Raw genomic sequence first — 288358 nt, forward strand, 5'->3', positions numbered from 1 at the left:
TTTGTAAAACAATCAAGTTTTGAAATATTAGTGATAATAAAACACATCCACTTTGTAATGGGTAATATTAACAAGTGGTGTGGCCTTCCGAAAGTTCTTTAATATGTTCTTGCGTATTTCCTGTTCAGCTAAAAATAATCTAAAATTAATCGACAGCCGTTGTATAGCGCACATATGTAATTAGTTTTAAATTCCCATTTGTAAGGTATTACTAGAGTTACGGTATTTAACAGAGCTTTCAACCTAATTAACCCCAGTTGTCACGCCTTTTCACGTAATTCTAACGGTAGCAATTAGCCACAAACTTCGATGACTTCACACGGTTTCGTAATTTCAAAGTCCATTCAGGTGTAGACAGTTGTGGAAGAATATCTTAAGCAGCGTAATAAAAAGTAATCCAAAAATGACTAGCAGTTCGATTGTTGGCAAGAAAAAGCTTTACAAAAACAATAAATGCAAAGGGATTCTACAAATCATTGCCGATTACGTAACACAATTTTTAGGCCAAACAACACTGCAAGGACTCATTTATGTTGGCAATTCGCAGCTGCGCATCTGGGAAAGGTAAAAAAAAATGTGTTTGTATCACAAAATCTTCTAAGAAATGCCAACAACCAAAAATAGGGCTTACTTTCTCATCTGGTTTGTGACTGTTATAACTGTGGCCATAAGCTTTGCGAGGAACGTGTACACGCGTTGGGAAACTACACCGATTATTATAGGTTTGGAGGCGCATACTACTCAAATACGCACCACCCCTTTTCCAGCGATCACTATCTGTAACATGAACCAAGCGCTGCGCAGCCAAACTGAAAACTTTTCGCGGTAATTGCCATTAAATATTATAATGTTCAACGCAGAAACAGTCTCTCTCTTTCTCTATAGTCATTCGTTGGGCTACGCGATGACTCAAAAGATATGCTTTCAAGACGTGGATTATAGTCAGTTCGATGACTTAAAACCCGCCTCAAAGGACGACACGTTTACGAATTTTATCTGGCGCGTGGTGAAAACAAAGACAACTTGTATTGAATTGTAGTATTAGTGGTTCTTTCTCTCCGCAGAATGGGCAAACGTGTGACAAAATGATTGTCTATTGCCGCTTTGGCAACAAGGAGGACCGCTGTACTGATTTCTACCGAGAGGTACTTATGGATGAAGGAATTTGCTGTGCCTTCAATATCTTACATCCATCCTATTTATACAAGGGAAAGTGGGTTATGCCCTACTTAGTGGTACCAAAAGCTCTAAATTCATTAAAAGTATTTGTTTATTCTTCAGATATATATTTGTGCGTGATTTTACTTCTTCTATTGGCACCATACCTGTAGACTGGAATTTGGAGACTGGTTATGCTGATAAGCTGCCGCTTTACTATTATCCTCGTACGGCCGTCGGTAATGAATATTTAATCTCCGAATGATGCAAACTTAGAGAAAATGCGAAATAATAACATGTTCTTATTTCAGGCGCAGGTGTTACGTTGGGGTTTACTTTCGTACTCAATGCTAACCTTAGCGAATATCTTTGCTCGTCAACGTTTAGTACCGGGTTGAAGGTAAGTTTACTACATAGTTACAAATGTGTATAAGTATCAGTTTTAGGTCAAAATGCCTTAGAACATTTGACAGTCCCCTATTACGTATCCCTATTCTTAGTAATATGATCGTAAATTCAACATTTATAATATCTATGAATCCCATATTGGGGGATAAGTTGTTTCCTTTTCAGCCGTTCGTCAATTTAAAATCCCCATACTAGAAATTAACTGATGTCGAACGTATTTCCCATATTTAGACGTAGAATCTCAATTCAATTTAAGTTCTTACTCCAAGAGAGCTGAAATTTTCACTCCTTATGTTCATGTAATCTTATTTCGCTTTTATTTTAAACTCTCTTATTGCCTTCGAAGTTCAGATCGTAATATGTGTGACATAATGGTAATCGTATCTGATTCGCCATTTCTCTGCTTTCTTTTGTTGAGCTCTGCTCTCGTTTCAAACAACAAAACATTAGTTAATTTCGATAAATATAGAAGAGTATTTGTATAACTCAGTCAGTATAGTTGATCTATGACAATTGAATCTTTAGAAGGGCGAATTGCAAACATCTACAGATTCGTTTTTAGTTCAATATAAAACTATGCGAGCAAAATTACGCTCTCCAAATGTGGCTTAACTTGGACGTCGCCTGATTTTTTCATCTAGAGACAATCATTGAGGTTATTTTACAGTATTTATAGATCATATATTATAAAGTTTTCATTACTCTAAACACCAGGTGATCACTCACAATCCAATCGACACACCGCACGTTAAAGAGACCGGGTTATCCGTCCAACCAGGTTATCAACATCGCTTTCGATTGAATATCGACAGTTCAAAAGCGCTGCCTTCGACACGTAGTATAACGCCAAAACGTCGCCAATGTCTCTTCAATAACGAACTGGCATTGTTATATTTCCGTTACTACACACGACGCAATTGCGAAATGGAATGTGATTCCAAATATTATCTACGTCGCTGTCAGTGCATTCCATATCACATGCCACTCATCTACCCGAACGCCAGTGTCTGCAATGTGAAAGATTTTAATTGTGAAGCCAAAGCCGAGGCGGAGGTCAACGATGAGCAACATGTGGCTTGTAAGCGTGAGTGCTTACCGGGTTGTTTCAATTTGGAATACTTTCCTACTGTCTACCGGACACCGCTGGCGAACACGTCGTTTGTTTTTAGAGATGAGTTCTTTAGAAATTTCACAAAGCAAGAAATACATGAAAACTTCGTTTTGGTGCAAATTTACTTCGCCGATGATTTGTTTAGATCCAAAGTTAGATCACCGTATACCAGCTTTACGGATTACCTCTGTAAGTTGCTCGAAATTAATGTTAAATAATTGGGAATTCACTTCTTTGTTCACTAATTAGCACAAACTGGTGGCATTATGAGTTTGATGATTGGTTTCGGGGTTATATCAGTACCTGAGTTCTTCTACTTCTTCTTTATTCGTCCAATTTTCGATTTGATATTGAGGCGACTCCCATGTGTTGTGCGTCGAGTGACTGCAAGGAGATTTCTAAAAGGTGCAAATGGAAAAGGACGTCTTTTGGGTAATAAGGTATGAACATATAAAATGTGGATCTCTATTATACGTGTGTACCCATAAAGGGATTTTTATTATCTGCAGCATCCATTTTTTGCGAGAAAACCATTAGCCACATGTCGTCGGCCATTGAAGCCTTTTAACGGTTATAACAGCCAAATATTATACAATGGCTTAATGAAAAAGATGTCAGTAAGAAATGATCAAATTTTAAATATCGTTATGGAGAAGGAAGGTTTGTTTCCTTACACAGAATGAACCGTTGATCCTCCTGCGAAGCCTCTTTTTAACATATTCTGCACTGGTTTCAAAACAACGCATACCGTATCAACGAGAATACCGAGCAAAAGCTTTGATTTCAGAATATAAACGCCTTAAACACCATATCGAGAGTTAACAGGAATATCTACAAATCAAGATGATTTTACTTATTACTTGAAATGAAAATAAATGTGAAATATGATATAATTTCTGTCAAATGTTTTGAATTTGAAAAGTTTTCAAGTTGTCAAGTTTATATAGCTTGAACAGTGTACTATAGATTCAACACAAAGTTTGTAACACCCATAAGAAAACACCCTATAATGTAGATATGTAAATAAAAGATCAGCTTGGCTATCTAAGTTCATTTAGTCCCTCATTTTGGAGATATTGACCTGAATTTTTGCTCAAGTCTTTTTCTTCCCAAAAAGTTGCCCATTTGTCGGAACTGTTCATATAGGACCTTTATATGTAGCATATACATACATACATATATGTCATATAAACTAAAGTTCTTAAACTGAAATTTTTTTTAATTGTGAGCTTAACCTTTTTTCTAAATCTTAGTTAGTTGTAAGGCATGTTTCCACATGTCACAGGTTAATCCGCAGACAAATATAAATATCGTCGATTCGGAATAAATGTCACATGTTTTTGTATGTCGCATTATTAACTATTTGAAGCTTTTGCTTCCGACATATTTCGGGAACATTTAATGTACGGGCATATCGCGTTTAAATTATCGAAATTTAGCGATACACTAAAAATCGATCTGTACCACGCTTACGCCCTGTCTGCGTATACAGACTTACCGTGCGTTTCTGTACTGTGATACAGTCTCAAGTCTCTAAATTTGAGATTTTAAGTTGAGACAAATTTTGAGACTTGAGACGATTTTGCTATTCTGTAAGTTACAGTTACAAAATCTATTACATTTCATTATTCCGAGATGTTTTTACACTTGAATGAAAATAAATATGTCGATAACAAATATTAAATTTTCTATAACATAGCCAAGAAACATAATTATCAATTAAAATAAAAATATATGTTGACTTTGTTTCATAATATTTACGAAATTTATGTAAAATTGATTTATTTTTAACATTTTCGTATTTGAGTTGCTTACAAAATACAGAAAAACGACCATCGATTAATATCGATGATGATCTTTATTCAGTATATTCAAAATGGCAGAAAAGAGTTCTTTTTAGTGTTGTGACCTGTTAACGATCAGGTCTCAAATCGGAGGCAATATTTTGAGACTAACGTTAGAGACTGTTTAGTGAATAGTAACTAGTCACAAATTGAGACTTTACCTCAAAATGTCTCAAATAGAGACTAGAGTCAAAAACACGCTGTTACTTAACTTTTCGCTATTATTACTAATTTTATTTGGAGAATTTTTGGCCCAGAGTGTTTTCTACTTTCGCTCCCAACATTTACTTTTTCTGGCAACACCATATTTTTCATTTATCAAGGTTTCAAACCTGCAAAGCTTTTGTCTTGTTGAAAGCTCTCGCATCATGCCCATTATAATATAACACTATGGCAACCCAGCTACGTTCGAACAGCGACAAAACTTGTTGTATTCATTTAAAGTCCATTAAAAAGTTCATTTGTTTTCAGTTCACTAACAACTTTCGAGTGAGACGGTTGGTCAGTTTTGTCGGTAAGGCATTTGGTTATACGTCAATTGATGTTTGAAAGAAATAATAATTTTCGCCGCTTTGTTGTTTAATTGAAAGTAATTCTTGTGGGTAGTAATATTTACTATATCTACCGGTTTTAAGCCACTCAACCTCAAGTAAAAATATAATTTCTATGTGTGCGTGTGATTGTGTATGAGCTGCAGACGAACCAGCATAAAAGGAAACGTAGATCGCTCTTAATGTGCAACAACAACAGAATAACAAAGAAGTAAAGAAAAGTGTGGAAAAGATAAAATATCGCGATTGTTCTTTGACTACAAGTCGTATACATACATATGTACATACATACACATAGTCGTGTATTATAAGATAATAATAATTCTGTGCATAAAACGCTTTAAGTGAAGCTCAGTGCGTGCGTGTTTCTATTGTTAATACAGCTGGTATTATTTGTATTTCCATCTAAAAGCTAAACGAAGTTTATTCACACTACTGTGCCTATACACACACCTCATAAGTTATTCGAATACTCAACCACTGCAATCCAAGCAAACGAGCAAACTTTCTACATACATATATACATTTGCGGGACTTTCACTGCAACTGAAATTTTTTACTGCTAATTGGAAATGTAAGTTTTTCACTCGCAGCCGCTTCGAAAATATTTATGGCTCTTACCATAAATACCGCCACTCGTTTACTGCATCAAGGTCACTTGCAAACTCACAATTCATCGGGAGTGTGTGAATTGCTCCATCTGCAAAGCGGCGCACAGTTTGAAGGCCATTGTGCGTGATCGTGTGAAAATTATTTGAATGTTTCGAAACTTCATACATACATACATACATATGAATGTATACATATGTATGTTTGCACAAGTGTATACATAAATATAGAGATTTATATACTCCGCTATAGTACATATTTGCTTCGCTAACGGGGCATCTCGACAGGATAAAATCTATGTCTTGCGAACTGTATTGCCGTGCCTATTGCCTGTGGAGACTCCACATTGCTTATATCTTACAATATATCGCAAACTAATTCGTATGCCATATATCGTAAGCTATAAGCTGTCACTTCAGCAGTTTGACAGCGCAGTTTTCATTTCTATGAAAATTTCGAAGAGGCAACATATCCCATTTGCACATATGCCGACGGCATTTTCATTTCGGTAATATGAAAATTAGAAGAGCGAGTATTAAGACGGTTGTGTTATATTATAGAAATACAGTACATTTTCAGAATAACATTTTTTCAAAAAATTAATATTTAGTTTAATATTGTTAATTCACAGAAAAATTATGCAAATTGGGTTGGGAGTACGCGAAATTTTAAATATAATAAACTTATACTAGCGAAAATCAAAATATCATTGCTCATTTTAAATTTATTGTTTTAATTGGTATATAAAGTGTATGCCACAATTATGACATAGTAGTCCAAAAATATGAATTCTTATTTTTCCCAGAAATATACATTTGTAAAAAAAAAGGATCTTTATCCTTTGTTATTATTTCATTTTTCCCAGAAATACATTTGTAAACAAAAGGATCTTTATCCTTTTTTTTTATTTTCCACATAAAAGATTTAAACAGTTCAAGGGCTCAAAACATGGGCTACATCAGCTACCTACCCAAATGCTACCTTCGCAAATGATAAAATAAATTTTTCAAGAGCTCAAAGCATGCGCTACATCAGCTCGAACCTACCTACCCTACGCCTTTGCGCAAATGATTATCTTATGATAACAAATGCCCACATACAGATTTGGCAATGGCAATAGCAATAGATTTGACAGTTCGCAAGACATAGATTTTATCCTGTCGAGATGCCCCGTAATACGTAAGGCGGTCTAAACTGCAATATATCAGATATTCGTACAAACACAAATCCATGTTAGAGTACCCTCTTGATAGGTGCGTATGCACATTTTCACTATAACGAGATCAGTTTACATTTCGATATTTGATCAGTTGTGTTTTAGCTTTATTCATCTCCTCTTTTTTTTACCCATTGACAACTCCCTTTAGATAGTATATTCGTGTTTTCTCTCATCACATGACTCTCTGTCTGAATTCATTGCCTTTTTATTTGCCCACCTCTATTTTATATCAATTTTTATTGCATATGCTACTTATTCATATTTGTACATATGTACATACATACATTCATACATAATGCGTTCGTTTATATGTCTGAGCCACTCTTAGAGAGAGAGAGAGAGAGAGAGAATACCATGGAGTAGTATAGAAAGAACCTTAGATTCCAATATCAGCTTTTTATAGAAAACAATTTTAATGACTTTAGAGAACTTGATATTTAAAACTTAATCAATAATTAAATTTAGACAAATTAATAATTTTCTGAATACCAATCTGCATATCACACAAGGTTCCACATTGAAGAATCTGATAATAAACTAATATGCATGTGCTTTCAAAATGATTGGTTAGGCCGTCGTAAACCACCAGTCTTTTATGTTATGTAGCCGGTTAAAGAACTTACAATAAATATAACGTGAGTTTTGCTATAGTCCAAGTGGCAACCACGCCTTTTTTGTGAATATAGTTTTCTTAATGATTTAGCTAGCTTTGGGCACACTGGTTTGAACTTTCCTCCTAAAAAAATTTGGGTTAAGGATACGAAGCCCTTCAGTCCAAAAACTAATACTTTTATCCCAAAATAAAAATCTTGAAAATAAAACGTATATAGTAAAGCCCAAAAGAATAGAGCTGTGGACACTCATTTCAAGTTGAGGTCCTAAATCAAGTTGACTGCATTGGCTAGGTGTTGAAATACTGGAACGGCTAAATTGAAATCTTGCCAAACGGAGAAAATTATATGAAATTACATATTACAATTATATATATTTAATAAGATTATACAATTCATACATTATCTCAAATATACTAAAATGGGTAGACTGCACTTAATAACTTTAGCCCGAAGCTTATAAGACTACGTCACCAAATTTTCGTTTTCATAGATTGGTACAATTTCATTCATTTTTGAACAACTACAACCAAATGTCAATGAGCACGGCGACTCAATGTCGCTTCACCACACCTTCTTGTTTAACGGGCTTAATTTCTATTTGTCGAGATGGTGACGACCGCCAAAAAAGAAACAAAAAGAAAGTGGCTGTTGTCTGCACGTGTGAACAGTTGAATAAATATTTTGCGAGCTATGACGACATTAACAGTAATGAGAACAAGTAAGGAAGCGCTAAGTTCGGGTGCCGAACATTTTATATTCTTGCAACTTGCAGCCAGGGAAATACCTTAAGCTGTAAAACGTCAACCAACGGTTAAGTTTTGTCAGAAATACGAAAATCATTGTACATATGTAGTATATAGTAGTTGGGGGGTGTCGACCCGATTTTATCTATTAACTATTACCATGCCACCTACTAAAAAATGCTCCCTGTGTTTCATTAAGGTACCTCACGAACAATCACCAATCATATGGAGCAAAGTCAGCAGGATGTTCGAAAATCCTGATATTAGTTAGATGGGGACTAGGTTAAGCTTCGCCCAATTGTATATATGTATTTTAGGCACACTTTTCATTGAGATAACTCAAATATTGGCCGATATATGTACATATGCAGAATAAAGTCACCTGGAAGTTGGAAAATCTGTATAAATATTAGGTGTATGGGGGCTCAGGGAAGTGTTGAACCGATTCAACCAATTTTTGATACACAGAATTACTATCGTCAGGAAAAGATTCTGTCTAAATTTCAATTGTACATCTCACACATTGATTGATATTTTCGATCAAAAGTCCACTATAGATACAGGGGTCCACATTTTCGGTACCTAGGAGCAGTTCCAACAGTTTTTGTTGGAATTGGATAATTTTTTGTCATGAGGTGGAATACTTGCAAGGAATTATTAGTGCAAAATTATATCGCTTTATATTAATTAATTCTTAATTTGTGTATTGGAAAGTGAACGAATCAAGTGCAATTTAAAATTGTGTTGTATGGGAAGTAGACTTGGTTATAGTTCCGATTTCGCCCATTTTCCTACCGTAAAATAAGAATGTTCGAGGAATACTACGTACCGAATTTGGTTGAATTTGGTCGATGGGGTCCCGAGATATGTGTTTTCACAAAAATATGGGCGGTGCCACGCCTTCCATAAAGCCCTCTCATACCATCTCGGAGGTAAAATTCAATATCTCTGGCGTAATTAGTTATTGATTTATTGCGCTTTTAGTAGTTTTGAAAAGTACCGCTATATGGAGAGTGAGTGGAGTTATCTTCCGGCTTTATCCATTTTTACATTGTCGGTAGGAGTTTTTATAGTATTTGCGTACAGCACATTTGGTTATTGTAGCTTTATATGTTTGTTTTGGTTAATGACGATTTGTGGGCGTGGCAGTGGCCCGATTACGCCCATCTACGAACTCGTAATTTTTTTTCTACTAGGGAACCCGCATACCAAGTTTCATAAAGATATCTCAATGTTTACTCAAGACGGAGGGACGGACAGACAGACAGTCAACAGGTTTTCAACATTTCTCGTCATTCTGATCATTTATATATGTATATATATGTATATAACCCTACATATATCTATCTCGCTTAGTTTTATGTACGTACAACCGTTAGGTGAACAACGTATAAAAAACGAGTTTAATGTTTGGTTCGCTCTTCCAAGCACTCTAAAACGCCATTTCAAACTTCCGGAACGACATGAAATTTTTTGTGTGTATTCTTATGTATGTATGTATATGGAAAAATAAAATAAAAAAATCGATTTTTTAAAATTCTGACTGTATAGAACCCCTTAAGTTCGGTTTAGGTTATAAGATAATGAAAGGCTCAAATAAAACCGCTCAGGAAAGCTTAAAAAATATAAAAACATTTTACAGAAGGCCAACACTGACCATATTTCATTTTCCATATTTCTCAAAAAATACCAATTAACATTTGCTTTCATGTATAAAAAATTAAAAAATTCAACGAAACAAAAATAAACAATAATTTGCATATAAATAATTTGTTAAGAAATTTTTTCTTACAATATATCGTCACCTGAAATGCAAAATAACGTATCATCAAAAAATTCGAAATTGAGTGTCTTATTGATTATGATTCACTACTTCAAATTACATACATACATATGTCCAACATTTTCAGGTTCTGCGATCAGATATAAACCAATTTTAACCAATATTAAATTTTTTTCACTCAGGTTTAATTTTATTTCGTGTTTCATTTATGCCACTGTAAATTTACGAAATTGTTGTTACGTTATTTTGCATTTCAGGCGACGATATGTACATTTTAAAAAAGATTTTTAATATTGAAAAATGAACCGTAATTTCCCGTAGAAGTTTCTTTTAGTAAACTCTGCAAACAATCCCCAATCATGCTTTCTGTATAATGGCCTTGGTACCGTCTTTCGAATTTCATTAACTTTTTGAAATTGTCACAAGTCATAATTTTTTAATTTGAGAGCTTGAAAGGAGTCCAACTTTTATTTTGGCCTCTGAAAGCTTTGGAAAAAATTGGTTCAAATATTTGAAAGAAGTGGGAAATAAATTCAGCATCCAGAATACATACTTATATCTTCAAGAGTTACATAACGCATGTGGATGATAAAATATTGCTAGAACGCCTTACGAATTTACTTTGGCAGATTTTTGAAAAAAAAAAAAAATCAATAATTAATGTTTCTCTCTACTGGCTTTCTATAGTTTCACCAGATATATCATTATAATTATATTTATGTGATATCATTTCATTTAGCAGAGGATGGGCACATGCTTATTCATAGGTACATCTAGTTACAAAACTTCTATTTTCACGAAATATTGCGTGCCAAATTATTATCATTCTGATTGAAATTGTTTAGGTTTATATGTACATATGTATGTGTAAATATAAGCATATCTAAAAGCTAGAAATATATATGTATACTTATATGCCTGGTGACATCTCGCAACAGCACTAGGTTTGTGATAGGTAGCTAATAGTTTTGTCTTTTTGAAAATAAAAAACCCGATAAAGCTAGTTATTTCTGAATTCCAGCATATATTTTTGCCGTTGAACACTATTCTCGATTTTCCAAAGTTTGCAGTATCTCCGCATCAGAACTCGTATTGTAATTTTTTCTTTATTACTTGTTTTTAATTCTCTTGAGTAAATGTTTGAAAACTACTTACCAAAATGACCATACTATGGCTAATATCTAAACGGTAGTTTTTTATCCATCTACTTGCTATGTATTACCAATAGAAATTATTGAAAAAGCGATAGAATAAAACAGTTTTCAAAAAATTTAATTACTATTATCACTATTACTATTAGGAGCGGAAGGAGCAGATTGGAATTGATATGAATGATAAACAAAGATTACTGAACTCAATCTTCTTCCCTAATCTCTTCAAATAAAATCTAATCTCTTAACTATTAATCTTGACTTGTGAATAAAATATTGAATGCAAGTTTTACCAGATTATTTCTGGAAAATATGAATAAGGTTGTGTAGTAATATCTTTTTGCAAACCATGATCGCCCAAGAAGACATCTGTTCCGGCAAGCTTTTACTAAACCCAAATTGATTGAACGGTTCAGAAATTGAAAACTGTGTTATTCTCAAATATATCAATGGACAAAATAGGCAGAAGACTTAATGATCAGTTTTATATCAGTTGCGATATACGCTTGTACAATAATAGCGGTGTGGAATTTTTTTCTCTGAAAAGGAGATCAGTTCAATTCTCAGACTATTAGGAGTAATAGGCCGTTAGTGCTCACTAATACATCTTCGACCTGCTTCCTAGTGACTTGATCCGGCTTACTCTTCTGCTCTCAAACAACATTTTTTAAGATTCTCAGAACTTGTTAGATATAGAATAAAGATAGAAACTAGGCGTATTCGATATCGCAGTTCTTCAAAGTCAACAATTTCTAACCGCGGAAACGTAATGTTGACACCAATATACCTGTAGTTGGGTGATTAAGTTAGAATATTGAATTGTTGACTACTATGAAACACTTTCGACGAAGCATTACAAATTCAGAAGAAATTAATAGCAATTATTTGGCTTTATTGTAAGTGATTATAAAACCTTATTAATATACGGATCAAGTTTTTATTACACCCTGAACAGGGTATATTAAGTTTGTAACACCCAGCAGGAATCGTCGGAGACCCTATAAAGTATATACATATATAAATGATCAGTATATCAAGCTGGGTCGATTTAGCCATGTCCGTCTGCCCGTCTGTCTGTCTGTATATATGTATACGAACTAGTCCCTCAGTTTTTAAGATATCGTTTTGAAATTTTGCAAACGTCATTTTCTCTTCAAGAAGCTGCTCATTTGTCGGAACTGGCAATATCGGACCACTATAACATATAGCTCCCATACAAACTGAACGATCGGAATCAAATGCTTGTATGGAAAACTTTCAAAAAATTATTCAGATCAGTTAACTATAGCATATAGCTTCCATACAAACTGAACACATAGTTACTAACAGAAATGCACCTGTGAAGGGTATTTAGCTTCGGTGCAACCGAAGTTAAAGTTTTTTCTTGTTAATTATTTTCTTTTAGGAAAAAACATCAGCTTTAAAAGACGTCTTATATTATGGTTTAGATTTATCCAATATTGTATAACTGAGTAAGCCTGTTAATAGTGCTCATCATTTGTATATTCATGGCATGCGTTTGAGTGTAGCAAATGCAGTCTCAAAAGTTTTCAATACGTACATATGTATCAAAATTGAGTTTGAAAAATACTATCAACGCCCTTAGTAATGCACTATTTTAGAGGAAGTGAAAATTGCTCAGAGGTGTTGCAGTCAATTACACCTACAACGCAGATACAGATCGCGAATTTCACAAGTTCTCAATTCATTGTGTGCTCTACTGAATCACCGAACCGCTTTGGGAATTACTCAGACGGGCGCCTACAACAGACGTTGTTCGCGTGATAAATATATTAAAAATACATACATACATACATGTGTATTTACTTGCACATATGTATGTAGGAATTTCCAATTGAAGCTGTTATCGCTAGAAAAGACAGTGACATCACGCAGGTTTAAACAAATATGAATGTATGTACTTATGTATCATATATAAAAATTATGAAATGAGTGTACCATATACTGTATGTACATACGTATACGTACATAGCTAAAGAATAAAAAAAAACTACAGCCTCTCTGACAATATTGCCGGCGTGTCATGATTTGGCCTATGTGCTCTTTCCAAATGTTAACTTTTGCTTTTAATTTTCATACTATACATACATACATATGTATATAATTCGTTTTTTTTGCTCCGGTGGACACGTCATCATTAGACGCCTCTCTGGCTAATATGATTATAAGCATTGTTGTGTGTTCTTATGTACATATTAATTTGTCTTTTAAGTGTGCGGACCACGTCATTTCGCTGACCGAAAACGCGTCCGCCACAAGAAATAAATGTCTGTCATACAGTTTGCGATTTCTTTGCTGACGCGTTTGCTTGTAAAGATCTATACATACAAAATCTATAATATATTATTTTTACAAACTAATTTTCTAGTAGCGTAATCTTTTCAAAAATTGAGTTAATAATTATTCACAATCATATTCGAGCGGGCACGTATTTACTTATTTTCGCAGAAGCTCCATAAGTAAACTAGGAATGTACATGTGGAAACGTAGACACAATGAAAATGTTATTTTATTCTCCATGCACATGCATACACACTTATGTACATATGTATGTGTTCTTTGTATATGGAAAACTGTTTTGCGTGCATCAAACACTTTACAGTGGTCAAAACTCAGCTTAGCCACACATGAATTGTGGTCTTCATGAAAACTACCATTTATTAAATGAAATATTGCCGTATGGAGCACATCGATTAATTTGTGTAGTGTGCCTTCATCCAGCTCTAAAAACTTATGCAAAATTAATATTTTTAGGCTCTGTGAAGATAAGTATTGGTTCCAACTTGATACGTAGTCATGATGCCCCAAAAATCTTCAATGGCAAGGCATAAGGTTTTACAGTTAGCAAGGTAATATAAGGTTTTACAGTTAGAATTTTCAAAAAATCGATCCCTTATATTTTATTTTCTTAATGTGCATATATTTAAAAAATTACAGAGAATTTCATAACTTTGCGGTGAATATTTTCGAAGTTACACTCAAATTTGAAAAAGCGTTTCAGAGTGCTTGGAAGTGCGATCCAAACTTTAAACGTGTTTTTTTCAAAGTCGGTGACCAACATTACTTGAAAAGGGCTATACCGATTAGTCTTACATTTTAACACGAGCTTCTTAAATATTTTCATACCCTGAACAAGGTATGTTAAGTTTGTCACGAAGTTTGTAACACCCAGAAGGAAGCGTCGGAGACCCTATAAAGTATATGTATATATAATTGATCAGTATGTCGAGCTGAGTCGATATAGCCATGTCCGTCTGTCTGTCCGTCTGTTCGTCTGTCTGTCTGTATATATACGAACTAGTCCCTCAGTTTTTAATATATCCTTTTGAAATTTTTCAAACGCCATTTTCTCTTCAAGAAGCTGCTCATTTGTCGGAACGGCCGATATCGGATCACTATAACATATAGCTGCCATACAAACTGAATGATCGGATTCAAGTTTTTGTATGGAAAACTTTTACATTTGACAAGATATATTCACGTATAAATTATTTTCTAAAGAAACAATGTAATCTCCGAAGAAATTGTTTCTATTTTTTCCCAGTCTTCAAATACAGCCAACTTATTTTTCTAAGTTTTAGTTTATGAAAACTCATTTTATATCATTACAGATTCGTCAACTAAATTACTCCTTAAATCCTGGTAGACTATTTTCGCCAATGTTATGTTATTAATATGGCTATTCATAATCCGGCCATCTAAAATTTTGTTTCGCCCAGCTCAAGAGCTACTTTAAGTCTGTGACTGTTATGAGAATGCTTGAGTTGTGTTTATGAGAGTCTTATTCTAGTCGGAAGATTGAACTTTGCACCTACACCACATGCGACGTCGCTTGCTCAGGAAATTTCTTCTAACTTTAAGACTGGCTACACAAAAGTCGCACACTGTACGAATGTACAGTTTGTTCACACTACTATATGTTTGAAGATGAATTTTCGGGTTATTCGAAAAAACGACAAGCAGTTAAGTTTATGGTGAAAGTGTGTTCCATTTGTAAAAAATGTTTGAGAAGTAAGTCGTAATTTCATTTAAGCAAGCACTACAGTGGTATCAAAATATTTTGTCATTAACTAGACCAACTTAGATGAGTCATTGAAAATGTATGGCCATCTCTACAGACAAAACAGATGTACTATATACTACATACATATACATACTATACATATGTAAATGTAATACACATTTACGCGAACAATTAATCATTTTTAATGCTGTTTACTTTCATGGTTATAATTTCAACATTTTCAACATATTCACGAGTACTCACGAAATATACTTCTGATAGGAGTGATTAAAATATAATTATTCGGTTTTTATGTTGAAGTTTTTTATCTGAAATTTTATAGAGAACATTGACAAACACCACTGATATTACAGAAGCATTGCTGGTTCGAATTTCCAGGGTAGAAAAAACGAAATACATACATACATAATATTTCAAATGAAAGTAAAGTTGAGTGGAGCTTTGATAAAGAGAGCCACTGACGAATCGAGAGTTATAGTGAAAATATGTTTACATATATTTGTGAGACCTTTTTATACCCTGAACAGGGTATATTAAGTTTGTCACGAAGTTTGTAACACCCAGAAGGAATCGTCGGAGACCCTATAAAGTATATGTATATATAATTGAACAGTATGCCGAGCTGAGTCGATTTAGCCATGTCCGTCTGTCTGTCTGTATATATACGAACTAGTCCCTCACTTTTTAAGATATCGTTTTGAAATTTTGCAAACGTCATTTTCTCTTCAAGAAGCTGCTCATTTGTCGGAACGGCCGATATCGGACCACTATAACATATAGCTGCCATATAAACTGAACGATCGGAATCAAATGCTTGTATGGAAAACTTTCACATTTGACAAGATATATTAACGAAATTTGGTATATATTATTTTCTAAGGCGACAATGTAATCCTCGAAGAAATTGATCTGATCGGTTAACTATAGCATATAGCTTCCATACAAACTGAACACATAGTTACTAACAGAAATGCACCTGTGAAGGGTATTTAGCTTCGGTGCAACCGAAGTTAACGTTTTTTCTTGTTTTGGTATCCAACTGGTCGTGGTTGAGTTACCTAAAAATAAAAGAAATTTCCAACGTAATATTTAGTTCAATGAACTGGCACTTTCACGCACTCTCTATCTTGTTGCCTATTCTGATGGAATCAATTATCATTCAGATGATTGATATCGAAGGTACATTGACTCTAACTCTTTTTTAAAAGGTATGGATTGCTTAATGACTTCGACATGAACACCATCTACATAAAAGGTGATTTAAGCCTGTAAGTTTACGCAATAAAACTGGACTTTCAGAAATCAATTTTCTCGATATTCAAACAATGTTATGATTGTAGGCTCGGGATGGTATAATATGTCAAAAAAGTCTTGCGGTATTTTCGCTAGTTGGCGCTGAAAGCGCGTAGTTCTAGTTTTATTCGTCGCATCGGGTCATGCTATACCTTTTTGGAAAGCTCATTTCACGCGCTGACATTATTATGTCAGATGTTTACTTTGACAGCTAGTTCCACAGTTATTTCTCTAGCAAAGTCAATAATTCCAATTTATGTCTCATATAATGAAAGTAATTGGTGAATAACCCCCACTAGGCAAGTAAAGTAAACTAACAAATTACCAAAAAAACAATGACCGAAAGCAAGCAAGCAAGTGCAAGCTGGCGAGACGCCAATAGCTTCACTTTCTTGCTTCCCTCACCGATAGTGGGCCATGTGGCCGATTCCTCGCAAAAATTTCGACGAAAACAATTCGCATATACCGAAAATAACAGATAATACACATGTACTTATGTACATATGTGTGTGTTTTTTTCAGAATACAGAAAATTGAGTTCTCGTGCAGGTATATTTAACGCTTGCGTGTCAAATTCGATACTGCATACGGAAATTTTCTAATTATTCATTTAGAAAGCTATCAGCAGTGCCATCATTGCCGCCTATCACAACCTGTTGCTTGCCGCCACTGCGCTGTGGGGTGTGCATACACCGCCAATAAATGGGCAATTATTTTGACATACCTAATAAAGTGAGCACCCCGCAGAAAGTATGCGAAATGAATTTTGCATTTTTGCATTAACATTGACCTAATCGACAAAATGGATCTAGCTCCTGCCGATTTTTAACGTTTACAACAAATGTGCTAATTCATTAAAATGCATTGTCTGTTAGTGCATACATATGTATGCTCACTAAGAGGAAGGTTTTGGACTTTGAGATTTGCGAGAGTTTTTTGATGCAAGCTTTATAGATAAGTGGGCCGAAGTCTGGAAATTTAAAGTGGTTGGTTTCTAAATAAAGCATAAACTCTTTTTTATTAAAAGATCGTAAAATACATTTAGTGATTTATTTAACAATCGAGCGATTGTACCCAGAGGTTTTGACAAATCTTCTGATTGTTTTATAAAATCGTCATATTATAGCTAAAGTGAAGCATGTGCCAAAAATAATAGTGTTTTCCTTCCTCGATGAAAATGTTGTCCCAATATATGACAATTTTGTACAAATATTTCGTTTCATCATGCCAAAATGTTCCATTTTTTTTTAAGAACTCGTAAATTTTCTATGCTCGTAATTTTTCTATGCTAAGTAATGCGCATACCAATGACTTCACGTTACCAAGGATTAGAAGTAGAGTTTTTTGGTATAATTCGTATCCGTTTGAAATTGCTGATGTACTGTTTTAATACTTTTTATATTTGCCTGAGATTTCCGATTTGATATTCAGCATGACAATGATAATATGATCGGAAGGACTTGATTGTATTGATAAGGTAGGTTAGGTAATCAGACTGACAGTCATGAATAACCCAACTGGGATCGCTAGAAGACCGTCGCATATTAAAAAAGCGCCTTGAGGCTGCTAAAAATTTGTTGAGCTGCTAATGTCAATTTCAGCCGCTATGCCAGGTTCGAAGATGGTGTGACTAATGAGGTACTTCAGCCATAATCTTACAAAAATTGGATAATTCAAGATGTAGCTGGTGAGACACAGTAAGACAGTGTCCAATTAGTCGATACCTATTTTTGTGTGGATAGTAAGACCTCTTACGTTCCAATTTGATCACATTTTATCACTCTTCAACAGTTGTTTTTTGTTAACCAATGCTAACTAAGCTCACACAATGTTCACAGGGCACGTGCTAAAAAGCAACAGACCAGCTGAGCCCTTTGTTGCGCGCTCATCACTTTTCAGCGATTCCGCTATATCGGATTTAATGCACACCTCTCTAAATAAAGCTGCACTTCGAAGCAGTACTTCTTTTGTGATCTTAACTGCTGCCACAGTAGTCGGGGAAATACTACATGTTTCTGCTAATAGAACCAGATGAACAGATCGTTACATTTTTTTCTGATAAAACGCTGTTTACTCAATGTACATATATTTAACTATCGGTAGTTTTTAAGCATATCACAAGACGCCGTATATTGCACACTCATTATGGATGGTGGCACATCCTTAGCTTAATTTAAAGTCGTTGCTTCTGCGATAGCTCCAGCTGTTAATGATGTACCATTTACTTGGCAACTCCTTAAAAATTTTACAAACAAAATTTAAAAAAATTATTCCATTACACAGTACAACAGCTAATCTGGGGGGTGAGAAATTCCAAGTCAGGGTGATGGTACTAGGTCTGTATAGTAAAACCCTCAAAGGGTTTGGCGTTCGTATGTGTCAGTTTTTTTATGATCTTTTAATTTTTTTCCTTATCTTCATGTTTGTTACAACTAACATACAAAAACGCAAAAACGTAGTTTAACATAACTCGCGAACCACTTGTCCGATTTTGATGAATCAAATTTAGAAAAATTAAGAATTACAATTTCTATTTGTTTTTATTTGTTTTTATTTTACATAAATTTTCCCCAATAACTCCAGACTTCTGGCCATAAACTACTAAAAAAATAAAGTAAACATTTTATTTATTTTAAGAAATATTGCCTAGACTTTTTTTTTTTTTACTAAGCGAAAAAACATCAAGATAAGGAAAAAAATATCTTGAATATTGTCCTAAATTTTGATCCGAGTAATAGGTACTGATATACAGCCTTGAGAACTTGTGCGCTCGAGGCTGGCTAAGCTAAGTTCGCCGTCTTTGAACGCGTTTTTCTCGTAACTGTGTTTTTGAAGTCGGTTGTCAAGATTTCTCGAGAACTTCTCAACCGATCTTCATTAAATTTTACATAGGTCTTTGAGATAAAATTCTTCAAGACTTTGACGAAAGATCTTTTTTCGATTACAAATTTTCACTGAAATTAAATTATTTTTTTAAATGTCTCCAAAAATCCAATTTTCAGCTTTTTACCTTCGTCCACGTTTTAAGTTAAGTTTTTAACTTAAGCACGCATTTTTCACTTTAGATGTTCCTGTAAGGAGTTATCCGGCCAACGCAGGCGCATGTTTTTCCGAAGGGTCACCGGAAAACGCGGCGCAATGGCCGAGTCTAAATTTTTTTCCAAAAATTTCAGAATTTCTTCGCTAATAATGTATGTTTGTAACAATAAAAAACTCTAATAAATATTTAATTTTTTATAGCAGAAAAAAAATGTTGAAAAAAGCTAGTTTTTTACCCGAGGAAACCCATGTAACGTCTTAATAAGAATTACATATGAATTTTACATTGATTATAATATTATATAAAAATACCAAAAAAATACATATACATATGTATGTATGTGTGTATATATGTAGATATATACCCCTCCAAAAAATAATGCTTTTCAAGAGTTTTTCTTGGCGACGTACATATGTATTGACTCGTCAATACAGTAGAGGCCCGCTAATCCGGATCAATTAAAACCGGCCCCTATCCGGAATATAAGGAAATCCGGATTACCAAAGACATATCAGCACTATGTATTATGAAAAAATATTTATAAATTTCTGTTTGTTTGTTATAACAAATAATACACATGTTCCAAAAAAACAAAAAAAAACTTAAACCAATAAAGCATAAAAGCGAATGTAGTGAATAATAAACACGTGATCCGGATTAGAGAATACGGATAGAGAATGTCGGTCCGGATTACAAGGGACATAATAGAAATTTTGAGTTTTTTAACCCTGTCCGGATTACAGTGGAATCCGGATTAGGCCATGTCCGGATTAGCGGGCCTCTACTGTAATGTGCATAACGTCATAGTAACTGCAGAAATATGGTTTGAGAGAGGCGAAGGTGAATGACAAAGGCAAGACAGATTAAAACCGGCTGCTAGCCCAGCGGAAGTGTCCAACAACAAAGAATGCGTGACTGCAAGAGCATTGACTCGCACAAAAATCGAACACAAACACGTGACTCATACATGCGCTTGTACATATGTACACACACATACATAAAGCTAACTTCAAATAAAATGTATTGCAGCCATGCACCACGTTGGCAACGCGGCCAGCGGCGGCAAACGGTGCAATGAATATTTTCACAAAACTCTTTCAAACACACCTTAAAGCTTTATAACGCTCATATAGCCGCACATACATATGTACATACATACATATGTATATACACGCGTATGTGTGAGTGTTTGCAAATGCATAGTGTGCCTGCATTGACAATAAACTTAAGTGAACTTGGCGATAAGTAATTAACTACCGAGCTATTGACAGCGCTCGTGTAATTAGTGCGATAGTTCGGCTAGCAGATATAATCACAAACAATAAATATTTGTTTACACCGCATTTATGTAAATATGAAATGTTCTTGTTTCTCATTGCTTTACAGCTAAATTCCCAGTGACTAGAGCTTTGAAGCATTTTTGGCAAAAAGGAGGAAACGCAATATTTTAAAATGTATCCATTCGTAAGTAATACAACTTTTTCTAATTTTTCAAATTTTTTTAGCGATTACATGCTCTGAATTTGCATCGTGCTTACTAACTTAAACTTTAAGTTCTGTTTATCTACATATACATACGTATACGTATAACGTATGTATATGTATATATGTACATATGTACCATATATGCATATCATAAGTCATATATGCACAAAAGTACTTACTAACTGCAAAAGTATTTTGTTATAAGAAAATAGTAATCATTTCCAGAACTGCATTGAAATACAATTGTATATATGTATGTATGTATGTACATATGAATATATTATATATAATTCTGCATAATTCTGCGGTATTGCAGACGTAATTATACATACACGCACATCCTCACTTTGGCGCAAACAAAATTCCTGGAATTATTTAAATTAAAACCACATCCAGCATATTTCGAAAATAATGTTGTTGTAATCTATATACTCAAGTTTATGTACATAAATCCGTGCATGGATTTTATTATCGTTGAATTGGTGTGGATTGGTAAGTGGCATTTGGTTCCGCCTTCACTTTAATCGTCTGATAATTCTAATTCAGAAATTCGAAAAAAAAACATCGACATTTTTTGGCTATATTTCGATAATTGAAAATATTTCGCCCAAAAAACGTTTCAAAATTCAAATTATTTTCAAAGTTATGGTTAAAGTAATTGAGATTCCGGCATTATTTTCATTGTCATATGACGTTTGACGTTTAAAAAGGTACTGTTAATAATATGTTTAGGAATTATATAACTAAAACTTTTAATCTTTGTCTCTTTGTGGTATCAGGAAAACTTAACACTAAAAAGTTCGTATTGTTTCTATAAAAGGTTGACACTAAATCTAATCCATATGTTTTATGATTTAACGAAACGGTCAAAATGTAAATAAGGAAGTAACGGGTTTTTCAATAAGAGCGCTACAAATTCCTGTGAAAGTTGTACATCCGATGCCATTTATGTATGGAACTAAATTTTTTTTTGCATAAGATGCTGCACCCAATTTTCGTCTGTTTTCAAGCATAAACCGGCCGATACTGCTGCAATTTCACGTTCGATATTCGTACGAAGTTCATCAATCACCGCTGGATTTTTGGGATAAACCTTAGACTTGACGTAGCCACACACGAAATAGTCTAACGGCCAAACTTGATTTTCAATAAATCAATTGTGAAATTAGCTGTGTGGCTTGTGGCGCCGTCCTGTTGGAACCACATATTGTCCAAGTCCATCCAATTCGGGCAAAAAATATTCGGTTAACATTAAGCGGTAGCGATCCCCATTCACAGTAACGTGCCGGTCTTGATCATCATGGAAGAAGTACGGCTCAATGACGTCGCCGGCCTATAAACCGCACCAAACCGTAATTTTTCCGGGATGTCATGGTGACTCATCGAGTATGTACCGAATAAAGAATTTCATTGATATCCCAAACCGTTTTACAGGGTCCGGCACTAGAAGTGTAACCAATTAAAAAGCCAAAAATTCGGTTTGGAAAATTATTCTTATTTATTTTAAAGTACAAAATGTGTGAAAATAATCATAAATACAGGACCAATTCACTTTTGCTCGATATGACCACCTTTTGCCTTAACTATGGCCTTGAGACGGTCAAAAAACGAATCGCAAGCTGCCCGAATGTGACTTGCCGGTATTTTGGCCCACTCACGGACAATGGCTTTCTTCAACATCTTGAGACTGGTGTATTTTTTTCTTCGAACCTTGCTCTCCAAAATGGCTTAGAGAGAATAATCCATTGAATTCGCATCTGGTGAATTCGAGAGCCATTGTGTGGTCGTAATGAAGTTCTGAACGTTGTTTTTCAGCCATTCTTGGTTCACTCGCGCTTTGTGAGACGGTGCTGAGTCTTGTTGAAACGTCCATGGTTTGCGACCGAAATGTTTGTTTGCCCACGGCTTCACAGCAGCATCCAGAACACTTTCCCGATAATATGTCGCATTTACTTTGACACTAGGCTCGATGAAAACAATTGGAGAGCGCCCATCTGCGGTGACAGCGGCCCGAACCATTATTTGTGGCGGGTGCTGCCTCTTGGTGGCCAACCGATGACTTAGATTCTCGTATGAACGGTCGGTCAAGTAAACCATATCGTTTTGAGAGTTTACGAATTGCTCAATTGGAAAAATTTTTTCGTCAGAAAATACAATGTTCGGAATTTGACCGCTTTCGGCCAAGCGAAGCAACTGCTTCGCTCTCTCAAGTCTTACTTGTTGCTGCTTCGGTGTGAGATCATGGGCTTTTTGAAACTTGTAAAGCTTGACCGTGAGCTCATTTTTCAATATGCGTCGGATGTTGCGGTCGGATATTTTCAGTTCTTTAGCCATTGGATTGGCACTTCGTCGCTCAAGTCGCTTCTTCACTTTCCGAAACATTTCACGTGACGTTGCAGTCTTTTGATGACCACCTCCATGGCGTTTTGCGAGGCTACCAGTATCATTGTAACGAGTCATGGTACGATAAACAAAAACTTTATTCACATTAAGGTGTTTGAGCTCACGAGCAATTGCTGGCTGTGGTTTTCCAGCTAAATATAAGGCAATCACACTATTACATTTGAATTCCATCGCTAATAACTTTTTTCTGCGTTCACTTTTGGCAAAACGCTTTGGTACACTTGTGAACAATACTCCGAATTGTCATTTAGCAAATGATTTAGAAAATGATTCCAGTGCGACAGTTGTTCGAACGATCTGAAGTTGGTTTCACTTCGAGTGCCGGACCCTGTATTTAAAAAACTTTTGTAGCGCTCTTATTGAAAAACCTGTTCTTAAAGTTGCGGCCACTGACACCGAATTTCGGTATTAAATTTTAATAATTTCAACTCGTTGTGGGATAGTATATCTTTCCATGATGAAATGCCAAACCTTACTAAAGAGAAATTTCAAAAGAGCGGTGAGCGATGCGAACTCACAATTGATACAAATCAATGAAATAATGCTTTGAAAAGTTTCCGCAATCATTGCTTTCAGCGGATCTAGCAACAAGCGATTTTTTTCTGTTCGCAGACGTAAACATTCAGTTGAAAAACAATTTTCGCTTCAATGAAAAGGCTATCGACGTGAATAAAGCCAAATTATTTCCTAGCAAAATACCAAAGGAATTCATTGTAATCCGTGTGTCGCGCTTAATAGCGCTCTTTAACGATTTAAAAGATCAAATTTTATAGGAAGAAACATTTTTTCTTCAAACTATTACGAATTTTCTAACCCACCTATTAGATATATACACATACATACATCACATCCTTTGCCACTTCCCGCTACACTTGTTTAAAACGGTTCTAATTTAATGTACATAGCTGTGTGTATAAGAATATATTGACAAAATAGAACTAAACTTAACTACAGAAACCGCTTAATGTAGAATGAGTATTAAAGCACCATCAAATTCAGTAAAACATCGCCGCTTACTAGCGCAGCGGTCCAACTGTTTCTCATAGAATAATTCATACATCTTTTGTAGGGTTCCGGCATGCCACAACCCAAATCCAATACACCATATAACAATAGTTACAACCATCCCAATCCTGGTGCGCCTGTTGGCGTGCCATTCGGCGCTGGTTGGATAGCGCCCCCACAACACCCCACACAACACTCTTCGCCACAACATGTGCCGCAGCAAAATAGCTTACACTATCAGCCACTGTCTCCACATCATCAAACTCCTTACCCACCCGCCAACAATATTCCGCATACTCCTCAGCATCATGCGCCCTATCCACCAATTAATACGCCATCTAATGCACCCTATCCGGGTTCATCATACCCACATAATCCCCAACATGCACAAGCGCCTTATCCGTTCTCTACGGGATCACCAACATACGGCACTATGGGCGGCAACGCACACTCTCCACACTACACACATCCGCCGACGCATCCATCTTATGCGCCAACACATGGATATACACCGGTGCCGACGTCGGTCGGTTATGAATCTCCAGCTGGCAATATCGCCCATTGCTTCCAAGAATTGGCCCACCTGAAAGGCCACATGCTGCACCAACATCAGCCGTTTGCCCGAAGAGAGGTTTGTGTTCGTAGTGCTACATCGTTATATGTATAAAGTAAAAAAAAAAACGATTGCTTTTGAGGCTTTTAAGCAATAATAATAAAACCTTCTTTGCTTGTCTCATATTGGAAATAAGTAACTTGAATGTGACGAATCGTACAACCAACTGGTATAAATCAAATGAACTGGCAGCATCATGTAGAGGTAGAATTGGCGGTTATACCACTTCACTGACTTATCCGGGAATATATTTACTTCTATATGTGCGCTTTTCGAAGGAAAGAAATACTACTTCAGTATTTACCTATACCCATAAAAGGGTATATTAAGTTTTCCTTCCCTATAAAGCATGGTGAGCTGAGTCGATTTAGCCATTTCCGTCGGTCCGCCTGTGTTCATGCGAACTAGTCTTTTCGACTTCGTGTTATCGATATGTAAGTTTGCACATGTCATTTTATCCCCAAAAAGCTGCTCGGTTATCGAAAAAATCCATATCGGACAGATAGAGCATATACTTAGCTGCCATACAAACTGACCAATCAAACTCAAATCCTTGTTTTGAAAACTTTTGTATTTGACAAGGTATCTTTACGAAATTTGGCATGGATTTTTATCCAAAACATTACTATAATCTCCGAACAAATTGTTTAGATCGGATCACTATATCTTATAGTTGCCATACAAACTGACCAACTAAAATCGAAATAAAGTAGTTTTTTATTCTTTTATACTATAAGAAATGCAGCTGTGAAGGGTATTATAGCTTCGCCTTCAATTCTTGTTTTAATAGCACCAATATCTTATATATTTTTTGAGCCTTGGAAATCTCTAACGTTTCTTCGCTTGCTTTTTGATTATGCCAGTCTGTTATATTTATGCCAATAGTGTGTTCGATTCGTCGCATTCTGCATTTTCAAAATCGTACAGTAACAGATTTGCTATATACAAAAATACGCATGCACAAACATATTTTAGCATCTAATTATACTTCATGGAGCACGAGCGTTGGCGCGTCAAATTCTTGCTATGAGACATATTTCGAAAAGTTATTAGAATGAAAAAAATTGCATTTTGATAGCTCAAGTAGCGGTTATATTTTATTATTTATTTTTAAGCTAAAATTATATGATTGCCATATATACTAAGTGAAATAGGTATCGCATCGGATATAGTACAATGTATTATCTATTTCAGGGCACACCAACTGTACTCCCTGCACAGGGATTCGATCCGGTCAAGGATGCCCATGATTTGCGCAAAGCCATGAAAGGTTTTGGAACCGATGAAGATGCTTTAATTAACATCATTTGCCGCCGTTCCAACGAGCAGAGACAGGTAAGCTCTAAAATATAGTCTTGAAATTAATCTTCTTAAGGTCCATGATAGTGAAATCATTGAACAGTAAGAAAGTTGTATTGGAATTCCGTTTTTAGGACCATTTCTGGCATGCCGCTTCTGTCTCGTGTAAATATAGTATTGTAGAATGTGCACAAGTTGTTTGTTTTTGCATTTTTTAGTTAAACAAAATATTATTAAAAGAGTAATGGACTAAACATCAGACACCAAATTGTGGCATTCACTCATTTGAGAGTTTGTAGAGTGTAGTGTATTCTATTAGATATTCCATTATCTATAATAGAAATATTTATTTCTTCAGTGGTCTAAAAGTGTGGGTGTGTTTTTGAAGCTTTCATTAAAATATATACATACATAGGTTATTGAAAAGTTTTGTCTTTGCTAGGCCAACAAAGTGGTTTTGAACTTTACTAAGTTAAAGCGGAAAGCTTTTAACAAAACGAGGAACTTATTTAAGCTTAAAAGTTATTATATTTCAAAAGTTGTGCATCGAAGAAACTTAGTAATAGCCCGTTTATTAATTTATGCTGATGAATTATATTCAAAGTCCGACCTTTCTCGTTTACACGAGATAGGTATACTTTAAATCAACAACAAATTTAAACCTTTTCAACATGCTAGACAGGCTTAACACGTTAACATTAACCGCTTTCTCTCTGGTTCTTACAGGAGATCCAACGCCAATATAAAACTCATTTTGGCAAAGACCTAATCGAAGATGTTAAATCCGAGACTAGCGGTAATTTTGAAAAGTTGCTTGTTGGTCTCTTGCGTCCAATTGTTGACTTTTACTGTGCGGAGTTAAATGACGCCATGGCGGGGATCGGCACCGACGAGGAGGTGCTCATCGAAATATTATGCACTTTATCGAATGTGGAAATTCACACCATCAAAAACCAGTACTTGCGCCGTAAGTAAAAAGCCGAACTGCGAATCGGCAAAGGTCAATAGAGAATAATAATTTTGTGATTTTTAGTGTACGGCGCCCATTTGGAATCAGAATTGAAGTCGGAGACGTCTGGCAACTTTAAGCGTCTCTTAGTGTCGCTGTGCACAGCAGCACGTGATGAGAGCGGTCAAATTGACCCGGTCGCAGCGCAGTCGGATGCACGTGAGCTGCTCAAGGCAGGCGAACTGCGTGTCGGCACTGATGAGAGCATGTTCAACATGATTTTGTGTCAACGTAACTACCAACAGTTACGTTTGGTGAGTGCTTTAGCTAATCTTTACTCGTTCTTTCTATTTATATACACTTTTATGTATTTTATCTCTGCAGATATTCCAAGAATATGAAAAAATGACTGGCCACACATTGGAGAAGGCAGTACGTAAAGAATTCTCGGGTGATATAATGGAGGGATTGATAGCCATATACAAGTGTGTCACCAACAAAACGGAATACTTCGCCTCGCGCTTGCACAAGAGCATGGCTGGCATTGGTACAAATGATAAGCAGCTGATACGCGTCGTGATCACGCGCTCCGAAGTGAGTTAATACATTTAAAAGTGTTCTTTCGAAAATTCATTAATGATATGGTTCAATTTTATTTTCAGATCGACTTGGCTGATATTAAGGCTCAATTCGAGCGTATATATGGCAAGAGCTTAAAGAGTTGGATAAAGGTAGCATCCTACTTGTTTCGAAATAATTATTTTTTTACTAATACAACTGACTTATTTTTTCTCCTCACACAGGGTGACACATCTGGTCACTATAAGCACGCATTATACGCTCTCGTCGGTGAACAACGCTCCTCCTAAGTACCAAAATCAGCGCTTATAACACAAATACACATATACATATATAAATAGCACTTACAAAACGCCTTAGAAATCTACAACAGTATTTGTTGGTTAATTTTTGCTTCTTTCGATGTGAATTTGCTAATTGCGTGTTATTCATCTGATATTGAAAAATTCCTGTGCTGGAATGTATGATTACTTTTCGAATATATGCAATTCAAATGCCTTAAAATATATAAACTTTACACTATTTTTATATGTCAAATATTACAGTCAATATTCGGAGTTGCTTCATGTAATGGAAGCACCCAATATTGTAAACTGCATAAGTGAAGTGAATCTAACTTAGTGTAGTACATAATGAAATATGTTTCAAAGATCTTTTTTTTTTTGAAAACATTAAAAAAACGGAAAAATCTCAATCAAAAATCTCGCAAATTTAATTTCCAATTTTATGTTTTGTGTCGTACAACAACTATTGACAATATCAATGTGCATTTATATGCTTAAATTTTCCTAATGCTATGTCTTTGCGATCTTTATATCTTTTAAAACAAAAACAAATTTATTACATTTACACTTATATATGTATGTATGAATGTACATCAACTTTGAAAAAATAATTTTAAATAAACAAATAAATGTACAAAAAATCGATGACAAATTATTTAACACGTTAGTTTGTGCACAATATGATTATTTAAGATGGTGCAGCAGTTCTGTACTCGTTTGTATTACTTACTACCTACTAACTAAGCAGTTCCAGATGTCTGCTCAATATATGAAATTCGACGAATTTGTATACATATGTATTATATAATAGCTAGCATTTGATTGTTTTTGTTTTTTTTTTTGGTTCAGATAAATTGTCATCAAGGTCCTCCAACGGTTTCTACGGGGTCGCATAAGGAGAGGGCTGTAGGGTAAGCTGAGCATGCAAATAGGTGAATCAAGCGGGGACACATGCTGGAGAGATGCGGGCATCACCGTGTAGATGTTCGATAGGAGACATCCCGTTATAGTCCGGTGTGCAGTGTTCTGGGCTGGCAGTGTAAACTGCCGGCTAAAATAGCTCGCGCAGTTCTTCGTGTCCAAAGAAGCATGGATATTTAATTGAATTTCAACTATAATACGTAATCATGGTCTTCAAAGCCTTAACAGTAGTCCAAGGTTTACTCACGCCGGTGGAGAAGTTGCAAAGCTTCAGGTGCTTATGTTGATTTACCATTTTACGAATATCCAGATTTAAATCCCTTATTCGGGAATCACATGATCGGCTTGGCGTAAGTTGGCGCGCTCATTAGCCAAAAAAGTTGCTTCGGCTCGGGAATTGGAACGGAGTTCCGCGATTCTTCTAACCAGGATGAAGCGAGCGGTAGCAGCTCCGATCACTTTGCAGAATTCAAGTTCACCAACGATAACGTCCATAGGAATGGATAGTGCGGTGAAGATGCTCTCGGTCTGTGAAGCCAACCCAGTCAGCTTTGTTAAAGTTAACGAAGGTACGGTTGTCCGAAGAAATAAAGTCGGGAGGTCTCTCGATCGAGATAATTATGAGCAGATGGTCTGATGCGAGAGTTAAACCAAGTCGCCAGATTATACATATTATCAGAGCACTACTAGCAATCCTAATGTCGGGCGAGCTATTATAGGTGCCCATAATTCTGGTGGGGGCTTCATCATTCATTGTGCAGAATGTCGAAACGTCTATCTGTTCCGCCAGCTCCATCCCACTACGACCATTTAAAGTTGCCTAGTATGTTCGGGTAATATCCTGTAGGGGAGCTAACTGGGGAGCTCGACATCACCTGACCAAATAGCTATACCCAGTATTACACGTAATCGTGGTGGAGTTTGGATGGAGCCTTTTGGCGCAGACGGAGCAGAAATATTCCACCGGTCTCGGGTTAGACTTAATGCCAGCAAGAGTATGTATACCATATCAAAATATTTGGTATTCCAGTGAAGGCGTAGTGCATCGATCGGAACAAATGGTAGTCAGAAGCGGCAGAGTCTGGGCTATAGGGTGGGTGAGCCAAAACTTCCCACTTGTCACTGGCAATGAAAAATGGATTTATTTTAAGAATCCTAAGCAGTGAAAATCATGGGCCAATCGACGACATCCATTCGGTAAGAAGACAATGCTCTGTGTTTGGTGGGATTAGAAGAGCGTGGTATACCATGAGCTTCTAAAACCTTGTTAAACTGTAGATACTAATCGCTACAGACAAGAAATGATCAATTTGGACATTGCATTCATCGAAAAACGCGCAGAATGGGCCAGAAGACACCGCAAAAAAAATTTGTTACACGACAATGCATTTGGACACAAAGCAAAACGGTTCAGGATACAATCAAAGTATTTGGCTGGAAGCTGCTACCCCATCCGCAGAATTGACCAGACTTGGCCTGGAGTCGAGAGTCGAAATAAAACCTTGCACAAATAGTGCATTTATGGGTACTCCATCTCACGTTTAACAAATTTCCAAATTGGGCCATAACTTTTCAAGTCTCCATATACAGAATATGTGGACACCACTGCCTACGTCTGACTTATTACCAAAATATCGGTCAATAAGTAAGATTTATTGTTGAAATTCGGAGAGAATATTTTCATGACATCAGTATGTCCTCCTGTCAAAAATGGGTTAAATCGGATTAATACTACCCCTAGGCTCCATATACCTAATGTAAAGATTTTCGAGCTTCCGGTTGTCTTTTTCGTGCATTTATCGGTTAATATGTGAGTTGTCTTAAAATTCAATTGACTGAATAAGTCTGTCAGTGTGTTGTTACTATCATAAAATCACGTGAAAACATATTATTCAGTATACTTGAACAATGCCAAAAGCTAATGTAAACAGTCCAGACCTTCCTCTAGATCCAAATACGCTATAAAGCGGTTTTCGTGGAGAGTCGGACGAATTTTGTGATATTTTAATGAAAACAGGTTTTCATAAAAATCATCTGGCTTAACGCTGAATATGATTAAAATTGGTTCAAGTCTCATTGAAACTTCATACGCCTAAATGATGACTTCCAATACTCTGGTTGACTTTTACTTCGAGATAAGAGAGCACAGACGTTTCACTTTTGTAGCGCAAATGGTTTCTTCTACTATCATAAGTGCTCGTAACTTTGCTGACGTTTACTAGAGTCCAATTGGGTAGACCAATAGTCATTTGAAGCAGACGAAATTGATACCAAACTATCGATAATAAACATCAAATATATTAGTACAAATTTTTACGTTTATTAATTTAAACGGAATCTGGTATACGTATGTACATATATACAAAATTATGAAGCTCTCTTACTTTAAATTGAAATAAGTAAAAGTTCTAAGCTTACAAACTGGTTTACCTAGCTACTTCTATATAGAAATCATACGTATATGTATATCTTATAGTAAAAGTAGAATTACGTCTTCCCCTGGAAGGTATTTGTGTCACTTTAAAACCCGCACCTCCACATATAAAGAATCATTACGCAAGAAATTCGCATTCGTTATAATTTTATGTGGTATATGAAAGTACTGATTGTTCTGTATGAACTCATCGTTCTTCTTGCGCACCAGAATCGTCTTGACATAATCCTGCGATTCCTCGGCATTGTTGAATTGCGCGCGTATGATTATGTCGGCTTGCAGGCGACACGGCCAGGACAGCAGCGCATCGTACTCGCCGGCGATTACATTGAGGCAGGCGATCAAGTTGCGGCCCTTCCACGTACCTTTACCGTTCGGGTGTATGTCGAGCTGCAAGTGAGGTCATAACGAAATCGTTAGATAAGTGCATTGCCAACACAGTCATGTGACACATATTTTTGTGATCAATAGAGGGCGTCAACTTACGCGCAGCGCATAACCATATGGCTTATTGGAGAACATGGCGCTATGCAGTATCGTTTCATATTGTTTCGCCTCCTCCAGTTTCTTCGAGAAGTCTTTGATGCGCCAAATCAAGTGACCTGCGCACGAGTGCAAATATTACTTTGACTTTGATACAATATTTAGGAAGCGCTGATTAGTGGAACTTACCTCTTGTGTTTTGTATGCTGGTGAGCCGTTGTTGAGTGGCCAAATGGTTCTCCAAATCCGCCAGCGTTTGCATGGTCTGATGCAGTTTAGTGTCGATTTGATTCACTATACCCTCCAACTTCTCACAGCGTTCTTCCGTCTCGCAAACTATATTTTTCATGCTCTTCACTTCCAGATCCATATTCGCCTGTTTCGCATTCAAATCGCTATTGGCTACAAACTTAGTTTTCAAATCTCCATCCAGTACATTTAGGAACTCTTCGATCTCGATGAATTTGTCACTGCAAGGTAAGATAAAAGTCTGAGTAAAATTTTCATTGATGTCAGCACATACTAACAGATTCTTCTTCTCATTTTCCAAGATCATCTCCTCCAGTTTCATGGTGTTATCGTTTAAATGGTTCACATGTTCTGCCACTTCCAGCGACAATTGTTGTATATTCTTTTGCAACACATCCATTTCCCCCTGTATGTCGGCTTTGACTTTCTACAATAATTTTATTTCATAAAATTTTTCAAATAGTATTTCGTTTGTTCAATTCAACCTTTATCATTTCGAAATTGGCCACATTGTCCTTGTAGGCCTCGCCCACCTCGAACTGTCGTTGCACAATCTCCTCGTTGAGTAAAGCTTTCACGCCTCTGACACTTTCATCGGCTTCGTGTTTCCAATCCTCCAAGACCTGATTGTATTTACGCAAATTCCCAACATCTGTGATCAGATGCAATCGTTGGCCGATCTCCTCATTGAGTACCGAACGCAGCGCGCTCAAATCTTTTTCCAGCTGATTTATTCGATTGTCCATGAATTGATCGAGACGTTCGAGGCTATTCGATTGTTGTGGCTGTGCTTTGGCTCGGGGGCACTCTTTTAGGTGTGTGCGCATGCGAATTCGTGGCACAAAGGCGTTGCAGCTATTTGGACACTGCTCTAGTACTTGGCCGCAATGTATGAGGTGTTCCTGTCAAAATTAGAAACATATAGATAAAATATGCCTGAGTACACAATACAATTGAGCACTGACTCATTTATTTTTTTCTATGTTTGGTTTGGAAGGAAGATTTGTAGGTAAATATTATATAAATGAGTTAGATAAAGCCTCTGATATTCGCTCTCACTACGGAAATGGTAAAAAATAGATAATAGATATATGTAGTTAACTATAAAACCTTTGGCATAACAATTTGACCTGACTCCGATCTCCAATCGACCCAATAAGGCACAGTAGCGTCGAAAATAAATTCATATGGATGCCAAAAAATACTGGCTAAAACCATACCGGCCGATTGTAGCGCATTAAAACGCTTTGGACGACTTTCCCAGAGCAAAACACATTCAGCGGATACAGATTTCATCCTGTTCTTGTTGCGTGTCACATATATTTCGAGTGGCTGTTCCATCGCTAGTAAGAATATCTCGAAAAATATTTGTTAAAAATATTGAAAAAGGGTCATCGCACTTCCTACATAGCATTTTACTCTACGCATATTCGTAAAATGATCAGTTGTGGAACTTTGGAATATCATAAATCAGGCAGCGGTTACGCTGGCTAGGTCATGTCGTCCGAATGAATGAAAACACTCCAGCTCTGAGAGTATTCGACGCAGTACTCGCCGAGGGAGACAGAGGAAGAGGAAGACCTCCTCTCCGTTGGAAAAATCAGGTGGTGATGGACCTCTGGTCCATCTTGATATCTCTTATTGGCGACAAACAGCGAAAGAGAAAAACGACGGAACCATACCTCGAACTGTTATGACACCGTATCAACCCGACTTTGAGAATTAATATGTTCCTTAATTTTTTACGATTTATTCGCCGAAAGTTTCGGAAATCAATAACAGGATATTAAGAGACGGCGATACACAGAACTACCCCATGAATTTTATAAACAAGTAACAGTGTTAATGGAATGAATGTCAATACTCCAAAGCATATACCTTTCGAAATAGGCACGTATAATTATAACCTAAGAGCAGTCGGTAAATCTGTGGGTTTGTCAGGTGTATTATCATAGCTTTTAATGTTGAAGAATAATGTTTTAATCGACATCCACGAAAACCATGTCAAAGTAAAAAATCTTCGAAGGAAAAGCCATTGGATAATGTCATTGAAGACAGAGGAATGAAAATTGGTTACCAAATCATACTATTTTCTCTCTCAAGAGGACAACATCATATATTTGTGAGCTAAAGTGTGAGAAACCATGTTTATCGCCTGAACAACTGTATTTGGTTATCTTTGAGCTTCCATCTAAGCATAATAATTAAGAAACTGAAAATGTTTTCCTTAAATCATTCTGATATTATAGCAAAGTATAACACTTCTGTTAGTGTATTGCAGTTTTATATACAAACACTGCACATAACAATGTTCCACTGTTATCCAGCAAACATAGATAGTGCTAAACATATTATCTACCCTTCTTATCTAATTATTGTATTTCAAAACAATTTATGTACTCATGAGTATGCGGCAGATATGCTCAATGCCAAATCTCTTACACACAAAAGTGTGTTTGCTGAACTTGAACAACTATGGATCACTTTGAGTCTTTTGGTAGGTCCAACTAAAACTCGTTGCCCAAAAAATGCAAATATTTGGAAAGAGCGATAAGAGTTTGGCGACAAATTCCATGCTTATCACAATTTTGACTGCTATCAAGTTGCTTATCGGGGAAGGTCACTAATACTTAACATAAAGATATACCCGAATTCCATTGAATAATTTAACAAGCACATTATTCAAAAACTTTCATTTTCACTAAACACGAATACAAGATTTGCACCATTTTCGAACGATATTCTTACTTAAAATTTCCGATTTGCCGATCGATTTCTTAATTTTGAGCGCACTAACTTGCTGCCAAGTAACCGTTTGACTGCGCGTTGTTGACTAAATAAATGTAGGGTCAGTTTGTTGTCGTTACGATAAATACCGTAATTGACTAATGGCACTAGGTGACGTGATGGTCTATTGATAACCAGAAAATATCTATAGAATGCCCTTATCTGAAAACTCTGCCGTACACGTACATGTGTGTGTAAATATGTATGTATATATGATTGGGTAGAAATTATTATTAGTAATTTGTGTTATTTCGCATTTTACCATATTAGCTTGGGTTGCGCTTGATTTTAGTTTTACTCGGTCCACAGGTGTGATAAATTAATTTAAAAAAATACAAAGAAAAACAAAACAAGCAAGGAAGTGCCAAGTTCAGGTGAAACACTAAGGGTGGGTCTAACAGAGGATCGGAGTTTAAGCAATTTTAGGGATACATACATATACTGTATATAACTCATACACTGACCGACATATTGGGCATACGATTTGTTAGAAAAAATGAAAATCACTATACAAGGTGCGTTCCAAAGTAAACAGGACTTAAAAAAAACAGAACAAATGGTGTTTTCGGCAAAATCAATTTATTTTATTCAAAATAGTATCCTGCTGCTTCAATACAGCTTTTTGCACGGTCCAAAAGCATGTCGAACGAGTGTTTTAGCTCGTTGACCGGTATGGCCGCCAGTATGCCGGCGCAAGCCTTTTGAATGGCCTCTACGTCTGCATAACGCTTTTCTTTCATGGGCAAATACATTTTTCCGAAAAGGAAGAAGTCGCACGGTGCCACATAAGGTGAATACGGGGATTAATGATTAAAATGTGATTTTTGGTGAAATAATCGTCCTTCGAATGTTGGATTCTGAGCAATTTTTGGTCGTCAGTGAATTTGTGCGGAACAAACCGTGCACACACCTTTCGTAAGCCCAAATGTTCAGTCAAAATGAGATAAATCGATGATTTGGAGATGTTCAATTCCATTTCCATGAATTTCAATGATGATTGCGGCTGATTTTTGATGAATTCACGCACAGTTTCGATGGAATTTCCGGTGATCACGGATTTTGATTGGCACACATGTTGATCGGCATTTATGTCCTCAAGATCACTTCGACCACTTTGAAAACGTTGAAACTACAAGTGCACTCTGCTCTGGGATAGGCAATCATCGCCATAAACTTGTTTCATCAATTGAAACGTTTCTTTAGAAGTTTTATCAATTTTAAAACAAAAAAATTTTAAAACAGAAAATTTTAAATTAAAAAAGTCCATTTTCGCACCGATAACACAACCGTACTGACACTTAAAACGCAATAACTTCACTTCCAATCAATGAAATGTCATGAAATGTCACTGGACAATCGATAAAGGGGGCGCTAGATTCAGAAAGATTCCTAAATTCCTGTTTACTTTGGAACAGACCTTGTATGTAGTATAAGAAAGATGGTAAGTTGAAATTAACCCGGTTTTATCTATTTTTCCCAATACCACATACTAAACCACCAATCATATAGATCAAAGTCAGCCGGATGTTCGAAAATTTTGATATTAGTTATATGGGGGCTAGGTTAAGTATCCGCTCAAATTTATCTATATCAGACACAATGATACACTATTATGAGTAAAACACGCTCTCTCGTTGTTATTGAAGTATAGCCCGATTCAACCCATTTTTGAAATACAGAAGATAGAGAATGATTATTCCTGAATATCAATGGTCAACTATATGTATTGGGGTTCAAACATTCGGGACCTAGGAGTTTGAAGAGTTATGATTGGATTTAAACAATTTTTGTTTATAAGGTGACATATACTAAAGGCATTATTCGTGTAAAGTTTTATCCCGTTATACTCGTATTAAACGCTTCTTGCTTTGTGTTCTGGAAAGTTAAAGATCAAATGGAATTTAAAATTGTGGTATATGGGAAGTAAGCGTTTTCGGCCACGATTGTGGCTTTACTTGGTTTACTGTGAACTGTTAAACTGAATAGAAGTATACTAGATCATATGAAACGAGACCAAATGTAGTCTTAAAATAACGTTTGACAAACAACTAGTTCAAATTAAATTTAAAAAAAATAATTAAACTATTACTAATGTTTTGTTTGGCGTTTTGATCCACAAGATATTAAGTAAGTGGCAACCGTGCTTGTAACATATCAAAGCGCTCATTTGGTCATACTACCATTAAAAGTACGAAAAGTCAACGAAAGCAAGTAAAGTAAGGAAGCATTGGGCCTGGACCTTTACTCGCAGAAGATTGTAGCCAGACACAAGAAGAGCTCGCAGGCTTTGGGAGCCACTTAAGCAGCCATTTCAAGACGTTTAAAAGCAGCCGGATATATTCAAAAGCAAGGATATTGGCTGAAATAAGAGGTAAAGCAAAGCGATGTTGAATTATGATTTTGCAAGTCAGAAATACTGCTTGAACACTATAAAAAGAAATCCTTTTCATCATTTTGCAACTGATCTATGTTTAGTGAGGTCAGAAGGGCGTGCTATTTTACCTATGAGCTTCTAAAAGTAGGCGCAAAAGTTAATGGGGAACGTTACGTACAACAACTCATCAAACAAAAAAACACCCGGAATTTGCGACCAGATTTGAGGCAATAATTTTCCATTATGACAACGCTCGGTCTCATGTTTCATGTCAGTTTAAAAACTTTTTGGAAAACAGAGGCTGGGAAGTTTTGACCCACACACCTTGGTGTTCAAGAAAAGCGGCCTCATCGCTTAGAGATTTTTTGTTGGCAGCCGCAGCTGTCGGTCTGGCCATAGACTTTTCAGTATTTTCTTCTTCTTTACTGGCGTAGACACCCCTTACGCGATTATAGCCGAGTTAACAACAGCGCGTCCGTCGTTTCTTCTTTTAGCAAGGTGGCGCCTATTGGAGATTCCAACCGAAGCCAGGTTTTTCTCCACCTGGTCTTTTCAACGGGGTGGAGGTCTTCCTCTGCTTCCCCCGACGGGTACTGCGTCGAATACTTTCGGAGCTGGAGTGTTTTCATTCATTCTGGCGACATAACCAGCGTAACAGCTGTTTTTTAATTCGCTGAACTATGCCCATATCGTCGTATATCTCACACAGCTCATCCTTCCAACGACTCAGATCAGATATTGTCATCGTCCATGCCTATGCACCATATAGCAATGAGTGACTTATAGAGTTTTGTTTTTGTTCGTCGATAGAGGACTTTACTTCTCAGTACGAAGTAGCGCCTGTTGGCAAGAGTTGTTCTGCGTTGAATTTCGAGGCTGGCATTGTTGTTGCTGTAATACTGCTTCCAAATTAGACGAAATTAGTTACGACGTCGAAGTTATGACTGTCAACAGTGAGGTGGGAGTCTAGTCGCCAGTGCGACGACTATTTGTTTGATGACAGCAGATATTTCGTCCTGCCCTCGTTCACTACCAGACCCAATTGCTTCGCTTTCTTATCCAGTCTGAAAAAAGGAGAACTAACGGCGCGGTGGTTGAGGCCAATGATATGAATATCATCGGCGTAAGCCAGCAGCTCTACACTCTTATAGAAGATGGCACCTTCTCTATTTAGTTCTGCAGATGGAATTATTTTTTCCAGCAGTAGACTGCAGAAGTTGCACGATTAGGAGTCGCCTTGTCCGAAACCTCGTTTGGTATCGAACGGCTCGGGAGAAGTCCTGCCCGATTCTAACGGAGCTTTTGGTTTTGCTCAACGTCAGTTTACACAGCCGTATTAGTTTTGCGGGCATACCAAATTCAGACATCGCGGCATAAAGGCAGCTCCTTTTCGTGCTGTCAAAAGCAGCTATGAAATCAACGAAGAGATGGTGACTGTCGACTCTCTTTTCGTGGGTCTTTTCCAAAATTGATCGCATGTTGAATATCTGGTCAGTTGTTGATTTGCCAGGTCTAAAGCCACACTGATAAGGTCCAATCAGTTTGTCGACAGTGGGCTTTAATCCGTTGTATATTAATTTCATGTTTTTGAAAAGCTACCGCCCACCCATTGTTTTCAACAATAAAATTATCATAAACAGTCAATGTAATAAAAACAAAAAATACTTATTAACAAGCAATAAAAATAGAAAAAAGTGATTAGCCATAAAGTTGTTTGTTCAAGTGATTATCAGTTCTGATGATGTTTACCGTAATAATTGTCGGTGGCAAAAGCTTACCGTAAAAGTTTGTGAGTCGAACCATTCGTTGCAGAAGAGGCATGACGATTTCTCGTACTTAAGAACGGTCGTTGTGCCGTTTGACGGCAAAGCGCCATTCGAATTGCGCAAATAACCATTGCCGTTCGTGGCCATAATCAATATAGGTACTATAAGTATGTATGTATGTTCGTAGTAGAAGTAGTTAAGTGATGAAGAAATTACTTCTAATTCTTATGCGAGTGTGTTTAAATTAAAGCAATTCCTACGCAGCTTCACTCAATTTCACTTGTCTTTCACATTGCCATTAACAAAGGCAAAAGGCTAGCACTTCACATCGATTCACCGCTCTTAATTATGACAACTAATTAACACTTCCAACTGGTTTGTAGCAATTAACTCAATTGCTCTGCTCGAAGACAGCTACACACACGTTCACACAAACGACCACTCAGGTACATGTATGTATGTATATACATATATATATGTTATAAGAGCCCAAAGTAATATAGAATTACTGTCGCAATAATTGGCTTGTAAGTATGTCCATAACTTCTTATATTTCTATATATGCACAATATACGAGTAAATCCGCCGTCCACTTCTGACACATTCTACCTACGCGCGTCCCACAAGCACCGTCGCGGCTGTGCGGAAGCTGAACCAATTCACAAAACGTAATGCCAACGAATCGCTAAGCGATACAACTCTTTGACGACTAAATTTCTCAATTGAATGTAGGCAACCGCAGGCGAATGGGTGGATGAAAAAAGGCCAATAAAAAGAACAACACATGAAAAATGAAAACAAACAAGAACTCAATGAGAGTTTTATCAAAAATTTCATAAACAGTAAAGGAAAAGATAATAATAGCGCAACTACAGGGAAATTAATTGCTATAAAATCCAACAACAACAATAACATGTGTGAGAGCACTTCGTATGTCATAATATCTGTTAAATATTTACCCACACACATGCATACAAATAAGCGTATCTATATTTGCTTGTGCCTTTGTTATCAGCACAACAACAATAACAACATTAATAATACATAGCCACTAAATTGCGATAACAGTAAATGCAAAGAAATGATAATGAAAGTGTGACTCTGTCTGCGTTTTGCAGAAATATTCGCGTCTACATTTGTGCGTGTGATCGCTCATATTTCTACATACATACATACATATGTATGTATATGTGAATCTACGTAGTTGTCGCGAATGTGTTTATAATTCACCTGTAGACTTGGTTTTAGCTCCACGCGGTGCAGAGACTTCGTCGTTATCAGAATTAAGCGAAAAGAGGTGAATAATTTTCAAGCAGCTCGTAAGCCTTTTCAATTATTAGACGAGCTTATTATATACAAATGTGTGTGTGCACTGTGATAAGCTGCCATAAATATCCAATAATTCTGCGGTGACAAAAACTATTAGAATGGACACCCTTAATTGTTGGTTAAATTGCGATGTTATGAGTCAGAAACACATAATTTGTATACCCTTAGTATTTTAAGTTTACCATAAAGTTTGAAACTCCTGGAAGGAAACATCGAAGACTCTATAAAATTCATATATGTATATACTACTGTGATCAAATTGAAAGGTGATTTTTTAATTTATACTTCGGGTGTTTTTCGAATCGGTAAATTTTTTTTCTGTAAGTTGGTAGTACTGTTAGTGACATTTATGGGGGAATTCTGGTCTAGAAATTTAAAAAAATCTATTTTTTTTTATATTTTCAAAGTTTAACTATTCAAGAATGTGTGTAGAAGAGGATTTTTCAAAGTTCAAATTATTTTCGGAGGTATAGGCATTTTTTTGAACCGGCATCCAAACTTGTTCGGCCGGAACTAATCGAACAAAAGACTTTACGCGAAACTTTAAACGCGTTTTTCTCAAAACTGGCTTTTTCGGAACGATACCCACGATTTCTCAGGTCTACTGGACCGATTTACTTGAAATTTTTACAGAGTCTTCTTTATAGGCTTGTCTATGGTTGGAACTAGCCCCATCCTCAAGTTTATATTTTTATTATTTTTAAAAAATTCGAAATAGTCACAAAAAGTGATCCAAAAAAACTTTTTTTTTCAGGCAGTCGCCATTTTGTGAAAAAAAAATTTTCCCACTTTTCCGTAGTTCCGGCCATTGCGACATTATTCTAGATTAATAATCTTTTTTTTTGGTTTCAGATAACTAGGAGGGTTGAAATCATGGGTATGGTCACGTGGAAATTTTTAGAGACCCCCCACTTCGTCAGCTCATAGTTTTTGAAATTTTTTACTTTTTTTAATTTTTAATTTTTTTTGTTTATCTTCTAAAATTAACAAATAACTAATAAAAAAAATGGATATTAAAAATATTAATTGCCTTTTTTTTACAGCACTTTAAAAATTACCTGAAATTCATGCTTCTGGACCAGAAGGGGGTATATGCTAAATTTCACGTCAAAATATTTATTAGTATTTGAGATACGCGTCATTTTGTGAGGCTCTAAAAGCGAATTCTTCGATTTTTACTATGTCTGAATTTATTGAACAAAGAAGTGCGATAATGCTCCATCTCCTACTGCATTGGTTATTCGTGATCATTTTGCCACATTTTCAACTAACATCGTGCCGAACCACCGCATTCGTCTGATTTACCTTCGTATAACTTCTGGCTATTCAGCAAATTCACATGACCACATCGAGGGCACCGTTTTGACTCAAATGAGGATATAAAAGCTGAATCGAAGCAGGCTCTGATGGTCATCACGACGGACGATTTTTCCAAGTGCTATGATGACTGGAAAATTCGTTGACATAAATGTATTGGGATTACTTTGAAGGAGATGAAATGGACAAAATTCACCTTTCAATTTCATCAGAGTAGTAAATAATCAGATTTTGAGAAAGCGATTTGAACTTTTGATCACATCATTTTCCCCCCAAGAAGCAGCCCATTTGTCGGAACCGGCGTTACCGGAGCACTATAGCATATAGACGATCGGAATAAAGTGCTGGTAAAGATTTTGTTATTTTACAAGATATAGCATTAGTTGCCATTCAAACTGAGTGATAAAAATCATATTCATGTTAGGAATATTTTATATTTGTAAAGGGTATACTAGCTTCGGTTCTAGCGAAGATTGCGTTTTTTCTTGTCTTTTATATTGTAATTTCACATATAATATAGAGAACGGTCTCCTCAATTAAAAAAAAAATATGAAATTTCAAATAAGATAAAAAAAAATATTTTGTAATACTACTGGCCGCCGGTAAAGTTTTCAATCACAGCGCATGAATGATAAGGTAGTGTCGTTAGAACGACTATAACTGTTGAGTCATCTTACGTTGTAACCACAGTGAGCCCTAACAAGCCAGTTGTGTCCTTACCCATTTCCAATCTGCTAGTACCTTGCAGTGTCCTACAATTCCGATGTGACCAGGTATCGAAACCAGGCTAATCTTAAAGTAATTCGTTGCCAGCTAGTCCTCTCCTCCCGTGCCTTCCTCGAATGCGTGTATGCAGAAAAAAGACTGCCAGGGCTAGGCTCGGTGACCTGGTAATCGAACCATTTTGTAGTAAAATCAAACTGTTCGAGGACTTCAGAGTCCACGGGTCCACGGGTGCTACAAGTCGTTGAGCGTCATATTTGATGTGGCTCGCAGAGCACCGTTCTTGCTAACGCAAGCCACTCGTTGAACACCCACTACCACTTACCCCTTTAATAATTATGGAAAGTAACGGTTCCATCACTTTGGATCCTATACTCCCATCTTTCCTCCACACTTCTCCTACTTTGGTTTCCTTTTAGAATTCATGCCAAACGTGTCTAGATGCCAACTCTCCCCGTCTCTCACTAGGCCAAAACAAGAATTGACGTACGGCCTTACGACGTTATTCGTCCACATCCTAACAGCATATAGAAAAACTCTTCAACACCGACTTAATGAAGACGGGGTGAACATACTCTAAGGCCTGCCAGGCTTTAACGGGATTAGGGGTGTTTTTTTGCGTGGCGGGTCCCAAACCCAGCGCACAACCCTATGTAGGAGATGTTTCGATTTCTCACTTTAACTCGCCTTCAAACGAATGTTCTTAGGCTACCCAGAGAATACTTGGTCAAAGACCAGAAGTCGTGAGCTGATTGAGCCATATGTAAAAGAATCGTTTCTGGCCACTGCCAAGTGAATCGCGATCAGAGAACTTTCTTCACTGACGTGAGCTTCTACAAATGACAGTCATGGGTCTGGTGATGAACGAGGGCAAGACGAAATATCTCCAGTAATCAAACAAACAGTCGTCGCACTCGCGCCTAGGCACCCACATCACTGTTGGCAGTCATAACTTCGAAGTTGTAGATAATTTCGTCTATTTGCTTGTAGGAACCAGCATCAACACCAACAACAACGTCAGCCTCGAAATCCAACGCAGGATATCTCTTGCCAACAGGTGCTACTTCGGACTGAGTAGGCAACTGAGAAGTAAAGTCCTCTCTCGACGAACAAAAACGAAACTCTATATGTCAGTCATTATTCCCGTCCTGCCATATGGTGCAGAGGTATGGACGATGACATCTGATTAGTCGATTTCTGAAAATGCATATTCATCTTGTCTACATTTAAAAGTATAACTGCAAATATAGCATTCCAACCTGGATTAGGTTTAGAATACTAAGTTGTATGAAATTGTTCAAGTCTGTGGACTTTTCACATACTTAATGTATACCCTTTAAATATTCATGTATCTCCCAACACCTTGACTCTGATAATTGTCGCTTTCAGTGAATTACGTGAACAGACATTGAGGATAAGCTTCTTTCTCGTGAAATCAAGCATTTGAAGTGTTTGCTTTTTCACGTGTCTGAAACACCTTCACGAGCACGAGCTCAGAGTGATACATATATATGTATGTATGTATGTACTTATACGCACTTATATGACTGGATATGTGATAAACGAAGAATAAGCACACATACATACATACACACGTGAAAAAGTGTAGGGGTAAAAGTTTGCGAACAAGTGTAAAGCACTCTCAAGTCAACAAACAAACTCACAAAAACAACGACAATAATGGCAGAAGCGTCGTGTAAAGAAACGTCACATTGAAAGCAACATTCACGCGAGCAATCAACGTATCTACATACATACATACATATATCCTCACATTACATACCAAAGTCGCGCGTGTGTTGATAATGAGTATGTGTTATACATGTACATAAGCGTGATTGTGTTATGTGAAGCTTTTACGAGTTTATCCTGCTGCATACCGGTCACGGCACGGCACACGGATTCCCGCCAAAAATCGTTCTATCCACTAAACGTGTGTGAGTGAGCGAGAATCGTTAAGCGCTATGCTCTCGGGAATGCTTCCCTTTCTGCTATAGTACATAACATGATTTTCGCGTACAACATTCCGTGGTGTGCGTTATACTAAAAAGCTCAAAGCTCTCGATTTGTAGTTGGACTGATTCAAATATGTCTGTTTTAAGCAACGTTTAATTTTTGTGAAAAGAAAACTACACTTTCACTTATATACATCAAAATAGAAAACTTTGACAGTGTCTTCTAATCGCTTATTATATTCTTCAAACCTCGAACTCTTATTCATCAAATGGCATATTCCCTTAAAAACTATAAAATAATGCAACAATTAAGGTAATATTAATTACGGTAAGAAGAAACAAAAAAGACAGAGACCGAAATGCGTGTGTACGAAAGGCTTGACAAGCAGAACTAACAGAAAGTTCGAAGACCGAAGCACACTTTCGTAGAACCGCCAGAGATGATCCAATGACTGATGCCTAGAGCATTTTAGAGGGTACACTTCTCCAGCCTACTGAATGACAGTAAAAGCATAAGACCAGGAGATGGTGATGGTGGTGGCTACCCCAATCGATGACGATGGAGCAGACGTTCCATTATCCGACCCTGACGAAGTATGAATAACTATTACCCGTCTGAAGAACAACAAAGCGGCGGAGATCGATGAATTGGCGCCGAACTTTTCAAATACGTAGGGCGAAGAACTGATAAGAAGCATTTATCAGCTTCTTTGTAGAATATGGTCGGACAGAAGCATGCCTTACGATTGGAATGTAAGTGTGCTCAGCCCAATCCACAAAAAGGGAAACCCCACAATCTGCGCCAACTATCGTGAGATAAACTTCCTCAATATCGCATATAACGCAAACTGATTGGACCTTATCAGTGTGGCCTTAGCCCTGGAAAATCAAAAACTGACCAAATATTCACCATGCGGCAAATCTTGGAAAATACCCGTGAAAAGAAAATCGACACACACCATCTGTTCTTTGGAGCTGCCTTTATACCACTATGTCTGAATTTGGTATCCCTGCAAAACTAATACGGTTGAGTAAACTGATCAAAAGCTCTGTCAGGATCTTGGAACCAGTAAGTATTAACACCAAAAACAATGTCAGCCTCGAAATCCAAAGCAGAATAATTCGGGCCAACAGATGCTACTTCGTACTGAGTAGGCAACTGAGAAGTAAAGTCCTCTCTCGATAAGTCAATAATTATTCGCGTCCTTCTAAATGGAGAGTCATTAACCCTGACCACATCTGATGAGTTGATGTTACGAGTTTTTGAGAGAAAATTTCTGCATAAGATTTATGGTCCTTTGCGCATTGCTAACGGCGAATATCGCATTAGATGGATTGATAAACTGTACGAATTAAACATTGTCATATTTCAGCGAATTAAAAGATGGGTGTCCGTATGGGTGAAAACACTCCAGCTCTGAAAGGGTTCGTACCCGTACACGGGAAAACAGAGTAAGATGAAGACGTCCACTCCGTTGGATAGATCAGCTGGAGAAGAATCTGGCTGCACTTGGTATCTAGATTTGGCGCCACCTTGCGAAAAGAAGAAACGACTGGCGCGCTGTTGTTAACTCGGTTATAACCGCGTAAGCGATGTCTAAGCCATTAGAGAGAAGAAGAAATTGTTGGAAATGCTAATTCGACTTCTTTTTGGATTAATCAACAATTCTTCAGGTTTCCTTGGTTTATTTTGTTTGTTGATTGGGCCTAGAAATGTGTTGAAATGCAATAATTATTTTCAATTTAATCATTAATTAAAGGAACATTTTTATTCTTGGGGAAAATTATTTATTAACAGCAACATACATATATCAAATTACTCACTTTCATTGTTTTGAAACATTTCAATTGTTCTCTGGTCTAATTGCGATTCTATGCCGCGTTGGCAACTCTCAAAAAGCTTCGGCAAGCTCACTATCGTCGTTGCTGTTGCATATAACATGAGTTGAAAACAAAGATTTGTTGTAGAAAGCTCTATCAGGCGCATGGCTTGGCGAAACAACAAATAAAAATAAAATCCGAAACTAAATAAACATTGTACTTACGCAAGGAAGCAACAACGTGCATGCGGCAGCAACAACAAACGCCAATATCCGCAGCAGCAGCGGCAACATTACAACGGCATCAATGGCGGCGCGTGAAAACTAACAACATACTCGTATAAAACGCAGGGATCGCAATGCACTCGACTCAGTTTGGAGTTGGCCAGAAATCAAGTCGGTACTCCGGTGGCCAGCAAAATCGTCAGTGATAGTGACAAAGCCAAAGCATTCAGCTTAATTAAATACTAAGCGCGCTTATTAAAATACAACAAAGTGTTTACATATACACATAAGTATATATGAGTATATATGTACATATATGAAATAAATAAGTGTATCCCTTAAATAAGTATATGTATACATGTGCATACAATTATAACAGTAAATATGCTTGTGCCATTGTTTACCAAAGGTGTATGCAAAAATAATGTTTTGCTTTGAAATGTGTTCAACGTGCAAAAATTTTAGAAAAATTCCGAAGATATATTGTTTATGATAATGTGGTCGAGCAAATAATAGAATAACACCACCAATGTAATGACTACATGTGGCGGGCTGAGGTCAGTGTCAGTGCTGAAGCATCAACGCAACGAGCGCAGGGTCAGAGGCTGCGCGTATTTTTGCGGTTGTGCGCTTTGTTTTCTTAACTGTGCTTTAGCGCCTATGCTTATGCTAAGGCAGCTTGTTTATTACCGTCAGTGTGTTGGTGCGCGTGACGTGTTGCCGTTATGCATAATTTATATTCATTCACATGTAACAATGTAAGCGTTGGATGTTTACAGCCTTGCCTCGTGAATTTCGTGCTGCTCACGCCCGCATCTAGCATGCCATTGAATTTTTATGTGAACCTGGAAAATTTGAAATGTGAATTTTATGCTCTCCAGCGGGAACCGTTAAATGATGAGAGTTGTGTGCACTCATGAGTAAATATAAATTTTTTGCAGTAAAACTTACCAATATAAATTTAGTCCGTCTAGTGTAGCCTAGCAGAGGATTTATTGAGTTAATGGCGCAGGATACTATGCGTTAAATATTTATTAATGTTATTAAAACGGTAAAATACAATATAAATAATAATATAAAAATTGCTTTCAGTAGTTTTAGTAAAAGTTTGTGTGGCTTACTAGTAACATAAATTACCGTTTGCAATCACTTAATTCCTGAATCAAATAGTACCGTACGTATAATCACATAGTATTAGTGGTAAATTTAAAGCAACCAATCAAAAGCGCGCACAATATATTTATCGATTAACAAATTGTAGTACTTTAATGCATTGCTGAAGTATGCTTATGCGGGCGGCTGAAGGTGAGTAAAAAATGGTTTCACTAATTCCTATAATCGTGGATTATGGTAGCTTAATGCTGCTGTGTGGCCATTGTTATTTTAAGCCGTTGCAAGTTGAGTGATATTATTGTACGCACGTGATTTGTTTATTTCTAGGTACAAAATAAATTAAAAATTTCAAAGCATAATCTAACTCTCTGATATGATTTTTACGTCAGTTATACAAGATTTGTCCCAAAAACCTAACATTATATTTCAATTATTAATTTGTATCGAACTTGAAAAAAAAAAAATCCTAAGACATATTAAGGGGGTATACTGGTTTAGAAGCCCGAATTTTAGGTATTTTTTTTGGCGCGAAAAAAAAATCAAAAATTATTTTGACTATCCGTTTTTTAATTGATTTTGAACGTTTTTGAAAAAAAAATTTTTTTACAAAACGGTGGTGGTTTGAAAAAAAGTTTCGTATTTTTCCTGTTTTTTTGTGCTTCGGGATTTTTTTAAAATAAAAATAAAAAATTCTTTCGTAAGCTCTTCGTAGTGCGATACTGTAATGTATAAGAAAGCTATGTGTAAAATTTCATGTGAATCGTGTGAGTAGAACTTGAGATATCATGCACACCGTTTCTAGAAAAGTAGTTATGAGAAAAGCGAGTTTAAAGTTTGAGAACTAGTTGCGCGCAGTCGGAGTCGGAGTTACAAAATGAGCTGTAACTCAGAAAATAATTTGAATTTCGAAAAATCCTCTTCGGAACATTTTCTTGAAGGGTTATACTACAAAAATAAGCAAACAAAAAATCGATTCTTTCGAATTTCTAAACCAGAATACCCCCTTAAGTGATAAAAAGGGTTTATGTTGTTCATTGTAAGTACTACGAATCATACTCAAGTTTATACGTGATTTATACCGTATTAAAATGTTCTTGCGGATTCAAATGAGGACAAAAAGCCAAGTCATCCAGAAGCTAGTAATTCTGCTGAATTTGTGGAAAAAGTCCTAATTTTACTAAAAGAATGTTGGCTTCGAGATTAGATATGAATAAAAACACTAAATACCAAAAAAGTGAAGCAGGTTTTGATGAAAAACGGACTTCCCTCATCAACCATCCTTTGTATTCGCCTAATCTAACATCATGTAACTATCTACTACTTACAAAACTCAAAACCAACAAGGAAGGCATATTTTATGATGATTAAGCAGAGCATTCTTATAAAAGACGTAAAAAAATCATTCAAGACATTATATATTTGTATGGCGACATTTTCGTCCCAAGGGCTAAATGGCTTATTCATAATTTTTCTGCTCTGAAAAAATATAAAGTAACAGAAACATAATTTAGAATTTTGCCATTTTATTTCAGAAATAAAATTAAAGACTGACTAAGATACCATTAAAGTTACAAATTATAGCAACGCATGCGTACTAAATTGTTAATAAATCCAATCAGATCCGTAGCTGAAAGTGATAAATTGTAATTAGCTCTAAAAAAATAACTCTTCTCGAGCCAATACCCGGGGTGGCTGAAGCACTTTCGCGAAGTGCTCCTTTCTGCGTTGGCGCCCTTCCGCCTGAACATTTTCAATCCCTTTATGCAAACAGAAAAAAATGGCGAAAGGACTGAAAGTTGACGAAGCAAAACCAAGAATCTGCGGCCGACAAACAAATCGCGAAAATTTCTGAGTGAGAACTTGTGAAGAATACTACAAGGTCTAAGTGTACATTCCTCTGTTGGAGACAGCAGATTTGAAAACGCGCTTTTCTAGAGAAGTATTTAATGGATTTCAACTTTGCTGCTTCCAGAAAAAGTATATGCTTTACAAAACAAAATAAATGGAAACTCCTATTGAATGCTGAATAGATAGATTCAAAGACCTTTTGAATAATGATAACGTCATACGACGCTTGAAGCTCAAAGTTGAATTTCATCACTGGCAGTGACATTGGGGGCAAAGGCAAAAGTCAAAAAACAACAAGTTACCGACTATTGCAATGGAAACGTTGAAGAACTGCGTTGTTCTGCACACTTCCTGTGACGAATGCGAGCGCTGAAGGCTTATTTTCAGCACTTCGGCGCATGAAAACGTGGCTGAAGACGAACATGCTTCAAGATAGATTTATCGGCCTGGCGTTGCTGCACACACTTCATGAAATTGAAGACAATGCAGTAGAAGTTCTTGAAAGATTCTCAAAACTTGGCCCACATCGCCCACATATTTTGTGAATTTTTTCTATTCAATCCACGCACTGACTACAGTATTATATCTACATTGCACGTCTACAATTTTTAACATAATAATCTTCTAGTTTTAAGTAAATGTTTATTACAAACCCAAATTTAGCGAAAACTTGACCCAACCACGCATAACTAATATCAGGATTTTCTAACATCCGATTGACTGCATATAATATATATGTGGTAAGTTAATGAAACCCAGAAACATTTTATTAGTATGTTATATGTGTAGCATTAGGGTGTTTTTTTTAACTATTAATTTTTTTCAGTCCCGTCACGAAATTTCTTGGAAATACACTAAAAAAAATTCCCCGAAAATTTTAGCATTTAACATTAAGAACTGGACCAAGGCCTGTAAAAATTTTCCATAGAAAATACACTACAATCGTGGGTTTTTATCTTTAAATTCCTACAGATCAGAGGTATTTTATGGCATTTGACTTTGACTTTAGGCGCATATTTCTCAGAATTGTTCTCTCTACAAAAGTGCCCAGTGCAACAAAGTCTTACCTATGGTTGGAACTCACACCGGCGAGGAAGTACAGGGCTCTAAACCCGATTTTTCCAAGAATTTCGCATTTTTTTGTATATATCTTGTAAATGACAGGAGCTATAGATAAAATGTACATGACTAATTTGTAGGAAATTTTATTTGCTATGAAAAAAGTTCGAAGTGAAAATCGCTGTCATTAATACTTCTTGAGATATTCGGCTTTTTAATTAAGGCTTTATAGAATTTTTATAGATGGTATGTATTAAAAAATCTATGAAAATTGCAGACAGCCTTACTTAAAAAGCTGAATATCTCGGGAAGTATTAATGATAGCGATTTTGACCTCGAACCTAGAAAAAGTCTTAAAACTTTCAACAAAATTAACTCAACGTATAATAATTCCCATTTAGTACTACATATACTCGTAGTATAATGATTTTCGTTTTTCTAACAAACCTTATGCCGGATATGACGCTGTGTATGATTAGAGTTATGCTTGGATTCCGACCTATGGCATTTACCTCGTTTTGATTCTTGCAATTTGAAAGAGTATAAAATTTTTGTTTGCACCGGAGCTTAGCCATTTCTTACTTGATCATATTGCAAATCTTTGAGTTATTTATAATATTTTAATTTAAAATACAGTTGAAAAGGTAAAAGCTATGCGATTATTCCTATGGCAACGCCACACAAAATACAGTAAAAGTTTTCAAAATAACACTGCAATACTAAAGGCTTACACTTATATAATAATACAGAGTATAATTCTCTTCGAGTCAGCAACAAATAACCATTAAATATATTAGGCTATGAAACCGTATGCGTGCAGCAGTTAGAAATTTATAAAAAACGTTGTCGAAGCAACAATTTTGAAGCTTAGAATGTGTATAGGCCTAAAATATCAACAAAAGTGACCTTTACGCTATTCATACTTGTACTTGAGTCAAACAGTAACACGCCCAAAATGCAGATGGAATACTAGTACACAACTCATAAAAGTTCAATCGGATACAAAACACGCCTACCTTCAACTCACAACATTCCAAAGTTTTATATTTATTTATTAGTTACACTATATCGGGCAACATTTTACGGAATAAGCCAATATTTTATATCGATTATTTTAAATAATCTCATAATTATCAGCTCTGTCTCAAAAATTTCTCATACAAAATATTACAATTTTGACACCGGGTCAGGTTATGCTAACGAAAAATTTTATTAAAAGGTGGTTTGGCACCATACTTCATAAATGCTAAGCACAACATTCACGTTTAATTGTGTTAAGGAGGTATTCTGGTCTAGAAATTAAAAAAAATCGATTTTTTTTTTATTTTCAAAGTTTAACTATTCAAGAATATGTGTAGAGAGGATTTTTCAAAATTCAAATTATTTTCGGAGATATAGGCATTTTTCTGAACCGGCATCCAAACTGGTTCGGCCGGAACTAATCGAACGAAAGGACTTTACGCGAAACTTTAAACGCGTTTTTCTCAAAACTGACTTTTTCGGAACGATACCCACGATTTCTCAGGTTCTACTTGACCGATTTACTTGAATTTTTTATAGAGTCTTCTTTATAGGCTTGCCTATGGTTGGAACTAGCCCCATCCCCAAATTTTATTTTTATTATTTTTGAAAAATTCGAAGTAGTCAGAAAAAGTGATACAAAAAGACTTCTTTTTCAGGCTGTCGCCATTTTGTGGAAAAAATCTTTTCCCACTTTTCCGTTGTTCCGGCCATTGCGACATTATTCTAGATTAATAACCTTTTTTTATTGGTTTCATATAACTAGGAGGGTTGAAATCATGGGTATGGTGACGTGGAAATTTTTAGAGACCCCCCCCTCGTCAGCTCATAATTTTTTAAATTTTTTATTTTTTTTAGTTTCTAATTTTTTTCTGCACTCTTCTAAAATTAACAAATAACTAATAAAAAAATGTATAGTAAAAATATTAATTGCCTTTTTTTACGACACTTTAAAAATTACCTGAAATTCATGTTTCTAGACCAGAATACCCCCTTTAGGGCATATCCCTCACTAACCGATATGTACGGTACAAAGTCAATGGGAAGAAAATAAATCTTAATATTAGACACATAGCGACAAGGAAAGTTCTGAACCAGTTGCACAAATTTTTGACACCAAGTCACAAAAATATGTGTCCACCACCATATATGGCATAAGATTAACCTGAAGCGCTGATATTCTTGCAAACGGTATGTAGTATATTTTTGAATCACAGTTTCGAAGTATGAAAGGTACAATTTTTACCAATTTTGGTTGACTTATTGTGAAGTAAAATACAGCTTGGTTTCAAAATGACATCGTATGTGTATATAAGTGGTTATGATTGTGTGTACACTAGCTCTTAACCTAATAATAAGGCAAAATCGGAGGCTTAAACTCAGTTTTGAGATTTAGGGTCGGAAATATTATGCCAATGTAAAGTGTAGCGATTTTGGTAATTTCAAAAAATACTAAGTGCGGAGTGTGGGTATAAACTGTATCCAATTTTCAATTTGGTGATGTCCATGTTAATCTTCCAGAAATAATAAATAGCTACAAATACTTACAGAGATGTACATTCCAGATTAATTATCAAGCTATCTCAGGCGAGTCACACACTGGAAAGCAAATCGTGACATTATCATGAACATTTTGATATATATAAGCCTACAGCTGACTGTAGAAATCCCACATGACAACACATATTGCAAAAATCGCCATTATTTAGACAGATAATATTTAAGTAACCCTTTTTCATTATATTCTTCTTTATATTGTATGAGTGCAAGCATTAGCGAACGGCTCAGAATATTCTGCCATACAATACAATTATCTTTCCTAAGCCAGCAAGATAATCAGATTATCCTTAAGATCCCTTTGTGCCGCATGTGCTTCTGCTTTTAAATTTGATAACAATCAAATATTGTCGACAAAACATTAACAAACAGCCATTAATATTTATACGTAAAATGTACACAAATCAAATGCACGATTCAATGGTTTTCAATCAGCCGCTTTTACACCTGCTGCGCTATCAGCAGCTATCGGCTGTTCAATGAGCGTGAGATTGTATCCCAATAAAATATCCAATAAAGCCAGTTTGTCAGAAAAATAAATGTTCATTTTGTATGTATGTATGTACGAATTTTCAGGGAAAACCTTAATGTGAAAATAAAAGTGCCTTTTTCATCTCTTCAATGCTCTGTAAACAAAATAAAATTGAAAATGCTTTAAGATTTATTCAAAGATTAACTTCCTCAATTTTGAAATAAATAATGTTGGTGGTGGAGAAAATATGTCCTCTTACTTTGAAGTATAGCACATAAAATATTTATTTACATAAGCTGAACACGAAAAGTCGAAGACTTAGTTCAGGCTTTAGAACAGTTCAAGCACATACAAATTTCAACGTGTTTCTTTTGAGACTGAATTTTTCATGTAACTGCTTCAAATTATAACTACAGCTTCAGTTCTTATTTTTAATTATTATTACAACAATTCCTTAATTGACAAATTACTTCTCATTCCATTTAATCTTCTTCGCAAGTTCGTTGTTTTATTAAAAATTAACTAAATTTAAAACATGCGTTATCTGCTATCGAGGCGCATCTGGTTTAAATTTCCATTTCTTATTTTGTACAATTTTTTTTATCGACAGTAGAGACCTTCATGAAAATTGTGATTACAAAGAACTCAATATTTCTATTTTGAATCAAGATGTCAAGTACTTTTTGTATACCATCAGTAATATGTTTGATAAAGTCCCACAAAGAGAAATAGTATTCCTTTAGACTACATCCTCCCAAGATTAAATTTCAAAGGTACTTCCTGGTGAGTATACCCTCCGACACAAATGAAGAATATATAGCGAAAGAAGATACTATCTCAATCTATAATGACGGGTTCAAAAGGGCCGCGGAGTAGGGGTGGGAATATACTCCCAGGATCTTGATATCTCTCTCTTTCTCTATCCGCTTACCAAACTCAGCTAGCATTTACCAAGCGGAAGTACTAGACATAGAGCAGATCTGTGAAGCTCTATTGAATAACTATGGATAATACAGAAATCATTCATGTGTACAGATAGCCAGTCGTTAGCCTTGTCGTCGACAAAGATTAATACCAAAGTAGTCAACAATGCAGGAAGGAAGAAATGGAAATTTAAGCTCACTAGAAGGTCAATTGCAATTGTTCATAATCTGAACTGGCTAAATCCGGAGTCTCTCTGAACGAATCCGAGGCAGAGCTAATACATAGCATGTCGCTAGGAGCTTTATACCGATTTCAAGCAACTAACTCAGAACTGATGGAAAACTCTAACTAGGAGCAAGATAACGAAGTCGATATAGAGTAAGTTTTACAAGACAAAAACTAAGTACGTATTACAAAAAACCAAGAAAAGTATAAACTGACAGATACTATACGGGAATTAGCCATTTGGAGAACAAGCACCAAGTTTAGCGCTGCCTTATAAAATTTTTTCCGCACCCGCAAACTAGAAAGGAATAAACAAAAAGTTTCTTATTTCTCTGGGAATTCCCAGCTCTCTATTAATAGACTTGACATAGAATGCTTGGAATCCAGTCCAAACTTTAATGTATACTACTAAAAGCATAATGTACTTCTACTTACCACACATGGCACATAGATAGGGGCATATGGAGATTTAGTTGGTCACTCGAGGGCTAGCAAATTACTGTTCCACGCGACTTTTTTGACATTTTAGACATATAATTGGGTATTTTGTTTTGCCCAAAAGTTACTTCCATAATCGAATTGACGATGTCAAAGCAGCGATATGTCCTTAATCGGTTTTGACAACTGTGGCTTTCTATTTATTATTTTATTAGCTCTTGTTTCCTCGGATTATAATATCTTCTTCAAATAATTGCCAGTGAAACTCTTGAACTTTTTAAATAACTTGAAACATTTGGCGATTCATTAGCTTCTTCATTTTGGGTCATGCATGTAAGGAACTTTTACGCAAAAGCTTTCGAATGTCTTCAAGAGTTACATGTAAATCTAGACGTTTCGTAAGACTCGATTGAATGTCTTCCTTATTTGTTGCCTCTCTTATTTGATAATTATGGTTTGAGTTATATAATAATGCCAAACCAGTATACAAGCCTAAAGATTCAAGCCTAGATATTTCAAAAATTTACTAAAATCTAACAAGTGAATATTATGTCAAGTATTGTACTGTAATTAATTCAGGAATCTCGAAAACCAGAGACTGAACTATATCTTAGGGAGGGATCTGTTTTATGTTCTTTCACATTATAGCAAAATTTCATTCAACAACATTAAAAATTTGCTCTTAAATTTGAATATTAATTCTATTCTAGAAATTTAATGACACTAAGTAGTGGTAAACATCGCAAAAAATAAATTCTTTATAACAAGTACTCCGACTTTTTTGAGCCATTTTATTCTTACAACTTTGTTGATTGGCACGTTATAAAAACCTTTTGTTCTAAAACATCCGAGTATTACACCAAACAATCGATAAGAATATTCATATCTGTTCAACATTAACTTTGTTTGTTGAGATCGTGACGCCACTTACTTGCGTAACATAAGTTCTCTATAGCAGATCAACTTCTGAACGGTGCTTATAAAATATTTTTTTCATCTTTTCTTACAAACGTGTTTGTTTATACCATTATTTTAGCTTAAGTTTCTTAAAGCCGTAATCGATAAAAACCGAACTGTTGCACACAAAAGCCATTTGAACGCATAAACCAATAATCACAATGTCATAAATTAAGAAATAGCATTCATTATTTTCCGAAGAACTCATCAACACTTTCGTTTCCAATATCCATTCCGTTCAGCAAATGCGCTGCGACGGATGGCAACGTGCCCTGAATGCCTTCAATGAAAACAATTTCGCAAACAATTAATTAAAAAGCAATACAACGAGCACCAGCAGCAATAAAAACAAAGCTACATTCCGAAAGTGACAAAGCAAAGCTTATGCCAAATAGTTAGCCGCAAGCCGTCCGCTGTCTAACTCTTGTTTCGCTAAATTAATGACTTATACGAGTACACAAAAGTCAGACGGCTGCACAAATTCCCACCGCCGCCCTCAGCCACACGTACGCCAGCTTCTCCGTGATGATCCAAGTACTCTGCGCCCGCATATTTTGCATTTTGTTATTCCATTTAGCTGAACTGAATGGGTCAGCACCAATTGCTGTGCCACCAGCAGCAGTCACCAGCCGACGGCAGCACGAAACTCAACTCGAATATGCTGCCTTTTCACTTGTTGCCACTGCCGTCGCTGCTCCTTCAGCACGCAACGCTTACACATTGCAACATGAATTGTCTATTAACCCGCTCGTCGACTGGATGGAGGAGCGGGCAGGAGACCAAACGAAAAGGCACAATTCGAGAATGCATAATGAAGAACGCAAAATGAGCACGATCCGGCGAGTGAAAGCAATAAGCAAAGCGATTTTAGGCAACTCGGCATGACACTCACATAAATGGGCAGATAGGCACGGGTGCCACGGGGCGTATGAGTGTGCACTTGAATTGAATTGAGTGTCATTAAAGTTTAATGCAGCGTGAAAGCGGCTAGGTAGCTGCAAGAGTTTTAGGCGCACGCTTTGTGTCGGAAGCGCAATGCAAATTTCATGCAATATCAGAGCACTTTATTGCCCATGAATTATGCACCCAAGGCTCGGGCGTTAATTGAGTTTTAATAGCGAGTCGAAAAATATATAAAATGATGCTGAAAACTTTGTGCTTGCCGGCATGCTTAAAAGTGTAAATTAAACTAATTAAGCTGAAGGATAATATTACTACTCATTGCCATATTGAAAATAAATAACATAATTGAATAGTTTAAAGAAGCGCTGCTGTGCTGTGCAAACACCCTCGGCACGCAACAACAAAAGCAGTGCCGCACAAACAAAACACAGGCGAAGTGCTTTCTCTGCTGGCAGCTCTTCAATAATTGTGCATGCTCATATCTCCACATACCGACACACATACGAATGCATAAGCATCTATAAATATAACATGTGTGTATGTATGTATGTATAGAAGTGTATGTACGCAGCTTCCGCGACAGCTTGCTCGCATCGAAGTGTAGCCACTCAGGCGCATTGAGTGGCAGGTGAACAGGCGTATTTCCTACATTTTCATTAAATGGTATCCGCAATACTGTTGTAAGGGTCCATTTGTGTTGAGTATGTGTGATTAAGTGAATTTGACGAAGGTACGCAGTTTATCTCCCAAAAGAAGGCGAAAAACAAAATGTGGCAATGACGAAGTAATAAATGGAAGGATAACAAGAAATTATTTTTTATTATCTGCGAGAGTGAGAGACAAGCGCTCATACGAAGCGGAAGCTATTTATGACCTTGATAAATGTAGAAACAATCTATAAGTAAAATTAATGAAAAAGTTAGTTTGACAATAATGAAGGAAACTTAATTTTGAATGACAGTAAAACGATGCTGAACGATAGCTGGCCTAAGATATGAAAGGAAAGAGTTAGAGTCAAATTCAAATTTATTTCATTTCTTCTTATAATATATGTATTTACAGTGACTAATGTATATAAGTTAAGAGTACAGGCGATTTTGCCACGAAAATTTGAGTTTCCGAAGGCTCAATGTAAGAGCCTAGACTGATCACCATGACACAAATCACACGAAGGCGCAAATGAAAACAAGGGCAAAATTACATAAAAGAGAATTAATTACTTTTTCCTGTCAACCAACCTCGAAAGAATGCTCATGGAAAAAATAAATAAAGAATATTATGAGGTAAACCACTCAGCGTACCACAAATATGTTATCGAAAAGTTGGAAGGCCGTTATAATATAATAATTATTTGCGGCGACAATTTAGAACGTGACTAGGCTGAGCGTCAAAATCTAATTGTGAGGAATACATAATTTTCTTTAAAAAATTACTAACCTCATATGATATTGACATGTTTCCCCTCGAGTCCAAAAGATTTGTGGGTTAAGTACAGAGATGACAAGTCTGAGGATGTTTTGCATCTGGTGCGCCACCAAACTTTAAATCCTACTACGAGCGACTGCAGAAATTTACAATGAAACATTGATCATGATAGTGGATATATGTTTATTGATGGCAAATAAGGTATTGTCGTGTTTAGAAATGCCGGCACCCAATCCTCATATGCAACATGCATTAAACCCCAAGGACCGCCGAAACAGTTCGTACAAATGTTCCAAAATTAAATCAACAACAAAGAATAGCGTACGACACTTTGATAGAAGCTGTGAACAAAGATCTGGTGCAATTTATTTTCTTGCTGCTCCCGTAGGAACTGGAAAAACGTTCATAATTTCACTGCTTTGGCGAGGATCAGCTCGTGAAATGATGTAGCTCTAGCGTTGGCTTAATCTGGAATAGCCGCGACTCTGCTGGAAGAACCAAAACTAATTGGATCGGATTATTGTCAGCTGCAAGATTTTTATTTATGTACCTGGCATTTCCCTGGTTTTGATCCTGGCAAGTTGCAGAGTATGAAATGTTCGATTACACCCGAACATAGCCCTTCCCCATTTATTTATAGATCATTTTATTATATTTATGATAAACTTACCATTTTGCATCGAGTCTCTTTGTGATAAGACTGGTAAGGCCGCCAGGCCACAGCGGAGTCGCAGGAAATTGTAAAACCGATGAGCTAGCAAGGAAAGGCACCCTAGAAAAGCTTTCAGTTGAATGGGAGCGGGTCGGTGCACCCGAATCCTTTTGTCTTCTAATAATAGATAGCTGGGCGTCGCGGGAGCTCGGCCAAGGCTCGGCCACCTAGTTGTGGAGATTTGGCGATCAAGCTGTAAGACTGGGAATCTAACCAGACGCCATCTGCAGAAGCTGTATAAAAGAAGATGAGGTGGAAACAACTCAACATTTCTTTCTTGACTCTCCAGCGTTTGGATGAAGGCTTAACTCTGGATCAGCCATCTTACCCACTGTTTCGCTCCAAATAGTGAAAGCCACACTTTTTTTACCTTTGACCTCGTGTTAGTTTTAAGAATTTGATATACCGAAAACAATGAGGTCGTTTAGTATTTAAATTTTCATAAACATCTTTTGAACATATACACTCACATTTAGCTTGTTGAATATTTATGTTTCTTTGAAAGACCAGATTGACGGACTACAGTTTCATATTCCCTACATTTACATAAGAATTTAAATTTCAATGTTTTTGATACGAATCCTTTTTGTATCCTATTGTATGTATGTGTATAAATATTGATGGTTAAGGTTATGACACTGTCGGAGTTTGAGACTTTCGTTACATTTGCTAGAAATAAATATTTACATACATACACGTTTTTTTATGACTTCATAAGATATGTGATGACTAAAAAGTATGTAAAAGACGCTTACGGCCTTTCTGAAAAGTGGCATATTCATGCTTTGGAAATATCGTTATTATTTTTTGCGCAACAAAATCATGAGTTATTGTGCTCCATATGTACGTATGTGCGTTATGCTCCACATATGGTAGACACTAATATACATATGTATGTGAATATTTCATATAAAGCCATTGGCAGAAAGAAAAGACATTTAGCTTTTGTGGAAATGATGAAGAAGTAAAAATGTCCAAATCATCTGAATAAAGAATGAAGCCATTTCTTGGTCTTCATTAGACTGGCCTCGTGGTGTTCACATCGTTTGTAGTCGTATTGATTCAGCAAATGCTTTTAAGCCGCAAATAATTCTGTCATGACTGTCAATTCGGCACACAGCACTCGTCAAGTGAAGTATGGTGTCAAAGTGTCGGTCGAGGAGACCCTTTATCGAGCTTAAAAATTAATATTTTGGTCAGGTACTTTTATCTTCAACACGTTTACAAAATATAAGCTTAGAGTTTTGCAACAAAAAAATTAAATTTTCTTTGAGATTAATAATTTGGAATTCAAAATTCTTAAATTATTTCACTTTGAAATGATTACATCTGATTACACATTATCACACCTTGTCGTTTTGTGTTGTTGCCGCACAATGTAATTAATTGTGGCTGCCAACTCGTATCCACCTCTTATGCGGCATCCGTTGTGCTTTCAGCAATACCGCGTACAACCGAAAATACGCTTTCCATTATTTCCTTTAAAACATCTGTGTAAATACAGGTGAATACTTTTGACTGTATACACCTACTCTTGTTTAGTTTATATATGAACATTTATCCATAAATATATCTTAGTGAAATATATATGTATATTTGCAAATATTGAACGTTTCTCTAATCAGTTCTTATGTGCTTATATATTGCCCCAGTGGCCCAATGGATAAGGCACCGGCCTCCTAAGCCGGGGATTGTGGGTTCGAGTCCCATCTGGGGTACATAACTGTAAAGTTCGATTTTTTTGAATAAATTACTTGACTATTGTTAAGGTCATTGACATGGTATAAAGCAAATAAGTAAAGATTCAGATGATTTTTGATGCTCTTAATGGATTAAGCTAATCCCTGCAGGAGACCCCCTATAAACATATGTATGTACACTAGAGTGATTCAAAAAAAAATTTTTTTTTTCTTTTCGTACTTGGAAAAATAGGTTCTTAGACACCTCTAAGAAAGCCTCTCCAAACATGAGTTTTTAATTGTAACGGGAAGGTCCTCCTACATACAGTTTTCTATTTTTTCTTATTATCAGATTGAAAAATTTATATCTCGCTTCCAACTACTTGAAAAAATATCTTGTTCCTTGGATTTTGTAGGAAATTGAATGCTCTACAAAAAAGGTCTATGATGATTTTTTCGTAAACCCAACCGTTTAAAAGATATTAACGGTTGAAGTTTGATTATTTTTGGGAAAATTTTTTATTTCTTATGAATTTTATAACTCAATGAAAAAAATCATTATGAAAAAGGTTTTTGGAGAGGCTTTCTTAGAGGTGTCTAGGAACCTATTTTTCAGAGTACGAAACGAAAAAAAAAAATTTTTTTTTTTGAATCACTCTAATGTACATATAGTATAACAACATGAAAAAAATGTAATATGTTTGTAAACTTGAGTTGTGAGCTGATTTAGCATAAATCATAAATATCTGAGAAATTTTAATAATGTATGTAGACATTTTCACAAAGGTGTTTTTATATTCTTCCATTAGCGCTAACGATGTTAGGACTTTGTGGCTGATAGTAAAAACAAATGGCACTCGCTTACACATCTACATGGTCTACATATATACATAGTATGTACAGATTTTGTGAAATTATTTATTTTTAGGTAAATGTAAATTCCTGCACTCAAATTGAGCGATGGAACATTAGAATGGTCCTTAAATACAGGAATATGTACATATTATCAAATCACTAAATGTCAGCATATACTATATTTATCAAACTCTGTGGCAATAACACTTAAGTCAAAAGTATAATTGATAGTTCCTGTTGTGTATGCTACCAAAAAATTTAAATTTTTTCCTCGCCATACCAGAATAGTTATTAACATTGTCAAAGATATCACAAAAACTCTTGAAAGCATTGCAGTCGCTAAATTTTATAGAACCTGACAGAATCTCCTTTATCTACATATGTATATCTCAAATACAAAATTTATATATCAAATCATACACAGACTTACTTAGCCTTAGAGAATTGAAAAGTGAGTCCCAAAAAAAATAATATTTATGGTTCGCCCTAATGCCCAAGCATAAATAAGCTGCCTTCTAATACTCGCCAAAACACATGCGCCAATTTAATAAACGTGTATGCGTTCGGCCTTGTTTACTTTTACATATGTAAATATGTATCATACATATGGTGGGTATATTGATGCCTCTGGCAATATGTATACCATCAAAGTACTTTCAAAGGAATGCAAGCGAAATGTATGCTTTGTTGCAAACTGAATTGTAAGTTGGGCATTCAACGTTATGAAATCCCTAAACCATGCCAATAGTACGCAATGCCAAATAGGACGTATACATGTAGTATATGTTTTTATTATATACCATATACCAAATTTGTATGCAGTGACGGCAAAGTTCTGGAATAAAGCTGAATAATTATACACCAAAATTTGTTACAATGGTAGGCAAATCAGCCTTCGCTTCTGCGTAGTGGTTGCTGAATCCAGAAGAATCGTGGTAAATATCAGTAAAACATTCGAATTTGTGAGCTATATACAAGGTCTGTCGCAAAAGAAACAGAACTTTTTAAATATAATTGTTTCTGGTGGCGCCACCTTTTGGTGGGTATATGAAATAAAAAGGTTGATCTCTTGTTGACATTTCGGAAAAATGTTAAGACAATTGGATAACTACAATTGATGTTATCGATCAAAAAGTGACAGCAGCTTTTGGTCATCGGTCGTAAAATGCAAAGAGCAAATATTAAATTTTGTTTTAAACTTTGGAAAACGTTTACTGAAACATTTCAAATGATGAAAAAAGTTTATGGTGATCAGTGCCTATCCCGTAGTAATGTGCATGATTGGTTTAAGCGATTCCAAGAAGGTCGTGAGGACCTCTGTGACGATCAGAAGTCGGTCGTCTTCAGAAGTCAAAAATAAAGACAATGCTGATTTGTTTTCACGATTCCGAGGGTATTGTACACCGAGAGTTCGTCCCACCTGGCCAAACGATTAATGCTGTGTTTTACATGGTGTTATGAAGCGTCTTTTGTCACGCATTCGTCGTGCTCGACCACAATACCGTGAGGCAGGGTCCTGGCGCCTGTTGCACGATAATGCGCCGTGTCATCGGTCGACGCTTGTCACTAATTTTTTGACAGAAAACTCCATATTAACCATTAATCACTCACCCTACTCACCTGATCTGGCACCCTGTGATTTTTACCTATTTGGAAAACTTCATTTGCCCATGAAAGGACACTGGTTTCAGGACATTTCAGCTATCCAAAAGGCGACGACCGATATTCTCAAGGGCATTCCGAAAAATGACCTTAAACACTCATTTGAAATGCTAATTGACCGGGCTAAACGCTGTATTGAAGCACAAGGAAACTACTTTGAATAAAAAATATAACTTTTGAAAAATATTAATTTTTTGTTGTTTTTTTAACAGTCCTGTTTCTTTTGCGACAGACCTTGTATAATGCAATGTACAATTTCCTGCTACGATCCTATTACTAACTAAAACAGTTTAACGAAGCCTCACGATGCTTAACCTTCTTAGGCTGAAACTATAGTTTCTGTACACATGATTAAGGGATTATATACAGTTAGAATTTTCGAAAAATCGATGTTTTTTATTTTGTATTCTTAATGTTACAAATATACATATACTTAAAAATACACACAGAAAATTTTATATCGTACCGGTGAATATTTTCAAAGTTACATGCAAAATTGAAAAGGCGTTTCAGAGTGCTTCGGACTACAAAGGCAAACTTTTTTTCTCAAAATGGTGTTTTCAAAGGCGGTGACCAACATTACTTGAAAACGGCTAAGCCGATTAGTCTCAAATTTTAACACGCGCTTCTTCAATATATATTTTTTGTAATTAATCGAATTTTATCACCGATAAATATTGTTTTTTATAAACAATTTAATGTCGAAATTTTGATAAAAAATCGATTTATTTTTTTTTTGAGAAAACGTCAAGAAGTCTTATTTTGCTTATTCCTTCGATTAATTACTTAAAAATATATTTAAGAAAGTATTAAATATGAGCAGTTCACATGCATGTAAGGATCAATGATAGTTCTTGCTATCTATAGAAACCTTGTATAAAATATATATGACAATACCTAAAGATCATGTGTTAGCTACTAGATAAAACTATCAGAGTTTTTGGCAAAAGTTTCCATGAGTTTCTTAAGGTCGAATTGACAAAACTAACTGAAACTTTTATGGCCGTGACATCGTCTTTCCTTACACCTATGTCTTAGTTGCTCTTCTCTCTTTGGTACAACGCTTGGAAATGCTTCACGCTTTCGAAAAAAATCATCGTCTCAGAGAACGCCCATGTCTGGCGTAATGGTTTTACGAATAAACAAAATTGTCACTATTGGGCTGAATCAAATCTTGCCATGATTCAGAAAACACAGCTTCATTCCCAAAAATTAACCGTTTGGTTCGGATTGTAGTATGACGGCATCATCGTGCTTTATTCTTTTCCAAATGAAACAAGAAATGTCGTTGCCGTTAACAGCGCAGGTTATACACGGTGTTTACACATTTTTCTCCCGAATTTGGCGAAATCTACGAGGACGATCTCTATTACCAACAAAACGGTGTGTCGCCTCATTTTTCACGTCTAAACATGGATACGTTACGTGCAAAGTTTGGCGACCCGTTAATTTCGAGAAATGGTCCATTCAAATGGCCGCAGAGATTATGGGATTTAACGCCTCTAGATTATTTTCTCCATCAAAGGTTTACCGCAATCTACTAGTAACTTTCGAGGAGCTCGAAGACAAAATTCAGCGTACTATAGCCGAAGTGCCGCAACAGGTCATCGAAAATTGTCGTAAACGGATGGAGGTATGCAAAGCCGTGGTTGAACGGCATTTTGTTCAAATCATAAATGGCATAAAATTAGCTGTATAACCAAAAAAGGAACCTATTTTCACCAAATTTAAGTGTTTTATTTCGTTTTAAAATCTCGTCTTTTTTTTTTTCTAGGATGTATGGCATCACAAGAGATGTGATTTATTAAACATTCTATTAGAGACAAGTACGTCTTACTGATTTTATTATGAATCATCTCCTTGTGTATGATCTTTGAATCTTGATTTGTCGGTAAAATCGGTAACGACCCGAAACACAATAGAACGTTAGCCAGGGTATCGTTTCGGTTCATACTTCTATATTTACTATAGGTGCGTGGCGTTAAGATGATAGAGAATCTGTGTGAGAAATTCTTAGATAAAACCCAGCAAAAATCCAGAATTTTGTTCAACGACAATGTAGTCTTTGGAAAAATACCTTTGACTATTGGTTTTTAGACTTCACAATTTAAAGTATGTAAAATGACTTTGAATGACTTATGCTTTCTAAAAGCTAGATTTTATTAAAAACATAAAAGTATTTAAAGTCAACTCTTTGAGTTATTATTTCGAACACAGCTGAGTGCAGTGACCCTCACTCTCTTTCTAAGTTTACCAAGACGAATTGCTTCAATACATAAAGTTATTCGTGTATTTCTTTAATTTTTCTACAAGAGCAATATTTTCTATGTGCAATATATACTTTCTTACAGATGTAAACTAATTAGAGTCAGAAGCAAACAGGCTTCATAGGCTCATACATACACATTAAAAGTGGAAGTGTCGTTTACAGTTAGTTTCCTCATGGATATATTTGCGAGGGCGATCCGATTAATACTTAAATTACAAAATAGCAAGAAAATATTATATGTTAACTGCGTTTGTACCGAATTTTAATAACCTTCGCAAGTAAAAAAGCTTTTAAGCAAGTACCTGATTTTGCTCGGGCAGTTTCTATGGCATCTGTATGACCTGATATCGGCGGTACCGACAAATAAGCAGCTTATTGAGGAAAAAACGTGTAAAAGTTACATATCGATATCTCAGAAAGAAAGAATTTTTAAGTATAGTCTAATTTTAGCTCCATACACAACTTTTATTTCGTATGAAAAAACGTTTTCTGGAGGTCTATAAAGTACTAGTCGGCATTGAATTGGTTAAATAATTTAGCAGAATAAAGCCCTGTGACTCCTTCGTCCTTCTGCTAGTAGTCAAAGTTTGTAAATTCAGAAGATGGTAGGTAATACCTTTCCGACCGGTATGATATACTTTTAGTAAAGCCCACTATTTCGACTGTTCCTTGGTCTTTGATATTTTAGTGGGTCTATGGTTCGGCTGAAAATTCGACAGCAGCCATCTACGAGAACGTATGTACTTACTTCACGATATTACTGCAATAGCACAATTGGTATATGAATCTAAGTACTTATCGTGCCGGACTCGTACATAATAAAAGTGTGGCGAAAAGTACTTCTGTCTAATTGAAACTGTTTAATGACTCATATAAAAAGTTAAGCATTTTTTTGCTAACAAACAAATGAGCACATATTTATTAGACAATTTAAAATCGAACTGCTGTGAGAACTTAATACTGTTATAAAAATTATTACCCGCTTCAGTGAGGTTAAATTTTTTTCATTGATGTAGCATATTAAAAACAGCTAATGATTGCCTATAAAATAGTCGTTAATCATTCAGATAAAAATACCCAGCACAGAAATTGTACGTGTACCAAATGTGAGTAGACTTCCGCTTTAATACAGGGTGGTACGATTGCTGTTTTTATACGCTTGCAACATTTCGTACAGAACATAACGGTTTGTTTACCTAAAGGCCATCTGTGAGACCTAGAAATAAACAAGTTATATATTTTATATATCAAAGTGATTAGGATTATAAAGATGTCTACACATACTAAGCCATAAATATATATAAAACTATACTTAATCTTAACTATAAACCACAGTCATTTCAAGGTCGTCCGTTTGCTCTATTTGGTTTTCATCGTTCCTGGTCGTTATTACATAACTTGCAACAACGAGCAAGTTCTTGCCAAGACGGAAACTTTAATTAATTTTTTTAATTACTGCTTAGGAAACCATGCGAAGCATACTTCTGTGTATCCACAGTCTTCGGAAATGCAGTCTGCGCGTATATGTTGTGAACTTTCATACAGTTATTATGATGAGAAAGCAGACTTTGACAACATTTGACGCGTGACAGCTTCAATTGACTGCGTTGACGAACTCTACGCTTTGAAATCGCCAGCAATGTTTACTCAAATATATGCATCAATACCCAATGTGCTTGTGTCAACACACATATTCTGTCATGTATAGGGTGTTTTGGAGTGTAGACATTCCTTTCATAATAAATGAAATGCGGAAAAATTAATGAAATTGCTAAAATTTAATATTTCATTTATGAAAGCCATTCCGTTAGTCAAATATTTCTGCAAATTCTTTAACATAATCTGTCTAAACTCGACCAAACTTTTGTATTCAATTTTAAAAGAATGGTCGAAAGCTTACGCCAAGTATCCAACAATGACTTTTCTTATCGCTGAAGCTAACTTGACAGTCCAGTACTATAAATTCTCGATTTTTGGACGTTTTTTCAATGAAGATCTTTTCTTAGTAATCCGTCAAAGTATATTGAACGTAAATGTTTATTTTGACAACTTGTCAGCTATCCTCTAATCTTTAAAAATACCAATTTACACAAGCAACGGCAGACGGCTAAGTATTATTTCGCCAAAGTTTTAAGAAAACTTTTCTTGCTTGTGATATAATTTGATCTGTTATATATATACCTCAGAAACGTACACATACAAACATTGTAGCAGCTGTATAACATTTAAGCCAATTTCACAGCCGGTTAGACACTTTTGACGCTGTCGCGAGATGCCTAAAAAAATTATGAATAAGAATTGAGTTTGAATTTCTTTGACAAACTTGCTATAACGATATAACGGGTGATCCATTTCGAGGTGCCCTACTCTTTCAAATAAAAAATGCAGAAACTCAAAATTTAAAGAGGAATGTTTATTCTTATACGAAAGCACATTTTTTGGCATTTATTTTTAAAAGATTATCTCTTACAAATGTTGACCGCGTCTAAGTCTCTTATGGCCCAATTTTGAATGACTCGTTCAAGCATTTCGATTGGTAACTGACGAATGAGACTCGAACGCTCCAATGCCTGAACCGAAGCGAGATAAACTAACGATTTTAAATAGTCCCACATGAAAAAGTCTAACGGTGTAATATCACACGATTTTGGTGGCCAATTCATCGGCTCAAAACGTGAAATTATCCGTTCAACGAAGTTTTATCTCAATAAATTCATTGACTGATGCGATGTGTGGGAAGTGTCCCCGTCTTATTTAAACCAAATGTCGCCGAGATCAGGAGATTCAATTTTAGGCATCATATGATTGCTTATGATTGCGCGATGACGGTTATCATTGCCGGTTCTGTTCTCATCGATATCATTTGTGAAGAAATATGGACCGATTATTCCACCGGCCCACAAACCAAATCAAATCGTGGCGTTGCTCTTCGCCCAAAATGCGGCAATTTTGCTTGTTTACATACCCATTGAGCCAAAAATGGCCCTCATCGCTGAACAAAATTTGAATCGAAAACGTCGGATCTTCTCGGAACTTTACAAGAGACCATCAAGCGAAGCGATGTCGCTGGGGAAGGTCAATTCTTGCTTAAGCTATATTTTGTAAACTTTCAATTTAAGGGGGTATTCTGGTCTAAAAATTTAAAAATATCGAACTTTTTTTTATATACTCAAGAATATGTGTACAAGAGGATTTTTCAAAATTCAAATTATTTTCGGAGATATAGGCATTTTTCTGATCCGGCATCCAAAATGGTTCGGCCGGAACTAATCGAACAAAAGACATTACGCGAAACTTTAAACGCGTTTTTCTCAAAACTGATATTTTCGGAACGATACCCACGATTTCTCAGGGCTTGTCTATGGTTGGAACTAGCCCCATCCCCAATTTTTTATTTTTATTATTTTTAAAAAATTCGAAATAGTCAGAAATAGTGATCCAAAAAACTTTTTTTTCAGGCGTAGCCATTTTGTGGAAACAATTTTTTCCCACTTTTCCGTAGTTAGGGCCATTGCGACATTATTCTAGATTAACAATCTTTTTTTTTTTGGTTTCAGATAACTAGGAGGATTGAAATCATGGGTATGGTCACGTGGACATTTTTAGAGACCCTCCACTTCGTCAGCTCATAATTTTTGAAATTTTTTACTTTTTTTAGTTTTTAACATTTTTCTGTACTCTTCTAAAATTAACAAATAACTAATAAAAAAATGGATAGTAAAAATATTAATTGCCTTTTCTTACGACACTTTAAAAATTACCAGAAATTCATGCTTCTAGACCAGAATAATTAAGATCTTGATGTAAAATGCGCAAAGTTGCTGCGAACGGCGCCGTATCGAATCTCCAAGATATTCGGGTACACTCTCAGCTACGACTATTATATTTTTTCACTGTGTGCGGGACGTTATGTATTCAGTCGGATATTATCCAATATTGCGAATACTGGATATAAATAATATGATAGCTTGACACGACTCACGTGAGATCTGTCAAAAAAGGCTGTTGAAAAAAGTACCTCTACTTGGATCAAATTTTAAAAGAGTGAAAAGAGTATAACAGTTTTGTTTGTCTTAAGTACAAAATCGGTGCCGCATTACGTCCTGACTCCAATATAAGGAAACTATGTTTATCCTTCGATGACACATAGGCTAAAAGCTCCGATCGATTCTATGAAGGAAGCCCTAAAAATAGAATACGTATGTTTCGTTATTAGAACTGAACTTCAAAATAACGTGTCAAAGTTAGAAGGTTGGCGGGAAATTATTTCAGCAAGCTTAGTTTATATACATTCAGTGGTTTATGGGATACGTAAACTAGAGGCGGAGCCCCGCACACTTTAGTAATCATTCACACTACAGCTTCTCTTCTCAAAGGCGAACCTCAGTACCAAATTTGGGTTTCTATATTATTTTTTTTCTAGTTCTTTCATATATTTTCGATTAATAGCATTTTATAATCATGCTGCTAGTAGTCTAAAACATATATCTTGAATATCAGAAAGACCTGTGTAGCAAGAGTTTAATAAAGTTGAATGGAGAAACAGACATACAGAAACCAATTCGACTTTTTACTCCGATCAGTTTATATATAGAACTCTATATCTGTCTCGATTAGTTTTAAATGTTACAGGCAACCGACAAAACACAAATGTAACTACAAGAATGGTATCGAAAATGGAATATCGCGAGTAAGAATAATGCTTCTCTTTAATATCTCTCAAATTAGGAAAATTAGAGCTGCCCTGTTTCACTATGTTGTGTTTGAAGCATTAACTCAATTATAATTTAAACATTTTATTTCGAAAAATATGTTACTTACGTCATTCCTGCTCTTGGGACTCTTTATATACAAATTTATGCAAGCACTTTCCTACTTCTTTTTCCCAAGGTTCGGCGAAAGCTTTTGCGTTTTAGTTGACCATTGAGTGTTTGCTGTAGTTGTAGTTGAATAAAACGGTGTCTACAGCCAAAGCTAGTAAAACACTTTTATTCCTTGTCCGCCTCTTTAGTACAGGTAGTAGGATATGCATAGAGAGACTTCTAACACATATACAGGTATGAATAGGTAGGAATATATGTATTATAATTGGCATACCTTCAATGCAAATTCAACGCAATTCATCTTCGTGGCTTGTGAATGTGATGCAGCTGGGACGCTACAATGAAATATAGTATATGTACTTACATTTATGTTTAGTTATACTATATCCCCAGTATATAATACATATACAAACATACATGTTCTTTGCATATACGCCAACTTGTATTTACTTTGTTTCAAATAATGGAAATGAAAATCATGAATCGCAGCTGCCACTTGAGCGCATAAGTATCTATTCAGCTTGGAAACTTGAATACGCTGGAATAAATTGCGAGATGATGCAAAACTAATTTCAAACTCTCATAACAGGAAATGTAAAAAAATGTATTCAAGCATCTTTCATTTCTTACCTGAAACAAGTATGAATTTACATTTCACAAGATAATAAATGTAGGCAAAGCCTATCTAACTGTTGTTTTTAGTTAGTAAAATATTCAGAATGAAAAGAAGAAATGTTTTGAGTATGAGCGTGCTTAGCACCTATTGAATTGAGTATAGTTATTTCGGACCATACTAATACAAACCAAGCTCTTATTCTCAAAAAAGCTTTAAATGAAATAATTATCATCAACAAGTAAGGAAGTGTTACGACACCGTTATAAAAAAAACTCACACCCTCAATTTTATTGTGATAACTTACATAATTGAAGTTGGAAAATCTTTATGTACATATATTAGGTATATCCGGGCTAAGAGAAGTATTGACCCGACTCAACCTATTTGTAGCATACAGATATACAACTATCAGGAAAAGATTATCTCTAAAATTGTAAATAAAACGCAAGACATTTAATTATTCATCAAAATTTATTTTGTCGCCTTCAAGGTAATCCCCACCAGATGTAGTTAATACACTTACGCCAACGATTTTTCCAGTTCTCAAGACACATTCCATTAATACTTTTTGGAATGGCCTTCAACTCCTTCAACGAATTTCGTTTTATCTCTTCGATCGACTGAAAACGGGTTCCACGGAGCGGCAATTTCAGTTTGGGGAACAAAGGAAATTCACACGGAGCCAAATGTGATGAGTACGGTTGTTAATCGATGGTATTCATTGCGTCTTTGACTTTCAATTCGGTCACAATCGTGGCTCGATTTGATGTTGCATTATCATCGCGTAAAGTCCATGAATTGTTCTTCCGCATTCGACAAATTTTCTCACGCAAACGTCTCGATACGGCCAAATAGTACTCCTTATTGACTGTCTGTCCCTCCGAAACAAATTCATGATACACCAAACCACGAATATCGAAAAAGCACAATGAGCATCATTTTGATTTTTAGCGGCTCTGGTGTGGTTTTTTTTGGTTTCGGCTCCTTTTTTTCCTCCATTCCAATGATGTTTGACTTGTTTGCATGTCAAGCTCATAAACCCATGCCTCGTCGGCATTAAAAAAGCTCTCCATGAATGTGGCATCGGAATTCGCACCATGAAGCATCTCCACAGAGACCTGATTACGGTACTCAATTTGGTTAGAAATAAAAATTTGAGATAAATTCTTTGTTTAATATTTTTATCCGTTGTCAAAGTCGTAACGCACTAGTGAGGTGTACCTACTTAAGCAGCCGCTGTAGGCAAACTAGTGGACAGATCGCGCTCAAATTTGGCATAGTAATTAAGGACAGTCATACCAACTTAGTAAAATATATTTTCTTGAAGCATCATTTAATCCCAAAAAAATTTCCTTTAAATATTAATTAAACTAAATTTATTACAATTCTAATTATCTGTCGACTGCATTATAAATTGAACGAAATGGAGTCGAGTGTTATATAGGCTCTGAACGGCTGATGGATGTTATTCATAGAATCATATTTCATAATGAAAATATAGCCAGAGATTTCCTATTTTCTGCCGTGGATCAACTGCTATTAAATAATATTTAGTCTTTATGTTGCCCGGAAGTTTTGATTGCACGAAGATCTTGGGAAATTATCTCAATCACCTATCAGAATAGTTCAAGCTTTACCTTACTTTTTGATAAAATTTCACTATTTCTCAGTAAACCCTAAAAATAGATGTGAGATTATTGCATGCCAACTGCTTTGCCTTAAATTTTGTAAAACTATGCGTCGGAAATCCCATCAACTAATCTCTTCTAATCCTTCTTTGCTATTTCAGCTGTTGACGTAAGCGAAATCCTGCACGCAAATCCGTTTCGATTGCCTTCAATTTCACTTCCTCTAGCAATTTTGATGTATAGAAATGTTATAGATGCGCCACTATGAAAGCTAAACTTTATTGCATAACACACTACATATTTTCAACGCCATTATAGCGAAGCATTGTAGCTTGTATTATTTATGGTATGGATTATAGATGTATGTTACGTATGCTGTACATATATACAAATAAACACAAATAAATATATATGCATACATATGTCTGTAAAAATAAGTAGACATTTCCTGCGTCGAAAGTTTCACCGGATTATTTGACCACGTTTGAGTCATCACTTTGCTGAAATTGGTGGTATTTATCTAACTGTTAACTCTCTCATATGTATGTATTCCCACTTTCTAGACAACATAGCAGTATATGTATATTTATATACATATGTATGTCGATAAGCTTAAGTCCCGCCTCTGCCGACTTACATAGATATTATTTAATATTTGTATAATGCCTTTCCGGGAAATGCCAAAAGTTGTGGATTTGTTTTTGGGAGTAACTGCCATTCGCTTCTTTCTAATTTTTGTATGTACATGTAAAGGTGAAAGGTTATACTTTTTGGTGTCAATAAGTAGGTGCACATGTTTCGAATTAGCAGAAGTTGCTAGTTATTATGCATTAAAAGATATTACGACAACGATTTCCACTGATTGCCTCATAATTTCCTCAAGGGTGCAGTAAAACTTTATTTATTCGTATTCCGTTGAAGTTGCCGCAATAAATAGTTTGCAAGGATTAAAAAAGTGCAAGGACATTATGAAAGTTAGTACATACGCGGTTATAGCCGAGTTAACAACTGCGCGCCAGTCGTTTCTTATTTTCGCTACGTGGCGCGAATTGGATATTCCAAACGTAGCCAGGTCCTTCTCCACCTGGTCCTTCCAACGAAGTGGAGGTCTTCCTCTTCCTCTGCTTACCCCGGCGGGTACTGCGTTGAATACCTTCAGAGCTGGAGTGTTTTCGTCCATTTGTACTACGTGACCTAAATAGCGTAGCCGCTGTCTCTTAACTCGCTGAACTACATATGTCAATTTCGTCGTCGTACAGCTCATCGTTCCCTAGATTGCGGTATTCGCGGTTGCGAATGCACAAAGAACCATAAATCCTCTGCAGAACTTTCGCTCGAAAACTCGTAACACCGACTCTTTGGATGTTGTCATCGTCTATGCCTCTGCACCATAAAGCAGGACCGGTATAATGAGTAACTTATAGAGTTTGGTCTTTGTTTGTCGAGAGAGGACTATATTTTTTAATTGCCTACTCAGTCTGAAGTAAGACTGTTGGCAAGATTTATTATGCGTTATATTTCGGGGATGGCATTGTTGTTGGTGTTAATGCTGGTTCCAAGATAGACAATATTATGTACGACTTCGAAGTTTCGACTGTCAACAGCGAAGTGGGCATCAAGTCGCGAGTACGACGACTGTTTTTTTTATGACAGAAGATATTTCGTCTTGTCCTCTTGTCTCGGAGTAGTCTTTCACGATCATGACGGAGCTTTTAGTATTACTCAACGTTAGTTTACACAGCCGTATTATTACATAGTTTGCGAGGATACCTAGTTTAGACACAGCGGCATAGAGGCAGTTAATTTTCGTGCTGTCGAAGGCGGCTTTAAAATCGACGAAGAGGTGGTGTGTGTCTCGTCTTAGTCCTTGTCCCGTCCATCGCACCATCATCCTTTACCCTTACGGGGACATCAACCAGCTGAACAGCGGCACCTTCTCAATTAAGGTGCATGTCCTTAAATCATAATCTTTAACACGTTTGTAGGGGTAGTCATCAAATAGGAGTCTTTCATGCGAGCCTGTTTTGAACATTTCATTGGCGGTGTTTTTTACGTGGCGGGTCCGAAACCCAGCACACATTTTAGTTGGCCTTCCAACAGAGTTTTTTGGCCATTTATTGGATACTTGGTCTGAGACCGGAAGTCGTAAGATGCTTGAGCCATATGTAAAAAAAGAAATTCCGGGCATTCCCAAGTGTATGGCGTTCAGAGAACTTTCCTCACTTTTAAGAATAATATATAAATGACTCACTACTTCATTTTTGCTACTTCAGCGTTAGACTAGAAAAACAAATTCTGTGAATTTTATAAAACTAACTCACTTATTGACCAATATGTATGTATAAGAGATGACTTTGGGAAATATTGATCTGATTTGGTCTATAATTATCTATTTATTTGTGTAGCCTCTTCTTCGGATAAGTTCATTGCCTTTTTTTTTTTTGGTTTTTTTTTGTAAATTTACCTGTCGAAAGGCAAAAGTTTGATTGTAAACAAATCAAAAAAATCATTTTTAGAAACAATTCGAATTTTTTACCGAAACTCGCCCTCGAGATTGACTTACCCCTTTACTCTTAATTCCATAACGCATTTGAAGAACTTCGCGCTCATAACAGCTTTATGCTCCTGCAACAGCTGATGCTTTAGATCGACTTTAGCGGTTATGCCTCTTAGGGGGTGCAAATTTTCGCAGAGAATTCGAGAGACAAATGACAACTCGATTTCGATAAAAAGTAGACACGAAAGGAAAAAACAAATAAAATGAAAAGCTTAAAAGCGTGAAGTGCATCTTCTTAGCTGCTTTGTTTGGAGAAATAGATAACTGGCGCCAAACGACTTATAACGACAAAAGTAACGGTTAAGATAAGTGAGAATTAATAAAAAATTACCGGCTTATCTGTATTCTACACACTATAAATTTACACATTTTTATTCAGAAAATAGTATAGTTCCACATTAACAATTTATTGGACAGACATTAAATAACTTCACTTATAGATTTTAACACCGCCTCTTCTTTCGGAACGAGCGGCAAATGGCGCTCCTCTTCTTGCGCTTGCTCTTCGACATTTTACAAGCCTGTTGAAATGAGAAATATTTTGTATGAAATATTTGGTATTGATTTGCAACTATTAGCATTTTAAGTACCTGTCGCATGTAACGCCGTTTACATTCCGGCGACAATGAGCACCATCTACGTGCGCCCTTTTGCACCGTCTCCTGAGGGCTGAGTCCACAATGTTTACGTCTGTAGGCGCGTAAGAAATTCAAATAAGCATTCGCTGTCACTGGACCTGGTTTCATGCAACGTTTGCGTCTTCTACCACCACATCTACGTCTGCGTGGTCGCGATCGACGGCGACAACTACGACGACGCTTTGGTCGTCGCTTTCTGCGGCAGCCAGAACGTTTACGTCTCTTTGGCCGACAACTACGGCGCTTTCGTCGTTTGGGCCGACATGAGCGGCGTCTGCGCTTAGGACGACAGCTGCGACGCTTCTTGCGCCGAGGTCTTCTGCAAGCCTGTACACAAAGATTTTGTTTAATTTGAATCGTAGTTAGTTGAATGGTTAGTTCATTTGTTTACATACCATTGCCCGATATTTGGCTTTCTGTGAGCAGGAGAGTCGATTCCAAGCCTTCGCCCCTTGTCGCACTGTCTCCACTGCCGACATACCACAGCATTTCTTTCTGAATTCGCGCAGAAAATTTAAGTAACCATTGCTAGTGATAGGGCCCGGTCGCATACAGCGACTCATGATTTGAGTACAATTTTCAAATATATTTTAACGAACCAAACCACGAAAAAATTACTAAAAAATTTTGTATCGTCTTATTAAATTCTTTTTACAAAAAATGTAATTCCATTGACTGTAATTTTTCAAATGTCGAGTATTTCAAAGCTTGCGAAGATTTTTTTGAACTTTAAGTGAGCGTTGTAAGTGAAAGCAAGGTCTATTTGGCCCTTCTTCGTTTATCCGGTTGAGGATTTCTAAACCATGTGCCATCGAACGATAAATATAATAGCCGGACGGTGCTAGGGAATCTGGCGGGTAAGGTAAAACTTCCAATTTAAGCATTTCCAGGTAGGTTTTAACGGGTTTGACAACGTGAGGCCGAGCGTTGTCATACAGCAGCATCACTGTTCATGCCTCTCCTTATATTGAGTTCAAGAGGAAGCCAAGTTCCTTGTTTCTCAAGCATTCCCAGCACATGTAGTCGTGTTGAAATGGTTTGACGGGTGACCCACATCGACACACATGACGATATAACGCGGAACCTCATTGAGCAAAGCCTCTAATTTACCAACGAAATCTGCCGTGATTGGTGATACAAAAGTATACAGATACAAGTAGAGTTCTTAAAATCAGCTCAAACGTGTCGACAAAGCGACTTGAGGCAAATATAAATCTGTTTAAGCGTTTTATTGATCTCCAGCTCAATGAAATGTCTAAAACAGTGAGCTCCTAGATGTTTATGCCTCAGTAGACCTCTTGTGATTCATTTGGGGCCAAAAATATCTTGCAAAAAAAATTGGTAACCCAGCGCTGGTAAACACCCTTCCAACCCGCTAACCAGTAGATGAACGCACGAAGGCAGCTGAGGGCGATGTGGTTGAAAGCCTAGTTGGGCATTCCTTAGTTAGCCTTGAATGCATTGTTTCTGAACAATACAATTTTATATTAATTCATTTCCGTCCATTACAAGTATATATTATATTAAAGTTTTAGTGGCTACTAACAACTACATATGTATTTACTTATATGTATGTACATATATGCAAAAATATTGACATTCCAGTAAGTCAACGTGTGCTGGTCATCATAGCTCATACATGCATACATATGTATGTATCATTTAGAATCACTTGTTGGTTTATGTTTTATTTGCATTTAATGCCGTTATTTGAGTTGCAATAAATTGCCATGTTAACTATCTCTTATTTAATCTGCAGTTTACACTCAATTAGCATTCAATCAGTTGCTTCGTTTACTGCCATTTTATTGTTGACATTATGTACTCGTATAACTGTTGGCTTATCTTTGTTGTCTTTCCAATTACACATATGCCGCAATAAACCAGATTTGCTTACAAGATTAAATTGAATTTATTTGAATAATGTCATAACGGCAAGTAAAACCCAGCGACTGCACGCACCGCAATATTTTTATCGAGTGGATTAAGCTCATAATGCTTGTTGATTCCATTTTTTGTTTCTGTTAAAAAGTGATTTTCCACAAAGCTGTTAAAAGATAATATTTTAAACTGCTCCCAATAGAGAAGCGATAATTGCTGTATAAATCAAAGGAATTCAAAAGTGTCCTTGTCCAATCTCCTAAAATTTTTAAAAAGTTAGATTTTGTGGTCTTATATACATATAAAAGGAGTGTTCCAAAGTAAAACAGGACTTAAAACAAAAACAGAATAAATGGTTGTTTTCCGGCAAAATCAATTTATTTTTTTTCAAAATAGTCTACTTCTGCTTCAATACAGCTTTTTGCACGGTCCAAAAGCATGTCGAACGAGTGTTTTAGCTCGTTGACCGGTATGGCCGCCAGTATGCTGGTGCAAGCCTTTTGAATGGCCTCTACATCTGCATAACGCTTTCTTTTCATGGGCAAATGCATTTTTCCGAAAAAAAAGAAGTCACACCGTGCCATATCAGGTGATCACGGGGAGTGATTTATGGTTAAAATGTGATTTTTGGTCAAATAATCGTCCTTCGTATGTGGGATTCTGAGAAATTTTTGGTCATCAGTCAATTTGTGCGAAACAAACCGTGCACACACCTTTCGTAAGCCCAAATGCTCGGTCAAAATGCGATAAATCGATGTTTTGGAGATGTTCAATTCCATTTCCATGAATTTCAATGATGATTACGGTTGATTTTTGATGAATTCACGCACAGTTTCGATGGAATTTCCTTGATTTACATTCAGTTTGGTTTGTCAATTCTTAATGAACGCACTTACTCTGGAACAACGTTGGCAACTCGTGGAAATGTATTACCAAACTAATGTTTCGATTCGCGCGAACCGAACAGTCCAATATTCGGTGAACACAATAGCCCTGACAAGTTAGTAATTCGAACAAACATGTATCCGTTTCTCACCACGTTTACTTTAGTGGATAATGCGCATTCTCAGAGACACAGTACAGTGCTCACAGAAGACGTTATTGCCGCTGTGGTGGAGAGTATCGATGAAGACACCAATGAGTTCATCTGCCATCGTCCGCAATTAATAGAGCTGTTTCCATACACTTTATGGGAGATTTTGCAGAAGGATCTTAGCTTGCGGGCTTAAAAAATCCAACTCGTGTAACAATTAATGTCGAACGACCATTAAGCTTTTCGGTTTCTCGGTGAATGGGTTCCAAATGAGATAGCCACTGATTTCGATTTTCACAAGACAGTTTTGTTCAGCGATGAAGCTAAATTTTAGTAGGTTAATAAACAAATTTGTCGCTTTTGGAGTCACGATAATCCACTTTCCGTTGAGACGCCGTTACATCCTGAAAGAGACTGTTTTTTTGCTCTGTATAGCCACATATGCAAAGGAAATCATTTGTCCATATTTCTTCAAACGAGACCGGTCATTATGATTAATGACTTTTTCGTGCCTAAAATGGAGGAAAGGAAAGGAAAGTTGATGTGGACGACTTTTGATTAAAACCGGACCCTATAAGCGTGTATCTCTTCTTGGAATGCACATGTTAAAAAAGAACTTCCTTTTCTATAATAAATATATAAAATCGTTGTACATATTTAGAAACTCCATTTTCAATATTTTTTCCCTCTAAGTTAGATTTTTAAATTATTTCTAAGATACTAATGGCTATTTGATTACAACAGTTTTGGATTCGTCACTTCTCTCCTCGATAATTTTACACGAAGTTCTCATGTTAAAAAATTTGCATGTAAATTCATACAATTAAATCGATAAACATTATCTTCAATGTTGCAGCTTTGGCGAATCGAAGACAGTTCATATAATACTTAGGGCTGTTTTCGCAATGTCTGGTTAGCAGCCAACTGTCAGTTAAGTTCTGGTTAACGCAGACTCCTTCTTTCGGTAAAAGCCCTTAAAATCAATAAGATTTATGTTGATCAGTATAAAGTTAAGCGATTAGAACAGTGCTCTCCATTTCCCTATGATAAAAAACATTTTCCCTATATTCATGTGCACATATTGACAAATCTGCCGAACCAACGTATTCACTCTTAAGCGAAGTTATTCCAGTACTCCCTACTTCGTTTATTGTTTAAGTATTTATGTAAACAATACGATACAATGCATCTAAAGTTTTTTGATGAATGGCGATTTAATATTTATATATTCACACTGCCATTCTGCTCTGTTTTCACGCTTTGTCTATGTTTTGCTGAGCATATTCAGGATCACACAGGTCCACTCTCAAGTTTTTAGATGATAGTATATAGTTACATGCATACATATATGTATACATAAGTACGAGGTATGTTCAAAAAATAAGGTGAATTTTCAAATTTCGTGGGCTACGTACTTTTGACTATCGAGTCTTTTTATTTTGTAAAGTTGATTTGTTAGCTTCAGCTATATAGCATATTTATTTTGTTTGTGAGAGGCATAAAAGTTAGACGCGTTTTGCGTATTCGGTGCTTTCCTGCTGTCGAAAATAATCGATAAAATAATTTGCATTAAATTTTGTGTGAAAAATGGAATTAGAGTGCGCAAAAATACTTGAAATGTTGACAGTGGAATACGGTGATTGTAATCTATGTCAAAGAAATGTTCACAACTGTTATAATATATTCAAAGAAGGTCGGAAAAATGAGAGTGACGACGCTCGCCCTAGACGCCCCAGCACATTAACAACCGATAAAAATGTTGAGAAAGTGAAGAAAATCGTGGGCAATCGTCGAAGCACTATTAAAGAAGCTGCTGCGAAGATGTCTTATATCGGTTAGCTCATGGCATCCAATCTTTTAGGAAATTTTAGGCATGAAGCGTGTGGCAGCGGGTTTATTCCAAAATTGATGAATTTTGACCAAAGAAACTGGCGCATGAGCATGCAACCAGATTTGCTTAAAAAGCTTATAACTGCTGACGAATCCTGGGTATATGGTTATGACATCGAAACCAAAGTCCATTCGTCCCATTGGAAGAGCACCAGAGAGCGATGGCCAAAAACAAATCGCTAAGAGAACTCAAGACCATATCCGCACTGCTTCGAAGATTGGAAAAAACGCTGGCACAAGTGTCTTACGTAGGTTGCTATATATATTTCTGGCCTAATAATGTAAATAGGCATATTTATCAACGAAAATGTTTTTTTTTTTTGTCGATTGCTGTTTTGTTTGGGGCTCATACGCATAGATCCATGATTCGTCACCTGTGACGATCTTATAAACGATTTTGAAGCACCGCGATCGTATTTTTTCAGCATTTCTTTACACCAATCCACACGAGCCTTTTTTTGAGCGCTTTTCAAATTGTGCGGGATCCAACGAGAACAAACCTTTTTTACGGCCAGGTGTTCATGCAATATCGAATGTATGCTGGTGGGAGAAATGCATAGGCATGCCTCTATCTGAAGGTATGTTACATGACGGTCTTGCATTATCAGATCACGTACGGCATCGATGTTTTCTGGCACAACGGCTGTTTTTGGACGACCTTCACGGAATTCGTCTTTGAGCGAGCGTCGGCCACGGTTGAACTCGTTGTACCAGTTTTTCACAGTGCTATAGGATGGTGCTTCATAGCCATACAAATATTTTAGTTCATCGATGCACTCTAATCGTGATAATCCACGTCGAAAGTTGTGAAAAATGATCGCACTAAAATGTTCACGAGTTAATTCCATTTTTTGGCCGAGATGAATTTTTTAATTCCCTATAAATAAAACAATTCACGATTAAATGACAAAAAGTTCTGAGTGATGTTATGCTAAAAAATTTCAAACTTTCCAATGGAAATGTCAGATTACAGCTGGCAACACTTAGTGTTGCCCTAGGCCAGAATATATGTATATAGCAGCCCTCGTATATGTGAGGGCGACAACTTTAAAGCCAACAAAATATAAATTGATGAATGAATAAATACTTTTTGAGAAAAATTAAAATTTACCATATTTTTTGAACAGCCCTCGTATGTGTTTGTGCTATATGATGATGTTTAAAATCGATATAATATTTTTATACTCGGATAAATTTAGCTTTTCAATTTTTTTTTATGCACTGTTTAACAAATGTTTTAGCTTATTCATCTATTTAATGCGAAGACTACAGCATAAAATTGTTGATTTCATGAACTTACTTATTCGTATGAAGAAATACTCGTGCATATAATCCGACTTTTTTAAGTAATCACAAATATGGCCATGGTTCTAGCTAAAACTAAAAAGTTTTAATAATACACAAGTGAAAGCGCCAGTTATAATAATTCTACGTATGTCGAAAGCCCCCTCCGATCAGATTTTCATTTAGCTGAGCGACGCACATAGATTTGGTCTCAAAAACCGGACAAAATTATTTAAACTGATTTTATGAATAAAAATGAATAAAAATGCATGATTGAAGATAATAATGTTATATATTAAAATAAAACGAGTAAGGAAGGGCTAATTTCGGGTGCATTTTTATTTGAATATTTTTGTATTGAATAAATTTTAGTGGGGTAGTATCGACCAGATTTTATCTATTTTTGCTCATCCCACATACTACTAATGTGCCACATACTCAAAAAATGTTCCCTGGGTTTCACTAAGGTACTTTATGTACAATCACAAATCATATGGAGCAAGGTCAAGTGGATGTTCGAAAATCTTGGTAATATTTGTAGGGGGGAAGGGTCAAGTTTTGTCCAATTGTATCTTTTTTGTGCGCAAAAATACACTGTTATGAAGAAAACATGTTCCGCAATTTTCATTGAGTTGGCCCAAATATTGGCGGATATATCCAGCATAAAGTCACCTATAAGTTCGAAAATCTTTACATTATGTGCATGTGGGCTTAGGGAAATATTGGCCCGATTCAACCCATTTTCGATATGCAGAAATACCATTGTCAGGAAAGTATTCTGTCTGAATTTCTATTGCATATCTCACATAATGACTGACATTTTTGATGAAAAGTCAATTATAGGTCCAGGGGTCCACATATTCGGTACCTATGGGCTTGAACATTTTGGGTTGGATTTGGACAATATTTGGTCAAAAGGTGGCATACATTAAGGGAATTATTACCGCAAAGTTTTATTCCGTTTTATCAATTACTTCTTAATTTGTGTACTGACAAGTGAAAGAATCAAAAGGAATTTTAAATGAATTTTCATGGTGTAAACTATATTTCAAATAACGCCACAACAATAAATTAGGGGATTAAAACTTTGAGATTTGGGTGAACAATTATGTATTTAGAATTTTTCGTTTTTGCTGCAGAAATTGAATACTTTGATCCCTTAAGACCCTCTGCATGCGTTTTCGGCCAGTCGAATGACCCAATCATTATAATTTCCTTCAAATATTGTATTTCAAGTACTGGCGTAGGAAGCGCTTACGTGGTTATAGCTGAGTTAAGAACCGGGCGCCAGTCGTGTTTTCTTTTGGCGCCAATTCTAAATACCCTGTGCAGCCAAGTCCTTCTGCAGCTGATCTCTCCAACAGAGTCTTCCTCTTACTCTGCTTCCCCCAGGCGGGTACTTCGACGAATACTTTCGGAGCTGTAGTGTTTTCATTCATTCGAACGACATGCAATAGCCAGCGTAGCCGCGGGCTCTTAATTCTCTGAACTATTTCAATGTCGTCGTATAGCTCGTACAGCTCATAGTTCCATCGAATGCGATATTCGCCGTTGCCAATGCGCAAAAGATCATAAATTTCTCGAAAACTCCTAACGTCAACTCATCGTCCATGCCTCTATACAAATAGCAGGACGGGAATAATAAGTTTGGTCATTGTTCGTCGCGAGAGGACTTTACTTCTCAATTCCTTACACAGTCCGAAGTAGTACCTATTAGCAAGAGTTATTCTGTGTTGGATTTCGAGGCTGACATGTTGTTAGTGTTAATACTGGTTACAGGATAGACGAAATTATCTACGACTTTGAGGTTATGAGTATCAACAGTGACGTGGGAACCAAGTCGCGAATGCGACGACTGTTTGTTTGATGGCAGTAGATATTTCGCCTTGCCCTCGTTCACCACGAGACCCATTTGCTTTGCTTACTTATACAGTCTGGAGAAAGAAGAACTAACGGCGCGGGTGTTGAGGCCAATCATATCTATATCATCAACCTACGCCAGCAGCTATACACTCTTATAGAAGATTATACCTTCTCGATTGAGCTCTGCAGTTCGAATTATTTTTTCCAGAAACAGTTTGAAAAAGTCGCACGATAGGGAGTTGCCTTGTCTGAAACCTCGAACCTTATATACGATGTTGAGGAGGTTTATCCCACGCACAAGATTACAAAATACAGAGGGTATCGTTTAGAAATACGACTCGAAAGTAGTTTCAAAAATAGTCTGCTGTAAACAGTCAGTGACTATTTCGATGTTACCTAAATCTCAGAATGTATGGAACAGCCTTAAGGCACTGTAATTTTTTTTTGGAATTAAAATTTCTTTGCTTTCTAGTATTCTTCCGCAGTATCCGTCATTTTTACAGAATATAAAAGATACGCCTATCTTCGGTAAGTTAAATAATTAATACAAACATAACTTACAATTCGTTAAAAACTACTTTTAAAAGAAATAAAAACATTTGCAACAGAAAATCAAAAAGCCATACAAATTAAAGTACTATATATGCGTAAAAGTTTGCCTCTCTAAGCAACTCTCCATAATCCCTGATTGGTTGGCGACTGAGTCTGCACAAATGGACTACAATATTGACTAACCTTGTCCTCGTAATGTTGGCGTCATCTTCATCGTCCTTGTGGACATGTGGAAGTTTTTTTTTATCGAACTTCGGGTTGCTTACACGGAATCGTTCATGCACTCACCTGCCTGCATCTGTAGCTGGCTTTGGTCTCAATGCCATATGTTTGCACATATATTTCAAAGTAAATGTATTACTGCCAATTTGCTCTACATATCTACATACATGTGGAGAAATACGGTTCGTTACTCAAAAACTTAAACACGTCTACAGTGCAGTGTAGTGTCAGTAATTGAGTCAGCTGCCGGTGTGTCAAAATGTAAAAACGAAAAGTGAGTTATCAACTCCTCACATCGATGTATGTCTAACAGTGCGCTTTCTTTGTGCGACTCTTATCCACTTTCCCTTTGCTACTTAGGGAATGTTGCAAAAGCACAGCAAGAGTGTGTTAACAACTTAAAGTAAATATCAAAGTTTTTCTGTCCAACATTAACGTGACAAATGTAGTACCACCCTTGAAGAATAATAGCACGTTATAATAGAAGACGCATTCCTACTGTGCTGACAAAGCCATTAACAGTAAATTTTATTAACCATAGATGTTGTTGTTGTTGTTGTTCCAGCGCATACATAGTCCTCTTTAGCATTGTAAGGATTAGCCAAGTTGTCGTCGACGTCATCTAACGGAAGGCCCAGGAACCGTGCTGTTTCGACGGGAGAGGAGTGTTAGATGAGTGGGATTGGTGGGGCATGCAAAGAGGTGGCCAGTGTCATGCGGAGTCTATTCTGGATAAGTAGGAATTTAACCTGCTAGAGTATCCAGAACGAAGCTGCGCAAGGATCACTCTCGTTTCACGCGGTAACTCGAGCTCTACGTCTGTGATTGATGGTGGTTTGACTCCGAGTACGCCATTCACTGGAAGGGAGTCGGTAAAGATGTTAATGGCTGTACTGTGAATGGCGGTAAGTGCATAACTGAAGTTTGTTGCGTCCGAAGTCTGGTCGGCGTACTGTCTAATGTCGTCGACATAATTGATGAATAACCTTTTGCTGTTCCTAGGGTGGGGTTCCGCTCCAAGCAGGTGAGTGCAGAGGTGATTTCTGCGAAAGCATCCCGCAGGAACTGTCTGGAAAGGAGTTTATTTTGCTCCTTAACAGGGAGCATACGGGCCTCTCTTTGTAGGTGTTCAATAGGAGACATCAAGAGGCATCCTGTCGCAGTCCGGAGTGCAGTATTCTAACAAGTCTGAAGCTTTCTCGTCTGCGTTCCACTGCATCCAGGCGACAATATTTATGCGGTGTAGTTTAGGACCGGCCGGCCGGATTTTGTTGCCGCTCTGTACTTTGACGATTATCACAGTCGTTTGAGAAGTGAAGAGGCATAGACTATCAAAAGTTACAACTACAATCTTAAGATTATTGACAGTCGGAATCTTGACGCCGTCGACTGTATTATTAAGGTAAAGTTTGCACTCTTCCTCCAGTTTGTAAATATGATCGCAGGGGTTTTGTTGGAGAGGGTGTTAAGTTTCGTGCCCAACGTCAATATGGTGCAATCATCAGCGTACATGGTTATGGAAACTCCCTCTAGTGGTTGTGGGAGTTTCGAGATATAGAAATTAAACAATAGCGGGGAGAGGACACCAACCTGCGGGGCCCATTGTTAAATTCTTTTCAGTTTTGATTTTTTCCCTCGAAACAGTATCATTATCTCGGTGTTTAGTTTGGTTTCTTAGATAACATTATCTCGCTGTTTAGTTTGGTTTCTTGGACCGCAGCTCGATACGCGTTCCCGGTTCATGAGTGCAACTATCTCCTCGATCTTGCTCTGGAGTCCGTTGCAGTTAAAGTGTAAAATGCGCGTTTGTCGCTGGTGTCCGTGAGTGATCATGGGAGTGAGGGAGTGACGTGTAGGTGGTATTTGTTGCAGCTGTAGAACCCGCAGGGGTAGTGGTTGCACTGTGGTGTTGGTTGGCGACGCCACTGTTGAGTGTTGCGGGGGCAGACTCCTGCAGCACGTGGCAACATACGACACACTCCACTCACATGTGGTGCTTAAGCCGCAACACGTCGTGAAGTGACACTAGCCAGTACAAGAATTGCACTTGACTGTTTCAACCTCTCGACGAGAAAGTTGTTAATTGCCAAATTGCAAATCTAAGTTCGCCAAACATTGAAATAAAAAGGGCAACCTACGTACATATGTATATCATCACTACGAAAGTCTAAATACATTTTTTTAATAAATATATTTTATACAAATAAATATTTTAAAGCTAATAGTTTTTGGTCATTCCTAACTAACCTGCTCCTTAATTTATATTTACAGTACTACCGCGGGAATTATATCAAAAAAAATGTGGATCGTGACACTAATTACGGAACTCGCAATATCTAAATATATATTATAGATAAAACATAACGGCAAACATTACGAAAAGCAATAAACTACAAGGGATAATTTAATGCATGGAAAACTTGTGTGATGAATTGACAAACAAAAACACCAAAACAACAAAAATATGGAATACAAAATATTTTAGATATTTACCTGCGACACATATTTGCTAAGTTCAAATGTATAAATAACTAGACTATAAACTCTAAGGTATAAAGAAACTATATTTCACCGAAGCAAATAACTTAAGGCAAGCCAAAATGTCACTAACGGTAAAAATTGTGCAATTTCAATTGCCAAAGACCAAATCAAATTTAATCGCACGCGTCGAATTTCGAGGTAAGTCCAAGACCTGTTAGATCATATTTCTAGTACGACATCTATCTAAATTGCTTTTAATATGGAAATAAATTCAAATCATCCTTTAGAATTCCACACAAAAAACAGCTATAATTTTCAAACTGAGAATAAAATAGTCCGAAAAATACATTTATGATCGGGTTATAGAATTATATAAATTGAAAAACAATCTAAACTGATTAACATACCAGCGATGACTTTCATCCACAAATGAATTCTGTTTTCGAGTTTTAGCTGGTCTGGAAGTGGTATATTTCTGACTGAAACCATTGAAATCTTACGCAAAGACAGACAGCGAAGCACGGAGGAGAGAGTGGGGAGAGAACGGCACTGGTAGCAGGCAACAGAAATGCGCCACGCCAAGTAATTGTTGGGAGGTTACAACCTAGAAAAGTTTAAAGATATGATCAACACTTGTGCAACATGGGCATAGTCTCTTGTACAAACTAACGGTTTTACGACATGGAACCGGAAACTCCAAAATACCTGATTCTAAATTGCGCAGTAATTTGTTAAAACAGAATCAAGGCCCTTGGATTCATCTATGTTGACAGGGATCACGTCACGCAAGCTCCTGTAATTGTTCAGAGTGCTGGACGTTTGTGACCATATGTGATATAGGAGCAGTCATAATAGACCATTGGTCGCATTGCAAAACCTCAATTATTTTCTATCTATCTATCTAAAGTCACGCATTAATCATGAAAAATGGCTGATTTCATGGACTTATGCATTTAAAACGCTGAAATCTGACAGCAACGAACTCAAACAAACTTGCATCCTCTCAGGCTTACTCGCAAAGTATAAACACTTGGCGTTCTAGCACTAATATATGATGGAAGCAAAAATATTAATGTATTTCGAACTGACTTAAAACTTAATTTCCATTTGCCCAGGATAACATAACTTCCTGGTTTCATTAAGCAATCGTATCAACCTTCCCATAACCACCAACTTTCCCATAACCACCAACCTTCCCATAACCATAAACCTGTCTAAATCTGATATTTCTAATTGTGGATTCCGAACGACGGTGTCATCCTGTCGCGTAGTCATAACTGAATTTATGTGATAGCTTTTGCACGCGTATTCGAATATTATGTTTCATGGTGACTTCGTCACGAGCCCGCAATTCCATTCAACAAATATTTACATAAGTGAGGCGCACCGGCAATATCGCTTTAAATAATATTAATACACCTTTGGTAAACATTGCAAATATGTGTGCATAACCACACGTTGACTTCGCCACATAGCTGCAAAGCCACCACATTCTCATATAATTTGTTATTACTTAAAATATGCAACATTTTTTCACATGCTTGAACGTGCGTCATTCCACGTAGGTGAGAGCTCTGCTGACTAGACTGGGCGAACAAAAATACCACGAATACTTGAAATGAAAGCCGTGTAAAAGGACGTGCGATATCCAAAATGCTTTCAGCATAATTTTGCCATACTCCATGCTTCATAAATGTGAGAATGCATTTATTTGTATATATATATATATGTATGTGACAAGAATTCCTTCACTACTTACACACATACATAAGTGGAAAAATATTAGGTAAACATTAATTAAACCGAATAAAGGTGTGAATTTTACTAAAAACAAATAAGTGTAAGCGAATCAGAAAAGTTAGATAGGCTTCAGCATTGTGGCAAATTATAAAATATTTTAATGGTTTAACGGTAATAAAATTCTGACGAATACCTTATCTATAAGTAATCCAATTGAAACGTTTCTTGCCTTTTTCATCCTACCCGAAAAGTCCTCCTTCCGACCGTTGAGAAATGAATACAGTAAAACATATTAAAACATTTAAAGTTGCTGAAATCGGGAGCAGCTTGACATTAGACATTCCCGTAATTTGTTATCTAAAATCATTTCGGATTTCCTTATGACTAATGTTGACTTAATTATGGAACTGCTCATTTAGTTTCACTAACCTATCTGCATTTGTAATTATTAAGACAACCATGAGTTGTAAAATTGTTATGCTGGAAATACGAGATCCAAGAGATGAAGTTAACCGAATTGATTCATTCCCAGAACCAATAATAGTATATCGAAGAAAATCTTTTTCTTCTTATAGCCGAGTTTACAACATCGCGCCAGCCGTTCTTCCTTTACAGTTTTTGAAGCCAGGTCCTTCTCCACCTGGTCTTTCCAACGGAACGGAGGTCTTCTTCTTCCTCTGTTAAATCCGGTGGGTACTGGGCTGGACGACATGACCTAGCCAGCGGAGCCGCTGGTCTTTGTTCGTCGAGAGGGGAATTACTTGCATTTTTAGTACCAAATCGCGTTATCTTAATCTAACATTTTCATTAAATTTTAGTGAGATTTAACGTTATCTAACGAATACAAGGTTTGTCCGGAAAGTAATAAGACTAATTTTCTTCTGGTGCAACTTTACTTCGGAGCGTGCGCGCACCGACTGTATTCGGTAGAGGGCGTTTTAGCTAACGAACGACCGGCTGGTCAGTTGTCTCCGCGCTCCTGAAGAGCATGACAAACATTTTCACGCGATGTGTTTGTGTGAGTGGTGCAAGCCAAAGCAGAGGTACGCAAATAAATTCTGTGTGAAACTCGGTAAATCTGACATTTGATATGGGTTTACCAAGATGTTGCTTTAGAAAGAAGTGTTGTGTTTCGGTGGCACCAGGCCGTTTTGGAGGGCCCGGATGAGGTCGCTGATGGATTAGCAAATCCACAGAGAAAACGATGCTCTTTGTATTTTTTGACAATAAAGGCTTCGTTCACCTGGACAAACTGTCAAGGCCAAGTTTTACGTTGAAGTCCTCAAAAGACTCAAACGAAGGGTTAATCGAGTCCGACAAGAGCAGCTACCTAACCAAGGCAGGCATCCAGCCCAGATGTGATTGAAAAGAATGACAAAAGGGGATCCAAGCAGCATGCACCTCGGCTCTCAAGGCTATTCCAGAGAATGCCTTCCGTGACGCCTTCAATGCAATGGCTTTTTTATACACTGAACAGGGTATATTAAGTTTGTCACGAAGTTTGTAACATCCAGAAGGAAGCGTCGGACACCCTATAAAGTATATATATAAATGATCAGTATGTCGAGCTGAGTCGATTTAGCCTTATTCGTCTGTCTGTCTGTCCGTCCATCCGTCTGTCCGTCCGTCTGTCTGTATATATACGAATTAGTCCCTCAGTTTTTAAGATATCCTTTTGAAATTTTGCAAACGTCATTTTCTCTTCAAGAAGCTGCTCATTTGTCGGAACGGCCGATATCGGACCACTATAACATATAGCTGCCATATAAACTGAACGATCGGAATCAAATGCTTGTATGGAAAACTTTCACATTTGACAATGTATCTTCACCAAATTTGGTATAGATTATTCTCTCAGGCAACAATGTAATCTCCGAAGAAATTGTTCAGATCGGTTAACTATAGCATATAGCTACCATACAAACTGAACGATCGGAATCAAATGCTGGTATGGAAAAAACAAGATATATTTACGAAATTTGGTATAAATTATTTTCTAAGGCACCAATGTAATCTGTGAAGGGTATATAAGCTTCGGTGCAGCCGAAGCTAACGTTTTTTCTTGTTTTTTTTTTTTTTGCCAAAATGTTACAACTAAGCGAAAAAACATCAAGATAAGGAAAAAATTTAAAAGGTCATAAAAAAAAACTGACACATACGAACGCCAAACCCTTTGAGGGTTTTACTATACTGACCTAGTACCATCACCCTGACTTGGAATTTCTCACCACCCAGATTAGCTGTTGTACTGTGTTATAAGAGAATAGAGCCAAGTCCTCTTAAATTAGTTTAAGCTGCAGTTCTGCTATGTAATAATATTTAATTCCATAAATCTATTTTGTGTTCAGTGATCTTATTTCAGATATTTGTGCACCAATTTTCAACAAACTCCTTTCTGGAATCTGTTATCGTAAGGTAAATTCTCCCGGGGAAATTTTTCAGACATTGTTTTATTACACTGTCGAACCTGCACCTTCTCGTATGTTATTTAGTATATCTCTGTCACTAGTATATAACTGTTTACAGGTCGGGGGGAACTCTCAATAGAATCTCTGCTATAGAATGAGTACGTTTCTCTTTACTACATATGCACAAAATAATAATCGAGGTTAAGACGAGTTTGATAACTTCACTTTTTGGGTTTCAGTTTACTTAGCCTGATATCTACATACATATATCACTGGTATGTTACTGTAATATACAACTTCACAAGGGTTTCAACCACTTGCACTCGATCTCTCAAAAATTTCTTCTCTACTAAACTTCAAGCATTTACAAGTAATACTACTTGAATTAGTGTCGAAAAAACCTCCACCACAGCGGACACATCTGAATGCAAATAAATGGCAATATATTGGAAAGCCTCCATCAAATGATGTCCAATACTGTATTTTGTACTTCACTTACATCGAATCCTTGTAATACCCTATCCAAATAATTAATATAATGCACACAGAGAGCTCCACCAATTTATGAAGACTTTAATTGAGTTGTCAAATTTAAGCCAGTGCTTTACTTGACATACAACGGGCTTTGAAATTGTTAAATGACATTCAAACTGCAGTCAACCCCCTTCGCACATAGACGCGCATGTTGAGTTGAAATTTGCGAGATTTACGCCCACTCCCAACTAACTAGTCTCGTTTACCCACCAGCACGCCCCACACAAAAGTTAAAAGCGCGCCATTTTCTATGCTGCCTTTGGCAACTCACTGCAGCTCTTCATGCATTTGGCATTGCGAATGAGGGGAACTGCAGCTGTCGTTTGCTGCACTAGAGAATCACTGGCGCCCGTCGGCTCCAACACACACACACACAAAATATATCAACTCTACCGAAGGAGTATACGTAGCAGGACTATATGCATATGACAACCTAAATGTGGACGAATACATAGGGACATATAGCAAATATATTTACATCAAGCCTCAAATAAAGAAAACAAGAACTGAAATTTTTCTGCGCTTCTGTGGAGAGAATTTTAAATATGCTTTGGCATACCATGAACATTTCGTATGAGGGTGTGTCGTTTTCACAATCTAATATTCTATGCTTTTGCTCAATCGTTATTCACTTCTTTCAACAGTTTATTGAAATAGGATGGACATAAAAGGAAATGACAATCTGGTACCAATTTGTACTCCTCTCTAATCATCTAAAAAAACGGAGCGAACGAAATTATGGAGGTAAGTTAGAATCTGAAATTTTCTGAAAAAATGATTGTAAAATATAAAATAATTCGTATTTGGACAAATCCTCTTGAGGACAAACTCTTGTCGTTTTACCTTTTCACTGTTTAGCGCAAATTGGAGACTCCAAGTTTTTCCAACGGAGTTGAGGTCTTCCTCTTCATCTACTTCCCCCGACAGGTACTGCGTTGAACTCTCTGGAAAGTTTTCATCCATACGGACGACATGACCTAGCTGAACTATCACAATGTCGTCGTATAACTTATACAGCTCATCATTCCATCAGATGCGATATTCGCCGTTGCCAATGCTCAAAGGACCATAAATCTTCTCTCGACAACTCGTAAAGTCGACTCATCATATGTTGTCATCGTCTGCACCATACATATATCAGAACGGCAATAATAAGTGACTTATATCGTTTGATCTTTGTTCGTGGAGAGAGGACTTTACTTCTCAATTGTCTACTCAGTCCGAAGTAGCACCTGTTAACAAGAGTCATTCTGCGTGGATTTCGAGGTTGACATAGTTGTCGATGTTAATACTGATTTCAAGATAGACGAAATTATCTACAACTACATAGTTATGTCTGTCAAAAATGACGTGGCAGCTTAGTCGCGAGTGAGACGACTATTTGTTGTACCTCGAAATATTTTCTCCAGGAGTAAATTGAAGAAGACGCACGATAGGTAGTCGCCTTGTCTGAAACTTCGTTTAGTATCGAACGGCTCGGAGAGGTCCTTCCCGATTCTGACTGAGCTTTTGGTGTTGCTCAACGTCAGCTTACACAGCCGTATTAGTTTTGCGGGGATACCAAATTCAGACATCGCGGCATAAAGGCAGCTCCTTTTCGTGCTGTCGAAAGCAGCTTTGAAACAGACGAAGAGGTGGTGTGTGTCGATTTTCTTTCTTTTCACGCGTCTTTTCCAAGATTTGGCGCATGGTGAATATCTGATCAGTTGTTGATTCTCCAGGCCTAAAGCCCACTGAAAAGATCCAATCAGTTTGTTGACGGTGGGCTTTAATCTTTCACGCAATACGCTCTATACAACCGTATATGCGTTGATGAGGAGGCTTATCCCACGCGCAGATTGTGGGGTCTTCCTTTTAGTGGATTGGGCAGAACACACTTAAACTCCAATCGTCGGGCATGTTTTCGTCCAACCATATTCGGGGCGAAAATCAACGATTTACTTTGATGCGGATTGTGGCTTGGCGTTCATCCACCGGGGTACTCGGCAACGGAGTCTCTCTCCCTCCACGAATCTCACACCGAATTAGCGTTCCTTTATATGGCCACTGTAGTAAATGCCACGAGGACCTACTCATCACAGTCCACGTTCCGTTCAACGCATTTCTTGGATGGCGGTGATATCGACCTTTACTTTTCCTTAATACGTTTACAGTAGTCGTCATCTAAGAGGGGACTCTCATCCGAGGCTGTTTTCTTCTATCCAATCCCGGCGCACAACCCGGAGGAGAGTAAATAGCAATGGTTTGGATCCATTATGACCATTTCTTAGCTGTACTGAAAAGTTCGCATGGCCATAAATTTTGTTGTATACCTTTAAGAAATTTCATATTTCACCTAGGAATGGTGCTAAGCCAATACTTCAAAATTCAAACTTAGCTCTTTGGTCAAATGCTGCCCTAATGTACAAACTATGTCCTATGTAAACAGCGCCGTTGGCTTTTTCTGGTTGTATGTATTTCAGTTGCGGACATTTTTCCGTTTTTTATATTTACAACTTTTCTGTTCGTTTTCGATGCTGGCGCTGCGCTGTGGGAAGTTTAAGATACATACGTATGTACGTGAATTACGTAAAATTGAATGTAAACAAGTGTGGTGCGGCTACTGTTTGTATAATGAAACTCTTAACTTGTATGCAGCGCAACGTCAATGGAGATAGTTTTAATAAAATTTCGCAATCTGTTGAAGATTCTAAATGGTGAGAGGGTGAAAATTGGCTCAATTTACCACACATAATAAACTGTTTGGTGAAGATAAACGTAATGGATATGATGAGCGATTTAACGATTTGTTTTGCCGGCGCGTTGAAGATACGATGTTGGCTGATGGAATAATAGAAAGAATGGTCGAAGGAACTTCGCAAAAGACAAATTAAAAGAAAGTTTCTATATTATAAACAACTAGGAGAACTTTTTAAAACTGTGGTGAATCTTTATGAAGATCGATTTCATCCATTGTTGGTACTTAGACACTTAATTTCAGTTAGTTATTTTGCACCTGTTACTGAAATCAAATAATTTTAAAGTGATATCGAAGTGAAATGCCTTACACTGAAGACTGAATTCACATATTTAAATGTATTTTGAAAACGAACAACGTTTAACGTGTGGTTTTCTCTCCACCTACAAACCCACAAGGCAGTTTTCCTTTCAAAGAGTCTGCTTTAACTTTTGCTACAGACCACCAAACCACTGTAGTATTTTTCAAGCATAAATGATTGCAGTGTCTTACTAGTAAATGCACGGCTTTGAAGTACTCATTCATTGATTTGAGTGTTCATTCATTCCGAAAGCAGAGGGGCTATGCTGCCCTTGAGCTCGCTGGCAGTGCACTCAAGGGCTATATGATTTCACTACAACAGCGTCAAGTTTCTTCGTAATAATCATTTCAGTGTCTGGTCATAGCGGAGTCTCTGGAAACTGCAAAGCTGATAAGCTGAGAAAGGCCACCCTTACCTCAATGTCTTCCGGCGGGGACGGTGCTACGCTCGGCTCTTGAATTTCCATTAAAGCTGTGGACGGTGAGGTCAGTAAGCGTTGTTTAGCAGCCAGCACCTAAACAGCAGCGAGATCTTTCCAGTTCACAGAGGAATCTAAAAGGAACTTTGAATTTCTTACGTTTTCACAATGACAGGTGTACTAATAGGACTTAGATGGTGAAGCTAAGGATTTTGAAGGTTGCAAATTATGAAAACTATATAGGAAGGTGAGGTGCATACATCGAGATACTTTTGTCCAAATTTTACTAAAAAAGCCACTACGAACCAGGCAATTTGGCTAGATTGTTGATATTGCCGCTTCAACAAATTTGTGACAATCCCAAGCCACTGTGTCTATATGCGACGGTCTGTTGATCACAACAAGCTGGTATTTCTAGCTGCCCAAGTGGGCTTATTAATGGCCTTAAAAATGTATGATATGTTAAATTTACGAAAAATATGACTTAAAGCATCCCACGTTTATCACACAGTAATACAAATTTTTCTCTTTCAATATTACTGTCTTTTATATAAAGATCCATCTTTAACTGTTTAACTTGAACTGCTTAACAAACGTGTTTTTTAAGTTTTCAAATCATTTAACTCCACGTGGATGTCTGTAAAGTTTTTGAATAAATTTATTTTTCGAATGAATACAAATAATAATAAATAAATTGCTAGTTTATGCTTTTGGCTACACTTAGCATAGTTCTAGGGATATTTTTTTGTAGTGCTTCTCAAACTGTTGGCTGTTTTGTCACAGTACCTCTCAAGTATATGTATTTGCATTTCAGTGCAAGGTAAAAATATAAATATACAGGTGAAGCTAATAAAGCGTTATAAAAAATTAACTTGGAGACACCCTGGTGTTCCATCAGTAATTATTAATAATTAAAGTTAAATACTGAATGAAAATATTTTAACACCATTTTAGCTATTTTTAAGGTAAAGTATGGCAGGCATTTCAATGAAAACATCGGATAACATACATATATCCATATTTGTACTGCTCAAAGCCAGAAATATACAAAGGAACTCTAGAAACAATATTTTGACTTACAGACAAAAATACATATTTACATCTCATAAATTCTTCTAACACCAAAATACTTTTATTTTTATTGCAGGTGTTGCTCATATTACATCGGAGCTGAGTGCAGACTCGAACATTATAGATGTCAATCAGGTGAGTAAACATTTTTTTTTATAATTCGTGCAGAAACTTACAGTTTTTTAAACACAGTTTTCGGTTTCATAACGTACACATTCCAACAAATAATACAATTTAATGCTCATTCTCTCTAATTTTTTTTCTAAGTGCAGGCACGTTTCATGTGTCAAGCAATCAGTTTTACGGTATATCAGCGAAATAAACACTTACATGAAAATTCAACAGCTTAACTTTCCTAAATAAAAAACTTAATCTTGTTATGTAACAATATTTGTATTACTGTAAATCAATCTTATGTGCGTTTCAGCAGCAAGCGATATATTCTTATATAACCTTCTGCCAATATTTATGATTTATGTCCTTTTGGCCTGCACATAACCACAAACCACAAGCTGAAATTTCTAGTTTCTTCTGCAACAACCAGATGCCTCTCCAGTTGAGTAGCTGAAAAACCGCATTGAAGGCCGAAAAAATTGCACGAAGCCGGAAAAAATAAACAACATTATGACGAATTTGGCACGTCAGCTTTATTTCTTTTGCTGTGGTATCTTTCCTCTTCCTTTGGAAATGGAGAGTGCGGAAATAGCGAGAATTCTTTGATAATGGATATCTGGCATATTGAAATACATACATTACTTGCGAAGGACATTGAAGGTAATGAACCGAATTACCAGCAGCGTAAAAAATGCATGTGTTTTCTATGAGGGACGTCATTAGAATTGTATCCATATGTTTTGTGGTTAGACCTAAGCTTCAAAACACTTATGCATAAATGGGTTTTTTTTGGAAACAAATTTCGTGGGTTAATTTAGTGTTCATAAAGTCAAAATGCAGCTGGCATTAAAAAAAAATATATTGTTGTCTGAGCTCTGTTTGATCTCGAGTTGTCTGAGCTCAGTTTGTTTCTCGGAGTAATCCCTTCCATCTGTATAACATGACCTAGCCAACGCAGGCACTATCTTTTGATTTACTGAACTATTATCGCCTTATATCTCGCAAAGAGCCATTAATCTTCCGCAAAACCTTTCTATTGAACACTCTTAAGACCGACTAATTAGATAATGAGGGACTTACAGAGTTTGGTCTTTGTCGAAAGAGGACTTTACTTTTCAATTGTCTACTCGGTCCGAAGTAGTACCAACAGGTACAGACAAGAGTTATTCTGCATTGGATTTTAAGGCTGATATTGTTGTGATTGTTGAGGTCAATGATATCAATATCATCGACGTACGCCAGACGTAGCAGTTGTACACTCTTATAGAAGATCATACCTCCTCTAATTAGCTCTACAGCTCGAATAATCTAGAAGTAAATTGAAGAAAACACACCATAGAGAGTCTTCTTTTCAGAAAACTCGTTTGGTTTTGAACGGCTCGGAGAGGTCCTTCCAGTGATTAGGTCCAATTATGTAGTGGACTTTAGTCTTTCACACACTACACCCGATAAGACCTTATATGCGATATAAAGGAGGCTTAGCCCACGGTAATAGCACATTTATGTATGTTCCAATCGTCGGGCATGCTTTTATCCAACCATATCTTGCAAAGAAGCTGATAGCTCGGCCGGTAGTCCATTGGCCCCAGTAGCTTTGGTGTTCTTCCGCCGGATAATTGCTATTCGAACCTCATAATAGTTGAGAAATGGAATATATATTCCATCGTGATCAACGCAACAGTGCAGGGAAGGCTGTCCGCATCTTTGGTCATATCGTCCATCTCTTCCGTCGGAGAGGGGGCGCAAATCAGTGTTATGTTGAAAAATTTTGCTCTGATGCGGATTGTGTCGTTGATGTCATCCTTTACTTTTATGAATATCGGACATGTGTATATCCTTAAATCAGAGTCCTTATTACGTCAAAATTAAAAATGGGGTATTTCCTACTAGACTGTTTTGATCTTTTCATTGGAGGTGGTTACTACATGGCGATTCCAAACCCAGCGCAAAGGCTCGCCAAGCGAGTACAGGGTCCGGCACTCAAAGTGCTCAACTTCAGACTGTTCGCGCAGCTGTCACACTGGTATCAGGTGTTTATAAATTTGCTGAATGACAGTTCGGAGTATTGTTCACAAGTGTACCAAAGCGTTTTGCCAAAAGTGAACGCAAAAAAAGTGATCAGCGATGGAATTCAAACGTAATAGTGTGATTGCTTTATATTTACCTGGAAAATCACAGCCAGCAATTGTTCGTGAGCTCAAACACCTTAATGTGAATAAAGTTTTTGTTTATCGCACCATCACTCGTTACAATGATACTGGTAGCCTCGCAAAACGCCATGGAGGTGGTCATCAAAAGACTGCAACGGCACGTGAAATGTTTCGGAAAGTGAAGAAGCGACTTGAGCGAAATCCCCGACGAAGTGCCAATCAAATGGCTAAAGAACTGAAAATATCCGACCGCAGCATCCGACGCATATTGAAAAATAAGCTTAAGGTCAAGCCTTACAAGTTCCAAAAGGCCCATGATCTCACACCGAAGCAGCAACAAGTAAGACTTGAGAGAGCGAAGCAGTTGCTTCGCTTGGCCGAAAGCGGTCAAATTCCGAACATTGTGTTTTCTGACGAAAAAATTGTTCCAATTGAGCAATTCGTAAACTCTCAAAACAATAGGATTTACTTGACCGACCGTTCATACGAGAATCTAAGTCATCGGTTGGCCACCAAGAGGCAGCACCCGCCACAAATAATGGTTCGGGCCGCTGTCACCGCAGATGGGCGCTCTCCAATTGTTTTCATCGAGCCTAATGTCAAAGTAAATGCGACATATTATCGGGAAAGTGTTCTGAATGCTGCTGTGAAGCCGTGGGCAAACAAACATTTCGGTCGCAAACTATGGACGTTTCAAAAAGACTCAGCACCGTCTCACAAAGCGCGAGTGAACCAAGAATGGCTAAAAACAACGTTCCGAACTTCATTACGACCACACAATGGCTTTCGAATTCACAAGATGCGAATCCAATGGATTATTCTCTGTGGTCCATTTTGGAGAGCAAGATCCGAAGTAAAAAATACACCAGTCTCGAGATGCTGAAGAAAGCCATTGTCCGTGAGTGGGCCAAAATACCGGCAAGTCATATTCGGGCAGCTTGCGACTCGTTTTTTGGCCGTCTCAAGGCCATAGTTAAGGCAAAAGGTGGTCATATCGAGCAAAAGTGAATTGGTCCTGTATTAATGATTATTTTCACACATTTTGTACTTTAAAATAAATAAAAATAATTTTCCAAATCGAAGTTATGGGTTTTTTAATTGGTTACTTCGAGTGCCGGACCCTGTAATCTCCCAATCAACGTACTCATAGTTCAATTTGAGCTTTTTCCACGAAGCTCAGTTTCGGCACAATTACCAGCTTCTCGAAGAGTATTACTTTATTTATTTTTTAATGCCGCAAATAGATAATAATTCCATAGATAATGTAAAAATAGATAAATGTAAATATCGATTACTTTTAAATTCTGTACATATTATCGTTAAAATCATGAAATAAATAAAAAGCTAATTCTCAGTTGTTCACTGTAAGCTAGATTTGCAAAGTTCGAAATTGGATTATCTGCTAACGGTTATGAACAATTGCCTGCAGTTAATATTCATAAAACGTTTTCTAGTGTTTTGCGAATATACCTAATTTTCCCTAAAATACACATTTTTTTGAATTCAGCAAATAAGTGTAAGCCCCGATTAAATCGACTTAAATAAACATTGTTTTGGTATTAAATTGTAGGCGCTGCACTATTTTGAGACTATACTTGTATAAACATATTATGCCGAACACTAATTTCCCATTGAACATTACAACAAAAATTAATCATTTCCAATTCCTTGTAAAATTTAAACTCAAAATTTCAAACGAAAATGTTTAAAAGTAATTAATTTACACCGCAACATATCTTTAAAATCCAACATGAAAAGAAATCATAAGCTTTCCAGCACGCTTCAACCTGCGCACACCTGTCCTCCTCTTGATTTTCATAATAACCTTGAAAACACGTAAAATATGAGAGCTTGCCATTGAATCTCTTGTATGAATATGTAGTGAATGAAGGCCGAATTTCATTTCCGGTTTTCATCAATGCTCCACTCCATGTTAAGGCTGTAAGATGTGTGGGAAAGGTACAAAAATAGCTCGCACACATGCCTGCAGACATCTTCATTCACATTACTTGAAATCAAAGCAAATAAAGGTAATTTAATAAAGCTTCAATAGCTACTACTGAATTGTTGTTTGTGACAGAAATTGTGCATTTCATTGGAAAGAAAATCAAATTGACTCCATTCAGCACACATACGTTACAAATGTGGGTATATGTACATATGTATATGTATGTTATGTGGCAGAACAGTGTACATTGTGTACACTACATTGAAAAAAAAAAAATTGGCTTGGTTTTCATATTAAAAGCCAACTCACTCTTTGTCAAGCATAGGTATAGTATGACGGAAACTAAAAAATGTGTATCTTAAAAAAATCCCAACAAGATTTGGGGACCTTCGAATTGTCGTTGAGAACGATATACCGATGAGAGTGATATTCCCACTTTTCGACGTCATTTTAGCCGTACATATAGTACATATGTTTGACGCTAAAATGAGCCTCAGTATCGGGGTTTGCTTTCCAGTGAATGAGTTCTCAGGACAGGAAGGCACATCTCTAGGAAACGGTAGGTGCCTACGTAATTCTTAGAAAACTTCATGCGATTCTGCTATCGCTTTTATTTATTTGTGACAAAAGGAATCGGTTGATTGTGAACTCTCTCTTTCAATGGAACTTTCTTATACCCACATATTCTTGAAGAATATCGCCCACATATTTCTTTACTTTTAAGGTGTCAGCAATTTCAATCAACCTCATTTTATGGTCATCGTAAAGTATTTTGTAGAGGTTTTTTATGTTTACATCCGTAATAGCCAAGTCTAAGTCGTCGCTGTCTACTCAGGCTGGGATCTTTTGGTGTCGGCATTAAAAAATAGTTTATACTTACAAATCGGCATGTAAAACGCAAAACAACATACATATTTGTAACTATTTTATAACCAAAACTCAAATTTCGTTTCAATTATCTCGATTTTCCTTCATCTATAAACTTATGAAAAGTGATGTTACGTTATTATGCATTTTAGGGGACGATATATGTATATATCTTTTCGTGACATATTTTTTTCATTAAGAAAACTAATCTTAAACTTCATGTGCTGTCAAAAAGTAGAAATTGCTATGAAACCAATTATCAGCAAAGTCGATTTTTGCTTTTCAGCAAAAACAAACTCAATACCCAAAATTACCAACAAGTGCCTTTTGTATACCAATGATGTGGCTTTTGAACTAAGGAAGTCTTTATTATCAGATTTTACGAAAATAAATTGCAAGTCATAGTATTATACATATGCATTTTATTTTTTATTCGAATAATATACACAATTCTACAAAAGACTTGTTCAGGCTTGAATGCCGAATTTATTGCGATTCTCTACGGTATTTATTTTCACAATTCTTTTTCTTTGGTATTTCACCTCTACCTTTTGTCTCTTCCTTTTTAGTCGTTTATTTGGCCGCTGGCTCGACCGGCCACAGATGAAGAGCCACTCATCGTCGAGTTGCGCACACAGACCACTAAGACATTGCTACGCACCGGGCTCAGTCATGCCTCTGGCGGCTTGATGGGTGGCGGTGGGAATAGTAGCAGCGGCGGCAGCATGAGTGGCATCATCAGCAGTAGCAGCAAATGTGTTGGCCAATACATTGTGTTGATGCAAGGTAAGAGTGAACGAAACATTTTGTTTTGTTTATTTATTAAAAACGAATTAAATTAAATGCATTAATATAATTGCATGCGCACACGGGTATTGATCGAATTCACTATTATAAGTAATTAAATTGCTGTTATTACATAATCATTAATTTTGGAAAAAAGCAATAATTCTGGTGAACAAATGGTGTTGATAGTAGTTCTAGCGGCTTTGTAATATACATAGATATATGCAGAATTTGGGTGGTCATGCGAGCCATAAATATGATTTTCGGTGATAAATGGACTTAAGGGCCACTGTAGAGGGCATACAAATAAGTACAGATTCATGAATTTTTTTCGTGACATAATCATTTATTCAAAGAACTAATGAAACACTTATCAAGTTTGAAGTTTTGAAAAATTATTTTTTTATACTCTTGCAACATCTTGCTACAGAGTATAATAGTTTTGTTCACCAAACGGTTGCCTGTATCTCCTAAAACTAAACAAGATAGAATTAGGACTGTATTTAAATTAATGATCTTCTTCTTCTTTATTGGTGTAGACACCGCTTCCGTGGCTATAGCCGAGGCAGTAGCCTTGTCTGAAACCTCGCTTGGTATCGAACGGCTCGGGGAAGTTCTTCCCGATTCTGACGGAACTTTTGGTGTAACTTAAACAGCCGTTTTAGCTTTGCGGAAATACCAAGATCAGAATAGCGGCATGGAGGCAGTCGAAGGCCGTTTTAAAATCGGCGAAGAGGTGGCGAAGAGTTGGCGTGAGTGGATCTTCCTTTTACGGCTGTTTTTCGAGATTTGGCGCATGCTGAAAATCTGGTCGATTATAGATTTTCTAACGCTACGCTGATAAGGTCCAATCAGCTTGTTGACGGTGGGCTTAAATCTTTCACACAGTACGCTTGATAGAGCCTAATATGCGATGCTTAAGAGACTTATCCCACGGTAGTTGGCGCAGATTGTGGGTCTACCTGTTTGTGGATTGGGCAGAGCACACTTAAATTCCACTTTCATTCGAACATATCTTACAAAGAAGCTGTTGCATGCTCCTTATCAGTTCTTCGCCGCCGTGTGTGAATAGCTCGGCCGGCAATCCATCGGCCCCCGCTGCTTTGTTGTTCTTCAGAGGGGTACTTGCTATTCGAATTTCTTCATGGTCGGGCAATTAAAAGTCTGCTCCAAAGTCAACGAATGTGGAAACGGGTTCACCCTCTCCTTGTGTTAAACTAGGCAGAAAATCGTTGGGCTGTCTGTCGTGACTGTAGCTTCTCGACGTCGAACCTTCCTTGTGTTTGTTGACGGGCGAACTTTGCTACGCAGAGGCAAGCACGTATCTTGGCTGCTACAAGTTAGTGTTTCTAGTCAAATTTAGGGCTTCACAGCGTACGCAGGTATAAAACACTGGAGTCGTGTCTTCCGTATGCCACAACATGATCCAACTGGTTAGTGGCTTCTCGATCCGGAAAGAGTCAGGTAGCTTGATGAATTTTCCAATGCTGGAATCTAGTAATACAGATAACCATATATCGAGCCCCGGTGAAATCGATCAGCCTCAACCTATTTGGGAATGTTTCATCATGGATGTTGAATTTACCGCTACGTTGCTCCAAAAATACCATCTTTGCCCGCCCTGGCGTTAAAGTCACCAAACACGATTTTGGCATCAAGGCGACGGCAGCTCTCATAGAAGACGTCTTTGGTCCCATCGTCCTTCTCTTTCATCGGGGGGTGAGCGCAAATCAGCGATATGTTGAAGGACTTCGCTTTGATGCGGATTGTGGCTAGAAGTTCATCCACCTGGCTGAAGGCCAGGGTTCGGCGAAGGATTATCTCTCCCACAAGGACTTACATCTCTCCCTATATACTCCAAGTATGTTTTTCGGAATCTGATAACCTATGGGCAAAATTTTTTAGTCAATGTGTGAGATATTGTATCTAAATGAAGTCAGCTTGATTTTTTTCTTAAAAAATAGTAGATTCCTGGTTACCCAAGTTGCCAACATGTCCGAGTGGAGACGGCTGAGTTCTTAGTTTAAAAAAGGTTTTTTTCTTCATGGCTTCTAATAACCGTCATTCCATAAATTGGCATAGTTAGACCATTGCGGGTTCAGGGTAAACTTTGATACAACTTAAGAATTTCTCTTGAAACCTGGTTTTTTTCAAAAAAGCCTTACTATCAATATCCACAAAAACAAAAAAACCAAATAAGAAATATTTCTACTTTTTTACAATTCGATGCATTCTGAGTAGTAGAAAGGGGGAGCTTTATGCTCAAATATAACTTTGCCCAGGAGAAATAATTTTTTGGCGTACAAATTTCGTTTCAAGTAATTATATATTTATATGCTTGATGCAAAGGTGCAATTTTGATATTTTCAAAGGGGTGTAAAGCTGTAAAATAACACCTTCTAATTAGGCTACGCAAATTAAGCTACACTTGTAAACATATTTACATAACAGACGAATATATAGCACCTGCATGCACGCACACAAACGCAAGCAGCGCCACTCGGGGCCTTGATGCGGGCCATGCACTGGATTTAAGGCTACCAGCAGTTAGTGACAAGGTCAATGAAAATGCAACAGCAACAGCAAAGGCAACACCAACAGCCACAGCGAGATATGCAACAACAACTGCGGGTTTTGTTGTTGGTTATTTCTGCAAATGACTTGTTGTTCTTGTTTTGATGTTTAAAAATACCTTTGCTCTGCGTTTGAGCGCATTTATTTGCCATTGCGGCAACAAATTTGAGTACGTCCTTGTCACGCACACTTACACAATATAAGCATATATGTACGTCGTCGTACTTACTGCAACAACGTACACAGTATGTAGGTCAAGAACAAAGTGCTAGGCGAAGCAACCGGCTCCGAGTGGGCGAGCAGGTCGGGCCTGCAAGTGATTAATACATAATGATTAATGACGAGGATGATGATTATGATTGTAATGGCACTGATAATCATGAAACTTCATTGCAAATGCAGCGGGGAGCGTTTATTCGGTCAAAGAGTATGTTGAATAATTTAAAACGAAAGGCACGCGAAGTAAACATATTTATTATGGTCATATTTCGATTTTGCACCGCAAGGGTTTGCGACCTTCAATAAATTGGCTTGGGGGTACACGCACAGAATAATTAATTATAAAAGCAAATATTGCCATTTTGCAATTCTCTTTAGCTCCACATTCTCGCAGTTAGTTTTAGGCAAAGTGAGTTGATGAAAATTGTAAGAGTATCCTTGTAAAACAAACTTTTATTTGTGTAAAATTAGCAATCTTCGATTCGCTATTTCTCTGCTCGCCACCTTTTGCCCGCTTGTCAAAGACTGTAATAACAAAATAGCGATACAAGGGAGTATGCGGATAGACCATTAAAGTAGTATAATTGCATATTTTATGCTACCAAGTTTTGGTTCACAGATTTAAAAGAGTTTTACTATTATGAATGGCTGAAATGGCAAATTACTGTCAAAAACTTAAAATCAAACATTCGCTTTTTTTGATTTGAAACGCGTAGGACATGAAAAATTAAATTTTGTATACAAAATACAAGGCTGAGGCGCTGAGGGCAACTGAAGAAGAAAAGTATTTCCTCCCCAAAGAAAGAAACGCAACAAAATTTCATATATGTATGTACGTCAGAGAATATTAACGCCGCATCTCCGCAGGCAATTACCATTGCAAACGATCTGTCAAATATACTACTGTGATCAAATTGAAAGGTGATTTTTTTTTTATTTTTAAAATTTTTATTTATTCTTGCAAATCCATTTCATTTCCTTCAAAGTAATCCCTTCCCGCTGCAATACACTTATGCCAACGAATTTTCCAGTCATCTTTGACAAATCCTTCGTCGCGATGGCCATCAGAGCCTTCTTCTAATATATTCGAAATTGTGTCAAAACGGTGTCCTCGGAGTGGTCTTTTGAGTTTGCTGAATAGCCAGAAGTTGCACGAAGGTAAATCAGGCGAATACGCTGGTTTCGTTTTCTTTATAATTTTCCAGTTGACAATTTGTTTTTAAGGACCAGCAGTAGTCTGTTATCATGTGATGAAAGCATAAAAGAGTTATCTTTAATTGCTTTTAGATTCAGGTGGATTTACTCTCATTTTTTTCATTACAAATTCGTAAATTAGCGGAAAATGTATTCAAATGGTTGCGGATGGAGTCTAGCTTGATACCCATTTTTTCTCTTAGCGTCTGAAAATTTGTTAGCATTTTTTGCACATTTCCTACATAATTTGGTACTTTATAGCTATCTATTAAATATTCGAACATTCACAACTTGGATAAAATATGTATCTTTCATTAATTGCTTATTAGCTATTCCATGTTTCAACTTTTCTATGGCAAACTCCAGAAATTTTCAACAAATGTAATTAAAATAAGTAAGAAAGTGCTAAGTTCGGGTGCAACCGAACATTTTATACTCTTTCAACTTGCTAGAATCAAAGCCAGGGAAATACTTAAAAGTGTAAAACCGAAAATATAGAGGAAAGTCAGCCGGATGTTCGAAAGCCCTGATATTACTCGTATATGGGCTATGCCAAGTTTCCGCTGAAATTCATCTATTTTAGGCACACAGATGCTCTGTTATGAGTAAAACACAGCTCCCTCATTTTCATTGAGATAACTTACATATTGGCCGATATATGGGGTATAAAGTCACCCGAAGTTCGAAAATTTTTATATTAGGTATACATGTATTGGGGCTAAGGGAAGTATTGTTTCGATTCAACCCATTTTTTATATACCATTCAAAGAGAACGATTATTCCTTAATTTCAGTTAAACGTTTCAATTGATGGAACAAGTTTATGGCGATGATTGCCTATCCCGTAGCAGAGTGCACGAGTGGTTTCAACGTTTTCAAAGTGGTCGTGAAGACACAAATGACGATCTCATGTGGGCCAATCAAAATCAGTGATCACCGGAAATTCCATCGAAACTGTGCGTGATTTCATTAAAAATTAGCCAAAAACATCTCCAAAACATCCATTTATCGCATTTTGACCGAACTTTTGGGCTTACGAAAGGCGTGTGCACGGTTTGTTCCGCACAAATTGACTGATGACCAAAAATTGCTCAGAATCCAACATTCGAAGGACCAAATTATTACTTATTTATTTTTTGACCAAAAATCACATTTTAACCATTAACCACTCCCCGTATTCACCTGATATTGCACCATGCGACTTCTTTCTTTTCGGAAAAATGCATTTGCATGAAAGGAAAGCGTTATGCAGACGTAGAGGCCATTCAAAAGGCTTGCACCAGCATAGTGGTGGCCATACCTGCCAACGAGCTAAAACGGCCGTCCGACATGCTTTTGGACCGTGCATAAACTGTATGGATGCAGAAGGAGACTATTTTGAATAAAGTAAATTGATTTTGCCGAAAACCCATTTTTTTTAATTTGTTTTTTTTTTGTCATTTGTTTTTTTAAGGCCTTTTTACTTTGGAACGCACCTTGTATATCACACATTAACCGACATTTTCGATTAAATGTCAACTATAGGTACAGGGGTTAAATATTCGGTTCGAACTGATTTTATTGAATTTGAACAATTTTTGATCATAATGTGGCACACTCTAAAGACATTATTCGTGCAAAGTTTTATCCCGTTATATTAATTAATATAATTGCTTTTTGATTTGTGAACTGTAAACTTAACGAATCAAGTAGAATTGAAAATTGTTGTTGTCCGATTTCGTCCATTTTCACAATGTAATATAAGAATGTAGGAAGAATTTCACGTAATGAATTTTGTCGAAATCGGTTGGTCGGGTTCTGAGATATGCGATTTCACCAAAAAGTAGGTGGTGCCACGCCCATCGTCTAATTTTCACCACAGTTATATGAGAAGTGAGCGGGGTTATCCTCCGATTTCATCCATTTTCACACTGTTGGTAAAAGTTCTTATAAGATTTGTTTTCGTGGTTAGAGGATGGAGCCACGCCCTCTTTTACAGAATTTTTGCCAAAAAGTGTCCCTTGCTACTTATGTCTTAACTTAGTGCCTAGTTATGGCACTTTATATCGTTTCGGTTAATGGCGATTTGTGGGCGTGGCAGTAGTCAGATTACACGCATCTACTAACTCGTAATTACTTTTGTACTAAGGAACACACATACCAAGTAACATCGAGATATCTCATTTTTTCCTCAAGTTACAGCTTGCACGGTCGGACGGACAGTCAAAAGGATTTCAACTTTTCTCGTCATCCTGATCATTTATATATATTATATGTATACGAGTATAACCCTATATCTATCTCGCTTAGTTTTAGGTGATACGTACAACCGTTAGGTGAATAAAACTAAGCACTAGTTGCAAGAGTATAACAAATATCCTCCTAAGCTCAATAAAATTTCTTTAAAAAAGTTCATTATAGTCATCTACATAGATTCATATACAGACAAAACCGCTTTTAGCAATAAAATATTCAAATGTTTTTTGTTTTAAGTTATTTCGGTATAAAATTCAATATTTGAATCATGGAAACTTCTGATTCACAAACTATTTGCATAAACAAGTTTATTAATTTGATTTTTTTATATTTTTCTTGTATTACTTCTTTGAGCGTTTATTTGGATATTGGCTACTGACGAAATTTACACTCCAGCAGAACTCTCAAAAACTTATTAGAATTAAAATGGGGTGATTTGAATGATCTTATCAATTTTTTAAGTACATATTATAGTGACGAGAGCATCAACATTTTCAGTTTTGTGACGTTGTCCTGCGGACAGTAGCAATCATCAAATACACCCTGCCAAGAAAGTATCGGGAATTCTTCATTTAAATCTAATATGATAATATGGTGACAGATAATTTTTTTTTTCCTAGGCTGGTGCAACTGTCCTTAATTAGGATGCCAAAAATTAGCGCGATCTGCCAACCAGTGTATTTACAGCAGCTATTTATGTCAGCCGACCTCAGTAGTGTTTGTCGAATATTACAATGGCCGAAAATATTGATCCACGTATTTGTGTTAAATTTTGTGTTGCGAACGAATTTTCGTATGCCGATACATTGAAAATGTTGGAGAAGGCTTTTGGTGAATCTGCTCTATCAAAAACGCGCACTTACGAGTGGTACAGAGCATTCAAGGAGGTTCGGGAGACCGTCGAATATATGCCTCGTTGTGGACGGCCTTCAACGAGTTTGACCGATGATAACGTTAAACAAGTAAGGAAGGGCCAAGTTCGGGTGTCACCGAACATTTTATACTCTCGCATGATAAAGTGATAATCGAGATTTCATTATACGTCATTTACATATTTTTCAAATACCGTAATTTTGTAAAGTTTTATTCTGCTATCATCATTGATTCCTAATGTACATATACATGTATTATACAGAGAAGGCATCAGATGGAATTCAAAATAGCGTTATATTGGAAGAAGGCGTGGTTGTGAACCGATTTCACCCATATTTCGTACATGTCATCAGGGTGTTAAGAAAATATTATATACCGAATTTCATTGAAATCGGTCCAGTAGTTCCTGAGATATGGTTTTTGGTCCATAAGTGGGCGAGGCCACGCTCATTTTCAATTAAAAAAAAAAACCTGGGTGCAGCTTCCTTCTGCAATTTCTTCCGTAAAATTTAGTGTTTCTGACGTTTTTTGTTAGTCGGTAAACGCACTTTTAGTGATTTTCAACATAACCTTTGTATGGGAGGTGGGCGTGGTTATTATCCGATTTCTTCCATTTTTGAACTGTATATGGAAATACCTGAACAAAACGACTCTGTAGAGTTTGGCTGACATAGCTATAGTAGTTTCCGAGATATGTACAAAAAACTTAGTAGGGGGCGGAGCCACGCCCACTTTTCCAAAAAAATTGCGTCCAAATATGCCCCTCTCTAATGCGATCTTTTGTGCCAAATTTCACTTTAATATCTTTATTTATGGCTTAGTTATGACACTTTATAAGTTTTCGGTTTCCGCCATTTTGTGGGCGTGGCAGTGGGCCGATTTTGCCCATCTTCGAACTTAACCTTCTTATGGAGCCAAGGAATACGTGTACCAAATTTCATCATGATATCTCAATTTTTACTCAAGCTACAGCTTGCACGGACGGACGGACAGACAGACGGACGGACAGACGGACGAACGGACAGACAGACATCCGGATTTCGACTCTACTCGTCACCCTGATCACTTTGGTATATATAACCCTATATCTGACTCTTTTAGTTTTAGGACTTACAAACAACCGTTATGTGAACAAAACTATAATACTCTCCTTAGCAACATTGTTGCGAGAGTATAAAAATTTAGGGAAATTGTTGCCGAAAATAGCCGTGTGAGCTTGAGAGAGATTTCCCATAAATTGGAGATGTCAGACGAGAGCGTACGTACGATTATGCATGAAAAATTGGGCATTCAACTATACGAGGTGTGTTCAAAAAGTATCGCGAATTTTGTGCTTTTTCAAAAATTATTTATTTATTCATGAATATCTATTTTGTCCCCTTCAAAGTAATCCCCATGAGATATTATACACTTGTGCCAACGGTTTTTCCAATCTTCGAAGCACTTCAAAAAATCATTTTTTTTTTATCTTCTTCAGCTCCTCCTTCGATGCCGTCTTTATCCCGTCAAGAGAAGCGTAACGTCGTCCTTTCATGGGCCTCTTCAGTTTAGGGAACAAGAAAAAGTCACAGGGGGCCAGATTTGGGGAATACGGTGGCTGCGGCATCATTAGTGTGTTGTTTTTGGCCAAAAAGTCGCGCACAAGCAACGATGTGTGATCAGGGACGTTATCGTGGTGCAAAAGGTGTTTAGGTCCTCAGCAACTTCTCTAACTGTGATTCGACGATTGGCCAATACCATTTTCTCCACTTCATTAATTTTTACGTCTGTTGCTGAAGTGCTCGGGCGTCCTGCACGCTCCTCGTCGTTCACATCTTGTCGGCCTTCTGAGAACATTTTGTACCACCGATAAACGTTGCTTCGGTCCAAGGTAGCTTCTCCGTATGCCATAGTCAACATTCGGAATGCATCCGCGCACTTAATTTCGTTTTTCACACAAAATTTGATACAGGTTCTTTAATCCATTTTTTTGAATAGGTAAAAATCGAAGACGATCCAAAACACGTGCAAGCAAAGCAGCTGTCAACAATTAAATGAACATTCAAAATGGCCGAATTTGTCGGCATAAGTGAGAGACATGAGTACCAACATAACGCCACAAAAAATTCGAAATTCGAATATACGTAACCCGCGAAAATTCAAAATTCGCGATACTTTTTGAACACACCTCGTATACCAATTCCGTAATCCCTCTTTTAAATGATAAATTTTTTTTTTAATATTGTAATACGAGGATAAGCCCATGTTTGACTCAACAAATTTCATCTGAACCACTACGTTACTTTCCAGACATCCTCCAATCGTAACACCACCTCACCTCTTTACGGCTTACGGTTACTGTGTTAGTTTTTTGTCACACTAAATTACGTATTTTGGGTTCGAATACAAAAAATACATACATGTAACTAATCCAATAAAATTTTTCGTGAATTTTGACGATAATTTTATGGTTTTAAGGGTTCAAAGGAATAAATTGGTCAAAAAATTATGCAACACAATTCTTGTCCAACGATGCGTGAGCAGGGGCGTTATCATGCTGCAAAAGCCAATTTTAGTCCTTTAACCAATTTGGGGCCTACCTGAAGTAGATTGTATATTTCGCATAACTTGCAGGTAATCTTCTTTATCGACCGTGCGACCCTTTGGCGCGCTGTTTTCGCTCTTGGATGATTTGTGCCATATTTTTCGTATGTCGTATATTTTCTCACAATAATACAAGTATTTTTCGGGCAATATTATTATCAATTTATATTCATAATTTGGCACAGAATATTGCCCAAAGTAACGCTTTAATCTCCGAATAAATTGTTAAGATCAAATGACTATAGCATGTAGCTGCCATAATCGATGCAAGGTTTCGTGAAGATATCTCTAAAAATAAAAAGTTTTACATACAAGGACATATGTATATATTTTCAAATAACATAGATCATATTCAACTTTCTCGTTTAAACATTTAGCGAATAAAAAGTAAATTAACATAACATAAATACTTGAAATGTTTGCATGTTTGGTTAGTACATATACTACAAGGTCTGTCGCAAAAGAAACAGAACTTTTTAAATATAACTGTTTCTGGTGGCGCCACCTTTTGGTGGGTATATGAAATAAAAAGTTTGATCTCTTCTTGACATTTCGTAAAAATTTTAAGACAATTGGATAACTACAATCGATGTTATCGATCAAAAAGTGACAGCAGCGTTTGGTCATCGGTCGTAAAATGCAAAGAGCAAATATTAAATTTTGTTTTAAACTTGGGAAAACGTTTCAAATGATGAAAATAGTTTATGGTGATCAGTGCCTATCCCGTAGTAATGTGCATGAGTGGTTTAAGCGATTCCAAGAAGGTCGTGAGGACCTCTGTGACGATCAGAAGTCGGTCGTCTATAGAAGTCAAAAATAAAGACAATGCTGATTTGTTTTTACGATTCCGAGGGTATTGTACACCGAGAGTTCGTCCCACCTGGCCAAGCGATTAATGCTGTGTTTTACCTTGGTGTTATGAAGCGTCTTTTGTCACATATTCGTCGTACCGTGAGGCAGGGTCCTGGCGCCTGTTGCACGATAATGCGCCGTGTCATCGATCGACGCTTGTCACTGATATTTTGACAAAAAACTCCATATTAACCATTAATCACTCACCCTACTCACCTGATCAGGCACCCTGTGATTTTTACCTATTTGGAAAACTTCATTTGCCCGTGAAAGGACACTGGTTTCAGCTATCCATTTCAGCTATAGCATTCCGCAAAATTATCTTAAACACTCATTTGAATGGTAATTGACCGGGCTAAACGCTGTATCGAAGCACAAGGAAACTACTTTGAATAAAAAAATATAATTTTTGAAAAATATTAATTTTTTGTTGTTTTTTTAAAAGTCCTGTTTCTTTTGCAACAGACCTTGTATGTATGTACATCACCTTAAAAGCACGCAAGCACGAACAAATTGTTGATGTGGACCCATTCTAACTTGATGGCTTTGAAGTTTGCACAAAAAACTATCCACTTATACAGGAATTTGTTTGTGTGTTGTGCATGAAAACACGCAAGCCAGTCAAATGCTGAATGTGGCTACGTCTGAATATACTCCAAGCTGAGTTACACTCAAAGTTAAAATAAGATTGCAGATACTTCAAATATTTGAATGGATTGCAATGCTAGTCAACTAATTTTCCCGTGTAGTGAGTGTTAAGTTAGATAACTAGCAAATATAGATAGTAATTAGTACTATAACTCTGTAACCACAGTTAGCGATAACTAAGTGCATGCCCAGGTTCTGATGTGCTAATTTAAGGGCTTGTTGTTCTCAAAAAGTCTTAAAAAAATGCTTTCCAAAACTACAGTTTATTTAACATTTTCATTGGCGACTATTTGACTGGAGTACTACCTTATTTTAATTAAACTATTGGAGACGAAGTTAAATGAAGGATTAATTATAATAAAGATATTACCATTTGGCGAGGTACATTTGAACTTCAGATGTTAGTTAGCTTATATTGGATGTCCATAGCAATTAACTTTCACAATTAAATTTATAAAGTTAAATCATATGTTGATAGATTTATAATAAATAGAGTCAACTGAAATCACGGAATATCTTGGAATTGGACGTAGTTCCAGTGTTCAATTTGGATATTGAAAATTAAAAGTAATGCAATAGTTTTATTCACCTAATAGCTGTTGTCCTAAAACGTATAGAGATAGATAATAAAATAAGCAATTGATATATACGTATCGTGATGAAACATGATACAAGTGTTCCTTGATGCTCTAAGGAGGTTGGTTTTGCAGATAGCAAATTGAACCGTAGCAAACGCCCAGAAAATGCCAATATAAGATAAGCTGTAAAGTGATAAACTATGTAAGTATAGTTTCAAAATTCAATTTTGGTGCAGATAATCAACGTAGAAGAAGTCATCGGTAAAATTAAAAACAAATGGACGATATTCGCCCTCTATGTAGGCTGCCTTTTATATATAAGGACTTGGAAACGCTGATGTTGAAATCAGAAAACTCACAATTTTATCGTAAAGTTTGACATTTTTGTTGGAGTGCTCTCTTGAAAACGTTTTGACATATTGTATTGTTTACAGTAATTTAAAGTATACATCTCGGTCAAAAAATAGCATTACATCGCGATAATTTTTACGAGGTTATTTTTTACAACTTTCGATGTGGATTAACGCAGCTATAGTATGTATATCAATGAACTTAATTCAACTTTTGACGATAATGCTCCATCAAGAACCGGTGCTTGCCGAAAGTATGGTGGATCTAATCAAGGTCGTAGATCAATCCAAGACTATTTTCGTGAAGGTCGCCCAAAATCAGTTCTTGTTCCGGAAACTATTGATGCTGTTCGCAAACTAATTTTACCAAATCGTCTTGACCTAACGTGAGATAAAGACAACAAAAGGCATTAGTGGGACTAGCATACATTCAATATTGCGTGAACATTTCATTGTAGAAAAAACTTTCTCGCGAGATCTCACACAATTTACAGGTATTGATCGCTAAAAAAGTATCGTGTCGTTTGGCCGAGAGAAATGTTAAAAAAAATACTATAACGATGCTTCAAAACATCTCTATGACAACGTGACAAATGGTGAATATTGGATTTATACGAAGGAGCTCGAAAGTACACCGTAGTCAACTGTATGGTGTTTCAAAATGAGACGAATCTAACAAAAGCTGGTTGACTACAAAGCACTGCTAAAAAAATGGTTGCTTGCTTTTTATAATAACCGAACATGCCGCAACCGTAGCACTAAAACAATGCAGAACAGCGAATTTTGAGTGGTACTTATCCATTTGTTTGCCAATTGTCTTTTAAGAAATCAGGAAAACCAACCACCGAAGACGGATCACTCTTCACCGCGAGAATGCTAGGTACTGGTGGTGAAATGGGTAATTACGAATGTAAATCTTTCCTAAATTCATCTCTGACTTGGCTTCAATTTACCGAGTACACATTAGTATTAAATGAAAACAAAATTAGTCCAGATCATATACACAATATTAAGTTTTTTCCACTCCTATCTGTTCTATGCCTAATATACCCCTTAATAAGTACGATGTTTTCCTTTGTATCTTAAGGGGTTGCATGGGTTTACGAGTTTCAAAAACTCGAATTTTTTATTGTCTTATTAAATTCTACAACACCTTTAGAATATTGTCTTAAATTTTCAAGTTGATCCGGGTAGTAGTTTCGGAGACACAGCCTTGAGGACTTGTGCACTCGAGACTAGCTAGGCTAAATACGCTGTCTTTTAACGCGTTTTTGTTCGAAACTTTGTTTTTAAAGTCGTTTGGCAAGATTTCTCGAGAACTATTCATCCGATATTCATGAAAATTTAGAGAGGTCTTTGAAATACAATTTTGTAAGACTTCAACGAAAGATTTTTTTCGATTACAACTATTTGAAAAAAAATGTCAAAAATTTTAATTTTTTTGTAGAAAGTTGTTTTGCTTCGCCCAAGTTTTAAGTTAAGATTTTAACGAAAACACATTTTATTTTTACTTTAGATAACTCTGTAAGGAGTTTAAAATAGTTTTTTCCATAAATTTCAGAATTTCTTTGTTAATAGTGTATGTTTGTCACAATAAAAATTTTTAATAAAATATTTCATTTCTCGTACGAGAAAAAAATTGTTGAAAAAATGCTGAAATCTCTTTATATGTGACCTGGTCTACGGAAAGGGGGCTTAGGTGTCAAAAAATCAATTTTCACTTTTTAGTTGATTCGGATGGAAGATGATTTTTAACAGCTGTTTCCCAGAAAACTAGTTTTCGCACGTTAGCTCCCTTTTCGTAGACCAGGTCACATATAAAAAAACAAGTTCTAGATAAAAACGTCGCTTAATATTTTTCATTAAAAATAAGTCAGGACAATTAAAAAAAGAATTTAAATGAAGTTTTTGTGCGCAATAATTAACTATTGCTTCATGGAACTCATGACACAAGATAATAGTTTGAACAGTCTGACATTTCACAGCTCTCACATGGTTATATAAAGTACACTATTAAAATAACTGACTAAATTGTTGGCAAAATCTAAGCGAAAATATTGGCTAAAGTTAGTATATTTCTTCCAAATAGGTGACTTATCAGTATATGGTATATATACATAAGTAAGTAGATATTCACTTACGAACATACATACATATTTACGCAAAGTATGAAAAATTATTTTTAACATATACATATATAAATAAATTACTTTAACTGTATTTCTCCATTGGTGCAGGTTTAATCAGCGCTGGCTACATACGAGTCGAAGACCAATTGGTGGATATATCGTCCAACAAGCCAATCCAGGTAAATAAAAATTACATAGTATTAGAATTATCCATAGGTGCTTTCAAATGAAAATGAAATGTATGTATGTATGTGTATAGCCGTAATACACGCATTGGTTCAAAATATACATCGAATACAAATATGTATAAATATACATATACATATACTATATTCCCCTAATAAATTAAAAAAAATGTATATTACATTTATTTTAATTTTAATTAATTAAAAAAAACAGACAATGCTGAGTTAGTACCCCAGATGGGACTCGAACCCACAATCCCCGGCTTAGGAGGCCGGTGCCTTATCCATTGGGCCACTGGGGCTTGCCATATTATGTAGCCAGAATACATACAACAACGCAAGGCAAATATAACAGCACACACGAGAATTGTGACGACAGCACAGTGCACGAAAGAAAATCGAATACACGAAGTATCACTTACGTACGCTTCATTTCAGCAGAAAGGCGAAAAATAAATAATAACGAAACACAGCTGCTGATAAACAAGCGAAAGCGTTCACCACACAACAGCAGACAATAGCAAAGTTGGCCGACGTCATTGCACGCTACACTCACACAATGCAAACGCTACATCGATTTACCTTCAATTGTATATGCTAACGAACGAGTGTATTGCGTGTATTGCTTGTCGTGCGAGTAGCGAACAAGCAGTGTCGGCAAAGCGTGCGCGTCAGTCGTAGCTAACAGCATGCGTATAAGAAATGTATATATAGGTACATGCATACTTATATGTCGAGTATATGTATATTTGTACGTATAGTAAGAGGGAGCGTGTGCCATTTGAGAGCATACATTGTACAGTGTTGTATAATAGTCGAGCACAACACAAGAGCACACAGCAGTCTACTGAATGAACAATGCTCTTAGAAGTTCAATAAACGAAGTAAAGCGAAATTCCCCATTACGGGCAGTCCTCATAGACGGATAGCTCCCATAACTGGACAAATTTTATGAACGCTACGTTTTCATTATTATTTTCATAAGAAAGCAATTCCTATAACCGGACATGATTACGTTCCAATGACCGAAGACGGAGACTATATTGGTAACATTTCGCTGAAGTTATATCTGATAAACAGACAAGATTTCATACAATTTGTCAAGAAACTTGTGTAAAATTAATAATTCCCGTTATTTTTAAATTCTTATTATTTTTTGTTTTCAATATTTTGACACAGTTTGTTTTAAGAAAAAAATTGATTAAATGAGCACAGCTAACAAATTGTCTTGCACTGGTGCCGTCTGGTTAGCGGTTGCCCAACGGAAACTAATTCATTCATTCCTGGCTGACATTGGTTCGCATTTATTAGTTCAATAGAAATTTTACTCTCACTGCACTTGGTTCTGACCACCAAACATAATCCAACCCATAGCAATTTTTAAGATGTTTCAAAAAATTTAACATAGATTCCCTTAGGTTAGGTTAGTCTGGTAGGCCAATGAACCTCGCATAGACCAGTTTTTGGTCCTTTGCGATATCAGATGGAGTTCAGTTACTAGGTCGATGTCCGCTTGAGTTTATAAAATATTCTAGATTAATACCAAAATGTGAGAACGTAGTTATTCGAAAAAATTGAACCTCACAGAGACTTGTAGAACTTATTATGTCTAATATTTTATTTTTAATTTTTACGGTCACGAAATGAATCTTACAGTCACAGAACATTATAAGAAAATAGGTTTCCATACTTCTTTTAAAATCCACATTACAACTAACTACGAGGAATGGTAAGTTACCAGTTAATTACCAAAAGCGCTACCAGAGATTACTGTTAAAGTTTTGATGAGTTTCTTCAGGCCCTAATTAACAAATCTAACCGAAACTCGCACGAGCTGATCGTTCACATATTTCTTAGGCAAATACTCTATTAGTTTCCGGTGTATATATGTATATATATGTGTATATATGTTAGTTTCCGCGCTGATTCGTTCAATGTATTGGGGTTTCGATGACTTAAGATAGTAGTCTGGTAACTTGGGTTCAAAAAATCGAAATTTTGTTTGCTTAATTTGAAAGTACAATGTCTTGAGAATATACTGTGAAAATTTCAGACAGAAATTCGAAATATTTCGGCGGTTATAACGAGTTTCCTAGAGCGCCTCGGAGTCCAACTTTAAGGCTGTTGAACTTTAAACGCGTTTTTCTCAAAACATTGTTTTTATGGTCGGCCCGGGTCCTAACTTTTTTCTATTGAAGCGATTGCTTTCAGATTTTAACAGGCTCGCCCTTCTATAGTTCTCGTCGGTACTAACGAGAATTTTTTTCACCCCTAACTTTTTATTTTACAACCCTTTCATTGCTAAAATAAAAGGACTTTTTGTTTCAAAGTCCGCCATTTTGTTACTTACCCTTGAAATTTAACTCCAGTAGTTCCGACCAGAATGACGTGTCTATAGATTAAGAAGAAACAAGAATATTTGATTTTACATAACATTAAGAACCAAAATCCTCCGGACCACCCAAGTGCATCTATTTTTTGAGGTTCCAACTTCGAGTGACAATGGTAACAATTATAAAGTATTAAATTTTTTCAAATAACTTTTTTTTTATATTTTCAATATGTAAAAAAAACACTCTAAATATTCAAGATAATTCATTTTTATTTTCCTATAAAAAACCACCCTCCAAAGAAGTCATGAAAATAGGCATAAGTTACCAGACTACAATAGAGGCCCGCTAATCCGGACTTGGCCTAATCCGGATTCCACTGTAATCCGGACAGGGTTAAAAAACTCAAAATTTCTATTATGTCCCTTGTAATCCGGACCGACATTCTCTATCCGTATTCTCTAATCCGGATCACATGTTTATTATTCACTACATTCGCTTTTATGCTTTATTGGTTTAAGTTTTTTTTTGTTTTTTGGAACATGTGTATTATTTGTTATAATAAACAAACAGAAATTTATAAATATTTTTTCATAATACATAGTTCTGATATGTCTTTGGTAATCCGGATTTCCTGATATTCCGGATAGGGGCCGGTTTTAATTGATCCGGATTAGCGGGCCTCTACTGTACTACCTTAATAGGTTCGTTCGTTTCGTTTGTGTTGCTAAAAATTATATTTACGGCTCAGTTCGAATCACATTAGATGTTTATTTACATAAGTATATACATACATACATACATATCCAAAACGCCAAACGAATTATTACCAAACACATATCACATTGCAATAAAAACGTATGAATTGATACTAACTGAAATCTACTCGTTAAGCTGAATTGAATGTACGAAATATTTAATATTGAATTTTAAATTGTAATTGTGTATCGCAATGTTGAGCCACGGAGAGCAATGTTAGAAATAAAACGCTGGAACTAACCACTCACTACTCACCAGCTTCGATAACGAACGCAAAGAGATGTGCTGTTAAACTGTTATGTGCTATGGAACGTACTTTAATTAAAATATACTAAGTGTGTACATACAAACATACATATACGTTAAGCGTATAATATAAAAAAAAAATTATCATCTATTTTGCACTTAATAGCAATAACAATTTTAACTAAATTCTATTCATTGGCTTAAAATTCGTGCAAGTTTTGAATTTTTCTGCTTGACCTCTTCGTTATTTGAAGGGTTTGACGTTCTCCAATTATGCCAAAACATTGGTTTCAACAAAGCACACCGCTATAGTGGATTTTGACATGTCACTTTTATTTTTTTGGGTTTTCAAAAAGAGTTTTGACCATTTGTTTGTATTCAAAATGTATTGAGGTGTTGTGCTTGTTTTCAGTTGCTAATAATAATTTTGAAACACGTCAGTACGCACGAATGTTCGCGATGATCTATTCGTTATTTTTCTCCCTTGAGTTTTTGTTTTTGTTGCTGTTGCTTGTATTTAATTTTATAATTAGTGATCATTTTTGGTTCTTGTGCATGTTCCGCGTAATGAAAGAATTTTCGGTTGTAATACTTATTAAGAGCCCCAGTGGCCCAATGGATAAGGCATCGGCCTCCTAAGCCGAGGATTGTGGGTTCGAGTCCCATCTGGGGTAAAGCGAAATTAAGTTTTTTATACAATAAAAATTTGAATGTGTGAAAGTAATTAGAGAAGTAGAAGGGGGCGAACAGAGAAGCGTTAATTAATTGAGAATTTAAAAAGTAAAAATTAGTGCAATTTCAGTCTGTTCGTTGTTGTTATGTATTTAATTAATGTGGTAATCATTACATCAGAATAATAAGACGATGACGAGAATATCCATCCTGAATATGCAATTATGACAAATGTGAGTAACTTAATTAAAAACTCTTCGAACCCCTAATAAGTCATTTAAGCTTAAATTAGGTAAGAATCACGGAATTCGATATACCCATACTGTAAATACTTGTATATTGACACCCTAAAGTTGTCTCAAAACCTACATATGGTAGGTATACCCTATACAGGTATTTACAGACATATAAATGAGTTTATCGAATTCCGAGATGAACTTACTATAATGACTGGACTATTAGTGAGTATAAATTTATAAAAATAATTACAAAAAACAAGCCAGCGTTGCATTCAGAGAGCGGCATTTGCGTCCTATCTGAGTATGGAATGGAACTCGTACAGTTATTTAGGTACATATTTTTATATCATGAAAAGAGTATATTAAGTTTGTCCCGAAATTCTAGGTAGGTACATACATATGTACTATATACCGTGGTGAGATGAGTCGGCTAAGCCATGTCCGCTTATCCGTCCGTCTGTATATAAGCCAACTAGTCGCTCGGTGTTTGAGATATCGATCTGAAATCTCGCACATTTCTCATTAAGAACTTGCTCATTTCTGGAAATCGCCGATATCGAACCACTATAACATATACATACATACAAACGAATAGGTTTTTTTTCGTTTCGTGCTCTAGAAAAATGGTTGATAGACACCTCTAAGTAAGGCTCTCCAAGTATGAGCTCTTATTTTGTAGGAAATTTAAAGCTCGACAAATTATCTCTTATGTTTCTTTCATAAATTTAACCGTTTGAAAGATACAAATTTTTTTTTTAATTTTTAAATTTTGTAACTGAATGAAAAAACATCATTTTAAATGGCAATGCTCATAGGCTTCTAGAAAGTTTACTACTCTACAAAAATTATTCCTTCGTCTTTTTTGTTATTTTGTTTGTTTTTTCTTTGAAAGGCATTGATGTTTGACGATGACTATTGCGTAAACGCTTAACTTAATTGAAAGTAACCTTAATTCGAATAGAAAGTTATTTTATAAAACATAGCCACGTCAACACGTTTTCCTTTGGATAGAAAGCGTAGGCAAACACTCGTTACGTTTTTAGATTTAATTACAAATGGTGTTCCACCTATTTCACTACTTTTTTAAAGGAAAAACACAGAAACTTTAAATTTAATGAGGAGTTTTTATTATCATTCGAAACAACATTCTTTGGAATTTAATTTTTGAAGATTATCTCTTTCAAATGTTGGCCACGGTTACATCTCAGATGGTCCATCCGTTGAGTCCAATTTTCGATCCAAGGCCTGAATCAAAGTGGGATTGTCAGCATGAACTTTATGCTTCACATATCCTCACAGGATAAATTCTAACCGTGTGATATCATACGATCTTGGTGGCTATTCGACCGACCCGAAACGTGAAATTATCTGCTTACCGAAGTATTCTGTCAATAAATTCATTGATTGATGCGAGGTGTGGGAAGTGGCGCCGTCTTGTCGAAACCAAATGTCGCCGGGATCACGAGTTTCAATTTCAGGCATCATGTAGTCAGTTATTACGGAATTTTTGAAGAAACAATAAGACCGCCGATTCCACCGGCCCACAAACCTTGAATCTCTTCAGCTTGCTTTTTGTTCCAAATGCGGAAATTTTGCTTATTTACATACCTATTGACTCTGAAGTGGGCCTTATTACTGAACAAAATTTGTCTCGAAAACGTCGGATCTTCCTAGAACTTTTCAAGAGACCATAGAGCGAAGCGATGTCGCTTGGGAAAGTCGACCTTCTTTAGTTCTTACACAAGCTGTATTTTGTGCTCTTTTAATTTAGAATCTAAGCGTAAAATGCGCAAAATCGTTTAATACGTCAGTCCGAGTTGCTGTTGTACACTCTCAGCTACGGTTGAGCTTACGGTTATTTTCTTCACTGCGTGATGGACGTGGTATATTCGGTCCAATATTATCCAAAATTAATGTTGGGTCTTAAGATGGATGATGGTGTTACGAATAGTACGCTCCGTAGACCGAATATGTTAACCATAAGTTGAACAAAACACGCGAACACACTTTCTTTATAGAACGTTAATTTTCGTTATAAAGTAAGGTCTTCCACGATGAAATGCCAAACCATACAGAACAGAAATAACATGACAGCTCGAGACGACTCCCACGTTATCTGTCAAAAAAGGCTATTGAAAAAAGTACCTCTACTTGGATCATCCATTGCAAATACATAGTTGTTACAAGAAATGCAGCTGTGAAGGGTTTTATAACGGTACGACTTACATATAGTAGTTGATTCGATGGTACTATGCACAGAATCAGCAGACTTGGTTAATATGGAGGTTTTTTTCGTCAAAAATCCAAAGATTCTTATAAATAGCTATCTTTATTTCAATACATCCACGTTTGCCGTTTTTTGACACAAATTATTGTCCGATGAAGACAACTTTTGGGCGTATAATATGAATAACCTGACACACTAAATTTGACTTCACATTAGGTGGGCAGCCTACGCCTTTTGTCCAATTTTTACGCCTGCTTTTATAAAGTCCGTCCCTAACAACCAGGTTTTGAAATTTATTGATTGTGGCGCATTTATCTCATTTTTAGTAGTCTTCAACATAACAGTTATAGTGAGTGGGCGTGGTTATGATCTGATTTTACTCGTTTTCACATTGTATAAAAACATTTAGGAAGCTTTCTTGCGTGGATTTTGAAAGCTTTTTGATTTTTAGCTCAGGGTTCTCTGGCAACTGCGATCTCCGCGCCAAATCACAAATTATCTTAACTTAAGTTTAGAGTTTTTGAGCCGAAGCCAAGCAAAATGTTACCGAAACGCTGAAAGCAAAGCATTTATTGTGGCATACCCTTTGTTTTCTGCGCTTCTTTGTTTCAGTATGAACTGTCAGGCAAAACGAGGAAAGTTGTATGTCAATGGGCCTTTATACTCTGTAGCAACATGTTGCGAGAGTATAAAAAATAGACCGAATTCAGCACCATCATAAATATTTTTGAGCAAAATAACTTTTGTTTTTGTTTGTGGGATTAATACTAATATCAGTTGTAACAATGCAATGAAAGTTTCTGCTGAAATGTAAGTGCATACTCCACAGATGTCGGTGCATATATGGCAAATGAGTATAACGGAAGAAGTGGCAGCAATCCAATTTCCGCAAATTGTTGAAACTTTTTTCTCTTGGTGCATTGAAAACTCATAATTAAAAGTTAAAGTGCCTAGAGTTAGAACAATTGTTTCTTGGGCATGCAAAAGTACTTATGAACATTTACATGCATATGTACATATGTACTTATACTTATATATATAGTTGTTTATATATGCACACTTATGCCTTTGCTTTATTATTAGAAAAGCAAATCAAATCGCCGGAAATAATTCGAATTTCAATACCCCTCGAAGTATTAAGTTGGCTAATTAGCTTTTAGCAGCGATGAACTTAGAATGTTCACAGATAGCAATTTTTTACTTAAGCAACTTTTTGCAGCACACATTTACAACATATTTAGCTACTTTAGTAATGAGGAAAATCATGGGTCGTCAAAAAAGTCTTGCGGCATTTTTATTGAATTTTTCTTTTTATTGAAATTGAAATGAATTTTTAATGACTCATGCCCAGCTCTTGAGCGATGCTACGGCTGCTACTATGCCGGTCTCTTTCGACCAATTCAGCGATTTTATCGCAATTTTCGACGACAGGCCTTCCGGAGCGTGGCACATCTTCGACCACCTCTACACCAGAACGAAAACGTTGAAACCATCGTTGTGCAGTGCAAATGGAAACTGTAACGGGTCCATAAACTGCACAAACTTTATTGGCGGCTTGAGATTTTTTTGCCTTTATCGTAGTAGTACTGTAAAATATGCCGTATTTTCTCTTTATTTTGCTCCATGTTTGCGACGCTACAACTCACGAACGACTTGAAAGAAACGACAGTCAATCAACGACGTGTTAGCGCTTGAAATGAGCTTTCCAAAAAGGTATAGGATGACCCGATGCGACGAATAAAACTAGAACTACGCGCTTTCAGCGCCAACTAGCGAAAATACCGCAAGACTTTTTTGACAACTTATATTTGTTGGCTACTTTTGAATTCATACTAACCCACAAACACAAACTTAAATAAAAGCAATCGAATTTCCATTTTAGTGTACTTTAGCTATCCTTAAAAATCCATCCAGAAATATTGTCAGATTCGAACAAAGCTCAAATATTATCTCAGTTTTGAACCTTTCCCATAGAATCAGTAGTAAATTTTCAGTTCTGTTCGCTAAAAGCAGACTACAAGTTGCTACTCCTGTTGTCTTTCTAGGCAAAATTTATTGATTATCGATTTTTTTTAATCTTAGTCAAGTGTGCTTCTTGAAGTGTAGATGATTCCAACCTTATAGTCACGATAATAACCTTCACAGGTGCATTTTTATAGCATAAAATAATATTAAAATATATTTTTCTCGATATTCGACTTTTCCCTTTTAGATGTTACAATTATCGCGGCAAACTTAATATACCTTGTTCAGGGTATAATGATGAAATTTCCACAAAATTTGCGTGTACAATCATTAGTCGCGCCTATAATTATACACTAAATATGCCGCGGTATGCACGAAGTTTATTTTCAACGACATCAAGTACGAGCATAATCTCTAAAAGCATGAAAAGTAATTAAAGAGAAGAAAGGTAGAACAAAGTCAAATAGAAAGTTATAACGGCAAGGTTGAAAAGGAAAATGACGAAGGTCGGGCGAAATGAACCGTGAACACCGTGCCATGATAATCCGTTACAAATTCGCTATTTTGTTCGCTTTTAAATACAGTTTCAATTTGCCGTAAAACTTCGTTGCCTTTTGCGTACTACATATCTACGCTGTCTAAACAAAGGGCAACAGATAAAAGGCACAGCCGCGTTTTGACAAGTTAAGTCCAACACCTCAAAACTACCCTCCGCGTACACCAGATGTAGTTGTATGTATATATGCATGTAGATTCTTAAAACTCGGAGAACATGCACTTACTAAACTTCAATGTCTGCCAGCTTATATCCTCTCAGCCAACCGTGTAAGCAAGAGTCTTTAAGCCGTTTGCCTAATTCACTTCCTAACTTCCTAAAAGCTGTCGCGTTCCGCTCGCTCGTCCGCCCAACACGTTTATGTTTTACGTTACAAGTATGTGGTTACGATGGGTGAAATTTTCGTTTATTTTATTTCTTCTTTATTTTGACTATTCTCTGCTTCTGTTTGCCACGCTTTATAAACTTATCTTTTATTCAGGCCATTTTTTGGTGATTTGGAACTGCTGTGGGACATTTTCGCATAAAATATTCATTTTAGTCTCGGAGGAGCGCTGGAGGCGGGGGCGCAGAGCGGAAGCATAATTTCGTTACCTTGTATAGTGGTGTGTTGTTGTTGGTCTTCATATACTTATATATGTATGTGAATGTAAAAGTAGAGTGAAAGTTTGCGTGCCATTTTGAATATTCAGCAATTCCACCCTTTTTTGTCACTTCCGTAGATTATAGTTAGATCATGAATAGTGTTTATTAGTGGCGTGTGCCCCAAGACGACATCATCATGGACATTGAATATATTCAAAGGGAATGTTAGTGCTGTTGCATTGAGAACTATTCACGCATCATGAAATAGATTTTGGGACTACGGCGATTTAACTTTTATAACCTCCAATTATTAACTAAATAGTTTTTGTAAACATTCGGGCCTACCCTATAAGAAATTAAAATTTGAGTTCTTATATGATATCAACGTAATCTGAATTGGTTGGAGAAAATAATTGGGAGGTACAATCTTATACAAGAGTGTATAACTGCTGGCGTACGACGATGACATCGATATCATTGGCTATAACAACCGTGCCGTTAGTTCTGCTTTCTCTAAGTTGGACAAAGAAGCCAATCAAACGGGTCTGGTGGTGAAAGAGGGCGACACGAAATATCTCCTGTCATCAAACAAACAGTCATCGCATTCCCGACTTGGTTCCCACGTCACTGTTGTCACTCATAACCTCATTGTAGCAGACAATTTCGTCTATCACCACCACTAAGACCAACAACAACATCAGCCTCGAAATCCAACGTAAAATAGCTCTTGCCAACAGGTTCTACTTCGGACTGAGTAGGCAATTGAAAAGTAAAGTCCTCTCTCGACGAAAGTATTGTATAAGAAGTGCGACAAATGAAGTCAGATATTTCCTTTTGAGTACCTATAAAATTTGATAAGAATTGCAATAAAAGTTTGTTTTCAATATAACAAAAGATAATGCAACTTGGTCGATTCAAAGCCGAGTAAATACTTTAAGATGTTAAACGTCAACCTGAGGATCGGAATTTAAGCAATTTTATATATATGTACATATACTCTCTATTACTCATACGCTGATCGACATATTCGATATAAGGTTTGTTAGAAAATAGAAAATCATTATACGTAGTAGTTGGGAGTTGGGGTAATGTCGAACCGATTTTATCTATTAACTGTTATCTATTATGCTACCTGTGTTTCATTAAGGTACCTCACATACAAACACAAATCATATGGATCATCCAGATGTTCCTGGGAATAGTAATATGGGGTCTAGGTCAAGTTTTCGCTTAAAATTATCAATTTTAGGCCCAACGATATACTGTTATGAGTAAAACATGTTCTGTTATTTTCATTGAGATGACTCAAATATAGACCGATATATCCAGCATAAAATCACCTGGAAGTTCGAAAATCTTTAAATTGGGTATATGAGGGATTAGGGAAATATTAACCCGATTCAACCCATTTTTTGATTCAGAGAATTACTATTGTCAAGAGAGGATTCTGTCTGAATTTCAATTGTATATTTCACACATTGACCGATATTTTCGGTCAAAAGTCAACTATAGATACAGAACTTTTTGGTCTTAAGCTGGCATACTTGACAGGAATTATTAGTGCAAAGTTTTATTCCGTTATATCAACTGCTTATTGTGCTATATAGAAAGTAGGCGTGCTTGTTGTACGATTTCGAGAGGAATATCTCTTACTAAATTTAGTCGAAATCGGTTGGTTGGGTCCCGAGGTATGTGATTTTACCAAAAAGTGAGGTTTGTTTCGTCGAAAAAAGACCTTTTTTCGTGAATTTTTTTAGAAAAAATTATTGCTGTAAGTTTATTTCACTTATTATTATATGAAAGTACAACATTTGAAGGAAACTTAAAAAAAGTTTTATCGAAAAATAGCGAGGAATAACGGATTTATAGTCGATCTCTGCAGGCACCTCGAAAAAAAATTGTTGTGCGGTGACCAGCCTACAGCATCACTGGATCATCTGAAACCAAAAAATCAAAATGCTTTCTTTAGTTTAGTAGTTTATCTTTCAATTGACGTCGAGTTTTTTTTTTTTAATTTTTCAATTTTTGGTACCATTTTCAAGCCAAAATGACGATTTTAGACGAAAAAATCGACTTATTTGTTTTAGTAAAATTCTTAGAAATTAAAATTTTTGGAAATTTCAAAACGATCGATGCAGTAGTTTTTTCGGTATGCTGGTCATCGACTTTAAAAATGACATATTTGGGAAAATCGATTCAAAGTTTTGTACACTCAGCGCAGGTAGCTGGAAGTACCGTTATTCAACCTGCTGTAACTTCGTTAGTTTTTCTCCGAATGACCTAAAACTTTAACGCAATATTCTTGAGATGTTGATGGTTCAGAAAAAAAATAACAAAAAAAATGGGAAAAAAAGTTGTCAAACCTTACCCCCCCCTTTTTAAAACCTGGATATGAACGCGATAGAGACTGTATGGTCTAATGTTAAAAGAGAATTGGTGACACAAAACGGCAACAATAGGAATGGAGGAAGTACTTAGAATGAAATTGATGGAGTTAATGCAACGGTGATTATGAGCTGCATATGAACAAAGTGGTTATACAACTAAATACCATATTATTTAAAAAAACTATTTTTTGTTGGACTTTTCCTAATTTTAATGACTTTGTGCGTTTCCTAAATGAATTTTTCATTCACAATTTTACTTGCCGTGAAATTTTTTTTTATAAGAAACTAAATTTAGTATATTTCCCTAACTTGGTTTATAATTTTGGTTTAGTTTTTGGAATTTGTGTTTAATAGTTTGCATTGAAATAAAAAACAAAGGGTATATAAATACAAATTGTGCTCGCTGTATGTACTTGTATAATAGCTATTTAAACCAGCTTGCTTCAAACACTACATGGCTATGAACAGCCGAAATATTTATTTTATTCCGATTTTTTAAGTCAGTGAAAGAAAAATCAAAAGCAAAGCAAGCAAATTATATAAAAGTAATTTGCGTAAGTATGTGCCTTCAAATGTATGTTGCTTCAGCATCTCTAAGTTATGCATTATGGATATAAGTGACCATTATTGCCACAACAGTGTCATCTAATCCGACATTATATGATACATAAGTGAATCAGCGGAGTCTAAAGCTATCTGCAGAAGTTACACACTCTACTATTTCCGCCAGTTTTTTGTGAAACCCAAGTAAGCGCGAAGTAACTTCAATAGAACTGTGTGGCTGTGTGTTAATAATAGAAAAAAACAGCATTTCCTGGTGAATGAAACACTGACGGATTACTTATTACAACACAGCAAGTTGTTAGCAATTGCTGATGGCAACACGGATGAGAGTAATGAAAAGGAATGGCAGCAAATTATGATACCAAAAGCACGAGTGATTACTAAACGACGTCGTTGCGAATAATCAACGGCAATTTAAAGCTAAAAAATACACCCACACCTCTAGTAATTGATTGTTGAAGGCCGATGAATTGGCATAGACATATTTTTTTTTGACTGTACTGTACACGCATATGAGACTGAGTTAATCAAATCAATTAGCTACACGTGCGTATCGAACTAGACAGGCTGAAAAGTGCGTGTCCTTTTAAGAAAGAAACAAATTAGATGTGGCGTTGTCGTGAGAAATAAATATTGATGAGTGATACTGATCAAACAAATTTTGGCATTAGCATTTTTTGCTAGAGAAGCTCACATGTTACTGAAAAGCTTCCGTTGGCTGTCATGGCGTATAAGTAATATTTTATCGCAATTCTGCAAATTCAGAAAACGCTTCTTGCTGTCTTTAACTGTTTGCTTACTCATTTGAAAAATTGGTTCGCCATAATTGCCAGCAATGAAATATCGCTTTAAGGGCTATTAAATATCTTTCCCGCCTTGTGTGCTGTCCATCTCTAAAATCTGTTTGTCTGCTTGTGCTTTGAAGTTTTCAAAATATGCGTCGCTTTGGCATTTGCTGTCATTTGTTTTTCATGTCCAACTATGTTGCCCCACGCATGTCGCGTCCATGTCAATGACAGTTATTGCATTCCAACTACAAACGCAAATTTATGTGTACATAAATGCATATATAATATATATGTATGTATGTATATTAGGGTGTTTTTTGTCGAACTATTCATTTTTATTCAATCCCATCGTGAAATTTCCTTGGAAATACCCTAAAAAAATCCCTGAAAATTTAGGCATTTAATATTAACATTAAGGGCTGAACTAAGGCATGTAAAAATATTCCATTGAAAATACCCGACAATCGTGATTTGTTATCTTTAAATTCCTATAGCTCAGAGGCATTTTATGACATCGCTTTGACTTTAGACACATATTCTTCAGAACTGAACACTCTACAAAAGTGCCCATTGCGACAAAGTCGAAACTCACACCGCCGAGGTAGGACGGGGCTCTAAACTTGACTTTTACACGAAATTCGCATTTTTGGTATACATATATCTCGTAAATGACAAGAGCTATAGAAAAATGCAAACGAAAATTTTATTTGCTACGTTAAAGATCCGAGCTTTTATCATAATGATAGCGATTTTGACCTCTTTTTTATTACAAATAAAATTTTCTCATTTAATAAGACAAATATCTCGAGAGCTATTAGTGATAGCGAATTTGACCTCCAACTATAGCTCTTATCATTTACGAGATATATACAAAAAAATGACTCTGAGCTATAGAAATTTAAAGATAAAAAACCAGGATTGTCGTGTATTTTCAATGGAAAATTTTTCATGCCTTGGTCGAGACCTTAGTGTTAATATGAAGGGCTCAAAATATCATGGAATTTTTTTTAGAGTATTTTCAAGGAATTTTTATGAGGAGATTGAAAAAAATGAATAGTTCAAAAAAAAGACACCCTAATGTATATACACATATAAGTATATATGTATATGCACGAAGCTCAACGCATGTGCATACATACCTTTTCATTTTGCATTTTCATTTGCGATTTACGAGCAGCATTTTAACATATATTTTATAGTTTACGCCATTTTTGCTCTTTGTTTTGATTATCCTTCGCCAATATTTGCAAATACTTTTCTCTGCTCCCTCGTTGGATTGGGGAGCAAAGCACGTAGTACGTGAAACAGATAATGTATATAATGTGTAAGCCTTCGGCAGCAGCACATGTTGCACGTAATTGTGCTATGCGGACGCCTCGTCACTTCCTGCTGAGCGCAATTAAAACGGGAAAAGCCATACAGTTAAGAGCGATATTACTTAAGAGAGACTTTTTATGCTCTTTTACATTATCTACCATTATTTGGGGTTACATTTGCTCACATATATACATACTTATGTCGGCGCCTGACTGTAAGCAACGTTTAGGCTATATTCAGATGAAATCATTATTCACATTTAATTTTCTTAATTTCAAATTGATTCAAATATATCGGATATACATATGTATAACTTATAAACCTAAAGAAAAAGAAAATCCTCTGAAATATTAGTATATGTAGATATACATACTTGTATACCAAGCCGTTAAAAATTTTCTTTCTAATTCGTTTATAATTTGATTTAATTTTTGTTTTTACATTTTTGATATTTAAATTCTTTTTTATTTGGAGATATTTATTTATTTTCTGTATTAGATTTGTACTTTTGTAATTTTCCAAAATTTTTTTTAAATTTCTTTTTCGGAACCATTTCTACATTTTTGTTTTATTATTTTTGAGATTTTTATTTCTAAAAAACTTCGGTTTTAAATTTTATTTGGTATTGTTTTTATTAGGCATCATTTATTTCTTTGTTTTAATTTTATTTGCTTTTTAAATTTTTTAATCTTTTTAAAATTGTTTATTATTTTTGCAGCTAAGTTATTTTTTTCCTATGTATGGATTTAAATTTGTTTTATTGTTTTGATATTTAAATTTTGATTTTATTTGAGTTCCTTTTACTTAATAATTCATGTATTAAGTGGGCGAAGTACAAAACATTTTTTAATTTTTAACATTCGATATTGCTCACTCCTTTTAAAATTCACACAATCCCTCAAAAGATTCTCTGGTCCTTAAATGTTTTTTTTCATAACTTTGATTTAGAATTTGCTTTTAATATTTTTATGAGACTTTTACAAATTTCTGTGGGGTATTCGATAGTTCTTCAATTGTGTCTACAATAATCCATATTTAAATCAAATGGTATTCAAAATTGAAATTCACTCTTTTCAGATCCATTGTTTTACAATTTTTGTATCTTTGAAACGTTTAAAATATCGGAAGAAAATTGTGAGTCAAAGTCACTTCTAACGGAGTTGGTCGGTTACCTGACTTTGCCCAAATCGTTTGCTGAAGTTCGATCGCTAGGCTCTGCTGAGCTTTGAATTATCTTCATAGCGCGGATGTCAAGACCACGACCAGTCAATCGACAGCAGAGAGCTGTAGAGATCACCTCGAATTTGAAAATAAAAGTCCATTGCAGTATAAAATAATTATTGTTCAGTATATGAAAGCTGGGAAAAGATTTGGAACTAAATTATATTAAGGCAGGAGACAATTTTTTTATAACTTTGGAATGATATCAACCTAGTTAACCTTTAAATAGAATGAAATTACTGTGGGACGAGCACGCTTTATTCAGTCATGGGCATTGGTAAAAAAATAATTCTATTTAATGCAGTCTATTTAAGTATATACAACTCACTCTGCATTGGTTCTCCGCGTCTTTTTATCAAAAACTCGACTCATTTCGTTCATTGGCTCCGTGTCATTCACGCTATTCAACAAACTGAAACCGATTGAGGAGATAAAAGCCGAATGCAGAAGGTTTTAAAGGCTTTGCCTAAAAAGAAAAATTCGACCCTTTCGAAAACTGCTAAAGGTTGTCAAATGTCTGTTTCATCTGACGGCGATTACTTGAAGGGATGCAAATTGATTTTGAAGATGAAATATAGAATTTGCATTTACTATTATAAAAAAATTTAGCTTATCTTTTGATCACAGCAGTGTGTACCTATATACATACATAGATACATTTTATGTAGATATCTCATATATTGACTAAAATACTATACATGTGAGTTGTAAAGCCGACAGAAGAACAGAGAGTCTCATTTTGGTAATAATTGAGTTGGAAGAAGCTGTAAACTGAAATTGGCTTCCCTTTGATAATTATTTACAATATATGGACGAAATAGAGAACTTGCTAAAATTTAATTAAATATTGTATAGTCAAATAATCTGACGATTGGAAACTATCTTAGAATGGCCTCAAAGGAATTTTATATAAAACATTATTTCTTGTTAAAATATAATATCACAGCAGAATCCGCGAATTATCACGCCATTTATTTGCTGTTTGAACTATTTCAACAAATGGTTTATGAGATGCGTATATCTAACCTCTTCCAGTTTGATGTCAAGCCCAATTTTTCATGGTATTACAAAGAACTGAATTATGAAAAAAATATTATTCTTTCGAGCGAAATTTTAAAAGAATATAAGACTATATAATTTGAATATGATTTAATAATTTGTAACATGAAACTTGAAGCAAATAAAAGCAAGACTGCAAGCGCTTTGAAATAACGGAACGAACTGCGGAAAGCATTCTGCGTATGGTTACTCATAGAGCAAAATAACCACGAATCCCCGTACAAGCCTCAAAGTTTTATTTAACTTTTTACTTTACTTTGAATATTATCAAGTTTTCTGGTACAATTTTTACACTCGATTGAAGACGCCATAAAATGTAAATTGTGACAAAAAAGTACACGGAAAATGTTACTGTCCGGAGGGATAGACGAACAATTAATAGTTCTATTTGACCGAATTAAGGCGTTTGAGAGTTTCGAGGTCTGGAAAGATCTTTGATCTAAGTGTATTATATCTGGTGGGGATTACATTAAGGACGACAAAATAAATACTGATGAATAATTAAATATTTTGCGGTTTATTTGCAATTTCCGCAATCTTTTTTGCCTCAATGTATTATGCCTATTTCACTAAATTTATAACTCGAACCCGTGCGCATACTTCCCTCCGAAGTTGTGCTTGCCTACTACGCCGGCTTTATTATCCCGTGGTCACTATCTTCTGAGATTTCGTTTAACACTAACGCGCCCTTTTGCCAGGACTTCAATGGCGCTCTCTATTAGCTCTATTTGTGCATTTATATGTACTCAGCTAGTCCGTGCCATGCATCTTCGCTTAACCTGTTGCAAATGGCCTTACAAATGCTTAACTTGCACACGTGGTCGAAGCCAAGGGCTGCTCTACAATGTTAATATTTATATGTATGTTTGCAAGTAGCTGGCTTACCAAGGAGAAAACTGACGGCTGACGGCGGACGACTTCGCGTAAAGTTGATGTTTACCTTCGGAAGTCAAGGTGGCCGGCACAGCTGTTCTACGATATGTATTCGTACAACTAGCTGCCGGGTGGCCAAGCAGTCGTGACAACTAACTTCAGCTGGGCTCGTGTTTGCAGACATAATGTGGCAAGGTGGTGCCAGCAGCCACCACTGCTACATTGCTGCTCCACCTTTACATATCTTTAACTGCTACATACATACTCGTGTTCAATGGAAAATGCGCGCCAAATGTAAGGGCCCTTCGTGCGCCCACGTAGCCAGCTACAACGTTCGCTTGTTGTGCTACTGCTACAACAACGACTACCGTATTTTAACTCTCTTAGTTTCATTGTACTTACGCTCTTTGTTATGAACTCTCCATAAATGTACGCTATATTTTTACATTCGCAGGCACTTGTTGTATTCGAAGCGAGATACACATCGCCCGACGATGCTGCTGGCAATTTTGAGCCGACCAATCTGGTGCGACCCATACAGGAGCAGCACAACATTAGCTGCAGCAGCCAAAGCTTGGACGATGATCAACAGATGCTTCTCGACATCGAGCAGAACATAGCTAATCTGGAGCGTAGTCTGAATCGAGGTAAAGTGAAAATTCGAATTTTGAGTGGTTAAATGTTGAAAATCGGTAGAAAATTCTGAGAAAATTGTGTCGTTTAACGGGATCTAATTTTTTTTTAATTAAATACACACATGTTAAAGCAGTCGCGGATTAATGCTTTTTGGCAATAATGAAGCATTGTAGGCAGCAATCAGTGTCTTTGCTTTAATTAGTCGAAAGTGGAAACGGTTTGAGCTAAAAACAACGGTGTATTAGTGTGTTTTTAAAGGATATATGTAATTGTGTTAAGTGTAAAATTGCAATATTCAAATGCGCTAGAAAAATCACGTATAACAAAACGTTAAGAGCCTTAAAGTTCATAAAAGCAATATCTTCAATTAAAAAAGTGTTCTACAACGGTGAAGTTAAAAATTTGTCTCTTAAATATAAAATAATGATATTAGATGCGATTTTTTTATTAAATAATTATTTCAGAATTCAAAATGTAATCAGAAATCAAAACTTTTTCAGAATATGTGTCAAAAAGCGTATATTTTTAGTGTTAAAAAAAACAGTTATTACATAATTTTTGACTAAAAAAATAAAATCAAAATTTATTTCAGAATATGTGTCAAAAAGTATATATTTTTAGTGGTAAAAAAACAGTTATTACATAATTTTTGACTAAAAAAATAAAATCAAAATTTATTTCAGAATATGTGTCAAAAAGTATATATTTTTAGTGCTAAAAAATAGTTATTACATAATTTTTGACTAAAAAAATAAAATCAAAATTTATTTCAGAATATGTGTCAAAAAGTATATATTTTTGGTGCTAAAAAAACAGTTATTACATAATTTTTGACTAAAAAAAATATTAGGAAGGAAGAGTCTGATATACATACATATGTATATGAAGCAGAAATAGAAAATTTTGGTTTTTAAGGACAACACAAATGTGTTAAAAAAATTTAAGATTTTGATTTTTATTTTTTTTTTTTTGTTGTAGCTCTTAACTGAAAAAAACACATTTGAACCAAAAAAAGTTTCGTAGAATAACAAAAATACAATATTTCCCTAATGATAGGCTAATGCTACAAACGCACCTACAATACATATAGGCATATTCAATATGTACACAAAAGCATTTGCGAAACGCGAAAGGGTTTCACGTGTTAACCTTTTCAAGGCAACCGAAAACTTCACAAATTCAAGTACCGTTTAATAAAGCAAGCTTCAGGCCATAAGCCAGCAATCATTTATGCTTCAGTTACACGGAAATGAATAATTGATGAATAAATATTTGAAAAAAAGTTTCGTTCAAAACATTTCATTTCTTCAGAGGCGAAAGGTTTCATTCAACACAAAGCGCAAAATGGCATGCAAATCATCATTACATATTAAATTATAAAAGTGAAACGCACAATTTTTTGGCTAATGGCCACACATTTTTACAGCACAAAAACGGTTTTTGCATATTTTAAAGAAAAAAGGAAGCAAAAAAAAAGCGCAAACAAAGTTAAGCAGCTGACTGTAGCAAGTTTCTAGTATTTCTACGAAAGCAGAGCGAGAGAACAAGAGTTTGACTTTAAGAGTCGTTTCACTTTCATGCTTGCGTTGTGTCTGGTTTAGTAGACAACGAAGTTAGGATTAGTAGCGAAAGTAGAACAAAAGTACTTAGTCTAGGAGCAAAATAATTTCTGATAATTTAAGATTAGACTGTACTTTGTATGTAAAGCTATGAAGTTTTAGTTTTAATTTGGTCCAATGATATTTCGTAAGAGTAAAACTTTGGACGCAGTAATCAAGAGCAGTGTAAAGAGGAATCAAGAAGAGAAAAAATAGTAAGCACATATAAATTTCACACCTTGAGATTACATATTTCTACCATAAATACTTCCGAATCAAGGCGAATAAGTCTACAAAGTTGCATTTAAGTATTTTTTAATGGAAAACTGCTTACGGTAAATGTATAAATGCTGTTGAAAGAGCCTTTTAAAATTAATACAAAAACGGTGTTTTCTAAAATGAGTGAAATGGATTGCTGTGAAAGAAAATGTTAGCAAATAACGGCGAAACAACATGTAGAAATTCCGTTAAAGTGTATCTTAAATGGCTTAAAACACATTTTTACTCACACCTCTCAATTACAGATGTAATGAAACTAAGATTTATACAATGTTAGTGCTCGTAAAATATTAAAAAATGTGAAATAATAAGCAAATAAACTAGAATAACCATCCACTCAACATATGTTGACACAAACTGTATCAAAACAACGTAGCAATGCCCCCTCCCACGTCCAAGTCTCAGTATACCTCTCGCTTTCCCACAGAACCGGGCGGTCATGGCACAAGCGGCGCTGGAACCGCCTCCAGCGGCAGCGAATCGCACGGCACACAAAAGAAGCGGCATCTGTTGCGCCGCGTTATGACCGCCGCCCAACACAGCACGACAAGCGTCACCACAAACCGCCAAAGAATCGAACTGAAATTTGATAAATTCGGCAAATCACCTACAACGGGCCGCAGCGGCAGCATCACCACACTACTCACCACCACACCCAACTCAAATGCCCACACCAACGCCGCCACAGACAGCAAAAGCGCTAGCGCTCTGGCCGCCGCTATGCGCGCCACCGAAAGTCCACCGTGCAAGGAGAAGAAACTCAGTATGCGCACCGTGCGGAACATTATGCGTCTGGGTCGCAGCAGACAGACGTCGCAGTCGCGTGACAGCAGCACCGAAGATGAGGGCAGGTAAGTGGCATTACACACCGCGGGCACATAACAACAATTTTATCTTTTTATTTACAACACGCACACCCACATTTATGTCTACGGCTATGTTGATATGTATCAAGTACTTATACGCTGCCGCAAGGCACACAAATATGCCTTAACAACAGACCGCAAATGTATAAGAAACGGAAGCATCCAAACATACGCCTTCGGAAAATATTTGTTTTGCGTGTTTTTCCTCTTGAATAGCAACCGGAGGTACATAGCTCGCAAGGAAATAAGTTATAATCAGCAACAAGTGTCCACTTGTTGAGGCGTGCGGTAAGCCACCTGCCTGCGGCGACGCTCGTTTTGAGCCAAATGAAAATTGATGCTAAAAGTTGAGCACGCCGTGTATTTCATTTTAATGTTTGCAAAATATCCACTGACCACTTGTTGACACTTAACGCTCAAGTTTTTGATGGCCCTTACGGTAGCTTTAACACAGATACACAGCTACCTGGCGTATAAAAGCTCAAACGGACGCATGTGACATTTCAAATTTAATTTATATATTATTATATATAATTTATTTGAAATAAAATTATCAAGTACTCAACAGGTCATCCTGGAAATATGCAGCGCTACGATTCCTAGTCGTTACAAGCAATTTTGCTCGCCAGAGTCGTGTCTAAAACATTGGCACTCCAGGGGCTGTCAAAACCTTGATTATGGAATGACTTTGTGGTGGCTTTTAGCTCTGGGCTGCAACCAACAACCCACACATACTGTGTTGACCTTTAACGGCATGCTGAGTTGTAGCTAAAATTTTACATTTTCATTTCATAATCCATGCTACTTGTGCGCTTCGAAGGGTAACTGCATATTTCTACCTACTCATACACATGTCTATCTATATATATGTATGTATATGTATGAGTATGTACATATGTGTTTGTATGTAAGTGCCTATGAAGTTTCGAGTTGCACATTGCTCGCCTGCAGCTAATGCCTGTTTTAATGTGTGGAAGGGAAAAATTGTATATTTTCATATTTTGATACTTTTTGCGCAATATTGAAGCAATTACGGCAAAACAGAGATTAAAGAGAAAAGTTGGTGCTCGGATATCAAGTTGTAAGCAGCTTCATTGTACTTAAAATTGTTGTTTCTTCCGTGGAAACCTTGTAATTGAAATGTTGACTGGAAGGCGCGTGTGCAGAATATTTTTAATTTTCATCTGGCAACTTATGGCACGGAATTTTTTCCTCGTAGCGTAACCTATTTAGTTTATCATACCATAACTGTCCATCCGCCTATATGATTTTCAGCTTAGCGTGTGCACACATAGCAGATAATTGCTGTTCAAACACCCTGGCAACACTGAACTTGATCAGTCAAAAATTGCATATCTTTGGGCACACTTAATCAACTGTTTGAAGCTGTTTAAGCTATTTGATAGTTCATGTTTTAAGTTTTCCATAAAATATTTATGATCTTAACGAAAATAATTATTTATTATATCTTGACCTGCCCTTACAAGAATTAAATTTTTGTATAATAATATATTTTTTGTCATTTTAGCGATATGTGTTATTTCATGAACTTATATTCAATAGCAAACTTGTAAAACAATACTTTGTAGCATCGAAGAAATCGATTATATGAATAACAAGTCAATGAGAAGTCCGCGGCTTACCATAGTAAAACATATAGTTTTTCCAAATATCGTTTTTTGATTCAACTAAGTTCCTTTCAAGAGTGATCCACTGATTATTGCGACCCTTCAACTTTTCGTTACCATTTTTGTGCTACGATTTGTTCTTTGCTTCAAAATTGGCTTCAGTTTGAATGATCACTTCTTCATTCGACAAAAATTTCTTCTCAGCGAGCATTCTTTTGAGGTCTGAGCACAGGGAACAGCCGTGTGGGCCAAATATGGAGAATACGGTGCATGTAGAAGTAATACAAAACTCAATTCAAGGATTTTTGCTATCGTTTTCACTGACTTGATCAGTCAACTCTTTCTTTTTCTTCAAATGCGGCCGCTTTTCACCCATTCGCCCCTTTGAATGGTCCAATAAAGCTATGTAATAGTCGCTGTTGATCATACTTCTTTTTCCAAGGTGGTCAATAAAAATTATTCCATGTCCATCCCAACATATAGACGCAATAACCTTGCCAGCCGACCGTTGCAATTGACCACGCTCTGCAGTGGATTCATCGCGTCCACTCGGTTGATTGTCGACCGAACCTCGGAGTAAAATACTGGAACCATGTTTCATGCATTGGCTCATATCGACGTAAAAACTCGAGTTTATTACGCTTGAATATCTCCAAAAACTGCTCCAAATCATCAACTCGTTGTCATTTTTGGTCAAAAGTGAGCTCCGACTTTGCACAGAGCTTTCTCTTGTATGATATAATGTACAAGTTCAGTTGATATCTGTAGAGTGCCTGCTATCTCGAATAACTTCACTTTACGGTCATTCAAAATTATTTTGCGGACTTTTTTGATGTTTTCGTCGGTTTCGTCTTTTGAGCGACCACTGCGTTCACATTCTTCGGTGCTTATTTCACCACAACTGAAGATAGCATACCAATTCTTGATGGTTGATTTTCCTGGAACAGTTTCCGCAAACTCGTCATCAAACCAAATTCTTACTTCAAATGTATTTTTCCCTTCAAAAGGCAACATTTTATCAACGCGCGGAGTTCAATTTTATCCATTTTTGTTACAATATTAAAGCTTGATTTTGAGTAAAAATTATTTAATTTCCAAACTAATGATTCGACAACTGTCAAATTTATACACGCGCCTTTTGAAGGTTAGGGCTAACTAAAAATAATATGGATTTAATTCTAGTAACCTGTTACATATTTTCTTACACGAGTTCAACTCGCTGACTTTTTGTTTGCTTTTACATGAAAAGTACACAAAGATAGCGAGCAGAGAAAGGGGGAATTGAAAATATTTAATATCAAAGGAAAAGTAAATTTTAGTATCGGTCAAAGTGTAGCGTATTCTAGAATTTGTCTTTGAAGATTGCAAATTGATTCAAAAAAAAAACTTTTGGTTATGATAAAATTTTTAAAATATCTACTTTTTAAGTATTATTGGGATTAACTGAAAAAATTGATTACAATTATCTTAAATATTTACTATACAATAAATATGTGGATAAATTTTTGCATAAAATCCTTCGAGTTTTAGGACTTATTTGTATACATACATTCTACAGCAAAGAGTTGAGCTAGCTTCAGTTCTGTAATTTAAAGCTATCATTTCGGTTTGATTGTGCAGTTATTGGTTCTAGAATTTGAGCTTATGTAATTTGATTTTATTTACGATTGATGAAAATAGTTAGTGCAACGCTTATGTGAAACTGGCGCAAAATATATAAAAACATTGCTGAGACTATGCTGCAGCAATGAGTTTCAAATTGTTTACCTAAATGCCCACTCAACTAAACATCAATGGAATGGGAAATCCCAATTTTATTCTGGATAAATGAAAATAATTATATACATAAAAGATATGGGAGCTGGGATAATATGTGAATCGATGTCACACATTTTCAACATTAAACTATGTTAATGTACTTTCATTTAATTCTGCCGAGATATCTTAGATATTGATCATCATATACGACATAAAGCCAAACGGAAGAATAAAAATCTTATAAAATTCTTATTAATTTTCTTATATATCTATAAACGGTCAGTTAGTTTTGTAGAAATAGATGCGCTTTAATTTTTATTAAGAAACTATTGAATAATACATGAGGTATAAAGTCAAGTATTTTTGGGAAAATGTCTACGTAGGTTGCTATATATATTTCTGGCCTAATAATGTAAATAGGCATATTTATCAACGAAAATGTTCTTTTTAATATTTTTTTTGTGTTTTTTTTATTTTTTTTGTCGATTGCTGTTTTGTTTCGGGCTCATACGCATAGATCCATGATTCGTCACCTGTGACGATCTCATAAACGTCTTTTGAAGCACCGCGATCGTATTTTTTCAGCATTTCTTTACACCAATCCACACGAGCCTTTTTTTGAGCGATTATCAAATTGTGCAGGATCCAACGAGAACAAACCTTTTTTACGGCCAGGTGTTCATGCAATATCGAATGTATGCTGGTGGGAGAAATGCATAGGCATGCCTCTATCTGAAGGTATGTTACATGACGGTCTTGTATTATCAGTTCACGTATGGCATCGATGTTTTCTGGCACAACGGCTGTTTTTGGACGACCTTCACGGAATTCGTCTTTGAGCGAGCGTCGGCCACGATTGGATTCGTTGTACCAGTTTTTCTTGGATGGTGCTTCATAGCCATACAAAGATTTTAGTTCATCGATGCACTCTTGTCGTGATAATCCACGTCGAAAGTTGTGAAAAGTGATCGCACGAAAATGTTCACGAGTTAATTCCATTTTTTGGCCGAGATGAATGTTTTAATTCCCTGTAAATAAAACAATTAACGATTAAATGATAAAACGTTCTGAGTGATGTTATGCTAAAAAATGTTATACTTTCCAATGGAAATGTCAGATTGCGCCTCGCAACACCTAGTGTTGCCCTAGGCCAGAATATATGTATATAGTAGCCCTCGTAGTATATGGGGACCAGAGGAAGTATTGCTCTAATTTCGTCCATTTCTTTCATATATATAGTATGCGGTATAAATTCAACCGAAAGTTCTAAGAAATATTTATAATAATTGACCCACTTTTACTCATTTTTAATGAGAGCAAAGCTTAAAATTCTTAAACTTTTTACTCAAAATATATTAAACATTCACATTTTGCAAATTTTTCGACAATTCGCTTCAACTAAAAGTGGCTTTTTTGGTCGCTTGAGATCGATTAAATATTTCTCAGTGTGTTGTAGTATATATTTCTTGAAAATCGGGATAAAAGAAGGTTCGCTAGTTCAGTTTGACTATGGTATTTCACAAGTACACTATCCTAACAGACTCCCTTAAGACTAACTCATGCCAACAGTGAGACCCTCATAGGAATACAACGGTTAGTCACAGTTACGTTTTAGAATTCCCACTTAGTGACTGCGTTCACCCAAAAGGTTTCCTTAGATAACCTAAACTGCTACAAACTCCCCTAATTATGTAGAAGTTTTTAATTAGAGCGCCTTAAATCATCCGAATAACCACAAATTTGTATAAATGAAACCAAGCCACAAGTTAATGTATAGCTGATCAACCACATGTCTTATTATCCCACTTTGTTAACACAGTTTAAACAAACAAACTGCCGTACGTACACACCCATACACAACCACAATTGTATACACACCCACGCAAGCTATACAAATTGCGACAAATTGCTCCGCGCTGGCCAATTTTATTATGTACACATTTCCGGTTACACCTACCAGACACGTTCAAACAACATTAACAGCACGCCAACCGACATTTCGACTAACTGTATAAGAATCTCGCAGACAAGGTTATATTAATGTGCAACTGTGTGCGTGAAATCGAGCTGTCCGCACGCGTCCATGATCATTGGCATTGCAGTTTTAACAGACGACTCGGTTTTGCTATTTACTAACATCCGTATATACAAGTATATATATATATATATGTATATATATGCATATATTATGGCTTTGAGCTGGCTGGCACAGACACACATATGCATTCTTGCAGGCTAATGTACAACAACACCGAATGTGTGGAGTGCAAATTTGCATTCTCCAATAAGCTCTCAGCAAAAACGCAGTCGACGCGGCGTATGAGCAACATTAAGGGCAGCCGTTGTTTACACACCGGTGAAGTGCATAAATATGCATACATGTAAACATACTTATATGCATGCATACTAGACTGCGTGAAGTGTTTACCATTTTCATATCGAGCACTTTTTATTTACCGTCTGCTAAATTCACGTGTCGACAGCTCCGGCGTTGTGCTCCTGCTCCGGCATCGCATATGTCCTACATACCCACATGTATATATAAAATATACTACCCGCTTCTCTGCCATTCCAACCGAAGATGTGGAAGGTATTTAGTTTGTTGAAGCTGCCCGCGGGGTTATGTTGATATGCAGTGAATGAAGTACAAAGCTTTGCAAAATATTTACAGAAATAGTATGTTAGTGGAATGCTGCAGCGAGGAATGTTGTTTGAGTGGTTTAAATTCTTCGCAACGGTTGAGAATGTATGCAGCGTTGCTTAACATATTTGTAGCTTGCTGCTGACGAATACTCACATATGCATTAAGGTTTCAATTTACTTAAAACAAATACTTTACAGATATTTTGCGAATTTCAATGACGGATTTATGATTGAATAAAGTATACTTTAAGAGAAAAGATTACCTCGATTTTGCAATATTTTGTAATTGATACATAGTCAAATTTCTACAGAAAAATATTGAATTAGTTGGAAAAATTTTTTGATATACGATAAAATATTATACTTACAACTTTTAAAAGAGTTTACAGCTTGTTTACATATGTTGGAAAATCTACTTTTGTGAAGAGGTTTGATTGCAAATTCTACGATAACCTTTATATATACTTTAATATAAAAAAGCCTCTTTTACTGCTTTCTAAAATCCATATTTGAAAATTAGCTTTTCAATTTTTTTCTATTTAGTGGAGTCGGTGGTTGATATATGAAAACGAAACACAATACTAAATTTTATGATTTTATTTTTAATTTTTCTAATTTTTTATGGAGAAACTATAATATATAGAACAAGTAAGAAAGGGCTAAGTTCGGGTGCAACCGAACATTTTATATTCTTGCAACTTTCAGGAATCAAAGCAAGGGAAATACCTTAAGGTGTAAAACGTCAACCTGATCGAAATCCAAACAATTTTGTATACATATATGTACATACTATATGTAACTCATATGCTGACAAACACATAAGATTTGTAAGAAAAACGAAAACCCTTATACTTGTATGTAGTATATGGAAGTTGGGGTAGTATCGGCCAAATTTTATCAATTTTTCGCACTACCACATACTTTGACACGTCATATACTACAAAACCAATCATATGAAGTAAAGTCAGCCGGATGTTCGAAGATCCTGATATTAGTTATATGGGGGGTAAGTAAAGTCTTCGCTTAAATTTATTTATTTTTGGCACAAAGATAGATTGCTATGAGTAATATATGGTCTGTAATTTTCATTGAGATAACTCAAATTTTGTTCGATAAATCAATCATAAAGTCACCAGGAAGATGGAACATCTTTATATTAGATATATGAGGACTAAAGGAAGTATTGGTCCGATTTAACCTATTTTTGGCATACAGACATACCATTGTTAGAGAAGTACTATCCCTGAATTTCAATTATATATCTCAGACATTGATCAATATTTTCAAACAAAAGTGAACTATAGGTACCGGGATCGAAATTTCGGTACAGTTTTTATTGGACTTAAACAATTTTTGGTCATAAGGTGGCACACACAAAGGGCATTATCCGTGCAAAGTCTAATCCCATTATATTAATTGCTTCTTGGTTTCCGTATTGGGAACTCAACGAATTAAATGGAATCTAAAATTGTGCTATATGGGAAGTAGGCGTGGTTATTGTCCGAATTCGCTCTTTTTCACAACGTGACATAAGACTATGAAAAAAATGCCACGTACCAAATTTTGTGGAAATCGGTAAGTTGGTATGGTATTTCATCAAAAAGTGGGCGGCGCCACGCCCATCGTCCAATTTTCACACCGGTTCCCATAAAGTGTTCTCATACCATTCCGGCGGCAAGTTTTTACGTCTCTGACGCATTTAGTTATTGATTTATCGCGCTTTTAGTAGTTTTGAACAGTACCGTTATATGGGCAGTGAACGGGATTTTCATCAGTTTTCGTCCACTTTCACACTGTGGGTTGCTTAAGCGGTTTGGAAGATATGCACATTGAACTTATTCGAGGGCACGCCCATTTTTCCAAATTTTTTCCACACGGGTGACCCTTCCTATTGCGATCCCCTGTACGAAATATGAATTTTATACCTTAATTAGGTGCTTAGTTATGGCACTTTACATTACAGGGTTTGTCCGGAAAATAATAGGCCTGAGTGGATTTAAAAAAGTTTATTGATCCAATTGTTGCAATTCTTTAAAAACCTTCAAAATATGCTCCTTCTGCGTCGATACAGCGCTGCCTGCTCAATTTCCAAGCATTGAAGGCGTCGCGGAAGGCATTCTCCGAAATAGCCTTGAGAGCCGAGGTGCATGCTGCTTGGATCCCCTCTGTCGTCTCAAAATGCTTGCGTTTATTCGGCCTTTTCAAGCAAGGAAACTAAAAAAGTTCGGAGGCAATATCTGGGCTGTCGGGGGCGAATATGTTTCACCTGATTCTCCTGATGCTGGGAGCCAACTGATCAGCTCGTTGGTTAGCTGGAACGCCCTCTACTGAATCTAGGCAGTGCGCGCGCTCTGAAGTACAGTCGCGGGGGAAGAAAATCAGTCCTATTACTTTCCGGACAAACCCTGTCCCCCACTGTAATTTGGTACATTTAATACTACGAAGATCATCTGTGCCTTAAATATTTTAAAAAAGTGGGCATGAATCCTGCTGATTTCGAAATTCACTAGCGCCTCCCCAAACAATATTCTAATTAGTAAAACAAAGCAGAATTAAATTTTAATTTGTGAACTTAGTGCAAAAGAGTTTCGAAGGAATTGGTGTAAAAATAACACAATTGACGTTGTAACATTCACTTTTCGCCGAAATACCTTACTTACATATACATATAAAGCTTTTCAAGGCCCAACATACCGAATATACATATATAGTATGTAGGTTTCCGGTTTCTATGGCTGATTTTTTGCCGAAAATGTTTATCAATCGGTGAGATATAGTATATTATTGAAATTCGATGGAACGTTTTAGAAGAAATACGCTTTTGTCAATCGGGCGAAATCGGACTAATATTTCGCGTAAAACCCATATACCTAATATAACAATTTCAAACTTCCGCTTTATTTCACATATATCTCATTTTATGTTGTGGGTTAAAAATAAGTGAGTCTACGACCTAGATTATGTATAAATAAATATCAATAGTTAAACGTGAAAACTTATTCATGGATTCGTCGAATAATAAATGTTGATTTTGTAATAACCAGAAGTATATTAATATTTCAGCGTGACAAGCTGAGCCGGTTAATCTGTCAATTTTTAATAATGGGTTGTCAAAAAAGTCTTGCGGTATTTTTATTGAAATTGAAATGAATTTTTGATGACTCATGCCCAGCTCTTGACCGATGCTACAGCTGCTACTATGCCGGTCTCTTTCGATCAATTCAGCGATTTTATCGCAATTTTCGACGACAGGTCTTCCGAAGCATGGCGCATCTTCGACCACCTCTACACCAGAACGAAAACGTTGAAACCATCGTTGTGCGGTGGAAATGGAAACTGTGTCGGGTTCATAAACTGCACAAATTTTATTGGCGGCTTGAGATGAATTTTTGCCTTTATCGTAGTAGTACTGTAAAATATGCCGTATTTTCTCTTTATTTTGCTCCATGTTTGCGACGCTATAACTCACGAACGACTTAAAAGAAACGACAATCAATCTCAAACACGTGTTAGCGCGTGAAATGAGCTTTCCAAAAAGGTATAGCATGACCCGATGCGATGAATAACTACGCGCTTTCAGCGCCAACTAGCGAAAATACCGCAAGACTTTTTTGACAACCTAAATATATCAAGACCTTATATGGAACACTTTGACATATACCTTCACGAATTCGACTTGAATTGTGGCTAAAGGCAACGCTACAATCTGAACATAATATTCAAATCGACTTACCGAACAAAATTAAGATATCGATCTTCAAAAAATATTTATTTGTCTTATTAAGTAATCTAAATTCTACTTGATGGTTATTTATATCAACCAACATGGCAATAAAAAGCAACAATTTTGTTTTCCATTGGATTTTGTTATAAATATAATTGCCAGAATAAATGTACCTGTGCTTCCTCGTCTTACATCCTTCGACATTGCGAGAGTATACATCGATTACACCCGAATTTCGCTCCTCCTTACTTGTACATGTGAAGGATTATAATAAACTTGAGTGTGAAAATAAAGTGAGTTTTGTTTTTCGTATTCATATGTATTACCATAGCGCTCCTTATAAGCAATAGACAAAAATAGGCAGTCGGCTCTGTTTACGTTATTAGTTTGCATGCATATACTATTTGCATACATATATCTTTCTTTGTGAAATGAAGATTTTTGAAGATTTATATTGTCGTGTGTTCGTTCCTTTTTTTAAAGGGAGAAAACTTGCCGGCATTGTATTGACAGTGTTGCACTAACACCACGCCACCTAAAGCGAATATCGGTTAAAACTTCAAAGCCCGTTTCTGAGCTATTGAATATTCTTTTAATAACAAACAATAAAATTAGTTTAAAAGTTTTTGGTCTGACTTGCCATAACAAATTTTTGTAGAATAGTATATCTTTCTAAATTATACCAAAACATTTATCTATATTTTATATATGTACATATATTTTTCCTTTTACTTGTCATCGAAACCGACAGTTTACGCATACACTTACGCAATTATATTATTCTAACCCTAATCTAAGGTACATAAGTAATTTAGAACGGCTTCAATGACAAGTTATGAATACAACTCCAACCACCAAGCAGTGGTGGGCGCTATTATACAACATATAGCTAACTTGAATATAAATATTATAAATATATATATGTATATATATTTATATACTTGTATGTATAATTATCTATGCACATAAGAAACCATAAAATTTCATTAAGTGTGTTTTAATTAATACAAATTTGCATTATAATCCATGGAGACAATGTCGTGACTGTGTTTTGCTTATGGACATTATAAGTATGTGTATGATGACGATAAATTTCACTGGAACTGGAAATTTTGTAATTAAATCAAAATTAACAAATATGTAATGTTTCCGGGAAAGTATTTCAAAATATTTCTGCAGCCACCTCGCATATAAATCGCGCGAAAATTAGCTACACTTGCATACTATCTGTTTTAAGTATGGAAAAATGTTTTAATGATGAATCATACCTTATAAGAAGACATATTTAACCCAAACGTAAACGTTATACAAACAAGAAAAAAGTTAACTTCGGCTGCACCGAAGCAAATATACCCTTCACAGGTGCATTTCTTTTAGTAACTATGTGTTCAGTTTGTATGGCAGCTATATGCTATAGTTAACCGATCTGAACAATTTCTACGTATATTACAGTATTATCTTAGAAACTGATCTATACCAAATTTCTTGAAGATACCAAGTCAAATGCGAAAGTTTTCCATACAAGCCCTTGATTCCGATCGTTCGGTTTGTATGGCAGCTATATGGTATAGTGGTCCGATATCGACCGTTCCGACAAATGAGCAGCTTCATTAAGAGAAAATGATGTTTGCCAAATTTCAAAACGATATCTTAAAAATTGAGGGACTAGTTCGTATATATACAGACGGACGGACGGACAGACGGACATGGCTTAATCGACCCAGCTCAACATACTGATCATTTATATATATACTCCGAGTTTTCGTTCTGAGTGTTACAAACTTCGTGGCAAACTTAATATACCCTGTTCAGGGTATAAATAGTATAATATTAGTATTCTAGAGGAACCGTCCACACTTTACTGTGGCTGATACATAGATGGTTTATGCATAAAGAGATAAAAACAATCCTATGTCTGTCCTCTGGTTCTAAGAGACATCGGTTCAGCCGTACTTGAGTTATAAATAGTGCAACTAACACAAATTTCTTTTATATAACATATATATGTATGTATATGTTTAAAGATTTAAGCTTACATAGTGACATAGGGACAGAGAAAGCGACTTTGTTTTATAGTACGTATATGTAGTGATTAATATCTTCTTCTTTATCGGCGTAGACAATATAGCCGAGCTTACGGCAGGTCGCCAGTCGTGCTTCCTTTTCGCTGTTTGACACCAATTGGAAATTCCAAATGTAACCAAGTCCTTCTCCACCTGGTTTTTCCAAAGGAGTGGAGGTCTTCTCCTTCCCCTGCTTCTCCCGGCGGTTACGGCGTCGAATACTTTCAGAGCTGGAGTGTTTTCGTCCATTCGGACGACATGACGTAGCCAGCGTAGTCGCTGTCTCTTAATTCCCTGAATTAATCAATGAATATCAATGTGGTCGTATATCTCATACAGCTCATCGTTCCATCGACTGCTAAAGTCGCCGTCGCCAATGCGCAAAGGACCATAAATCTTCCGTAGAACCTTTCTCTCGAAAATTCGCCGACTCATCAGATGTTGTCATCGTCTATGTCTCTGCACCATATAGCAGGACGGGGATGATGAGTGACTTATAGAGTTTGATTTTTATTCGTCGAGAGAGGACTTTACTTCTCAATTGCCCACTCAGTACGAAGTAGCACCCGTTGGCTATTCCCGATCCTGATGGAGTTTTTGGTATTGCTCAACAGGCATAAAGGCAGCTTTAAAATGTACAAAGAAGTATTGCGAGTTGGGCATTGTGTTTTCTCTCCACTGCGACACGGCACTCCTCATCGTACCAACTGTTCTTTTGCCTCTTCTGAAAACCAATGGTTTTGTTGGGCAGCTATACGTAAGGAGCTTGAAATGCCGTCCGACAGTTCCCTTATACCAAGTTGCTGATGAATGCTCTCAGAGAGCAGGTGTGCAAGGCTCTTCGGCTGTCTGTGTGATTGATTGTACCTTCTCGACGTCGAACTTTCTTTGTGTTTGTTGAAGTGCTTAGAAGGTATATCTGACCACATCGTCCTTCTCCACTGTCGTGGCGTCATTGAAGAACTTCTTGAATGCTAGAACCCTGCAATGCAATCTCTCTCCCATCACGAATTCTCCACCGAATTTGCGCTTATTTTTTATGGATACTGTGGTAAATGTCACAAGGACTTACTCGTCGCAGTTCTTGTCCCGTGCTTCCTAATTAAGGGACCGGACATTGCAGTTGATGCCATTAAATCGTAATCCTTAATGCATTTGCGGTGGTCGTCATTAAAAGGGGAAGGATTTTTCGCCTTCTCACTTGAGCTCGCTTTCAAACGAATGTTTTTATGGCAACCCAGAGGATACTTGGTCTTCGACCCGAAGTCGTGAGCTGCTTGAGCCATATATGAAAGAATCGTTTCTGGCCATTCCCAAGTGAATGGCGCTCAGGGAGAACTTTCCTCACTTGGATGATCTTCAACACATGGCTGCATCCTCCAATGAGACTTTATATGTTTTCGTTTAATGGCGTTTTGTGGTCGTGGCTGTTATCCAATTACTTCTCGCCAAGAAACTCTTGACTAAAATGTTTTTGTTCATTCACTTAACCTAGTAGAATATTTATATGTAATATAAGAGACACATGATATTGAAGTTAGATCCTGGACTTAATATAAATAAAACCATTTAGTATCTTCCGTCGGCTTACTAAACTTTTACACAGTCATTTCAGTCAATAAGCAAACTACAGCTACACTTTTTTTCCTAAATTTTGTGGTAGTAGTATACGCTCCAGTTTCCTTGCTCCTCTTGCAATAATTCGTATCTTTACTAATAGTTAAAAAGTAAAAAAGAGAATGCTGCTCAAGTCAACGCAAGTAACAATTCAAGTTCGCCACAAAGTAAAAGGTTCATGTCAGCAACTTACGCAATCGTATGAAATCAAGTGGCATAATAGAATTTCATGATTATGTTCTGCAATATAAACTCTGATTCCTTTCCTCGAATTTCATTAAACTATTCGAGATTACAGGAAAGTTATTTAAATTGCATGCGTTCTTCTTCTTACTCGCATAAGTTTGCATTCTACACATTCTGCAATTATTTGATTACAGCATTGCATGGGAAAAGTTTTGCTGTAATATGCCTTAACCCTTATGCTACTGTGACCAGGAGTCGTGCGAAGATACGATTTTAAAAATTATATTATAAGTTTGATGATGAACTTTGCAAAGCCATATGTGCTCAAATGCCTACAACATTTTCTTATTTTCGATTGTTGAAGATTTAAACATTGATTGTTTCGAATTTTCCGAACTCGAAAATTTGGAAATATTAAAAGTATTTTTTTTTAATATTTTCATAAAAAATATTGTTTTTTTTTAAGTACAACCAATTCAAGTTTCCAAGGAAGTGAGTTAATGCAGCTATCGAACCCCCGTTGCCTATTCGACTTTGCACATGAATCTGTATATATATATTCTATAGTACGTACTATATGGTATATATATTTATGTTCTAAAGTTGCAACACATACCATACTTTGTGTGCGCCCTCTTATGAACTTTTTGTTATCTTTTGTTGCTTCGCAACCTGTGTCTCGGCGGATAATACGCCATTGTTAACTTAATGCTTGTTAAGAAATTAAAGCGCACGACAAAAAGTGAACACAGTGAGCTGTTGTAAAATACACGGGGAAAAGCGGCTTTTGTATAATGAATACATATTTACAAACAACATAAATGACGGGGTTTAAAAACCAGCGCTACAGAAGTTAAAATAAAATAAAAACGGTTTTGGGATATCAATGAAATTCTTTATTCCTGTGAAAGTACATTCCATGCCATTATGGATATATGGACGGCCCATAAACCGCACCAAACCGTAATTTTTTCGGAATGCAATGGTGACGCATGGAGTACGTGTGGATTGTTGCCTGAGCAATAACGCATATTTGCTTATTGACGAAACCATTCAGCCTGAAGGAGCCTCATCGCTGAAGATGATTTTTCGATGAAAATGCGGAACATTTTCAAGTTGTTGCTCAGCCCAATTCACGAACATTTTTTTCTTTTTGCAATATCTTTTTTTTATTTATTGTATCTGCTTTTTGTTTTAAAAGCCTAACAATAAGTTATAAAATAGACAAGCTCAAGCAAGTGATTGAGCTGTTTTGGTGATACGTTGCTCCTTAGTACGTAGGCATATCTTTTCTTTTAAGGCGTGTTTGATCGCAGGAATGTGCCAAAGCATTAGGCAAAGGGTTTGGGTGATCTAAGAGTTTAGATATATAATTAATTCTGCTATCTTCTACTTCTGTTTTTACCATAAAAATACCAAGGTCTTTATGGATATTTTCATTACTCATGTACCATGGTGAAGACGTCATTGTTCTAAGCATTTTTGATTGGAACCCTTGTATTGTATCAATATTAGTTGCTCAGGTCGTTTCGGTCTACTTTTGTAGCGTCTCCATTGATAAACCTGTTATGTATACATACGTACTATGTATATGTTGATTTGTTGGCTGGTAGTAGCGGAAGTTACTATGCCTTCATAAAATAGTGTTTCCAAGTAAACTTTTGAACCTGTTGGGAACCACCATGAATTTAAGGTGACCTAAGTTTTGTTTTGATGTAAGTAAATATTTTTTTGTTTTCTTCAGCAAATTAGAAAACGATTTACTTAAAACCTTGAGTATGTTCCGGAAGTCAGTTCCTCCACATTTTTATCAAACTTAAGATCATATGCTTTTGGTTGCATATGACGAACTGTAAGATTTCTGGTACTATTTCTAACTTCAATACTTTAAGCTCTTCACCCTCAGCCTCGGTTTCTTGTGTGCATCAAGTATAATTAATCCAATTGTATATTTTGTGGCGATATCTTGACGTAGAAACGTTCCTGGTCGGTATGTGAGCACAAACCTTCAGGGCTTGTACAATTTCACTTTTATGCACAACACATTTCCTGTTTCACTACTTTACGACTCGTCAATTGTCTTTTCTCATTTTTATGCCAGCGTTTGGCTTCGCTAGTAATTTAACTAAGCGATAAGAGCAGCCGTTCCAGCTAAAAGGCATGAAATTCAAAGTATTTAAACGCAGAATGAGATGGTTGCTCTCTAAAGATGCAAGAAGTCAGTTGATAATTGAGCTCTTAAAACGTTCTAAGAGTGTGGCTTCACACACGTTGTTTAATGTTGATTAACTTAAGGTTTTTTGACGTCCCTTAGGATGGACAAAAGTTAAGGATGCGGTAAAGTCAAGGCCAAAAAATTAAATTGCTTAATTAATGATGGAAGGATACTGCTCAAGTACAAACTTTGTAATAATTTGTATCCGAAGCGTAAGTATTTATGATTTATTCTATCGTAACGTTTTTCAGCTAAGTGTCATACAAACATATACACACATTACTTAAACAGTTTGTTTGGTAGTATGAAAAATATTCCGTATATCCGGCGCTGCTTAACTCTACTCTAACCTCCACAGCTTTTTCCATCATTGAAACAGTAATTTCGTATTGATTCGATAATTGAACTTTCTCTGCGAGTTGTACTTACGTATGTATGTAGGAAATTATACTCGTGCCATCAATTTTACTTTACTTTTCCGCGAAAAGCAGCCATTACCACAAAATGTCAATTTACCAATTTCCGTTATGTTTTCATTTGATTGTCATCAGTTTGCCTTCGCTCATGTGCATACATGCGTACATTTACTTTAGGGTGCGCACGTTATACTTTTCAGAAGAAAATAAATTAAAAGTAAAAGACAACAAGAAAAAACGTTAACTTCGGTTGCACCGAAGCTAAACACCCTTCACAGGTGCATTTCTGTTAATAACTATGTGTTCAGTTTGTATGGCAGCTATATGCTATAGTTAACCGATCTGAACAATTTCTTCATATATTACATTATTATCTTAGAAAATATTCTATACCAAATTTCGTGAAGATACCATGTCAAATGCGAAAGTTTTCTTCACAAGAACTTGATTTCGATCGTTCGGTTTATATGGCAGCTATATGTTATAGTTAACCGATCTGAACAATTTCTTCGTATATTACATTATTATCTTAGAAAATAATCTGTACAAAATTTCGCGAAGATAGCATGTCAAATGCGAAAGTTTTCCATACAAGCCCTTGATTCCGATCGTTCGATTTATATGGCAGCTATATGTTATAGTGGTCCGATATCGGCCGTTCCGACAAATGAGCAGCTTCTTGAAGAGAAAATGATGTTTGCCAAATTTCCAAACGATATCTTTAAAACTGACGGACTAGTTCGTATATATACAGACGGATGGACTGACAGACAGACGGACATGGCTAAGCTCAACATACTGATCATTTATATATATACTTTATAGGGTCTCCGAGGTTTCCTTTTGGGTGTTACAAACTTCGTGGCAAACTTAATATAACCTGTTCAGGGTATAATTACGTCAAATTATATCTTTCAGCGCGATTACGCCCCCATTTCCAATGCAAGGAGAGCTTTTTCACTAATGTCAACTAAATTATTAGTCATTGTATATTTTTTAGAACTAACCAATTCTACCAACCTTAATATTTTCACACACCGAACGACCTATATGCTAATAAAATACCAACTGATGTGAAACTTCGGTGAAGTTTCATTTTGAGTTGTATGTACGTCTAACAATGAAAAATTAATTTTCCTCCCTGCTGAACACAAGCATTAACACAATTTCTAAAAATTGCTAAATGTGTTGCATTACAAATGTATTATACTATATATAAAAGTTGTTCCATGTTAAAAGCATTTCGAGTCGTCAATGGGTTATTACACATTTAGTTGCAATTTAAGTCTATGGGTATGGATATATGTATGCATATCTCTGTATGAGCCCATATTAAAACCACTGAGTACCATAAATTCTAAAGGTTAGGTTAAAAGTTCGATCCGAGAAGAATGCCAGTCCGTTGTGGTACCTATAAACTCCTAAAAAACTGGGACATAAGACACTTTGACACTGTCGAAAATGTGTTGAAATGGCTAATATTAGTTTCGGCTAAATCTTTTGGTTCGCAGAAGGTAAGATTACCGAGATGTTTCAACCTCAGTGTTGCAAAGGCTGGACTAAAAAGAACATAGATTTTTCCATCTCCCCCTGTTCCATACAACTTTGGCAACCAGCGTCCGACAAGATTTTAGACCTTAACGTACATTCCTATTGAACAGTGTTCAGCAAGAACTCCTACACTTGCGGCAAGATGAACTTTACTCAGGGCAAGTAGTCCAGTAGATCTCTTGCGTTCTACTCTAGGAGGGAAGGACCTCGCTAAAACACAAGAACTGGTCTTTGACCAGCGCCTGTTAAGTGCACGTTAGGTCCATTGGTGCAGTGCTAGAACGCAAGACGCCAATGAAGATCCAACTATGTCCAAATCAGATGCAAGCGGTTCAAGAGTGCTTCCTTTGGCTAACTTATCGGCTTTGCAGTTGCCAGCGATTCCGCTGTGAACAGGCACATAAACGAGCCTGATGATGAAGTAGTTTTAAGCTATTTCTAGTGAGCACAGTTAGTGAGCTCAGCGCTAGTATCGACGCTCGGCTGTCGGAGTGAAAGCTCACCTTCTTGCAAGAAGCTGCACTTCATTGTAGCACGTCTACCGCCACCTCGATAGCAGCCACTTTTCTGGAAAACACTACAGGGTAACCTAAAGTTAAGAGAGGCGTTAACCTTACAGAAAACTCTCCCTTCAACCTTTCTTTCTACCATCGGTGAAAAAGCTCTCTTCGATCTTTCTGTGAAAAAGTCCACTACGATTCTTCCTCTGCGACTTCTACCCATCCACATAATCCTCACCGGTATATGAGCAGAGAAAATTCCGCCACGTGTGGCTTCTGCGACACAGTGGTCCGAATTTCCAGGAATGCAGTTGAAGAAGGAGATAATTTCAGAGTGTCCTAGTTTGGGCCCCTATACACCTACCGGCAATGTCCATGCTTAAAATGGCATTAATTGCTGTTGTTGATGTAGTCCGTAGTGTATTCGACTCGTTAGTATAAGAGTTCCTCTTTGGACACGCTCAAGCTTTTTGACAAGTGTAGACTTTTCTAGCGCCTTCCACCAGACGAATACACCGTAGAATATTATTGGCTTCACTACTGTTTCGTAGAGTCAGAACACCACCTTCGTTGAGAATCCCCATCTAATCCCTATAGCTCCTCTACAGAATTATGAGGAATCCGATGCTTTCCTAACTCTCTCCTCAATATTTGGCCTCCATGAAATCTTTCTATTAACGAGAAGCCTTAGATGTTTCACCTTGTCAACAGGTTGAAGACATGAACCTGCGAAAGAGGAGAGAGGCACATTTTTCTTTGACGGCTAAGCCGTTTCTATTCGTTTGGATACCATACCACCTCCGCTGCGACCGTAGAGTTTTCAACAAAAACGAAGATAAAGTAATGTGTCTGAAATCTTTGCCACCGACAGAGAGCTCTTTAAGGGTTGCGGTATAAACGCAAACCTAACCATTTTCCAGGCTAACGGCACATGGCCTAATCTAACGCAGTTCGCCTAGATGGGGGCCAGCCCACTTAAAGCTCTCCAGTGACATTTTTCGAGGAATGGTACAACGGAAAGTGAGATTAGTTCCAACGACTCCTCGCTGCTCGCGGTCCAACCACTATCCGTAGTTTGATACGACTTTTCGCTAGAATGCGCCTAAATCGTGAGGACTCTTACAAGGCTCTCCATGAGGCTCTCTTGGCTTTCTTTAACTCAGATTTATATTCAGCCAGTACTGCCTGTTATTCTGCCACCCCAACGAGCTTTGTTGAAGAGCCCTCTGCTCGAAGATCTGATCTCCGTTAACATTGATGTTACCCTATTATGTTTCCTTTTGACTTTGTGAGTTTTCAGAGGACAAGAGCTTTCAAGAGTAGTCCTACATACAGAGCTGAAAACCTCGACGAACGCATTAATCGCATATGATCGCATCGTTGTCGGTCGGGGTGGGTTAAACTAATCGAAGCTTCCTGCACTACAGTTCCCATTTAGTATTCCTAATGTTTTTATAAATAAGCTACTGTATCTTTGATCAGAGAAGGAATATTCGCCTAAAACCCTTCACTCCGTGATCAAGTGAGTAATTTCTCTGGAGACTATTTTGACCTCAAAGGCATCCGCCTCTTAGCAGTCACAAAAGTGAGGAAGTTTCCCCTACTACAAATAGAGAGATTTTGATTAAATACAAAATCAAAAATTAAGGTGCCATAGCTTATGGTTCTATTTCTGATACCGAGAGGAACGAGGGACTCTTTGTTTAGGTATATCAGTGCCTGCCAATATGGTTCCTTAATCCTCATCAACCTTCTCACTCTCCAGCCTAAGGTAGGAAGAGAAGAATTACCGTTCGTCGGCACACCTTATTAATTTGTACAAATCGCATCTAGATGGTGGCCCATGATTTTCTCTGACTTTCCTTCATAAAAACAGAGGAAATAGCAGCCACTTCCATTCGTCCAGGGAGATGACTTCACCTCCCCTGCGGGGTCGTGTACGCCAAGTTCTACTGAACTGGCGACTTTAGCGATTACACTAAACAAGATTCTCCCTCGTGCGACCTTTGACGTGGCTGGCTGGAGGCTCTTTCCATCATCTACTCTTTTTAGTTATAAAGTGACCTAGCCTGTTGCTGAGATTTCCCAAATCCATTTTTTGTATAAATTTCACACCAGATGTTACCTTAATATGCTCTCACATATATTATGTTTATTAATTTAATTGCACTTGCTATTACAAGCTGCTCATTCATCATTCAAACGAGATAGTCAGCACTCGCAAATCACAAATTTTTATAATTTAATAAAAACCAAACACATAGCAATTATTTACATACACTTTATACATATGTGTGTACTTCATCACAGATCACCGCTAATTTTCGAACCGGATGCGGCGCCCACCACCGCCACTTCGGCAACCGAAGCTGAAACCGATGATGCGTTGCACACACGCCGCCTCACCGTTAGAGACAGATGTGGCGAGGGTGTGCCTGCCCACGCAACAGGTGCCGACAGTGGGCAATCGAATCAATCAAGTGACGTTGAGGAGCTACAACAGCAACAGCACTATGATAAAGGCAAAATGTAAATAAGTTCATTTTCCGCTGCCAATATACATATACACGTACATTTGTATAAATAGACAAATTATAATGGCGATTCTTATGCATTTCTTTTCAAATCTTCACCTGTGCACCGCTCACCTTTCAACGCAGGATCAAAGCAATGACACGCGCTACCGACCATCTCAAGTCCCAGGACTTTCAAGTTTGCATTACAGTGATTGAAGCGCGTCAGCTGCCTGGCCTCAACATGGATCCAGTTGTATGCATTCAAGTGGGTGATCAAAAGAAGTACACCAGCGTCAAGGAGAGCACCAATTGCCCCTACTATAATGAGGTACATACAAATATATATCTACAAATACAAATTATATATGTATATACATATCTACATGAATACATAAATATACATTTATGTATGAATTGAAGAAACTCGCTTTAATTCATTCTAATTATTGTAAGAACTCCTTGTATTACTCTCATCAATTTCTCACACTCCACATTTCTTTCCTCTTTCAGTATTTCGTGTTTGACTTTCACATGCCTCCGGTGATGCTCTTTGATAAGATTATAACTTTGTCGGTGAGTAGAATATGTTCTAATTAGACCACCACTGTTTCATTCGCGTGTTATAGCCGCCCACATACACATACAAACAAATTAATAAATTAGATTAATTGACAGCGTAAATCAATTAAACCTGTTGAGCTATTTACATTAGATAAATGCGATAATAGCCACCATTACAGTAATGAAAGCGTCAGACTTTGGTGTATGTGTAGCAAAATGTCCAATGACTTGTTGCGGGAGAAGCGCCATTCCTCAAAAGCTAATCATTTCCAAATATATTGAACAAAAATACATATGTCAACGATTTCACAATTAAATTTATAGTCGTATAATTATTCAAATCTACGCATTCGAAAATTTTCAATATTTCGATTAAAGTTACTGTGGGCAAAAAATAGTAAGACCCTTTAATTTAAATTTCGCGCGAAAAACCAATTGTCAAATTATTTTTTTCCAGATTTGTATGACCGTCAGTGACATTTGTAGCGAAGAGTGAAATTATACAACAAATAAGTTCCTTTAGAAGCCTGAAAAATCGAATTTTCTAGAATTTTTTCTGAGATAACTTTTAAATTTATTGATTCAAAAATTTTTACACATATTATGATATCTGTTACCTGTATTTTAAGACTTAGTAAAAATATTTAATTGAAAAGGAACTACAGCTGATCTCCGGGAGCTCAGTTCATAAAATACGTTTTGAGGTGACCACTATACTTATCTCTGAACTGGGTCCTCTGAAATTAAAAACCGAACAGATTTCGTTAAAGTAATGTTAAATCTAGTAAAGCACATCGAAGGTATAAACAAAAGAAAATCTTTTGACAAATTGGAGGTTTCTCAAGAAATAAACTCGGCCTTAAATTGTTTATAACAAAATATTTATCGGTGATAAAAATTTTTCGTTTAATCACTAAAAAATATATTTAAGAAGCTCATGTTTAAATTTGAGACTAATCGGTTTAGCCGTTTTCGAGTGACCAACATTACTTACATCGACCTTGGAAACACTATTTTGAGAAAAACTCGTTTAAAGTTTGGCCTTGTACCTTTTGCAAAAAGGGTAGCGTTAACGTCTGTGAAACAATGCTTTCGGACTACCAGAATGTCATGAAACGTATTATTCGGGTCGAATATCCTGGTAAAGATAAGCCCATGCCGAAAAAACCACGTCAAAACAAGTCAAAATTAAAGTTATGTTGACAGTTTTCTTCGATTAGCGAGGTGTGGTGCACTCCGAATTCCTTCCGACCGACCGAAAGGAATACTATTTGAGTGTTATGCGTCGTCGGCGCGAAACTATTCGTAAAAAGAGGTCGGAGTAATGTGCTGAAAACTCTTGTTTTTTGCAACCACCGTATTCGCTTTGTTTAGCTCCGTGTGACTTCTATTCACACTATTTGCTATTCAGCAAACTCAAACGACCGACGACAAACGGGGAAACTATTTTGATTAAATTGAAGACATTAAACGTGAATCGCTACCCGCATTAAAGGCTATTTCGGAAATTGACTTCGAGGATTGGATAAAACGTTGACACAAGTTGGGGCCAAGGGGGACTATTTTGAGGGGCATGACATAGGTTTTGCAGAATAAATTAAGAACTTTAAAATTATGAACGAAGTCTTACCATTTTTTCTCATATTAGTATGTCTGCATATACGCGATCTAGTCCTTTAGTTTTGGAGATATCGATCTGAAAGTTTGCACACATTCTCTTCTCCCCAAGATGTTACTCAGTTGTCGGAAACGGCGATGTCGGACCACTATAGCATATAACTCCCACCAAAACTAAGCCATATAAATCAATTTCTTGTATGGAAACTTTTTTATTTCTAAAGGGTATTAGAGCTTTAGCTCAACGAAAGTTATCGTTTTTCCTTGTGTTTTGTGTTTTTACTTTGCATTCAAAACTTTACGAGTAATGTGGAGTAAAAACTCTGCATATAATTAGAAACTTTCTGTTGTTGCCATAAGCTGAAGCGTTTTTTGTGCGCAAATTACAATTACAAATTTGCAAATAAACAAAATGCTGCCCCCTGGCGTGTAGTTAAAATTAGACAGATTAACAACGAACCACTTTTTCTAGAACCAAATAGAAAATTATAGTTTAAGAGGGGTCTCGGAAAAAAGATGAATTGTAGAGCCCCTCATAACTTGGTTAGGTTACAAACGCTCATCGCTAGTATCAACTTTTTCTCTTCTTTCCGGTAAAGCTCGGTTCATCTTGTGACGCTTGATGTGAATCAATCCTGTTTTATATGTCGTCTTACTGCAGACATTTTTTCCAGATATTGAGGTCACAAAGAACCCGAGTTTCTTAGTCATCCCCAGCGCATTTAGTCGCTTTGAAATGGCTTGGCGTTTGAGCACCTAATGCTGAAGCAAAGCTCTTCATGCGCTTGACAGGGATCCGCATCGAGAAGCGTCTCCAATTCACCGTCTTCGATGGTTTTTAGCCTTCTTTCACACGGACGGTCGGTAATATCGAAATAGCCGTCTTTGAAGCGAAGCAAACCAATCACGACAAATTGTTCCAATTGGGGTAATACTTCCATAAACTTGTTGGAATGTTTCAGCCGCTGATTTTTTTGACTGAAAGAAGAAAATCAACACTAGATAAAACAAACTATGATAAAATAAAGTCTCTAAGATAAAAACTCAGTTACTTTTTCAAATTTCGTAGTTAAGTTTACCACGTTTTGAATATTTCAAAATCGATCAGCTTTAACTGGTGGAACCATTTATTGGCAAACAGCGGGAACTTAGGTGCGCACCTAATATGGTATGTGCAGTTTAAAGGTCCAAATTAATGATATTGACAGACTTGATTCCACAATGTCGACTTTCGTGATTTTTATAGTATATAACCGCTCCTGAAAGAGCTAAAATTTCAACTTTTACTTAGTTCTCGAGAAAGTGTGTTTAACCAACTGCAATAATTTCGAACTAAAAAAAATCGAAAACTATTGGTATATTTATTTCTTTACTTTTTATGAATGAATCCTGTTTCTTCAGGTTACTTTAATTACTTTTCCAAACCGTGCGGAAATATGCTTCAGCTATCTGTCGATTAAGTCCTACTTAATACAGACTTAGTGAAATCTTTGGTATTTCAGTTTTGAACTGATATGTCTATATTCTAGGGTATGGTCCAAAAGATTCATGAAACTTCAGTTTTAATATCTCACCAATTTTTGAATGCTTGACAAATAAGTATGATCTTCATCATCGTTTGCATTAGGCTATGCCAAAGATTAGCTTCATTTCATTAAAAATATAGTATACTTATTTTAAGTTTAAATATGTAAATGCGGTAGGAAATAGTTGCTAATAACTATTTTTGCTGAAAATTTATCCTCAGGTCATTCAATCACGGAAATTTTTGCGATCGGGAACACTGGTTGGTTCCTTTAAGATTGACTTGTCTACCGTTTACGATGCACCGGGTATTTCAAATTTATGCTCATTAAATGGAATGCTACATATGTTTTCACAATCGTAAAATAAATCACAATTTCTTTAACGGTGTTTTAGAATATTTGAAATTTGTTTAACAGTTTTTCCCTTGAATCTATGAATAACTTTTTCGATTTAAATGTTGATATATTTACAATCGTTTAATTTTTTTGTATGTTAGCGTAATTTTCAATATAGTATTTTTATTTATAATTTTCATATTTCGATTTTCTTAATAAATGTTGAACGTTAATTTGATTTCTCTATTTTAAACAGTTATTTTATATAGTAATATCTTTAATAACTTTTTTGAAAATATATTTGGCACTGTATTCACCTCTATTGCATAAATTCAAATATCTCTGTAAGAAAGATATGTACATTCGGTAAATTTAAGATATTTCAATTATAATAGAATATTTGGTAAACTGCTTAACATTATGGAACTCTCTTCGGAACTTTAATGGGAAATATTTACTATCTTTCGAAAGAACATTCTTTGACATTTATTTTTGGAAAATTAACTCTTTCAAATGTTGGCCGCGGATACGTTTCAGATGGTCCAACCGTTGAGTCCAATTTTCGATGACTCTTTCGATCATTTCGACTGGTAAATGGCGAATGACACGCGTGATGTGCTGCTCCAAGGCCTGAATCAATGCGGCATTATCTGCAAAGGCTTTAGACTTTATATATCCCCACAGAAAAAAGTTTAAAGGTGTGATATTACACAATCTTCGTGGACAATCGACCGCCCCAAAAGTTCAAATTATCTGCTCACCTATGAATCCATTGATTGATGCGCCAAACCGTTATTTTTTCTGCATGAAATGGCAGCTTTTCAGTCTCGGCAGTTTGGTCTCCGTCCCAAAGGCGGCAGTTTTGTTTCTATACATACCCATTGAGCCAGAAATGGGATTCAAAGAAGGTCGAATTCAATTTAAGATCTCGGCGTAAAATGAGCCAAGTCGTTCGGTAGGTCAGTACGAGTTGCTGCGAACGGCGTCGAATCGACTCTCCACGGTCTTCGTGTGCACTCTCAATTAAGACTGCTATATTTTCTTCACTGCTTGCTGATCGTAGTCTATTCAGTCGAATATTAACCGGTAATAAATTCTGGGTCTAAAGTTGACTGATGGTGTTGCGAATAATATGCTCAGTAGGCCGATTATGTTGACCATAAGTTGAGCGAAGCGTGCGAAACACATTCTTTACAGAACTTAAACTTTCGTAACAAAGTTAAGCGATTTGTAAACATTGTTCAGGAGTAAGTCTTTCCATGATGAAATGCCAAACCATACAGAGCAAAAATAACTTGACAGCTTTGCTCGACTCACGTGTGATCTGTTAAGAAAAGGCTATTGAAACAAGTACCTCTACTTGGATCACCCTTTATATATACATTTCGCTCCTTCTATTTCATCACTAGCAATCTTTGTTTTATCATTTTTTTACTCCGCCATCAAGATTAGCGTTAGAAGTAAGAAGTCAAATCATGGGAAGGGGCCAAGCCGATACTTGAGATTCAACTGTTGCGTTTCGGTTTTACAAAGGCTTGTCTTTAGCTGTTCAAGTGTGACCTTATAATGTTTATTAGTTACAAGATTCGATTCGGTTGGTTGATTCAAGCGCTGGTATTTTATTTTTCAATATGATTTCCTTACTTAGCTTTCATATATTCCCTATGTTCGACATTATGTGTCGTAATACAAAGGTTTTAAAATATTAATTTTTAGGTTCAGGCTTTTAGGTACACGAGCATTTCAGTAAGCACTATCATTTAAATATTATTAAATGTATTGTTATTACTATCACTATTTTGATCGGTATTTTGAACTATTCTTCTTTCTATTTGCTTCTTCTTCTAAATGTTTGCTATCTTAACTACGTTCTACTCGTTATTCGCTATCACTACACACTTGCCTTGAACTATCTACACTAAAAACAAAACTATGCTCCAAACTAAACTACAATAACAAATCTACGTGACACAAACCAATAAAACTAACCTCACGCATCTCAACGATGCGGACACAAATGTTTTGCAAATGAAATTAAAACCAAAATTCAACTTCTAATCACTGGCCGAATCGAACGCGCCGAAAAATGTTTGTCTCTATTTGTAAACTCAACAAACGACGTACTAAATGACTAACATAAGTACCGCTAAACCACAATAACAACACATTAACAATTATCATTATTGGCGTGCCAAATAATCATTAACTTGCTCATATTCACTAACCTCTGGACTGAATGTACATAACCTCACCAACATACTTATGTACAACTTAAAAATACTCGCGTGTGTGTGCGATTTTAGGTCCTTCAAAGTCGTAATGTTTTACTGCGTAATAAATTGATTGGCAATTTCAAATTGGATGTGGCCACAGTTTGGCATCATACAGGTAAACACAAATAACTGTGTAAGCGATGTATAAATATCGGTAGAACAAAGTACCTTCTAGAGATAAGATTATTACGTTGTCATTGCATATTAATTATGAAGTATACATGAAGAAATTCGTAAATCAAAATATTATACTACTATAGTTGGTTTTAGTATAGATACCTTCATCATATTTGAATTGATTTTTTACAAAAGTATGATACGATACACGATGCAAAGTGCTTTTGGCACACATCGAAGGCCATCGATTCGATTTTATTCCAATTCTGTTCACACATTTTGTTATTAATTTCGATTCCATCCATTTTTACGGAATAAACTTACTTTTTGTTCTGTAACAAAGTTCTTTCACTGTTTAGAGCCAATTGGAGATTCCAAGTGTAGCTAGGTTCTTCTCCACCTGGTCTTTCCAACGGAGTGGAGAAGTTGCTGCTGGTTCCAAGATAGACGAAATTATCTACGACTTCGAAGTTATGACTGTGAACAAAGATGAGGAGCTTAGTCGCGAGTGCGACGACTCATTGTTTGATGACAGAAAATATTTCGTCTTGCCTTCGTTCACTGCTAGACCCATTTGCTTTGCTTCCTTGTCCAGTCTGGAGAAAGCAGAACTAACGGCGCGGTTGTTGAGGCCAATGATATCAATATCATCGGCGTACGCCAGCAGCTGTACACTCTTATAGAACATTGTACCTTCTCTATTTAGTTCTGCAGCTCTAATTATTTTCTTCAGGAGTAAATTGAAAAAGTCGCACGATCGAAAGTCGCCTTGTCTAAAACCTCGTTTGGTATCGAACGGTCTTTTCCAAGACTTGGCGCATGCTGAATATCTGGTAAGTTGTTAATCTTTCACATAGTAAGCTCGATAGAACCTTATATTCTATATTGAGAAGGCCTATCCCACGGCAGTTGGTGCAGATTATCTCCCCTTTTGTGGATTGGGCAGAACACACATAAATTCCAATCATCGGGTATGCTTTCGTTCGACCATATATCTACAAAGCAGCTGATGTACGCTCATTATCTGTTCTTCGCCGTCGTATTTGCAAAGCTCGGCCGGCAGTCCATCAGCCCCCGCCGCTTTTTTATACTTCAGACGTGTAATTACTATTCGAATTTTTTCATAGCAGAGCAATGGAACTTCTGCTCTATCATCATCGATTAAGGAATCGGTTTCGCCATCTCCTGATGATATGCTTTCACCGCTATTCAGCAGGCTAGAGAAGTATTACTTCCACAAATTTATTATGCCCTGGACATCGGTCACTAGATCACGTCTGGGAATTCTAGAAGAGTATGCTCCGGTCGGGAAACCTTCTGTTAGTCGCCACATCTTTTCGTAGAATTTTCGAGTATTCCCCTGTCGGCCAGCTTCTCAAGCTTTTCGTACTTACGCATTTCAGCCTCTCTCTTTCTTAACTGCAAATGCTGATGTATCTTGTATTCGGTAAAATGTTCAATCTTAACGCATGAATCCTGCTCAGACAGTGTAAGGTGGACTTTGCTGAGAGCGAAGAGTTCACTTGAGATCTTACGATTTACCCTAGGTCAGAAGAAGATTGTACAGCTGCTAGTAGTTAAGTCTAAAATGGCCTTCACTAGTCTTAAGCGTGCAGTCAGCGAGTTCAAGGCTAATACCGCAATCTTTATGACAGCCAATTCTGCTTGGAAAGGAGTGACCAGGAAGCTTAAAAAAAAAGCTGATAGATAGTTTCCGACAGTATATTCCATATGATGGTTCTCATCTTGCAACGGATTTCTTAAAAGTGACTTAAAAATTTACGAAGTATTATAAATTTCTGATTATGTGGAGGTGAAAGAATTTACTGCCAGGTTCAATTAATAGCTATTAAATCCTTTGACAAGCATTAACCGTATTTGATAGCTGTTAATCGTATTATACTCGTATGACATCGTCCGTGATATGATCCTGACACTCAAACACTGAAACACTCCCGTGCTTGTATCAATTATTGATTGTATAGTAATAAATGCAGTAAATAGTCCCATTACGACAACCGACAAATTCTCAATGAATTCTCAAATGTCACTTGACATGATTGTTCTTTTGTATGTCAATACCACACGCTCCTCCGACAAAAAGCATACAAACGTACATTGAGTTCAAAATTTCGACCATTTACATGAAGTTTTCGTACTTTTTTATTTAAGTATGACAGTGTGTGGCGGAAACCAGGCAGTGCGTGGCGGAAATCAGTCAGATTGTTTTAGCGGTTACGCACGCCTGCAGTCATATCAAGTTTTCGCCTCTCCGTTAGTCAACAATTCAATGAGTGAAACTTTAGGCGCATCTGAGGACAAAGCTATGCATCGCATACATGCATAAAATTTAAGTTGAACACAAACGTTGAGGAAGACCAAAAAGGTGGAAGGAGGCAGAATGCATAAATGCTATGAACTCCCTGTAGTAAGCTAACTAGTGGGAAATTAGCATGTAACTGGCAACCATCTCAACGGGCATACACAGACAGAGATTTATTTGCTACATTTCGATTAGTAACTTACTAGTCTGAAACTAGTTTAAATTTGATTAAGGAGAAATCCATTAATTGTGAACCAAACCACTAATTTAGTGGGAAATATTAAATCGTTTGCACGTCATTAGCGTAATATCTAATAATTAGTGCTACCGATCCAAAAACTCGGGTGTAAAACTAATAATTTTCTGATTAATTAAATTACAGTCGAAAATGTAGTTTTTCGTTGAGTTAATCCCATTAACGATGTTAATTGAGGAATTAGATTTCGGTTTGTACATATCATTCGGTTTTTTATTCTGAAAACTCATAATGCAACTATACTTACTCACAATTTTTACAGTTTAAAGTCACTCATTTATATGCTATATATATATACACTTAAATATTTTCTAAATGTTTGCATGTTTCTCATCACAATATTTTTCTTTCTACTTGTTTATTATTAAAATATCTAAACTGAAGGCCTATAATAGATATGTTTATGGGTACTAACTTTGTCTCTTACTATGCTTTCTACAGATCATCAATTCTACCACAAATGGGCTTTACTCACCGATCCCGACGATTTTTATAGCGGTCCGAAAGGTTATCTGAAATGTGATATTGGTATTATTGGCAAAGGTGATACCGTAAAGGTGCCTCAAAAATCTGAAAAGGATCCTGATGACATCGAAGCGTGAGTATTATCGACAATTACATCAATCACAGTTAAAAGCGTCAACCTCAATATCACTCTAATTCACTGCTAATACAAACTTATTATGTAAAATGAGCCTTTTCTAACTAATAGTTACTAATTCCATAAGGAGTAGTCATTCTTTAGAATGCCGCGGTTGACGCGAATTTCAATACACTCTGTGGCCTCTCGATCTGTCAGCCCCATTCTGTAGGCGTTTGTCGCTACTCAGTGACCAGTTAGTATTTCGATCATGTTTCTACAGTCTATCGAGAGCCAGTTGGAATTTTGTGTACTTCGATCCGCCGTTTTATGTTGACTCTTTATTACGTAAACTCGATTAAATATTTAAGAATCTGTCTGTTGTCCACTGTTGAGATACATTTGTATAATAATTGTAATTGTTTTGCAATCAGTAATCTACTGCTCCCAGTTGGCGTACCTATTGAGCGTCAACGTGCTAAGTTTATTGTGAAAATATACCGTGCCGATGGTCTACCGCGCATGAATTCTTCACTTATGGCTAATGTAAAGAAAGCTTTTACGGGCGAAGCGAAAGATTTGGTGAGCCCCTATGTGCAGGTCTCCTTCGCTGGGCTAATGGTAAGTTGTTCGAAGATAAAGCCTAGAGGCGTGCTTAAATAGAGTTATTGTTATCCAAAGGGCAAGACGACAGTTAAGAAAAATGCTTACGCGCCCGTGTGGAATGAACAACTAGTATTCACCGAAATGTTTCCTCCTCTCTGTCAGCGTATTAAGGTGGGTTAGACCAATCATGAAAACTTTATCTATGGGTAAGTTATCACGATATCTGATTCATCTTATTTTAGATTCAACTGCGCGATGCCGACCCTATGAAACCGGCCATTATTGGTACACATTACATTGATCTTAAACAGATTTCGAACGACGGTGATAGAGGGTTTCTTCCGACCTTTGGACCGTCGTTCATACATCTATATGGTTCCACACGTGATTACACGCTGCTCGATCAACATTCGAACTTGAACACTGGCTTGGGGGAGGGTGTCAGCTATCGCGCACGTCTGCTACTCGCTATACGCACTGAAATAACGGACAACGTGGAAATGACAACGGAGAAGAATGTCGAACTGGAACCAGCATATCCGATTTCAGAGTCCTCCTACTCTCGCAATGAAGAATTCTTTCTTTTTGGTTCTATTATAGAGGCTTCAATGCTAGATAAGAAAGTTAGCGACAAAACGGTTTTCTTCGAACTTAGTATGGGCAATGCAGGTAATTCTTTAGACGGGCATAATGAAAGCTTCTCTACGGCAACAGAGGATGGTGAGGATGGCTGTGTGCTGGAAACGGTCGATACGACATCCTTCAGCAGCGTCACAAACGCTTGCAAGCCTATCAGTCATGATAAGTCGCATTACTATTTGCCTTATTGGGACTATAAGCCATGCATGGACGTGCGATGCACACTTCCGGATCTAAGACGGCGTATGTATAATAGCAACATGTTATCGAAAATGTCCGAGAAGTTGGTAAGTTTAAACATAAGCAACAAAGGGAAAGTAAATATAAAAGAGCCCTTTATGACCTGTAGGAGGAGGGTTTGATGAAGACGAAAAAGCTGATAGAAGACGAAGATGTGAAGGCGGAAGTGCGCTTACGCACCACACTTGAAGATCTCGCCTCAGCCTGTGCTCGATATCTAAGCATAACCAAGGCGAATGCTGTCGGACCGGGAAGTGGTAAAACGAAGCTAGACAAGGAACGCATGAAACTCTGTCAGAATGAAATCGTGAGTACTTCTTGCTAAAGTAATCTATAATTATACATATGTAATATCATACTTATAAATATGATTTAATGATTTTAGGAAAGTTTGGGCAACTTGGCACGCAATCTTCGCGCGCTGGTGACTCGAAGTTCGCTCAAAGAGCGTTTTAAAACAGCACTGACGTTCCAACAAAAGCTTAAATTTCTTATCGACGATGTAGGTCAAAATATTCGGTTCTACTACTTATATGTTAATGCTGTTACATTTATATTTTATTTCTTCTCAGCCGCAACACTCGTTACCGGATATTTTCATTTGGCTCATCGCCAATGGCAAGCGATATGCTTACCATCGCATGTCGGCGCGCGATTTAATTTACTCTAATATCGAAGAGGAAAGTGGAGTGCATTGTGCTAAAATACAGTCCATCTTCTTGAGATTACCTGGCAAACAGGCCATAGGTCCAGCCAGCTGGTTTATACAGGCCAAACTTTCTATTTACCTCTGGTTAGGCGTTGTAAGTCATAAAGGACATTTCTTTGAAGGTCTACCCATCGGCTATGATCTGTCGCACGAGTTGCGTAATGCAGAAAGACCTGGCGCTATGGCACCGAACAATATACATTATCTTGAAAAATCTGTAAGTTAGATTCAATACAAAATTTAGACTTTTAACAATTTGTGTCTCCTTCTGCAGACATTTCAACTACGCGCCCATATTTACCAGGCACGTTCTCTAATAGGTTCCGATGCGTCTGGACTCAGTGACCCTTACGCCACTGTATATATTACAGAGTTCGCTAAGACAACGCAAGTCATCGAGGAAACACTGAGTCCCACTTGGGATGAATTACTGGTTTTTGATGAAATTCTGGTTTTCGGCAGCAAAGATGAAATCAAGAAAGATCCACCCACAATTATTATTGAGATTTACGATCAAGATAAAGTTGGCAAATCTGAATTTATTGGACGCGCCATTGCGAAACCGCGTGTAAAACTACGGGAGAATCCCTACACCACACCAACGCTAGAATGGTTTGATATTATCCGGGGTCATGAGAATGCTGGCGAGTTATTAGCAGCTTTTGAAATGCTCGAAATCGGCTCGACTGATATGCCACGCCTAACAGAGCCAAAGCAACTACCGAGTGGTCAACAAGTGGAGAAGTTGAAGGAGAAAAATGCGCCACCGCCACCAGGTACAATTTTACCGGTGCCGAAAGAAGTGCGTCCGCATTTGGCCAAATTCAAACTAGAAGTGTTATTCTGGGGCTTACGCGATCTCAAGCGTGTACACTTGATGTCAGTTGACAAACCACGCATTGATGTGGAGTGTTCGGGCAAAATTCTGAGTTCCAATATTATACAGAATGCAAAGAAAAATCCGAATTTTCCAAGTATGCTGAAATCCATTGAGTTAGAACTACCACTGGAAGAAACGTATGCCCCGCCAATAACTATACGTTGTGTGGATTGTCGCTCGTTCGGTAGATATACTTTGGTAGGGACACATCAAATTACATCGATGCACCGCTACATTTATAAGCCCCCGCCAAAGGAAGACATCACTAAATATAAAACAATGGGTGGACAGATTATACTTTCAGCACCGCTGAATGAGGAGGGTTTGAGTAATCTCGTAGACGGTTTCAATATGCAAGCCATGATTGCGGCCAATGCGCATCAGGCGAATATGAAAGACTTTTACGGAAATCGTCGTTCATCCTGTGATCAATTTACCCTCTACGGTGCCGCCTGCGTTACAAAATTGTATGTAAACTTTTACATCTTTTTCCAAAGAATCACTAATTATATTTCCTTTAGGGCCAAGAAGCAAGCATCGAAGAAAAGATCCGCGCAATTAAATAATGCAAATGAGATAATGATCGATCAGGATCATGATGACCAGCTTAGCCGAGATTGGTGGACTAAGTATTTTTGGTCTTACGAACGGCTTATCGATTTGACAAAAACGGAAAAGTCACACGCCTCCGAAAAATTTCTAGCCCCGCCGCCCAACGCCACCACTACCAATGTACAGAAATTTGGCATAAAAGGAGCCAAGTTTGTGCAGAAGCTGAGCCCAAAAGGTATGACGGGTATATCGCGTGATAAGCATGACCCCAATAGCGAAAAGGTATCCCCAAACCAGCAGACTAATAGGAACAATATGAACACGACAGCTATGTGTCAGGTAAGTAATAATAAAGTCGGTAAGAGAATTTTACGCCTACTAAAACATAACCTTTAGATCTACCCCAATGAACTGGAGACCCAACTAGAATACAACTACTTCCGCGAATGGCTTCATTCATTTCCGCTTTACCGTGGAAAGAAGACGGGCGATTCCACCGAGGACGACAATCGCACTGTTGGATTTTTCAAAGGGGCCATAAAAGTGTACAAACTACCGCCACCAAAAGGCACTGAACTGCCTATACCGAATTTACCCACCAATGATCCACTTCATGTACTTGTACGTATCTATATAATAAAAGGAACCGATTTACATCCAATGGACTTAAATGGAAAAGCAGATCCTTACGTTGTGTTACAATTGGGTAATAAGAGGATATCGGACAAGGAGAACTACGTTAGCAAACAACTCAACCCGATATTTGGAAAGTGTTTTGAAGTAGAGGCAATCTTTCCGCAAGATTCAATGCTTACGGTGCAAATATTGGACTGGGATTTAGTGGGATCTGATGATCTGATTGGCGAAACGAGAATCGATTTAGAAAATCGCTATTATAGTAAGCATCGAGCAACTTGCGGATTAGCGCTGAGATATGAAGTGTAAGTGCGAACGATTCTTTGAAGTATTTATTAACTATGTATTTTCCACCCCCTCAGCTGTGGATACAACCAGTGGCGCGACCCCATGAAACCCACACAGATACTCTCGAAGCTGTGCAAAGAAAACAAATTAGACACCCCACATTACTTTCAAGATCGTGTAGCCATCGGCAAATACTGCATGACCTTTTCTGATGAGGAGGTAATAGCATGGAATGGACCTACAACTTGTAGAAATCGTGATGAACATCTGGCGCTTGCGGTGCTGCACAGATGGAGTGAAATACCCAAAGTGGGTTGCAAGGTAAGCAGAAGATACAAAGCACCGAACTATGCTGCTAAAGAAAATATGACCGGTTTTTCTTTGCAAGAAGTCTAATTTGTAATTGTAATCTACCCCTTTTCTAAACAGATTGTGCCCGAGCATATAGAATCACGACCACTGTACAATCCCGAAAAGCCTGGTATTGAGCAGGGTAAGATCGAAATGTGGGTCGATATGTTTCCCATGGATATGCCCTTACCAGGTCCGCCTGTGGATATATCACCGCGCAAACCAAAGGAGTATGAATTGCGCGTCGTGATATGGAACACCGACGATGTTGTACTGGAAGATGATGCTTTCTTCACAGGAGAAAAAATGTCAGATATTTATGTAAAAGGGTATGTAATTAGTTGTTGTTTGCAACAACAAATCAATTTTATTTTGTACCGTTTTTATGGCACAGTTGGCTTACGGGTCCGCAAGATATGCAGGCAACAGATATACATTATCGCTCACTTACTGGTGAGGGCAATTTCAATTGGCGTTTCATATTTCCATTCGAGTACCTGGCGGCAGAAGAACGCATTGTGCTCTCTCGGCGCGAGTCACTATTCAGTTGGGACGAAACCGAGGTCAAAATACCAGCTCGACTCGAACTACAAGTATGGGATGCGGATCACTTTTCAGCTGATGATTTCCTAGGTACTTGACAACTGCACAAATTAGCGTTATCTTTCATTAATAAAATAATTTTGATAGGTGCGATTTCCTTTAATCTGAATCGTTTTCCACGTGGCGCAAAGACCTCCAAACTATGTACACTGGACATGCTTAAATCGGACACTGCATTGCCCACCGTGAATATATTCAAGCAAAAACGTGTACGTGGCTGGTGGCCGTTCTATGTGAAGAAACAGAATGAAGAAATGGAGCTAACTGGCAAGGTGGAAGCTGAGTTCCATTTGCTAACGAAAGAAGAGGCCGAACAGAATCCCGCCGGTTATGGACGCAGCGAGCCGGACCCACTAGAGAAACCAAAGTAAACTTATTTTATTGCAACATATGTATTGTGCATAATTCTAATTAATTTCCTGCTATGCTTACAGCCGCCCAGATGCTTCCTTCATGTGGTTCCTAAATCCGCTGAAATCTATACGCTACATTGTCTGGCATAATTACAAATGGGCCATACTAAAGGCGCTGCTTATATTTGCCATTTTCTTCTTCATAATTCTCTTCGTATATTCGGTGCCTGGATATTCTGTCAAGCGCTTGCTAGGCGCTTAAGGGGAAGCATAGTACCAGTGTTGAATGCTTCAAATCAATCAAAATTATCAAGCTTAAATAGTATTTAGATCCATATTTTCATCTTCTAAAGCTTATTATCTAGATTCAGATTATGTTCAACTCAAAAATTGCAGACAAATTGTTTGTTTAATGCAAAACTCCGGTTTATTTTGTTTCGGGAAAGTTTGCCAAAGTAATGGCACGAAAATGGCGCCATCTCTTTTGCTGTAATTATAGAATAGAATATGGAATTTAGTTGTTTGCCAATATTTATGGCAAATTCTTAATATTAGCTTCCCTGCCAAAGAAGAGAAAAGCAGGTTTTTAAACAAAGGCAGCAAATTGGCGCATAAATTCATAACCAAACTCAGCTGATTTTCTTTTCTTTTTGCAAGTGCAGACAAATTTTTGTTCGCCATATTTTATTCGGGAGAGAGTTTTCGCGAAAGGCGAGGGATAGCGTAAGGAAGGTAGTGGCGAATTCTCTTACATAAAACAATGGCAATACTCAAATACTTACAATATATTTGAAAGGATTCTTAAACCTAATTATATGCGCGATATAGCGTAGGAATTTTGAAGAACCCTTCAGAGTGTAGTAAGCTATAATTTGCAATATAGTTATATTTGTAAAAGTAAAACCTAGAAACTATAAGGTAATTGAAAATGAAATACTTAAGCTCCATAAAAATCAAAACTTTCAAAGGAAGATGTGTCTAATAAGAAGTGCTCATGCAGCAATGGTACGCTGTACCTGATTTTACTTGTAGTGTCAATCATATCAGCAAAAGTAGTTAGAATAAATTGCAGAATGACTTATGAATAAATGTTTCAGGGTTTTTGATAAGTGTGATGAACAGCATGTACAAAGAATTAGCAAATTTTGTGGGATATACATATATATATACTATATTTTGTGAAGCATTTGTACGCAGTGAATTAGCGGGATCCAGTGCGATTGTGCGATCGTGAAACAAATCGGATAAGGTAGTTAAAAGCCTAACATTCAAACCATAACTTAGCGTGTTGTACTTACGAATTTTACAGAAAACTAGCAACAATGTACCCTAAAACAATCAAACTTATATACACACACAAATACATTCTACTTACGTACTTGTGCTCGTTTTACGAAATATTTTACTATGTATAACAAAAAAAATTTTAATGAAAAAAAATATGAAATAAAAAAAAATGTGAGCTAATTTATGCAACAAAGTGTTGCTGTATGAATGAAAAATAAAAATGAAAAATAAAAAATAAAAATAAAAATGAAAAATAAAAATAAAAGCGCATATAAAAACTAAGAACTTAAGGACGTAAGCATGGTGTTGTGTTTATTAAATTGCTCAATTGTGCTTATATTGTATTTATAAAAAAAAAAGTCTTTAAAATTGTTATATTTACTACGTACGACTTACGATTTACCATTTAATAATACACTAGAAAATCTTGTATATTGTGCACTTGACATTGTTTTGCTCAACATCATCATTTATTAATAAATATTTATTAAAAATATATAAACATAATAATAATAATTAATTAATAAAAAGTCGTTCACATCCAAAATTGTCTTTCTTTTATTAAAATATTGACAATTTTTTTTTAATTTTTTCCGGCTTCGAAAAATTTGTTCTAATACTATGCATACATATGTATGTATGTACATGGAGGAAGTAGTTGTCATGGCATAAATTAACAAGCTAACAAATATAAATATATACATAATAAATATAATATATATAAAAATAATATAAATAATAATTACGTAACTATATTTGGTAATCACCTTAAGGCATACATCCTTAAATTCAACGCTAATTAAATTTACAATAATACTATCAATACACATACTACGTATTGAAGAATGTAGGAAGCGAGGTTGCGATCGCTTGTGAGGCACATACATATCTACAAGAAAACTTAACACAAAAATCTGGCACATTTATTTCATTTACGTTGCATTAACTTTGAACTGAGCATTATTAAAACCGATTTAAATTTACAGTTAAATTCAAAAGCACGCTACCCACTCGGGTATATTATATATAAAATTATATCGTCACTCACAATGCAGAACAACGTATCATCAAAAAAATGGAAATTGAGTTTTTTACTGCTTGCGATTCACTACATCATGTTACATATACATATGTAGCATAAAATTTTCAGCTTTCACTGTCAGATTTAACCAATATATAACCAAGAAATAACCAATAAATAACCAATATATAACCACCATATAACCATTTTATAACCAAAACTCAAATTTTGTTTCAATATCTGTGGTTTCTATTATAACGGTTTTTCTTTGCCTGTAAACTTATGAAATGTGATGTTGCGTTATTTTGCTTTAAAGTGACGATATATAGTATATATACTATAACTGATTTAAAAAAATATATAGCAACACTTTACACTTATATAACGGTAGTTGACTGCAACTCATAAATGTGTCGTTTGCATGTTACGTCGCATCATTAAACGTCCCGCGTTCGGAAAAAAGCGAAAGTGTTTCGGGAAATTAATCACTCTCGGTATAATTCTTATTACATAATCCGGCAACAGGCAAGCAATAACTGTGATTATAGTGAACAGCCAAACGGGTAGCGAACAAAGCAGTTTGTTATATGCCCAATAGATATCGGTGTCGTAGTCGCTGCAAAAGAACAGATTAAAGTTGTCAGCATTTAAAATAATTTTTGTTAAAATGAATTTCCTAACAGAAACTCGAACGTGAAAAGATTAAACATTTTGTTGCTTCTAAATCAGAGATAATAATTTTTGAAAGTAAAACAATTATAACAGGATGAAACACAACGGAAAGGAAAGGTAATAACGAGGTATAAAAATAGAGGTACTTTTTCGATAGCCCAGTATTCACTATTGGATAACATACGACCGAATAGACCACGTCCAGCACTCAGTGAAGAAAATGTACACGAAGACCGTGGGGATTCGGTGCCGGTCGCAGCAACTTTGACTGACATATGGAACGAATGGAGCATTTTACGTCGAGATCTTAAATTGATAGCATACAAAATACAGTTTGTGCAAGAACTGAAGCTGCTCGACATTCCCAAGGGACATGGCTTCGCTCCATGGGCTCTTAATAAGCTCCAAGTAGATCCGATGATTTCGAGAAATATTTTATTCAGCGATGAGGTTCCTTTCTAAATCAATAGGTATGTCAACAAGCCAAACTTGCCGCATTAGGTACAAAGAGCAATCTGAAGAGATTCAAGAGCTGCCATTTCATCTAGAAAAAACAACGTCTTGGTTTGGTTCGCTGGCCGGTAGAATCTTATCTGCATATTTCTTCAAAACTGATACCGATGAGAACATAACCGTCAATGGCGACCGTTATCGCGCCATGATAACCGATTTTTGATGCCTGAAATTTAAGATCGTGATTTCGGCGAAATTTGGTTTCTCAGCCAACGCATCAATCAATGGATTTATTAAGAGAACATTTCGGTGAGCAGTTAATTTCACATTCTGGACCGGTCGATTGACCACTAAGATCTTGTGATATCACACCGTTAGACTTTTTTCTTTCGGGATGTGTTAAGTCTAAAGTCTATGCGGACAATCCCGCTTCGATTCAGGTCCTGAAGCATAATATCACGCGTGTCGTTCGCCAGTTACGAGTCAAAATGCTCGAATGAGTCATCGAAAGTTGGACTCAACGAATGGATCATCGGAGACGTAGCCGTGGTCAACATTTTAAGAAGATAACCTTCAAAAAATAAATACCAAAGAATGTTTCTTCGAGTGATAATAAACATAACTCATTAAATTTGAGCTTTCTGTGTTTTTTCGGCGAGTTTTTAATCAACAAAAAAAGTTCACTCGCGATTGGCCGAGTTATTTTCGTAAATAAAAAAGAAGGCAACGATTCTTTTAATGAAGAAATTATAAAAATTGTGTTTGGTTTCAAATATACTTACAAGTCAATTACGTTATAGATAACAGTAGTTATCATGAACGTCACAATGGAGCCCAAAATCGTCGCTATATACCAATAACTCAGGTACTTGGACTGTAGCATCAGTTTTAAGTTGACCACAACAACAACGATCTCAATGAGCAAAGTGCCAAAGCAAGAAAACTCCGCCGGCTGGCCAACATTTAGTAGAATATTGTTTGTGGAAAACACATAGTAAGTGAAGTAGTAAGTGATCAATGTGTGGTATACGGCAAAAAGTATCCAACCGATGAAGTACTGCCAGTGAAGTCCCTTGTTGTTTATATTTTTTTTATAAAGTTCTGGTTGCCTGCCAAGAAGAAATCATATTATTTAAATATATAGTATATAGCAAAACTTCAGCACTTACTTCAAAAGCGTTTCCTCGCTGTAAGCTTTCTCCGTAAGAGAAATAAATAGAATCGGCAACGAAGTATAGATCACATTGTATAGAGTCAGAAACAGAGAGTCGTACACGGATTGCGTTGAAAAGAGCGCATAAAATTGAAACAGGAATATTATACCCATAAATACAATATTTTTATAGAAGAAATAAAGCACTAAGAGCGACAGGCGCGTCGTATGATAATGTCCATGTACTAGTATTAAGCGTTTCAGCATAGAAAATTTGGCGAAAGAAAAATCAGCACAGCGTGCCGCTTGTCGACCCTCTTTGCCCATGATGCCAAGTCCCACATGTGCCTCCTGGATCATTGACACATCATTTGCACCATCGCCCACGGCAGCCGTTGTGTAATCCTCCGACGAAGTTCTAATTAAAGCTACTACTTCACTCTTCTGCAATGGACTTAAGCGGCAACAAAGTACTGCCGTGCATTTGATTGCTATATCGCGGAACATCTCTGGCGTCTCACTCAATGCGATACTTAAACTCTTTCCATCGATTAGTAGCGCACACTGTGCACCAATCCCGAAAATAATTTCACGATCCAATGCATTCAAGTGCACCATCATATCCTCCTTCGATCTACAATCGATTATAAAATACTTGATAGCGTCAGGTGGTATATGACCACAAGACAACGCTATGTTAAGTGCCGTTTCGACCTTATCACCGGTTAACACCCAAATTTTGATACCGGCTTTTTGCAGTGAGATCAGTGTGTCAGCGACATCGTCTTGTAAGGCATCTTCAACGGCGGTGGCACCCAGTAACTCGAGATCTGCAACGACTTTAGTTTGAAAGCTGTGTACTTATTAGCAAGAAGGGATGCTACTCACTGCACTCGATTTTGGCATAGCTCTGGTCTAACAACTCCTTTCGATTTTCCAACGAACTGTTTGCCACATTCACTTCGTCGATGAAGGTGCGGTACTCGTCATCACCAACCCGTCGCCTCGCTACGGCCAATGTACGCAGACCTTGCCTTGCGAAATCGCTTATGTGTGCATCGGTTCGCGACACATTGTTTGCCTGATTGTTGGCACAAAGCGGGAACACATAACTTTCTGCACCTTTTGTGTAAATCCATTTGGTGCCGTTCTCGTCTTTCACAATCACACTCATACGTTTACGATCAGAAGTGAATTCCAGCACGTGCAAGCGATTGAAACGTATTTCGTTGACTTTACCAACGTTAAAGGGTCGTGAATAATCCAAATGTGGAGGTACGACACGTATTCGTAAGACCTCGTCATCATCACCCATATAAACGAGCCCCAGATTGGCGGAAGCCTCAACGAGCGCCTTTTCGTCTGGACTTGAGGCTTGGTAGTCGAGGATGCTGCGAGGAAATTGTTATTAGTAAATACACTTATACAACCAATAAAATAAGAAACTCACTGCACAACTTGTTCGATCTCATTCTTGCGACGCTGTGACTCCGCACGCAACAGCAAGGTTGGTTGACGTTGAAAGTTAGGTGCTGCATAAGACTCACGCGACACATTACTGGCTGTGCGTATGACAACTCCGCCTTGTTGCACTGCGAATAATTATTAATATAATTTATTTTACTTTATTAAAGCCAAATACACATATCAAAGCACCAAACTCACCTGGTGGTGTTAAATATGCATTTTGTGCGCCATAAGAATGCGATCGCTTGTGTCCTGTCGGTGAGGGTGCAACTGCTAGATCTGGCAAATCGATGGCTGATGTAGAACGTGTGAACGGTAATGAAGTGGGTCGTGAACCGGGTGTTGCTAGCAAATTTGCATTAGTGGCGCGGTTCACCATTTCTATAGAGAACTGTCCGTCATTTCCCATTGGCGCTGGATGTATTCTGGAGGAGGCGCGCGTAAAATTTGGGCTTCGTTTGACAATTAGCGGTCGTTTGCGTTTCTCTTCTTTATTTGCTTCGTTAAGCAGCGGATTGACGTCAGATGTCATATTTGCACCATTCGTACCATTCGAACGACTTAAATCTGTACCGTTGGACATGTTCATAATGCTATTGGAGACGATGCCCTCAGTTTTTGTTCCATCAGGATTATTGGATAGGCTTGTTTCCAATGTTTGCGAATGATCGGAATCTACACCACTCTGTCGACTGGAATTATGACTCTCCTCGGTGATATCGGAAATAGAGTACATTTTTGCCAGTCCACTCTTGCCATTAACTTCTTTGTCGGGTGTTTCAATTTCATAGGCAGCATCAGCGTTTGATTCCCCTGCTACTTGAACGGTGTGACATATAGCCAATGCTTCAAAGAAAACTCTTTGGTCTTTCTGGAAATAATAAGAATAAGGAGTATTTTACAATACAGTGTAAAACTATTTTCAATTGAGCTTGGGATATATATTTAACGTGTCATTGAAGCAGAAGACGTACTTTTAGATAGTATTTTTTGACAGATCACACCAGAGTCATGTCAGGCTGTCATGTTATTTGTTGTTCAGTGTTTCAGTGTTTTAGGCGTTTCATCATGGAACATCGTTTACAAATCGTTTAACTTTATAGAGAAAATTCATCTTCTGTAAGGAATATGTTTCCGACTTTTTCGACCCAAATTGTTTTCAACGATAACGCCCTGACTTAAGGGTATGTAAACAAGCAAAATTGCCGCATTTGGGACGAAGAGCAACCTGAAGAGAGTCAAGAGCTCTTATTTCATTCCGTAAAAACAACGGTTTGCTAAGGTGCGCCAATGGAATCATTTCTTCGAAAATGATGCCGGTGAGAACGTAACCGTCAATGGCGATAACGGGATGTTATCGTGCCATAATACGACTATTTGATGCCTGAAATTGAAGCTTGTGATCTGGCGACATATGTTTTCAGCAAGATGGCGCCACTTCCCACATATCGCATCAATTAATTGATTTATTGAGAGAACAATTTGAAGAGCAGATAGTTTCACGTTTTGAGAAGGTCGATTGGCCATCAAGATCCCACCGTTAGACTTTTTGCTGTAGGGATATGTAAAATTTGAAGTCTATGCGGACAATTCCGCTTCGATTCACACCTTAGAGCAAAACGCTGGCGTGTCATTCGCGAGTTAGCAGTCAAAGTCATCGAAGATTGTACTCAAGGGTTGGACTATCTGAGATATAGCCGCGGCCAGCAATTGAAAGAGATAATCTTCGAAAAATAAATGGCAAAGAATGTTCTTTCGAATGATAATAAACATTCCCCATTAAATTTTAAGTTTCTGTTTTTTTCTTTAAAAAAGTAGAGCACCTCGAAATGGATCAGACTTTGTAAATATTTGATATATGTAGTAAAATGTATGAACGAGTTCAAAACAGATCACTTATCGGTTTTATGAATATTGTACAATATACATATCATTAGCGATAGTACCTGATTCTAAACATCAAAGTAAAACACCTCTGATTCTTATAATCCTCAAACTTTACGTCTTATCACATATGTATATAGAAAACTTACGTTGAACTTGTTTATATCTACCAATGCGCCGCTGCCATCTTCCAGCAACCGTGTCTTTTTAAAGGTATATTTTCGTCCATTTATCGAGCACTGTTGGAAAACCATTTCGTTTTTCGTTAATGTGCCGGTCTTATCCGAAAACAAAATGTTGATCTGACCAAGTTCTTCATTTAAATTGGAAGTGTTTACTATAAAATGTTCGTCGGTTGCTTCATCATACAATTGAAGATCCCACTCCATGAACAATCCACTAATACCACGTTGCAGCTCAATGGTTACATACAGCGATATTGGAATGAGGTAATTAAAAAGTATCAAGAAAGACAGGTAATCCTGTAGGAATTGCTTGACACTGTAGCCGTCAGCAGCAGGACCCAAATATGCAAGCTTAGGTATCACAAAGATCTCTTCATAACTGCAGGACAAATAAGAGTAATAGCCTAAAATACATTTCGAAATTCCAACTTCGGACGAGTGACTCACCGTTTGAAGAAGTATAACATAGTAACGATTGCTATCATCAACATCAGCACCACGACCAAGAAACGATTCACGTATATCTCACTAGAGGCAGACTTATTGCGCGTTAGCCGACTGTTCAGCTGCAGCTTGGTAGTCATGCCCGTGTACACGGCACACCCAATAACGCATTCGGTATTCTTGACGCGTGAGCCACGCAACAGCACATTGTCGGTTGAAAGCGGCAGCACGCGCCCCTCGCCACCGGCCAGTTCTATCTTACCATTGAAACTATACAGATCAGTCTTAGGACTCTCACACTCGATGACGCCCAATTTGTGCAGCTGGTTTATATCGACCAACGGCAAATCACGTGGCACCATCAAAGTCTTCAAATTGGATTCACCATCCAAGTTGGCGGTCGTTATAAAACATTTGCCGTGTGGATCGGTGCTACGCAATAACACCAAATCGCAGGGCACATCACAATCGCGCTCCACCACCACCAAGTCGCCTGGGCAGACATATTGCGATTGAATATTTGCTTCCACTCCGTTACGTATGACTGTCACTAAATTGAATAGAACAATTGAAAATGTGCTTTGAATCTTAAGTTTTCATAAATACGCACCTGGCGCACGATTTACAACATTATCGGTTCTGTACCGTAAGAAATCTTCATAGCCCTGCTTAGCGGCAGTCACTGCGATCACAAAAACTAGCGGTAGCAATGATGTCAGCGGAGAGACCGGGCTGTCTACAAAATAACAAAAATGTGATAAACTAATTAGTTTATACATAAGATACATATAATAGTAAGTAATTTTAAATCGGCAGAACTATTTCGTACTTGTCAATATGTGAGACCTATTTTTGAAATACGAGTCTTTTTATACCCTGAACAGGGTATATTAAGTTTGCCACGACGTTTGTAACACTCATAAGGAAGCGTCGGAGACCATATAAAGTATATATGTACGAGTATATAATATAAATGATCAGTATGTTGAGCTAAGTCGATTTAGCCATGTCCGTCTGTCTGTCCGTCAGTCTGTATATATACGAACTAGTCCCTCAGTTTTTAAGATATGGTTTTGAAATTTTGCAAACGTCATTTTCTCTTCCAGAAGCTGCTCATTTATCGGAACTGCCGATATCGGACCACTATAACATATAGCTGTCATACAAACTGAACGATCGAATTAAATGCTTGTATGGAAAACTTCCTCATTTGACAAGATATATTCACGAAATTCGGTATAGATTATTTTCTAAGACAGCAATGTAATCTCCGAAGAAATTGTTTAGATCGGTTAACTATAGCATATAGCAGCTATACAAACTGAATGATCTGAATCTAGTGCTGGTATGGAAAACTTTCACATTTCACAATGTATCTTCACGAAATTTGGTATAGATTATTTTCTAAGACAACAATGTAATCTCCGAAGAAATTGTTCAGATCGGTTAACTATAGCATGTAGCTGCCATACAAACTGAATGATCGGAATCAAATGCTTGCATGGGAAACTTCCTCATTTGACGATATATCTTCACAAACTTTGGTATGAGTTATTGTTCATAGAAATAATGTAATTTTCGAAGAATATGTTTACATCGGCTGACTATAGCATATAGCTGCCATACAAGCCGAATGATCGGAATCAAGAGCTTGTATGGAAAACGTTCGCATTTGACGTGGTATCTTCACGAAATTTGACATGGATTACTGCTTAAGGTAATAATATAATCTCCGAAAAAATTGTTCAGATCGGATTACTATAGCATATAGCTTTCATACAAATTAGTCACTGTTGCTGTTTGATAAAATCGCCTAAAAATTTTTGTTGCATTTGCAATCGTTGTTAAGCCAATTTGATTTATAACGAATTGATAATTTTAAGCTACACATGTAATCGTCTGATAAAAATTAATGCATAAATGTATGCAAATCAGAAGTAATTTGTGCTAAAGTAGCAAACTTAGACGATCAACAGAAACTGAAATTGATATAACTTCAACACTTCAGAAACAGAAATCTGTAGAACATAAGTACTTGTACGAGCAACAGAAACCAAAATCTGTATTACATCAATACTTAGACGATCAACAGAAACAGAAATCGATATAACTTCAATACTTAGGTGATTAAAAGAAACAGAAATCTGTATTACTTCAATATTTAGACGACATCAGAAACAGAAATCTGTATTACGTCAATCAATCAGTATTAATTTAGGCGATCAAGAGAAATCTGAACTATATTATTGAATCCTTATTACATGAATCCTTAGGCTATCAGCAGAAACAGAAATTTCTACTTTGATGACCAACAGAAATATGTATTATATTACTTCCATACTGAGACGATCAACAGAAACAGAAATCTGAATTACTTCAATAACTTGATGCGTTATTAAAAATTTAAGAATAAATCGTTATTTATGCGAGAGATTCAGAATCGCTTTCTTTAACTTAATATCTTTCATCGAAGGACAAGGCATTAACTATTGAAAGCACAACTACCGGGCTTTTAATCCAAGTGGACGTGACATAACCTACTTTGACAAAATTTTAATTTATATTAAACATGTTAAACAATTCTAACAAAACTTATGCATCATTTTATTTTAGTTAAAAATGAAAAAAATCACAATATATATCGGTCAATGTGTAAGTTATCTTTCTAAAATTGGGTCGAAACATTTTCTTTTGTATAGTTCGTCAACTCAAGCTTTTGCCCTAGATCAACCTATGTATGTATATTTATAGGTTTTCGGACTTCCCAACATACTTGACACCATTTATGTTGTTCAATATGTGAGCTTATTGAATGAAATTTCCGTTCGGATGGGAAACTAGTTCTGTATGCTCTATCATAACATAGATATTATTGTTGGATTCGTAACGAGATGATAAAATAATGGGTTGTCAAAAAAGTCTTGCAGTATTTTTATTGAATTTTTTTTTTATTGAAATTGAAATGAATTTTTGGTGAGTCATGCCCTCTTGACCGATGCTACAGCTGCTACTATCCTGGTCTCTTTCGACCAATTCAGCAATTTTATCGGAATTTTCGACGACAGGCCTTCCGGAGCGTGGCGCATCTTCGACCACCTCTACACCAGAACGAAAACGTTGAAACCATCGCTGTGCGGAATGGAAACTGTATCGGGTTCATAAACTGCACAAATTTTATTGGCGGCTTGAGATACATTTTTGCCTTTATCGTAGAAGTACTGTAAAATATGCCGTATTTTCTCTTTATTTTGCTCCATGTTTGCGACACTACTATTACTCACGAACGACTTAAAAGAAACGACAATCAATCAAACACGTGTTAGCGCGTGAAAAGATATAGCATGACCCGATGCGACGAATAAAAATAGAACTACGCGCTTTCAGCGCCAACTAGCGACAATACCGCAAGACTTTTTTGACAACCTATTGTTAACCGAATTCAACTATACCAGACAGGATGTAAGTGTTGTATCGATATTGAGAGAGTGTGCCTATAGTATTGAATTCATATGCTTTGTCGTTAGAAAAATACGTGTGTAAATTTCACAACTGTTGGACAATCTATATAAGATCTCCGAACACCGCGAAATCAAATATCGTGCTAATATTTCCTTATGACATATTGTACTCCTACTTAACAAGCTGACATGTATAAATAGGTTTCCATGCCATCAATTCTTATTCAGTTCTAATGAAGTAAAGAGTAACATTCGTATTACTTCCTGCGTTATATAATAGTAATGACAGTTATTGTGTTCAAATATTTTGTTGAAAGAAAGGGGCTAATTGCATTGGTAAATATGTCATACACATTTCCTAATTATTTTTGCCGCAAAATAAATATTTGCTCGAATTTTGCATGGATTTAAAGCTGGTGTGGAAATTAAGCTTCTATTCTTACCGATCTACATTACTACATACATATATATATACGGATATATATACACATATCTTGTGTGCAAAAAAGTACTTAATGCAACGCTAATAATGCGGCAATTTTACAGCGAATAAATTAAGTGAAAAACAATTAAAATATTTTCCTCCACAGCCAGACATTTTTACAGCTCAATGAATAAAATTTTAATTATTGAATCTGCTTTGGTTTCATTATCGTACAATTAGCTAAATAAACATTGAAGTTTCCATGGATTTCGTTAGGTAATTCAAGTACAATTTTATGTAAGTGTACACGGTTGGCATTCGTTGTGTTAATTAAATTATATTTATTATATATTAATAAGTTAATTTAAGTACTAAATTTAAAGTAAAGGTTGTAAAATCTTCTCACAAAATTCTAAAATCAAAGATGATACACAACTTTACATATGTTTGATAACTTTGAGGGTAGGAGAAGAGCAATCAAGCATCTTGCAAAGATATGAAAGGTATCAAAAATGTACATACAGTCATGCCGGAGAAATAGCATACTTTTAAAATAAAAATATCGAGCAAAGAATTTTGTATTTCAAATTTCGTGTGTTGAATCGTTGCGAATGCTAGAAAACGCTTGCGATTTAGTTTTATCAAGAGCACAAGCCTACGAGTGGTATAAAGCCTTCAAAGACGGTCGAGAGATAGTTGAAGACATCTCTCGTTCTGAATATGGTGCTTGAAAATCGTCAGGCAAGTGTTAGAGAGACGGCAAGAGAGCTCGACATCTCACATAAGTCCATTAGAATAATTTTGAGTACGAACGCGTTCTAGTTCGACGCGTCCCGATAAAGGTGTTTTTTTCAAAGAGTACGCTAAATAGGTGCCCCTGAACATGTTTGATCCACAGTCATAGAGTGCATTATAATTGCCGATGAGACATGGGTTTATGAGTTCAACATGAAAACAAGTCAACATTTATCGGAGCAAAAACCCGCGCAAAAAACCAAGGTACTGCTCATTGTTTGTTTCGATATTTGTGATTTGGTGCATCATAATTTTGTTTCGGAAGAACAGACGGTAATAAGGTGTTCTAGTTATTTGGCCGTATTGAGGCGTTTGCGTGAGAACATTCGTAGAAAACGGCCGTAATTGTGGCAGAACAATTCATGGATTTTACACTATGATAATGCAACTTTGCATTGAGCCACGATTGTATCCGAATTTAAAGCCAAAAATTGAATGAACACCATCGATCAACCACCCTTATGAGCCAGATTTGGCTCCGTGTGATTTTTTCTTGTTTGCCCAAACTGAAATTGCCGATCCGTGGCACCAGTTTTCAGTGGAGTGAAGAGATTAAACAAAATTCGCTGAAAGAGCTGAAGAAGCCATCCCAAAAAGTGCTTATGGAAAGTGATCCTGTGGGGATTAATTTGAAGGTGACAAAATAAATATTTTGCGTTTTTCTTACAATATCCGGGTACTTTTTCGTTACAATATATATATGCAATAATCTATTCAAAAAAGAAAATATTTTAACTGTAGCTATTTACTAAAGGTAAAATGTTAAAAAATGATTAGAAATTGGTTTTTAACTCTGAAAAAAGGATAATTATTCTTGATATACACAAATTAGTCAAAAATCCAACTCAGATTGCCAAAATAATGAATTATTCGAGGAAATGGTATAAACCCCTAAATATTGTTAAAAGCGATCGTAATTTGCTGAAAAATAAAGAATTGACAAAGCTCCTGAACGTAAAACAACGGAATATGCTGATAGAGCCATTATCAGCAAATGTAAGGTAGATTCTTTTAAAACTTTTCGGGAGATTATGGCTGAAATAAATGAGGAATTAGGGTTTATCGTATCCATTAGACTTGTAAGAAAGCGTATATGTATATACATATATGCACCGTATATAGCTATAAACATATATATTGACATATGTTCCTAGGTATATATCTACATATGTATAGCATTCGCCTATGCTAATAATCAACAACAGTTCGAGTACCACGCGCAGCAACAACAAAGCACTCGAAAACCATAATTCATAGCAATAAAAGTTTAATTGATTGCACATAAGAGTGTCACCGCATAAATTCAATCAGTGAACTGAAATTCTAATATGCAATAGAAAGAAGCAAACAAAAATAAAAACTAGAAAAAATTTTAACTTCGGTTGCACCGAAACAATAATACCCTACACAAATATAAAAGTTTCCATAAAAGAACTTGATTTCGATCTGTATGTTTGTATGACAGCTACAAGTTACTATAGTGGTCCGATATCGATGGTTCCGACAAAAATGAGGGATTAGTCTGCATACATATATGTTTACAGACAGACGGACGTGCTCAAGCTCGTCTGATTTTTCATTTCGTTTTTTGAGCTATCGATCTGTAAGTTTTCCCACGTACCTTTATCCCCAAGAAACTGTCCATATTTTATAAGGTATCCAACCTTTTCTTCAGGGTATTACAAACCTCGAGGCAAACGTATTGTACCCTGTTCAGGGTATAACAATATACAATACATATGTACAAATGCTGAGTATGATCGAATATTAGCACAGAGCGAAGACGCAAATAGAAAAATTTTGTGCATGCGTATGTGTACCTATAGCATATGCAGATACATACATATGTAGAAGTATTTGTAGAATATTGAGCTACGCAAGCGACGCTGTCCAGCATGAAGTTCCCGCGCGCACAGCTATTCCTATTTGCCTACATCAATCAAAGAGCTGAAAACGCAGAATCAATGAGCAGAGAATGCAAAAACAAGCAAACAAACAAAGCACTAACAACAACAATACATGCATAGATACTTTAATTGTGCCACATTAATTTGAGCTGCAGCGTTGGGTGCGAACTGGCGCACGAAGGTGATGGTCAAGGTCCGCCAAACACCGCCACTGGGTGCTTAGCGCTGCAAGAGGAGCGTATGAATTTTCTGTCGTTTAACAAAAAAATGCTAATTGCAGCAATTTCAATCAACAAACATTCTACAAAATTACTCTAGATACGAGTATTAGCCCGCAGAAATAAGTGCATAAAGAAGTATATGTATATGTATGTATTTAAGTAATTTGAGCATTTTTCAAAAGCGATCGTAATACGCATTTCATTTTCGAAAAGTCGTATCGAAATACATACATACTTATGTACTACATATATATTAATATATCTAAGCAAGTTCTCTACATTCCGCATTTTGGTTGAGCTTTCAATTTTCAATCCCTACTACTATTTTATATTCAAATGCGGTGAACTTTAACCTAAGTCATATTGGAATAAAAGTTTTGATTATATTTCTACAGTTTGACCGCAATGAAGGTCTCGAGGAAACAACGTGAACAGCTCCAAAATGGACTGTGCTCTTCTTTGAACAATCTGCAAAATTACGTGCTCTTAGCTTTTTAATTAAAGGCAGGATGCTGGAACAAAAAAATATCTCAATAACTGCATGTAAGCGTGAAATGTGATATACATACATAGTTGTCCGATCTGGCCGATCTCGACAATGATCAATAGCATATTAATATGTACCTATGCATTAAATTTCATTCAGATATCTCGAATACGGACGAAGAAGCTTTTATGATACCGAAAAATTTTAGTTCACCTAAAGAATCGCTGGCTCGAAACCAGCTTTAGGCTTATAGCCTCTTGGGAAAAATTGTTCTGAATGATTCGTAGAATATTCCAGCACACGCGGTTTTACGGTTTTACCTGAAAATCGACGCATTTGCAGAAAGATTTAAGCCTGGCTGGGTTCCCAGCCACAGCGACATTTTCGGTAATGAGAAAGCAGACAAGTTGGCCAAACTAGGAGCCCCTTTAGATGAATATGAAGCGGAGTTAATTACATGTTTACAGAACTCCAGACGCTGAACACAGTTTTCGACGGTTTTCAAGCATTCAAGCATAAATCAGTCGATATTGCTGCAATTTCACGCTCGATATTCGTATGAAGTCTTCAATCGTCGCTGGCTTGTTGGCACATACCACTGACTAGACGTAGCCTCACAGGAAATAATCTAACGGCGTCAAATCGCACAACCGAGGCGGCCAATTGGTTTTCAATAAATCGATTGTGACATTCGCTGTGTGGCGCCGTCCGGTTGGAACCACATATTGTCCAAGTCCATATCATCCAATGCGGACCAAAAATATTCGGTTATCAATGAGCGGTAGTGATTCCCGTTCACAGTAACGTGCCGAACTTGATCATCACGGAAGAAGTGAGCGTGATTTGGATGATATGGACTTGGACAATATTGGCCCAATGGCACCGCCGGCCCATAAACCGCACTAAACCGTAATTTTTTCGGGATGCAATGGTGACTCATAGAGTAAGGTACCTATGTAATTTCACAGGAATAAAGAATTTCATTGATATCTCAAGCTGTTTTGGTTTTATTTAAAAAAAAATTTTGTAGCGCTCTTATTGAAACGTCCGCTTAAAGTTGGTACCACTGACTACGAGTTTCGGTAGTAAAATTTTAATAATTTTGACTCGTTGTTGGATCGTATATCTTTACATGATGAAATGGCAAATCTTAATGAAGAGAAATGTCAAGAGAGCGGAAAAAAATATGGCGTCGTTTGCTGTCCCCATCGGTCTACTTTTACTTAAAACGGGTCGATTTTCCATAAAATATGCAGTAAATGCCCTACGGATTATTCGGAAAAACTCTTTAACATATAATATAATATGTTATTCTATGGCTCTAAAATCGATTTCGAGCTAACGAAGTTTAGCTTTTATGGATTATAAAGATTTATTAATTATTTTTCCATATATCCGAATGAAATTTAATACACAGTTGCATTTTGATGTTGTATTGCCCACTCGTCGGAATTGACCTGATCAAACGACTATAACATACCAACTGCGCATATTATTTAAATAGATATTAAATCAGAAGGCAGTGATTTTTCAATCTAATTGAAAGTATTATAATTTTGCGTTAAGTTTTAAAAATTCATGAAATTCAATTATTTAAAAATAAATTCAAACTTTGCCTTATTTTAATACTTAAAAATTAAAACATACGAAAATATAGTAAACAGAAAGGTAATTCCAAGGAAGTGTGGAAATACTCTCTGGGTAACTCTGTTGAAATCAATCACCTGTTCGATCTTTTATGACTGTTTTTCGTTTACATGCTTTAAGGGGGCATTCTGGTCTAGAAATTTAAAAAAATCGAAATTTTTTTTTATATTTTCAAAGTTTAACTATTCAAGAATATGTGTACAAGAGGATTTTTTTAAAATTCAAATTATTTTCGGAGATATAGGCATTTTTCTGAACCGGCATCCAAACTGGTTCGGCCGGAACTAATCGAACAAAAGACTTTACGCGAAACTTTTAACGCGTTTTTTTCAAAACTGACTTTTTCGGAAAGATTCCCACGATTTCTCAGGTTCTGCTGGACCGATTTACTTGATTTATAGAGTCTGCTTTATAGGCTTGTCTATGGTTGGAACTAGCCCCATACAAAATTTTAATTTTTATTATTTTTAAAAAATTCGAAATAGTCAGAAGAAGTGATCCAAAAAAAACTTTATTTTCAGGCAGTCGTCATTTTGTGAAAAAAAATTGTTCCTACTTTTCCGTAGTTCCGGCCATTGTGACATTATTCTAGATTAATAATCTTTTTTTTGGTTTCAGATAACTAGGAGGGTTGAAATCATGGGTATGGTCACGTGGAAATTTTTAGAGACAACCCACTTCGTCAGCTCATAGTTTTTGAATTTTTTTACTTTTTTCAGTTTTTAATTTTTTTCTGCACTCTTCTAAAATTAACAAATAACTAATAAAAAAAAATGGATAGTAAAAATATTAATTGCCTTTTTTACGACACTTTAAAAATTACCTGAAATTCATGCTTCTAGACCAGAATACCCCCTTAGGGTTCTCAATGTAACCGTCGCGTAGTTAAAGATTTCGCGTTATTTTTGCAAAATTCTGTTCATTCACGTCGCGTAAGACCACTTGTTAATTACTCGTTATCTGGCTTTTAGCACTCGCCAGTTCATACAAACACATATTTTCGCACCCTACCGCCATTTGATATTCAGTTTATTTAAATATATTATTTATCTAATTTTTAAGTAAAATAATTGTGGCATAAATAAGTTATATTTAAGATTAGGCTAAGTGTGGCTTACCGATTACGAGTGATATGATAGTCATAATTAGAAAGTAAAAATTCGCTATACGTCGAAACTGTTCGAGCAGATTTTGTGGCAGGAATGTAATTAGTGTATATTTTGTGGATTTGATGCGGTTTAATTGCTGCCGGCCCTTTTTCTTCTTCACTTCCTCATCGCCGCCAATTTTGATTTGTAGCCAATCATTAATTGTACTCACACGGGAACCCTAACAAAAGAAAAACGAAAGTAATTTAAATTAAATTAAATAATTAAATGAAAGTACATTTTTTGTAAGTGCATACTAAATTAGGGATATAAATATTTCATATAAATTTTCGTTATTTCAAATTCATTAGATTGTAGACAAATAGTTACTGGCGAGTTTTCCTGTAGAGTAATACTATACTCTTTATTTAGAATAAACCTATGCATTCACTAGATTTATTTGCTTTGTTTTCTGTTTGTTTTTTTTTTCTTAAGCAGCATAACTAAACCAGTAAATATTTCCCTTTTCAAATTCCAAATAAAAAATATGCTTAATAATATTGCTAATTATCCCATATATAAATCGATACGTCAACGATGGAGCTCAAGCAGCTTAGTTTTATTAACAACATTTATCGAAGTGGCTGTTAGTAAAAAAATCCGTTATTTCAGCTTTTTTCTGTCGAGAGCAGATGCAACAACCCACAGATTTTCATTAACAATGCTTACTTATCGGCCGCGGATATTGAAACAGCTTTCATTTGAGCGTGTAAAATAATAATAAAGAACTATAAAAACTCTTTAGGAAAATTCATTACTATACTAAGCTCCCGACTGAAGTATTTATGTCAAGCCTTAGCCTAAAATCCTTATAGATATGAATCTAACACTGGGTCTCTATATTGATTATTCATTTTGGTGTTAGTAGGAAATTAAAATGGAAGTGGTTTTTAAGTTTATATTTATGTATGTAATACATAAATGGCGATAGCTGATAGACAGCATCTGTCAAAAAATTTAAAGTGCCGACGTTCTTATGGGAACAGTTATTTAGACGACATCACGACTCACGGCAGCAGACTTGAAGTTGTCGCTGCCACTAAATTAAAATCATTTCTAATTCTGCCGATGACAATGGGCAGTTGTAGTGTTGCCACTAATATGTGAAATGTAAAATTATTAAAAGCTCTATCAAGTCTATCGTTATTTTACCAATAAAAGCACAAAAAATTTCGATTTGAACAAAACATTTAAATTTCGTTCAAGAAAACAATTTTAGTACGGCAATAACGAAGATCTGTATCAGCTGCTCGATATGTCGCTGCCGTCTTCAAAATGTTCAAAAAGTTGGCTTCAATGCGACATTTGCACATAAAAATATTCCGCTGTCATGCAGTCGTGTCGTGCCGCCGTCTTTGCGCTCACAGCTTTATTCATGGCGTCCAAGTTGAATTTTGAACATTGATATTATTACATACTTATAGCGGAATTTTAAAGAAAACTTTATTTTTATTGTTTGGGTTTAAGAACTTCATATGATTTTTCCACTATCGTAGCTAATCCGTGTGAACGTAATCGAACGTAGAACTTTCCTCTTCGGGTATTACCGAACATTTCATACTCTTGCGACATGCAAGGTTTAAAGCCAGGGTACCGTCAGGTACATAAGGCTTGTTAGTTACATGGGGTGTAGAGCGAATTTTCACCCAATTTTATTCATTCTAAAAATGCACCGTTATAAGGAAAACATGCTTCCTTAATTTCATTAAGATAACTCACATATTGGCCGATATATGCGGTAGAAAGTCACACGAAAGTTCGAAATTCTTCATATTGGGTATATGGGGGCTAAGGGAAGTATTTACCTGATTCAACCCATTTATTACATTTATATATGTATGTCCTACTGTTAAGAAAGGATTCTTTCTGATTTTTAATTATATATCTTACACACTGACCGATATTTTCGGTCAAAATATACTCAGTATATAGGGCCTTGAACGGTTTTGGTTCCATTGCACTAATCGTGCAACCTTTTATCCCGTTATATTATTTGATTTTAATTTTTTATACTGTGGAGTATAATGAAAGGAGGTTGTAGTGCGATTTCGCCCATTGTCACACTGTGACATAAGAATGTCAGAGAAATATCACGTACCAAATTTGATTGAAATCGGTCTGGCGGATCACGAGAAATGAGATTTCTCCTAAAAGTGGGCGGTGCCACGCCCATCGTATAGTTTCGACCCAAATTGACTTAAAGCCCTCTTACACCATCTCGGGGATAAAATTAGTGTCTCTGGTGTATTTACTTATTGATTCATCGCGCTTTTGGTAGATATTAACAGTGCCGTTATATGAGGAGGGAGCGGGGTTACCATCCCATTTCATTAATTTTCATACCGTCACACCGTAGCAGTTCTTATAATATTTGTTTTAGGCTAATTGGGTTCTTGTAGCCTTAGTGGCTTAGGAGATATGCACATTAAACTAGTTAGAGGGCCGGGCCTCGCCCTTTATTTCAAGAGTTTTTGTCCACAGATGTCCCTTGTTGCTGCGATCACTTTTGCGAAATTAAAGTTTTATACCTTAATTTAGTGTATAGTTATGGTACTTTATACGTTTGCGGTTACTAATGTTTTGTAGGCTTGGCAGTTGCATCTACTAACGCGTACTTGTTTTTGCCAAGGAACGCTCATACCAAGTTTCATGAAAATCTCAATTTTTACTGAGCTACACGGACGGCCGACGCTCGGACAGACAGACACTCAACCGGATTTCAACTTTTCTCGTCATCCTGATTATTTATATATACTTAACTCTATATCTACCTCGATTAGTTATAGGTGATACATACAAACGTTTGGTGGACAAAACTATTATATGTACTCTGTAGCAACATGTTGCAAGCGATACAGTAGACAAAAATTTTCCGTTAAGTTGTTTACAGAAGTGCTAAATGTATATTAAGAGCAAAATTGAGCTGCTTTCACTGCTTTCTATTGGGAGGAAATCCGTTGGCAACAGAAACCGAATGTCATAATTTTTAAATTTGCAAATAAATGAGTAATGCTCCAATAAATTCAAAACCGGTTTTGTGAACAATTGAAAGGATCAGGTGTTCTCCCACAATCGCGATTAAGCTCATTTTCACATAAAAATATGTATTATTATTATTATGTTTGCAGTTTTCGACTTTCCACCAAGCCTTATGACTATTCATAGCACTTCGAATGATGTGCGCCTAATCAATTAACGCTTCCAATATGTTTTTAATTTTTCACTTGCTTAGTAGATTTATCTTAATTTACTTGCTGTTTACTACATTCATACTTACATATATGCATATACGAAAACCGTTTTTTGTTCGGTCAGTGCTTCCAACGTAAACAAATTCAAGCGATGTAAAAAATATTTGTATTTGTCATTTACAGTTGCAAGCATATGTTATTGAGGAAATACAAATTCGAAAATACCTACTCAAATGTTGTAAAAAAATTAAATTAATTACAATACATATGCATATTTATAATACCGAAATTACATATTTATGGTTTCAAGAGTTACTTAATTCATTTTCGATGCAGCAAAATTGTAGAAGACTCATCTTAAGCTGCAAGCAATCAATTTAAAGCGAAATTGTATATCTCACAAATATAATATAATAATTATGTTAGATATAATATCATATAATAACTATTTTGGATCATTAGCTTACATACATAGCTCTAGACACAATAAAAATATAAAAGTAAAACTAGCGCATACTATTTTTAATCTTAAGAAGGGAGCCTGCTTTAGGAGCTTAAAAAATCGATTTTTTTTGCTTGAATCTCTTTAAAAATTATCTAAGAATATGTCCGTAAAGTTATAGATGGTAATTCGAAATATTGTCGAAGCTGGAAGGGAAATAGTGACTGAGCGCCAGCAGATAAGTATGTATATGACCGCTTGGGCAGAAAGCAAAAACTTTGACTCGCGATTTCTCGGTCCTTCATTTTTACAATTTTTGTTAATTGGCGGGCAGGATAGAAAAAAAAACTAAACGTCGTATGGAATTGGGGCAAAGTTTATTATCTTTGGCATTAAATTATGTTCTATTTAAACTAAAAAAAACTAAGAAAAATCAAGTTTGAACATATTTTACACAACATAAAGTAAAATTTTTTTTGGTCAAATACCACATTTTTTCAATTTTTAAAAAAGTATAGAATTTTACACTTTTTTTGGAATTAGTTTAACTAGAAGATAAGTTACTAACAAATATGAATCTCTTTGAATTTTTTGTTTCCGGTAGAAATTGCGACCAGCATCCTGCCCGCCCTCCGACAAATGCACATGGAGATGCCAATTGCTTCCCAAAGGTATAATATCAAAGATTTCGTATCAAAAAAAATTTCGGATGATGTTTAAATATAAATATAACTATAAACACTAGAAATTTCGCTTTAATCAATTATTTCTTTCCTTCCCAAAAAATTCTCAAAAAAATTTATTTTTTTAAGCCTCTAAAGCAGGCTCCCCTCTTAATAGCAATAGCGTAAATTAGCCGAGATTGTATGATTTATTATGAATTCCATCTAAAATGTATAACTAAGACTTTTTTTTTGATTCTTTGAGGCAAAATATCGAAATTTTTCTTTTGACATAATTTCACAAACTTTGGAGTCATGATTTTTAAAAATTTCAAAGCAAGAAAGGAAGACCCTTAAACATTTGCGTACCAGTCCCATAGTTTTTAAAATTTCGATTTGAAAGTTTGTACCCATCCTTTTCTCCACAAAAAGCTGCAGAACCGTCGATATCTGTAGCATGTAGCTTGAACGATCGGAATCAAGTGGTTGCAGAGAAATCTTTTTTTCATTTGATGAGCTATCTTCACGAAATTTGGCATGGTCTCTTGCCTTAGATAATAATGCAAACTTCGTAGAAATTGCTCGGATCGGATCGCTATGGCATAGAGCTGCCAACCAACTGAATCAAGTTCGTTTTTAGTCTTCATCATTCGCGCTCCGAACGAGCGTTTGTCCGTACTTAATTTCGCGCTATACGCGTGGAGAAAAGCCCACAGCGTTAGCTGCAAACGCGAGGAACAAAGTTCGAAAACCGAATCTACAAAGCCCATTATTTGCATTTAATAGACGAATTTAAATAAATGCGTATAAATTATCGGTTAGCTTATACTAACTAGCTTACTTTTTAATTGCAGTTTGGTAGATTTGGAATTTATAGACTTAAAAATAAATACGTCAATATATTTACCTATATTTTGGTACTTGACGAGTTGAGATTTACGTACCCTGTCCTTCCTCGCATATACTCTACATATTAAATTTCATCTCTTCGGTTGGGGTTATTTCTGGTTTATGGGTATAGCGCAAGATATCGCAATATAATCGATAACATTTCGATTAGCATTATGGAATTCAGAAGAAACCCACAGTACTAATACATATGATGGATATAATGATTTCCGCCTAATAGTGTGATTTTAATATAGATATCGGTTGTAAAACAGTGCATGTAGTAACTCTAATTAATGATTTGACCAATACTATCAGTTAATAGGTTACCAAATGTGGCTGTAATGTAAGTTTTGGTTGCCAGGAGATATTTACACAACTTTGGGTCATACAAACTTGGAGAGTATACAAAATTCGGCTATTCTCAAACTTAGCACTTCTTTACTTGTTATTTCATGCTTTTATTATCACATTTTTCTTCGTTTTTCTATAAGATTTTATCAGCTCAACAATCAGTTGTCTTTCGCAAACAATTTACGGTGTTTTTTTTCATATTTTCAAAGATAAAGCAGCTAAAAGCAGCCAAAGAATCAATAGTTGTTAAATATCATTATTTGCTTTATGACGATTCTGTACTCAAAGGAAATACAATAATATATTTTTAGAGCTTACTAAAGCTGAGGCCACAGCAAGCACCGTTATCTCTCAAAAATTATGACGTGTCACTCTATGTACATACATAGATATATCTGATATCTTTATGTGACTTGCGTGCTGAATCTGACGTCAACAAGCTAATGGAAGTATTTTTTTAGCCCATTCCAAATGTAAATTCAAGTACAAGTTCCTAACGACATTTTACATAATAAACGGGGTAACCGCTGGGCACTCGTTTTATTTATGGAAGCTGCGATAATCGTTTTTGGTACCGGTATCATATGAAGTATGGTCAAATACTCACATATTGTCTGATATATACAGTATAAAGTCACCCGGAATTTCGCAAACACATATTTATAGATATTAAGCATATGGGGACTCACGGAAATATTGACCTGATTCAAAGCATTTTTAACACACAGGGATACTATTATCAAGAGAGGATGTTCACTAAGTTTAAATTGTATATTCCATAAATTGAGAAGTTTTGGTCAAAAGTCATCTATAAATAATAGAGTATACCATATATCTGGTATTTGGCGGCTTGAACAGTTTTGAAAGAATTTTTTGGTGATAAGGTGGCATGCCTTAGGGCAAAGTTTTATCCCGTTATATCAAGTGCTTCTTGATTTGTGTACTGGAAAGTGAAAATCAGTGAGTGAAATCAAATAGAATTTAAAATTGTGCTATATGGAAAGTAGGCGTAATTGTAGTTCGAATTTCGCACTGTGAGGGGAACGTCTAGCACCAAATTTAGTCGAAAACGGTTGGTCGGGTTCCGAGATATATGATTTTACCGAAAAGTGAGCGGTGACACGCCCATCATTCAATTTTTAGCCCTCGTGTGTAAAATTTTATGTCTCTGTCATATTTATGTAGTTGCTGAGTTATCACACTTTTATTATAATAGTTTTTAACAGTACAGTTATATGGGGACTAGACGGTGTTATGCCATTTTTACAGTGTCGGTAGTAGTGTTTAAAGGTTTTGTACTGAATGAGTCCTATTGTAGCTTTGGCGATATGTACATACATGAAACCTATTACGAGGCGTGTGCACGCCTACTTTTTCAATATTTTTTTGCCCAGAGGTGCCCCAACCACTGCAAACTCCTGTCTCCAATTAGATACATTATATCTTATTTTAGTGCTTAGTTATGGTACTTTATACGTTTTCGGTTAATGGCGTTTGATAGGAGTGACAGTGGTCCGATTACGCCTAATTATGAACTTTGCTCTTTTTGCCAAGGAAGAAGTTTCATCAAGATATCTATATTTTTACTCAAGCACAGTTTTCACGAACGGACGAACGGACAGACAGAACCGGATTTGAACTCGTCTCGTCATCCTAATCATTTATATATAGTATACATAACACCATATCTATCGATTACTTTTAAATAAACTTTTTTATGTTGGTCGAGCCCTGCTTGGTAGTCCCCACCTTAAAACTTAAAACTAGTGAGCGACATATTGCAGAAAAGTTGAGTGCCACTTATATTACTTTCGGTGCTACATATTTTATTTACACTTTTCTTTTTCCAATATAAATTTTGCACACACCTTATGCCATTTCCAAGAGAGGCTATCTTTAACGAAGGTCTTCGATTCATCCGTATTGCTAAATAGTGGAAACCCATAAGTTGCTGTGTTAACGCGTCGATAGCCGCCGGCAAGATGATCATGCCGACCCACAAAATTCATTTTCAGCTGGAAACCCGCGCCAAAATCACAAAAACACGACAACCAAAAACAAAACGAAACTCTACGAAATATTTATATTCCAACTGTTGCCGATATTATCATACATATTTTCTTCTAAAACACATTAACGAAATCACAGTTGCAAAAACAAAGAAACAAAAGGTAAAACTGCACGCTTGAATAGGATTTTGATTTCCGCAAAAAATTTCACTTTATTTCGTTGGCGCGTTATGCGTAGCATTTGTTGGAATGTGATTTTGTTCAGCGCTGCTTTTGAACTGTCATAAGGAATTCCATTTCAGATTCATTCAACTAAATACACTGGAACGTCGCATACAATTTCATGCGGCTTTGCTGCTCCGCGCATGCACCTGCGCCACCAGTGTAACGAACATGTTGTCAAATCACAGTTAAAGTCTGTTTAGCGTTAGCCTGTATAAACTGTTGCAGAAAATTACGCTGCCGCAATTTTACGCGAGTATGCGAGTTTAAAATATGTTAAATATCATCACTTTCTGCGAACTTTTTTAATAGTTTTTTATTGGTTGATGCTCTTTTTGGCTTGTTATTATTTTTGTTGTTGCTTTTGATTTTATATAACGGTGGAAGAATTTATTTGCCACACTTTTTATTTTTTACTGTTTTCAAAATATTTGCACCATTTATTTACACCTATTTAACTGATCGTCAAATAGCAAGCTGGCCACCCGCGATCCATTTTTGGCGAACCTAGAAGTAGCTAAGGCCTACAGATGAGTCTACGTATGTTTGAATCAAATCAAATAACTATTGTGTTTATGTTTCACTTTGCGCCTCGAGCATTCAATGGCATTAGTTAACACCTAATGCTAGAAGGAACTCTGAACAAAGGTTTCTAAAGCTTTTCAATTAACATATTATTGGCAAAAGTATACCGAGCGTATGGCAAGTTTTTCAGCTCGTCTCAAAGCTATAAAAATAAATAGGTTCGTAAGTTTTTATTGACACACACGAGCCTTACTTCATCAGCTTGTCACTCTTGAACAATCTTAATGTAACCAGTTATATTTAGGCCACCAACTGGGATTGGCAACTTTGTGAGACAAAGATTGATATAATTATTTTTATCGAAAGAAGAACGAAAAGCTGAGACATGTCAATAATGTGAATTGAATTCCTTAACTTCTGGTTCATGCATAATCGCTTAAGTATGTCGTACAATTTTTTTTGGACACTCAAGCTCCCAATAAGCTTTTTATATTTCTTTAGGAGAGTCTACGGAGTTAACAAGGAAATTGTGTATTGTGCTGCCTTACAGGAAATGGTCCAAAATTATATGGATTTGAAGAAGATTTGTTACTTTGAGTGTTCCAAGTATGCTTTGTGAGGGCACAGGTAAGGACCAGAACGATCTGCTTATAGAACATGCTTTGCTACAGTTTTTCAACAAACCAAGCGTATCCAAATAACTTTACTTTTAATAAATTAAGTAATTTTAACACAGAGAGTTCGTCCCTGCGATAAATAGCAGAAAGTGTTTGAGGGTTTAAGGTAAAGTTTCGTGAACTTAACGAGCAGATGATTTCACGTTTTTGGCCGGTAAAATGGTCACTAAGATCGTGTAATATTACAAGTTAGACTTTCTCTTGTGAAAATATCTAAAATGTAAAGTCTATGCTGACAATTCCGCTTCGATTAAGGCCTTGGAGCAAAATAACACGCGTGTTATTCGCCAGTTACCAGCCAAAATGCTCGAACGAGTCAACGAAAATTGAACTCAATGAAAGAGATAATCTTCAAAAAATAAATGCCAAAAAATGTTCTTTCGAATGATAATAAACATTCCCCATTAAATTTGAAGAGTCTGTGTTTTTTCTTTAAAAAAGTAGGGAACCCTCAAATGGATCACCCTCCACAGTACCAAACTCACTTCTAATAAAGTACTTATCCTATGAAAAGGTTAAGTTCATAATTTTCTCGAAGGTGAAATAAAAAAAATATCCAGAAAAGATCTAAGGAACAATAAATATTCTCACATTTATTACTCAACAATTTACTACTTTACTTGCTCCTCTGCGAAATCTATGGTAGAAGAAATGGTCGAGAAAAATTTATGTTTTTTTGGATTTTTTAGAAAACATACTGCAATGAACAAACAAATGATTAAATCTTCTTCTCATCTATACCCGAATATTTCAAAAACGAAATGCAACAGCAGATTTAATTTAGGATTTCACAAATTTCATCATCTCCATGTGTTTTTCCAATCATTTCACTTATAAATTCAAATTCAATCAGTTGTTATGCTTCAGTGCATTTTCGGTCACTATGAATAATTTAAACATCATATTTAATATTTCTCTTTTGTTTTTTATTTCTTTTGATCACCATGATATTTATTTTCAAATGCCACATCCACACAAACGGTTTCCTCTTAATGACTTTCAGCCGACCGGTCCAGCTGATCAATTAACTCCGGCAATGCGCTGCGATCGAAAGCCAAATTTACATACATATTCGTGTTTGAAACGCTCGATGTAGCATGAACTGCATGAACTACATATGTAGGTATGGAGGCGCATTTATATGGACTTGAGTAACTATCCGCGAAATAGACGCCTAGACGCTTTCAGTCGCACGATTCCCCTAGTACTAAACAATTTAAGCGAACGCTGAACTTGAAATCTTCTAACCAAAACAGATTTTACGCTCATTTACCTCAGTTTTCTTCGATACAACTCACATTTCTTTTATGTGCTTGTGTGTGTGTTTGCATGTTTGTTCGGCACACTTCGAGTCTGGCGCACATCTTTAGCTGAGAGCAATGCTTTCTTGGCACAGTTAATTGTCCATTTTCTTAAGTTCCACTTGGTACTGTTATGGTGGGGCAAGCAGCGGCATAAATACACCTATGTAGCATACAAACAGATATAAACGGGTCTTGCAACAAATCAAGACCAGCCGGAAGATGTTTTGTTCTCTCTCAAAGCTAGTCGCTCTCTGACAATGCGAGCTATTCAACTTTGTTATCAAATTTTGGTTTAACCTGATTTTTGTTTTTCATCGTAACTGTTATTTTCGGTTGATGATCTAAAAATAATCTCATAATTCCAAGCTCTCCATAATAGTAAGGCTTTTAGTTGTTAGGGCGGAAATGTGTACAAAAATATGTAATTCCAAATGGACTTACATATAGTCAAAACATATACGAATATGTATATGCGTAAATATTGGCAAATCGCAATATTTTATTTAATTAATGAAAGTAAGTAAATATGTATGTACATAAGGCAGAACTAAATACATATATTTGCTGTACATACATATGTATGTAGTATGTATCTAGACGTCACTTTACTTTCATTTTATTTTTTTAATAAAATATTTCTTTCTGTCATCGTTTATTACTTACAGTTCAATCAACTATGACGTCATGTGAGTTTATGCAACAAATACGTGCTATGTGCTTTTAAATTAACTTTATTTTCAGTTTAATTGTGGCATATACCGGAGTGAGAGCATGACTTTGAGAACAAGCTTTCAATTTCTCACATGTTTATGTGAGTAGTTTTGTATCCAAACGGTAAATTCATAAGCTTATACTCTTACAAATGTCTATTAAACTGCACCAGTCAGATCTCGCTTATTGTGGGTGCTAAAATAATATCTCTTAAAGCTACTAAAATTGGTCGGTAAGATAAGAACCATAAATCTTATTAAATGAAGAAATAAAAATAAAGTGAAAATAAATATATGTACATATTAGGGTGATTCAAACAATTTTTTTTTGTTTTCGTTTGGTACTCGCAAAAATAGGTTCCTAGACACCTCTAAGAAAGCCTCTCCAAACATGAGTTTTTAATTGTAACGGGAAGGTCCTCCTACATACAGTTTTCTATTTTTTGTTATTATCAGATAAAAAAATTTATATCTCGCTTCCAACTACTTGAAAAAATATCTCGTTCCTTAGATTTTGTAGGAAATTGATTGCTCTACAAAAAAGGTCTATTATGATTATTTCGTAAACCCAAACCTTTAAAAGATATTAACAGTTAAAGTTTGATTATTTTTGGGAAAATTTTTTATTTCTTATGAATTTTATAACTCAATGAAAAAAAATTATTATGAACGATGAAACTTATAGGCTTTCTTAGAGGTATCTAGGAACCTATTTTTCAGAGTACCAAACGAAAAAAAAATTGTTTTTTTGATCCACCTTAATATGCATTGACGTTTGACGATGAATATCTCGTAAACGTTTAACTTAATCGAAAAATCATAAGAGACCATTTTTATAGAGCAGTAAATTTCCTACAAAACTATGAAGTTCCATAAAATTTTGTGTGCGAAATCACTAATGCCGAAACGTTTAGAATATTGAAAACGGGCTTTGGTGATAACTGTTTGTGACAAGCAAGTTTTTTTAATTGGTACAAATTATTCAAAGATGGTCGAAAACGCGTTGACGCCGAACCACGTCCAGCACGGCCCTCAACATCAACTGAGGATCAACACGTCAATAAAATAAAGGAATTGGTGCTTAAGAATCGACTATTAACAGTCAGAGATATTACTGGCATCGTTGGAATATCGGAAGAATCTGTGAAAACCATTTTGAAAGAGCATTTGGGCGTAAGAAAAGTGAAAGCACGATTGATTCCGAAATCACTCAATTTTTTTTCGAAAAAGCATCGCATTAAGGTCTGTGAAACAATGCATTTCGAAAACCAGGATGTCATGAAACGTTTTATTACTGGCGATGAGTCTTGGATCTATGCTTATGACACAGAAACAGACGATCAATAAGCCGAATATCATGGCAAAGGTGAGCCTAAGTCGAAAAAATTACGTGAAAGCAGGTCAAAAATCAAGGTTATGTTGACAGTTTTCTTCGACTATCGAGGTGCGGTGCATTCCGACTTCCTTCCGACCGACAAAACTGTCTTTCTATTTTTTGCTCTTGTAGTACTAAGGCTAACTTTCATATACCTAATACTATATATTGTATTAATTTCTGCTTCCGGTTGGCACTATACCGGGCATACATATATCAGTTCATTAGTAAGATATCTGCAAGATTAAGTTAACATATAATAATAGATATTCTTTTGTTTAACGGAGAAAACGTGTCCCACAAATTATGAGATTAAGACCATTCATATAAATATTAATTTAAACTTATGGAGATATTAAGGGGAATATCGTTCAAATAGCAAAAATGTATATCGTACGAGGAAGGAAATGGGTTAAGCAAGTTGGACCATAAATACGATTTTAGAATTATTCGAATATGGCACCACCTGACAGTTCATCTAGCAAGCAGGAATCTAAACTTTTGAGCCTTAGAAATAACCAGCTATTCTTGAAGATTTTCCCTACTTAAACACTCCCCAAAAATAAGTGACCTGCTTCCACATTACCTCTGTTTCATCGATCTTGAAAAAAACATTCGACGCTCTAAAACATGAGGCAATTTGGCGAGCGCTTGCATGCCAGCAAAAATAAACTCCCTCATAAAGGAGTTGTACTCGGACGCTACATGCCATGTGAGGCACGAAAATTATTTGAGTAATAGTATCGAATAGTAGTATCTCCACTCCGTTGGAAGGACCAGGTGGAGAAGGACCTGGCTACGCTTGGAATATCCAATTGGCGCCACGTAGCGAAAAGAAGAAACGACTGGCGCGCTGTTGTTAACTCGGCTATAATCGCGTAAGCGGTGTCTACGCCAATTAAGAAGAAGAAGAATAGTATCGAAGTTCAAACTGGTGTGAGACAAGGCTGTGTTTTATTTTTTTTTTCTTATTTAACTTACTGCTTGACCCTGCAATGCGAAAAGTTTGACTAGCTAAATGAAAATGGATCGTTGAGTAAGATCCAAGATGTCAACACAAGAACAGCCTTAGACTGGGTTCCTCAAGGGAGTCGCAAATAAGAGAAATCAGGCAATACGTGGAGACGAAAGCTGAAGTAGAGTTGCAGAAACAGGCCTTTCCTGGAGACAAATTCAGTTCCTATTTTCTTGTATAGTCCTTAAATCAAACTATGCCTGTGGATTCAATTTTTTCCCGCTAGAAGATCAATTGTTAATCTGGCAAGACGATTATGATGACCACAAATTAGACGTAGCGCTCTGGAAGTTGAGGCCACTGAATCTGAATTTTGGGAGTAAATTTTAACAATTTCGACTTGTTTTAGATTGTACTATATATCTTTCCATAATGAAAGAGCAGCAAACCTTACTGAAGAGAAAAGTCAAAAGACCCGCTGTCCCTGCTTTTGTAGTGTCGTTATTGAAAAATCCGTTATTTCACACCTCTAATTCTTACAAATAGGAAGACTTTCTCACGCGCGGTGCCTAAAACTACTCTGTTCTTATTTCCCTTTATCCTCCTTAAATCAGAATGTATTGAAATGTAACGGTTTCACTAACACATGCACTGAGTCTATATGCAGAAGTGCAAACAAATAAAAATATTCTGTTTACATGTACCTAACGCCGCGCTAATATACTTGATGTTCAATTAAGACACAGGTCAACACAGTTATATAACAAATGATTACAAACGGCACCGATAACAACAAAAAAACACAAGAAACTAAGGTATTCTAAATTTAAATCATGTTCGTTACCCACTATCGAATTTGGCGCCCCTTTACAACCTTTGCTAACAGAGATAACTTATCAAATACCGGGAATCGTAAATGCAGATATCACCACCACTGACTTGCTGTTATTATTTGTTCACTTGAATTACCAACATTTCAATATGAGCATTAGTCATACCAAACACAACATAACTTTTTTATCTATAAATAATTACGCAAATATGTACTTTTAAACATGTTAGAGGGTTTAAGGAATTAACAAATGGACTATGGGTTTTTCAAAGTATATAGCTACAAAGCTAGATAATTCGGAAAGACATGTGAAGAGACTTTTCAGTGCCAAGCTCAGTTGAATGGCTATAGGAGGCTAAAATCACGAACGCTGTTATGGTGAATGATATTGACTTCCGACACACGGAAGAGCGTGGATGAAAATCGAACCAATATCACGGCCACAAGTTATAGTTAAGCTAAAAGCTTAGAAAGCTATTTCACTATAACAATAATTAGGCTATAATCGTTTCATTAGTTCCCCTAGTCCCCATTATTAAGACCTCTTCAACTGCCGGTTGACTTCCGTTATGATTTAGTTTTATATATACTCAGTAAGTTAGGTATCTCTAGGTAATTAAATACAGATTTTCTTTTTTTTGTTTTTGCCGAAAATTAGTTAAATCGGTAAGGCGATATAAAGTAAAATAAAGTAATAAATCTAAATGACTCCATGACCTATGTTATAAGCTTGTAAGATACCCAATATAATTGAAATCGATTTATAGTTTCTTCGGGTAACGAGCATTGATTTCATAGGCAAGATCTTTTAACACAAAATTTGAAACGTTTCACACCCTTCGACACCCACCAAGTGCGAGAGTACATATAAAATGTTCAGCTGCATACGAACTAAGGCCTTCCTTTAATCTTATCGAAATATCACTACTACAGTCACTTAGTCAGAAAGCGTACAGTTTATTTTATGTTCCTTATATTGCTATAAATATTTTTAAATAACATTTAACATATTACATATTCCAGCATTAGACGGTTAAAAACACTCGGTTCTGTTCAAAACTTAGCCCTGCTTACTTTCAATAAATAATTTGCTAACGTCAATAATGTATTAAATATGTATTTTATAGTTTTTGCTGGTGTTACTTACTCTTCGACCGCATAATGTGTTTAAGACCTTTTCCATTGTGAGATTTATCACGAGCTTAGAAATGAACTTTCGGCGAGTTTCCTTTTCGTACAAAATAAAACTGTTTCTCTAACGAATCACAAAAACACATCCGTTCGTTTGCGCTAAGGCAATGTTCACAATTTCACCGACTAATCCACCAGCACAAGCACTTCTAGACTACATATGTACCTATTTTTGTATTTTTAAATTCTAGTAAATCGACTTTTCCTATTGATTTCAATAAAATGTGGGAATAGCAACGCGCTAAAAGCACTATCGCAAACCCATAAAAATATTTCCTAATCTCTGATAAAATAGACTGACTAAAAAGAGCGGCGTTAACAAAAAATACACGACGTTTCATTTATAAACAATCGTTGCTAAATGTTTCTGCTGTTTTCATACGGCAATTTTTAACCGATTTCATGCAGTTATTTATTTTTCTTTGCCGTAATATTCAAGTGCGCGTACACATGTCCTGAGAGTGAGCGAAAACAGCACATCGACACTCCAAAATCAAAGTTTGCAGTAAATAAACAATGTGTATGAGTACAAACAAACAAGGTACAAAATGTAACACTCTTTTTATTTAATACTCGTGCAGAAGTGAGATCGACAAAACCAACTGACACTAAAGGTGTAACTGAATGCCATTCAGAGGAACTTCAACTCCCCAATATCGTTTGCTCTTCAGTACACCGATAAAGCCGCGTGAGTCGGTTCTCCCGCACTGAGGCAACAAGTGAACTCAGTCCCATATCTACTGATTGCAAATGAGCTTATCAGGAAGATAAGAATCGTGAGCGTTTCATAAAAACGGTAATTGCGCTTTTCGAGTGAAGAATTTACATTTGTTTGCAGTCTGACAGTGCCAAACTACTACAATATTAAACTAAACGAGAGCTACAGAGAATGAATGAAAAATTGTTAATTGTTTAGTATTATATATACAAAGTGTTTTCCAAAGTTAACAGAACTTAAACAAAAAATGAACAAATGGTTTTTTCGGCAAAATCTATTTATTTTATGCAAAATAGTCTCCTTCTGCTTCAATACAGCTTTTTGCACGGTCCAAAAGCATGTCGAACGAGTGTTTTAGCTCGTGGGCCGGTATGACCGCCAATATGCCGGTGCAAGCCTTTTGGATGGCCTCTACGTCTGCATAACGCTTTTCTTTCATGAGCAAATGCATTTTTCCAAAAAGGAAGAAGTCGCACGGTGCCATATCAGGTGAATACGGGGAGTAGTTAATGGTTAAAATGTGGTTTTTGGTCAAATAGTCGGCCACAAGCGTCGATCGATGAGTCGGCGCATTATCGTGCAACAAACGCCAACTTTCATCTTCGCGATATTCGGGCCGAACACGTTGAATACGGCGCACCAAATGCTTCAAAACTCCAAGGTAGAGTACCGCATTAACGTTTTGGCCGCGTGGAATAAATTCTTTGTGAACAATGCACTTGAAATCATAAAAACAAATCAGCATTGTCTTCACTTTTGACTTCTCCATGTGCGATTTTTTGGGTTTCGGCTCGTCCGATGCCTTCCATTCAGCACTCTGGCGTTTCGTTTCGGGATCATATTGAAAACACAACGTTTCGTCACCGGTCACAATATTGTAAAGGAATTTTTTTCTCTTTTTTGACCTCTTTAATGATGTCCTTCGTATGTGAGATTCTGAGAAATTTTTGGTCATCAGTCAATTTGTGCGGAACAAACAGTGCACACACCTTTCGTAAGCCCAAATATTCGGGCAAAATGCGATAAATCGATGTTTTGGAGATGTTCAATTCCATTTCCATGAATTTCAATGATGATTTCGGCTGATTTTTGATGAATTCAAGCACAGTTTCGTTGGAATTTCCGGTGATCACGGATTTTGATTGGACCACATGTTGATCGTCATTTTTGTCCTCTCGACTGCCGGTTGCCTTCTGAAACATTGAAACCACTCGTGCGCTCTGCTACGGGATAGGCAATCATTGCTATAAACTTATTTCATCAGTTGAAACGTTTCGGTAAGAGTTTTACCAATTTGAAAACAAAATTTAATGTTGGCTCTTTGTTCGAAGCTAATTTTCGCACCGATAACACAAACATAAAGACACTTAAAACGCAATAACTTCACTTCCAATCAATACTGGACAATCGATAAAGATAGCAGATTCTAACGCACCAGTAGACATATAGATGACGCCACCAGGGGGTGCTAGATTCAAAAAGTCCTGTTTACTTTGGAACGCACCTTTTATGTCCCTCTACCAATATGTAATATACTTTTTCACTCGAAAAGAAAGCATTTTTATTTCAAAATCGACTTTAAGATGGTCCATAAAAGTTATTATTAAAGTGAGGAGAACATAGACGAGATAATTTGAATGTTTTTTCTTTGTTAGAGGGAGGGCATAACCATTTGCTGACTCAAATATTTGCAAACTCATTCTAGAAGCAGAATATGGTTTGAATGTTACTTTCACTACTCGTTGCTTTCGAAGACTTGTGAAATAATTATTCAATAAATTTATATATTTAATTATGAAAATTATTTGGCTATAAATAATTTATGTATATGTACATTCGAACTAGTTTTTGCACCCATACCAAGAACCTGCTAATTTTTCGGAACGGCTGAAATGAACTACTTTAGCATATACATAGCTACCATACAAACTGAACGAGCGGAATAAAGTGCGTTTTTGGAAAGCTTTTGTAGTGGACGATATATCCTCAAGAAATTTGACATGAGTTATTATGTAGGGCAATGCAACCTCCGTTCAGATATCTTTTATAGAGAGTTTTTATAAGAGAGTACATAGTACGTACATCAGAGGCAAGAACGCTTTGTCACTTTCGATACCAACATTTTTTAAATCAGGCTAGTGCTTTTCAAAAAATACATCTTTGACCCCATGTATACATGCTATATATATATAGCATCTCTCATATAAGTATAAGTATAAGTATAATACAGTTTTAAACCTTTACAGTTTTACAGTTTTTGTATTTTACACACCATAGTTAAAGTGTTGTTTGAAGTAAGTTCATTTTTGTACTAGGAAGGTATTGTTTATATATTTATTTAAAGCTTGCTTGCCGTCATATTCAGCCTTGAGACACTTTTCTATATATTGAGTGAAACCCAGCTTGAAGATATGCTTTGCACCCACCCCCAACTTATTACGTGTATTTTTGGTTTGCAAAATAAAACCGAGAGCCAAACGGACTGCAAAATAAAACCGAGAGAACGGCCCTAATACGAGTAAGATGCAGTATAAGAACCCTATGGCCAAAATTCTATTCCAAGACTAAGTACCATGAATTTTGCAAATAATAAGATTGAAGTTAGTTAATATCTTAAATTTTTTTGCTGTCTGTTTAAAGTAAAACTTATATACTTCTAAAAAAACACCCTATTCTTTACAGAAGTTAATTCAAGCACTTTATTTGAAGAACACTCAGAAGCGTATACGAATATTTTAATTAAAGAAAAGTGAATTCAGATAAAAGCGAAAAAAGTGGAAGAAGCACGCTGTTCGCTATGTTCGCCAGTAAAAAATAAAAAATAAATTTAAAATCTGTATTTGACTCTGAAAATAAGCGAAGTCGGATTACACAAATATAATATAGTGTTTATGTCTAAAGAAAAGTTTTCATACAAGAATTTAGTTTGGATAGTTCAGTTTGTATGACAGCTTTAGTGCTCCGATATCGGCAAGCAACTTCTTTGGGTCAAAGGGACGTGTGCAAAATTTTAGCTTGATATCTCAAAAACTGAGAAATTAGTTCGTGTATATACATGTATATACTTTGTGGAGTCTCCAACGGTTCTTTTTTGGCGTCACAAACTTCTTTGCAAACTTGATACACCCTGTAGGGGTATAAAGATGATATAATAATACAAACGCTATTCTCAAATTGTGGATTTGTAGCATTCAGAAATCTAAATACAACTTCATTCATAGCAATAAGTATTTGAAAACTAAATGCCGGGTGGATGTTTACGCCAATGTCAAGAATGAAGTTGAGTAATAAACTTGAATGTAAATAAAATGTTTATTTGCAGAGCCAATAGGCTTGATAGATACTTAGTTACTTACAAATTGTGTAGTTCTTGAGATAAGAAGCCGTATAAAAGGGAAGCACAAACATATCGTATAAGCTGTACATATGTACATATGTATAGGTAGCCCTTCAGTTTTGACTAGTAATTCTTAGACTGCCAAATCAAAATTAAAATGTATCGAACTAAAAAGTTGTCTAAATATAACCATAACTCACTGACTTCTTATCGATTGCTAATCAGTTTTCATCCCCAAATATTCCATTTTCATATTTTAACACAAATATATCAATTTAGATGTTGATATTTTTTCATATTTTAACACAAATATATTTATCAATTTAGATGTTGATATCGTACGATTCCTAAAAGCTTGCAGTATATTTCTGCTGGTGTACTTAACACATGTTGTTAACCTCGAAATGATTGGAAGGTAGAAGTTCCTGAAATACATTTAATTTTGACCTAACTTTGTATAAGGACTTACTATGTTTCACGGATTATTATTTCTTTATTCTTCAACCATCCACACAGGGTTCTGTTGAACAAAGAGTGTTCGGAGTTTTCATTAGACTCCAGAGAATACGATTTAATTTGTCGATCAACTTCTAGTTTCCCACACCCCTCCATTAAATTAAAATATTTTACTATAAATACTGTTGGATATATTTCAACCTAATTTGTGTGGAAGCTGTGCTCGATTTCATCGAATTTATTTGTTGTAGACGTTTGAAAACAACTTCCTGAATTCTCACATTAAGTTCAGTTGACTTTTTATATGAAACTCGGAAGATATACGATATAAATGAGTCTGATCTGGTCCGGTTCACCAGAACCACATTTTCCACCTTTCCGTCGGTATAACAAGAGTGTTTTAGCCGAAGCGCAGAGTTTCTGATTTGGTCGCTACTGCAAATATATATTCTTCTATTGGTTTTTGCACTACACACTAGTATACTATATGCAAGACTATCCTTAATATCCTCAAACTTAAAAAGAAAATTGGTAAAATTCTATAAAAACATATCTGAAATCAAAGGCGGCTAAATTAACACTTTTTGGTGAAAAATGGTAAAAAGATTTGGTAAAACTTGGGGACGTACAGTACGAAAAATCGAAGTCGTATCAAACACGAATAAAAATGTTAGTGCAAAGCATTCTTAGCTTAGATTAGATATTAGAAAAACGTCAAATTATTTTAGTTGCAAAGCATATTTTTATGTGTTTTCTTTATTGAATGAAATAATTATTTGTTGTCATAAATGTTTGCTGATTTTTTTTAGATAACTGTTTTGAAACAATACGCTGATAAACGTTAGTCAAGTAATAAATTTTATCGATTGTGAAATTAATTTCACAATTCTTAAATTTGCTCGGCCCAATCACAAATCAAAAACATTCCACGCCAATATAGTTTTAACTTCACAAAATGGCATCCAATTGTTCTCAATTTCATACATGAAAAATATTTTTCAGCTTAGTACCGTACAAACAGGCAACTCATACTTGAGCATATTACAATTTTAAAATATACGCTTAGTACAATGGACTTACACTGCGTATACGTAACATAAAGCTCGGTTTAATTGATGTACAGGCGTTTGTGCGTGATCACCTCTTACTTACCATATTTCACAGTTGCTTCCTTAAAGTCACTAAAATGCGCGGTACACTACCGTTATTTCTTCTGTCACAATATTGCACAATAATAAGAAATCGAATAACACCAAATTTTCAATTAACGGATTTTGATTCACTTTAAACGAAACGCACAGTTAACCTTTTTTCCATAACTATTTCGAGTTTAAAATATGCAAATATCAATAAATAATTTCGTATAAACATTTAGTTTTTTTTCACTCTCACATGGAATTATAGGTTAGTTGTTCCGCTCCTTATACTCGCCATTCTTAAGCCGCCGAATCTATTGATAAACTGTTGAATGTGTCAAAGTGAACACATATAGAGGCCCATATAATATTCGCTCGACCACACCACATGTTACTCCGTTATCAATATAGTCCGTCGTGTACGTACATATGTATACAGACATGTCTCCGTTAGCTCTCAGCGGACGCCTTGCTCCGATAATACCAATATACATATGTAGTTACATATAACCAAAATTGCTAATAACACTGTCACTCATTTGTAGATATTATCGTATATAAATATAAAATTTGCAAAATTGTTGTGTTTCATAGTTTTTTCTTAGAAATTTCACGTCTTAGCAAACAGATTCTCCCCACTTCACCATTAGGGGTGACAATATTAGTGATCGCTTAGTTGCTTGACATACGCTAGTTCTTGTTGAGAGGCTGTTGGAGTTATTGTCTTCACAGATCGCATTTAATCACGATGCCGACATAAGTACATACATACATATATACATATGCATATAGTACGTAAAGGCGCTTGACGCTCGCAATCATGTTTTTATATGTCAATATGCAATGCAGGTATGAATGAATGGCATGTTTGTGCTTGTGCTTTTATATAATTTTGATAAAGAAGTTTTGTGAATGCAATAATAAGCCGGCAAAATAAATCGAGGGATTAGTTTACAGGGAAAGTGAACGAAGCGAGTGTTGAAGTAAAAGTGTACATATGTACACGTATAAAGTCATTCTGTCTCTTTCAACCGATGTCAGTGGTTCGATGACGAAGATCTGACACCTCCTAGCCGAGGGTGTTACACGTACCCTGCCTACTGGACTAATTTGTAGGAGGTAAATTCGGCTGTATTTAGACGGCGCCTCCCTAATACAGGGCCGCCTTAGGAAGTGCGGTAGCCTTATAGCGCTATGGTGCTCTGGTGCGTTGGACTAACAGTTCCCCGGTTCAACCCGACCAGTGAATGCTTGTCTTATCGGTAGCTCGTAAGAACAGTATGGACAGCTGGGTAAGTAGCAGGCAGAATGGCCAGCACCGTTGCCGACGGAAGGTTGTGAAGGAGATTTATAGCCAGTGTAAAATAGTACATCAGGAACCTATGGAAAGGTAAATCACCAATGAAGCAAGGGCCCTAACACTGGACAGGTAGGAGACAACGACTCTCCTCAAAGAACTGAGCGTATTAGAGGGAAACCTCACCTTGCAGGTCCGCTCTAGCACAAAACCCCGCGCCCAGCTGAAAAGTGATGGAGCGGTCAAATTATGCTAAATTCACCTGTGAGGAAGAGGTACAAACTGCTCTCTCAACTACAAGTGACTGCAACAAGAGGAGGCCAACACAAACGGCTATTGCTGCACATGTAGCGTAGGCTGTTACTCTGATCAGACATCAGAATGGCGGTACTGCCTAAAAACTATCCAGCTGAGCCTATGGAAGCTGAGATGTTGACTACCCTACCATTATGGATCTGCTGCTGAAAGGCTGGAAGCATACCTTATTTCTTCTCGGGTTTCTTTTTCAGGTCAGGTCTACTGCTAATAGACTGCAAAGATAAGGAAGTATCATCCTGGGCGACGAAAACTGCTCCGAAGCTATAGGGATGGAGAAAACTAGCCCTCTGTACCAGGAGAGGAGGAAATACTGCTAACTCCCACGCAGGTAAATAATCTGACTAGGTGTTCGGCTTATTGAAAGCTATATGAGAACTTAAGTACTTCGACCTAGACAGTCATAAACAGCAGGGAGCGTTGCAAACACAACAACACTGATTGGGATATTCTAGCGTTAAACACATGCAAGTTAAGTGTATCTTCTGCTTGGAGGAGACTGCCTAGGAGAATCAAGGGATCATTCATTACGTCGACGACATAGAACCGACCAGACTACGGTTACAACTAACTCCATACGCGCACAGACCAGCATACACAGTGGAGTCAAACCACCACCCACTGTAAACGAATTGCTCGAGTTGCGAATCTAGAGTAACCAACAAACTTCGTTCTGGATACTGTTTAAACTCCTATCTATTCATAATCGTTCCCGACTCAGTAAATATATGTTCTGCGTGATGAGCAGATCTTTAACCACCTCTTTGTATGCCCAATGAATCCCACTCACCCAATACCTCTCCCTCTTTCTCTATGTCCGGACGCCGTCGAAACGCACGTTACCCTGGTCTCTCGTTAGATGATTTCGTTGACAACTATTTTAAGCCTTACTACCTGATCTTACTACCTTACCCGCCTTATCCGTCAGTATTACTATAAAATACCTGACCTCGGCCGGAACATTTGAAACATATACTCGTAACATTCCAGATTTCGTAAGGTCATTCTCACAAGCTCGATCTTCTTGGTTTCCAGCTTTATTTTGTATAAAAATTTTCTTCAAACCTACAAGATAGATCTCTAATACTAATGCAGAAAGATGTCCATTAATGCAATAGGGTGCTAAGGTTTAGTTTTCAATTGTTGCAGATCTTGGAACGAGTCCTATTGAATAATATAAATTGCACTGAAAACGAATCATGCACCGTTCCCACGGCAGTCGGGTCTACGTAGCCGGAATGGACCGGGATTTTTTTTCTGCATGGTCTGTCAACTGGGCAGATTTCTGCCGCTACAAACAACAAACCTATATTGAACCTTTTATAATATATTACAATTAAATTATTCATTATCTTTTATGTCATTAAGAAAACGCTAAATTAGTCATACCAAAATGTATTAATATATTTAGATACAATCATAAAGAAAAACAAAAGTACAAAATGACAAACTCCCTTCAGAAAGTGAAAATGATAGCTGAAATACATTGTATAGTTGTATGTAAAATACAATTTAGACAAATTACTGCAGCAGATAAGATTGTTAGTCACCGAAGTAGAAATTCCTCTGTGTTAGTAAAGTCCGATAAGCTTTTAGGACAATGCCTATATTTCCCATAACTTGTAATCACTAAATTAAACGGTGGTATAATGAGCTTTGAAGTGCGGTCCAATAACCTTTTCTTCATTTCTAGTTGTACTAAAATCTCTAGCTCATCCTGCTTCGATTCCAACAGCCTTATAAGTAACCGTAAAATCTGTTGACGCAGTGTGGGATGCACAACAACGACGCGAATCCACACTGCATCTAGTTGGCCAAATGAGTAGGACAACTAACGATTGATAGCTTAAGGCTACTGTTGAAATAACCGTCCTTGGCCGGATAAAAGTCCGGGTCCGTTACGGTTACACAGACCCGGTAATGGAACGGGTTTAAAGTAATACAACTCGGTAAGTGTGTTCTCAATCCAACGTATAACACCATCACCAACCACTGGATATCAGCAAATTTATTAGTATAATTTTTGCATATTTTTATTATTTATTTAAATATGACCTGTAAATAAATTTACAGACAGACTAAGAAACTAAGTGAACTGGCTGCTAAGGCCTACGTCCCATTTTGTATAGAAACATATTAATTTACTTATGTATACATTTTAATTCTAAATTAATTTTAATAGTATTGGAGATAGGCGCTTGCTTGTATTTACATAGTCCAGTGTTGCTTTAACGGTGTGTAAATCAACATTTTGCAATGTGTCGTTCTAGCAGTTTATTAGGTGTTGCATGGCTAGGGCATCATTATAGTTCATGCGAAGTGGTGGTGATTCTTTGAAAGTAGGTGTCCGTGTGATGGTCTGGTAAGACCGAGTTTAAGTCTCATCAAGTTGCTGGTGTTTTGTCTGATTTGCTGCCATGTGTGAGCATTAATTTTATTATCATAATTTGAGACACGTTGCTTTTTAATGAAGTTTGCGCGGCACCTTATATACTGGTGCTAATTTTTATTAATAAAATTATTGATTTCTGGTAAGGATGTGTTTCAAAGTTGTAGTTTAAAATAGTATACTCAAATGTATTATTCAAGTTTTTTAATAAGTAAAAGCTGCAGCTTTACATCTGCCCTACTTGGTTACATTTTTTACCTTCGGCAATCCGGAAAGACGTACAAAAAAATTTCGAATCAGGTCAAATGATCAAAAGAAATTGTTTCCAATGTCCTTAAGCATATACGGAAATTTAAAACTATTTTCAATGCTACACGCAAAGAAAAAACTTGAAAAAATGCAACAGAAATAGGCCGCAGAATTAATACTTTCTCGTGAATAGACCCAAAAAAAGAGTTCCACTGACATTCTACATGAAATTCAAGGCGAATACAATATCCAAATATCCAATATCTTCGTCTACTTCATAAAACTGATGGAATTTTAAGCAAGTAGAAATAGGTCGACACCCTATAAAATGTCTTGTTGCCATTGGCTGATGAAAATTGGCCTGTTATAAGGAAGATAGCAATTCAAAGCATACGTCTAAGTTGACAAAAAAGTTTTTTAATGAAAATTCTATCAATGCCTTGGAGTTGGATCGTCCAGCCTAGACTTAAACCCTATAGAACATCTCTGGGTAATGTTAAAAGAGCAATATGCACCACAAATATCCCTAATATGGATGTTCTTTGTGATGAAATTAGAACGGCATGGCAAGCTACACCATTGATGCGCTGTCAGAGTCTTATAACGTAAATTCGGAATCGATGTGAAACAATATTAAAGTAAAAGAGATGACCAACAAAATACTAACTGAAAGTAAGCAAGTTTTTGTAATATCATTATTTTTTGTTGACAAGATATTTTCGTTTCTAATTAGTTGTCGCACTCAAATCGTTGATTCCACATGTTTTTGTTAATATCTTCAAAACAAAAACGAATTTTAAACCTAATTTTTACTATTAGAGTTTAAGTTTAACATAGGTTTCAATAAAATAAGTGAAAATACAACAAATATGCGTGATTTATTGGAAAATAACATCATTTATGACACCTTAAAATTAGGTGTCGTTTCTAATTAGCTGTCAACAGCGCATATATGTATGTATGTACATATATAATTGATCAGGCTGACGAGAAAAGTTGAAATCCAATTGACTGCCATTTAAGTAAAAATTGAGATATCTTGATGAAACTTGTTATGTGGGCTCCTTAGTACAAAAAAAATTCGAGTTCGTAGATGGGCGTAATCAGACCACCGCCACGCCCACATGTGTGTTCGATCGGTATGTGTGCGATTGCTACTTATTTACTAGTGTATGAAGAAACGTAAAAATTTACAGCCGGGATAGTATGACAAGGTTTTGAAGGGAAAAAATTGGTGGTAATAATTTTACGATGGGCGTGGCACTGCCCACATTATGGTGAAATATCTAGGCGCCCGACTAACCGATTTCCATAAAATTTTGATAGTGGCATTCCTTTTATATTCCTCTGTCTCGCATGAGCGAAATCGGACAATAACCACGCCTACTTCCCATATAGCAAAATTTTAAATTCCACCTGATTATTTTACTTTCCAGTACAGAAATAAAGAAGCAATTGATATAATGGGATTGAACTTGGCATCGAATTCGAATTTCCTGGTGATTTTATCCTGGATATATCGGCTAATATTTGAGTTATCCCAATGAAAACTTCAGAACGTATATATGTTACGCATAACAGTATATCATTGTGCCTAAATTGAATATAATGGGGGGGGGGGAAAGTTCACCTAGCCCCCATATGACCATTACCAGGATTATTGAACATCCGACTGTTAATGTGTATAATGACTCCATATAATGATTTTGGTTTTTCTAACAAATCTTATGCCAAATATATACGTAGGACAGTGTGTAAGTTATATATTTCGATCCTCTGGTTAACGTTTTACATGGAATCTATTTAAAATTTACCTTCCTCAACAATTTAAAGTCAAAATATGTATTAAAGTAAAATGACAGCTAGCACAGTAAACATGGGTTTGGTCTGACATATTTTACAGCCACTGCAAATAATTTTCTGCGTGTGTTTGTTGTTGTGCCGTTGCACCAAGAGAAAAATTCTGCAATTCATGCACCCTTGCACGGTTTTGCAAGAGCAAGAGATTCCCCCTATAATGATGACTAATTATGTAAGCCCAGGAATAATATTTTAGTATTTATAAAGTACAAATTTTGGTGATTGCTACGGAATTTCAAGTTAGATTCCAAATTAATTTAGACCATTCATATCATTTTGAATGATAAATAATAGAAGGAAATATTAGAAATTAGTCAAAATTCTTAAAAAACAAAATAAATTTCAAAAATAGAAAAATCGTTTACGAAACAGGTCGTTGTGTTGTTGTTGTATTTGTTGGTTATAGACTTAAAGCAATTTTTAACGTCTTTCGCTGCTGATCGGTCTTTTAGTTCCGCTTTTTGCTTCCTTTTACATCACCTTTTACTTGACCTTGTCCCAAGATTTTTGCTAAGCTATCCCAAATACCACCGAAGAATATTGCGCAGGACAGATTTTCGAATGGTAGGAAAGGATCATGTGTACCCAAAAGAATTGATGATAGTTTGAAGTATACCAGGAATATAACAATACCGAAGTAAACCAAAGCATGGGGCGCTGGAATCCAGTCTGTTTTCTTATCCAGTACAAATATTATTGAAGCTAACAAAGAAGCTTTGGTGAAACTGAAAAATTAATATTTACAGGTACAATTTACATTTTACACATTTGGTCTTAGATGAAGGTCTTACAATGAAGGCTGCATGAACTCCATAGCTGTCGGAGTCCATGCTCCCCGAATCAGTCTTTCTATAAGTTTTGTGAATGCAGCACCGTTGCCCTTCAATGTTCCAATTATAATCATAATTATCCAGGCGTTTGGGTACAACTTGGCAGCGTGGGAGACACCATCATAGATATTCTTTGCACGATAAATCTCTTTCATTGCACTAGCAGCTACTTCAATTGGGAGGAACTTGCCGATTTTATAACCGATATCAAAGGGTGTGTAGAAAACCAAGTACCTGTTAAATTTTTGTTAAAGAATAAATGTTTTCAAACGTTATGTACGTATACGAGTATACTATATGTATGTATATAATAAAAGCCCACCATGCAACTGTGCTCACGAATAATTGTGGTGTGTTTTTCAGAGGGGCCAATATAGGTTCACCAAGCAGAGCATTGGAGACCATGCCTCCGGCGAATATTACAAGCATCGTAGATAGCCAACATGCAAGCGGATGTTTACGTGAAAATGATTGTGCATTCGAACCTAGATCTTCTCTAACAGCTAGTGCGGCAAGCAGGCTGTTTGCAATGTCAAAGTAAGGAAACATTTTCAACTTTATGACCTGATTGGCCACATTCAAGAATGCTGCTGGATCCATTTTGTTGACGAACTAAAAAATCAAATTATTAAACAAATTTGAAAAAAATTTTGGCAGATTTATTTGACAAAAAATTACATTTTACATATAGTTATACCGGCTTTAATGTGTATCACTATATAAAATATAGAGATAGTACACTTGACCAGAATTAAGCTAAGGAAAAAATAAGCTGGGAAAGTGTTAAAAATAGATTTTTCTGTTGCTTTATATACTATATACTACATATAAATACATATATACAATAACACGTCATGCTTCCTCCGGAGTTATCTACCAAACTACTAAACCGATTTTAGTAAAATTTTGCACTTTGCGCACAGTTTGATTCAACTTAAAGGATAGTTTAAATATCATTACATTAAAAGAAAAATATTCAAAAAAAAAAATGTATATATTTCTCAACATAAGCATGTTTTTATAATTCGAAGAAAAGAATTTAATACATACTTTATTTATTATTGACAAAAATTTTTAGGAACCGTTTTCGAAATTAAACCTTAGGCACACTCCCTTGGATTCTTATAATGGCAATTATGTTTTCGCCTTCATTCGTCAATAATATTTTCACTGTATTGGATAGTTTTTATATTAGTAATAATATTTAAGATAATGGATATCATAGCCATAACATCGCTTGACCGAAACTAATATATGTACATATGTATATATAGTAGATTACATATATACATACATTGTAGGTATATTTAATGTTTCTAATGAACAAGGAAGTCAGTTTTCTTGGACGCACTATGTGGAACCGAATTCTTTGAATTCTTATATCGGAAATAACGTTTTCGTTTTAATTTGTGTATAATAGGGGATATAGGACGAGGCTCCCTGTCCATCAGTCTATTGATATCATATTTTATACTTTATTTCTTAAAAAAAAAACAATTAAGGAAGGTCTAAATTCGGGCATAACCGAACATACTCTTTATTATTACCTTGAGGTTCATAAGCTTGTTAGTTATATGGGGTATAGGCCAAGTTTTCAACTGATTTTATTCATTCTAAACACAAATATACTACATACACTGTTATTGGAAAAACTCGTTCGCTCAATTTTACTAAGAAAACGCACATATTGGCCGATATTTGTGGTAAAAAGTCACCCGGTAGTTCAAAAGTGCTTATACTAGATATATGGTGCCTCAGGGAAGTATTGAACCGATTCAAATAATTTTTAATACACAGAAATCACAGAGATCATAGAGATAATATTATCAGAGAAGGATTATTTCCAAATTTCAATTATATATCTTGTACATTGACCGATATTTTAGGTAAAAAGTACACTGTAGGCTTTGGGGTTCACCTATCCGGCTTAGGTTAAGTGATATGAACCTTAAAGCTATTAGGGGACGGAACAACGCTCACTTTCCCAAACCCTTTTGCCCAAAGGTGCCCCTTGCTACTGCAATCATCTGTGCCAGTACTGTATCTTAATTTAGAGCTTAGTTCTGGCACTTTTTAGGTTCTCTTTAATGGCGTTTTGTGGGCGTGGCAGTGGCCCGGTTACGCCCATCTACGAACTCGTCTTTACTTTTTTGCCAAGGAACGCGTGTTTCTACTCGTCTCGTCATCCTGACCTCGAGTATATATGTATGTGGGTTGCTTTCCGAATGATGTACAACTGTTTTTTTGCTAGAGAAGCAGAACATATATACCTAGTTGTAATACCCCACACACCTTTGAGCACATAAGTCACAAATTTTTCTTTAAGATTCGTTAAGATTTGTTATGGTTCCATATAAATTTGTATACTCCCACAAGTTTTGATTGTTTGTAACACTTACTAATCGAGATAGATATAGAGTTATATGTACTTGTAAACTCAGTGTTTGTCCGGAAAGTAATAGGACTGATTTTCTCCCGCCGCGACTGTACTTCAGAGCGTTCGGTAGTGGGCGTTCCTAGCTAACAAACGAGCGGCTGGACAGTTGTCTTCGAGTACCAGGATGCGCGATTAACATATGTGTGGAACTCGGTAAATCTTCGACAGAGAGGTTTGATATGATCAAACAGGCTTACCCAGATGTTGCTTTAACAAGAGGTGGTGTGTTTCGGTGGCACCAGGGCTTTTTGGAGGGCCGGGAAGCGGTCGCTGATGAAGACCGGAAGAATGAGCAAATCCAAAGTGAAAACAATGCCTTTTGTCTTTTTTCACATTAAAGGCATCGTCTACCATGAATTTCTTCCTGCTGGACAAACCGTCAACGCCAAGAGACGAAGAGTCAATCGGATCCTACAAGACATCGCAGCCGATTGGAAGTTGCAACACGACAACGCCCCGGCTCACACCGCCTTTTTGTCAACATCTACCTAACTAAGGCCGCCATCCCAACGCTTCCGCAGCCGCCTTACAGCCTAGATCTGGCCCCCGTGGACTTTTTTGTTTCCTTGCCTGAAAAGTCCTATGAAAGGGGATCCAACCAGCATGCACCTCGGCTCTCAAGGCTATTCCGGAGAATGCCTTCAGTAACGCCTTCAATGCTTGTAAATCATCAGCGCTGCATCGAAGCAGAAGGAGCCTATTTTGAAAGTTTTTAAAGAATTGTAACGGTTCAATAAATTTTTTTAAATCGACTCAGTTCTATTACTTTCCGGACAAACCCTGTATACAAATGATCAGGATGATGATTCAGTTGAAAAAGCTTACTACTCATACATAAAAATTTTAAATTAATACAAAGACATTCAAACTTCCTGCATACAGCATCTATCTGTCTATGTCTGCGGTCAGTGGCGTAGCTAGGGGGGCGATGGGGGTCGTCGCCCCGGGCTCAACGTCTTGGGGGCGGCAAAACGATCTTCGCTGTTTTTTAATATTCAGAAAAATACTTTAATAAATAAGATTTATTGTAAATTTACTATCAATTTCCTCAAAAGCCGTATTGTGAGATTTTTGGAACTTCAGAATTTGCGTGGCTTCTAGTTCCTAAATTTTATATACTTAATATCGAAGATATTTTGTAAAAATTCACTTTTGTTCGAACCACCTCATGAAACTTGTAGGTAGGTAGATCAAGGGGGGCGGCAGAACATCCTTGGCCCCGCGCCCGAAGTTGTAGCTACGCCACTGTCTGCGGTTATTTCATGATTATCTGTTTCTAGTAAAGATATTTCATAATACATAGCTGGACACAATCCGGTCATTATATGTATGCTTTAGCTTTCATAGCAAGATCACCAATTCCTTAAAGTTACTGAAAAAAATCTATCCTTATTGATCGAGACCGAACGAGATTCCGATATTTATCTACCCATAGGCAGCCAAAAGCTCGTAATATTTTGCAATCTTACGTTAGATTCATATACATATATACTATATGTATGTATATATATATTTGGATATGAAACTATTAGCAAAGCGTCAAATTATTTTATGTCCAGAGCATATTTTGTGTGTTGTGTGTTTGCTTTGTTGAACGAAGTAATTATTTGATGTCATAAATGTTTCCTGATTTTTATAGATAACCGATTTAGAATAACAATACGGTGAGAAATGTTAGTCAAGCCATAAATTTAAACGATTATGGAATTGATTTGTATTGGCTATTTATAAATCAAAGCAAGTAACAAAGTTCGGATGCAACCGAACATTTTATACTCTTGCAAGTTGCAAGAATAAACGCAAGGGAAATACCTTAAGATGTCAAACGTCAACCAGAGGATCGAAATCTAAGCAATTTTATGTATACATAAACTCTATATAACTTATACACTGACCGACAAATCCGGCATAAGATTTGTCAGAAAAACGAAAATCATTTTACATATACATATAGTATATGGGAGTTGGGGGAGTATCGAGCCGATTTATCTATTAACTTTTATCATGCCACATACTAAAAAAATGTTCCCTGTTTCACCAATCATGTGGTTCTGTAATTTTCATTGAGATAACTCAAATATTGATCGATATATCTAGTATAAAATCAACTGGAAGTTCGAAAATCTGTATACTAGGTATATGGGAGCTGGGAGTATTGAGCCGATTCTACCCATTTTTGATACACAGAAATACTATTGTCTGTAAAGAATTTTCTCTTAATTTCAATTGTATATCTCACACATTGATCGATATTTTTGGTCAAAAGTAAACTATAGGTATCGGGGTCTAAATATTCGGTACCTAGGGGATGGAACAGGTTCGCTTGGATTTGGACAATTTTTGGTCGTAAGATGGCATACTTTAAAGGAATCAAATGGAAATTAAAATTAATATGGGGAGTGAGGGGGGTTATCTTCCGATGTCACCCATTTTCACACTGTCAGTAGGAGCTCTTATAATATTTGCCTTCAGCAAATTTATTTGTTGTAGCTTTAGTAGTTTAGAAGATATGTAAATTAATCTTAAAGGAGGGCGGGACAAGCCCACTTTTTTAATTTTTTCCCCCATTTGAGATCCCCTGTGCCAACTTTGAATATCATATTATAATTTAGTGCTTAGTTATGGTAGGTTTTCGGTTAATGACGAAAATTTTTTGTTCCAAGGAAAGCATATACTAGGTTTCATCAAGACATCTCAATATTTATTCAAGTTACAGCATTCACGAACAGACGGACGGACAGACAGACTCTTATTTCAACTTTTCTCGTCTTCCTGATCATTTATATATACATAACCCTATATCTATCTCGATTAGTTTTGAACAAAACTATTGTACCCTGCAGCAACAGGTTGCAAGTGTATAAATATGCCCCGCCAATATCTTTTTAATTTCACAAAATTGCATTAATTTGCTTTCTTATAAAAATTCCATACATCAAAATATTTTTAAGGATAGTGCAGTACAAAAAGGCAACTTATATTTGAGCATATTACAATTTTCAAATAATCGCTTAGTACAATGGGTATACGCGGCGTATACATAACATAAAGACATAACCATCTCTAACTTACTATATTTCTCAGTTGCTACCTTAAGTACACTACCGTTATTTCTTCTGTCACAATATTGCAGAATAATAAGAAATCGTTTAACACAAACTTTCAATTAACGGTGTTTAAGTCTCTTTAAACGTAACGCGCAGTTAAGCTTTCTTCCATAACTATTTCGAATTTAAAATATGCAAATATCAACAAATAATTTCGTCTAAACATTTGTTCACTATCACATGGAATTATAGCTTAGTAGTTCCGCTCCTTATACTCGGCGTTCTTCAGCCGCCGAATCTATTGATAAACTGTTGAATGTGTCAAATAGAAAGCATGTAGAGGCCCTCATAATGCTCGCTCCACCATGCCATAAATTTCTCAGGTGTCACTATAATCCGTTATATACAGACATGTCCCGTTGCTATGATAATGCCGGTATATAAATGTATGTATGTATAAGCAAAATTGCTAATAACACTGCCACTCATTTGTAGATATTATACTGCAAGTAGTTCTTGCTGAGAGGACGTTGGAGTTATGCTCTTCACAGATCGCAACTAATCAGCAGGGCGACATGATTACATACCAACATACATATGTATGTACGTAAGGGCGCTTGGTGCTCGCAATCATGTTTTTATACATATGTATGTCAATGGGCAAGCAAGTATGCAGGTATGAATGTGTTTGTGCTTTTGTATAATTTTGATAAAGAAATTTTATCAATGCTAAGATGAGTCGGTAAAATAAATCAAGAAATTAGTGTGCAGAGAAAGAGGACGAAGCGAGTTATTGGAGTAAAAGTGTACATATGTATGTATTATGTATATATATTTTTTATTGGTATTCGGGTTGTAAGCTGTTGAAGTCAAAAATAATTGCAGACAAGTAAGGAAGTGCCAGGTTCGGTTGCAGGCGAATATAAAATTTTGAATATGAATACAATCTTTATTATGCCAAAGAATTGTTACGGTTGTACTTTACTTTGGGACTCACTCAATTCTTAATTGAGGAAGAATTGTCCTTTCTGAGAATCTAAAATGATAACTACAACGCACCTAGGTCTTTAGGAAACCCATTGTATTACCACTGGAACTAAAGTCCTCCCACTATATCGGCTTCTCTTTGAATCACTGCGTGTTTCTGCTAAAGTTCATAAGCATGAAAAGTTTATCTGAGCAACCTCCGAGACATCAAGAAACACTCGGCCGATAGTTGCTTCTTTTCCTATATAGAGCTTTACAATCGCTTAGAACATGCTTGATAGTCTCCTCTTCTTTTACCTCCTGACAGCTTCAACAATAGTCGTTATTGTTTATATTTATATATAGGGAGCTGTTAGTATTCATAGTAGTTAATTCCTCCTTTTGAATTTTAATAGCCGGCATGTGCGGCCCATATTCCATTCATGCCACGTTAGCCTGCTTGTTGAACAAGTCAGAGACTGCCTCTACCGAGACTCATCTAAATTTATAAGATATTTTTCGATTAGATATCTGCAAGTAGCCGGAGGCATAAAATCTATACTTTTCCGGAGTTTAATTGTAGGCTGGAGCCCGTTCTGGATAATTAATTTGCTTCACAATTCCCTGAGACTTCACTGAGACTTGGAACACATTACAGGTTTGTTGTGAAACAGGACGTTAGATTCATTAAGAGATCAATGCGTTCTTTCACTAACTTAGACGAAACCCTAAGAGCATTTAGTGTTCAGTGATAGGCCTGGCTATCTGAATTTATAGATATATGCCTTGTGATGAGCATACTCCTTGTCAGAACAAGCAGGCTTTCTATTATTGCTGCGATCTGTTAGAAGGCGATTTTGGCATCTAGTTTAGCAGAGAAGACACCACCTTTCACTCGGTTATCTAGTTTGCGTTATCCGTATAGATACTTAACCTTACGTTCTTGTCTACTTCGCCTTTTCCCACTCTTCTATGGAAGGAAAGGCAATATTGAGAATGGGTATTATTGCGGATCTGATTTGGATTCAACTGTGTAGGATTTCGTAAAACCGTTGTAATGGCATGAAAAAGGGAACTTTTTAAGTATCATATCCCTTGTTGCTGGCGAATAAGTCGAAAGATTCCCTCAGTCTAAGAGCTTACTTCACTGTCATTTGCTTACAAAACAAGTCTGCGGAAATAGGTGTAAAGTTACGTTAAGTTCCAGGCATGACGTTGTTTCGAAAGTTCCACTGATGCAAATACTGACTATTCTTGTATGTTATACGTCTTACCGTGTATTTATTTTCCATTCCGTTAATCACCATTTGGGCCCATCATTCTTGTACACATGTAAAGTGCTGTAGCTGCCTTCCTTACCTTAGCTTCCATATTTGCTTTCCATGCTGTCCAAAATTAGTCCCAAGAAGCCAATAACAAACCTAGTACCATTTAATAACGACGGCGAAATTTATAGAATATTGTGTTTCCTAGTGAACAATACTAGCTCTGCATTGTTAGCATACAAGTTCAGTCTACACGATACGGGCATTTTTAATAACATTTAATATTGTCTGGTTAACGAGTGTATTCAATTCCTCCAACAGGTACTGTCACATCAGCAGCCTACGCTGTTCCACCGACTTTTTTTTCATTGTTAAGGTCCAGAGAGGTATCACCACCTTCTCTTCCAACAGTGATCTGGCTTCTGAAGGTATCGAAAGATGTGCATCGATCGTGCCAATATTTTCCTAAGTCGAGACGCTTCTGCCGTATTGGGGGGGAAACCGAATATACCCGCGGTAAGGCATGCCTGTCGTAAGAGGCGACTAAGATCCTGGCCACCACTCCAGGGCTGTATGGAAGCTCAACTGGTCGCAGCTTCGGCTACAAGGTCATACCAAAGACTTTAACCTGGTACCACGGGGAGCAGTAGCCCCTCGCTCCAGTCTGCTCATTTGGTTTGGCCCTTTGTGGAGATTCGTGGTGGCTGTGGTTAAAACCCAAATCGCGGGAAGAACTGACTTTGTCAGTCGAATGTGGAGTTGCATTGCAACCGGTTGCCGGACCCAAAGTACGGCAGAGGTTTTAGATGGGCCTCGAGCCCTACCAAGGTGGTTAGTGTGTCCATGCCACACTGCCAATTGGTACTGAACATGTTTACCCAGTTTTCAGGGCGCTGATCGACGATTGATATTGGAGTTAAGCTGTCGACAGCAGGATCCCACCTTAAACACAATCAGACGTTGACCTGATTTCGATGATAACAAATTTGAGACTTATTACCTAAATGGGGTCTATAAATCCTATAAATCAGGTACAACAAAAAGTCCCAAAAAATATTCGGAAACTTTTAAAAGTAAACAGTCTTTTTTTATATAAAATCGTCTAGCGAAAAAGTCAAGCTATTTTAAGGAAACGGTTCATTGCAAATTTCAATGTATCTCTCACATTGAAAAATATTTTCGGTGAAAAGTCAACTATGGAGAGAGTCAAGTAAGGTTTTTACCCCGGGCTCCTATTGAGCCCTCTCACATCATATCGAGTGTAAAATTTATTGTCTTTGGCGTATTTAGTTATTGACTTATCGCGCTTTTATGGTAGTAGCTTCATCCATTTTACACCGTCGGTAAAGGCTCTAAAAATAGTGCTCTGGACGAATTTGGTCGTTGTAGCTTTAAGTTTTTAGGAGATAAGTATGTACAATAAACCTTAAAGAGCGCGGGCCCACTTTTTAAAAATTTTCGGCCGACATGTGCCCGTTAACACTTCAGTCTCCTGTGCGAAATTACAGTGCTATATCTTAATTTAGTGCTTAGTTATGAAATTGTAGGTTTTAGGTCAATAGGGTTTTATGGGCGTGGCAGTGATCCGATTACGCCCATCTACGAACTAGATTTTTTTCCCAAAGAACCCGCATCAAGATATCTCAATTTTAACTAAAGTTACAGCCACGAGCCAGACGAGCTAGGTCGATATAAGTAGGTCGGCGAATGTTTAATGCAAATGATGTGGCATTGCTAAGACGAGCACCGACTATAGATGAACGCGCATAAGCTAACACATCGCAGCGTGAACGTAATGAACGAATTAGGTCTGTTGACCCTGTGCCTGTACTGAATCGAAGCTTTTTTGATTAGAGTATAAAATTAAATCTATGCAGAGCGGCCGCGAGAAGTGCTAGTAATATTATAAAATCCTGACCTCGACTGAAAGATTTGAAACATATGTATAACATTCAAGATTTCGTGAGGTTATTCTCACAAGCTCGACCTTTTTGGTTTCTAGCTTCATTTTCTATAAACTTTTTCTTCAAAACTGCAAGATAGAGCTATAATACGAGCAATATGTAATAAAGCGCGAAGGTCCTAGTTTCTATTTGTTGTAGGTTTTGGAACGAATCCCTATTAATAATTTCAATAAGCCTGTACACGAAACATATATTGAATCTTTTATAATATATTACAGTTAATATTATTCATTATCTCCTATGTCATTATGAAAACGATAAATTAGTCATACAAAAATATATTTAGATACAAATGTACTGTGAATTAAGCCATAAAAATAAACTGAAAAAAAAAGTAAAAAATGGTAACTGAAATACATTGTGTAGTTGTATGTTAAATACAATTTAAACAAGTTACTGCAGCAGATAACATTGCTAAATATATTATTATATCTCCGCCATCGCCTAGTGATGAATAGTCACTGAAGTAGAAATTTCTGTGTTAAAGTCCGATAAGCTTTCAGGATAATGCTTATATTTTCCATAACTTGTAATCACTGAACTTACACGGTGGTGTAACGAGCTTTGCAGTGCACTAAAACAGAAATAACAAGTGTCAAAAATTCATATAAAATTTTTGAAAGGAAATTGGTAAAATACTTACCGATAAATTCTGAAACTGGATCGTTATCACCCTCCCCACGCATAGTACCCGTAATTTCCTCATTTTCCACCATTGGCAGGAACAATTGCACAAATTCTGGTGAATATGGTGGCGTTATAGTCTCAAGTACTTCAGTAACAAAGTACCGTATGAGTGATATGTCTGTATCACCTTTAGCGCAGCACTGTTTAATATATTTAACAACGGGCACTACACAGCCGCGGGTCAATAGATTAACCATTCGGTCCAATAACATTTTCTTCATTTCTAATTGTACTAAAATCTCAAGCTCATCCTGCTTCGATTCGAATAGCCTTATAAGTAACCGTAAAATCTGTTGATGCAGTGTGGGATGCACAGCAGCGACTTCATCTAGTATGGCCAAATGAGTAGGACAACTGTCGGTTGATAGTTTGAAGTAAGACGGCTCAGTAACTGTGTTCTCAATCCAACGTATAACACCAACACCAACCACTGGATATCTGCAATTTGTAAGTAAAATTCGTACATATTTTTTTCTTTTTTTCAATTTATAATTTACTTAATGCAATTGTAGAGCGTTTGCAATTCCGCAATTAGTTCGGTGGAACCTTTGTTAACATTGCAAATTGCGTGAACTTTTTCGATTGCTTGTATTGTACTTTTCAATTCATCTTTATTGAGTACACGCTCGGTCATAGGGCGCTTCTTTGCCGGCGTGTCAACTACTGAAGCCGCATAAGCCAGCAAATGGATATACTTGGACTTGTGTTCAGGATTAATTTTTACTCCAGCTTTGAATAGAGAATCTACGAGCAATTCCAGGAATTGAGGATTGCGTATTAAATCGATTGGTGGTGGGTCTGCCGCAGAATAATTTCGAAACAAAACAGTAATATCTGCAGGATTAAGCGTGTTGCGTGAAAGCATCGATGACAGAGCTAGGCATGCTTGTGGATATGCCGCAGAGCCATTAAGAGCCATAGTGATGGGAGTTACATTTTGATTACTAAAAAAACAAAAAAATATTTTCACAAAATAATTATTATAACACAGTTTAAATTAATTTACTTCAATTAAACTTACTTTTGCAGCGCATACTTTGTGATCTCTTGTGATAGACGCTTCATATTGAAGCCACCTTTGGTCTCCTGACTTAATACTTGAATTAGTACTTGTGAGTAAACATATGTATGCTGTCCGTGGCATACCATGCGCGCGCATTCTTGTATAGCGCCTTGTATGTCTTCGGGATTGTTAAGGAACTTTGTAATGGAAGTTTTAAGGACGCGCGAAAATACTTCAATTTGTTGTGCGGCAGTTGAAATTGATGTGATTTCGCTTTGGAAACCAGCATCTGAGATTAATTTTATGGTGAAGTTTAACATTAAGCAGTCGGGATACTCCTCCGCCAGTCGATAAATAAGCGAACGCCATGTATGATGATCAATCATTTCAGTTAACCAATCAGGCGTCTCACCTTCTTCTGTAAATATTGTATCCGCTTTTTTAGGATCAAAGGTCTTCAAAATCATATCTTTGAGATGGTTTTCCACCATTGCTTGTACATCGGTGACTTTTACGCCAGCAAGAATAAGCCATTCAGCAAGCAAATTTGCCATTTGAGCAACAGCTTTATAGTTTTCCGACAGCATTGTAATAACTTCTTCTGGAGATCCACCGGATTGGAAATAGCGCTTTAGTTGCGTAAATATTCCGGGTTCCATTATATAATCAGGTGTAAGAAATTTTTCAAGACATTCTTGAATGGTTTCCTGTGGATTATCCTCGGGCATTTCCTAAAATTACAAACGTATGAATTCTTCAATGGTTCAAGAGAATAAAGATATAGTTGACCTCATCCTCGCCAGGTTGCTTTTGACGTCCTTGCCAACCCGCATCCTCATAATCCATTTCCATATTGAATTCAATTAAATTTTAAAAATGTATTTCAAAGATCCTAATTAAGTTAAGTTTTGCTTTGTAAACAATAACATTCGTTTATGCCAACTATATAATAATTTAATTGCGGCGAATCAGTAAAATATAAAATGTCAAAAGAAAAATACGTATACAGCATTGCCAGAACGAAAAAAATTAAGGTAAGAATTTATAAAAAGTTGCTGTGTTCAGCAAATGCCGTCCTAACAAGGAATATTAGAATTGATTGGATTATTTTTTTAAGAAAACAATTCAGTTTCCAACATAAAGTCATAAAGGTGACTAATTATAAAAGTCCATTTATATTATTTCTCTATATTAATTTATAATTGCAATAAACTTGATTGAAACCCGTTTCGTTCGCTCTCGACAAAAAATTGTGTTAGTTCTCCGATGTTTGCTGTTCTTATTTGGTGATTGTTGCGGATTTTTAAGTTAGATTACTTTATATACTTTCAAGGGCTCAAAAACACTTAGACCAGTTTTGGGTATTTCGAATAATATATAATACATAGTAGAAATTAGTAAAAAAATTTTAAAATTATGTTTTTTGCCTTATATCGAAGAAATATTAGTCCATGATTTTGACTGCTTTCGAATTTCAATTAAAAAATAGTGATTTAAATAAAGACATAGCTTCTAATAATTTTGTGACTTTTTCTACAAGATATAAATGGATTAATTAATCATTTGTTTTCTCCCTCCTTCACTTCCAATATATATATGTATATATATGTATGTATATAGTATGTGTTATACCAACATTGCCCAAAGGCAGCCATTTTGACTGCTTTCAGGCAATAGAGGTTTAACTAAGCTCCCGTCTTTCTAGTGTTAACGGTATATCAATACAACAACAATAACACTTCAAAGGCAACTGGAGACATTTGAAACTCGAAAATCTTTCGATAGATTTCAATTAACTATATACTTATATATTTTTTTTCTTTCCAGCTGATAGCCTCTGTAGCTATCGCTGCATGTTTTAGGTTGTACATACATATGTTATTAACATTGTATAAGCTTTTATAAATAAAAAAAAAATATATTTTTTTTTTAAATATAAAACTAGTGCCTTATAAAAAATATTTTATTTCAATTTTTTTTAATAATTATCTGTTGGTTTTTTTCTTTTAATCTAGAAAAATTGTTCCTGAGAACGCCATTTTGTTAATATCGGGTGATTTTTTTGAGGTTAGGATTTTCATGCATTAGTATTTGACAGATCACGTGGGATTTCAGACATGGTGTCAAAGAGAAAGATGCTCAGTATGCTTTGACATTTCATCATGAATAGACTTACTAACGAGCAACGCTTGCAAATCATTGAATTTTATTACCAAAATCAGTGTTCGGTTCGAAATGTGTTTCGCGCTTTACGTCCGATTTATGGTCTACATAATCGACCAAGTGAGCAAACAATTAATGCGATTGTGACCAAGTTTCGCACTCAGTTTACTTTATTGGACATTAAACCAACCACACGAATGCGTACAGTGCGTAAGATCTTGGTGTAAAACCGTATAAAATACAGCTCGTGCAAGAACTGAAGCCGAACGATCTGCCACAACGTCGAATTTTCAGTGAATGGGCCCTAGAAAAGTTGGCAGAAAATCCGCTTTTTTATCGACAAATTTTGTTCAGCGATGAGGCTCATTTCTGGTTGAATGGCTACGTAAAAAAGCAAAATTGCCGCATTTGGGGTGAAGAGCAACCAGAAGCCGTTCAAGAACTGCCCATGCATCCCGAAAAATGCACTGTTTGGTGTGGTTTGTACGCTGGTGGAATCATTGGACCGTATTTTTTCAAAGATGCTGTTGGACGCAACGTTACGGTGAATGGCGATCGCTATCGTTCGATGCTAACAAACTTTCTGTTGCCAAAAATGGAAGAACTGAACTTGGTTGACATGTGGTTTCAACAAGATGGCGCTACATGCCACACAGCTCGCGATTCTATGGCCATTTTGAGGGAAAACTTCGGAGAACAATTCATCTCAAGAAATGGACCCGTAAGTTGGCCACCAAGATCATGCGATTTAACGCCTTTAGACTATTTTTGTGGGGCTACGTCAAGTCTAAAGTCTACAGAAATAAGCCAGCAACTATTCCAGCTTTGGAAGACAACATTTCCGAAGAAATTCGGGCTATTCCGGCCGAAAAGCTCGAAAAAGTTGCCCAAAATTGGACTTTCCGAATGGACCACCTAAGCCGCAGCCGCGGTCAACATTTAAATGAAATTATCTTCAAAAAGTAAATGTCATGAACCAATCTAACGTTTCAAATAAAGAACCGATGAGATTTTGCAAATTTTATGCGTTTTTTTTTTTTAAAAAGTTATCAAGCTCTTAAAAAATCACCCGATAAAAAAGAAAATACAAAGCTTCGATCAGGCGCAAGATTATTTGTTAATAAAACGATCTCCACGTAGTGATGGTCACCGCAAGAAGCTTCGCTTTGAGTGGAACTGCATCACCGCAAAATAAAATTGTAATTTTTCCATGTTTCTAACACCTTGAAATTAAATAATAGTTTATAAATTTTCAAAAAGGAATTGGATTGATTGATCAATGCTCCCATAACAATAACCCGACGGTTTAATTGCATCGCAGTTTCCGTCTCAAAAACATTTAAAAATAAGTTATATTTTGGTATCTCAAAGGTATTGTTTTATTTTCATTTTTTGTTTTTGTAAAATTACTTTAAATATATTTAACATCGAGAACTTTTTCTCGTGGCCATATCAGATATAAAGCTTATTGTTTTATTTTCTCCTCGTACTTCTTAAATATATACAAACGATGGTACGTAAGTTTTTAAATTAAATTTGGCAAGATCTTAGCATATAATCATTAATGCTAATGTTAAAATTCGAAGTCATTTGTAATTAAATGTATTTCTGCTCGTTACTGATATTTATGAAAAAATCATAAAATAAAAATATAATAAATTACTAAAATCAACAATATAATAATTAAACTCCAATAAAAACGCTTTTGCACTAAAGTCAAATTCATCATTGAGCAAGCACACCCACTTGTTGTTCAATCACAAGAATGACTTTATGGTACATATTTGAGTTTCATTTTGAGCACTATGGTATAAAAGTGACTAGAATACATTGCTTAGGACGTTTTTGTTTTCAAACTGAAAAATATTCAATTGTAGTATAACTGTACTGTGGTCAAAACAAAATTACAAAAAGAGGAAAATCGTTTACGTTAATTTCATCTTTTCGAAAAAAGGTCGTTGTGTTGTTGTTGCTGTATTTAGATGTTATAGATTTAAACCACTTTTAGCGTCTTTTCAATTTTCGACAAAGCCACTGAGTATCGGTCTTTTAATTGCTCTTTTTGCTTTCTTTTACTTCACCTTCTTTTGCTTGACCACGTCCCAAAATTTTTGCTAAGCTATCCCAAATACCGCCGAAGAATATTGCGCAGGACAGATTTTCAAATGGTAGGAAAGGATCATGTATACCCAAAAGAATTGAAGATAGTTTGAAGTATACCAGGAATATAACAATACCGAAGTAAACTAAAGCATGGGGCGCTGAAATCCAGTCTGTCTTCTTATCCAGTACAAATATTATTGAAGCTAATAAAGAAGCTTTGGTGTAGCTGAAATTAATATTTAAAAACATAAGCAAATAATTTTAAACGTATGCCTTTTTAAGGTCTTACAATGAAGGCTGCATGAATTCCATAGCTGTCGGTGTCCAGGCTCCTCGAATCAGTCTTTCTAAAAGTTTTGTGAATCCAGCACCGTTGCCCTTCAATGTTCCAATTATAATCATAATTATCCAGGCATTTGGGTACAACTTAGCAGCGTGGGAGACACCATCATAAACTTTCTTTGCACGGTAAATCTCTTTCATTGCACTAGCAACTACTTTAATTGGGAGGAACTTGCCAATTTTATAACCGATATCAAAGGGTGTGTAGAAAACCAAGTACCTGTTAAATGATTGTTAAATAGTAAATGTTTCCAAATGTTATGTACGTATGTAAATATGTATATAATAAAATTCTCACCATACAACTGTGCCAACGAATAATTGTGGTGTGTTTTTCAGAGGGGCCAATATAGGTTCACCAAGCAGGGCATTGGCGACCATGCCTCCAGAGAAAATTACAAGCATCGTAGATAGCCAACATGCAAGCGGATGTTTACGTGAAAATGATTGTGCATTCGAACCTAGATCTTCTCTAACTGCTAGTGCGGCAAGCAGACTGTGTGCAATGTCAAAGTAAGGAAACATTTTCAACTTTATGACCTGATTGGCCATATCCAAGAATGCTTCTGGATCCATTTTGTCGACGAACTAAAAAATAAAATTATTAAACAAATTTATGAGATTTATTTGACAAGATTAGATTTAACATATACTTATGTATATAGTTATGCCGGCTTAAATTGTATCACTATATAAAATGTATAGATAGTACACTTGACCAGAATTGAGCTAAGCAAAAAAATTATTTAAGCGTCTCGCACAATTTTCGGTGCGGCTCTATACTGGGAAAAAGCTAAAAATAGATTTTTCGGATCTTTTCTTTTTTAGAAAACTGGCACAGCACGCATGTCATTATTACATAAGTTATAGCTGTCAGTCAAAATAATACACAATACTAAATTCGAAATGCTTTACTAGGTAAAAAAATTAAGAGTTATTTTTATTCAAATTTCATTTAAATAATTACATTTCTTAACCCCTTCTTCAAACGTTCACTTTATCTTCGGCGCACCAAATCACAACACAAAACCAATGCAACAATATTTTGAGTGCTTCCAAGTCAGCAGTTTTGTTTTCAAATTGATTTACAACACTGATTTGCCAGCAATATCCATTTCACTCTTCTACAATTAAAATAATTGTCAAAATCGGAACGGCGAAAACCATTGCGGCGAAAAGAGCATTAAAGAACGCGTCTGTTTTGCACTGCACAAAAAGTTCGGTGGTTTTCTTAGCATAAATTCCGCAAATTGTAAGGAAAATGTTAAATAAATACTCATATATATCTTAAATCACTATTTAGGCATAAATAAACTGACACAGTAAAATACACGCCGTACATTAAAAACTATAGTAAGTGTAACTTCGGGATGTAATGGCGGTTTATGAATGAATATTTACTAAACATATTTTTGCGTATTTTAGCTTGTGCCGCGAGGTATAACTTATAAAAAATGGATACGCTATTCGACCAACTAAAAACAGAGACGCCGGCAAATTTGAAAACTGCCGAGTCTACAAATATACGTGAGTTTATAAAGGCTTCTAAGAGGTCACCTTCTCCTGAATCACATACAAATTTGCAAACTCCCAATAAAATAAAGAAGATATCGACAGAAACCAAGCCTTTAGATAATGCTGCGGTGCGTCGTGAATCAATGCCTCCACCTGCGACGACATTTGTCAGGAAGAATATAAGCAAAAGTCGCAGTTTATCACCTCCAAAAGGCCTAATTGTAAGACCATTTAAAGTTCTCTTAGAGAGGAAAAAAATTGAAAGCTCAGATTGTAAAAATCCGAAGCTTACTAAAGCATCAAAAACTACAACATTTACCAAGAAAGCAGCGGACTTTACTGGATCAGCAGTAAAAAATGGAGAAAAGTCACCTAAAAAGTCAACACCCACGAAGGCACAACAAAAGCTATTCGATCCAGATGTGCTTGTTAAAGCACAACAGTTAACAAATTTTAATGTAAAACGCTGTAAGGTGCGTTTGTTAAGACAGGATTTAGCAAAACTTAAACAAGAGTTCCATGCAAAAGAAAAGAAACAGACGCAAAATAAAAAATCATATCTTAATAGCGGTAAAAATAATAAAAGCAATAGAATTCTACCTTCAGAAAAGTCATCTAATTCTAAACATGGCGGAATTTGTGATGAAAAAGAATCCAAACATTCAGCTGGGTTTTTCATAAAAATAAATGCACTTACCCGCTCACCCAAGTCAAAAATAAAAGCTGAAGGATTCCTAAAAGAAAAAAGGTTATCACAAAAGTTGAGTGCTGGAACAATTGCGAAAAAAGTAAATGCAGCCGCCGCAATTTCAAGCACCAAACCAACTAAGTTTACGAGAACACATCTTATAAAAATGTATGGCAAACGCGTATTTTGTTCTCGTGTTAAAATCGAACGGTGTTCGCATCCGATGATGTTAATATTTGAGTCTAATGCCCGTGCTCGCCGGTTACAAGCAAAACGATCAAAATCGAAAAATCTGTCTGTCTCTTTTCGCGATCAGGTCGAAATATTTGGAGATAGCAGTGATTCGGAGGAAGCAGATATGAGTTCGGTATGTGATCCAGATGTAGCGTCTACATCGGAAGCTGCCATGAAATCAACGAATCCGGTACCGATCTCTTTAACGGTAACTCCAGCTCGTCTCAAAAAAGTGGAAAATGGTAAAGTTGTCGACGATATCGAATTAGACCCCTCGCTCTTTGTTGTTCCAGTAGTTTCAAGCACGCCATTTGCTTCGCCAGGTAAAAAAAAGCGTGAAAAAAAATCTTTTAGTCCACTAAAAGGGGATGGTACGCCCAGCCCACGCAAAGAACAGCTTAAATTGGCGAACGAAAAAATGCCTCCAAGTAGCTTACGGCGATTAACTGCGGCTGAAGTTGACGAGGAGGACGATGAAGACGACGAGTGTGAATATATAGGTAATGATGAGTTCTATAAAAAAAATTTCTCCAATTGAAGCATATTAACTATTTTTTATATCTGTTGAAGTGCCCATTGAAATACCTGAACGTCGCATATCTCGAACTAGTTCCGCCAATACCATGGATGATGTTGTTCCGGAAAAAACTAATGAAGCATCAAATAGTGATTTAGAACCTACACCTATTGACGCAATTGACAATACCGACACTGTTCAAGACACATCAGGAGAAAGTTTCGCATCGGCTGTGGATAGTCCGCTCCCTCCTAGCACCAATCAATCTAGTAATACGGAAGCTGAGGCAATGAAAAATATTGAGAACTTGACCACCACTGACAAGGTTATCGATGAAATTAAAACTATTGAAGATAATAAAAATGTGGTAGGGGAAACAATACAGCAAACAATAGACGTGGACTTAGTAGAGCTTCCCCAACTTACACCTATTGATTCAGTGTCACCTTCTCAGTCGTTGAACGACATTGTCAACACTTTTATGTGCAATGAAAATGCTGTTGGCTCAAAGGAAGCACTGCAAACAATGAAGGATGACATTGAATTGAGTTCGAATACAAACAACATCTCCGACCTAAAAACAAATGACAACCAATCACCTGAGAATATTTGTATAACCGATACAAAATTGCGAGATACATTAGACGATGACATATCTCTACAGTTGTTTGTTGATGGTAATTTATATTCGCTTTTTGAAATTTGCCAGTTTTATTTTTTGCTTTAAATGAAAAAAAACTTTTCTTTACAGATGATACCACTGCTAATTCAAATTTCTTAGGGGACAGAGCAATAGAAGATAGTGAAATAGTAGACGGAATTGTAAAGGAACGAATTGATGAGATTTCTAAAGATAAGCATTTGGGTTCTACTGTTGAAGCTACGAACCTTTTGAGCTCGAAAGTGACAACCGAGTGATATTTTAGCAGTATGATCGTTAATTAATTAGGTACCATACAAAAAAAAAAAACAAAAAAAACACAAACAAAAACATGAAAAGTAATTCCGCAATTCATTTTGTTTATAAAACCCTCTTCCTTCTCACCCTATGTTTTAAGTATACACACGTGTATTTGTGTATTTTACATTGAATAATCGAAATTAAAACCAAGACAATTTGTTATACTTATGTTTGAAATTCTTGCAGGCGTTTGTAGTTGTTAGTGTTTACTAGCCAACTATTCGGTGCCTTTATTTTTGCAATGATATTGATCGAATATCATTTACTAAAATTGCGTTATCTTTCTTTTTAACGTTTGTACATAAGACCATTACTGTTTCACTTAGTTTAAAGTTACTTAAAGTAATTTAATGAAAAATGGTTATATCATTATATTAATATTGCTAAATTTGTAATTTCATTTACGAAGAAAAATGTTCGAAATTTTACACGTAAATTGTGTAAAAGTACGAAAAACATATACAGTCTCCTGTATACAAACATCTACAAATGTAATTTCATCCAAGTTTTGGACACTTAAAGTATAAGTTGGTTTTATAAGAATTTCACAATAAAATAATGTCCGTACCGATAATTGCAAAACAAAATATATAAATAAATTTGAAAAATATAAATGTTGGTAAGACTTTTCCTATATATGTATATTGCGTAATTTAAATGTTATGTACGTACCTTGACTTGCTAAATGATTATAAACACACTGCCGATATGTGATTCGTGTCTTCATCTTCAACTAGCGATTTTTGTAGTTTTGGATTTCTTTAGAGCATAACCTCTAAATTCCAATGATATATAATAAAATTGAATTGAAATTTAAAAAAAATTAAATAAAGTGATCATAATCTAGTACTTTGACAAGATAAATCGTATTTGAAAGAGTGAGAATTTGAGAATTTTTGATAAATAACTTTTGTTGTGGAGGTTATCTAATCCACGTCACCTGACGGTAGTCCCAGGAAAGCTGCAGTTTCGATGGGGGGTGCTACTGCCGGCAAAATATTCCTCATGCCCATAAGGACGGCGATGAGCGTTAAAAAACCCGTGCGTTAAGAAGTAAAGTTGGCTGGAGAAAAGAAAGAAATTGTAATTTTTCTGAAAATATCTCGATTGAAGTGGCTTCGAAGTGTGCGAACTGGGTGCAGATTGCACAGCCGAAGGGGCTAATGTCACCGTAGTGCTTTGGCAGCATGGGGTCAGGTAACTTGTGGCCCACTTCCTGTGTATCTTAAGGCTCTATTTGGACTCAATGCCAGCACGAGTTAGGATGATACTGTGCAACTCTACTGTTAGCAGTTGCTCCAGTGATGACAAACTTAACCTTAAACTCACCAATAAAAACAGGGTTAGATCGCCGAAATAACAGCCAATGGTTGACAAATCCGGGTCGATCCGGGTCGGTAACGTAGGTCCGGCTGTTGTGGGAATTGTTTTTGAACAATAGTTGCGGGCTAAAAACCAAGCTAAAATGTCCCTTAGAACTTTGTCCGGTTAACCGTTATAAATAAGATCGAAATATTTATGTTTTATATGTTGTATTTTAAAAAGTGGTCCAAAAGTCCTTTTCTTTGGAAATTTGGTTACGTCGCGAACCCTCAACCCAGTGCACAACCCTGCGGAGGGATGATTCGCCTGCTAACTTTAGATCGCCTTCAAACGGATGTCTTTTGGTTATCCAGAAGATACTTGTTTTAAGACCGGAGGTCATGAGCTGCTTAAGCCATATGTAAAATAATCGTTTCTGGCTACTACCAAGTGAATGGCAGTCAGAGAACTTTCCTCACTTGCGTGAAATTCTACACAAGACTCCATCCTTCCTATATATGACTCCATCCTTCTTTTACCAGAGTGTACATTTGTTGACGTACGCTGATGACATCGATATCATTGGCTACAACCGCGCCATTAGTTCTGCTTTCTCCAGGTTGAACAATAAAGCGAAGCAAATGGGTCTGGTAGTGAACGCGGCCAAGACAAAATATCTCCTTTCATTAAATAAACAGTCGTCGCATTCGCGACTTGACTTCCACGTCACTGTTGACAGTCATAACTTCGAAGTCGTAGATAATTTCGTCTATCTTGGAAGCAGCATTAATACCAACAACAATGTCTGGCTCGAAATCCAACGCAGAATAACTCTTGCCAACAGGTGCTACGACGAAATGAGTAGGCAATTGAGAAGTAAAGTCCTGTCTCGACGAACAACAAAGACCAAATTCTACAAGTCACTCATCATCCTCGTCCTGCTATATGGTGCATAGGCATGCATGATTCGAGATAAAGGTTCTGCGCAAGATTTATGGTCCTTTGCGCATTGGCAACGTCGAATACTGCAGTCGATGGAACGATGAGCTGTACGAGATATACGACGACTTTGACATAGTTCAGCGAATTAAGAGACAACGGCTATGCCGGTATGTCGTTCGAATGGATCAAATCACTTCAGCTCCGAGAGTATTCGACGCATTAGCCGCCGGGGAAGCAGAGGAAGACTTCACTCTATTGTAAAGATCAGATGGAGGATGACCAGCGTAAGCGGTGTCGATACCAATAAAGAAGCAGAAGGCAAGTTACCTTACCGGATATCAACCGAACATGGATAATAAAAGTTGGTTGGTTATAGCAGACTTCAACGTGCACCACATTATTGTCTCTCAAATAATAATATGGTGAGGAATGATTTCCAAGACAGTTGAGTAGTTACCATAGCCAACACTTACATATGTAACAAAGTAAACTCCGTCTACTTCACGGAATTCACTCAGAGATTTCACAAGGCGATTGCGTCTGTTACTCCCATTTCATTCTTATTGAGGTATAGCTGAAATCCGTCCTATGTAAACTCTAATTGGAATAGATCATTCACTTTCTAAGATATTCATTTGAAATTGCATTTATTAAATAAATCAATTTTGATTAGCCTGAAAGTGATGTGGAAAGTGTTGTTGGTATTCAAGTGAAAATATCACCTTTCCAAGCGAATGTATCTTTAATATCGTCCTCTAACAGGCAATAAATTTCATCAGTTTCCAATGATTCAACACCCATTGTTTTCCAAAACGCTTTGCAGCAATTTTTCCATTGTCTCAAGTTATAGAATCCACAAAATCGCTCCTTACTATCCTTAAGCAAATCCATGAAAAATGGGAATATCTCATCGGCTTTCAACTTGGCCAACATATAGCGGGCCTTCTTACGGTTCAAGACGTCACCGAGTTCCCCATAAATTTGCTTTGCACGTGTGAAAGCCTGACGAGCGGGTCCTTTTTCTAAGGCGTTTTCCGCATGAATCTTGCCTATAGCCACAAGCGCTTCGGCTTCTCTGCTTTTGGAACCACTCTCTAGTCCATATTTTAAAGCTCTTTGCAGTTTCAAAATAGCACCGTTTTTATCCTTGGAGCTTGAAAATAATTTTCATTTAATTTGAGTACATAAGGACCTTAAGGGAGAGTTAGATTCGGGGGAACCGAACATTAGATACTCTAGCAAATCTTAAGGTTTTACAAAGTCTGCAATAACCTAATAATCGAACTGTACTTTGCTTAAGTTAGCTGATTTATTGCCTGAAGTATTCCTCATTAAAATCAACACAACTATTTATTTAGGGACATAGGGCAGATATGAACGGATTTCATTCAGTTTATTCATAGGTATCGAAATGTGCTCAGTAAATACGCCTAATGCTAATTTCATGAGAATGACTTACATATTGACCGATGTATCCGGTAGAATGAGATCATTATGTTTGACATTGTAGTTAGGAAAATATATAGATCCTGTCTCTTATTCGGGAACTAAGAAAAATTTCTTAAAATGTGTTTATTTATTAATAACTATTAATGCAGTTTTTATCTCCTCGCTCGAAGCGTAGCGTTATCCTTTCATGGGTCTGTTTAGATTTGAGAACAAAAAATCACAGAAGCGGTGGCTGCAAGCCCGCTTAACTTGAGGACTTTTTGGTCTTGGCTAAGCGGTAGCTTGCATTGGGATGATTAAGCTTTGGACTTGGAAATCATAACCGTTAACCCATGATTTTTCACCAGTTATGACCTTCTGGTCCAGATCTGGCTCGTCGCTGACTGAGTCCAACATCTCCAGGGCAATGTCAACGCGAAGCTGTTTTTAGTTGAAAGCAAGCAATTTTGATACAAACTTCGCGGCGACCCGACTCAGCTGTCAAAAACTATCTAAACATTTAAATCTGGCCGATCTTGTCAGCATAAATAAAGGATATGAATACCAACATTAAACAACAAAACAATCAAAAATCGATAACAAATTCAAAATCCGCGATATATGATTCATGACTGACATTTTTTTTGTAGATAGCTATCTTCCTTTGAGCAATACCGTTATTGGGAGATAAGAGTGAAAATTAGTAAATCGTTTGTTCGTATTTTCAACGAGTTTAGTCAAGGTAGTTCGAGTCGAACACATTTCCTTTCTCAAATATCTTAGTTTTCGGACAGACCAACAGCTATTTAGAGTATGCGAGAGTATGACAATTTTACTGAATTTTTTACTTACTTCCATAAGCATATCCCCTCATATAGAAATAGATCAAATAACTGTTTCAGATCGGTCACCTCGTTCCCCGAGGTCATATCTTTCCGCACTTTTAGCAGCATTTTTGAAGCAGCATCAAAATCTTCCGATTGCAACATGTATTGAGTCCGTGACAGCAGCGCACGTATGTATTGAATTTTATTCTTCTCTACACCAACTTTGAAAACGAAAAGGTTGATTAGATAATTAGAGATTTTAAATTACGAAAGGTGACTGAAAGTGCCCATCATAGCCGCCGAGATTGTGTGAAAATTTTTCCACATGGTCTCTAGTTATGATGACGATCTCTGCTAACGGTAAAAAACTACACATTGAAGGTGCCCATTTAGATTATCTCTAAGGAACGGCTTCTAAACAAGGAAGAAAAAAACTACTGGTTTATCTACAGATCGAAAAAAGTCGAATAGATCAGATTATGATTCACCAAGATTTGCCGTCATTCTAATGAACGTGCACACTATGAGACGCCGAACACCTTGAAACTACTTAAATAAAATTATGGTCTACGTTTATCGTGAAAGATACACACAATTGGTACCAACTCTGCCCTGCTCAAGTAACCATAAAACACAGATGTGTCACCAGGGATTAAAAACGGTAACGGGCTTTGTGTTGCCAGAAAGGAAAATACCATTGAGGCTAAAATGCGAAAGACAAAAGGGTACAATTTTGGGGAACTAACTTACTTTCAGCGATGGTTATTGTAGCTTTGTGCAGCAACTCCTCCGCAGCCTTGGCATCTTTCTTTGCCACAACGCTTCCATAGCGCAACAATAATTCAGCGAATTCACGTCCCGCCACCAAGTGCAACGTCGGATAAACACCCCATTCACGTTCGGTTATATAGTCTGAAAGCCATTCTTCATTTCGGCTCAATACCATCGCTTTTTCCATAAACTTGATTGCATTTGGTAAGGAGTTTTCTGCAAATGAAAAATAAATTAAAAATTCGTTTATGTTAATTTTGGTGTACGGCAACCTACCACTTGAACTATGAAATTTTGCGGTTTTAAAATAGATGCGAGCAATCGTTTCCTCAGCATTGTGATTAGCAATGCTTTCAATATATTCACAGATTGGTATTATTACACTATATATATCCTCGAGCAGCCAATCGAATTTAAGTTTGTGAGGTTCCAGCAATTGAATTATCTGATGAAGGCACATGGCGGTCGTTTTGTAGCTCTGTGCGTGGCCAAGTATATGCACATTCTCGGCGACGCGTATATTCTCAAACAGCGCCATTAAGAGTTCTACATTATCGCAAACACGATCTCGTATGACTTTAGTTTCATAGAAGAAATCTTCTTTTTCCGCCAAGTTTTTCAGGTGCCCGGCACCTATTTTGCAGCCTTCTTCATACAGTTCCTTCACTAGAGCACAATAGATGGGTCCCTTTAGTCGCCGTGCCTGAATATAGTCGAGGTCAACGAGTTGAGAACGAATTTTTTCACGATTGTAGAAGACTACAGATTTACGGATCGGCATTTTGTAACACACTCCTTGAAGAAATACACAATTTGTAAGTATGTAAGGTATATAATTAGGTATATTAGTAGTAATTCAATTGTCCCTTTGTTTTATTTCGAGTCGAAGTCTGGTCTGTATTGGTCTGCTTTTCTGTCGTTAAATAAAAATATAAAATATATTTGTGCGTCAAATCGTAAAACACAAAGAAATGTGAAAAGTTTTCAGAAACCTACTATAATGTATATTTATATACAACTTTTTTGGTTCGTCAAATGAAATAAGGGGATATTTACATTAACGCCAGCCTAAGCAAAGGTGTAGAGGTTCCTGTGTTTATGGTCAAATGATCAGTGAGAGGTAATTTATGATTCCGGTTTGCTAACCTCTCAACGAATATGACTTTTTTTCTGTTCAACTCGTTGAACCACACCTAACTTTTATAAATACATTCTTCTTCTTTACTGACGTAGAAACCGCTTACGCGGTTATAGACGAGTTAACAACAGCGCGTCGGTTGTTTCTTCTTTTCGCTGTTTGGCGCCAATTGGAGATTCCAAGCAACGCCAGGTCCTTCTCCACCTGATCTTTCCAATGAAGTAGAGGTCTTCCTCTTCCTGTGCTTCCCCCGGTGGGTACTGCGTCGAATACTTTCAGAGCTGGAGTGTTTTCGTCAATTCAAACGACATGACCTAGTCAGCGTAGCCGCAGTCTTTTAATTCGCTGAACTATGCCAATGTCGTCGTATATCTCATACAGCTCATTGTTCCATCGACTACGTTATTCGTCGTTGCAATGGACCATAGATCTTCCGAAAAACCTTTCTCTCGAAAAACATCGTCCATGCCTCTGCACCATATAGCAGAACGGGAATAATGAGTGACTTATAGAGTTTGGTTTTATTTCGTCGAGAGGAGTTTACTTCTCAATTACCTACTCAGTCCGAAGTAGCATCTGTTGGCAAGAGGTGTTCTGCGTTGGATTTCGAGGCTGACATTATTGTTGGTGTTAATGCTGATTCGAAGATAGACGAAATTATCCACAACTTCGAAGTTATGACTGTCAATAGGGACATGGGAGTGCGACGACTGTTTCTTTGGAGATATTTCGTCTTGTCCTCGTTTACTGCCAGGCATATTTGCTTCGCTTCCTTATCCAGTTTGGAGAAAGCAGAGCTACCGGCGCATATGTTGAGGCCAATGATATCAATATCATCGCTATACGCCAGCAGCTGTACACTCTTATAGAAAATTGGACCTGATCGAATAACCTCTGTAGCTGAAATTATTTTCTCCAGCAACAGATTGAAGAAGTCACACGATAGGGAGTCGCCTTGTCTGAAACCTCTTTTGATATCGAACGGCTCGGAAAGGCCCTTCCCAATCCTGACGGAGACATCGGTATTGCTCAACGTTAGTTTACACAGCCGTATTAGTTTTGTGGGGATACCAAATTCAGACATCGCGGCATAAAGGCAGCTCCTTTTCGTGCTGTCGAAAGCAGCTTTGAAATCGACGAAAAGGTGGTGTGTCGAATTTCTTTTCACGGGTCTTTTCCCAGATTTGGCGCATGGTGAACATCTGGTCAGTTGTTGATTTTCCAGGCCTAAAGCCACATTGATAATGTCCAATCAGTTTGTTGACAATGGGCTTCAATTTTTCACACACTACGCTCGATAGAACCTCATATGCGTTGTTGAGGAGGCTTATCCCACGGTAGTTGGCGCAGATTGTGGGATCTACCTTTTTGTGGATTGGGCAGAGCACACTTAAATTCCAATCGTTGGAAAAGCTTTCGTCCAACCATATTCTACAAAGAAACTGATGCAAGCTTCTTATCAGTCCTTCGCCGCCATGTTTGAATATTTCGGCCGGCAATCCATCGGCCCCCGTCGCTTTGTTGTTCTTCAGATGGGTAAATGCTATTCGGACTTCTTCATAGTCGGGCAATGGAACGTCTGCTCAATCGTCATCGATTATGGAATCGGGTCCGCCATCGTATGCCTTCACTGCCAATCAGCAGGCCGGAGATTGATTGGATGGATTGCAGCTTCTCGACGTTAAACATTCCTTGTGTTTGTTTACGTGCGTTTTTTGCTGCACAGAGGCTAGAGCGTGGCTTGGCTGCAACAAGATAGTGGTTCGAGTCGATGTTAGAACCTCGGAGCATACGCACGTTTAAAACACTAGAGACGTGTCTTCCGTCTATCACAACAAGATCGATCTGGTTGGTGGTTTTTCGATCCGGAGACAGCCAGTTAGCTTGATGAATTTTCTTACGCTAGAATCTAGTACTACAGATAACCATATTTCGTGCTTCGCGCGAAGTCGATTAGCCTCAACTCATCTGGCGATGTTTCTTCATTGAGGCTAAATTTACCGACCGTTGTGGCAAAGAAATCTTCTTTTCCCACCCTGGCGTTAAAGTCTTTAAACACGATTTTGACATCGTAGGGGGGCAGTTCTTATGTGCGCTCTAAGCACTTTCCTCAATTGCGTAAACTTCTACACATGGATCTATCTTCCTACGACGACATTGACATATTTAAGCGTATTAAGAGACAGCGAACACGCTGGCTAGGTCAAGTCGTCCGAATAAATGAAAACACTCCAGCTTGGAGTCTATCCGACACAGTACCCGCTGGGAGAAGCAGTATCAATGAAGAAGAAGAAAGTAGCGCAAGAAAATATTATCCAATAATTTCCATACAACTTTAAATCCTCTCACGCCATCGTCAAGCATCAAATCAAGATGTAACATTGAAATACTTAACCCAACCGACGCTGAATTAAACACATGTTTATAAATAGTATTATTTAGTTCAATTAAATAACAATTGCAGAATAAATATTTTTAAATATGTTTTTTCTACAATATTTTCGTATGTAAAGAGGAATATTATTTGAGAAAACGTATAAAAGATGAAGTACAATAACATCTCATTCCTCACGTAGTAGGCAGCATATCGGATCCGAATCCCTGACCACCCACTTGTTTGTAGATCTTCTTGAAACCGTACTTTCTGAAAATCTTCTTGCTTGAGTTACTATATTCAAATATTTAGTTCTAACGCCTTTTTCTATATCCCTTGTATAACTGCTGGAAAGCTCAGCATCTGCACTAAAGAACTCCTCCTCTTGTTCTTCTTCTTCCGGTATCATGTTTTTCTCTACATACACGTCACTTACTGAGTCCTTCTCGTTGTAATATAAATTATCAGCAACAATACGTTCCAAATCAACTTCCTCTTCACTACTGGGGACCTCTGATGTTATGTTTTCTATTTCCGAAGCTCTTATTTTAGAAACGGAAGTACGCGTGTTCAATACGAGATTGTATAGTCTATATAGGTTTTGAGATGAGTACTTCGATATGTTGCTCAAAGTATTTTGTTTTATATAGCCAACTTGATTGTCTTCATCCCAAAAACGTTCGCAAAGATTCTTCCAACGTCGTAGTCGATAGAAGTTACAAAACGATTTAGCTTTCATTAAATTCACTAACTCGGGATGTATGAGATCGGATCTTAAAGCAGCTATCATATATTTAGTACTCAAGACTTTTGCGTGATTGGCTTGATGATCAAAATGGATTTTAGCCATCTCAAATGCCAAACGTCCCCTTACTTCGCCACCGACCAAGCGGCGTTGTGCATGCCCTATTTCCAGTAGAATATCACCTTCACCTTGCCAGTATTCATTCTCTTTGCATATGTCCAGAGCTTTGGCGAAAACTTCTATGGCACCAACCGACTGGTCAAGGCTGTTTATTAAGAAAAAAGAGAAGTATAAACGTTGATTTTAAGAACATATTTGGAAAATATAAATTTCAAATTGAGTTTTGAAAATTTACTTTATTAATTGAAAGGAAAAAATATATTTTCAGTTACCATCTTACCAATATAGTGTGGTGCCAAGCTTCTTGAGAACATCCAACTTGGATTCCAGAAACTCTGCACCCGTCGCTTTCATGACGCTTTCTTTCAGTAGAAGTATCTCTTTCAATGCCCAGTCAAATCTATCAGCCTCCATTAGAAGTTCAATCTTTACCAGAAAAGCTTTGAACGCCATTAGTTTGTTTGCCTTAATGCCCACTGTAAGAAATATGATAAAATATTTCAATTCATGAGTATTTAAATAATATGAGTGAATTATAAAGCTTTTGGAAACCTTGAGCAATAGCCTTGATTGCTTTCTGTGTTCGTTTCAAAGCGTGCTTCCGCGTTATGCCAGGTTCTTTGGCTTTGACCAGGTATATTTCGGCCAATAATGTACCCAAAGCTGCATGCAGCGTAGGAAACTTCTCATTTTCAGGGCTGGTATCCGGCTTCCATCTTTCACTACAAGCCACATCCATTGCGACAGGTAAAATAAGCGTAGCTTTGCGAAGATGCTCCGCTGCTCAATAAAAAGTATATTAAAGTCTAATTCTCAGATTTTTACAAATATGACCAACGTTTTCCTTGCTGCTTCAGAAACTTGGCGTATTTGAAAACGAATCTCGAGGACTGTTCTTTTGCTGAATAATTTGTTGTAGATTCGAGCATATACTTAGATATTATGTTGTACAATTGCTTAGTTAACCAAGCAAAGTTTTGTTTCTCAACCATACCAATAGTCTGGTAAAGTATTCTCCTCATCATATAAACACCATGTCCTTTGTCCAAATGGTAAACTTGCTCTGCCATTTTTACATTGTCGACAAGTTGAAATAGCAAATCCATATCCTCGTAGACATAATGTATTTCATGTTTCTGTTCGATCAGGTCGCGCTCCACTGCCACTAAATATTCAAAATAACGTGCCGATGTGTAACAGCCATCCTCGTAGAACTCCTTAAGAATAACCTCATATACGGGACCCTTGAGACGTTTGAATTTACGAAGATCATTCGACGGCGCCTGCTTCACATTGCGATCGGAGCAAGGATGCGCGTAAATTGCAGATGTTGGTATTGGATCTGGCATGATAATGGATCGTATAAGATTATATAATTAAATACAGTAAACGTTTAATAAATAAATGTTTTCAGTTTAAATTAATTATAGTCTTTAAAAGTCAAATGAAATATATGCAAGGATGAAATGCGAGTGAACTCGTTTGATTCTATAATAAAGAATAATTGAATCATGCGAATGAACGAAAAAAATTACTGACATTTCGAAACAAAAAAATCTATGAACCATATCGTAACAAAATATAATCCAAAAGTACAAAAATATATTTTCAGTTACCAGTACAAAGAATTAGTTTAATAAGGAGTAGATTGTTATTCTCATATGTTATGTTATGTTCATGGTATGGCAGATTTTCTGTTTTCTTTCAAATAAATTTTGGGCAAGCGAAAGCAATATAATAAATGGCATCAATATACACAATTTTATACTCTGGAAACATGTAGCGCAGAGTTAAGCGTTAAATATTAATGAAACGGAACCTTGGTCTTGCCTCCATCAAGGCAGGGGAATGAAGCTGCTTCTTATTTAGGGGGCGATGCGAACGCTCACCATACGGAATGAGGCAGAATGAATTGCAACACATTATTATTAGCAGCAATCTACTTGTAGTTTTCATTGGGGGTGTTTTTTTTACGTGGCGGGTCTCAAACCCAGCGCACAACCCTATGTAGGGGATGTTTCGGCTTCTCATTTTAGCCTTCAAATGGATGTTCTTAGGCTACCCAGAGGATACTTGGTCAAAGACCGGAAGTCGTGAGCTGCTTGAGCCATATGTAAAAGAATCGTTTCTGGCCACTCCCAAGTGAATGGCGATCAGAGAACTTTCCTCACTTGCGTGAACTTCTACACATGACTTCATCCTCCTAGTTCATGTTGTCCGAGTGGACGAAAACACTCCAGCTCTGAAAGAGGAAGGGGAAGACCTCCACTCTGTTGAAAAGACGAAGTGGCGAAGGACCTGGCTTCACTTGGAATATCCAATTCGCGCCATGTAGCGAAAAGAAGAACGACTGGCGCGCTGTTGTTAACTCGGCTATAATCGCGTAAGCGGTGACTACGCCAGTAAAGAAGAAGAAGAAGAATCTACTTGTAAATATTGAGAATACGGGTCGTGAACCACTGTTTGTTACAAGGAACTCCCTTCTGTTCTAGACATCACTAGACAAGGCTTCTGTCTATACAACTAGTGTAGAAGTAAGAGCTATGTCACTTTTGCTTACGTATTTCCTGGAGACAATGCGGAAGACCTATGTTAACGATTAAATGCGATGACCTCTTTCACGAAATATTAGTCTTCGGGGACGGAGACCTCCACCTTGTTCGGCTGATGATAGATAGCCTAGTGTTGGCGTATATCCTTGAACCATGGCAGACTGCAAAGGTGATCTTCATACCCAAAGCAGTAGGAATATTCACTAGTAAAATCTTTTAGACCAATCAGTCTCATTTCTTTTTCTAATAAAAAGTATGGAAAAAGAAATTATCGTCATACTCAACTATAGCCAAGTGGCACACTCTGCTTATGAGTTTAAAGCTCTACTGGTGCTTATATTAATATGGGTCTAACATCCTGTGCATAGTACTGGTTCTACGATATGGAGCCTGAAAATTTCGAGCACCTGTTGCTAGACTGCAGAGCAGTTTGCAGTTGCAAGTTTAAGGCCCTTGTATTCATGTTTCCGAATAATACTCACATCAATTACTTGAAATTAAAACACAGTCCGCAATATTAGACACCAGCCGAACAAATTTATTAGAACAAATCAATGTGATATAACCAGTACAGACTGAGCTGAGGATCTCCTCGTCAGTTGCAAAGTAGTTCTCAAAATACTTAATAATAATATCCTGCTAAGAGCTTAGATCATTTTTGAATATAACCGGGTAGTTGCAAAAATAAGTACAGTACAAATCTAATAAATTAATAAGATCTCTATATTTAAAAAAAAAATATCTAAATATTTTTATAATCTTTAATAACTCAATTGCATTCTGAAATCGTCAGTCTCTTCAATCAGTCACATTTTACATCTCAATTGCATAAGTGCCAATTATTTTAAGCTTTATGATATAGTCGAATTCCATTACTGTAACATTTATTGATCTACCGTTATAAAATATACCTTTCTAAATCAATAACGTTTCAGCGTAGAGCCAAGTGAAGCGTCAAAAGCGATCTCTTTGTGATTGAACGAGTCATCAATAAAAGTAATGAGCGCATGGAACGGAAAAGATGATCGGAGGCAGAGAGCGCTTGTGATAATAACTTAGTATATGATGAGTTTCTAGTTGCAATAGAGAGTTTGGTTGATCACTCGCATAGTCGTTTATAAAATTGGTGAAGCAAAGAAGACTTGCCGCTACTCAATTGGTGCGGTCATTTTAGCAAGCGAATGTCTAGACGGCGTGCAGTCTGACGGTTTTTGAACATTGACTCTGCTAGACTTGACTACCACGTCCACAATATACATATCGTCACCTGAAATGCAAAATAACGTATCATCAAAAAATTCGAAATTGAATGTCTTATAGATTACGCTTCACTACTTCAAATTACTTACATAATATTACATATGTTCAACATTTTCTGGTTCTCCGATCAAATATAAACTAGTTTTAACCAATATTAATATTTTATTTCACTCATGATCCATTTTATTTCGTGTTTCATTCATGCCACTGTAAATTTCCGAAAATGTTGTTACGTTATTTTGCATTTCAGGTGACGATATATTCTTCCAATTCAACCTGAATACAGTTATGTTAGCGTACACGTATTTTGTTGCGCTTGGTTAAGTTATAAAGTGTGCGGTCTGACTAGTGCAACGAAAATGCACGCCAGTGAAGCCACCATTAAGCGGCGATTGAAGCTTACAAATTATGTAATTTCTGTAAAATTTGTTTTACTGTTAATACAATTTTATTATTAAGGTATATATGTACATGCCGTCGACGCACTTTTTTAGCTTAACTCCGCTATTCTTATCTTTTCAGTAGAATATTATATTCAGCACGCCTTTCTAAAGGGATACTGTGCTTAGGCATGGCTCATTATCAAGATAGACAACCAGGTGATTTTGGGGTTTACATATCCCTATTGTGACAGTTCTGATATGATGATGATGCGACTATTTGAAATCCAGGTGACTGTCTGTCCGTTCGTCCATCTGCACGTGCAAGTGATAACTTGAATAAAGTTTATATAAATATTTTGTGCATAGATTGGTATGGCAGATGGGTGTAATCAGACTACCGCCGCCCATCTTTAGAAGAAATTCAATACTTGAAGGACGGCTTGACCAAATACGACACATAACGTTATTCTGTCATCCATATCTTACAGTATGGAAATGTGAGAAAACACAGTATAACCAAGCATAATAAAGTTTTAAATTCTGAGTGCACACTTTTTTGCTGAATCAATCTATTAGATGTAGTGTTAATCTTCGGAGAAAATCTTTTTATGATTACAGTGTGTTCTTATGCCAAAAATAGATAAAAATAGACCAAATCTCTCTCCCCTATACCCTCTTACGAGTACACCTAATATGAAGATTTTTGATCTTCTGGTTGACTTTCGGTTCTTATCTTTCTCTATCCCCTATATGTTTTATAGTGATTTCTGTCATTTCAACTAACTTTAAACCGTTTTTCATAGTCTATATAGCATGTGATGTTCTAATAAATATAACTGGACAAGTTTTCTAAAAACTTATGTAGTTTAGCATTACATATGAATGAAATTGGTTCAAACCTTGGATCAAACTCTTAATATAATAATTTCTTATCTTTAATTTTCTTAGAATACATACATATATTCGTGCATATTTGTTTGATTTTCAAAATATCGACATTTATTTAAGAAGCACATGTATGTACTTACAATAGTATTTTATTATTGTCCATCTCAAGCTGTAACATTTTCCCATCTTTCTGTTAATGTGTAAATTTCATCCAAAAAAAACGGCGCTAATAATGAATCGAATCAATTTTTAATACCTTTCCTGATGTGAACAGTGGCGTTCTATAGACCGGAAAAAATATTGTCTAACCAGTCTTGCAAAATGGGGGGTTATCATGATGGAAAATTATTGTCTCGTGTCTAGTCGTAAATTCCGAGTGTTTTTTGGCAATTACTAAATAAATTTGTTGTGTGGTTGTCGGTAGATTTCCCCATTAATGGTTTCACCAGGTTTAAGGGATTTTTGATTTTGCTGGCTGGTGGCCAGGTTTCATATATAAGTTTTTGCGTTTAGGGTTATCGTAATGGATATTTCTTTTATCACCAGTCACTATCCAATGCAAAAGGATATCTTTTGGCAGCATTCAAGTAGCTTTTCTGACCGGCAAAGTCGTCTTTCAACGACTTTTGAATTCAAATCAGCCAATTTTCTTACTTTTGAATGTATTCGACTGCTTTTAAACGTGTGTTTGGAAACGGCTGCTTGAGTGACTTCCAAATTTTCTGTGAGATTCTTCAGTCCACATTATTGTCCCAACAATTTTCCAAATAATGTTAATTAACATATTTCACAAATTTCCTGATATTTTCGGCATAAACTCAGTTGTAGTTAAACGAGTCCTCATATTTGCTATATACAAGTATGAGGGCTAAAAATACCAAAACCCCATTTCGACCATTTATTTGTGTAGATAAGAGGGGCCAGTTGTTTAATGCACTATTTGTGCTAAACTTTCTTTCTATATCGATTTGATATTTTTGCTGCCTCATTCACACCTTAATTTTTGACACATGAAAATTTAAGGAAGTGATCAGAAATAACTAATACTCTAGTTATTTTAAGGGGTTATATAGCATACAGTTAGAATTTTCACAAAATCGATTTTTTTTTAATTTATTTTTCTTAACATATATTTAGGAATACACACATACAATTTCGTATCATTCTGGTGAATATTTTTGAAGTTACAAGCAATTTTTAAAAGGCGTTTTAGAGTGCTTGAAAGTACAAGGCGAAACTTTAAACGCGTTTTTCTCAAAATGTTTTCAAAGGCGGTGACCAACGTTACTCGAAAACAGCTTGACCGACTAGTCTTAAATTTTAACACGAGCCTTTTTAAATACATTGTTTAGAAATTAATAGAAGATTTTTTCTCACCGATAAATATTTTTTTACAATCAATTAAAGCAGAAATATTTTTCAAAATCGATTTTTTTTTGAGAAACTGCCATTTTGAAGAAAAAAAATTATTTTGTTTATTTCTTTAATTAATTACTAGATTTAACATTACTTTAACGAAGTCTGTTTTTGGTTTTTATAATCTATGAGGATGCAGTTCATAGACATAAGGGTCAAACGTTTTTTTTGAGAGGAGCTCCCGGAGTTTAGCCAAATAAATATTTTTACCAATACTAAATCTTAAAATACAGGTTAAAAATACCATAATATGTGCACAAATATTTGGATCAATAAATTTAAAAGTTTTCTCGGAAAAAAAAACTGGAAAATTCGTTTTTTTTTGTCTTACTTTATATAGCATTATTCATTAGTAGGATATTAAAATAGTTTTCACTTTCCGTTTCTATAATGCAATATATTTATATAATATGATCATTAAGTATCATAAAAAAGCAAAATCATCCAGCAGGCCAATGCGTTATGGAGCATTTACTTAACAGTCTTGCGATTGGATTTTCGTCAACTAGTAAATCGGCAACAATTGGTAACATTGCGTTCAGGATTCAGTAACTAAAGCATGTCCACAAGCTAGTGAACTAGACATTTTCTCGCAATTGATAAATAACAACAAAGCAATCAATACAATTACGGCATTGTATGAAGCGCACAAAATCCGAAAATTCGGCAAACATTTGACTACACGAAAGGTGACTGGCAGCAACTTGATATACAACAAGAAAAAGCGATATAAAAATAGCAGATGCATTAAGTGCCGTTAATGCAAGTGAATGCAAGAGTTGTTTGTCGACAGGCGCTTAGCAGACCACCAGAGGGGCTTAAGGTGAGGAAATGCTGCCATAACGACGCTACTCGCTTCCGCAACGCCAGACTCAAGCCAGTATAACCAATCGCAGCAACAACAAAAACTGCAACGAAATGTCACAGTGTCTAAAATAAAAGCTAAATTTGAACAGCAGTAAAGGCAATTCCCACGTCACGTCGATTACAGGCCGGCATGTTTTTCTGTCCGGTTGTAAGTATGTATGTGCTTCCATGTAAATACGAGTATGTATGTATGGTAGCAGCGGCAGTAAACTCGCGGCGAGTACCACCGGAGATGCATGCGGTAGTTGACAAAAATACATGTACATATGTATATACCTAGGTAGATATAAAAATGTATGTGTGTATATGTGTTTAACTGCATAATTATGGTGTGGCATGACAGGAAAGCCAGAAGCATAAACCGCGAGTGTCATCACCGGGGCAAGTAGTCAGTGAGTCAGTTGAAAGATAGTAACGGTTAACTACTGAAATTGTCAGTTAGTTGCTTCACTCTGTATCCAACCTGCCTCTTCACCTGACAACTTTTAATACGTACACAATTGCTCTGATCGCTAACATATGGTTACATAAGTTCATTTGTTCAATTTAACGGTGAACAATTCAATATTTCTTCTCCACTTACGGAAATGCCGCGGTTGCCATGAATTTTCCGTTGATAAATAAAACTGCGTTTGAAATTTTCATTTCATACCTAGGCATTCATTCGCTTCGAGCTTTCGAAACAGGTGATTCTAAGTATCCATATTACTTGTGACTTGGAAAAAAAGAGTCCCATGTATGTATGGAAAACATAAATACTTATTAGGATGATCCGGTAAATACTTAGCCTACAAAGAAAATCGAAAATTTGGAAAATTGTAATTTACATGTCTGAGAGTTCCTTTTTATCTCGTTACTCTTGGTTTTGACCTAGTGATGCTTTAAACTTCTTTAATTCGGTCATAACAGAAGATTACATTTTTATTTTCCGTATTTTCTACAATTCTTAGCCAAATCGACCAAATAGTTTGCCATAGTAGTGTCTTGTGACCTGTTTGGACTTCTCCATTCTTCGTTTTCTTCGAAGCAGACCACACTGTTTATACCAACCTACAACCATGCCTACTTCTTACGAGGGCTGCTATATATATTTCTGGCCTAATAATGAAAATAGGAATATTTATCAACGAAAATGGTTTTATTGTTTTTCAAAATATTCGCCATCAAGATTTATACACTTTTGCATGCGCTCAACCCAATTTTCGAAGAACTTTTCCACTCCGCTTGAGACACCTCCAAAACAAGGTTTTTGAATGTCTCAACAGCATCTTCTGGCGACGAAAACGTTGACCACGCATTATTTTCTTGATGTGTGGGAATAAAAAAGAAGTCATTGGGTGCCAAGTCAGGGCTGTACGGCGGATGACCCATCAATTCGACGTGTTGGCTGGTCAAAAAGGCGCTGGTTTGAGCCGATGTGTGAGAGCTCGCATTGTCATGGTGCACAATGATTCGTCTTCTCTTGTTCATTTTTCGAATTTCTCCGAAGACTTCAGGCAAACAAATGGTGGTGTACCACTCAGAATTCACCGTCCTACGTTGCTCAAGCAAAACAGTCACCACATGACCTTTTGCCGAAGAAACAGTCGACCATTTGCTTCGAAGTGCTTCTTCCACGAACAACTTTCGTTGGATTTGGCTCGTCTTGGAAGACCCACACGGTCGATTGCTGTTTTGTTTCGAACTCATACGCATAGATCCATGATTCGGACAACTGTGACGATCTTATAAACGTCTTTTGAAGCACCGCGATCGTATTTTTTCAGCATTTCTTTACACCAATCCACACGAGCCTTTTTGAGCGATTGTCAAATTGTGCGGGGTCCAACGAGAACAAACTTTTTTTACGGCAAGGTGTTCATGCAATATCGAATGTATGCTAGTGGGAGAAATGCATAGGCATGCCTCTATCTGAAGGTATGTTACATGACGGTCTTGCATTATCAGTTCACGTACGGCATCGATGTTTTCTGACACAACGGCTGTTTTTGGACGACCTTCACGGAATTCGTCTTTGCGCGAGCGTCGGCTACGATTGAATTCGTTGTACCAGTTTTCACAGTGCTATAGGTTGGTGCTTCATAGACATACAAAGATTTTAGTTCATCGATGCACTCTTGTCGTGATAATCCACGTCGAAAGTTGTGAAAAATGACCGCACGAAAATGTTCACGAGTTAATTCCATTTTTTGGCCGAGATGATTTTTTTAATTCCCTGTAAATAAACCAATTCACTATTAAATGACAAAACGTTCTGAGTGATGTTATGCTAAAAAATGTCAAACTTTCCAATGGAAATGTCAGATTACACCTGGCAACACTTAGTGTTGCCTAGGCCAGAAATATATATAGCAGCCTCCGTATATAACACAACTTTAATTCCATTTGATTCTTTCACTTTACAGTACACAAATCAAGAACCAATTAGTATAACGGGATAAAATATTGCACTAATAATTCTTTATAGTATGCCAGCTTACGATCAAAAATTGTCCAAATCCCACCAAAACTGTCCATGCCCTCAAATTCCGGAAATGTGGACTCCTGTTGACTTTTGACTGAAAATATCTGTCAATGTATGTATATATTATACAATTGAAATTCACACAGAATCCTTTCTTGGGAATTGTATTTCTGTGCATTAAAAATATGTTGAATCGGGTCAATACTTCGCTGAGCCCCCATATATCTAATATAAAGATTTTCGAACTTCTGGGTGACTGGATATGTCGGCCAATATTTGAGTTATCTCAATGAAAACTACAAAGCGTGTTTTACTCATAACACTACGTCGCTGTGCCTAAAATAAATAAAATTGGACGAAAACTTGACTTACCCTCCGTACTTGTATAACCAATATCAGGATTTTCGAACATCCGGCTGACTTTGCTCCATGTGATTGGTGGTTGTATGTAAGGTACCTTAATGAAACCCAGGAATATTTTTTTAGTATTTTGATATTTTAGTACAAAAATAGTCCCATTCTAAGCAATTTTATTAAGATCACTCGCATATTAGCCTATACATAAGCGTATATGTATATGAGGCATAAAGTCACCCTTAAGCTTTAAAATCTTTCTCTCAGATTGACCAAAATTTTCGAAAAAGCCGAATTTATAACCCGAATTCATTCATTTTCAGAGGGTAGGTAGAGATGACAAAACCATTAGCCGACCCTGTACGGTTTCTAAAAATATTTTAAAAATATTTTCAACAATAGATGCCTCTTCCTAAAGAAATTCAAAGATGGCTAAGATAAGTTTTCGTTTAATAGCGCTTTACGCACGTGGGAATGATCCGATTCCGCCCATCGGTAATACCAACCCTTCTTGGGTATTCCTTGGCAACCGATCTCCATATATCTGATTAAGTTCATAATCGGCTTATATTTACCTTTACTATATGCTATCCTCGTATGAATGCATTAGGGCCAGTAAGTGTACAAAATCAGCCTCATTTTCGTGAATATTTGGCTTCTTGAAAGTCTGTTTTAAGTTTCCAACAATAATATGCAAGCATTTCTACACTCATTTTATTTACTAGGGCTTCTCTATTAAAGGACTTGATGTAATCTCTCGCCTTCTTCGTCACTCACAACACCTAAATTTGCGGAAAGAAATCCAGATGAGAGTCCATCAGATTTATTTTTAAGGACATATTAAACTACAAAGCTTCTATTGTCAAAACGTCCTGAACCTTTCACAAATCTGCTTATATGTTTTATTTCTAATTTCGCTATTTAATTTGGATGTACAATAGCCTTCTGCCAATTACTCATCTCCAGCAAATCAGGGCAACCGATAACTTGTTTTGGTCTTTTCTCGAAAAGCTTCTTGTTTAGGATCAACTCTAGGTATTTAACTCCCCTCGATGGTAGATGCGTCTTCAACTAGATTCATAGAAATTTTGGCAGTACGAAAGCCGGCCGGTAAATTTATAAATAATAAAGTTTGTTTCGGACTAAATACGTCGAGCGATAGTTGGTAGTTGATGAATAAGTGGCAATAGATGGAGAGATGGCACGAAAAAGATCTGCGTGGTGATTACCCAGGATGTCAAGAATGCGTTCAACAGGGCAAAATGGGCACACATAATCAATGACCTGGAAATGTGCCCCTGAGTACATCATAAACATTATAATGAGTTATTTTAAAAACAGAAGGCTGATTTTTGATACGGACGAAGGTACCAAGAGCTACTCTATCTCCAGTGGAGTACCCCAATTCTCAGTATTATGCCTACTATTATGGAACCTCATGTATGACGGGGTGCTAAGAAGGCAGTAACCAACAGACGTGAAACTAATATAATTTTTAATAGCAAAAGTAAAGAGTTCCGTAGTATTGTATGCAGTATCAGTATGGAATTCCTCATCCAAAGAGCGCAGGACCCACCGACTTATACCGGACATCCACTTGTGAATAGACAGACGGCATGGGCACCAAGATTTCCATCTGACTTCAAATACTTAGTGGGCATGGGTGCTTTAGAAAGTACCTTTACAGATTCCATCCAGACATTCCAGACATCCGATCTGTCCGACGTGTACAGAGTATATATGTAGAAGGCCCTGAACATTTATTATTTTATTGCTCTCGCTTTTCAAATACAAGGGAAAACTAAAAGTCACACTCGGTGGTAGTTTTACGGTGACAATTTAATGACAAAACTGAGACTTTTTCAACAGATTAGGCGTCCGTAAATCCGAACAATAGAGGAGACTTAAATGTTCTGTCCCTCCCACGAAGTAATACTTAGCCGGGGGTTCTATGGGAGCGTCTTGAGTTGGGCGAGTAGTTTAGATTTGGCGGATTAAAGATCCGCACTCCGGGTTTCGATGCTTCCTCCCTCTATAAAAAAATGGTAACTGTTATTCAATATACAAAAAGTAACTGTGAAATTCTTGAATACAATCATACCATGGCAACTGATTCGATTGAACATTTGATCTTGATCTAACTTAGGATTGCCAATATACGAGTATAAATCAACGCACAGTTTACGATATTCAAAACTCTGGAAATACTATAGAATCTTGTATAAATTACAATCACTCTAGCTGTTTCTGTCTGCCGTTTAAATGCATTTATTCACATAATTGATTCGTTTTTTCGGCAAGCGATGTTCGCGTATATTCATTACATTTACAACAAAAATTATCCATTCACTTTTTCGGTTGTTAGCGCTTCGCGGTTTCGTCGAATCCTGACGCAATCGCACATCTTCTGTTCACACAAGCATCATACAAGCGATGAGCGTGGCGTAAAACGCAACCGAAGACAACTCACCGACCAAAATTTGCTTGTAATATGTGAACGCGCGTGCTACTAAAACAGCAGAAATAAATATAAGTAGATAACCATATGTTTATATCTATGAATGAATGTAGCCATAACGGTAAAGTTTACAGTCTCGGTCCGGTCACTAACGCTACAAAGCGAATGCCGTTAGGGTTAACTGTGTATTTCCTCATAAATGTGAGGAAGTTGTGTGCGAAGAGGAGCTTTATGATTGCATTTGCTTTATTTTATTTTCAATCTATAAAAATGTAACGACACTAAAATACACGAAAGGCTATTAAAATATTGTATGCGATCGGGTAAACGTTTAGAATAATAATATCTCGTTGTGTTCATACATAAAACGGTTTCGGTGTTGCATTGAACCATTGTGTAATCCCGATTTGCATGCGTCCATTCACACAGTCTTTTTTCAAATAAACATCTACATACATACATTGTTTTGAAGACAGAAGTAAGAATATTGCATCCGTTTCAACGAGGTTTTATGCTGCAGACACAGGTGTACGACCAACTTCTTACTAACAAGCGCTGTGCGAACATTTTAGGAATACACGCATCGTATTATGATTCGTTTTTTTCTGAATGTTCATTGCCCAATCATACTATACCAGCAGAGCTAAATACTGTAATAATAGAGGAGCCATTGGCATAAGATGGGGCTCTTATCGAAACTGGTTCTCTAGTTCTAAGATACCATAGTCAAACACATTAAGTTCAATGGATTCTTTATGTGGTGGAGGGCTCTAGAAAAGACCACACTTGCAAAGAAACTTGAGAGCGTTGAACGGGTGACGCTTATCAGCATGTAGTGCATCACAAGGTCCATTCCTACCATGACCCGTAGACATCGTCGGAAGGTGTTGAAAGTTGCTGTCAGACTCAGATAAACTTGGTTCTTAAGAGAACACGTGTATGAACACTCGGAAATCCTCACATACTTTGTCTTCATACAGGATCACTTGGATCATGGAGTCACCAATCCGAAATGTGGCTGCTACTTAAATGCCCATATTTCGACGAGAGAGTTGTGGAGGAGTTTACTGTCAGGAGCTCCAACTTCAGACTTTCTGACTATTGCAGCGTTTTCAGAGCCGAGATTGCAGGGCGGCGATACTAGTCTTGAACTCATTAACAGCGTGTTCAGGGTTGGACATGGAGTGTTTAACCTCGTTATCAATAGCGTCGGCTCACTTTGTGATAAGACTAGTATGGGTGGCAGGGCACAGTGGAATCGCAGCCAATTGTAAAGCTGAAGAGCTAGCAAGGAGAGGCACCCTAAAACCGCTATCAGTAGAATGGGGGCGGGTCGGTGCTTCCGCGTCCTGTAGTGTTCTACTATTAGATAGCTCGGCATCACGGGAGCTTGGCCAGCCAGCTGTGCCACCATTGTGTTGCATTGCCCGACCATGAAGAAGTTCGAACAGCAATTACTGATCAGAAGCTTGCATCAGTTTCTTTGTAGAATATGGTGACGAAAGCATGTCCGACGTTTGGAATTTAAGTGTGCTCTGCCCAATCAATTAACAGGGAGATCCCATAATCTGCGCCAACTACCGTGGGATAAGCCGTCTCAATCCTACGCATCGATCGTATTAGCGAAAGCCCACCATCGACAAACTGCTGGGACCTTATCAGTGCGGCTTTAGGCCTGAAAAAAACACAACTGACCATCGACACACCCCTTTTCGCCCATTTCAAAGCTGCTTTTGTTTGTATTTTAATGGATATAATAGAAAGAATTTTTATAAGCAGACCATTGCCCTAATCCACACGCTTTGCGTTCTGAACTTTACGTAGAAATAAAAGTTATTCAAACATTTCAAACTTTTCAAAATATTTCAGTATGTTGCAATAATTGTTTAAATCAAAAATTAAATAAAAACAAAGAGCAATATTTTGAAATAAATGAAAATTAAAAAAATTTAAAGTTTAAAAAAGCGCACCCTCTACTCCACTATCATAATGGCTAAGAAAGGCAAGAAGGATAAGAAAGGCAAAAAAGATGACCAAGCCGATGGTGGAAAAAAGGGCAAGAAAGGCAAAAAAGACCGCAAGAGTGCTTTAAGTGAAGAACCCTCGTTAGGGAAAGGCAAAAAGGGTAAGGGCAAGGACAAAGGCAAACGAAAGAAGAGCAAAATGTCAGTGCGTCAATCGAAAGCGGCATCGGCCATGGTTCACGCGGAACCAGCGCCCTTACCACCACCTCCGCCGCCACCAGAGCCTAAATGCAATGATAAGATAAAGTCTGATGATCCGTGCCGTTACACGGAAGACGCTTGCTGCAAAGGAGCCGTGGCTTGTAGACCAAATCACTATCCCGGAATTTTAGAAGAACCTGAACGCATGGCTGTCGTTGGCTCGGAGAGCGGTAGTTACGAAAGTCTTTGTAAATTGGTTCGCGCTGGTATGCGCTGTGCGGATCGCGTTTTCATCATGACGCCCTGGGGCAATTATGTGATATTTCGCGCACACGACGAGCATAACAAAATATATTTTATATATGACGGTTGCACTTGCAACGTGAATCGTTTCCGGTATCTGGATTTGAATGAGGGCACTGCTGGTTTGCTTTACTTTGATTGTATCCATGCACTCATTTCATACATGTTGGATTCCAAAAAACAGCGAATGTCATTAAAAAGGATTAAACGCAGTGTGATCGATGATATCTGCAAAGAGTTTTGTGAATATGGACACTGAACATTGAAAAAAATGGTAAAATCTAGCGGTATAATTTGTATGGAATCAAATAGCTCGTAAAAGTGGCTAAACCTTAAGCATCAGTGCGGCCGACAATAATAAGGATAATGCTAACTACCCGAGGGTAATCGAAATACTTTAGGAACATGTTTGGATAAAAAAAATTCGAATAAACCAATAAAAAACTAAATTTATGTATGTACATTGCATTTTTTCCAATCAAGAACTCTAATAACGATAATATTATAATAAGAATGTGCCCTAATTTCCCTGTGGCCTGTACTATTGTCATCAGTAACCTTACATTATTTCTGGACATGTTGTTTATTTCCTTGAACGTGGTCAGATCTCTCTTTTAGGAACACCTCACTGATATTATGGTGCTTACTGCGAATAAAGGCTCTGTTGTATGAAAACCTGTAGTAAGTTTTCGATATGCGGTTTGCTGCAAATTTCCTTCCGAGCAGTCAGCGAGATTGCCTTGAGCTTTGTCTCAATGTGCTCAGATAGCCTCATTTGAAAAATTCTCAGACATCTGTCCTTTGGTATGATGAGCTTAATCGCTTTGCCGTACCAACACCAACTGCTGCTTTCGAGCCGTCGGTCCTTAATAATGCTTCCTCTGACATTTAAGTTAGGAATGGATAAGTGTACAAACTAGTTTATTGTAGAAATATTATTTCTACTTGAACTTAGAGCTTATAATGATATATGGGTGGTGATGGTCTTCATTCAGCGTCATTGTGTTTATACAAAAAATGACAGTTTAGTCCCGTTTTATTTTTTAAAGCGCATTTGACAAAACCCTACATTAGTTCGTTACGTCACAAGTGTCAGAGGTCTCTTTTACCACAAACCGGGTTCAAATTCTTTTATAAGAATATGAAGAATACCCTCATATATTCAAAAACCAATATAAATGGAATGCTTTGATATTACTTCTGCTTTAAAGATGCAGAAATAATGTTGCAAAAATTTACTTGCGAATCCGCTTAAGCATCGTCGATCATTATTTGCTTTGTCGATATAAAAAGTGTGAACGTTTGCTACTGTGATTATGTAAACACCAAGTAAAAATGAAAACCACAGCGCCGAACTGAAGTGCAAAACTCACTGACCACATTGTCACACAACGTCTGGTAGCTTGAGCCCGACAACTTTAGTGAATATATTGCCAAAAGAAATATGAGATCTTATTAGATATACGTTGAAGAGCGAGCGAACCGATGCACAGTGGTGATGAGACAAGAAAACGCAAATTTATTCTTCTTCTTTATAGGCGTAGACACTGCTTACGCTGTTATAGCCTAGTTGAGGTGAAGGTTCTTTTCACCTGACGATGTCCGTTCTTTCGAGTATCTGATATAGATTGTTCGATTCGCTGCTGACCAACGCTTGGCTAATCTAAGAAAGCTATATTAAATAACCAGTTTTTCTGAAATTTTGATCGAATAGATATTCTTGTATTTTTATATGCTAAAAAAGAGGTTGAACACTGTCTTGGTTTTAAAGTCGATAACTTCCGAAATTAAAAAAAAAATATTTACTTGAGTTGTTATACATTTTGATCAATAATAATTTCGTCTCCAATTTCATCCAACTCGCCACACTGTCTACAGTCTCTAGTAGCCACTTGATGGAGCGCAGTGCGTGCAGTGTCTCTTCAATGAACCAAAGAGTGATACTTAAGCGACAATCAGCAGATTTGTGAAAAATTTTCCACATCATCATCATCACTCATAGAAAAGCAAGTGCTGGGTAGTGAATATTGCTTGACAGGAGCGTGTGCTGCCTCAGTAGCCAGCAGCAGCTTTTGTTTCATGCTGTGAAAAAGATGCGCGAAGTGAAGAAGCTTTCTGAGTAATCAATGACAGATCATTATTTACAAAATTCGTAAGCTGTAAGAGTATGGAAAATAAAGTTGTGTTAATTAGAGTGAGTCGATTTTTTCTATAAAATCACGTATGATAGAAATATTCTATGGACCATCCTGAACAACTTTGACTAAGATACTATCGGTCTAAAATCATTTTGAGCCACCAATTTTATAGAAGAAGTTAAAAAAATCTGAATAACGGCAGATATCATACCATCTGATCGATTCCGACAAATGTTCAATATAATACCAAATAATAAAAAAAAATCGCCATAAGAATCCGTGGCTTCAAAGTAGTTTTAGAACCAAAGTGTCCTTGGTCCTAGTTGTTCAGAATGAACTGTAGAACATTTTCCACAAACACGACTGTTTTTGGCTCACTGTAGATAAACCCGCTCTAATGTATACATATACATATATACTTACCATACACTGATGTATTTATTATGAATTGTTATAAGCATATAGTTAAATGCTCATAAATGCAATTTTACTTAGGAATATAAACGTTTCTAAAATATTTTGTCGAAGTTACTGGCTGATGATCTTTGGCTGCACCAAAGCTATATACCCTTCTCAGGTTATAGTTTTCATACATGAACCTGATTTTGTTCGGCCAATTTTTGCTGCAGTTATATGCTATTGCACCGATCTGAACAATTTCTTTAGAGATCGCTTCAGAAATAACACATGCCAAATTTCTTGAAAATATCTCCTCGAATGAAAAAGTTTTCTATGTAAGCACTTGATTCCGATTGCGCGTTTCGATTTTTACAATGGATAAAAATATCGAACAAAGAATTTTTCTCAAATTTTGTGTTTCTAACCAAATTTCATGTGCGGAATCGTTGCGAGTGTTGAAAAAGGCTTACGGTGATTCAGTTTTATCAAAAACACAAAGCTACAAGTGGTACAAAGCTTTCAAAGATGGTTGAGGCACCGGTGAAGACATGCCTCGTTCTGGTCCTTCGACCTCTTCAACTGAATAAAATATTAAAAAAGGGAAGGATATGGTGCTTCGAAATCATCAGACAAGTGTTAGAGAGATGACAATAGAACTCGACATCTGCTCAAGAAGTACATAACAATAATATTACTCACTGTTTTCAAAAGATTATGTTTGTATGGCATAATATTAAAAATAAATAAATAAAGCTTTTCCCCAAATTCTCACACAGTTTCTGTGAAATATGAGCAGACCGACAAAGTCATAATAAATGTTATGGTCTAGCCATAACCAAATGCATTTAAATGCCAATTATACACGGCACTTAAAGGCTAATAAAAATTTAAAGTCCAAAAAAGTGAAAAATATCAAAAGCTATATAAAAATGGTGAACACAACGAAGGCTAGTATAGCAGTTTTTGTAGCAACTTTGCGCCTCAAAATATTAATAAATGGAATTATCGAAATGGTTAGTTAGGCTAAGTTCGGTCCACACTTATAAGTATGTCATATTCGTAGACTGACCTTTTTTTTAAATAAAACAAAAATTCTTTAATCATATGAAAGTACATTCGATGCCATTATGTATGGAACTCGATTCTTTTGCATGCCGCCTCGGACAAGCTTGCAGAAGTCCAGATGCTGAACCCAATTTTCCACGGTTTTCAAGCATATTCGGCCGATAATCTTGCAATTTCACGTGCGATATTCTTACGAAGTTCATCAATCGTCGCTGGCTTGTTGGCATAGATCCTAAAGTTGACGTAGCCCCACAAGAAATAGTCAACAATATTCGGTTAGCGATTCCCATTCACAGTAAAATGCCGGTTTTGATCATCACGGAAGAAGTACGGCCTAATGACGCCGCCGGCTCATAAACCGCACCAAACCGTAATTTTTTCGGGATGCAATGGATATTCATGGAGTACATACGAATGTGCTTTCACAGTAATAAATAATTTCATTGATATCGCAAACAGTTTTTGTTTTATTAAAAAAAATTGTATCGCTCTTATTGAAAAACACGCTCTTAAAGTTGAGGCCACTGACTCCGAATTTCGGTAGTAAATTTTAATAACTTCGACTTATTGTTGGATTGTATATCTTTGCATGATGAAATGACAAATCTTAATGAAGAGAAATGTCGAAAGAGCGGGAAAAATATGGCATGGCTTGCTGTCCTATTGGTCTATAGTAAGACTATATAGCCAGTAGTAATACTTTTCACGTCATACTTGTAGTCGGAAGGAATTGTTTCACCCACGTTAATGCGACACTGTTTTTCGAAAATATTAAGTGATTTTGGATAAAATCGCGCCAATTGTTTCTTTTTTTTTTAACAATATGGCGCCAATTGGAGATTCCAAGCAAAACCAGGTGCTTCTTCACCTGGTTTTTCCAACGGAGTGGAGGTATTCCTCTTCGTCTGCTTCCACTTCCGCGTACTACGACGAATACTCTCGGAGTTGGAGTGTTTCAATCCAATCGGACGACATGACTTAGCCAGCGTAGCCGCTAACTTTAAATTCGCTGAACTATGTCGTCGTATATCTCATACAGCTCATTCCATCAGACATTCGCCGTGGCTAAGAGGCAAAGGATCATAAATCTTTCGCAGGACCTTCCTCTCTAAAACTCGTAACGTCGATTCATCAGATGTTGTCATCGTCTCCTCTGCACCATACAGCAGGCCCAGAATAATGAGTGACTTATAGAGTTTGGCTTCCTTCCATCAAGAGAGAACTTTACTTCTCAATTGCCTTCTCAGTCCGAAGTGGCATTTGTTGCCAAGAGTTAATCTGCGTTGGATATCTAGGATGACTATTTTGTTGGTGTTAATACTGGTTTCGGGATAGACGAAATTATTTTCGAAGGGATGACTGTCAACAGTGACGTGGGAGCCTAGCCGCGGGTGCGAGGACTGTTTGTTTGATGAGAGGAGATATTTCGTCTTGCCCTCCGTCACCACCAGACCCATTTGCTTCGCTTCTTTTCCCATTCTGGAGAAAGCAAAACTCATGGCGTGATTGTTATGAAATGTTGCCTGTCTGCTATAAGTCGAAATTCGTTGTAGATTTAAGAAAATAAATTTATTATTTTCAGTACATGTGACCTATTTGATGATTTTTACGTTTCGGCGTTAAAAGATATTTTAGAAGTTTTGGAGTTTACTCTTCAATAGTAATTATTTACTTTATATATTTTCTATGAACAACTGGGTTTTTGCGCTAATGAACCCTTAAAACTTGCCTTCAGCTTCTATGCAATTTTCAGACATTTAAAGGCAGGTTTCAACTTAAAGAATTCTCTTAACTAATACGTAGAAATTATAATATTAGTATGGTAATATAAACTCGGATGATCATGCCAACCAACTTCTTAAGCATTGAGGGAGCTATTGATTCGAAACGCTGACTGACAATTGCATCCCACTTTATTAGAACAATTCGTTCAATTTTAGCTTCTTATTAGAGTGCAAACTTAACTTAACAGCTAAAGAATCGTTTATTCCGCTTTTTAGTTCTGCTTCACACATCCATAAACACAAATATAAGACAATTCTTCAACAACTATTTATAAAATCTCATGGCACAAATAGACGTTCACTTTATGGTACGACGATGTCATAAGACAAAGCTTAGCTGACTGTATTTGATTGCTGGAAATACGAGCACTGCTTGTTGCAGCCAATGGCTTTACTAGCCGCCGTTAGTGCGCTTGTGACTACATAAATAAAGTGTCTCAATTGTGATCGTAATTAGTTGCATCTGTGCATCCGATTTAATCCGCTAATGCTCTTATTTCTATTTTATTATTTTTTACTGTGATTTTGCTAATAGTTAGGTAACAGATACAAATAAGGGTATAAGCAGAATGATGCTGCACTTTAGTGAGCTTGCTAGCATGTATGTTATGATATTTGTGGTGAAACGACAGCGTTAATGATGTGCACATAAGTATGGTTTCGGACTAATCCATATATAACAAACATGCTTTATGTAGCGGACATACATATGTATATGTAAAAAATTACTGCGTTAATTGGAGCAAATTAAAGTGAATGATGCACCAGCTGCGTTTCAAGTTCCAAATACAGGGTGTTGCGGCTTTGCTAGTTGTTGTAGTCGGTGTGCCAAGTAAACAAAAGATATTTTTAGTGGGTGAAACTTAATAAAACTTAAAATTATTTTTATATGTGGTTGAATGTACTTATTTTAGGTTCAGTACTAAATACTTATTTTTATCTATATTAACCATTAAAATGTGGTTGAATGGTTCAGTCTTTGAGTTAGTTTTTATTGCTTTGAATGCTTGAGGTGATATCTTTTTCTAGATTGTGTGCTCCACATTGTTGTCTTCGACTTGATCCTTCTACTTCTGTCTGCGAGTAGTCCTCCATGAAAGCTAAAGCCCTGTTTCCTGAATTTCAATGTTTTCTTATTAAAATTAAGGCAAGTTGGAGGAAAATTCAGTATGGAAAACTTCATTTTCTTTTTACGAATATCGTTCAGAATCTTCATTTAGTTTTAAAGTAGACTCGCCAGATTTGAGCTGGTAGTCTTGTCAAGGTCTAAATCGAAACAGTATTGTCCATATATATTCCAACAGGCAAAAATTGAACGATGTGGTATCATACGATCTTGATGGCCAATCGACCGGCCCAAAACGTGAAATTATCTGCATACCGAAGTGTTCTCTCAACAAATCCATTGTTTGATTTCGTCTTACTGAAACTTAAAGTCGCTGAGTTTACGAGCTTTAATTTCAGGCATCAAATAGTCGGTTATCATGGCGCGATAACGGTCGCCATTGACGGTTACGGTCTCCCGGCATCAGAAATATGGAAACTACACCAAACCGTTGGATTTTTCGAATGAAATGACAGCTCTTGAATCTCTTCAGGTGGTTCTTCATCCCAAATGCGGAAATTTTGCTTGTTTACAAATCCACTGAGCCAGAAATGACCCTTATCTCTGAACCAAAATTGGCTCGAAAACGTCGGATCTTCTTTGAACTTTTCAAGAGCACATAAAGCGGAGCAATGTAACTTAGGAAGGTCGAGCGGCTATAGTTCTTGTACAACCTGTGTTTTGTACGCTTTCAATTTAAGATCTTGATGTAAAATGTGCCAAGTCGTTCCATACGTCAGTCCGATTTGCTGCGAACAACTCTCCACGGTCTTCGTGTACACGCTCGGCTACGGCAGTTATATTTTTTTCATTGCGGGTTGGACGTGATCTAATATAATTCAATAATGAATGCTGGGTCTCAAGATGGGTGATGGCGTTGCGAATAGCACGCTCAATAGACCGATTATGTTGACCATAAGTTGAGCGAAGCGCGCGAAATACATTCTTTACAGAACGTGAATTTTCGTTATAAAGGTGAGCGATGTAAGCCTTGTTCAGGAGTAAGTCTTTCCATGATGAAACGTCAAATAATACTGAACAAAAACAACATGACAGCTTAACAAGGCTCACGTTATTGGAAAAAGTACCTCTACTGGATCGCACGTTACTTGCATTAGATTAAAACCAAGGCCAAGAAGAGGGTCTTACGGAGGAAAAATCATATGTTCTACTGAGTGATTTTAGATGTCTGTATAACGGGTTTGAAAAATTAAAAATATCTTCACAACACCCGATTATAGTCGGACACTGTACCTCTTGTATTTCTTTAAACGATAAGTACTTACTACTTGGTATCATAATCAAACACAAAGTGGTTGCTGTAAACAAGCATTGCTGGAATTATATAAAGAAATTGTTTAATATATATTGAGCTAATACATAAAAACCTTATTAATCATTTTATTTAGCAAATATTCTCACGAAAAGCCCTGAATCTCGCATTATTTAAATTCCTCTAAATCACACTTGTGCCACTTAGTCTAGTTGAGCTACGCATCCAACCATACCCTGTATTTTATATAGATCCTAGTGCAAGCATTCAATTTATCACGTCGTCTAATGCGTTATTGAACTTGTCAGTGCGTTGACATCCACGAAATTAACTTGGCTTTAAATCAATTTCATGCACATGAATTGCATCTGGCTGCGCCGCGTACTCCCAGTTTCAAATCTGATGCACATCGAAGCCTCGCTGCAATGGCTGCGCCGTCAAATGCAATCTGTTCACAAATTACCAATGAATGTCTGTCGTTTTACCGTTTGAACTTTGAATGATGGGCATTACAGTTTTTGTGCATTTGACTTTTGAATAAATACAAAAAGATATATTTATGTAGGTTGAGAATCGTTACGCTTCACGTCTTTGTTTTGCTGGTGATTGTGATTTGTGGCGCAAATTAGTGTAATCTTTCGATAGTGTCTGCAAATCATGCGCAACTAAGCGATTAATCTCATACTTAAATAGAAACGTCTTTTTGAAAGAGCATGTGAAAAATCACATTCTGTTCAGCTGACATGGTAAATGTGACAATTTACGTCATGCTACAAATGCTGTTATATTCTTCAACTTATAGAAATTAGTGTGCCGTGCATAGAGCTTGCATTAGATAAATAAATATATGATTTTCTATGTTTCTGGTTTAGAGGTGTTAAATCTGTCTACTAATATTATAAACTAAATATTACACGTAGGTTGCTATATATATTTGTGGCCTAATAATGTAAATAGGCATATTTATCAACGAAAATGTTTTTTTTTGTTTTTTTTTTAGTTTTTTTTGTCGATTGCAGTTTTGTTTCGGGTTCATACGCATAGATCCATGATTCGTCACCTGTGGCGATCTTTTAAACGTCTTTTGAAGCACCGCGATCGTATTTTTTCAGCATTTCTTTACACCAATCCACACGAGCCTTTTTTTGAGCGATTGTCAAATTGTGCGGGATCCAACGAGAACAAACCTTTTTTACGGCCAGGTGTTCATGCAATATCGAATGTATGCTGGTGGGAGAAATGCATAGGCATGCCTCTATCTGAAGGTATGTTACATGACGGTCTTGCATTATCAGTTCACGTACGGCATCGATGTTTTCTGGCACAACGGCTGTTTTTGGACGACCTTCACGGAATTCGTCTTTGAGCGAGCGTCGGCCACGATTGAATTCGTTGTACCAGTTTTTCACAGTGCTATAGGAGGGTGCTTCATAGCCATACAAAGATTTTAGTTTATCGATGCACTCTTGTCGTGATAATCCACGTCGAAAGTTCTGAAAAATGACCGCACGAAAATCTTCACGAGTTAATTCCATTTTTTGGCCGAGATGAATTTTTTAATTCCCTGTAAATAAAACAATTCACGATTAAATGACAAAACGTTCTGAGTGATGTTATGCTAAAAGATGTCAAACTTTCCAATGGAAATGTCAGATTGCACCTGGCAACACTTAGTGTTGCCCTAGGCCAGAATATATATAGCAGCCCTCGTATATATTAAAGCTTTCCCAAACGGGTATAATTTAACAATTTCTTTGGGCTCAAGATGCCGTTATTAAAGTAAGTAAAAAAATCTGAAATTTCGAGAAGTGCTTGATATTGCAAATTTACCTACATCTACAAACTACTGCATATAAGGTTCTATCAAGCGTACTGTGTGAAAGATTAAAGCCCACCGTCAATAAACTGATCGAACGTCATCAGTGTGGCTGTAGCTCTCTTTATGCCGATATGTCTGAATTTTGGTATCCTCGCAAAGCTAATAAAGCGGAGTAAACCAATGTTCAGCAACACCAAAAGCTTCGTCAAGATCGGGAAAGACTTCTGCGTTCGATACCAAACAAGGTTTCAGAAAAAGTGACTCCCTATCGTGCGACTTCTTCAATCTAATGCTGAAGAAAATTATTCGAGCTGTGGAGCTTACTCGAGTTGGTACTATCTTCTATAAGAGTGTACAGCTGCTGGCGTACGCCGATGATATTGATAATATTGGCCTTAACACCTGCGCCGTTTGTTCTGCTTTCCTCAAACCGGATTAAGATGTTGAGTAGGCAATTGAGAAGTAAAGTCCTCTCTCGACGCACAGAGATCGAACTCTATAATTTACTCATTATTACCGTCCTGCTATATGGTGCAGAGAATGACAACATCTGACGAGTCGAGACAAAGATTCTGCGGAGGATTTATGGTCCTTTACGCATTAGCAACGACGAATTCGGCAGTCGATGAAAAGATGAGCTGACATTGACATAATTCAGCGAATTGAGAGATAGAGGCTAGGCTGGCTAGAGCACGTCGTCCGAATGGATGAAAATACTACTTTGTTTTGCGGGTATGCTTATTTCCGTTGGGATGTGTTTTTTACGTGGCGGGTCCTAAACACAGCGCCCAACCCTGGAGATGCCACGCCTTCTCACTTTAACTCGCCCTCAAACGTATTTTTTTTTTTTGCTACTTGGTATTGAGTATACTTGGTCTAAGACCGTAAGTCGTGAGCTTGAGTCATATGTAAAATAATCGTTTCCGGCCACTCTCAGGTGAATGTCGATCAGAGAACTTTCGTCACTTGCGTGAACTTTTACAGATGTCTTCATCGCCCATCATATCAGTAGTGATATGCCTTTGCAAAACTGGATGATGATGTGGGATTGCAATATTGTATTTTGTTAATGAAAATAGGCGTAATCGATTTATGTTCCCATGGTTACTGAGCAAAGGTTAGAAATGGAAATAAGATGTCATAATGAAAAGTCTATATGTGTACCTTGCTATGCTATATAATAATATTTTATTCGAATTGGGTGCCTAGTTCCAAAATCTATCCTAGCAAAGATTATTGACTTTTCAAAAAATATTGACTTTCAACACAACATCTTGGTATTGTAAATATTTCTTTACATGTTTGCTTACATAACAGTAGAAACCGTCAATACTTCGCCAAGTACGAAAGATAGTTATTTAAATTTGTCAGATAAGCAGTTTTCATAAAAAAGGAATTTATTTAATGCAAAGCAATTAGGGGCTGTCAAAAATGTATGTATGTAAGGAAAAATTAATGTAAAATTGGACACTACGCTCTGAAAGCTTTTAATGCTGATTGCTCTTAACATATGCGCTTAGTTGTGACAATTCACACCTTGCCAAGCGCCACGTCAATGCTAAATTGTTGAAGTGAGTCGGTTAGATAAGGCAACATTGGCAAAAGTGTGTTTAACTTTTATATGATAATTACATACATATGTCTACAAATTTAACTCTTTAACGAAAATTAAGCCAAACGGGATAGCTTGCAAAATGACAAAACTTAAATATTTGAAATAAATAAATTTTAAGTGCCAAGACATCAAATAACATTACTTTACTTCAAGGGCATGAATGTATGCGTAAATATTTTTATTCAATATTTTAAATATTTTGATGCCTACAAAAACCATATATCTCGACGTAGTCTTTCAATAAATTGCCATTCTAATTATTTTTGCCACAATTGCAAACGAAAATAATAAAAATAAAAAAAAAACATTTGGGAAAACAAAAGCTAAGTAAGAGGCAACGACAGCGTTTATAAACTGAGATCATTTACGGCAATAAATGTTCTGCCAACAATAACTGTTCATTGCTTATTTTTAAATGATTTACATACGATTTCGAAAAGTTCAAACAATAAACATTGAGTACACCAGTTTGCTGGGCGTAGCATAATTAAGGTAAGTGGCATGCAGCGCGCCCACAACCCACTTCACAGCCTCTATGCGTCGTTGCCTTTGTTCCGCTTTACGCTATTCTTGAAAAGCAAAAAATACAAGCGAAGCACAGCGCTGAAGCCTCTTAGGAATACATAAGCACACACACATGTGCACTTAAAATTCCATAATTTGTCTAAACGCAGTCGGTCATTTGCTCGACAAGCCGCTTCAATTGCCCATTGGCGGCAATTTGTGGCAAATTAATCTTAACCGTTTTTATTGCCATTACAGCCATTGTCTTGTTGACAGCAGGCCAAAGTGTGCTTTTTAAATTTTTTCGAGTTGTGTATTTATTTTTCATAATCATTATTATTTCTTCAACGTTTTTCTTTTGTCTTTTGTTTTGCCTTTTGCCTTTTGCTTCGCCTGTGCTTGTGTGCCGAATGAGGAAGCAATTTGCCAGCACAAATAAAAATTGATACGTTTATTAAAGAATCAGCTGGACTGCTAAGTCATCACAGAGCACATACACACACTCGCTTATGCGGTACGTACAAATCTCTTGTATCATTTACGCCTAACTTGTCCATGTGCCATGAAGGTGTTACATACTAAACACACACAGAAATAAATTAAATCGAATTAATTGCTCACCGTGACGTTTTCCGTGATTTTACAGTAGCTACGCTTTTGGCGGATGAAATGGAAAAAACACGGTGTATTAACACCTTTTCGTAATGTGGTTGTTTGCCTTAATTGCAAGCATCCAAGATTGTTTGAAGATTTTGGATTTTTCAGCTAGTTCACGTGTGACACAAAAGACTTAAGCAACGAACTTGTTTGTGCGCCGACTCCATACGCTTGTGCATACTCACATGGAGTACTAAAAAGATCCTTATCAATGTGCCAAAAGCGACGCTGAAATAAATAAGACGCTTCTTGCCTTCTGCTTAAATGTTGTAATGTATGTTGGCTAACGGAAGGTTAAATGTCAGCGGGGCAAATGCTTGTAATGAATTTTAATAGTTTGATGCCGTTTCGCTGATCGGAAATTAATTGATGGCTACATGGCTTAATTAGACGTACGTGTCTATTCTAAATTGTTACATACATCGCCTTTGCCGGTAATTTCAAATATGATGGAGTGAGGAACTTGAAAGGCAATGAAGGGAAATATATTAAAAGAAACGCAATAATTTTTGGGTATTTTAAAAGGTTTCTTACAGCGGACTTAGTAAATATTTTGTGCTAAAAGATTACTCAACAAAAAAATTGGTTGGTAAGAAAAGGAGGCGCATAGACTTCGGACCACATGCCGATACACTTAAGCCAGTGTTAGGCGCATTGTACCCCTCATAAAAAATATATTAGTTATTATTAAAATAAGTTTGGGGCTTCCAAATATCACTTGTAAAGCGTGATCAATTTTGAGGCTCCCTACTTTTTTAAAGAAAAAAACACAGAAATTTCAAATTTAATGAGGAATATTTACTATCATTTGAAAGAACATTTTTCGGCAGGATCTTTTTTGAAGGAAGAAATCTAACGATGTGATATCACACGACCGGCCAGAAACGTGGAATTATCTACTCACTGAAGTGTTCTCTCAATAAATCCATTGATTGATCCAATGTGAAGGAAGTGACGCCGTCTTGTTGAAACAAATTGTCGCCCAGACCACAAGCTTCAATTTAGGTGCAATAACGATCGCCATTGACGGTTACGTTCTAACCAGCATAATATTTGAAGAAATATAGACCGATGATTCCATTAGCCCAAAACTACATCAAACCGTTGTTTCTGCTGGATAAATTGGGAGCTCTTGATCACTTCCAAAAATTTTTAATAAAATTTTGCTCGAAGACATCGGATCTTGGAACTTTTCAAAAGCCAGTCAGTCCGAGTTATTGCAACTCTTCACGGTCTTCGTGAACAGTCTCAGCTACGGCTGCTATATTTTCTTCAGCGCGTGCTGTAAGTGGTCTATGGATCTCAAGATGGGTAATGGTGTTGCAAATATTACGCTCAGTAGGCCGATTATGTTGACCATAAGTTTAGCGAGGCGTGCGAAACACTTCCTTAACAAAACGCGAATTTTCGTAATAAAGTTGAGCGATTTGTAAATTTTGTTCCGGCGCGTAAGTCTTTCTATGATGAAATGCAATATTGAACAAAATAACCTGACAGCATGACACGACTTACTTGGATTACCCTTTTGTTCATATCTGTAGGAAAACGCTCCCAAATTGAATAAGTGGGACCAAATTGTGCTGTTATGAGAACCAAAATTTTTGTTTGATGATGTGTTCAAAAAGTAGTGGGAATTTTCGTTTTTTTATTATTCACTTGTCTACATTAATGCTGTCTTTAAAATAGTCGATACTTATACTAACGCTTCTTTAAATCGTCGAAACACTTTTCAAACCAAATTTTTGGGCTTGATGCTCTTTTAATGTTATCTATTAGTATGTATACAAAACGACGGTCCTGTAAGGCTGCCTTGGAAAAAAATCACACGGAGTCATGTTTGACGAATACTGAGGCTGAGGCTTCATTACAATACTTTTTTTTGGCTAAGAACTCAAGAAGTGTGTGAGTTTTTAACAAACGAAAATCACCAAGCTCATAAAAACACGTCTTGAAATAACAATTGGACTCTCCAAGTCCACGAAATTTTCATTTCAAAATTCCGTTTACTGAACAAGCTTTGTCTTATCAATTTCAAAAGTTAATACATAAATGGTTAAGTTTTTATATGAGGAGAATATTTTGAGAGAGTGAAATTTACGGTGTGTGAACACCCCTATTTCTACGAATTATAAGCAGGTATAACAAATATATATGTCTGATTCAAACAATACCTACATGACTCTGATCGTTTTTAGACACACTGTCATTAAAATTGCTTTTAACATTGTTAGAATAAAAAGTTGTCCACATTGCGCTACAAATCGATTCGCTGTCTGTGAACTATTGTAACTTTATTAAACAGTAAAAATTTCCAAAAATGTTCAAGTGTTTAGAACTGTTTTCAGCAAACTGTGTAGGGGCTTGTCTTTATCCCTGACTTCTTTACAGGGCTACGTGCCGAGAAACATTTTTTTTGCAATTTTGAGTCTGCAATAAAATTACAACATTTCTTCGGTTAAATTAACTCTGTAAATCTCCAAAAATATGTGAAAATTTATATTTTTCAACGAAAATCGAAAAAAAAAATTAATTCGTTTTTATCAGACGGTTAGGACTGAAGTGGAGCCAATAAGGCCACAATTATGCTTATGCTGTGCTTAATGACATATTTACCTTTCAGAATATTAAATTGTGACAAGCTGACAATTGGGTTTTTCGCCCACTTTTTGTTTTTTTATAAATCACAGAAGAAGCTTTTATGTTATGAAGCTTAAAAAACTACTGAATACTGTTAAGTATTAGACTTCTCGTAGGTAGTTCGCTTATTTTATGCAACCTCACTACTACTACTTCTAAATGTTTTATATAACGTTATATTAAAGCCAACAGCCACTGTGTCATTCTATGTCTTTCTCATATACCTTTATTAATTATCAACAGAAGCCTCAAACGCCCACGACATGAGGAAATGAATGTGTTAGTTCCGGTAAATTATATTGCAGCTACAAAAAGTTCTTCAGTCAATCACTGAAGAGCTCGCTTTCGTACATATGTATATGTATATGTGGAAGATGTATGTAATAATTTTGCCGTATATAATTGTTGCTGCAAATTTATATAAAGTTTACGATATAACGAGGAAATAGCCGAAGATTAAGAATCTAAAAGTTCAAAAGCTTAACACACGCTTGCACAGTTCGTTCGCCCCGCCTTAGTGAGTCACATGCACAGACGGCTTTGATGTTAGATAAAACGGTGTTTTGTGTAGATAATTAATTAAATTACTTAATTCAGCATCGCATAAAAACCAAAACATTGGGTACAAATCGTTTGTGGCAAAGGTGAGCTGACAAGGTGCTTGACCCGCGCTTGACGAAAAAATTACTGTGCTACCCAGAAATTATGATTGCTTTATAGTAATTTATCTAATTTGTTTTGATGTTTGTAGATGGCTATAAGTAATTTATAAATGTAATTACTTAATTCTGAGATGGGTGTTATCATTTGGACGTGGCCATTGGCACGACGTGATGTTCTTCGGAATTTCGGGCAGGAAGTGTTGGCAAGCTGTGTCTATCAAGGACAAAATTATGAAAATTAATCAATTTCTAATGGATTTTGTAAGAAGCTTATGGATTTTGAAATGATATAATATAAATTTCAGATATATATTTACTGCATTGCTTCTAACTTAGAACTATGTTACGCAATGCAGGTGGCCTTCACGGTTGAACGGATTACTGTGGTTTCACCAAATTACGCAAATTCATTTAGTAAAATCAAAATTTAGTATTTTTTTAATTATACAAATATGTATATAGTAGTGATCTATTTAATAACAAGATGCGGTGATTGAATATCTAACCCTGTTGTAATACTACTTTGTTGTTGCACAGAAAGTTATATGAATTTAGAGAGAAGTGCTGACTTTCATATATTATAAATGCTTCATTCTCAAAAAATTTATAAAAGTCGCTACATTACTCATGCTGGTATTGAAAATGGAGAGCCAAACTGAGAAACCGAATTTCGGATAAGTGATCTTAGCTTTGGTATAAGTTAATTGTTCAACCACTTGCGACGTGTTTGGCTAAGAAAAGGACAAACATTTATTTTAATGAGCTCTAAGCATCCTCAAAAGGTGTATGTTTATGAAAGGTTCTCTGCTTTACTTTAGACTGGCCATCACAGTCATATGTTGCCAATCCAATAAACAATGTTTGGGCTTTAAAGAAAGCCAAAATATCAAGAGAATATTTAACATCAACAAAAGATGTCATTCGGCTGCTTCAACATACCTGAAAATCGCTTTCGTGGGAATATGAGGAAAATTTAGTTGAAAGTTGCCATCAAAGATGTCAGGCTATAATTGCCAATAAAATTCAACTAAAACAAAACAATGTATTTTCTACAAATTCAACATTTAAACGCAGTTTATTGTAGAAGACAGAATAATCAAATGAAAATGAAAGTAGAAACTTTCAATTGATACATAATGCCATTCTTGTCTCGATAATTTTCTTGTATTGCAATAATAAGCGCAGAGAACTTGATATGTACTGTTAGAACAATTATAATATAATCTGTGCAAATGCATGGTGAATGAAAATATATAAATTTATATCAAGCTCTGGTAAATATCGGACATGACGTATAACTCTTAATTAATGAGCTAGCGTGCTTCAGAGGATTATTTTCTATGGCGAGCCACTCCTATCTGTTAAAATATTGCAGTAAAAATAAAAAAAAACTTTAATTGAAATATTCAGTCGCGTGCAATGAAATAGAAGCTTCAATTTATCAACTAGTTGTTTCCTTAAAAACAACAACTCATTATTAATACGGAAGGAAGATGGACACATCAAATTCGACACACTTTTAATTGAAAAGGTCAAATGAATTGCATTTGCCATTTAATAGGAAATGTGAGCAATTAGTTTCCCAAACATTCAGCTATCAAAAAGTCGTGAGCATTATATTGAAAACCATACGCTAAATTGAAAATTTGAATTTCAATTAAATAATGAGGAATTAACGGTGCCTGCGAGTTTGAAATGTGTGATCTGCAAATTACCGAGAATGAAGATGTGATTGAGGTGCAATTATACACATGTGTTGCAACGAAAATTGCAGGAAATCAATACTTAACCCGCACGTTAACCATTATTTTGCTATATGGACATTTGGAATGCAACAAAAGTACTTTTTTCATCATTTTACCTTAATCGTTAACATGCACAAATATTCATTCAATGCTTTCTCAAGATTTAATACAGTAAATCTCGACTAGAAACGCTTCTTCCTCGCAGCCAACGAGCCTTTGGTTGCTAGCGGCATCTGTCGATGAGTGAGATATTATAACAGAAAATAGGATTACCTGTATGTTAGATACCTCACTAAATTATTAAATAATCTATTTCTTGTTTATTGAGGTTTTGTGGATTATAGTAGAATAATAGAAAGGTTTGATTTTTTCTCCTATTATTAAATAATCTGGTACTTTGAGTATGGTTGGCTATAAATTGATATTTTTATTTAACTGTTCTGCTCTCATTAAACTTAGCTATCGTAATACACAAGGTTGTGGAATAAAGCTTCTCTTCAATATATTAAAAATTTATTGATTTTCAAATCTGAATCAGACAATTTTCTCTGGGGAGCATACCTGTACAAATTTTATATTGAACACGTGTTTGTACATCTGCCTATGTTGTTTTATGTTAGTGTTTTAGTGGCATACTGCTGTGCTTGTTTTGACTAACTTGTCTGCTGTTGATTTATCGTCATTCTCAATACTAGTCATGTATATATCTATACCACTATTAATATTAGTACAGAAAAATATTTATTTTTTATTTTGTTTAGTGATTCATTTCGAGCTTCCAACTTTTCTAAATAAAAAAAACACAGAAACTTTAAATTTAATGAGGAGTTGTTATTATCATTCGAAAGAACACTCTTTCGCATTTATTTTTTGAAGATTATCTCTTTCAAATATTGGCCGCGGCTACGTCTCAGATGGTCCATCCATTGAGTCCAATTTTCGATGATTCGTTCGAGCATTTCGACTGGTAGCGAATTGTACGCGAATACTTTTGACCTTACATATTTTACCGGGCGAAAGTCTAACGTTGTGATTTTACACCGTGAAATTATCTGCTCGTCGAAGTGTTCTCTCAACAAGTCCATTGATTGATGCGATGTGTGGAAAGTGGCGGCGTCTTGTTGAAACCAAATGTCGCCGCGGTCAAGTGCTTCAATTTTAGGCATCAAATATGTGATGATGATTCCAACGGCCCACAAGCCACACCAAACAGTTGTTTTTTCTGAATGAAATGGCAGCTCTTGAATCTCTTCAGGTTCTTGCTCTTTGTACAAAATGCGGTAATTTTGCTTGTTTGCATACCCATTGAGCCAGAAATGGGCCTCATCGCTGAACAAAATTTGGCTCGAAAACTTCGGATTTTCTTGGATAGTCCGAGTTTTTGCGAACAATGCCGAATAAACTCTCCACAGTCGTCGTGTACACTTCCAGCTACGGCTGCTATATTTTCTTCACTGCGTGTGGGACGTGGTCTATTCGGTCGACTATTATCCAAAGATGAATGTTGTGTCTCAAGATGGGTGAAGGTGTTGTAGTAGCAGGCCGACTATATTGAACATAAGCTGAGCGAGGCGCGCGAAACACATTCTTTATAGAACGTGAATTTTCGTAATAAAGTTGAACGATTTGTAAACATTGTTCAAGCGTAAGTCATTCCATGAAATCATTTCGTGAAATGACAAACAATACTGATTAAAATAGCATGACAGCTTGACGCGACTCACGACTCACGCGTGATCAGTAAAGAAAATACTATTGAAAAAAGTACTTCTACTTGGATCACTTGTTATATAATGTTAAATATGGAATAATGAGGCTATTAATTAATATCAAATTGTAAAATGAACAATAATTTTTGACACGTTTCAAAGGTTGTCTTTGACAAAATCCAGCTAATGTGGTCAATATCTCTTAATAGCCGAAATTTTCAACGAGTTTTGATGTCAGATAACTCACTTAGCTGGAATAGGCTTAGTCGGGGCACCGCTTGCAAACTACATTGCGCTAATTTCAATCTGATAATCTGATACATCTTTTACCTGTAGTGGGTAAAAGTTTTGACGAGAGAGCAGAACTCAAACTTAACTAGTAAGTAATCGGTGAGCTAAGCGTGTAAGCTAGTATTTCCATAGTGAACTACTATTTTTTATGAATATCAAACTTAGTGTACCGTTTTTTAAACCAAAAGTTTTATTGAAATTACTCCACGTCCATTCTTAGCCTTTATATTATATCGATTTTACTGTCGCGCTCGGTGCGGTTGACTGAAATGTGTGTTCCTTGGGAATATAATTACATTAATAAAGCTCGGTAGGCAAATAATACATATTTTATTTGATCTTTATAAGCAAACAAATTGTAAACTGAGTTTTACAAGTAAAAAAAATGAGCTTTCATTCGCCTTTTTAACTAAAACTCTTAAATAAATGCTGTGTTGTTGTATATTTGATATGTATTTATCAACAAATTTGTTCGTCAAATAACTTAATTAACATAGTCATAATATTTACAATCCATTACATATTTTATTTGCTGTTTTGTTTACTTTGTCGCTTACTTTTATGTCTCGTGTATTGAGTAATGCTTTGTGAAAATTCGATGATGCGCGATAAGTGACTTCTTCAACTTCATATATAAGTACAGTGAAAACTCGATAGTAACCGCTAAGAGGTTATGATCGTTGGCTTTGCTTGCTTATACACAAGTCAATATGTATTGTATTATAAAAGTTTGTTTTACAAAAATTAGAGGGCTACGTACGAAATGGTTATCTGAAAAAAGATCTAACTATTTAACTAAACTCGTATTTGTGTCTAAATTGTTCCATAAAGTGAGATCTTCTATATTATAAGAACGGGTGTCGCAATATGTGAGAATATTTTCGGCAGAAATAATGGCCAAGGCTCGGCTTTGCCTGAACTTCCGGTTTATATTTGATTGAAATTAACGCATTATCTTGTTCGTACTAAGGTTTGGTGCTCAAAATAGGGGATAACATTATCCCAAAATGAAAATCAGTCAGAAACAAAATTATTAAGCGAACTCTTTTGAATTTGAGAAATCACACAACTCATGACATAAATTGAATCGCCATTGCTGACAGTTACAACCCAAGTGACCAAAAAAATCTAGCAAATAAACATATATTTATGAGCCGATTTAAACACTTGAGGAGTATTGGCTTCGACACAAATCATATAAATATTTGCATAAGATTGCCCTAAATGTTTCAGTAGTATAGCGGTAGCAACAACAATGCTATTAAAAGAAAAAATAGTAGAACGTTAGTGACAAGCGAATGGAGAATGTCTGTTTATGTAAATTTATAAAAGGCAATAACGGTAATTTTGCAATTTTTCCAACGAATTCAGAAGGTAAAGCAATCAAATGCGCGATTCAATGACAGATACTACAACAAAACAGAAGCTGCGAAGCATGGCGGAATAAAAATAATAAGGGGGAATGGAAGCAAATCCAACAAAAATATGTCAAAAAAGCAATTAAAATCGAAGCAGCAAATATTTTCAAAAGAAACACAGAAATCAGAACGCTTTTGCAAATATGACTCTTTCGCATGTCTGTCTGCCATAAATATCCTTTTCGTTCACCCAAAACCCACGAGTCGCGAAGTACACATCAGTTGCACTGGTGCAAATGTTTCGCTTTACTTTGAAGCAATTAAGCTTTGTTACTTTTTTCCTGCATTTGACTCGAACATTTTCTCTGCCCCTCCGGCGGTGATTCATTGCACTCCGGTCGCGTTCGCGTTCGCGTATGCGCATGTGAGCAGGCAAGCGTTCAGGGTGAGGACGTTAATGAACGTCGCAAGAGCAACTGCATACACTCACACATGTGCATATGGCAGATCGATAAATGTACGGAGGCATGCTGTGGTGAGGTTCTGTGATTGCCCACTCACAAGCGCAACTGTCAACAGTTGTTTCGGATTACAAGCGCTTTACCAAAAACAGCCGAAATAAATATGAGAAAAATAAGTCAGCATGAACTCAGAAATAGTCAATATTAATGTCATTTGTCGACCGAAATTCCCGTTGTATTTTTTGGTTTTTTATTATTGCAAATCGAAGCCCGAACAGCTTTGTTTTCTTTTTGTTTTGCGAACGTCCATTGTTTTTGTCGCCATTGTCGTCTTGAAATCGGCATATAAAACGGCACTTACAAATATGTTAGTTTGCTGTTGTTGTTCGTATGATTTCCAGCTTAAGCTTAGTAAGCTCAGCATTTCATGCAACACTTGCAGTGAACGTCGGCTCATTTTTCCTCACAGTTCAGCTGAAAAATGCATGCGCACAGACATACCTACACATACATATGTATATGTGTGCATGCAAATGAGGTTTATTTATTTTTATGGCAACTTAAATGTTTTTGGCAAAGTTTTTCGATTAGTGTTTTCAGCGGAATTTGTTTTAATTTTCGTTAGGCAATCGGTTCACCTAAATAAAAGTGGCATTCAAATGAGAATGTGTGCCGTTATATATAAATATTTATGTGTGGTTGCACTTTTGTTGCGGATGGGTTTCTACAACGGCCAATTTGTAATAAGAAAAACAGTGTGTGTCCTTGAGGTCTTGGTTAAATTTCGCGTTCTGGTTAATAGATTTTCGGAAACTATTTGGTTTGTTGTACATATGGTATACCACAGTGTAACATGTTGTATTCGTATATGGGCATTCAAAAAATCAAACGGTTGGGTACGGTATAATGTAATGAGACAAATTGTTCCTTCGGCTGTAGGGCAGAAGTATTCAATATTTAAAACAAAAAAAAAGGTTAACTTCGGTTGCACCGAAGCTAAATACCCTTCACAGGTGCATTTCTGTTAGTAATTATGTGTTCAGTTTGTATGGAAGCGTTATGCGAATTTCGTGAATATTCGTGAATATGCTTATCTTGTCAAATGGGAAAGTTTTCCATACAAGCATTTGATTCCGATCGCTCAGTTTGTATGGCAGCTATATGCTATAGTTAACCGATCTGAACAAATTCTTCGGAGATTACATTGTTGCTTTAAAAAATATCGTATACCAAATTTCATGAATATATCTTGTCAAATGTGAAAGTTTTCCATACAAGCATTTGATTCCGATCGCTCAGTTTGTATGGCAGCTATATGTTATAGTGGTCCGATATCAGCCGTTCCGACAAATGAGCAGCTTCTTGAAGAGAAAATGACGTTTGCAAAATTTCAAAACGATATCTTAAAAACTGAGGGACTAGTTCGTATATATACACACGGACGAACGGACAGGCGGACAGACAGACAGACGGACATAGCTAAATCGACTCAGCTCGACATACTGATAATTTAAATATATACTTTTAGGGTTTCCGACGATTCCTTCTGGAACTTCGTGACAAACTTAATATCCCCTGTTCAGGGTATAAATATATATTAGGAACGTTTTGGACTTATCGGTTACTAAATACTGTGCTTTTTATAGTTGGAGGGAGCATTGAAAACTGGAGTGCAGAACTTTGATCCGCTAAACCTAATCTACTCCCAACTCCCACGAAACCACCGGATTAAGTATTACTTTATGGGAGAGAAAAAGACTTTAAGTCTCGTCTAAAAATAACAATGTATTGATGATTAAGGTCAGTGTTTGGAACTGTTTTTTGGGATGATC

At 36.4% G+C, this 288358-nt stretch overlaps 13 protein-coding genes, 3 non-coding genes and 1 pseudogene across 27 annotated transcripts; 7 read left to right on the forward strand and 10 right to left on the reverse strand.

The window, feature by feature from the left end:
• Positions 1-403: 403 nt before the first annotated feature.
• On the forward strand, positions 404-3406 carry LOC120775520 (pickpocket protein 28-like). The gene is made up of 9 exons (XM_040105734.1): positions 404-564; positions 625-825; positions 886-1006; positions 1065-1213; positions 1282-1397; positions 1470-1558; positions 2281-2866; positions 2927-3117; positions 3187-3406. The coding sequence occupies exons 1-9, from the start codon at positions 404-406 to the stop codon at positions 3358-3360; spliced, it is 1788 nt and encodes a 595-aa protein (XP_039961668.1). The 3' UTR covers positions 3361-3406.
• A 1577-nt stretch (positions 3407-4983) lies between these two features.
• LOC120774791 (annexin B11) lies at positions 4984-28272 on the forward strand. Of its 4 annotated transcripts, none has more exons than XM_040104572.1 (9): positions 4984-5035; positions 20956-21033; positions 24527-25093; positions 26270-26410; positions 27101-27341; positions 27408-27637; positions 27708-27917; positions 27986-28054; positions 28127-28272. In XM_040104572.1, exons 2-9 carry the CDS (start codon positions 21022-21024, stop codon positions 28190-28192), a joined length of 1536 nt encoding a protein of 511 aa, XP_039960506.1. In that variant the 5' UTR covers positions 4984-5035; positions 20956-21021; the 3' UTR covers positions 28193-28272. The 4 variants fall into 4 exon arrangements, with proteins under 4 accessions (XP_039960506.1, XP_039960509.1, XP_039960507.1 ...); XM_040104573.1 differs by lacking the exon at positions 4984-5035 and adding an exon at positions 5042-5646; XM_040104575.1 differs by lacking the exon at positions 24527-25093.
• Positions 28273-31459: 3187 nt separating this feature from the next.
• LOC120774531 (TNF receptor-associated factor 3) lies at positions 31460-39893 on the reverse strand. Of its 2 annotated transcripts, none has more exons than XM_040104243.1 (6): positions 39213-39893; positions 32759-33175; positions 32552-32700; positions 32214-32494; positions 32028-32143; positions 31460-31931 (listed from the first exon to the last, which is right to left on the reverse strand). In XM_040104243.1, exons 1-6 carry the CDS (start codon positions 39345-39347, stop codon positions 31623-31625), a joined length of 1407 nt encoding a protein of 468 aa, XP_039960177.1. In that variant the 5' UTR covers positions 39348-39893; the 3' UTR covers positions 31460-31622. The 2 variants fall into 2 exon arrangements, with proteins under 2 accessions (XP_039960177.1, XP_039960178.1); XM_040104244.1 differs by lacking the exon at positions 39213-39893 and adding an exon at positions 35022-35099.
• A 6774-nt stretch (positions 39894-46667) lies between these two features.
• On the forward strand, positions 46668-175709 carry LOC120774135 (otoferlin-like). Of its 2 annotated transcripts, XM_040103520.1 has the most exons (26): positions 46668-47874; positions 86946-87353; positions 96441-96499; positions 102013-102229; positions 116572-116642; positions 134891-135083; positions 137377-137800; positions 158427-158645; positions 158777-158960; positions 159143-159205; positions 162558-162642; positions 168083-168239; positions 168656-168842; positions 168903-168998; positions 169070-169753; positions 169816-170013; positions 170092-170208; positions 170279-170632; positions 170690-171762; positions 171817-172186; positions 172244-172788; positions 172846-173092; positions 173201-173451; positions 173517-173755; positions 173813-174092; positions 174160-174340. In XM_040103520.1, the coding sequence occupies exons 2-26, from the start codon at positions 87275-87277 to the stop codon at positions 174338-174340; spliced, it is 6573 nt and encodes a 2190-aa protein (XP_039959454.1). In that variant the 5' UTR covers positions 46668-47874; positions 86946-87274. The 2 variants fall into 2 exon arrangements, with proteins under 2 accessions (XP_039959454.1, XP_039959455.1); XM_040103521.1 differs by lacking the exon at positions 46668-47874 and having other exon boundaries at positions 87275-87353; positions 174160-175709.
• On the forward strand, positions 60868-60940 carry Trnar-ccu. The gene has a single exon. It is a non-coding gene; the product is annotated as a tRNA-Arg (tRNA).
• On the reverse strand, positions 75648-76613 carry LOC120774136 (protamine-like). Its single transcript, XM_040103522.1, has 3 exons — positions 76345-76613; positions 75902-76276; positions 75648-75832 (listed from the first exon to the last, which is right to left on the reverse strand). The coding sequence occupies exons 1-3, from the start codon at positions 76510-76512 to the stop codon at positions 75755-75757; spliced, it is 621 nt and encodes a 206-aa protein (XP_039959456.1). The 5' UTR covers positions 76513-76613; the 3' UTR covers positions 75648-75754.
• Trnar-ccu lies at positions 116878-116950 on the reverse strand. The gene has a single exon. It is a non-coding gene; the product is annotated as a tRNA-Arg (tRNA).
• On the forward strand, positions 120585-120657 carry Trnar-ccu. The gene has a single exon. It is a non-coding gene; the product is annotated as a tRNA-Arg (tRNA).
• Positions 175710-176599: 890 nt separating the features above from the next.
• LOC120775148 (probable phospholipid-transporting ATPase IF) lies at positions 176600-213843 on the reverse strand. 6 transcript variants are annotated; one of them, XM_040105179.1, is made up of 12 exons: positions 202645-202866; positions 200137-201016; positions 192702-192912; positions 183255-183380; positions 182648-183194; positions 182165-182579; positions 180330-181002; positions 180115-180256; positions 179553-180055; positions 178681-179494; positions 178294-178620; positions 176789-177002 (listed from the first exon to the last, which is right to left on the reverse strand). In XM_040105179.1, exons 2-12 carry the CDS (start codon positions 200275-200277, stop codon positions 176789-176791), a joined length of 4113 nt encoding a protein of 1370 aa, XP_039961113.1. In that variant the 5' UTR covers positions 200278-201016; positions 202645-202866. The 6 variants fall into 6 exon arrangements, with proteins under 6 accessions (XP_039961118.1, XP_039961117.1, XP_039961116.1 ...); XM_040105181.1 differs by having other exon boundaries at positions 200137-201006; positions 202770-202849; XM_040105180.1 differs by having other exon boundaries at positions 200137-201035; positions 202770-202849.
• A 6365-nt stretch (positions 213844-220208) lies between these two features.
• LOC120774282 (trimeric intracellular cation channel type 1B.1-like) lies at positions 220209-226350 on the reverse strand. Its single transcript, XM_040103774.1, has 4 exons — positions 226165-226350; positions 220978-221267; positions 220617-220889; positions 220209-220550 (listed from the first exon to the last, which is right to left on the reverse strand). Exons 2-4 carry the CDS (start codon positions 221253-221255, stop codon positions 220274-220276), a joined length of 828 nt encoding a protein of 275 aa, XP_039959708.1. The 5' UTR covers positions 221256-221267; positions 226165-226350; the 3' UTR covers positions 220209-220273.
• Positions 226351-230855: 4505 nt separating this feature from the next.
• On the reverse strand, positions 230856-232980 carry LOC120774279 (negative elongation factor D). Its single transcript, XM_040103771.1, has 5 exons — positions 232814-232980; positions 232043-232755; positions 231519-231965; positions 230978-231459; positions 230856-230908 (listed from the first exon to the last, which is right to left on the reverse strand). The coding sequence occupies exons 1-5, from the start codon at positions 232874-232876 to the stop codon at positions 230877-230879; spliced, it is 1737 nt and encodes a 578-aa protein (XP_039959705.1). The 5' UTR covers positions 232877-232980; the 3' UTR covers positions 230856-230876.
• Positions 232981-235537: 2557 nt separating this feature from the next.
• LOC120774280 (trimeric intracellular cation channel type 1B.1) lies at positions 235538-237709 on the reverse strand. 2 transcript variants are annotated; one of them, XM_040103772.1, is made up of 4 exons: positions 237600-237709; positions 236931-237220; positions 236580-236852; positions 235538-236516 (listed from the first exon to the last, which is right to left on the reverse strand). In XM_040103772.1, exons 2-4 carry the CDS (start codon positions 237206-237208, stop codon positions 236237-236239), a joined length of 831 nt encoding a protein of 276 aa, XP_039959706.1. In that variant the 5' UTR covers positions 237209-237220; positions 237600-237709; the 3' UTR covers positions 235538-236236. The 2 variants fall into 2 exon arrangements, with proteins under 2 accessions (XP_039959706.1, XP_039959707.1); XM_040103773.1 differs by lacking the exon at positions 237600-237709 and adding an exon at positions 237286-237451.
• An 88-nt stretch (positions 237710-237797) lies between these two features.
• LOC120775096 lies at positions 237798-241121 on the forward strand. Its single transcript, XM_040105103.1, has 4 exons — positions 237798-237985; positions 238058-239569; positions 239640-240263; positions 240338-241121. The coding sequence occupies exons 2-4, from the start codon at positions 238087-238089 to the stop codon at positions 240502-240504; spliced, it is 2274 nt and encodes a 757-aa protein (XP_039961037.1). The 5' UTR covers positions 237798-237985; positions 238058-238086; the 3' UTR covers positions 240505-241121.
• A 2349-nt stretch (positions 241122-243470) lies between these two features.
• On the reverse strand, positions 243471-246725 carry LOC120775553. The gene is made up of 4 exons (XM_040105781.1): positions 246094-246725; positions 245797-246033; positions 245072-245267; positions 243471-243944 (listed from the first exon to the last, which is right to left on the reverse strand). The coding sequence occupies exons 1-4, from the start codon at positions 246596-246598 to the stop codon at positions 243497-243499; spliced, it is 1386 nt and encodes a 461-aa protein (XP_039961715.1). The 5' UTR covers positions 246599-246725; the 3' UTR covers positions 243471-243496.
• A 2791-nt stretch (positions 246726-249516) lies between these two features.
• Positions 249517-251613, reverse strand: LOC120775488. The gene is made up of 4 exons (XM_040105691.1): positions 251033-251613; positions 250747-250974; positions 250475-250670; positions 249517-250339 (listed from the first exon to the last, which is right to left on the reverse strand). The coding sequence occupies exons 1-4, from the start codon at positions 251541-251543 to the stop codon at positions 249517-249519; spliced, it is 1758 nt and encodes a 585-aa protein (XP_039961625.1). The 5' UTR covers positions 251544-251613.
• Positions 251614-259069: 7456 nt separating this feature from the next.
• LOC120773808 lies at positions 259070-259728 on the reverse strand (annotated as a pseudogene).
• Positions 259729-264736: 5008 nt separating this feature from the next.
• Positions 264737-265692, forward strand: LOC120775435. The gene has a single exon (XM_040105621.1). It carries the CDS (start codon positions 264826-264828, stop codon positions 265561-265563), a length of 738 nt encoding a protein of 245 aa, XP_039961555.1. The 5' UTR covers positions 264737-264825; the 3' UTR covers positions 265564-265692.
• The last annotated feature ends 22666 nt before the right edge of the window (positions 265693-288358 follow it).

The sequence above is a fragment of the Bactrocera tryoni genome, chromosome 4, assembly GCF_016617805.1.
Source record: "Bactrocera tryoni isolate S06 chromosome 4, CSIRO_BtryS06_freeze2, whole genome shotgun sequence".
In the NCBI taxonomy this organism is placed as follows: domain Eukaryota; kingdom Metazoa; phylum Arthropoda; class Insecta; order Diptera; family Tephritidae; genus Bactrocera; species Bactrocera tryoni.

Coding starts and splice junctions, on each gene's coding strand:
- LOC120775488 (XM_040105691.1), bottom strand. CDS start 251,543: ATGCCAGATCCAATACCAACATCTGCAATTTACGCGCATCCTTGCTCC. Junction 250,975..251,032: donor TCTGAAGCAGCAAGGAAAAC/GTTGGTCATATT, acceptor TTTATTGAGCAG/CGGAGCATCTTCGCAAAGCT. Junction 250,340..250,474: donor CTTGGCACCACACTATATTG/GTAAGATGGTAA, acceptor CTTAATAAACAG/CCTTGACCAGTCGGTTGGTG.
- LOC120775435 (XM_040105621.1), top strand. CDS start 264,826: ATGGCTAAGAAAGGCAAGAAGGATAAGAAAGGCAAAAAAGATGACCAA.
- LOC120774280 (XM_040103772.1), bottom strand. CDS start 237,208: ATGGATCCAGAAGCATTCTTGGATATGGCCAATCAGGTCATAAAGTTG. Junction 236,853..236,930: donor TTCGTTGGCACAGTTGTATG/GTGAGAATTTTA, acceptor ATCATTTAACAG/GTACTTGGTTTTCTACACAC. Junction 236,517..236,579: donor GAATTCATGCAGCCTTCATT/GTAAGACCTTAA, acceptor TATTAATTTCAG/CTACACCAAAGCTTCTTTAT.
- LOC120774136 (XM_040103522.1), bottom strand. CDS start 76,512: ATGAGTCGCTGTATGCGACCGGGCCCTATCACTAGCAATGGTTACTTA. Junction 76,277..76,344: donor AAGCCAAATATCGGGCAATG/GTATGTAAACAA, acceptor CTTTGTGTACAG/GCTTGCAGAAGACCTCGGCG. Junction 75,833..75,901: donor AACGGCGTTACATGCGACAG/GTACTTAAAATG, acceptor TCATTTCAACAG/GCTTGTAAAATGTCGAAGAG.
- LOC120774282 (XM_040103774.1), bottom strand. CDS start 221,255: ATGGATCCAGCAGCATTCTTGAATGTGGCCAATCAGGTCATAAAGTTG. Junction 220,890..220,977: donor TTCGTGAGCACAGTTGCATG/GTGGGCTTTTAT, acceptor AAAATTTAACAG/GTACTTGGTTTTCTACACAC. Junction 220,551..220,616: donor GAGTTCATGCAGCCTTCATT/GTAAGACCTTCA, acceptor TTAATTTTTCAG/TTTCACCAAAGCTTCTTTGT.
- LOC120774279 (XM_040103771.1), bottom strand. CDS start 232,876: ATGGAAATGGATTATGAGGATGCGGGTTGGCAAGGACGTCAAAAGCAA. Junction 231,966..232,042: donor ACAAAGTATGCGCTGCAAAA/GTAAGTTTAATT, acceptor TTGTTTTTTTAG/TAATCAAAATGTAACTCCCA. Junction 231,460..231,518: donor ACGCTCTACAATTGCATTAA/GTAAATTATAAA, acceptor TACAAATTGCAG/ATATCCAGTGGTTGGTGTTG.
- LOC120774135 (XM_040103520.1), top strand. CDS start 87,275: ATGTCACTAACGGTAAAAATTGTGCAATTTCAATTGCCAAAGACCAAA. Junction 162,643..168,082: donor TACCGTTTACGATGCACCGG/GTATTTCAAATT, acceptor TGCTTTCTACAG/ATCATCAATTCTACCACAAA. Junction 172,187..172,243: donor ACACGACAGCTATGTGTCAG/GTAAGTAATAAT, acceptor CATAACCTTTAG/ATCTACCCCAATGAACTGGA.
- LOC120774531 (XM_040104243.1), bottom strand. CDS start 39,347: ATGGCCACGAACGGCAATGGTTATTTGCGCAATTCGAATGGCGCTTTG. Junction 32,495..32,551: donor GAAAATGAGAAGAAGAATCT/GTTAGTATGTGC, acceptor CTTACCTTGCAG/TGACAAATTCATCGAGATCG. Junction 31,932..32,027: donor CATATGGTTATGCGCTGCGC/GTAAGTTGACGC, acceptor CCTCACTTGCAG/CTCGACATACACCCGAACGG.
- LOC120775520 (XM_040105734.1), top strand. CDS start 404: ATGACTAGCAGTTCGATTGTTGGCAAGAAAAAGCTTTACAAAAACAAT. Junction 1,214..1,281: donor TCCTATTTATACAAGGGAAA/GTGGGTTATGCC, acceptor TTTATTCTTCAG/ATATATATTTGTGCGTGATT. Junction 1,398..1,469: donor TTATCCTCGTACGGCCGTCG/GTAATGAATATT, acceptor TTCTTATTTCAG/GCGCAGGTGTTACGTTGGGG.
- LOC120774791 (XM_040104572.1), top strand. Junction 25,094..26,269: donor AGCCGTTTGCCCGAAGAGAG/GTTTGTGTTCGT, acceptor TATCTATTTCAG/GGCACACCAACTGTACTCCC. Junction 26,411..27,100: donor GTTCCAACGAGCAGAGACAG/GTAAGCTCTAAA, acceptor TGGTTCTTACAG/GAGATCCAACGCCAATATAA.
- LOC120775148 (XM_040105182.1), bottom strand. CDS start 200,277: ATGAATTTTGTGGGTCGGCATGATCATCTTGCCGGCGGCTATCGACGC. Junction 182,580..182,647: donor ATGTTATACTTCTTCAAACG/GTGAGTCACTCG, acceptor TTTGTCCTGCAG/TTATGAAGAGATCTTTGTGA. Junction 181,003..182,164: donor TAGATATAAACAAGTTCAAC/GTAAGTTTTCTA, acceptor TATTATTTCCAG/AAAGACCAAAGAGTTTTCTT.
- LOC120775553 (XM_040105781.1), bottom strand. CDS start 246,598: ATGCCGATCCGTAAATCTGTAGTCTTCTACAATCGTGAAAAAATTCGT. Junction 246,034..246,093: donor AAAATTTCATAGTTCAAGTG/GTAGGTTGCCGT, acceptor TTTCATTTGCAG/AAAACTCCTTACCAAATGCA. Junction 245,268..245,796: donor TACAATAACCATCGCTGAAA/GTAAGTTAGTTC, acceptor TCGTTTTCAAAG/TTGGTGTAGAGAAGAATAAA.
- LOC120775096 (XM_040105103.1), top strand. CDS start 238,087: ATGGATACGCTATTCGACCAACTAAAAACAGAGACGCCGGCAAATTTG. Junction 239,570..239,639: donor CGACGAGTGTGAATATATAG/GTAATGATGAGT, acceptor TATCTGTTGAAG/TGCCCATTGAAATACCTGAA. Junction 240,264..240,337: donor TCTACAGTTGTTTGTTGATG/GTAATTTATATT, acceptor TTTTCTTTACAG/ATGATACCACTGCTAATTCA.